General features: G+C 41.9%; 18 protein-coding genes, 1 long non-coding RNA gene and 1 other non-coding gene across 29 annotated transcripts; 15 read left to right on the top strand and 5 right to left on the bottom strand.

Annotated features, from left to right (window-relative positions):
- Positions 1 to 16,775: 16,775 nt before the first annotated feature.
- On the top strand, positions 16,776 to 24,478 carry LOC140307324 (neuroepithelial cell-transforming gene 1 protein-like). Its single transcript, XM_072386148.1, has 12 exons — positions 16,776 to 17,161; positions 18,363 to 18,429; positions 18,707 to 18,766; positions 20,048 to 20,155; positions 20,256 to 20,423; positions 20,523 to 20,585; positions 20,684 to 20,780; positions 20,875 to 20,951; positions 21,093 to 21,350; positions 21,452 to 21,622; positions 21,740 to 21,926; positions 23,626 to 24,478. Exons 1-12 carry the CDS (start codon positions 17,016 to 17,018, stop codon positions 23,955 to 23,957), a joined length of 1,734 nt encoding a protein of 577 aa, XP_072242249.1. The 5' UTR covers positions 16,776 to 17,015; the 3' UTR covers positions 23,958 to 24,478.
- A 2,722-nt stretch (positions 24,479 to 27,200) lies between these two features.
- On the bottom strand, positions 27,201 to 30,470 carry asb13b (ankyrin repeat and SOCS box containing 13b). 2 transcript variants are annotated; one of them, XM_072386146.1, is made up of 6 exons: positions 30,231 to 30,470; positions 29,362 to 29,561; positions 29,125 to 29,275; positions 28,529 to 28,663; positions 28,189 to 28,380; positions 27,201 to 28,097 (listed from the first exon to the last, which is right to left on the bottom strand). In XM_072386146.1, the coding sequence occupies exons 1-6, from the start codon at positions 30,271 to 30,273 to the stop codon at positions 27,949 to 27,951; spliced, it is 870 nt and encodes a 289-aa protein (XP_072242247.1). In that variant the 5' UTR covers positions 30,274 to 30,470; the 3' UTR covers positions 27,201 to 27,948. The 2 variants fall into 2 exon arrangements, with proteins under 2 accessions (XP_072242247.1, XP_072242248.1); XM_072386147.1 differs by having other exon boundaries at positions 29,419 to 29,561.
- A 3,983-nt stretch (positions 30,471 to 34,453) lies between these two features.
- tasor2 (transcription activation suppressor family member 2) lies at positions 34,454 to 54,971 on the top strand. The gene is made up of 22 exons (XM_072386145.1): positions 34,454 to 34,981; positions 35,245 to 35,393; positions 35,749 to 35,844; positions 35,924 to 35,996; positions 37,436 to 37,527; positions 37,615 to 37,752; positions 38,079 to 38,212; positions 38,555 to 38,571; positions 39,146 to 39,245; positions 39,343 to 39,437; positions 39,581 to 39,678; positions 39,999 to 40,071; positions 40,191 to 40,262; positions 41,090 to 43,249; positions 43,629 to 44,370; positions 44,475 to 44,946; positions 45,944 to 49,390; positions 51,426 to 51,548; positions 51,628 to 51,781; positions 51,868 to 51,973; positions 53,398 to 53,579; positions 54,341 to 54,971. The coding sequence occupies exons 1-22, from the start codon at positions 34,945 to 34,947 to the stop codon at positions 54,436 to 54,438; spliced, it is 8,658 nt and encodes a 2,885-aa protein (XP_072242246.1). The 5' UTR covers positions 34,454 to 34,944; the 3' UTR covers positions 54,439 to 54,971.
- A 1,797-nt stretch (positions 54,972 to 56,768) lies between these two features.
- On the top strand, positions 56,769 to 63,190 carry taf3 (TAF3 RNA polymerase II, TATA box binding protein (TBP)-associated facto). Its single transcript, XM_072386142.1, has 7 exons — positions 56,769 to 57,143; positions 57,565 to 57,807; positions 58,426 to 60,254; positions 60,347 to 60,429; positions 61,225 to 61,498; positions 61,707 to 61,813; positions 62,300 to 63,190. Exons 1-7 carry the CDS (start codon positions 56,978 to 56,980, stop codon positions 62,412 to 62,414), a joined length of 2,817 nt encoding a protein of 938 aa, XP_072242243.1. The 5' UTR covers positions 56,769 to 56,977; the 3' UTR covers positions 62,415 to 63,190.
- Positions 63,191 to 69,297: 6,107 nt separating this feature from the next.
- LOC140307317 (CUGBP Elav-like family member 2) lies at positions 69,298 to 99,794 on the top strand. Of its 5 annotated transcripts, XR_011915813.1 has the most exons (14): positions 69,300 to 69,543; positions 82,910 to 83,106; positions 86,730 to 86,812; positions 88,074 to 88,122; positions 89,095 to 89,229; positions 90,166 to 90,245; positions 91,439 to 91,600; positions 92,482 to 92,545; positions 93,182 to 93,319; positions 93,876 to 94,004; positions 94,153 to 94,329; positions 94,454 to 94,600; positions 94,818 to 94,997; positions 95,915 to 99,794. XR_011915813.1 is itself a non-coding variant. In XM_072386139.1 (13 exons), the coding sequence occupies exons 1-13, from the start codon at positions 69,431 to 69,433 to the stop codon at positions 94,943 to 94,945; spliced, it is 1,599 nt and encodes a 532-aa protein (XP_072242240.1). In that variant the 5' UTR covers positions 69,298 to 69,430; the 3' UTR covers positions 94,946 to 99,794. The 5 variants fall into 5 exon arrangements, 4 of the variants coding, with proteins under 4 accessions (XP_072242240.1, XP_072242239.1, XP_072242241.1 ...); XM_072386139.1 differs by having other exon boundaries at positions 69,298 to 69,543; positions 94,457 to 94,600; positions 94,818 to 99,794; XM_072386138.1 differs by having other exon boundaries at positions 94,818 to 99,794.
- Positions 99,795 to 102,389: 2,595 nt separating this feature from the next.
- On the top strand, positions 102,390 to 115,495 carry dhtkd1 (dehydrogenase E1 and transketolase domain containing 1). The gene is made up of 17 exons (XM_072386143.1): positions 102,390 to 103,133; positions 103,420 to 103,572; positions 105,122 to 105,333; positions 105,583 to 105,777; positions 106,031 to 106,300; positions 107,365 to 107,536; positions 107,646 to 107,844; positions 107,927 to 108,239; positions 108,353 to 108,437; positions 108,524 to 108,663; positions 108,781 to 108,931; positions 109,962 to 110,068; positions 111,593 to 111,757; positions 111,849 to 111,931; positions 112,097 to 112,263; positions 114,410 to 114,495; positions 114,596 to 115,495. The coding sequence occupies exons 1-17, from the start codon at positions 102,962 to 102,964 to the stop codon at positions 114,695 to 114,697; spliced, it is 2,772 nt and encodes a 923-aa protein (XP_072242244.1). The 5' UTR covers positions 102,390 to 102,961; the 3' UTR covers positions 114,698 to 115,495.
- A 2,145-nt stretch (positions 115,496 to 117,640) lies between these two features.
- LOC140307321 (calcium/calmodulin-dependent protein kinase type 1D-like) lies at positions 117,641 to 138,859 on the top strand. The gene is made up of 11 exons (XM_072386144.1): positions 117,641 to 117,755; positions 128,355 to 128,486; positions 129,452 to 129,526; positions 131,380 to 131,518; positions 131,931 to 132,057; positions 132,304 to 132,379; positions 133,392 to 133,504; positions 134,900 to 134,978; positions 135,671 to 135,758; positions 135,907 to 136,069; positions 137,067 to 138,859. Exons 1-11 carry the CDS (start codon positions 117,661 to 117,663, stop codon positions 137,219 to 137,221), a joined length of 1,242 nt encoding a protein of 413 aa, XP_072242245.1. The 5' UTR covers positions 117,641 to 117,660; the 3' UTR covers positions 137,222 to 138,859.
- A 1,458-nt stretch (positions 138,860 to 140,317) lies between these two features.
- On the bottom strand, positions 140,318 to 145,304 carry ucmab (upper zone of growth plate and cartilage matrix associated b). Its single transcript, XM_072385238.1, has 5 exons — positions 145,247 to 145,304; positions 145,009 to 145,065; positions 144,836 to 144,931; positions 140,574 to 140,672; positions 140,318 to 140,494 (listed from the first exon to the last, which is right to left on the bottom strand). The coding sequence occupies exons 1-5, from the start codon at positions 145,302 to 145,304 to the stop codon at positions 140,397 to 140,399; spliced, it is 408 nt and encodes a 135-aa protein (XP_072241339.1). The 3' UTR covers positions 140,318 to 140,396.
- A 1,643-nt stretch (positions 145,305 to 146,947) lies between these two features.
- LOC140307315 (cyclin-dependent kinase 17-like) lies at positions 146,948 to 172,760 on the top strand. The gene is made up of 17 exons (XM_072386136.1): positions 146,948 to 147,269; positions 156,957 to 157,105; positions 160,742 to 160,906; positions 161,651 to 161,784; positions 165,624 to 165,749; positions 167,317 to 167,373; positions 167,546 to 167,660; positions 167,937 to 168,031; positions 168,202 to 168,264; positions 168,627 to 168,750; positions 169,001 to 169,121; positions 169,519 to 169,616; positions 169,777 to 169,882; positions 170,334 to 170,376; positions 170,587 to 170,677; positions 170,822 to 170,899; positions 171,409 to 172,760. Exons 2-17 carry the CDS (start codon positions 156,979 to 156,981, stop codon positions 171,444 to 171,446), a joined length of 1,581 nt encoding a protein of 526 aa, XP_072242237.1. The 5' UTR covers positions 146,948 to 147,269; positions 156,957 to 156,978; the 3' UTR covers positions 171,447 to 172,760.
- A 90-nt stretch (positions 172,761 to 172,850) lies between these two features.
- Positions 172,851 to 180,906, bottom strand: LOC140307316 (ETS domain-containing protein Elk-3-like). Its single transcript, XM_072386137.1, has 5 exons — positions 180,517 to 180,906; positions 177,635 to 177,843; positions 176,521 to 177,309; positions 174,491 to 174,613; positions 172,851 to 173,682 (listed from the first exon to the last, which is right to left on the bottom strand). The coding sequence occupies exons 2-5, from the start codon at positions 177,839 to 177,841 to the stop codon at positions 173,584 to 173,586; spliced, it is 1,218 nt and encodes a 405-aa protein (XP_072242238.1). The 5' UTR covers positions 177,842 to 177,843; positions 180,517 to 180,906; the 3' UTR covers positions 172,851 to 173,583.
- A 1,758-nt stretch (positions 180,907 to 182,664) lies between these two features.
- On the top strand, positions 182,665 to 189,362 carry hal (histidine ammonia-lyase). 3 transcript variants are annotated; one of them, XM_072386133.1, is made up of 20 exons: positions 182,665 to 182,954; positions 183,109 to 183,169; positions 183,375 to 183,402; positions 183,478 to 183,552; positions 183,651 to 183,723; positions 183,821 to 183,887; positions 183,992 to 184,029; positions 184,139 to 184,264; positions 184,392 to 184,531; positions 184,701 to 184,748; positions 185,573 to 185,720; positions 185,836 to 185,931; positions 186,279 to 186,337; positions 186,500 to 186,580; positions 186,700 to 186,765; positions 186,848 to 187,013; positions 187,195 to 187,329; positions 188,155 to 188,263; positions 188,373 to 188,442; positions 188,536 to 189,362. In XM_072386133.1, exons 1-20 carry the CDS (start codon positions 182,708 to 182,710, stop codon positions 188,665 to 188,667), a joined length of 1,965 nt encoding a protein of 654 aa, XP_072242234.1. In that variant the 5' UTR covers positions 182,665 to 182,707; the 3' UTR covers positions 188,668 to 189,362. The 3 variants fall into 3 exon arrangements, with proteins under 3 accessions (XP_072242234.1, XP_072242235.1, XP_072242236.1); XM_072386134.1 differs by lacking the exons at positions 182,665 to 182,954; positions 183,109 to 183,169; positions 183,375 to 183,402; positions 183,478 to 183,552 and having other exon boundaries at positions 183,648 to 183,723; positions 183,821 to 184,029; positions 184,119 to 184,264; XM_072386135.1 differs by lacking the exons at positions 182,665 to 182,954; positions 183,109 to 183,169; positions 183,375 to 183,402; positions 183,478 to 183,552; positions 183,651 to 183,723 and having other exon boundaries at positions 183,732 to 183,887; positions 184,119 to 184,264.
- Positions 189,363 to 190,909: 1,547 nt separating this feature from the next.
- On the bottom strand, positions 190,910 to 190,997 carry trnay-gua (transfer RNA tyrosine (anticodon GUA)). The gene is given in 2 exon segments: positions 190,910 to 190,945; positions 190,961 to 190,997. It is a non-coding gene; the product is annotated as a tRNA-Tyr (tRNA).
- Positions 190,998 to 195,235: 4,238 nt separating this feature from the next.
- On the top strand, positions 195,236 to 206,439 carry LOC140307312 (netrin-4-like). Its single transcript, XM_072386132.1, has 10 exons — positions 195,236 to 195,556; positions 195,825 to 196,381; positions 200,558 to 200,830; positions 201,593 to 201,719; positions 201,983 to 202,171; positions 202,895 to 203,102; positions 203,243 to 203,355; positions 203,506 to 203,574; positions 204,499 to 204,672; positions 205,054 to 206,439. The coding sequence occupies exons 1-10, from the start codon at positions 195,496 to 195,498 to the stop codon at positions 205,218 to 205,220; spliced, it is 1,938 nt and encodes a 645-aa protein (XP_072242233.1). The 5' UTR covers positions 195,236 to 195,495; the 3' UTR covers positions 205,221 to 206,439.
- Positions 206,440 to 208,269: 1,830 nt separating this feature from the next.
- LOC140307311 (methionine aminopeptidase 2-like) lies at positions 208,270 to 214,850 on the bottom strand. 2 transcript variants are annotated; one of them, XM_072386130.1, is made up of 11 exons: positions 214,676 to 214,850; positions 213,820 to 213,936; positions 213,536 to 213,598; positions 213,011 to 213,113; positions 212,575 to 212,736; positions 212,160 to 212,341; positions 211,832 to 211,926; positions 210,434 to 210,530; positions 210,251 to 210,354; positions 209,138 to 209,253; positions 208,270 to 208,979 (listed from the first exon to the last, which is right to left on the bottom strand). In XM_072386130.1, the coding sequence occupies exons 1-11, from the start codon at positions 214,848 to 214,850 to the stop codon at positions 208,727 to 208,729; spliced, it is 1,467 nt and encodes a 488-aa protein (XP_072242231.1). In that variant the 3' UTR covers positions 208,270 to 208,726. The 2 variants fall into 2 exon arrangements, with proteins under 2 accessions (XP_072242231.1, XP_072242232.1); XM_072386131.1 differs by having other exon boundaries at positions 208,272 to 208,979; positions 213,820 to 213,951; positions 214,676 to 214,848.
- A 981-nt stretch (positions 214,851 to 215,831) lies between these two features.
- Positions 215,832 to 219,054, top strand: LOC140306542 (uncharacterized). The gene is made up of 4 exons (XM_072385147.1): positions 215,832 to 216,348; positions 218,287 to 218,343; positions 218,429 to 218,673; positions 218,869 to 219,054. The coding sequence occupies exons 1-4, from the start codon at positions 215,832 to 215,834 to the stop codon at positions 219,052 to 219,054; spliced, it is 1,005 nt and encodes a 334-aa protein (XP_072241248.1).
- Positions 219,055 to 219,205: 151 nt separating this feature from the next.
- Positions 219,206 to 220,545, top strand: LOC140306635 (uncharacterized). Its single transcript, XR_011915776.1, has 3 exons — positions 219,206 to 219,335; positions 219,551 to 219,671; positions 220,426 to 220,545. It is a non-coding gene; the product is annotated as an uncharacterized lncRNA (long non-coding RNA).
- A 457-nt stretch (positions 220,546 to 221,002) lies between these two features.
- On the top strand, positions 221,003 to 223,959 carry LOC140306541 (uncharacterized). Its single transcript, XM_072385146.1, has 6 exons — positions 221,003 to 221,150; positions 221,405 to 221,624; positions 222,158 to 222,238; positions 222,368 to 222,728; positions 223,055 to 223,171; positions 223,774 to 223,959. The coding sequence occupies exons 1-6, from the start codon at positions 221,009 to 221,011 to the stop codon at positions 223,957 to 223,959; spliced, it is 1,107 nt and encodes a 368-aa protein (XP_072241247.1). The 5' UTR covers positions 221,003 to 221,008.
- Positions 223,960 to 226,666: 2,707 nt separating this feature from the next.
- On the top strand, positions 226,667 to 239,626 carry LOC140307310 (FYVE, RhoGEF and PH domain-containing protein 6-like). Its single transcript, XM_072386129.1, has 20 exons — positions 226,667 to 228,672; positions 230,999 to 231,134; positions 231,374 to 231,441; positions 231,943 to 231,973; positions 234,578 to 234,729; positions 235,126 to 235,282; positions 235,438 to 235,525; positions 236,102 to 236,152; positions 236,238 to 236,296; positions 236,390 to 236,461; positions 236,750 to 236,818; positions 237,199 to 237,282; positions 237,394 to 237,473; positions 237,575 to 237,677; positions 237,817 to 237,963; positions 238,369 to 238,474; positions 238,561 to 238,655; positions 238,997 to 239,125; positions 239,228 to 239,367; positions 239,450 to 239,626. Exons 1-20 carry the CDS (start codon positions 226,673 to 226,675, stop codon positions 239,484 to 239,486), a joined length of 3,804 nt encoding a protein of 1,267 aa, XP_072242230.1. The 5' UTR covers positions 226,667 to 226,672; the 3' UTR covers positions 239,487 to 239,626.
- A 1,165-nt stretch (positions 239,627 to 240,791) lies between these two features.
- nr2c1 (nuclear receptor subfamily 2, group C, member 1) lies at positions 240,792 to 247,665 on the top strand. Of its 2 annotated transcripts, none has more exons than XM_072386128.1 (14): positions 240,792 to 240,893; positions 242,682 to 242,814; positions 242,972 to 243,205; positions 243,362 to 243,440; positions 243,567 to 243,746; positions 243,837 to 243,987; positions 244,425 to 244,521; positions 244,774 to 244,958; positions 245,345 to 245,498; positions 245,610 to 245,731; positions 245,875 to 246,017; positions 246,250 to 246,387; positions 246,499 to 246,604; positions 246,774 to 247,665. In XM_072386128.1, exons 2-14 carry the CDS (start codon positions 242,743 to 242,745, stop codon positions 246,943 to 246,945), a joined length of 1,833 nt encoding a protein of 610 aa, XP_072242229.1. In that variant the 5' UTR covers positions 240,792 to 240,893; positions 242,682 to 242,742; the 3' UTR covers positions 246,946 to 247,665. The 2 variants fall into 2 exon arrangements, with proteins under 2 accessions (XP_072242229.1, XP_072242228.1); XM_072386127.1 differs by having other exon boundaries at positions 240,792 to 241,086.
- Positions 247,666 to 250,185: 2,520 nt separating this feature from the next.
- LOC140307307 (transmembrane and coiled-coil domain protein 3-like) lies at positions 250,186 to 262,741 on the top strand. The gene is made up of 4 exons (XM_072386125.1): positions 250,186 to 250,449; positions 257,708 to 258,693; positions 258,937 to 259,072; positions 260,708 to 262,741. The coding sequence occupies exons 1-4, from the start codon at positions 250,384 to 250,386 to the stop codon at positions 261,047 to 261,049; spliced, it is 1,530 nt and encodes a 509-aa protein (XP_072242226.1). The 5' UTR covers positions 250,186 to 250,383; the 3' UTR covers positions 261,050 to 262,741.
- Positions 262,742 to 265,045: the final 2,304 nt, after the last annotated feature.

Here is a 265,045-nt window from a genome sequence, read left to right as displayed (position 1 = left end):
TTTAGCTTTTTACTTTAACTATGGTTGACACATAAAAGACCAACATTGTGCGCAACCATCAGCTCATTCCACGACACAATAAATGTGTTCAAGACACTGAGGTTGTACGATTCCTAACTGGGGTTTCCAGAAATCTGGCCACATAATTCTCTTGAAACTGGCTGTGAAGAATGTAAACGGTAACCAAGAATCGCTTTGTGGCGGATTAGTCAGTCATAAGCTTCACCACAGTGAACACCTGGCGGCATGCGTAGAGTTTTCAGGTATGCACCATCAGGACTCTTTACAAGAGTGAATCACAAAGTCAGGCTCTTTTGCCTTAACTGAGTGTTGTGTCTTGAAGTCAGACGTGGCTCATCACCTGCACAAAGCCACACTGTCGGCAAAGCATGGTGGTGGCAGCATTATGCTGTGGGGATGTTTTTAGCAGCAGAGAAAGAGTCTGGTCAGGGCTGAAGGGGACAAAGTGTAGAGACATCCCCAATGAAAACCGCGATCTCTCAACTTTTTAATTTTTTCTTTCTTATGAATAAGATCATAAAAAGCTCTAATGTGTGCTCAGGTAGGAGCCTTCTTTTCTGGATGTACGCTAACAAAAAATTAGGGATATTTGGGGGAAATTTATTGAAAATGTAAAAAGTTTACGCTACAGTGATATTATATCATGGAAGTAGGGCATTTAAGTAGAAGCATGCACAGGTGACTTCCTCATCTCAAACAATTTATTGGAACAAAAGCCAGAAACAGTGGTGGGTACACCACAACAAAACATATCAATGTCTCAATAACTTGTCATGAGCCCTTGAGCATCAATTACAGCTTGACAACGACGTCTCATGCTGTTCACAAGCCCACTTATTGTGTGCTGAGGCATGGCATCCCACTCTTCTTGAAGAGCAGCCCTCAGGTCATTGAGGTTCAGGGGTACAAGCCTCTACACGGTGACTCGGCTTACTATAGGTTTTCAATGGGATCCAGGTCTGGAGAAAGTGCAGGCCACTCCATTTGAGGTACCCCAGTCTCCAGCAGCCGTTCCCTAATGATGTAACCTCGTTGAGCTGGAGCATTGTCGTCCATGAAGATGAAATTAGGCCTGTGCAGGGGCACAATGACTGATTAATGCTGTTATTCAGGTAGTATGGGTTTGTCACTGTACCATTCACAAAGTGTAATGCAGTTCTTTACTGACTAGACACACCTGCCCACAGTGTAACACCACCAAAGGCTCATCTGGTGACAGCAGTGGCTGATGTGGGGATGTCTGGAATCGAGTGGCATTCATCATCCGGTTCAGCAGGGCACTGTTCACAATAAAGCGGTCATCAGTGTGGGATGTGGCCAAAGGACGTACACTTCGATGCCTTTCTGTGACTCTTCCAGCCTCTCTATCTCTGTTGCAACCTGCTGATGACACTCTGTGACACTCAGTGGCCACATCCGTCTAAAAAAACATCCTGTTTGAAGCCTGTTGATCAGTTTCTAGGTGTCATGTTGGTCTTATGATGTCAAAATGTGAACAGCACGATAAGGAGGACTGTTTAAATACCAATTCTAATTGAACCAGGAAATGTATTGGTCAATTCATGGATCAAAAACCTGCTGTGAATTTTGACATTAAGCTCCTTGTTAGAGAACAGCAACTTGTACTGAAACACTGAACAGTTGGACATGTGCATTCAACAGTTTACAGAAGGTCACATTAAGTTCACCTGTAAAGGTTATAATGCATTTTGGGTTCATCCTGAAATTTCACCTGGAAGCCAAATATCCCTAAGTTTTTGTGAGTAGTGTATATATAAAGGTGTCCTTGGACATAATACTTAACCCCATACTGCCCCTGGTTCATCACTCATAAGTCTCTGGAAAATTGTTTGCTGAATGGGTAAATGTGAATGTATTATATGGGCTCAGGTTCGCATCAATTACTCTGATACTGCAGACACAACACAGTCATCAACAGCTACCAGTTGCTAATTCACTGACCTCCAACTGAGTCCAGTTACTAATATCTGTGCATTTTGTTGCTAAATACAATAGTTTTGGTTTACATTTGCAGAAATGTTTAGTTACTTAAACATTTTTTAGTCTGTGAAGAAGTGTTCATATCCCCATCACTCTACAATACACTGTACAAAATAATACAAAGTTCTGACGTGTGTCCAGATTATTCTAGAAGTACCATCAGAATTCAGTAAGTGTGCTCATAGTCTAATAAGCTCATTAATAGCTCTTTTTTTTGTTGTAGCACCTTTTACTTTTACTTCTTTATAGTTTTTTGTTGAGGTCACCAATTTTCACAGTTTCACATACTTTTGGGAAGTTATTATTAATAGAAAATTGTGTGGTATATTGCTGCAAAATGTACAAAATGATCACGTTTTGAATTTCGAATCTTAAGCTATGAGCTAAACAGTGACTCGAAAGTCCACCTTTAAGGTACAAGTGAATGTGCAACAAGCGTCCAAAATCTGTTTTTCACCTTGTTACATTTTCATTTGAAATGTAATGGAGTGAAAACATACAGCAAAATGGCATCACGTGGAAGAACTTGAGGTGTGCCTTGTTACATTTAAGCAAGTCTCTGCATATCAATATGAAACGTTTCCAATCTTATGTGATTCTGATACTTGAGTTGAGTTCAAAACTGCAGTGCAAGTCAAGGACTATTTGTGTCTGTTAATGTGTAAGTGTTGTCATGTGATTGAAGGTACATCGTGTCCTCCTTAGTCAAAGGAGGAAGTGGGTGTCTGTATTTGTGTTGCGTGCGGGTGAGAGGCTCTGTCAGCTTTGAATGTTTTATCATTGCGATGGTAGCTTTGAGTCTGTGTGTAACAATTTAAAATTTTGAACATTTAGCCCTTTAACTTTGTCTTTTTGCTATAAAAACAAATCTTTTGAGTTTGTTAGTTTCTCAAAGCCTCAGTTTTGCAAATGTACTTTGTTTTCTTATTAGTCATTGCAAAGGGCTTCCTGTCACATCTCTGCCCTCTCAGAAAATTCCACAGAATCTGATGAGCTGAGACAGACGTGAAGTGTTTGTTACCCTGCTGCAGTGCAGAGCAGCAGCAGGCTCCAAACATCTGCAGCCACTTCTCGTACCAGAGAAGACTAAAAACAGAAGTGAAGCTGTGGTCTGCAGACCAGCCCCGACGTCACGGTCAGCCACAGAGGAAGCAGTGACCAGCTCACAGAGTTTATCTGTGGTTTTCTGTTTCGATGAACAAGACCATCGTCTAATTGCATTTGAGCGCAGAGCAGCAGGTTCAGTTAACAGCAATGATCTGCATGTTTTTGTGGGTGTTTGATCTTATTTGTTTTTGTTATTCTCACTCAATGATTTCCGACCCTTTGGGAAATTATAACCATTTGCAAATTATTGTGGATGGTTATCTGCACAGCTGCTCAAGTGACAGTCTCATGTCACTTGATTTCTGCTTTGATCACAGACTCACTGTTTGTGTGGATACAATTATGACCATTCTTTGCACATTTTACACCTGTGTGAAACTCAAAGTTCTTTGACATCTACAAAACAACTGGATGCATTTTCATGAAATTCTGAAGATGCATAATAATGCTGATGAATGCCATTTTCTCCTGCATTCCAGTGTCACCACTAAGCTGTTTTTTTTAAAAACTTTTATTCCATGATTTATGTTTACAATTTGTGCTCCAGAGAAATGCCCCAAATTGAACCACAGTTAGGTAAAGGAAGGATAACTTATCTCATGCTTTGGTTTATAACCAGTCAGTTGAAGTTGAAGCATGTGTTTGCAACTTGTGCACTGCTTCAAGTGGTGAAAGACACAAAATGCAGGAATGCGTGCTTGATATTAGGGAAGATATCCATGTGCTGACCTCCGTTCTTTTTCATTTGGCAAAATGGTCCTTGGTTAACAGACAGGCACGACTTTGATGTAGCCAAGAGTCAAAACAGATGATCTGAGGGTTGACTCTTTAATCTTGGATGCCTTTGTCATATGTTGCAACCAAAACAGCCCATCAATTTGCCTTCATTTGAACTTTTGTTTTTTATGATCTCTGCTCAGAAGATGGGGTGCAAAGCTGCAGTTTCTATCAATTTGTTCAGCTGAAAGACTTCTCTTGCACTTCTGTAACCAACACTGACACTCCGATTCACAATGAGTTCACCACACTCCCAGTAACGTGTGACAAATGTTATCTGAAAACGATATTACGATTTGAAAGAGCGAAAAAGAGAAGAGTAAAAAGAAAAAAGGAGAAACATTTGTATAGTTCTAAGGATTATTTGCCCTCCTCTGATGCCCCAGACCGAGAGAAAAAAAGAAGAAAAATCAGCACTGCAAGTAAATGAATTCCCTGAAGGCTGTAAAACACTTTATCTTGAGAAATATAATGTGGAGAGACACATCCAACAGTAAGTTTTTATCGTGGGTGAGCATTAATAACATATAGATTTATTCAGCGTCTCATAGTGTAAACAGTAATTAAACAATCACGGCAGATGATGGTTCAACAGGGAATTTCAAGAGTGGGAAAAAAAAAATATGCCACAATAGTGATGGTTGCTATGGAAACATAACTGAAACCAACAGATATTCAAAGTGAATTGACATTTTTCTTTTTGCTTCATTATCTATTCAATGTGAAGTGACTGAATTAATTTGATTTGTCATATTTGAATGGTTGGGAGGAATAAAGATGCGTGTAGTGCACAGAGGAGCAGAGGAATTGTTCATCTAAAAACGTTTTTAATGGAAGAGTAGATTTTTTTTCAGGGAAATATTCCATACAAGCTCTCATGTTTAGTTGCATTTTTTTTTTTTTTCATTTTACTGATATTCTCCGCTCCCAGATCGCTTGAAAGCATTTAAGATACTGCTACACACGAAGATACAGAATCTCTCACTCTGCTTGCCAGAGGATGAAAATGTAGAGTTATGAAGCATAAATTGATTAAAAAAATGTCAGCACGTTATGACGTACTAAATAAAATTGCCAACAATAGGTAAAGGGGGCATATGTTTGTGTGGTGTGTGTGACTAATTCCTTAGTCTTCACAGACACCCCATATAGTCTGCAACAGCAGCATATGACAACTTTTCATTGGATAAAGCTATGGTCTAACGACGCATTGCTGCTTGAAACTGTTCATCTTTTCTGCTGTTGGCGTGGGAGGTGCGCTCATGGCTTTGCTGAACAAAAGTGTGTTAAAAAGCTAAAGGGCCCCAAGTGCATTGATCGTGATGTTGGCAGATGAAACGCAGAAATCCAAATTCTAACATCAGCAACGAATGTATTCAAATATTCAACATTAAGTTACTTTAGGAAGGTGAGGTTGTTATACAATCCACTCTTTTCTTTATTGGTGCTATAGTGATTGTTACCAAGGACATATCTGAGACCTGCAGACTACTAGAATAGGATAGTTACATAACTCTGCTTTGTGTGAGAGTGTGTTTTGTTTTGTCATATTGCCCACTGGGCTTAAGGGTGAGTGCGATGTCTGATTGTATAATACCTCAGCAATTCTGCAAGGAACAGGGCATGTACATAGCAGGCTAAAATCCACTCGAGATACAAATGGATTTATATGAGTCACGAAATAAACAAGAAATTGTGCCTGCTCTGCAGCTTACTGTTTAGTGTGTCTTAAATGTACATTTCATTACATCCAGAGGGATTCAGAGGGATGGTCTCTGACTCTCCTCCCCCTGTCTGTACCAACATCTCATCCTGTCTTTGTGAGTCACCCCTCCCATATGTTCAACCTCCAAATCCCCCACCCTCGAAAAGACACCTACTGTCTGTTCCCTGATCTGTTCACTGAATTAAAAAAAAAAAATAGTTTGTAACTCTAAGAAAATTAGCCAAAAATTAACACAATTAACACAATTAGCCAAAAAAAAGACGGTAATTTTGCTCTGCAACTGCCATGACTTTTTGGGCCACTTGGGGGCCAAAAAAGGATTTCAAACGAATCTGTGACATATTATCAGCGGCTGATGTTGTTGATGCAAACATGTTAGCAAACGCATGTCCCATTTCTCTTCTTATTCTTTTAAGGTTCTTTAAGTCTCGACCAATTCCCAAAGGATACGTTCTACTCTTTAGCCGCTGAAGGTTTAACTTTGTTAACCAGCTACACGCTTAACTCTTTTAAGTTTCTTGGATTTTTTTTATTTTTTTAACAAAAGTATTGTCCTTATATTTCATTATACATGAAAAGGTTTCCAGCACATCTAAAAAAATTTTTTTAAAAGTGGACCATTTGTTACACTTTATTGCCCTTGCACAACCGAAACTTTTCGTAGTTTCTGTTGAAACTGAGAAAAGTTTCAGCCCTTCAGAATTGTGGATTTATTTATTTATTTTTCAATTCAGTCTGGGAAAAGAAGAGGTAAGTGTGGCAAGAATATCAATAAGCGCATTCAGGAAAATGTAAAATGAACTATTTATTTTCTTCTTGTTTCCCAACAAGAACAAATGAGGGAGCACATATATATGTTTACATGAACAAATCGCTGTTAAAGACTTTAAAATGAAATAGGTACATAATGGATAGTGGCCCATATCTATTTGTTTACACATTATTTGTTTCAATTGAAAATTTAGTATTTTACGTCTGCATCTTGTGGGCATGGAAGCTGAGTACGGCCGTGGATTTATAATTTTATTTTATGCACTGTTATCTCGCTGATATAGGCTCCAGCCCACCCGCTACCCGATTAATGGATTGACGGTATAGAAGATGGATGGATGCACTGTTATCTCATTATAACGACTTATCAATTCGTTATCTCGAGATAACAAAGATCATTTTCTCGTGATAACGAAATAATTATTTCATTATCTCGATATAACAAAGATCGTTTTCTCGTGATAATGAATTAATTTGTAATGTGTTCGTCTTGATTTCAACCAACAAGAGCTGTCACGAACGGCTTCCATAGCCACTGGCTGTAGCTGTCATAGACATATAAAGAGGTCATATGAAGATGATCACTTTATATGTCGAAATAGCTGGAGCCTACGGCCTACTTTGTTTACTTGACTGGGTTTGTTAAGGGGCAACCGGTTAGCAGATGAGAGGCTGACAAACTTCTATCTATGCGGCTGCTTCAGCTAAGGTAACAATTAATTTGTTATCACAAGAAAACGATCTTTGTTATATCGAGATAACAAATAAATTAATTCGTTATCATGAGAAAACGATCTTTGTTATATCGAGATAACAAATAAATTAATTCGTTATCACAGAATAATTTTTTTTGTTATCTCAAGATAACGAGATAATAAGTCGTGATCACGAGATAACAGCGCATAAAAGAAATAATAATCCACGGCCGTTCTCGGCTTCCGTATGTGGGGCATTTACTGGGCTCTAGAATAACTTTTTGCACTGCCGTGCCCAACTTTTTTTCTTGGGTGCACCAGCACAAAAGTTAGGTGAACCCAAATTTTCGACAGCATCGCATTCCACACCGCATTTTTAAAGGTTCACTCTCTTTTAAAAGATAGTTGCCTGTTTTTTTAGGCAATATTGACTGGTAAATGATTAACTAACAATCTGATCAACATAAAGTTCTTTATTTGAAGCACAATTCCACCAGACAGGTAACTAACTGAAAAGTGGTGCTTAAAGTGCTTCACTGAGCTGAAATTTTAACTTGAAACATCTCAAGATAAATTAAATTAAAAAAATATAATATTCATGGAACACGTGCTTGTTTCCTGCCTTTTCCATAGTGATAGTGCCACGGCAGAGAAATTTATATTATAATTCCTTTTTTTTCAGCGTGAGAAATACAATTTTTGGCGGGAGTGCGTGACTAAAGACCGAAAAGCGTGACTATCACGCTCAATGCGTGAGACTTCAGAGCCCTGGTTATGACTTTTGGACGAATCAGGCCTTAATTTAATATTCTTCACGAAGAAGTTCTCAATGTTCTTTTCACCTTATCATCCGCTGTTATTTCCACTCTAAATCTGATGGGCCTAGGTCACTCACCTCCCTCTAGCTGACTGCAGCACACGCATTTTTAAACGTACAGATGCAGGAATATCTGGACCACAGCCAATCAGAGGGGGGTCCTGCCCTTCGCTATCTCTGATTGGTTTAGACCACGATTTGTGTCTGCTGTTGAACCAAAGGGAGGCTTTCAGAGGAGATTTTTTTTCTCCCTCGAAAGGCTGGTCACACCGGTGCGACCTCAGATTTTTTTTTACCGTTGAGAAATTTGGTCGCATTAGGTCGCAGGTCTGAGACCTGCATCATAATTACAGCTGGAATAACACAAGATTATCTCCACTTCATATTCTCTGCAACTTGGTTGCAGAAAATCTGCTGGATGATGGCAAAAAGTCAAATTTTGTGTATAACCTTGTACCAATTTTTATTTTATTCAAGAGCAATCACACTGTCCTGGTCCAGTTCAATAAGCACTGAGTGTGTGTCAGTTCGGCGATTTGGGTCATGACTATGAAATCTGCACTGAAACGGCCTCAGTAAACTTCATGTCTGCATGCTGGTTTTCTGACATAAAGAGGGAATAAGGAAGAAAAACAGAGCGCATCAAAGTTAAGAGAGAAGAGATATTCACGTGTGAATCAGTGTCCCTGATTCTTCATAGAAGTTTGCTCGGTGAGGCAGCTAGTGAGGATTATTGTTCAAATGAGAAAATGAAATTGCTGGCTGTGGGACTGTGGACATCCAGAGGGACAATCCTTGTGACGTGCTCATATGGAGCGATGTAGCAAAGAGAGAGGAGAGCAAGTAACAGCAGGTGCGTAGACTCAATTGGAGGAAGCTGAGTTTCTGACCATGCATCGAACTCTGGATTTTTCCTGTAATGACAGGGAGGAAGAGGAGGGTTTTGGGAAGAAATCGGGGCGAGACTTTGGTGTTAGTCAGCCCTCATAGCCACTTCCCTTGGCATCCTCGGTGTGTACAGATAAAAGGAGAAAAGAGAGCAAGTCATTGTGTGGTCAGATGACTCACCATTAAAAATTGGATTCTGGGAAAAGAAGCACGTGATTGATGATGGGGGCTGAGCTTCTGATTGCACATGTACGAGTGTACTATGCCTTTGGTGCATGTCAGAGGCACAATTTTTCTATTTCCCGTCACTAGAGGAATGAAGGGTGAGATTCCTGCTTTGTGAGTCGTACCCTCTCACCTGCCATCTCCATCTGGATACTATTTCAGCCTTCCCTTTCCCCCTCAGCTGGGGAATTTCCCAGTTTGTGCAGTTGTACTCAGGGAGGAAGTTACAGCCCTGTGTTTATTCAAGCTGGACTGCTCTGTCAGATAGCTAATGTTGAGCTTACAAACCCATGTTCCTGTTTTCTCTAAATATGTAATCCAGCCATAAAAATGTTGTAAAATGAGTTTTTAAGAAAATGTTGAAAGGCATGTGGAAGCATGGACAAAGCTAATATAGAGGATTGTATAGATAAGGGATGTCAGTGGGTTTATTACTTCTACATTGACGAGACTATGGTGCTTTTCCTTGTAGGGTGTGTAATGTTTGCTTGTGTGTGGGTGTGTGAGCTCTAAGGCAGAAGCTACTGTACATTCAAAGTGTTTTTTTCTGGGTATTTATCTTATACATGTTCAAAAGCTTGACAAACATCAGATGTTGTCTGCTTTCTGTTCATATCCTCTATACCATTACACGAATATGGATACAGCACATTCTGTCTGCACTTTAGTGTCTCTGTGTGTTTGCATGAGCTCATGTTGACTCACAGTTACAATAATGACTGTAGCAGAGCAGTGGATGAAAGGCTTACGCTGACTGTAAAGTGCTGAGAGAGATAGGCGAGAGGGCTGAGCTCTCAGCGGCATCTCTGCCTCATAACTCCTCGGCTGCTCAGCGGGCTCACACACACACACGTGCTCACTCACGAAGCGAAGACAACCCTGAGATCAACAGCAGATACAGCTTAGAGTAATACAGGACACTTCCGTGCTGTACGGAACAGGACCGGCTCTCAGTCGGAGCAGCAAGTGTGAAACATCTTCTGGGAGGGAGTACGGCTGCTGTAGCAGGTGACAGACCATTGCCGACAGGTTAGTGTTCATCACTGTCGTGATGTGTTTTATTTGTTTTTCATTTGTAAAGAAAAAAATGTGTTTCTTCTATTTACTGTCTCAACATTTCACTTTGCATAATGTAGCAGTTTCGCTTTCAGTCTATTTTTGAACCACAGTCAGTCACCTGTGGACACGCTGAGTGGATCATATCTTCCGACACTTGCTGTCACTTTTGTTGCTTCACAAGCTTAAAAATGAGGGGACTGATCATCATTATCTTGATATATGCCAGGGATAAGTCTCCACCATGTGGTCAACTGCCTCGAGCTTTAATGAGTGTTTGATCACACTAAGATCCGACTTTTCGAGCTATAAAAGTATTTTCTTCAAGCTACATTAAAAACATAAATGAGAAGAACAAGTCTGTGGTGATAAAGAGGTAATTATTCACCGATCCTTTCAAGATGAGAACCAGCAGGACGAGAATTTGTTTCTCTAAGTTACCTTGTGATTGCAAATGCAGTAAGTCCTATTTTGTCGAAACAGTCACACAGAAAGTCTTTCTGTCTTCACTCACAAGAAGACGGGATAGTTTGTACTTCAAGGTTTAAAACCCTTCCCTCAGGACTGAATCATTTTTTATTTTATTTATGACCATGAATAATTTCTTTTCGTGTTCCTCTATCTGGACATAGCCTAACTGAATGCTAAGTGACCACACCTTGATCCTGTCCTACATTGCTGCAGGTATATTTATATTTATACAGTGGTAACAGAATCCTCTGCAAACCCCATTCTCTCTTTTAAATCCTTTGTGTGATTAAACCCTCCATTGTCTGCACAGTCACTGATCACAGGCAAGGCGATAAAGGTCCAGGCTAATTAAAGGCTGACAGGCGCATCTTTAAAATCCCTCGATTAGTCATCTCTGGGCATCAAACATGGTGACAGTTATTTCCATTTTATGACAAAAGTAATTCCATCACTGTCTCTCTTTTGCACTCATCCTCATACATAACCATCACCGTACTAGGTCTTTATATACACATACATATATATATATATGTGTGTGTGTGTTCATAAACAGTGACAAAAAGACCAAGGAAACTATTTCATGAATCATTTGTCACAAGGCTTATCACTTTAAATCCAGGAAGCAGAGCTGCTGTCTGGGCACATGACGCACATCCTGTTTAAGCGTTTAGATCATGGACTGTAATTCACAGAGGTGATTCGGCAATTTGTCGTTATCTTATATTTTCCTAAAGAGCTAGAGATTAGTTTGAACCATCTCCTGGACAGTCCAGAGTCTTAAAAGGTACCTGATTCAGAGATTCCTATTACCTCACTCCGTCACTGCTTAAACAGTCTAATATTTCGGGAAACACCTCTACCTGCTGTCTTCTTTTGAGTGAGACAAGAAGCTACAGCCACCTGCCGGTTGTCTAAAGCTGGGGAAAACACTGATTGAGGACGCTGCAGACATCAGGTGGCACTCATCTACAAACCACTGAAACCACAACTTGTCAGCTTTGGGTTTTGTTCACCATGAACATGACACAAGGTGTTCATTTGTGAGAACATTCTCTTTGATCATGATGTGTGTGTGTGTGTCCGTGTGTGTGTGTGTGTGTGCGTGTGTCTCGTGTGCAAACTCACGTTACAGCAGGAAATCTTTTTGAATGACCCACCAATATTTTGTCTGCTTTGTTGCCTCTCAGCAATTTGTCATAAGAAGGACTGATATTGTTAAATAATTAGTTCATTAGTTCATTAATCATATTTAAGTGTATCTAACCCATAGTACTCCCATCTGCTTGATGACAAACTGATCAAGTTCAACATCAGTGCCCGCTTTAAGAACACAAACATCAGATTGTCTTTGGTTGGGTCAACAAGTCCTCTGTGTTCATGTCTCTTCCTTCTGTCACCTCACATGCTTCCATATATCCAGTAGTCGTACCTTCTGCCATTGACAGTAATTGCTTGTTTTGGCCCGCGTGTGAACTCTCTTAAACACGTTGTGGAACATTTGATGACGACATGAAGCTGTGACTGGAGGTACACCACCTTCATATCCTGCTCCACCCTTGTGAGCCTCCACTGAGTTCTGCTCCCTGTATCCCGGTGATGTCCGACTGACTCGTTCCTGCATGGAGCTGTCAGACGGCTGATGACACGTGCTGAAAATATTGGAGCAATGAGAGACAAATTGATAACTGCCGATGCTTTGGATGCCACCTGGGGCCACAACTATCATTTAGCAGTGTCATCACCCCAGTTTAGTAATGCAGAGCATTTACCATTAAGCCCAGAGGAGGGCAAGATTCATTTTCCTTTTTAATTAATCTGTTGTGGGTTTTTTTTCTATGATGAAGCACTAGGGCTGATTTTTCTTTTTTCTTTCTTTTTCTCTGCTTTCTCTCAGCTTGTTGATAGTTTTAATAAGTGATCAGGGAGCACAGTAGGACGGAGGGGGAAGAGGAGGTATGATAAATAGCTTGTCACGTGATAATTCTTCACCCTTTTCAGCTTCTATTGAAATGAAGCCGTCTGAAAGCAAATATAACTCATGGCTCCTGCAGTTGAAGCAAGGTTACCAACCTGCTACACCTTTTTTTTCCTATGGCTCAAACGTGATTATTCAACCTTAGCATACAAACGTGTTTTTTTTTCTGTCAGGTATCTGATTCTTCATGATTTCATGCCAGCAATGTCCTTTTGACCTGCTTGGATCGTGCAGTATTTAACCTCATGAACAGAACTAAAATAAGCAGTCGTCCCTGTGCTGGACAGTCAAAAGAGTAACAGCAGACATATGTTCAAGCTACGTTTTTTTGTCCTTTTCTTTATCGGCTATACTCACACTTGCCAAAATAACTCAACCTATTGGGCTCCTTCAGTCTGTTACAGAAAGCCAGCCGAGAAGACCGATGTACCTCATTACTGCAAGGCAGACAAATGATTAATCTAGCTGTGCGAAAAAGACTGTAAATAAGAGCAAGCAGCCTCGTGCTTTCCCAAAACCAAAAGATTAGCCTTCCAGCTTCTCTGCAGCTCACAAAGTGAACACAAATTCTAATATCTGTATTCCATATGGGGTTTTTTTTTGTTTGTTTTAGACACACTGGTTATTGTTACTTTAGTGTTCGTGACTGGCTTTTTTCTTTTTTTTCAACTGCCTTTCGGTAAAGCATGTTCCCAGGGTCCTACATTCCACAGTATCAAGTTTTGTACTTTTTATTGTTGTGCTTTTGTTTTTTGTTTTTTTTTCACAACATTGTTGGACACAAAGTTTTAAAAGAAGAAAAATGGATGGGACAAGTCGGTCATTTCGGTGAATGCAAAGAACTCTGAAATTGCAATAAAAGTATCTCACAAATGACTGATGCCCAAGTTGGGCTGGTGGTACAATTTTGATACAGATCTGTTGATAAGTTGTGGAAAAGACCAACTACTACATAACATCCATGGGCAGAAGTGAAAATGAGGTGAAAAGGTCCCCAAGGCACTGAAATCTACTCCAAGAGGTCTGAACCAAGCACATGACACGCTGGGAGTGAAACCAAACTTCTCAATAAAGTGTAGAGGTGGATTTTTTTTCGATTGAATCATTTATTTATTTATTCATTTATTTGTTTGTTTAACTATATGTTATATTTGATAAATGGAAAAAGTCCTCTCTATCAAGGTGACACAAAAGTGTTTTCATGTTACTGTGACTCAAATTGACACATCTTAATTTTTTAGATCCTGAAAGTTGATCTGATTTTCACATTGTCCATTTTGTGCCATAGCAGAAGGGGTACTGACTCAAGGAAGTGGAGCACCAGGAGACACCCAGGAATTCCCACCAAGCTTTGCTGATGCAGTATCTCCAAAAATATCCCTTTGAACCCCCACCAGGTTCACTATTGAATTTCTTTCACCCTCTGAAGTGTTTGACTGTGGCTTACTACAGACGCACCCCACCTACTGTCTGTTGACAACATGACCCGACGCTGCCTCCTTACTTCTAAGTTAACATCTGCCTTCACTTAGCTACATGCTGCTCGCCAGTCCGCGATACACAATGTCAGGGAGCTTCTTTCTCAGTATTTAGTATGTTTTTAGCTTATTGTGTGGAGAACTGCTTTTAGCATTTAGCGCGTTTTGTTGTGTGAAGAACTGCACTCAGAAACTGATTTCATTTGGTGACGTAGATGTTTGTACCCAGTCTCTAGCACCACATGAAATCAGTGTTCTGGGAGGTGGACTACCAGCATGTACAGACTGTACATGAATAAACGGATGCCTGAAAGTAGGTCACGCTTGTATGAATTACAGCACTCGACTGCTTTGTCACTAACTGCCCACAGCTGGCGTCCAGTGTCTTGTTGCCTTTTCCCTCCCTGTGTCTCAGCTTGGATGCACCTTTCTCATGAATCCATCTTTGTTTATTTATCTTCAGTTTCTAAAGTCAGATTAAAAAATGGGTCGCGATGAAATGTTCCCCCGTTGTTTTCTGAAAGCTGTTTTGATCTTAATGTGTTATCAGACTGCAAAATAGATTTGAAGTTGCAGCACCTTTTTTTAAAAAAAAAAAGGCAATTAATCTTTGTTTTGTGTATAACTTTTACGGTGCTTGTCTTTCTCTTTTTTTTTTAATCACAATAAAGTCCAGAAAAACATCCACTGCGTAATTGCATCTCACCTATGTTTTACTCATCTGTAGCCCTTACCAAGCCTTGATGACTGCATTATTTTTAAGTTTCTTGGCTCCCTGACTGGTCACCTCAGACGATAAGCTGCTGGAAATATATAAGCAGCTCAAAAAAAGGTTTAATTCCTATCTACCTACCTTTTTCTTGCAGTCATCAGACTGCCGTGGGCCAGGACCACAGCATTAGAACAGTTTGTTTTTAAAGAAAAATCCTCCCCTGTATCCAGTATTTTATGCCTTTACGTTTGTTTTCATCATGTTTTTCCATCATGTTTTCTTCACTTATGAGCCTAAAGATTGTGGTCTTCCTCTTCATAAGGAATCACTTTAAAAGCCCTCTTCACCTTGATGTTATGAAGACACTACACCAATGGGGTCATTCATAACACAACCCACGATGGCTATGTTGTAAAATTGGTAGTCTCGCCGAGACGATGATGTGCTCATTGAAGGACAGAGAAGAAAGGTTCAAGGTTCCCATCAAGTCCTGTTTGACTGCTGATTGAAATGTCCCATAGATGAGGGTCACGTGGTGTGGTTCGGGTGCCTAAAAATTTCATCTCGGTTCTCAGCTGAAGGTGAAACGATTGTTTACTGTATAGCAAAAGCCTAGAAATGCATAAATTGAGAGCTCTGTTGACAACATTATTTCCATAATTTCTATTGAAAGTTGACATGTATTTAATTTACTAACTTGAATACAGTTCATGAATAATATATTTGGAAAGAGTATTTATTTGATAAAAACCCTTTTTTCTTAATATTACATCCCTGTCTCTGTGATTAAACATGTTTAGTGTGTGGATGTTACACTTGAAAAACATCTGCATGAGATTTAAATAAGAGACGCAGTTAAAAATCCTGGAGTAATATTGATATGCATCCAGATTTTTCTCTAAAATGTCATCCCTGTCTCTAAGATGAAATAAGTCCACTCTATATACTATGATACATTTTACCCTCATTAAATCACGTCTATCAGCAAAAGTCTATTCTTTAGTGCTTCGGGTTACCTTGTAAACCCTGACAGTCTGAGGAGAATAATTCGATGTTGGCCCACAGTCAACTTCACTGTGCTCTGCAGAGCTCAGCACAGCCGAGGTAATACAAAAACAAACTTCAAGGATATGAGGAATTCAACTGTGGTCAAGGTCTCTTAACAGACAAAAGAAGCAGCGATATTCATAAAACAGATTGAAATGTTTAGACCAAAGAACAGGAAAAAGAAGTGCAAAGGTGTAAGTAAGTGAAAATAAGGATAAAAACCATATAGTATGAATAATTACCAGTTAATTTGCTTATGTTTTGAGGCCCTGATCTCTTATTTCACTGTAAAGCCCACATTACATTTCCCTGTGTGCACCAGAAACCACCCAGTGATCTACATTAAGTGATGCTATCATTTAATTCCTTTAGCAACATTTTTACTCTTGAAAATATCTACCACATACAATCGGATTACTCTAAAATCAATAGGTTCTTGCAAGTTCCATCCAAAAATCTTCTCAATTTGTTTAATTATTCTACAATGTCATTCGCCTTTTTTTTCTTTAGATGAACTGATGACTTAGCCAGTGAATATCAGAAAATAGTGAAACATTAACATTGCTTTTTTTTCTGACCAGCCCCAAGTTCCCATCAATAATTTCCAATTCATTATTTATCTATTTATTTAGATTCATTAGATGGTTGACAGCTATAGATTACTAATGTCATTTTGACAGAGTTTTAGACACTTTGTCCAAAGAGAACTTTCACAATTGCTAATATGCCTTTTATTATATTTTTGTCTTATCAAAATGATCCTATTTGTGGTATAAAAATATCAATATTGGCAATTGCATACATAAAATTGAGTAAAACGAGTGTTTGTCAGTTTCACGAGGAACAGTTTATGATATATCTCCCCAGTTTTGCACTCTGAATTAATATGAGCCTACAGGTTTCTTACTGTCCAACGCAGGTTACCACACAGATAAAAAAATTTTAATTCAACTCATTGGCTACTTTCAATTCAAGCGCTCTTCTTTCAAGGTCCTTCACTTTCACACATTGGCTCCTCCCACCTTCTGGTATCTTAGCGGCTGAGCTCCGACTCGTCTCCTGATTGGCCCATTTCTAATAATCCGCCATATTCAAACTTCCGCCGTGGTGTGTGTCCCTGTTGTCATCAATCTCCTGCTTTCTTTGTGTATATCAGGCCAGTTTTTATACGTGTGGACTTCGTCTCTAGTTTATTTACTTGTAATCGCATTTCGGTAGAAGTGATTTCGAAACGGAACCAGTCGCAGAATGGACGAAAGCGAAGAAATTCGCGGAGGGACGACGGAAAACAACAAGCCGAAACTACGCAGGATGTCATCGAGGACATCTACTACCAGTGTCATCAGCGCTGCAGAGCCGTCTCCTCAAAGATTACGGAGAAACAACTCAAAGAAGTACGTCAATGTAGAAGGAAGAATAAATCTTTTTTCGTTTTATAGCACTTTGGGATATATTGCGATGATAAAAAATCTGTTTTATTACGAGATAAAGATGTACAGATAGTTGTGTTGGGCAGGGCTGGTTATAACTGGCAAATGGGGCGTTCAGGTACACCTCGGACGCTATAGATATTAGTTATGCGACCAGTATTTACCCCAATGTAAATTACCATGTAACAACCTGCGTGTGGTTTACATGAGTAACCGAAGAGTAATTTACGGTCTCTCCATAAAGACGTGTCTTAAAGTGCTACACGTGCATTGGATAAAGAAAATGTCCTTAATTTAATTTGAGCATTTATTTTTCGAGCATATTTCACATCAATCATGTAGACTTAAACGTCTCAAATATAAATTGTGATAAGTGTTGTTGTGATGGGGGTTTTGGCTGAATACAGTTGCGTTGTTAACATGTTTTTCTTTTTCAGTCTTCCCCCTAAGGTAAATGTATTTTTATTTTCAGATCTGCCCTGCAGTTGTATTTGTACTTGCAGACTTGTAACAATGCAAAAGTGCAGCAGACATGGGTTACAAAATAACTTTATTTCTTTGGATATCGATGCATTCCCCACATGGAGTGGCTTGGAAAATCTCAGTGTGCCACAAATTATGTAGAAGCTGATGTGCTGTCCCCTGCTGAGATATGGCAGAAATGTATAGCATTGCATGTACAAAGTGCACACATATCCTCATGTGATGAGCACAAATTGTGTAGCTGTGTGTTCAGCAGGCCTCCCCCCTCTGGGTGTCATGACACTTTGTAGCTTCATTGTTTCGTCAATATAACCAACTGTTTTCCTGCAGCTGCACAGAGCAATGCAGCTCCTTATTTGGATTCAAATATTTCAATCTCTGTCACGCCACAGTATCTATCATATTTGAAACATAACATGAAATAACTGGGAGAAGAATGTCCTGAATGTGGCCTCAATATAACTGTCACTGCTGTGTGAGCCCCTGCAGATCATGTGAAAAGTAATTTAGATAAATGTCTGCTTTTTTTGTGTGTGTTCTTTTAGATTAAATTGACTTGCCGATGTTGTAAGATAAGAAAAAACAGAATACAACAGGCAGCCGTTTACTCATGAAATAGTTTTTATTTTTCATTTGTTTTCACTGTGTGAGGCCAATAAAGCATTTATCTCATCTCTTGTAGACCTCCACTGCAGAGGGGCAGCTCCTTCACTTTTCTCACACCTGTGACTCCGTGGGATTTCAGCCTTGTGAGTTAATGCTCCAGCTCCATTTTGCTTGATTTCAATAATCGTGGTCTTGCACAATATTTGGAAACTGGAACACTGCCATGAGTCGGACGTGTTTGTTCATTTGACGCTGTATTTTTGAATTTGCTCAGCATTTCGTCATGCCACGAGTGTTGGAACGCTGCACAGTGTTTGCTTTTCGGCCGTGAATATCCAGTTATTTGGCCGCGCTGCTGCACGCTTGTTGTGTGAATATTCCGCAGGGTTTCACCCGGTGTGTTTGCTTTTGTTTCTGCAGAAGAGAAAGCGCAAAGAGAAGGAGGACGACACTGTCAGTCTCTCCAGCTTTGACCTCAAGGTGAGCCCGCCTCCTCTCCGTGTGCCGCAGCCCGAGCGGGGCACCCTCGAATGCATCCGCACAATAAACTTTAATCCCTCTGCATGACTCAGGGTTTCACCGCAGGCAGCCATGAGTGTTCTCGTTTGGGATGAGCTCAGGATAATCCTGCTGTTCCTTAGACTGGCACAAACGCTCTGTGTCTGAGAAAAATATGGTGACAGAAGATTCGAGCCACATCACCCTTCAGAATCATGACAAGTCTCTTGGTGCTGAAATGGTGACGAATGAACTTGCATATTTATTGGAACGCAAGAGAAAGAGAAGTTGCCTCTTACATGAATCCCACATATGAAGGTGTTTAAGGTGGGTAACGGAGGACAAAGTAGATTTAATAAATAAATTGAAAAATTAATTAATTGCCTCTATAAGTTAACGACTTAAAAAAAAAGACAGCCAGGACATTTGGAGAACCTCAAGAATCAGTTGATTTGCTGTTTTTAGTTCAGCAGAAAGTAGAGGAAAGATTCTCTCCGGTCAGATGTTTGAAAACAACGTGCTTTGAAATGTTAATGTTCTCTGTTCTTGACACAAAAGCACATGCAAGTTTTTGTATGAAGAGAAAATATGAACTCATCTGTGAGTCCAGTTTAGTCCCGTGACTCTAGAGTTTGGAGTCATGAGACTAAGTTGGAACTATTTGGACTCCATGAAGAGCCTGTATGGCGAGAAGAGAGGCGTCCCTACAGTTAAGCATGGAAGTATGTCCATCCTGTTGTGAGGGGTAAACTTGACTTGACGGGTATTTTGGCTTCTTTGAGACACTAAATCTGTATGAGGAGAAACTTGAGGCCCTCGGCACACAAACTAAAGCTTGGTTATTTAGTTATTGTGCTTTTCAGCTCATGAATCAGTTTGGTTCACGAGTCGTTCCTGGAGCGTGTTGATGAAATTCTTATTAAATTCTTACTTAGGCTCTCTGGAAATCTCTGGCAGCATCCAAGGATGGAAACTAAAGAATAATTGAGAGCGAGGCGCTTTTGGTCTTACTTTCAAGATCTGTTGGAGGTTGTAAATGTGTTGTTTGAGGTTGAATCATTGTGCTTATGGTGCTTTTTGGAGAAAACAAAATTATTAAGAAGTTTAAAAAAAAAAAAATAGTTTAAACCGATTAAAACCTATCGGTGATCATTGATGTCACTCTTTGAGCTTAACTTTGGGAACATCTCAGTTGTACTTTTTTTATACTACACGATATCATTCAGTAGAGTTTAACTGAATAAAATGTATTGTACTTTACAGGAACCCAATAACAAGCGTGTGCGCCCACTAGCCAAAGTTTCATCCCTCGTCAACCTGATATCTCCTTCAAAGAATGGCGCCGTGCGGCGCTTCGGCCAGACCATCCAGGTAACCAGCTGTTGTGACATCTTGTCTAAAAACGTGGATTTTTGTGTTTTGCCATAAAATATACAGATTAAAAATTTTTTTTTTTTTTAATTCTTTCTAGTCAATGTCATTACGTGGTGAAACCAAGTCACCAGGAATGACTCTCAAAACCGGCAGCAAGGCTTCAGGGCCGACTCCCACCAAACGGCGAAACAGCACGCTGTGGTCCGAGACGCTGGACGTCCATCAGAAGAGCACCTTCTCCACTAAAGAGATCAAGAGACAAGAGGTCACGCAGTTCAGTGTTTTGAGAGTCGGCAGCAGCGTCTGAAGAGCAAGAGAGCAGGAAAAAAGTAACTTCTCTTGTGTTTCCCCTTCATCTTCCCAGGCAATTCATGAACTTTTCAGGGGAGAGCAGGATCTCATCGAGGATCTCCAACTGGCACGAAAGGTTGGGAATATTACATCTAACTTACAAAAAACAAACAAATGTTCATTTTCCCTTTGATTACTTTTTTGCATTCACACCGCTGTGTTTCTCACATTCAGGCTTACCATGATCCCATGCTAAAGCTGTCCATTATGACAGAGGAGGAACTAGCCCACATTTTTGGCGACCTGGATGCATACATCCCCCTGCATGAGGGTGAGCTGCTCTGAACCTCTGTCTGCCTTAGAGTGGTCTGAGTCAGGACACTGCGTCTAACCAGTTTGATTGCTTTTTTTTTTTTAATCTGCAGACCTAATGGTGAAGCTGACAGAGGAAACTGGCCCTGATGGAACGGTGGCTCAGATTGGGCAGATAGTAATAGACTGGGTGTGTATTCAGTCAAAGCAAATAAATGGGATGAAAATGTGTTTCTGCTGGGTTCTCCGAGTGCAGACGTTTTGTAAATTAGCATCACCATATGCAAATGCATTTTTAAAAAACGCTGCAAATGTTACCTCGTCCTCTCAGCTGCCTGGTCTGAACGCTTACAAAAACTACTGCAGCAACCAGCTGGCAGCCAAAGCCCTGCTGGACCAGAAAAAACAGGACAGGCGGGTCCAGGACTTCCTGCAGCGCTGTCTGGAGTCACCCTTCAGCAGGAAGTTAGACCTCTGGAGCTTCCTTGACATCCCGCGTTCCCGCCTGGTGAAATACCCACTGCTGCTGCGGGAGATCCTCAGACACACTCCTCCCAATCACCCCGACGTCACCAGCCTGGAGAGAGCTGTATGTTATCCATATCCCACATAATCCACAGCAACAGAGTTTTAGACTTGTATGATTTGATTGTTGGTGCTGTGCCAAATAGTCCTCCTTTTATTGTCCAGATCACTATAATCCAGGAGATTCTGTCTGATATCAACGTGAGAAAAGGGGAGTCTGAGTGCCAGTATTACATAGACAAATTGGAGTTTCTGGATGATAAGCAGCGGGACCCTCTCATAGATAACTGTAAGGCACTGCTATGTCACGGTGAGCTGCGGACCAAGAGCGGTTCTGTGAGTATCAGTTTTTGAGTTGTTTTTTTTTTCCTTATCACCATTATCATGTATTATCTGCATGCTGTTTATATCATTTAAACCTGTTTTTCATTCTCTATTAACACGCTGTTTCAGAGGCTACACGTGTTCCTCTTCTCTGAGCTGCTGGTTCTGACCCGACCGGTGACGCGTAACGACAGGAGCTGCTTCCAGGTGTATCGGCAGCCCATCCCGGTGCTGGACCTGGCTCTGGAGGACCTGCAGGATGGAGAGGTCCGCATGGGGGGTTCCTTCAGGGGGGCTTTCACCAACGGAGAGAAAGGTGAGTGAAGATACTGCTCTACGCAGAAGCTAATGCTGTTTTATTTTTATTTGGTTTTCCACAAGATTACCCAGAAGTAGTGTCCTGTGTCTTTGTGATGGTCAGCTTTACGCGGCGCCATTAATCCACACAATATTCTGTCTGTGGTAGAATATGAAGTAGAGAAAAGGTCCAGCTCAACATGCAAATGTAAGTAGAGGAGAGTTGAGCTAAGTATTCTAAGCTTTCAGAATTGGGACTCTTGGTTGGACTAACTAATCCTAAAACGTCATCTTGGGCCCTGAGAGCTTTTTCACTGATATTATCAAGACTAAAGAAAAATAATCCACACCCTGAAATAATGACTTATCACTGCCTGAACATGATGTATAATTACAGTATAAATGTGTCCTGCCAGTGCTCGTTACATCTAAACATGGCGAAGCTGTGAGGGGGAGTTATGAAGGGATGGAAGGACTTCAACAGTCTTGAAGCATTGTTAAACTTGCTGTTGAGCAATCCAAATCCAAGTGAACCACAGAGCGGTCGGTGATCGTTGTTGGATTTATTGCTGATTCTCAGACTCAGATATATGCCTCTGCTTCAGTGGTATCTTCACACATATGCAAGTTGTCCATGCCATGGACGCTGATGCACACCAATACCATCAGAGATGTATATCTATATTGTTCACAGAGGTATGAAGGTCACGCAGTGAGTTATCATCCTTGGCCTTTACGCACTGAAATCTTCTGAATCTTTTTACTATATTCTGCACCGTAGATGTTGAAAGACACCGCAAAAGTGTCAAAAAGTTTCCAGTGGACGAGGTTTGCGTATTGAGCTCCTCATTTGCTCAGTGCTTACGTTTATCAGCTTGTTGCTGATGTTATCTGTTGTTTGGTGCAGAGCAGGCAGTGTACTCTGTGTTCGTCAGAGCTTTTCACGGAGTGCCAATAAAACAACAATTATAAGAACAGAAGTGCTTTAGCTGTCAAGCTATAGGCTGTAAAGTCAGAGACACTCAGATACCCTGCAGAGAGCTGACTGGACCTCCTGCTGCTGAGCTCATCAGTACCAGCAAAATGAGCTGTTTTCTTAACCAGTTTGCTGAGGGAAGAATAACAATAAATACCACGTCGAAAGAATAAGAATAATCTTGTATGTTATTTCAGAATTTATGATCCTCACGGCTTTTGGTTTTAAAGCTTTTTTTTTTTTTCTTTTCTTGGAGGTAGAGTTAAAGGGGAACTCCGGTATTTTTAAACCTAGACCTTATTTCTGGCATGAAATACGTTTATCTACTCACCGAGAACAGTCGTCCCAGTAGAGGTGTGTGTAGAAATCCCTCCGTTAGCTCTCCTATAGCTGCAAGCTAACAGAGCAATAGTACGCGTTCGCTCATTCATTCGTCTTAAAGTATTGGTGAAATAAAGACAGATAATGCCTTATTTAGAGGCTGCATCATCTTTGCCCCATTCACTCCGTTATATGGATCTACACTGAGTTATCTAAATATTTTCCAAAGGACTCTGACTTTCGCCAAACTGTTCTCGGTGAGTAGATACACGTATTTCATGCCAGAAATGAGGTCTAGGTTTAAAAATACCAGAGTTCCCCTTTTTTTTTTTTTTTTTTTTTTTTTTTTTTTTTTGTCAAAATAATGCAGCCTAAACTCTCAGTTTCATCAGGCCTGTTTCTTTGCTTTCTGCGTCTTTAGCCAAGAATGTTTTCCGCGTGAGCTCTATGGATCCATCCCACGGCCAGTCCCACACTCTGCATGTCAGCGACATCTACCACAAGCAGCAGTGGCTCAACTGTCTGCGCACTGCAATAGCCCAACAGCAGGGGGCTCCTGCCAGAGCTCAGCAGGAGGAACCGATCCGGACGAAGCGCCGCTCCTCTGCCATCTCGACCGCGATCTGCGACGATGAGACGGACGAGAACTGCCCGCCTGTCTCTGGCCATAAACTCAGGCGTCAGACGCTCTCCAAAACCAGACTGGACCCGAAGTTACAAGAATCAAAAAGGAGGAAGGAAACTGATGTGTAACCATACAATCCTCTCAGATGGACACATCCGCTTCATGTGTCCTGTTTGATCATGTTTGTTTGTCTGCAGATTTGTCATCAGCCCCCTCCATCATGCTCTGTCCTTCTAGCTGCACTGAAAAACCTTCCCAGTCGCTTCCGTCCTAACGTGTCAAGTTTTTGTGGGTGAAATGTGTGATTAGTTTACAAAAGAAGTGACTCTACTGGACTGTCTGTGTACACCAGCTAAATATGCGTTGAATTAAAATTTTGTGTGTGTCGAAACGACTTTTTACCACTTGTAGCTTTTCGGTTTCATTCCATAGTCGATGTATTTAAACTCTGTCTCTGTGAAATGTGTGAAGCTGTCCATTTTAAGTGTTCTGCGTAAAGATAAGGGATCAAGAAACGGATACTGCAACGTCTGAGTCAGTTTAAAAACGATCAAGATGGGGAGTAAAACAAGATAAGAAGATAAAAAACATTTCTCTGAAGACTATCAAATGTATACAGAAGAAAATCTGTCTGTTGAGAGAAAAAAGTAAAAGATTTGGCTTGTACTCCTCGTCTCGAGTTTCATTTGCCGTCTTTGTTCTGTTTCTTACAGCCGCAGACATCTAGATTGTACTTTGACCCCTGCATCATTTCCTTTTGCTGTCGACAGAGCTTTTGAACGCTGTCGCAACCCTCATAAAGCAAACAAGCCGTAGGAAACGGCCTTGGTCTTCGTATTGCACTTCGATTTTTCTCAGTCACACGTGATCTGCCGAATGATCCAGGCTGATCTTAGCCTGAAAGAAGAGTACAATAGCAGGAGCAACAGGGAGATTTGCACTGACTGTGTCAACTTTACGTTCCTGCAAAAGGATTTGCATGTAGCCTAAACGTGGCTTAACATCTTGTTTTGTTTCCACTGTAAAACTGATGATTCAGATAAATAAAGGAGACACACTTTATTACATAACAATGTGTTTGAAATCAGTAAAGAAAAGAGAGGACCTTGATGGATGATGATTCAAGCAGACAGGAAATGAGTGAAACTGCATTAAGAAGATGCAGCTTGAACATGCTGTCCTGAAGATGGTCAGATTTCAGTCATCTTTATAATAAGGACTTCCTCCTCTGCCGCTCCTGAACAGCTCAGAGGAAGTGATATGCTCTCTGCATATGGTTGGATTCACGTTGTTCACCGGACAATCTTTGGCCATCTTTTACACGAGTTCATAAACGGATAACCACCACCCCCCCCCCCCCCCCCCCCCCCCCCACCCCCTCTCAGTGGCTGACGTTCCCACCACAGTGCCAGCACCCACTTCTGTTAACAACCCAAGCAGCTATTTGCAACATCTTACAAACTGTCGGCTGTATTTTTCGCTGCCCATGTGTCACCCACACTGGCTACATCATCGCCACAGCTTTAACTAAAGCATCATTCTTTCAACTTATTAAGGCACTGTTGTGTGGGCAGTTTGCACCTGCCTTAGCTGTTTGTCTGTGTAGACTTTTTGGAAGTGTTACAAAATCAGCACTTGGAGCGAAACGAATAGGTGCGCTGCTGCTGTTGGTCTCTACACCGTCGTGACTTGCTTATGAGGAAATAGTTTCTCGCTGGACCTTGACGTCTGCTTCCACCATGTAACAACAGGTGTGGTTCAGGTGGGATCGGATTACAAGCCCGGGGAAGTTAACACGCTTTGAGAAAATGTGACTGGCTTCTGAAAGGCCACGGTAACTCAAAGAATGTCCTTCACTGGACTGAACTATTTTAAGGTAATTATGCAGAAAAACTAGGGCCCAAATGGAGGTGTGGTTGACTATAAAGTCTGGATTTAAATGCTAAAGTCAACAAATCACTCAGTTGTGTCCTCCTGAGTCAGCTCAAAAAAGCACCTTTTCATAATTGTGTTTGAATTAGGATTATTCTTTGTTGCCTGCAATCATAGAAAGTATCAGGCCTGTTGACATAAACATGTTAGAGGGTCCTGTTTTTACTGGGACGAACACGCCCATTCTGCCAGGAAAATCTTAAAAAATAAATATACAGCAGTCACAAACTATGCTGATATCATGTGTTTGTTTCTCTCTATCCTCCAGATATTTGGCATTCTTATCATTTTGTTGTTAATGTGTTGTTTTTTTGGCTGGCTCTCTGTGGCCGTTATGTTTCATATTTTGCTCATCTTGTGTCTCAGTGTTGCGTCACTGTTTTTTGCATCATTTTGGTAACATTGTTGGCCCGATTTCTGCATCTATATGTTCATGCATTTTGCAGACACTTTTATCCAAATACAGAATATACATACTGTATATGTATATTCTTATTTCTCCACAAGGTCACTTTGCATCTCACACAGGACATGTCTTTGTTCTGATCTTGGTTGGTTTGCATATCCTTGATGCAATTTTGTAAACTTTTAACATTTGATGCCTCTGCCCATTTTTATGTAAATTTTGTGTTTCTATCATACATATTTCATCTCAGTTTTAAAAATCCAGCACGTAAAACACTGACAGCCAGTGGACAAACTCGCTGCCAATACACTGATATCATGCGGTTTGGCATAACATCTTTGTGTCTCAAACATTCCTTTCACGTGACAGTTTTCAGGTTCTGCATCAGCTTTTCATGTTTAGTCATGCCTTAGTGCAAATAAGGAAGAATAAATGTGTGTACAATTTTTTTATAAAGTGGACGGGTCTCACGTTCATAATAAGACATGACTGCAGTTCCTTTTTACTAGTGGTGTACTCAATCATCCCCACTGACGAGCTTTCCCTTTATTTCAAAGGTTGCTGTCCTGATTGCATTTGAATTCATATTATGATTCAGGTTCCCGGGTATGTTGAAGACTTTTCACTGAGTTTTGTGTCTGGTCCCATTGAGCATTACCAGGTTTGTTTCAAATCAACCAGTTCTTCAGGTCCTCAAAGGGATCCTGGAAGTCTCAATGTTGGATTAAAATGTTTTTATGAGGGTCTGTACCAATGCTGAGCTCCATAACTGAGCATTTCTTTTTCATTTTCAATGTAAACCGAACAGTTTTCATTCGTGATGAATTGTCCCCTGAAGTTCCAGGAAGGTTTCTTTGCATTTTCAAGCAGTATTTTTCCATATTGCAAGCATTCTCCTCTCAGTGTTACAATGCAGTTTTGAAGGCTGTCCTTTGAATCATTTGCAGATCATCAAAAATAAGCAAACATCTTTGGTCAGGTATGCAGTGTGATGCCTGAAGTTTAAGTTCAACACAAGACATGACAACAAATATGATTTTCAAATCATCTGGTGGTGGTCCATTTATTTACATAAACTTTAGAGGTAGAACCATCGATATTATTTACAAATTTACATCAAAATAAATAATAGTTACAGAATATGTACAAGTACATACAATAATATACTCCTAGGAATGATACCACAAGCTTCCTCAGGTTCGATTTAGCATTACAAGATCTAGGGTGAAATTTAACAATATGGAGTAAGATCACGATAACATATTTCAGGCTCCAACATGACTGGTTCCAAGTAATGGGAAATGATTGGTGGTGTTTTTTTCAAGGCCCTGGTAACCCACATGGGTTTGTTCACTTAAGCTAACTCACTGAACCATGGCTCAGTTGAGCAACTCCACATGAGCTCACCAGACTCCCTATATTAATACAGATTTCAAACATGAATCTAGGCTGCTGGTAACAAGTGTGAACACGTGCACGGAGAAGTGACTTGTGAAGGATTACTGCTACTGTGCATGACCTTTAACAGCGACTCCTTTGATCTTTTGGTTTTAACAATGAGCAGCTTTTTTTCTCCATTCTGTTCCCTAATGATAACAAAAAAAAAAAAAAAAACAACACTGTAATGCGACTTTCAGTCTTAATTTTTTTTTTAAATTGCTCTACACCTCTAGTCTGGATGCGCTGAGACACACGCTACCTCTGCAAACTTCAACATCCTGTCATGACTCTCTGGAGAGCTAAAAACAGCAGCAGCAGAACCTAAAGTTTATCAAATGAGATTAAATTTCCACAACAGAAGGTGGGATGTAAGACAGAAAGCTTATGATGCGCTTGGGCAAGCCCAGCTTGGAAACAACTTCTTGGGCTTTTGTGCCAAGAGCCCTCCTCAAAATCACTCTGCTGAGCTGCTGCAGACTGAGGGGGGTATCTAAGGAGGAAAAACAGCAACACGTTATATTTCACTGGAGCTACAACACAACAAAAGTGACAGGGCGGACGCTATAGATAATTGCACTTACTCTCATAGAACTCAAAGCAGAGGTAAGAGGGAGATCCCACACTGGTGTAGTGAATGGGCCTTTTGTTGAGGTTGTCTCTGGTAAATACATTACCCCCAAACTCCACAAGTAGCTCTATCAGATCAGTGTTCTTTGTTTTAGCTGCATGGTGAAGAGCCGTCTCATGGAGCTTGGCAGCGTTCACATTTGCCCCTTTGGAAAGAAAGATGAAGTTCCACAAATGACATTGAAAATTGAAAATTCCCCGTATCTGCTCTTGGCTTTGGGGAAGCCAGCATTACATGTTCTTACCCCAAAAACATATCATATATGACATTTGCAGTCATTTTCCTCAACTCACCTGCAACGAGGAGTACTTTGGCGCAGTCGTAATGTTGCCTGGCACAGGCTACATGAAGTGGTGTCCCATAGTGACAGTCATGAGCCTCCATGAAAGCTCCTCGATCGATCATGAGCTGAACACAGTCTGAATTACCTGATGTGAACGATAACAAATCAGTTTTATAACATTTTATAGATGGACTATTCCGGAGCAGCGTGCCTTTCCATTTACAAATGCCAGTTATCTGTCTGTCACTTGGAAATATTGGCATCTGTAAACGCCGATATCAAAACAAGTAGCTCCTGCCTGCACTGGTTTAACCCAATAACTGGAGCAATAAATATGGGTTTGTCCCTTTACATTCAGTTTTGACCTTAAATATGACTCATGTGATAATTCATGTTTAAGTTACTTATAAAAACTAAATTTGATGAATAAATAATCCATCTATATGCAAAGTCTGGATTAATATAGGTTATTTTCCCCGATTATGAAGTCAGTGCAGTTTGGGATGCATATTCCACAGCATCACTTCTGTCTAACATCGCTGTGATCTTATCTTCCTCAAAGTTTGCCTCTTTGTAGTGGTCCATGCCACAGGAAGGACGACGTACCACCCATGCATGCCTCATGAAGAGGGGAGAAGGTGAACAGAGGAGGATTGACAGTTGCTCCATACTCTAACAGCAGTTTGACGCATTCCAGGCTACCGGCTGCACAGGCATCGCACAGCGGAGTGCTGCCGTCGATGTTTCGGGCATCAACCTGTAGGTTAAACACCGATAAGCTGACAAGAAAAAAGGCGAGCAAAGCCAGAGACTTGACTGGATTCTCTTGTGAGACCATCTGACCTGCGCACCAGCGTCCAGCAGCAGTCTGACGCACTGGGTTTGACCCTGTATACATGCCTCGTGGAGGGGGGTGATGGAGTCCACAGCCACAATGTTAACCGCTGCTCCTCCCTCAATCAGTTGCTGTAGCTGGAGGGCTCTGCCCTGTGCGGCAGCCTCATGCACCGCTGACCGGTCTGTCCAGAATCCAAGGCCATGAGCTGCAAATATGTGAGGCAAAACCAGACTGAGCTCCTCTAATCGTCATGTCTGTGGTGTAGAGTTGTGTCAACACCTCTATGGAGGTTGTAACTACACTATTATTGCTTTTCAGCTCAATAGTAATGCTGCAGCTAAAACATTACACCAAACCAGCACACGCACAAAGCAGGAGAGTTTGAACATGCACGTCTGGAAACATCCCAGGCCTTACAGTCTTCATTATAAAACCTGAGACTGGTGTCTAAATTAAAAGACAGTGGAAGGAGAATTATGCTGTGTGCACATGCAAAGCATAATCTCATTTAAAATCACAGTCAAAACAAATCTGGAATTACAGTTGTATTACATTGTCAGGTATGTGTTATCGAGTCCATTGACCTGTGTAATAATCCAGTCGATGTTTTGTAACATAAATCTGCAACATGGACTTCAGAGCCTGCTCTCCCCACTAACGAGCTTACAGTTTGCTGTCAGGCTCTCAAATTAACATCAACCACTTTAAGGCTGACCAAGCTTCTCGTCAAATGTTTGCGCCAATGTAGTCCTCGTTAAATTAAAGCTGAATGTTACCAGTAACTTTATCCACCGAGCCTATCCAGTCATTCGCTGAACCTTTTTATAAACTGTTGTCTTGGGTTACAGTTAGTCACCAACTGTAAGCTACTTACCGATTTCTCCATACAAGGACGGCCTGGTCCGAGTGATCTCCATTTCATGTTCCCCTTTTCCACACCGTTCACCGCGTAGATTCAGCCAAGTGTGTAATTCATTTTGAAGCAAAATAAGGAAGATTGTAAGGTCTGCATTTCTGCGAATCACGCCGGAGACCCAGAGTCGTCAGAGAGACCAGCCGTGGTCCAGCCTTAATAAACAATAGCGTGGGATTATGGGAAATGTAGGCGGAAGACTTAAAGGAGACGAGCAACTCGGTAATTTCACGTCACGGTGGTTTGGTTGTGTTGAAGGTATGAACTCATTCAACAAGGTGGAACTGAAGCTAAATGAGGTGTGAGACATTTTGATTTTTGGTGCTGCTTCATCTACAAACCCAGGCTGGCGAGGCCAGAGAGGACTTCTTGTTAGCCAGCTAGTCTAGCTCTGTGGACCCTAAATGCTTTTTTTTTATTATCAAGTATTTCCATCTCACACCCTTACAGATAACTATAGCTGTGTGAGATAGATAAGATGTGTCAAATAGAGAATTACAGCAGAAAATGAAGAGGAAAAAAGTTCTGTTTTAAACACAAAATATAAAGAATAATTCAATAAAAAAAATATTTCAATAAATTACTAGAAAAAGTTTAAAACAGTGTGCAAAGTTAAAAAAAAAGAAAAAGATTTGTCTTGAGCAAATAGAGCGGGCCTCGTAAAAACATCAAGACTAACTTTATGGCACACTGTTGATTGTTAGAAATAAATGATTAAGTGTGCCATGCCCTGAAAATGAGGATAGAGTGGGTGCATCAAAAGAAAACACACACACACACACTTCTTAATGGTGACTAAGAGGAGAGATGAAGAGTTGCCAGAAGCCTGCAACGTCTAAAAATCCACCTCATGTGAAGTAGGCAGGGGAGAATTCCACTCAGTTTTGAAATGGGAAATCTATGCCCGAGATGGGCTATGTTTTCTGGCAGCCATCTTTCTCTGGTATTTTCCATTACAATGAATGTGTTGTGTTTTTCACAAATGCACAGTAGCCCTGACATTTTGTAGACATCATCTAAAGGTGCTGTGCTGATGGCACAGAATCTGTTGAACAGGATATTGGGTTGGCTTTGGTACCATGGCCATGGACTGTGCAATAAAGATGGATGTAGCTACCCATTGTCTTGTGAGGTGCCATTTCTATATCTCAAGTTTGGGATTAGGCCATCTCCACTTGGTCTCCTTGGAGTCACAAATGACCATATAAAATGTGTAAGATGTGAACATATAGATGTAAAGCTTAAACTCAACTGGACAAAAACACTCATCTTTGAGGTCTAATAGGTTATGGAGCTGTTTTCAAAATGTCCAAGACCACGCTGATCAGAGGGAGAGAATTCAGTCAATAAAACGTTAATAACATTTCAGAAATAAATAGAAAAAATAGATAGACAAATACCAAGCATACCAAGACTTACAATTCATCTGATGGGGGCTGAGGAATCCGCTGGTGTTCGCATCTCTATGGTCAAACCAGCTGTCCCTAAATTTGCAGAACACCTGTTTCCATAACTTTATGATAAATCTGTTAAAATGGCGCCGAGCAACCAGAAACTGGCTCATGTTTTTGCAGCAGCCTAAAGCAAAAACATTGACAAAGTCTTGTTCACATTCAATATGGATTTATTTTTATAAAACTGTGGGTATTATACAGTTCTTTAATGCATTGTAGTTCTACGATACTTACCTTGTGTTGACAGCTGTATGCTGTTGAAAGCTGCCCTTGCGTATAATCATGCTAACTTTGCCAAATTGAACGCAATTACGCGTTTTCCTTGAGCTGTAATAAACTTTCCATAAATTAGCTGCTTTAATACTGCAGCGATTGTTTGTATAAAATGGGGGGACTGACAGAATGATGTCACTAACACTTTTTTTTGGTTCACTTTTTTTCCATTTCAGTAAATCTTATTCATGAACATCTAAATATACTTCAAATTAACCTCAGGATCCAGGTGGACACGGCTTTGTAATGTCTTGTTTGTGATGCGGTTTTCCATCCTCCATGCAGTTTATCATCACACTTCCAGATGCAGACGGTAATTTCTTGTTCAACAATAGAAGTCACATTTAGTTGTAGCTCTGTGATAACTGCATCACTCACCTTCTGCTCCCAAAACTCTGACACGAGTAGCTCAGGTGTTACGACGTTTCTGGTTTTTCCGATGTTGAATCTCTTATTGTCTTTGGTTAAAGATCTTTTGATTTAACGTGACCAGTCAATTTCTACACTTGAGCCACAGAGTTGATGAGTGATGTGATATCCAATCAAAGGTCTATTATTTTTCTAAATTGACCAGATTATCCATGCTGCTCTCACGTCTGAACTCTTGCTTCACATATCTGCTCTGTGCAGTTTAATGCAACTTTCATTAAAAGAAATTTTAAAAAGCCCAGGTGAATAATCTTAGCACTTCTACAGGAATCGCAAGCATCATCTAGAGACACCACAGTTGATACAAGCAACTGAATCCCAGCAACATGCAGTGGAATCAAGCCTTAAAGGTTGTGTGGTCTTACCAGATAGAATAGAATAGAAAGTCTTTATTGTCATTATACTGGAACAGACAAGTACAGGCAGTAACATTTGCATGCACACAACATATGTGCAACCAGATAGTTGCATAATAGAATATAGTTATTCCACATTATATTGTTATTGTTCTATTGCACTTTATTCAATATTGTGTGGTGTGTGTTTGTGTGTGTTCACTGTAGTGAAGGCACTTCGGGAAAAAAACAGTCTCTAAGCCTGTTGGCCCTGGTGATGGATCTGTAGCACCTTCCAGAGGGCAACAGGTTGAACAGGTGGTAAGGCGGATGGGTGCTGTCTCTGATGATTTGTGTGTAAATGCCCTTCAGTGAGGGGAAGGGGCAGCTGCTGATCTTCACCGTCTCGACTACTCTCTGCCGTCTCTTTCAGTTCGCCTTGGTGAAGTTGGAGAACCATACTGAGATACAGTATGCTAGTATGCTCTCAATGGTGGAACAGTAGAAGGTCACCAGCAGCTTCTCACTAATGTTGAGTTCGATGACTCAGCAAATTTCACTATGGTGTTACTGATGCGGGAAGTGCTGCAGTCTTAGGTGTGGAGAGTGTAGAGTAGTGGGCTCAGCACACACCCTCACAGGGAGCCTGTGCTCAGTGTCCAGGTGGAGGATAGATGGGGTCCAAGTCTTACTGATGGGGCCAGTTTGTGAGGAAGTCCTTAATCCAGGAGCAGGTGAGTGGGGGATGGGGAGTCCCAGGTCATACAGTTTGCTGACCAAGATGTCAGGGATGAAGGTGTTGAGGGCTGAGCTGTAGTCGATGAAGAGCATTCTGACACGCCAGATGCAAACACCGGCTACCTTTCAGTCCTTTCTGATGGTTTGCCAGCATGTTACGATTAAGGAGATGCTGCAGTGGGTTTCCAGGTTTGGCACATGAGAAGTTCTCATTTCTCACTGTTGACTCCAGCTTATTCTGGGCTAGATCTGTAAGTGGCCTAATCAAGCATAGAAATCTTTACTGCTTCCTCATATGTCTGATTTCCTGTACTGGATACTAGGCATGTGCTCCTGTACCTACTTTAAAACACTTCAGCTTTGGTTTCACTTCTGATTCCCCATGACTGTGCCTATCATTAGCACCTGCAGATGTTTGCTGCTTAAACTCTTCTGCTGAATCATTGTGTTCCTTTTTCACCAATGCTCGAATATGTACACATGTAATGTTGATATTTTGACATATCATAATGATCAGGCCACACAAAAATTTTGAAAGTGGTTTTTTTTGTCACTTTGTTGATTAACCAAATGGGCAACAACATAACTGCATTAAAACCTTTGTTTTACACGATGTCCACAAGCATGTGTTAAAGCACATCCATGCACTATTCAGATTTAGTTTTTATATGTGCTGATTTGTCATGTCTCATTTGCTGAACAGTGTCTGAGATGTTATTTGCTTTCCTTATAATTTGTCCTGACAAACATGTTCTGCAGCTGCTTTCAGCTAAATTTCAGGGACATACGCAGTATGCCCCCGGCTCTAACTTCCCCAATAGTATGCAGTCTCAGTCATCCACACCGCGCTGCCTGTAATCGTTAAGAAAAAGGCTATGACACAACTGCGCAGAAACACGAGTTTTACATCGCCATTCCGTTTACTGTTTTTTTTTTCTTTTTTCTTTTTGAATTATTATTTTTCAACGGGAACGACGAGTCCGAACACACCCGAGACGTGAGCCGCAGGCGCAAACTAGCATCGACATAGCTTCAACAACTGCCTCTCCACCACAGTTTGGTTTAGACTTTCAAGATGGATGCTATAACCTCGATAGGTTTCTGTTTCTTTTTCGAAATGCACTCTACGTACGTCGACCGTCCACGCGTGTAGCCCCGTGTAAGACCGAAGACCTGATTTAATTGAACGGCCGTTTAATTTCCGAGGCAATAAAAGTGAATTTAAGTGGACATATTCGCCTCTTCGTGTTTGAACTGTGGGGTATTTTGTAACTTCCTGGTTGTCGCATTAATATGTCAGTTGAAGCTGCGGCGACAGCCCAAGTGACTTTGAGAGCTTTGCAGGAGACTGGACACATGGGGCTTCCTAATTCTCTTGTAATGTTTAAAATCAGAAACAACTGTTTTCAACGACGAGAGCGAGGCGAAGGACAGATTTCATAAGCAATGGAAAGTGGAAATGGTGGTGCCTCGAGTAAAGGTGGTGAGCTTCTTCCTCTCGTGTGACTTTCACCACAACGTTAAGAAGAACAATATAGGATACTTTTAAGCCTGTTTATTTGTGAGATAAGCCATATGTTTGTGTGATTAAGCGACACGTAAGTTAGGTGTCGTCTCGCAGGCTGTGCCAGGTATTGGGAAATACCACGGAGACTTTTCCTGGTTGAAATCCAATCTGCTGTTTGCTGTAATTTTCCAGCGTCTTCTATATTTTGCTCATGTCTATATTTTTCGTCCGTGTTTTAGGTGTTTTGATTCCCGTGTCGGACTCTTTGGACGTCTTTCATAGCAGTATCTTGGCTCCGCTTCAAAGTTCGTACTTGTATGATGAATCAAAGCAGTTTTTCATATACAAATCTGCCGTTTTGGTAAAGAATCCCGAACTGGAAGAAAAGGTCAGCCCAGTCTCTCTCTTTTTTTCCCCTTCTTTTTTCCTTGTGCTCCCACCCTTTAATACATTTCCAATGTATGACATTCAAACACGAAAGCCGTGTATGTTTGGGTTAACTCACATCAGTTGCCGTCGAATTAATAACTTTACTTTGTGTTTGTTGTCGTGAAACACGGTCTTCCTGTGTGATGATGTGTCCAGTTTTTTTTTTTTATCTGCACAGCATACAGAACTGAAAAACTGAGCAAAGATTGTGCTGTGTGTCTGAAACAGGAACTGCTCTTCAAAGTAGCACAGCTTTCAAACTGATTACCTTCTCTTGCTCTGCCTTTTTTCTTTTTCTTTTTCTTTTTGACCAGTACAATGCTTTCAGAGAAAAGAAGAGAAAGGCAGGATATTCAGAGAATGAGCTCGAGGAATCATATGGCTTTCTGCTGTTCGATGACAGCAACAAGGTATATGTTTAAGAAACACACCCCAGATACAAACACTTTTTTGTCTTTTGCCGATGCTGATGTTTTCATTAATTTGTAGGCCAATGCACTTGGAGAAACGGGTGTGCTCACTGGAAACAGCACATGCACGACGCTGGGAGATCCCTCCAAGGGTAAATAACACCCCCCCCCCTCCTGCTTCCTCCCGTCCAGCAAGAGTCGAGTAGTTGAAGTCTTTACTGTCAAAAAGAAACTAGATAAAATTGCAACAATGCATACAGTTTAGATGTACTTACTGGTTATTTGGTAGGGGGGGGGGGGTGCGTTATCCATGCCAAGAGACGGTCCAAAATATCTGTAGTGAGAGGAAAGTAAAGAGTCTTCAGTGTTGTTTGAGTGGCACTATAGTGCCTTTTGAAAGTGAAAGCTAGCTTTAGCTCATTATATCGGTTGAAAGTGGAAGAAATTCCTATTGTGAAACAGAAACTGCAAGCTGCAACATACAGGCAGTTCACTGAAGTGTGAGTGCAGGAGGACGCAGTTTTTTTTTTTTTTCATTTAGCGACCATGCGCCTCTGATTTCAGCTGTAATGTCTGCTCTGATATTTGTTTATGCCATATTGCTTCCAAGTGGATTTGTCTAAACGGCTGGTGTGTAACCTCTGCCCACACAAGGCAGTGATAGGTGTGGACGTTATCAGCCAGAAATGCCGGTCGAAGTCTTGTTTTTAGATTACTTTTTTTTTTTTTTTTAAATGGAGGTGTTTTCAGTGAGCCAAAGGATAAAAGGCCGCTGGAGTAGCTCATGAAAACGAGAGCGCCACGGTGTCGCGTGTAATTGAAAGTAGCAGTGTTGCTCCAGAATCATCTCTGTTTCACCTTCCATCTGCTGAGTTTTCCTCTTGTTGAAATTCCTGTACAGATGGTGGTGTACCTGTAATTGATGGTTTGTCTCTCCCCCCCCCCCCGTCCCAACAAACCTGAACAATCCAGTTCATTCTTAGTATCTGGACTCCATCTTTGCACTGCTGGTCTCAATAAACACACTGAGCCAGTCTGACCGGTTTTTGTCTGCTCTTTTTTTTTTTTTTTTAACCCTCCACGACCAGATTTGTGGCCGGTTCTGCTTCTTATTTTGTCGTCCCTCTGTATACTTCAGAACATTAAAACTAATCAGATTTCATCGTAGACATACATTCTCTATGTTGCTAGGACCTAGCAATAGCTGCCCCAGTGAGCTGTTCAGTGGACAGCTTTTGGAGACTTTTTTTTTTTTTTGGCTGACATATCTTCAGGGTTCACGTGTGCAGACCTTACTTTACGTCTGCGTGACCACAGAAACGTTTAGATAGATTTAGGCATTTTTGGTCTTTTAAAGCAGGCTTTTTAACTCCTGTTCACATTTATTGGCTGAGGTCCTTATTGAACACAGGTGTGCCTTTCACAAGAGTGACATAATCACCTTTTAGGGTGTGGTTGATCTGCTGTAGCCATGTCAGTTTTATGGAAAAGTTTTTTTCTTTTTAATGAGGTCACCAGTTCAGAGATGCACCTGTCTGTGTATACTTTTGTATGAAAATGCATGTTAAGTGAACATTTTCTCTCTGAAAAGGTGTTTACATATCAGTGTACTCTGACTGTTTGGATCTAAATCGTTGGTATCATGGAAAATCTGGATACATCGTCATCATCAAGCTGACAAAGGTACTGAAAGATGAAATGTCCACGTGGAGAACTACCGCTGCTGGTACGAATAAGATCATGCATTTTTTTTTTGTTTGTTTCCAACAGGGTAAGGTTAAAAACGTCGTAGAGAACTACACCCAGAATTTCACTGAACCCACTGTGGGCTTTGACTGTCATATGTCCGAACAGTTGCCTTCAGTATCTGCCAAAACCAGCTCCTTTCTTGCCTTTGAGAGAACTCAAGTAAGATTTCAGATTTCAGTTCTTAAATGTGCTCAGTTTAATTGATGTGATTGCAGTGCGAAAGGTGACTCGGCTGAAAGGTTGCACTGCAACGGCCTCACTGAAAAGTAGAAGGCGTGCATTGATGTAGATTTTCCTGTGATGCCAGTTACGAATCAGTGCTTGGATCTGGTGGTGGTGTTTTTTTTTTTTGTCTCATTTAATTTTTCTGTGTGTGGACACGTCTCTGTTCCCGTAACAGTATTGAGTACCTTAATGTGCGTTTAGGCGGAAAACTCAACAGACGGCGCATGGCTTAAGTGCACTTTTGTTTTGTCGTCTTTCAGCATTACATATACGAGCTGCTCGATGATGGAAGCAGTGGAACAGCTCTGTCTCCCAGTGCTGTCTGTCCATTTGCTATCGTGTCATTTTCATATACGGATACCAAAGAAACGCCTCATGTTCCAGAGGAGAGAAGGTACTGGAGTGTTACATTAACAAACTCCTTCCTTGAACCATGTGCAGGGCCCTCCATAATTTTTTTCCTTTGTGTTCCCCCGCTGCTTTATTGCATCCACCATTGCTTTGACCCAAACATTATGGTGCCCCTAAAAATGGGTTGGACTATGTATAAAAAAGTATTGAACTGAAATGGATGAGAATTGATTTACATTAAAAGCTGGAATGTGCACTTTAATCACTTCTCATTTGTCCCAAACATTATGGAGGGCACCTTTTATTCTTTTCCTCATCCAGTATAATTTCATACAAGTTCAGAATATTCAAGCCATATTAATTATGTCCCAATCTCTCTTTTCAGTGAGGTGAAAAAAGTTGGTAAGTATCATCTGATCGATGGCAAAAACTGATTGGGATTTCTCCTAAATACTCATATTACCAGTTTATTGAGCATGTCTACACAGTGTAGCAATCAGCAGTGTTGCGTGCACACTTGAGTCGAGCCACAGCTCACCGTTCTTGTCCCGGTATGAATGGGAGCAGAATTAAGTTACCGAGTCAAGTATGTTCTGCGCTGCAATGCTGTGGTGGACTCTGCTGCTTCTAACTTTCTCTGTGGGAGGAAGTGTAACCGAATTCACTGCGCAGAAGCGGTCTTTAAGTTGCGAGAATGGGGATTTTGTCAGATGAAGCCCTAATCGAAGAGGCCAGCCATTCTACCATCTTAGCTGTGGCCGTCCATAGTTACAGAGATGTGATATCTGGCGCTCAACCTTTTGGGGGATCATTAATTTGGAAGTTGTTATCTGTGTAAACAATCATAAGACTATAACGGATGGCTAATAAGCAACAACAGAATTTAGCTGTTAGTCAATTGCTTGCGAATACATTAAAGGCACCAAAACTAGGCTTTTATGATGAATTGTTCTCGTATTTGGTTGTTTTATTTCAGGTTGTCATTACTTGCAGTGGAAAGGTCAGCTTCAGATGAACGATCAGCTCTATGCTGTTGAGCTGAGGTCAACTGCAGGAGCCTTCGTCCCCGTAAAACTGTAAGTCAAATGTGAAAATACACGTTTCATCCGTCCCCGATTTACGTAAGGTTTAGATTATATAACCCATTGTTTTCCTTTTTTTGTGTGTTTAAAGGCCATCTGTGGTGAAAGTTGACAAAGTCATTTCCTTGTCTGATCTGCGACAGCTGTTGCCAAAATCCGTTTTTGAAAACTGCTACACTGAAGAGGGTGTGTGCTTTTCTCTTCTTTTTATTTAAATTGTCCTAAAAGAAAGTATTGAAAATGTCGTTTTTCAAGAAAAATGTCAATACTTTTTTCCCGATTAAATGACGGGATCAGTGTGAAATACTTTCCCCTCGCCTGTCTTTCAGTGTTTCTGGATGGCTTTTACTGCAGTCTTTGTAAGTTTGAAGGGGAAGAAACCAGCGCATTTGCTCTGCTCCTGTGTGAGATCAAGGAGAAAAATCTTGTGAGTTTGTAAAGACGTTAGACATTCATTACATTAGATGGCTAAGAGCCAGGAACTGTGAGTATTCCATTCATACTGACGTGAACCGCACGGAAAGTCAATCAAATTTTTATTACTGTAACCAACAAATGATCATCTGATGATATTTTGAACTCATTTAACTCAAAACAGTTTAACTGGTTTTTCTTTTTCTTTCTCAGTTGACTAATAAGTAAAGTAATCATGGTAAATTGGCTTTGCAGTTGGTTTGCCTTGGAAGTAAGAGGTAGAATTTTTCTCAATCTAATATCAAAAGGCATTGGTTTTTGTGTTTTTAACAGGCTCTCGCCATTCCATTGAATGATGGTGGATTTCTTATCCTGTTGCACTCCTCCCACTTCTTCACATATCATGGTAAGATATGAAATATTTGTCAGGATACCAGTTTGCAAGTTACACATGATTGACAGTTGTATTTCTAATTGTTTTTATCATTAGAGTAGATGGCTTCATATCACCCATATGTCTTTCAGATAATGGTTCATCTGCCACTGAGGTCCTGCAAGGCGTCTTTGTGTTTCCTGACTCTCGAGTTGTTAGGAGAGGCGAGTGTAACGTCTTCGATTATTTCATTTGATGTTTCTCATATCGCATAGAGGATTTGATGTTAGCCAAGCTTAGTGGCACTAATTTTGCTTGGCGTCACCCAACAAACCTGTAAATACGATTCAGTCCAGAACCCCCAAGTTGTTTTTCATTTTCAAATGCTATCAGTGGGAGCAAACCAAAATGCCTGGATCTAGAGTTACGAATCTCATAAACCAATATTTTATTCGCAGTAGTATGTAGAAAACACATCAAATGTTGAAAGTTAGACATTTTACTGTTTGGTGACAATTATATACTGGTCCTGGAAAAGGGACCAGAACAACAACTGCTTAGAAAAGTCGGTGATATCAAATCCAGACATCTTCTACACAGAAGGCCTTTCATATTTCAGTAAGACGATGCCAAACTGCATAGTGCATCTATTACGACAGCATAGCCCTGTAGGTGCAGTTTTGCAGATGTTTACAGGCTGTTAAAATGTGTTGCTGCCATCAAATTCAAATTGAGCTAGTGTTTTTCATGAAATGGCTAAATGTCTCACATTGAACATTTGATGTGTTTTCTATGTACTAAGCATCATTAAATATATCGGGTTATGAGATTTTCAAATCATTCTATTCTGTTTTTATTGACATTTGACTCTGCGTCCCAACCTTTTTGGATAGGGGCTGTAGACTGTAGAATGACTGACCAGCTCAGGGAAGATGCCCTTTCATTGGGAGAGGTTTCAAGGCTAGCGCTAATCTGAGATGGATTTGCATTGTTTTTATTCAACATTACAAGAACTGACACTAAGCCAATATTCTTTGTCGATTTGTCACAGACCCAAAAATTTCACGGAAAAAGCCTCCCATGTCCTCTGAAATCCTTCAGATTCTACCTGCACTAAGCTATGCAGAGACTGAAGTTGAGAAAACGCCTATGGACCCAAGTGAAGAACTGTGTGAGGTGTTGGCACAGCATATTCAGAGTTATGCCACATTAATAAACCCAGGACTGGTAATAATTCCCTCAAGAGAGGTCAGCATTTTTCCAGACCAGTATGACATCGCAGATGCCCACAAGCATCTCTATTCGGTCCCAGAGTGGACTAACGCGGGATGGCAGAGCATAAAGTCTTACCTGAGCAAACCAGACTCCTTTCAGCTACCAGTATCCAGAGTTTCCGAAATCTTAGTGGCTGGACATGAGGAGCGACGAGAGGACCTTGTTGATGATGTCTATATCTGTCTATCATCACCTGAAGAGGCACCAGCCAGTCCTATAAGCATGGGAGTTGAAGACCAATTATTGGACCAACGGTCCCCGGTTAATGTGGAGACACCTGTGGACATTGATATGCCAAGTGTTGACCCAATAGTGGTGTCTAAGAATGTCGTGCCAGACTTTTTGCAAGGTGGTGACCCTACCAAAGACAATGAAAAGTCCAATGACCTCTCTGAACTTGATAAAATGAATGGTGTAGAGGCAAACGGTGTCCTAACTCCTCCTCCATCAGAGGATCTTTCCGCAGAGCTCATTGTCAGTATCACCTCAGCGGAGCGAAGTGTTACTGACGAGACTCTTAGTGATGTCAGTGCTGTGTCAACCACAAAGTGCAGTGACCTTCAGTTTTCGGATTTCTCAACCAACGCCAGATTGCAGACAACAGAATTGAACTCTCTTTGTGATGAAACCGATAAAACTAAACCGATCTTGAATTCGTCTGAGGTCACCAATGGCACAGGAGCAAAACCAAGGAAGCTGCGCAGAGGCTTTTCCAAAGTCCAGAAAAGTGTTTCTAAAGCTTGTGTCGAGGCTCAAGCTTTACAGTCGGTCACAGCACCTTTGGAGGTCGTCAGTTTGAACTTCCAGATGGACGAGTGCGGTAAGGAACTGGATCGCTCTCATGTGAGCAATCCTCTAAAAGCTAATTGGAGGAAATTTCAACGGCGTAAGCGCAAATATGGGAAATTAACAGCAAAAAACAGAAAAGGGGCATCTGCTGCAGTTGGTGTCGCCAGAGTGAAAAAAACAGAGCCTGGACATTACACCCTGGAAAACACCATTTTACAGGAGCTTGAGACTTTTCATCTGAAAAAGAAAACTGAGCGCTGGGACCTCAAGCCAGTTATCAGCGAATGTGGACGAATCTTGGTTCCTCATGGCTCTTCAGATATTGCTCATCGTGTTCAGTCTTTGAAGCTTAAGCTCCTGTCTACAAAAGGTGACCAGTGCCGTGAAGAAATGTTGCTGGATGCCCCTGCAAATGCTGCTGTCTCTGTCGAAATGGAGCAAAAGACGAGCACTGCCTCAGAGATGGCAGTGAACGAAACGGAGGGCACGAAATCCATGGATGGGGTAAACCACGTTCAAAGTGTCATTGATGATAATTCCGCGATGAGACAATCGGAAGATGGCAGTGGTTCAATGCCTTTGACTCCGGAGACCAATGCTGCTTCTTCAAAAAATGTTGACACGGACACTCCTCCACCACAAGCTGCTCAGGAAAAACAGACTGAACCCGTTGGTCCAGTAAAGACTGCGACAAAGGGTGAATTTCTGCTGAGTAGACTAAAATCAGTTCTTTCGAGACGAAAGAGAAAACCAGCGCTCTCTGCAACAGCAGAAAAGACTGAAAATGCTGCCCAAGACACTGTCCTCAAGAAAGCAAAAGTGGACTCTGAGATTGGGGCAGTGAAATGTCTTAATCCAACTACCCCGAGCACTGATTGTGGTATCACCAACGTTTCAAAGGAGCTCACAGTTGACCCTGTTTTTGCATATGCTTTAGGACTGACCCCTATAAACAGTCCAGATAAGGCTCAGAGGACTGAGGCCCAAGATATGCAGCAAAGGAAAGACTCGGAGACCCAGGAACATTCTTCTATAGACGAGCAACATCAAATCATGCAAAGGCCTCCGTCGATTTTCCCAAAGCGGATTAGGATTAAGACGCTCAAAAAGCATCAAGGCATCTCTGCAGAAAATGTTAAGAAAAAATGTAAGTCATATTTAAAAACTATGAGATTAGTTTTTTTTTTTGTCCATAATGCAGTGACCTCTTTAGTATGGTGCATGACATTTGAAACGACTCTTTCACTCCTTTGACTGTCCTTGGCATGCTTCGTCTGCTCTTCGCTAAGTCTTTACCAGCTCTTGATTTCCTTCTTGCTTTCGCTTGCTTGTGCTGCATTTTCAATGCAATCTGCATCCCGGCCTGCCTATGTTGACTTGATGACTCTACCTTGAAACAATGACATGCTGTACATGTTGGTGACAAGTGCCTAATAGTAATACAATGGTTTATCTCTTGTGCTTTAAATGTGCTACTTTTTGTCTTCATGCTGTTTCTTTTTTTCTCCTCTGTTTTGTCTTCACAGGGTGGTTGCATTTTCAAACTCCAGCTTGTTTTGCCAGTGAAAATCTCAAATACAATGACTGTACTAGAGATATTTCTGTCAGGAAGACTGTTGAGGAAAAAATGAAAAGTGCTTGCTCACCTACAGATGCTTTGAACTTACTTGCTGACTTGGCACTCGGTTCCAATAATGACCAGGTTCCTCCGCAACCAAATCCATCACTTGGGAGAAAACCTGAGACAAGTTTGAAGAAGTGTGACCTCACAAAAGGTCTTACAAGGGCTGAACAAGAGTCAGTTCTTCATGCTCTGCTTAGACAGCCTACTGCTAAATTCATACAGCCTCTTGAGTCTCCATCACCAAGCCCAATGGTGGGAGACAGTGATTTGGTTGGTTTGGTAACTAAAGAACATGCTTATTCATTGCCCCCGTCTTCCTCTCTACTGTTGGGTTTGTCAGGTACACCCTTCCAGGTAACACCTTTAAGTGGTTCAACCAGACTGCTGCACCATCACCAGACAATGTATGGCGATGGAGTTAAAACACTACACCCGTATGTCATTCAGGAAGACATAGGTGAAAACAACAGGACTTCAGACTACCTTCACAGGCACAAGCGAAAGTTCAGACACTCTCGTACCTTTGTTATGAAGGAGAGATCTGTCCAAGTCACGAAAGAATGGAAAGAAAACTATGACTTTAACCTAGACAGCAGGCTGGCAAGTGACCCAAAGGACAAAGTTGTCATCCGAGCATTGCATGGGTATGTACATTATGCTGCTTATTTATACCAAGGGTTTCAACATGAAACTTGTTTTTGTTGCAAAAAACTGTAGCTAATTTTTGTACATTTGATATCTTCAATAGGCCGTGGGATTTATCCATTCAAGACACTTGCGAAGAGGCACGGCTCATCTTCCACATGTGGATAGGCTTGTTTTACAGCCGGTCTACAGACAGGTTCTTTCAGGTTGACTCGAGTTCTACGTGCCCAATGTCAGTGGAGAGGGATTCCTTGCAAATGACCAGTGGAATGGTATCAGACCCATTAAGGCCTGAGCTCAGGACCAACCCATCTGCATCTCTCTCAAGTGAAACAAATACTTCAGCTCCTTTGGTTTCAAAAGCCTTGGACCTCAGCACCAAAGATGCTTCTGCAATTGAACCAGAATCTGAGATTTTGGATTTGTCACTGAGAAATTCCTATGCAGAGTCTGTCTCTTCAGGGCCAAAAGTCAGCAGAAAAGTGTCCTTTCTGTCCAATGACGAGATAGAATGGTTTGACAAATTACACACTCTCAAATCACCAGCAGAGCTACAGGAGGCTAACACATCTCAGGTTTGGTTCTAATGTTACTATTGCATTAAACAGCAACTGCACTGAACGTTTGTTTATTTTTTCTTCTCTTTATGTCCAGGTTACCTTCATTTTATAGAATTTCTGCTCTGTGTGCTTGTTATAGAGTAAGGGGGTTACGATCAGTTAAGGGACTTTTAAGTAAAGATGTATTCAGCGTTAAGGTTTAGGTTAAAAGAAGCACTCCATCCGTCTTCTGACAAGCAAACATTATGGTGTCTGAATGGGACTTTCATACCACCAGCTTAGGCCTCAGGCACACTGGTCTTGAGACCAGTTGGCAACTTAAAGACTTTATAACACCCAGCATAGATGGGCAATGCAAAGGCAAATTTTGTTATCCTGGATGCATCTACAGTTTTTCATTATACTCATATCTCATTTTTTTAATTTTATATCTCCTAATCCCATCCTAAGAGGCCTCATTTCACAGAGATCAGGGCTCTCCCATACCAAATGTTGCACGACTAATTGTTATTCTTATCACTGAAGTTGCCTATTTTTGACTCCATTTATTTGGAGTTGTAGTTATGGTACAGTTAGACGAGACTTTTATTCTTGGTCCTCCGTCTTTGACGTTCCAGCAGTTTCCTGTCTTAATCAAAAAACGGTAATCTCACACATCTGACCAGCATCTTCCCATGTATAATATCCCAGAGATGAAAGTAGAGCTGTTGGTTGCACATTGACATGAAAACCCTTCCATCATACAATAGGAATTGTCTGACCTCATAATTTAGTTTAAAGAATGTTCCAAGTAAGAAATCAGCATAATTATGAGCAGTAAATAACTGCAGTCTCTTTTATCTTTTAATTGCTGGTTCACCAGTTGAAAAAATGGCCATAAAAAGCCATCGCAGAATTTCCATCATTTGTTTTTGATGTGTTAGATTATAGAGACAATATTATTAGTTAAAACTGAATGAACGTGTATATAGAGTGTAATCCTTATATTCTGTTGACTTTTTCTCTATTCCAGTGCGAAAAAGGAATAATCACGGAGATGAACGATGTTAGAAGCACTGAAAATGAGAGGCCTGATCCTCAAAAAGCTGCGTGCCTGGAGCACACTGAGGCTGAAGCGATGCAAAGTGCACCTGTTGAGGAGGAAACTGTTCCAACTGCATTAGGAACTGGAGAAATGTTACAAGGACCCAACGAAGAGATCACTGATATGAAAGATGGCCTTGAAAATTCAGACGCTACAGAGAAGATTTTGGCTTTGAACGATGGAATGGATTTATCCAAATCTGCGACGGACAAAGAGACGGACTTTAACATGGAAGAAGATGAGGTGGTTAACGCAGAAGAGCACAACAAACAGGAACTCATAGTTGAGAAAAGCTGTGAAATGAAAAACAACCCATGCACGGAGATGACTGTGGCTCCTTCTCTGGAGGTGATTCCCACTGATGACTCTGCAAACAGAGAGTCAGATATCATCTGTACTGGAAACGATTTTGAAAATAAGAAGCTGCTGTCAAGGGAGGAATGTACAGCCTTGTCATCACATCAGACTGCTGATGTGAATGGCAATGTGGATTGTTCTACAACATGTAAAGGAACAGAGTTGAAACATGAGGATCGCTTGAGAGGAGATGGACTAGATGAGAAACAAAGTTGCATTGCTGCTGTGGAAGTTGACAGTGATTCGAGGGATCAGCCATCAGACGAGACGTGTGATGACCCGGTAAAAGAGGATTGCATTTCAGAGTGTAGTCGCCAAGCACAAATGGATGAGCTACCTCTTGCTGCGAGCACAAAAGATGCCTGCATTACCTTGTCTGCAAATCCTAACACACCGAGAGGTGAATGTCCCATTGTGGACGTTTCAAACAGCCCTGACACTCCAGCAGAGATTAAGTTTAATTCTGTAGCCGAGGAAAAGTTGGAGGGTATTTCTCCAGTAGACGAGACACATGGTCCCAGTCTATCCATGTCTGATGAGCGCACCTGTTCAGTTGAAGTGTCTGAATCAGGTGTGTCTTCTCCTCAAACAAAGGACAGTGCTGAAAGGGCCAAAGACATGTTCTCGGAACTGAATGGGAACGGTGATGAAGGTAAAGAAACCAAGTCAACAGAGGTAGAGATAACTACTGAAAAAACAACGCTAAAAGAACCGTTTCAACATCTTTCCCAATCACCTCAGTGTGAAGTTTTAGATAAGTGTGAGGCAGCCTTGTCATTTACTGAAGAAGCTGATCTCGCAACAGACGAGACGAATGAGGAGCAGGACAATGGTTGGAGTGGAGTTGTGATTCCATTCATTGGAAGAGACATCTCTGGGACGCATGCAGTACAACCACAAGACAATGTTGAGGACACTTTTCAGGGCCAGGAAGCAATACCATTTATCAGTGAAGCTGCCAACCCTGTAGCTATCCTGCCCAGCGTGCTGGATTGTACATCTCAAATTAGTGCTAAAAAAGTAGAACTGTCTTCTCACAGAATACCACTTCTTGATGCCAGTGAAACCCATGTGGCAGTAGTCTTGGGAAATGTGTATGACAGCAGGTGCCCCACACCAACTATAGATGAAAAACCATTTCAGCACATGTCATCGTCAAGCCCAAGGAGTGGCACTCCTGCTTTCAGGACTCAGAAATGTCCTAACAAAAACTCAACGCCCGTTAATGATGAGCTGCCTTTGGAGCAAAAACTCCAAACTCCTACAGTTACCACTAATCCCTGCCCGCATCCCGGTCTACATCCTGATCTCGAACTAAGAACTCTAAGGGTTTTGCAAAGCATAGGAGAATACTTCTACAAGTCCAACCACATGGACACACTCAGTCAAATTGAAATGGCTGACAAGAAGAAGTGTCCTGATCAGAACCCCAACCCCTGCAAGAAGTCCGCTCCGACCTACTTGGCACCAGGCCAGACTCCAGTTGATTTTGAGAACCAGAAGATGGTCAATGAAAAGCCCACAATGATACCAAGCTCTGACTCAGGAGATATGCGTACGAAATCATCAGACAATTTTCTTTCGTCAGCGTATAAAACTGAATTAGCCAAAGTACTTGATGTGAAGTTGCAGCTCAAGAACACAAACTCATTGATTCATCCGCACAAATTTGAAAGTGCCGATAAACGGGAAACATCTGTAGGGCCAAATTGTCATTCTTCCAGAGCGTTTGTCTCTACTGAAGGTTCGCAAGATGAACATAAAACATCACAACCCAATTTAAATCCCGAATCTCAGCCATATAGTCAGCATCCAGTCACGGCTGTGAAACCCTCTAAGAGTGAAGATAGTCAGGCATATTGCTTTTCTAAAGATCTAGATGTTACTTTAGATGACACTACCTCCCTAACTAAAAGGATTAATGCCCTTTTAGCCAAATGCGCTGCACCACATTCTATGACAAAAGCTTTTAAAGTGAATTCTGATGAGCTAAATCATAACCACAGCACCCAAGAACTTTCTTTAAAAACACCTATGTTACCAAATGCTATTTGTAGTAAATCTAACTCTGATGGAGATGGATTTGCCCACCTAGATCCTCCACATCAGCAGCAGGAAGCAAACATTTCAACACTCAACACCGGCCCATCATCATTGCCTCCATCTGTGGAGACTTTTGAATCTGCAGAAGGTTACCCTGAGCTTACGGATGGGAACCGAGATGTTTTGAGATGCAGTTTGAATGATACAGTTGAGCAGGCAACTAAGAACAATAGTCACAAAGACGATAGCAGAAGCGATGACAGGGACACTCTTAGGCCTCAAGGGTCTCTCACATGCACAATTTTCAATCACAGTCGGAAGAGGTCTCATACTCTTTTGGAGCGGCTCTCGCAGAGGTGCTTACAAGAGGACCTCACTGAGGCATCACTGGAACAAGAGTGCCTAATTTTCTCCGAGCAAATGAAAAACCTTTTGAAAAAGACTAAGAGAGGACCTATCTGCCGACAAGATGACGATTTGAGGTTGTCTTGTACCAGCCCCGTCACTGTCAACTTCTCCTGTCTCGAAGAGCAGGAGGATTCCTTGGATTTCATGGACACATCACTTGTTGGACAAAAAATAAAGGTCGAAATGCCCAACAGGAAAGACTTGACGGATGTCACGGAGAGAGAAAAGACGCTGGATCCTCAAGATCCTTCTCAGGGAGTGGCCAACCCATTGGAACATGCTGGCATTTCTGGTGTGACTGCAGAATGTGCCAAGTTGTATGAGGCAAAGATGCAAGATGTCTGTTCTGTCAGAAAGGTCCCATCTCGACATAAGAGACCTAGAAAGGATAGGAGTTGCCCAAGGACCGAGCCAAGTAACCATTTTGACTTCTGTGATCAAATGAAGAAAGAAATGGATGAGACGTTCCGAAGTAATTTGAATGCAGTTGTGAAAAAATCCTGTCGAAGAAAGTACAGATTCCACATGTTGGTGACATCAGATGATGTCTTCTTTAAAGAAACAAAGGTAAGACGTGTTTTCAGGTAAAACTTAAAACTTGTTTGGTGGTAGACTGCGAAAAAGGAAGTACATCCCATAGAGAAGGTTGGCTTTCTCAGCTTTCACAAAAAAGCAGACGTCCTTTTAACACCAAGCAATGATAGACACTTGTTGGGATATACTTCAGCATAGTTTCAAAGGAAACTTATCAAACATATTAATAGAAATAATATTCATCTGTGGAGGTAGCCTCAAAGAGCTGTTGACTCCTTCAGCTCATATTACCACTCACTTCTGATAGTTGTGTTCTCTTCCATGAGAATAAATTGTAGATCTTAGCTGGTAGTTCAGTATCATCTTTGGTCTTGTGCTCGAGTGCATCACTTTTGCCCAGATGCTTACAAATTGAGGAGACGCAACAGAGAGTCTTTTGTAGTCGCCCTTGGTGTTGGTTACGCGTATCAGGAGCTTTACGGAGCCTTTCAGCACCTTGCATAAAGATGGTGAATATGAGCGTTGTTTTTGTTCAAATATGTGGGAAAAGTCAGGTTAAAAAGAAAAATCCATCCATCCATCCATCATCTGCCGCTTATCCGAGGGTCAGGTCGCGGGGGCAGCAGCTTTAACAGAGAAACCCAGACGTCCCTGTCCCCGGCCACTTCCTCCAGCTCTTCCGGGGGGACCCCGAGGCGTTCCCAGGCCAGCCGGGAACCCCGTGTCCTGGGTCTTCCCCAGGGTCTCCTCCCAGTGGGACGTGCCCGGAACACCAGGGGGCATCCTAACCAGATGCCCGAGCCACCTCATCTGACTCCTCTCAATGCGGAGGAGCAGCAGTTCTACTCCGAGCCCCTCCCAGGTGACTGAGCTTCTAACCCTATCTCTAAGGGAGAGCCCAGACACCCTGCGGAGGAAACCCATTTCGGCCGCTTGTATTCGCGATCTCGTTCTTTCGGTCACTACCCACAACTCGTGACCATAGGTGAGGATGGGAACGTAGATTGACCAGTAAATAGAGAGCTTTGCCTTCTGGCTCAGCTCCTTCTTCACAACGACGGGTCGGTGCAGAGCCCGCAACACTGCAGACGCCGCACCGATCCACCCATCAATCTCACGCTCCATTCGTCCCTCACTCGTGAACAAGACCCCGAGATACTTGAACTCCTCCACTTGGGGAAGGATCTCATTCCTGACCCGGAGAGAGCATTCCACCCTCTTCAAGCTAAAAAAGAAAAATCCATTTTTCAAATCGGTTTCTGAAAAAAAAAATTAATATCAATTGATAAAATCCTTTATAATATGTGTCAGGAATCTCGTCTCGCAGTCTTGACATTGAGAGGCGAGATTCGTGCGAGAAGAGCCTGTAGAACCTGTGAGGCGAGGGAGTAGCAGCATTTTGCATATAGAAGGTATGCCGACTGACAAGAGTTTGGCAAAAGCAAAGCATAATTTGTGCAAACGTACCTGCCCAAACAAGCCAAAGCCAAATGTGGACTGAGTTATTTCTGTCTATGTTGTATTAGATCAGATGTTGAATTGAAATGCAACCTTCTGATGTGGAAATAAATTGATTCAGGAACTTGGTAGCGATTGCAGGTTCTACTCTTCCATGGGATATACTTTCTTTTTTTCATCAATGATACGTACTGTAAACTGCTATTTCTGAACTACTTAAAGTGATACGCATACATTCGAATGCTTTCTGTTATCAGTTGTACACACACACATCGTGTTTGTTCCTTAGCAGACATTTAAAGTTTTCATGTTGAAGAGTAAACAAAGTTTGAGTGTTATATAATCAGATTTAACAAAAAAAAAAAAAAATCTGTGTACATTTATAAAATGTATTACCAATACTGAAGCTTTTCTTTACAGAAACATTAGCAAAGTTCTGTTTCATATAATATTGTCGATATTGATATTAGTGATGCTGCACAGATTTCGATAACCTATGTGCATATTTACAATCGTGATACGTTGGATATGTTTATGGCAAAGCATTGTAACACACGCTACTGGGAAATGCATTTGAAAGGTTGGCTTATTTCTCCGTAACATTATCAAGGCGCATTTAGAAGCAGAAGGCCACACTGCTGTGCAGCCGTCCGAATTCTTCCTCGGCGAGGACAGTTCTTCATCTCTACTCATCATTCTCAGAAACGAAGACATCGCAGAGCACATTATTGAGGTAATGAATCAGCCGATGTCACAATGGAATTTTGACACAAGGCTGCCTTGATTTGATGACGGGGCTCTCTGATTTTCAGGTACCGCACTTGCTCAAGCTGAAGTTGTCCCCAGAGGTCCAGTTTGCTGGCATTGACGAACCAGATGATGTTGTGAATCTCACCCATCAGGAGCTCTTCACTCGGGGTGGCTTTATAATGGTTGACAGAGCAGTATTGGAGCCCCTCAGCCTTTGTATGTTATCTGAATGCTAAATTCTTGTTTTGAGAATACTGTCATCCTGGTTTGACTCACTGCCTCAACTGTGTGTGAATTTATAGGCAACATGAAGAGGTTGTCTGAAATATTAGAAGAGCTACGCGGAATGGGGAAGTGGAAATGGATGCTGCACTATAGAGACAGCCGTCGTCTGAAGGAAAATGCGAGGTGGGTGTCAGTTCTGTAGAAAAGTCTACAAAAACAAATACCCTCATTTCCATATCTCGCAGATCACACTTGTTCTACAACCATTTGTTTTGACATCCAAGTTTATTAGCATATTTTTAATTATTGGGCTGCCATGACTCAGATCGTAGAGCGTACATCCAACCCATTGGATGTGTGAGTGTGTGTTTGACAGAGAAAAAAGTGCCGCACGTAGTGAATCTTCTGCTAAATTGGAGAAGACTGGCACCAACATCACAACCGTAGCCTCTGGTTTAAAGTCAGGGGAGTGATCAGGAGTTGACAATTGAATGAATTTCTGGGATTCTGGAAGCGCTTGCTTCACCGGAAGGAAATTACACCAAGGGCATGACCTTCCTGTTAGCTAGGGCTCAAAGGCCACTCGAATATCTCTGGTCAGCTGCTTTTTAGTTTACTGACAGCAACCAACAATAAACACTTTATAAGGCACACTCACCTGATTCTGGACAGGGGTCTACTGACAGTGGTCTGTGTGCGTTGCTGTGAATTATATATGGTTGGAATACATCACCCCATGTTCCTATTTGTTAATATGATGGACCCTTTAGTCTCTTCTTTTTTTTTTTTTTTTTTTTTTTTTTTTTTTTTTTTGACTTCCACGTGATGTTGCACTGACATGTAAACCAAGACCACCCAACAACATCCAGGTCTATAAGGAACTCTGGGCGAATCTCATCCACCCCAGTTTCCTGCTGCCACAGGGTTTATTTACCTTGTTTACCTCAACAACCTTAAAGCCAGTGATCGGCAAGTCCCCACTGAACTCCCTCTGCTTCCATTGCATAAGGGTGTCTCAGTTGTTCTGTTTGATGGCCTTAGTTAACACGGGGGATAAAGGATCTCAGCAACAATGGCCACAGTAGACCAAATCTGTTGCCAGTTCATTGGTTTGGTACATTTTCAGAATGTTAGAGCTAGTGAGGTTCTCCAGTCTGAAGGAGGGGGGAATTGCCAGAAGAGGAGGAATAAACCAACAGCTGGTGACAAGCTGCAGGGCTACAGGCCTGGAACAAGTCTGATTAGCATGGGCACAAAACAAATTGAATGTAAAGGATCTGCTGCCAACATCATGGTGTCAGATGCTCTTCAATTGTCCAGGCTAGTGTGTGTGTGCCTTGAGTTTATATCTGAGGGGACTGGAGTTATTTTAACACGCAAAGACCAGCTATATATTTGGCAGAGGCAGTCATAATGATTTGCCTCAACAGTGAAGTAGAAAATTTAAGTCTCTGTGGTGTTTGGTTTTCAGACTAAAACCTAAGACCAAGCTTTGTAAATGTACCTTTCCTAATCCTGATTTCTTGCAGTTTTTATATTGACTGATTGTACTCTTTCTTTTAAAACGTTGCCTTCTGAACATACATTTTTGTGCCTTCCAAATCCAGGTTGAGCGCTGAGGCAAATGAGAAGAAGCGGCTCTTCCTTTGGGGCCAAGATGCTGGAATACTGGAGGTCTTGCCTTACCACGAGTGTGACCTGATGTCAAAAGATCAACCAGACTATCTCTCATGTTTGCTCCGACTACAAATCCAGAATATATCATCTCGCTATAGTGTTTTTATAACTGGTGAGACCATACTGTGTTGAAATCCATATTATCTTTGCTAACTTTGTATGTTATATCTCTTTTAACATCTGGTTAAGTCTCAAATGATCAAGTCATGTGGCATAAACTAAATGTATTTAAACCTAACGACATGGTCAAGATTTACTAAGGTTCAAACTATCCAACAGAAAAATAGGTTAAGTGGCTTTAAGATGGGTTTCAGTTCAAGCTGTTTATGGGCCAGTACGAGTCTTTTCAGGAACTGTTGATCTTTATGGATTTCCCACACAAAGCCACACGACAGCCTGATCTCTGTATGGAAATGGTTCCCATAGTAACATCTCTACCAAGTATAGCACCTTTGGGAGTGAATAAGCTAATTGAATCCTGAAGGTGCTGCTCAGAGATTGTATGGACTAAAATATTTGAGGAATGTTGGAACCACCTAATCGAACCTGTAATCAAGAATTAGGGCAATCCTGAGTTGTGACGATGGACATATAGCCATCATGATGTCACTGTGGCTTGGAACAACCATTTTGAAGCCTCAAATTTGATATTGGCCTTATCATTTTTTGTGCAGAAGTGACATGATTGAGAACAAGTTGATATCATGCAAGTCCACAAGGCAGCAGCGGTCACTCAAAGCACATCTTAAAATAGTTGTCACGAACCAATCGTTTCTTTGTAAACGCAATCCCCGTTACTGGATTGTGTTTGAAAAACCATGCGGAGGATCTACTGTGAACTGTACCAAGAATGTGTTTTTCTCACTTTTACAGATACAACCACAGACGGTGCCTTTCAGAGAAATGGGATTTTGACAGTGACTTTGAACGACTTCCTGACAAAGTCTCCTGGCGAAATGTTGACCAACTAAAACAGAGTCAAAAGGACGAACTGCCGTTTGCTAATTTAAGCATTGGAACAATCACAAAGTCACTAGAGGAGAGGGGGAACCAGCCGCCAGTGATGATTATTTAAAACATATTGCGTGTTGTTACACTTCAGCACACTTAACCTTGTTTAAGTTCAGCAATAATCAGTAGTTTGACAAGCTTTTTTGTTCATGTGCAGACTAGTTATAATTCAGTGAATGGATAGTGGCATCATCGCCAACATGCTGGCAGCTGTGCTGTTTGTATACATTTTGTATTGTAAGATATTTTTTATCGTAAATTATATTGTAAAAAAAAAAGTTTGAAAGTGATTTTTACATTGTCTGTCCTGACGATTCTGACTGTACCTTTTGGGATGATACGAAGCTAATTTAGGCAGTTTTCTAGTGTTATGTTGCAAATTTAAAGTTGACTAATGTACATTGATTCTTAACTCTTACAAGCTTAAGTGTTAGTGAATTAGAAACCTCTCACTTTTTGATAACACGTTGACTGAAAATAAAGAAGTTTCTTTGATGGTTGTGCCCAAGTATATTTGATGGTAAATGAAGATGTGTATGCAGAGAAGGGAGGGGAAAAAATGGAGATGTTAAAGTAAAAAAAGTACAGACCTGAGTAAATGTCTCGAGCCACCCCTCATTTCTTTATATATTGCAAGGAAGAAGGAAAAAAAATATGTACAGCCATATATTGGACTACCTATCAACATAAAAATGAAGTATATAAGATACAGAACAGGTTCAAGTTCTTGTGTCATGTGAACACCCTTAAAGTTTTCTCCCAGTTTCCCTTCCTTGAGAATGGCTTCTTGACAGCCACAGAGACCATTTCTGAGGCTTTGGCCAGCAGTAGAAGGATCACCTGAAGGTCCGGATGCATCTCAGTTCCTGTGTCAGATGGGCTTTTTCCAATTTTTTAAGGACACACCTTTCAGATACTGTTCATCTGCTGTAGATGGATTTTTAAGCCTAACACTTCTTTTGTCCTCAACTTGTCGATTGCCCCCCCCAATTTATTTTTTAATTACAGATTCACCTTATTTTCTTTTTAGAAAAGATGCAATTTTATTGTTGTCAAACTGCGTTATCGTTGCCATTTTTCCGTAGTTGGATGCAGCTGCAGTCTTTTTGTCAGACTGCGAGTTCAAAGTGCCTGAATATGACATTAATCTTGAATGATCAATGTTTCCTATCTGAAACTGGAGACGGAATCAAAGAGGAGGAGGAGGAGGATGTAGCTAAGCAACCAGCGTTGGATGTAAACAGTAGCCCGTGTGGGTGGGTCAACACTTGTGATGATGGGAAAACCACACAGGACAATCTGTGGTTTGTTTGGAACAGAGTAGACGCAGTGATATGGAGAAAACCTACTTATATGTCTTCTCTTAAATTATTTGCATTCAGCTGCATGAGACAAGTTTTTGTTTTGTTTTTCTTCCTTCTAGTATGACAAAGATGTGTGACCCTTCCCGTTGTACCACATCCTTTGATGGACACACTGGAGGCAGATAATGTTAAACATTTAGACCGTCAGAGGCTAAATCCTCTGATCTGAGCTACTGGAACGATTTGATTCCCAGCGGAGGCACTAAGGATCAGCTCACTGACATTATCCCCTTTATGTCCAACCTTATTACAGCAGCATCATTCTGAGGAGAAGTTTTTTTTTTTTTTTTTTACTGTGGCAGGAGCTGGAGGACCATTTTATTCATTTTTTACTTTTAATCCTCCAGGGACGCTCATAATCAAGACACGTGATTGTAGTAAGTTTCTGTCCGCGGCCAACACTCCAGCACCACCCTGTGTGAGCGTTTAAAGTTGCAGGCCAACGCTGGCTCATGTGGTTTGATATCTGCGAGTCAACCATTTCGAAATTCAAATTTAGCTCATGGCTGCTTGATATTCTAAGAATGCCATTTCAAATTATTAAGAAGTGGCAACGTGCAATAAGTCGCCCTAAACAATTAAATTATTTGTAGAGAAAATAGAAAAAGTCGTAATGTTTGTACTTATTAGCAGTGCGGCGCCTGTGTGACTCAGCGGTAAGTAGCGAAAACCGAAACTGGTTTGCCCTCTACGTGAAAATGCTCTGAAGGAAAATAACTTTGGACTCGTTTACAGGCCGTCCTTTTCGGCAATGACGACAGTGACCATGTAACTTATCAAATGTTGACCTTATGCCTCTGACCTGACCGGCTCAGTTTAGCCTGCTGCATGTCATCCATTGTTGAGCCTTCTGCGCCTGCTCAGACGGCGGTGAACCTCTCGAACACCGGAGAGCGGCGGAGGGAGGTGCTCACTTGTGCGCATGTGCAGACTAGATTTCGGGGATGGGTCTATCGATGGAATCAAGATGGCGACTCTGGCAAAAGCGCCAATATATTTACTGAAGTAGATGTCCAAAATTAACCGAGTTAGTGGGTTTTCCCAAGCCCCCAGGGGGTTCTGTGAAACATGAAGACCGGGAACATGCCTTTGAAGAGGAACTGACCGGGATTTATACCGCAACAAAGTCAGCGAGATGTGCGAGAGCTATGCCCGCTCGCTGCTGCGTGTTTCGGTGGCGCAGATCTGCCAGGCTCTGGGTTGGGATGCGGTTCAGCTCACTGCGTGCGATCTGCTGTCCGATGTGCTGCATAGATACATCCAGCAGCTGGCCAGAGGTTGCCACCGGTACTCTGAGTTGTGTAAGTGCTGTCTCTGACATTTTGATTACTTTTCTAACCAATAAACCCAAAGTAGTCGGTCACGTTGTTGTTGACTCGCTCTGAAGCTGGCGCCCCCTAGCATAGGTTAATGTGTCAAAAAGTACAGTAGCTACATATCACAGCCGCAGCTATATGTATATTTTTCGTCTGTTTCTCCTGTGTTCTAATTATTTTTGACCACCAGAAGTAGATGCTCGATGTAATGGTTTCCTGTTTCATCTGTTAAATTACTTTTTTTTTTTAGTCTGAAACCTGTTGAGCATCATTTCTGGCTTCAGCCAAGGAACCTCCTGAGATTCAGTCAAACTTTTTTTCTCAACTGCAGCAGCATAGTTCAGGAAAAAGCATCACACATAGGTTGTGCGGGTTTCAAATACCTTTCTTTGGTTCTGTGTTTAAGATGGAAGAACTGATCCAGTGCTGGACGATGTCAGCCAGGCCTTCAGACTGTTGGGGGTGAGTCTGAGCGAACTGGAGGACTATGTCAACAATCTGGAGCCTGTGGCCTTTGCCCATCAGACGCCGCTCTTTCCTGTTAGCAAAAACAATCTCCTGCAGTTTCCTCAGCCTGGAGCCAGAGATGCAGAGGAAAGAAAGGATTACATTCCAGATTATATGCCACCCCTGGTCTCCTTACAAGAAGGTCAGTACATTTGTTGGCCATATGCAGATTGCTGAGCATGTGCAGTTTGTTATGCAGGCCGACAGCTTTGTTTTTGGTCACTTCCTGGAGCAGGCGGGTATTTATCAGCTACTGCAAAGTGGCTAGCTTACCAGACCGTTAGCGTTAACAGCAAAAAAGTACTGCAATCACTTCCTTGAATATTTATTGACTGATTTACAACTTTATTTGCATTTCCAATAGAACGTGAAAGTCATCACTTTAGTGTCTCTAGTCCTTTTGTGTTGTGGTTTGTGTAGCTGCATTACTTCTAATAACTTTTCCATCAGTGATTGTAACCCCAGTGACATGTTTATGGCAGGGCTGTAACATATACTGTAATACTATAGATTAAGAAATTATTAAGCTTATGTTACATGTTTAATTTCGAATGGAATGGAAATTGCTTTTGTTCAACTGTCTCCATTCAGACACTTTCTAAAACTTTTTAACACAAGTTCAGAAAATGTTAAAACAGCAGTATCTCATTTACAGTATATTACTCTCTTTCAGAGTGCTGTACTAATCGAGTATGAACTATCTACATTGTTTTATTGTAAGTCTTGGACTTGAATTAATTTTTGTCTCCTTGTCATGTAGAAGAGGAGGAGGAAGAGGTCCCTGCTGACATGGGCACATCAGCTGAAGCTATGCAGGTGGCGCTGGAAGAGGATGAGGAGGAAGCGGACGAAGATGAGGCGGTCAATGACGAAAACCACCCGCTAAAGAGGCACCTGGACAGCCCTGATGCTGCTTTGGGCATGATGCCCACCTCCAAGAGACCACGCATGTACCCTGGCCTCAGCCCTGAATGGGGGGTTGAACCCAGGGAGCCTCTCACCTCCCTCAACCCACAGCGTGTTCCGCCCGGCATACTGCCTTCTCACGACAGCCTTGATCCCCTGTCACCTGAAGCGCCATCTGCAGCCCTGCCTTCCTTTAGACCTCTGCCGATAATACCGAAACACACCGATCAAAAGGGCCTCACCACTCCAACAAGGAAGCCTAAGGTCTCGTCACCCGGTAGACAACGAACTAAGTCCCCAAAAGGGGTTATTCCGGTTCCAGTGGTCGGTAGTCCCATCCATTCTCCCAAACCATCTAAAGAAAGGAAGAAATCCCCAGGCAGGACAAAGAGTCCTAAAAGCCCCAAGAGCCCAAAGATGAGTTCAGCTAAAACGCCTCAACCTCCGAGCAAGACAGACGGTCTGCATAAGCTACCGCTGTCAGCTTTGAGCGAGAGAATGGGCAAAGAGAACATTCATATGCGACGGAATATCGAGGACAGGGAGCTAGCTGAAGGCCCTTTCAAGAAACTAGAGCCTGATAATACAGCCATTGATGACTCTATAGATGCTGTGATAGCTAGAGCATGTGCTGAGCGGGAACCTGATCCTTTTGCTTTCTCCTCGGGCTCTGATTCAGATAGCAATGGATTCTCCAGCCCCAGGAGACTGACCATTATGGAGCCGTCTACACCTAAAGTCCCCATAGGGGCTGGCAATGTGTTGAAGGACACACCAGCACCAATTCACCTACAGGTGCCCACAGGCCTTGGAAATTGGACTATGGATGATTCAATCAACGAGGTGATCCGGAAGGCCAACCAAGGGGGTCCATCTGCCCCCCCCCCAAATCAAGCAGAATATGTGTCGTCAGGATCGGCCTCACCACCCACCCCTGAGCCTCTGCTGAAGGTGTTTGAGGAGAAGAACAAGATCGTGTCATCGTTAGAAGTGAAGAAAAAGCTGAAGAAGGAGCTGAAAACTAAGATGAAGAAGAAGGAGAAAGATAAGCCAAAAGACAAAGACCGGGAAAAGGATAAGAGCAAGCTCAAAGAGAAAAACAAGGACAAGAACAGGGACAAAAACAAAGAATTTTCCAAGGATATCAAGATACCATGGAAGGAGTTCGGCTTGAAAGATGAAGATCGCTTTTTTCCGCAAGACTTTACTCTGCCTGAGGGCTCCATCAAAATTAAATCAAGAGATCCGGATGGCCCCAAGAAAGAGAAAGAGAAACATAAAGACAAAAAGAAGGACAAAGAAAAAAGTAAAAAAGACAAGGAGAAGAGGGACAAGGGCAAGGATAGGAACAAGGAGGACAAGCAGAGATCCTCTGCTCTGTCCCCCTTTGTTCTTAGTGAAATTCCTCCCCTGTTCAGCCCCTCAACCTGCCTGCGCATTCCCTCCATGCTGCCTTCCCTGGCCCCGATCCTTCAGGATAAGGAGGTAAAGAGCAAGGAAAAAGACAAGAAAAAAGACAAGAAAGAGAAGAAGAAGAAGAAAGACAAGGAGAAGGACAAGGAGAGAGAAAAGGCCAAAGAGAAGGAGCGGGAGAAAGAAGAGAAGAGGAAGGAAAAAGAGCGAGAAAAGGAGAAACGGGAGAAGGAGAAAGAGAAAGAAAAGGAGAGGTTTCGATTGGAGAAGGTAGGTTCTGTTTTTGTTTCTCATCATCGTTATGTCTGTGTGTGTTGAGCTGCCACTGAGAATGACCTCATCCTTCCTTCCTGTCTGCTCAGGTGAAAATAGACACTCCAGCAGCCTTACCATCTCCAGTCATCCCCAGACTGACCCTCCGGGTGGGAGCAGGGCAGGACAAGATGTAAGTACTGAAAGACGGTCAACTTTTAGAAACTACTGACGTTACTGCTTCGTTCTTATGTTTCATCGTGTTCGTGTTCAAGGCTGAGCCAATCGAACTATTTCACACTGATCTTTCTTTAAGAGCTGAGTCGCTTTGTTCTCTGGGGTCCTTGTGTTTTTACATTTTAGTTCAAAAAGTGCCTGTTTGAGTTTGGTTTGAGTCACTCAGATTTGCAGGAAGGTGGTATCCCTCGGACTGGGTGAAGTACGAAAAGTTGCTTCCTGAAAAGTCATTCAAGCCACTGAGTTAAAAGTACAGTTGCTGACTTTTAAAATGTGGCAGAGAGCAGGTATAAAGTTGCAAAGAAAGAACCCTGAAAACTCTGGTAAAGTGACACTAACTTTAAAAGGTGTACTTTAGTCAGTCTGTACAGTAACATTCCACCTCAGGTTGTGACATAGTGGATGTTAAACCTCATTAATCTCTGCATCAATCTGAAAAAAACGGCATTATTGCCGTTGTATTGATGCTTATATTGTTCAGTATATTTATAATATTCCTCATTTATGTTTTGATTGGAAAAATATCTCTTAGTTTTAGTCAGAATATCAAAAAACTGCAACTGCTCTGTGTTTTTCAGACGAGTGCATTCAAAAACTGAGATTTTACAGTCATGTTAGCTATATTTCAGATGTTTGTGGTGTACTTTAGGTCTCTCCTGATGTAGATCTTGTACCTCTTGCTCTGTGCTGTCGCTCGCAGTGAGAGGTTCTGTGTTCTTACCGATTTGTTCTCGTCTCTGTCCGACGCCAGCGTTATCAGCAAAGTGGTTCCAAATTCAGAGCCCAAGACGCCAGCTGCCAGGATTCCCGCTGCCAAGTCGGGGCCTGGGAATCGTCCCCGGACACCCCCGCCGCCTCCGATACTCGCCCCCGTCGCACCGACTCTGCCTCCACCCGCCTCTCCTCTTCCTCCCCCCCGTCCCCCGACGTCAACGCTGCTCTCTCCACCCTCTATGCTGCCGCACGCTGCTTCCGTCAAGACACCGGTCCGCAGCGTAGTGACTGAGACCGTCAGTACTTACGTGGTAAGTTCCCGTACGCTAAATATGTGTCGAGACGTTTCACAGGTTTCAGCTTTTTGGCTTTAAAAGTGCGGGTGAGAAGTCCATCACGCGTACTTGAGCTAAAACGAGGCGCGTAATGCTGTTTTCTCCCTTTTTCAGTAATCTGTTACCTTTACGTAAGAGTTCTGTTGCTCCTGCGATGCTTTATTGTGTCTCTGATTTATTAAAGATCCGAGATGAGTGGGGGAACCAGATCTGGATCTGTCCTGGTTGCAACAAACCTGATGATGGCAGTCCCATGATAGGGTGCGACGACTGTGATGACTGGTATCATTGGTAAGCTATTTACTGCTCTGAAACCCTCATCTGGCCCAATTAATCTCTTCTATTCCGTATATTTGCAACATTCTAAACGTCTGTATTTATTCCTTGTTTTTAAAAATGAAAAGTTTTGCAAAATTCAAGGTTTGTTAGCTATCCTAGTTTTGGGGCCACAGGAGTGGAGATTCCAGGTCATTTCAACCTTTTTTTAAAAAACTTTCATCCCTTTTGTTTTCGTTGAAGGATGATTTTTTTTTTTTTGTGCAGCTCCTCCACAAAATGCCTTGAAAATTTCCAGGCTGCAGCGCTTGTGTGACCTAAGGCTTAAGGTTTGCCACATATGAGACCCTGGCTGGGACGAGCTGTGATTTGTGGCTGTCGCTGCAGTCCCAAACGCTCCGTGTCTTTTGTTTGTCTGAAAAAAAAAACCCAAAACGTGTTACGGAGAATCAGTCTTGCATCTTTTCACTGACGCAAATTCCCTCCCTCTTGTCTGCTCAGGCCTTGCGTCGGGGTCGTTTCAGAGCCTCCCGAGGACCAGCAGTGGTTCTGCGTTAAATGTTCCAGCAAGAAGAAGGACAAAAAACACAAGAAAAGAAAACACAAACCACACTGAGCCTATGCAAAAAAGCACATATTTCGGACTAAAGCCATCACTGAACACTCATGGCACTGCTGTAAAAATTGAAAAAAGACAAAAGAAAGTTAGAATAATGGCTGACTTGACTTCTGATGATTTTTTTAATGATGTCAGCCATGATGCATTGTGAGTTGGTTAAAATGGGAAAAAAAAAGGCTTTAACCAGCACATATTCAGCCTTAGTTTTTACGTGGGCTCTGTTTTCCACCCCCCCCTCCCCCTGTAAATTGCTTGCTTTTTTGTTTTGGATGTCCAGTTGTAGGAGATCTTGACAATTATGTCTGTATGACCGCGACTTCTGTACGATCAGGGCTCAAAGCAGAGGAGAGAGCAGCTGCCATCTGTCGTCTTTATTTCAGTTTGCTTCACGTCGCCACCGCAGGAGTGACCTCCACGTCGAAAAAAACCTCTCTCCGGTTTTCTGCAGTATCATTGAAATGTGTTGTATATAATGATGATTGCATCGGGCATGTATAAATGTGTAAATACCAACCTCCAAGCCAAGTGCATTTTGTTCTTAGGATTCTGACTCGCTAAAACCATTTTCAGACATTGGTTTTTAAATCCGACGATTTTCTGTACATTTTTTTAAATTTAAAGTTTGTATTTTTATTTTTATTTTTATTTTTTTTTCCTTCACATGGATTAGTCCTGGAGTTATACTGTAGCTGTGCTTGTAATGTAATTCATTTTGCCGATCCTTCATTATTAAAGATAAACAGTCTGTGTACTCGCAGACTTTAAGACGTAAATCTCATTAACGTTGTAACTGTTCCCAGATTTTCTGTCAGATACTGTTTACTTTCAACTTGTGTACACTTCATAGCGGTTATGCTTTCTTTTTTTTTCTTTTTTTCCTTTGATAATTATCATTATCTTTATTATTTGCACTTGCTATGAAAAAAAAAATAGATTGGAAATATTTTTAACAAATCAAGTTTGGCATGTTGAACTTTGTTCCTGCTTGTTTCAGCCGGTGCTGTGAGTCCCGGATCATCCCTTGCACTGGTCTGTTAGGTGCATTCAAGGCTACTCTGCTTATCCTAAAAATCTGCACGCACTTAGTGCAGTTTATTGTCGAGACTGATTGAGGAACTGATGCTCTGAAACCGTCTCCCCTCCCATTGGTGGTCGTGTTATTTCCTTTCCATGAGTGGCCACACGGTGTCATTCTTTACACAGAAACTGCGGCTCGCTGCTCCTCAGGTGCAAGACAGCACAACGGATTGCATGACGCAGGTTTCACCACTTTATGAATGTGAGATATGCAACAGGTATCTTTTACTTAATGCATGTTGAGTCTTTAATTGGAACATGCGTGTCCCATCAGAGCAGTTCTGCCCTGCTTTTACAGGGTGAGAGTTCTCCATCTCCAAACTTTCTACTCGTAATTCTTGATCGGATTCGCCTGTTTTCAGATGATATGCGTTTGTTTTATGAGGAGGTATTTTTGCCTAAAGTGTGAAAACTAATATTGGCTTTGTTTAAAAATAGTCTTAAAAAGATTCAGCTGACAACAAGAGGTCAAAACTTGGGAAAAAAAAAACTTTTAGATAGAGGAAGCCCTCTTGAAACAGCTGTGCATTTCAGGTACAAACACTGGGAAATCAAATGCTTCAGAAGAGTCAGCAAAGTCACAAAAACGCACGATGAGAGGAGGCACCGGGTTTTTTTACGGAGCAGGAAGATGAACCTGCAGCTGGATTGGATTCAGGGGCCCCACTGTGAGTTAGACGAGGAAGGATTGCTGGACCTTTTCAGGCTGGATATGCACTAGAAAATCAACTCCCAGGTCTGCTGTCAGTGCAGGAGCTCATCAAGCAAAGATAAGGGGGAGAAGTCAGTTTCTACAGGACAGTGCTCCATGACATGCATCCAAGTTTTCCACTTTTTAGGCCACCACAGGCCTCAAAGATGACTGAGGTATGACCAGGCGTCTTTCCTCACCTTACTGTGAGTTTCGCTTTGAAACTGTTTTTTTTTTCTTTCTTTTTTTTGAGTATGTCCAATTTGGAGAGGCATTGCTTCTCTTAGAACGGCGTTGAAAAAGCTCCGGTTACTGTGAAGAAAACTGAGTCTGGCTCACTCATGTGTTAACAGCTTCCCTAAAACCTGAGAGCAGATAAGTGAGCTTGAAAGTAAAAACCGTTAATTACTTGACAACTAACCGCGTGATTCATTGCACTGAGAAAAACTCATTTCCTCTTTCTTTTTTTGAAATTCAGTCCGAGGACATTGTTTGACACAAAAATAAAATGCCCTTATTATTGTGTACACGGTGTCATCCTTTGCATAGTGTAGTTTACCACTTCTCAGAAGCCATGAAGACAGCTCTGAACAGTCAACATTTCGTGATGGGGGCCCTCCATGTCTGATGTCACTTTTTCCCATCTTTCACGCTGGTGAAATGCTGCCGGGATACGGAGGAATTAGGTGTTTTGCAGATTATCAGAAGGTTTTAATGCGGAGTCATCAGTGACTTTACTTCCTGAATTTCTTCACCAACTTTACTGTAGTTCCACTGTCTTCACTTCTGGGAACAGGCTGCAGATCAGCGCTGGCTGACAGAAGAAGTCTAGTTGTCACGTATCAAAGCGTATCAGAATTTTTTGCTGCTTCAAAGTAAAGCCGTTTCATTAATTATAAACACTACTTGAAAATCTATTATTCAATAGAGCAGTGTAGTGACTGGAGAAGGCTGAATGATCTCTCAAGAAAAATCTTTACAAGTTCAGCATTGGAGAGATATAAAGGCATGGGTTGGTCTCATTGAATATCATATATTCATCTCATTCAGGTACATTTTAAGTGGGAAACAGACTGCATAGAATCTTCTTGTATTGATTGCTGTTTATCACCGTCCTGATTGTTTTACTTCATTTCAGCTGACAGTTAACCTTCCACTACTGCAGCCAGTATTGGCCCATGATAAATAGTGCTTTTGCTCTCAGGAAGTGTACATTTTAGGTAAGGATGCTGGCAAATTCTGGACAGACAACACCCTTGTTCACTTTTGAACCTGTGAAAAATTCATCTGACTCATTCACTTCTCTCCCTTTGAACGGGTGTCTGCCTCAGGTGCCCTTAGAGGAAATCGACTCTGTATCTGCTGATTACACTGAACAAAAGAGGAAGTGGAAAAGATGATGTGCGACCCAGGAAAAGGGAAGTAAAGGGACTTCTGGCCATGCAAAATATGATGACATTTCAAAGCTTTTTTCTTTTTCTTTTTTTAATCGTAGGCAATGAATTCACTCATGCAGCCATCGCTTCATCAGTTAACACAGAAGCGGCGCTGAAATGCAGTATCCTAAATGACTACGGTAATAAAGCACTTTAGTTATGAACCATTTCCTGATAAGTTTATTTGATTTGAACCAAAATGCAGTTGCTAAAGGAGAAGAGACGGGTAGCAGTGTCTTCTTGAGAGCATGCCGGTTCTAACTGCACTCATGGTTTTTCTGTGTCACTCAACCCTCCTCAGTTTCACCAGCTGGTGTCAGGTCTCCTACTGTTCAAGTTGGTTGCTAACATCTGTTGGCTCATAAATTCTACTGTCCGCTGCCTGTAAAGATAGAGTCCTGGAACTGCAACATAATACAGATTATTTCTTTTAAGGGTAAGAAAAGAAAAAAGAGTGTTCACTTGATGTCTTTACGCATCAACAGCCTGTTTCCTCTAAAATGGATGCTATGGTGATGTTGTACAACATATACTGTAAGCTGCCCATTAACCTTTGCTGATTTCTTACTTGACATTAGCTTTAATTCTTCAGTCGAACCTTGTCCCAACCGTATTTGGCTCACTCTCTATACACAAAACGGTGTTCACCGAGCTGTGACAGTTCCAGTTTTTACCAACAAAAACACAGACGGTATTTGTCTGTGCAAATAGTCCCAAGGGGTAACACGAATGATGAAAAGGGAAAGCTTTCGCTCTTCATTGAAGCCACCTGCAGTGCTTCAAACATGTGGTGTTATATTTGCCTTATTACACTGCAGGCATGAGTGCATTTTGTTTTTCAGCCGCGGCACGCACTGAAACCCACCAACACTCCCTTTCACATTACAGTGCATCTGTACAGGAAGCGACTGCTTCTTACTCTAAAATATCTTCAATGTGTCTGCTTTCCCGAGTGCAGTGTGCTACAAAATGCGTTTTTTGTACATCATTCGCATGGAAGATGATTTCACCTCCGCATGATTTTCTCATCCGTAAAGGATTAGGAGACACAACATTATCATCATGCATGCTTCCAGTGGCGCTCTCACGTGTTAGTGGATCAGATTCTTTGTGTGGCGTGATGCCTGTGGGTCTGACAGTCATACTAAGCAGCAACACATGATGAAAAAAAAAAGAAGAGGATTTCAACATCAGTCTTTAAAATATTCATGTCAGCAGAAAGAACGTGGCTGAGCTGAAGAGGGTTTTTTTTTGCCATGATCAGAGGAGGCAGATCACCTTCATACTAGTCTTCTCAGCTGTAAAACCCAGCAACTGCTGACATGACCCTGTTTTCATATGACTTTCCCTATACAACTCTAAAGGGGACACAACATGTATGGGAGCATGAGACCTACATCCAGCACCTCATGGGTTCTGTGAAAATGATATTGTGTTAAAGCATGCTCAAGTTTTTAATAGGGTGGCAAATGGCAGCAAAACACAGCACACAAAGTGTTTGAGCTGCAATCTTCAGCAGCCATAAAAGCTGTTTCGCCCTCTTCACACAGGAGAAAACAGTCAAATGAGCTTTGACCAATGCAAATCGAGATGTGACACTTCTTTTAAGTCAATAGACTGACTCCATCAGATAGGCTTTATGGTGTATTTAAAGGTGAAGAGAGTCAAACTTCTGTAGAATTACATGCAAGTATCTCATTCAGGGCTATTGTACGACACCAGTCCCATGAAACGCTAGGTCACAGTAAATAATGTGAATAAAAACAGAATGGAATGATCTACAACGCTCATAAACCAAGGTTTTACTCACAGTAGAACCCAGAAAATGTATCAAACGTTGAGCTAATGTTTTTCATTAGAGATGTTAGCTCGTGTTGAATTTGATGGCTGCAACATGTCTCAAAAATGTTGGGACAGGGCCATGCTTACCACTGTGTAGCATCCCCTCTTCTTTTAACATCTGTGAACATCTGGAGACGAGACCAGCTGCTAGACCTCTGGGAGAAGAATGTTGTCTCATTCTTGTCTGATTTAGGATCCTAGCTGCTCATCAGTCCTGGGTCTTTGTCCTAATTTGCTTTTCATTATATGCTTTCAAGTGTTGAAGGTCTGAACTGCAGGCAGTATAGAGTTTAGCACTGTTCTTCTTGCGAAGATATGCAAGGCCTTCCCTGAAAAAAACATCGACATTACAACAAATGTGTGAATGAACCCACATACCATTCGAGACTCAGGCTTTTGAACTGAGTGCTGATAACAAGCCGGATGGTCCCTCTCGTTTTTAGTCCAGAGGACTAGAGAAGAATTTCAAATTTCAATTAGTCTGACCGCAGAACAATTTTTCAGTTTACTTCACTTCATTTCAGATGAGCCTCTGCCCGGAAAAGACAGCTGCATTTGTGGATCATGTTCACGGTTGACTTCCTTTTTTACATAACTAGCTACATTTATGGGTGACACAGCATGCCCTTATTCATGGAGAAGCTTGACAATATCATGCACTGTAGATCATGGAATATTAAACGTATCTGCCACTTTATGTTGGCGAACGTTATTATTATCATTATGAAATTGCTCCACAATTTGTAGAAGCATTTTTTTTTTTGCAGATGGTTGGACCTCTGCCCATCTTTACTTCTGAGAGACTCTGCCTCTCCAAGGTGCTCTCCATATACCCATCCACATTATCAACCTTATCAATGATGATCTATTCCTCCAGCTGTTTCTTTTCGGTACCAGCTATTGTTCCAGCGTATTGTTGAATTCAGCACAAGTTTTCTGTTGTTTCTGCTGTCAAATTCAAGATGAACCAATATTTTTATTGAGCAAGTAAAATGTCTCACTGCTATGTTGTGTTTGATATATTTTGTATGTTCTATTGTGAATTTTTAAAGGAAAAAAAAAAGGTTTCAGAGATTTGCAAATCATTTAGTTTCTGTTTTCTTTTTGTTATTTGTTTCTTTTAATGTTAAGATGGTGTCTTAACTATTTATATTTACTATATATTACTATTTATAACTAAACTGCAGGTATATCACTGTTGAGTGAAATATTCTGTAGCATCTGTAGCAGAGCTTTTGCTTAGCCTCATTAAACAACTACCTATGTCGATTTTAATGTTAGCTTACATGCTAAAATGCTATGTTTATCCCTTTTAACTCCATGATAACTGTGGCTGTCAGGAAAAAACTCCACCTGTCACCTACGTGTTTATCATCAGCCAACTGATGGAGTATGATATGCACTTTCTCTCGCTGAATGGAGAGTGTTTATAATGTTTACCCACAGTTATGGTATTAGGATCAGCTATGATGGCTGCAGTTTTTGGAAAAGTAGGATTATTAAACTAATTTGCCTGATGATGGCCATTATTTGGGCCACTTATTCAAGTGGATGCTGCATCCAGAGAAATGTGTCACAGAACCAGGACTGAATCTGGATGTGAAATCTTGTGGCATCTGTGTCCTCTAATTTCCCCCTGGCTGACAGTGGGAATAAATCACCCATGGTCGATATTCTAAAGTTTTCCAAATATGGGTTTCAATTAGTACAAGAGTGCTGCTGTGGATACAGCTTTACAATCTGAAAACTGGGCTGCCGCAGGCAGCACAATGCATTAGCACACGATGAGCTGTCAGAGAGGATTACTTCAGCCACCACAGTCAGCGAAGGGGGTGGGCGCCACTCTGCTGCACTAAACCAAGGAGAAAAGGTGGGCGGGAGACAGAGAAAAACAGAGAATCACATAGAGGAAAGAGGGAAAGAGAAGAAAGTGTCTGTTGCACTGGTTGGATTTTTCCAGAGCACCGATGTTGGAACACTCTTCTGAGCTGGCCCTGGTGCAGAGTCTGTATGCCAACAGCATGCGCTGTCCCCCCTCTGCGGCCGGGATCACTGTCAGGAATGAGGACCTGACTATGAGGTACGTTGGGGCTGGCCCCTCATTCAAATTTGGGCTAGCTTTTGTGGAGCAGCCCGTATTTGGACTGCCTCTTTGTCTGGGTTGATATTGTCATAGGATGTATTGTTTCCAGCGGAGGCAGTCTCTCATGCTGTGCTGGGCAGGACAGTGTTCCTCTGCATGTGGGTGTGTGTGTTTTTTTTTAATCTAAAATTAAGAGACCATGTGTGAGTGAGTTTAGCCTTTTGTTTCAGCTCATCTTCCCGAGATGGAAATAATAAAATGTGGATGGAATGGTTTCGTTTTAAAATGACCCACCATAGGAACATAGTAGCATTCACATGTTTTTTAATTGACCTCCCACTTCATTCAAAGTTCTTCAAGGGCTCAGATGCTAGCAAAAAATAGAAATAAAGGAAAATGAATGTGTCGGTGATGCAGATGTTTGTCTTCAAATTACACAATCCATTGACAAAGAGCAATCTGTGCGATTAAATACGACAAAGACCTTAGTGCACTGAGTCAGTCAAACACAATTTGAGATATCAATTATCTTTGAAATAACAGGAAGGAACATTTACATACATCATACAATTTGCATAAATTAGGTGGAGCATCTACCCTGATAAGGCACTGATGTATGGGCTTCGAACATCTTGTTACGGTAGATTTCCTCTGTGAAGCAGATAAGACGAAGTTTGCTCGCTCCATTTTGAGAGCCCTTCAGCTGGTCGCCATTCTGCAAAAAAATTCACGAAAGGCAGCGCTGAGAAAAAGTATGCTTTTAAGTAGATGTCATTAGGTCTGAAGCTGACCTATTTTCACCCTGTGCAGTTTGTTACGAAAGAGCACAAATTCAAATGCAGGGGGATGATGATGATGATGGGTGAATGGGACTCCATTTCCACTGCATGAGGGGGGAATTGTTTGATGTAAACAACAAACGCATGGTACATGTAGAGGATTAAGAAGGGATTACAGTAGTAATAATCTGAGATTAGGAATTAAATATGTGAAGGTGCCAGCAACAGCACATCTTGTGGAATCCACTCCATCAAACATCTCTTAGAAAAGCAGATGCTGTTATATAGTTAACTGCGCTGTATTCATTGTGCATACCCACACATGAAGCAAGAGCTCTTTGGAAGATTTCTGCTCTGTTATTGGCAAACAGAGCCCCCTCACACCCAGATCTAATTGAGTCAAAGAAAATATGTGGACACTGCAGATAGGATGACATTTTTGTATTTAACCTCCATCTTAATAAAACCTGATCCCTCAGAGAAGGTTACACTACCATTAATAGCAGCCCTTCAAGCTTGATGCTGGATGGTGGGCCAATCTGTGTTCAAGGCAAAATAGTTAGCATTATCACATTATGCACACAAACATCTTTCAGGCGCTGTTTAATAGAACATAAATGAAATTGCTATGGATACAAGGATTAAGTCAGATTTCACAAATGGGATGTTTCTTAACACTCCCTATGAATAATATTTTAGGACTGTGCAGCTGCTAGGGCAATAATGAATGGTTCGATAATTGGGCAAGCTCCCTAATGTCTCTCAGCTATGGCAAACCGTACTTGACAACGAAAGTCCCACCCCACCCCCTGCCACAGTGGAGGCCTCGCCCTGCAAGTCCAGCACAACAAAGAAAGATAGGCTCCCCCTCCCCCAGAGAGACAACAGGCCAGCACAAAGAGGACTCTGACCTATGACCCAGGGGAAAAGCAAAAATACAGAAAGAAAAACTACATTCTACTTCTGGCATATCTGCAGTGAAAGGTAAAAAACAATGCAAAAATGATTCGCATCTATTTATATAATCTAATAACAAAAAAGCCAGGGGCCTAATTTAAGAGTCTTGGGAGGGAAACAACTAAGCTTGATAGACAATTCATACTATATTTAAACACATTCAATCTCTCTAATTGGTATCATGAGATCCCTTACTCACCCACAGACTATTCTCCTTTCACAGTCAGTGGTTGAAAATAAGTCTTACTCAGGCACTGCAATGATGCACAATTTTACAGGAGATGAGCTCCTTTGTACGATTCTTTTTCACTTCTTCCTCGCGACGCTTAAATAGTAGATATAGTTGAACATAATTTCTTATCCACTACATTTATTTGACAGCTTTGTTTACTTTTCAAGAAAAGATTTGATAACAAGCTTTTTAGTCACAGCATTTCAATTAAACGAGGGGCTCCCTGGCTTTTAGGAATCTTTTTTTTTTAAACAAAGCAAAAAAATAATATAATAAAATAAAATAAAGCAGTTAGTGATCTGGGTGGGTGAGGTTTCTAAATCTACAGTCCATCAAGTAGTGGAGCTTTAACAGTATTGGTAATATTTTTATAAATAGTCAGATGATGCAATACTTCCCAGAAAAAGAAGAGCAAAAAACCCCCCAAAACAATGAAAGTTAAGAGGAAAAGTCCCAAAACTGAAAAAGTGTAGATTTAATCTGTATGTTTGTCCCCCCCCTCCCATTTAAACTCCACTGTTCCTCTCTCTGTATCCCTGCACATAAAATTGGGCTCAAATTAGCTTAATCTGCAACAGCAACAGCTAGCACATTAACATATACTGTCTGCACTCTGAAGCTTCCGTAGATGATTCAAAAAGGGCCGTTTTTCACTGTAAGGTTTCAGAGCATCTATCATTATGAGAGTGCAATGGCGACATTACAACAGGTAATAGTACAATTAGGTTAATAAACTCTCCACGGAATACCACTTGCGGGCCCTAAAGGGACATATCATAATTTTAACACGGGGGCAGAAGCGCTGTTGCCTTGCAGGGCTGCGTGGCTTCAGAATTTTGTTGATGAGGCCACGCCTCTGGTTCACTGCAGCTCGCTAAGCAGCGATACAACCGTTTGCCAGGGTTTATTTCACTCGGAGACGAGGGAGAAATAAGGTGGAAGGAGCTCGGCAGCCACTGGTTCCCTCTCTCTCATGCAGCTTTGAAGAGGAAGACGCCCCCTCCCTGCACCTGCTCCACTTCGTCTTCTCGTCGTCTCGCAGGAGTTGAGCCTCTCGCACTGTGCGGGCGTCGCTTCTCATTGTTCGACGTTGTTTTGAGCATGACTTCGACGTACAACCTGGATTTCCTCCCTCTTTCCGATAGTCGGTTAATGACTTCGAGTGACACAATGTAAGTAGTCAAGCTGTCGATTTCTGCCGTGTTGCCAACCGAGCTCCTCGGAGACGTAGACGTTTGTGAGTGTTTTGAGCAAACAACACAGTTCGGGGCGAGTTGGGAGTTGGCTAGCGTTAGCTTACTGGGATGCTAATGTTGCTAATCATTAGAACAGTGACGGGTCGCTCACCTGGAGTTCAAGTTGTTTGTTAAACTTTTATTTTTAAAAGGGTGTAACTTCCACGTACGTTATTTAAGTGGAGTGCAGCGTCACCCCCAACTCCAGCAGTACACAGTTTCAGAGTTTACCCGTATTATTCAAAAAGTAAACGCAGTTAGCTAACGACGTTATTCGACACTACGCGGGGCGCTGTAATAGTCAAGTGACATGTGCTTCCGGAGATCACACGTTTCGGTATCAGTTCAGAAAAACAACCTTGACTAGCTTGTCCAAACGGTGTCCCTTTATTTTTAGTGTGTGTTACTTTTGTTGTACAAACAATACTTCACCTTTTTGTTTGGTGCTTCATGTTGCACAAGTGAACAAGTTGGCGTTGAAGTGTGGTCGACCGAAACGGTAGGTGTTAAATGTCGGTTCACGGGGAAGTACTCTCTGCAGAAAGGCTGTGAAGTTGGCTTTTAAGTTTTAATACATGTTGCAGTATGCCTAATGCTAATGATATCTACAGTTTTATTCAGCCCAAGGCTCTACAGGATGAACAAACCGTGTTTGTGGACAGCAAACGAGCCATCATCGCAGCGTGCTTTACGCACTCTGTGTTGCTGCTAACGTGGTTAGCAGCAGCCTACAGACAGCGGTGTCCCCGTCCATGTTGGATGCAGAGTGCTTATTCTCAACGGCTGAAAACACGTGGTTTGCTCCATTATTGAGCCATTAATGGAAATCTTGTGACAGGGCATGTAAACAAGTAGAGGGGGAGACTCTCACTCCTGTCTCGTCCACGTAACATGAGATAATCCTGTTTGGCAGAAACCTCTCTAAAGTCACAGCTCGCTTTAACAAGATTGTTTAAAGATCCCGAATGTTTGCAGGTTTGGAGCTCTTTCGGGCAAAACGTGGCATAGTCTATTCATGTTATAATCTCACGCTCAAAGCAGGACACTGCCGAGGAGAAGGGTACATATTGTTTAACAGGGTATTATAGATGGATTAATTAAAAAAACATTTTTATCAGATAATAGGGGTGGGACTCTTGAAATGCCTCATAATTCAGTTGCACTTCAGAGGGGTGAAGATGATTATTGGTGTTTCTTTTTTTTTTTTTTTCTTATCTTGTGACTACTTTGTATATTTGGTGAAATGCATTTATGGTAATCTGATTTACTTTAAATAACTTTTATTTTAAAAACAAAAACCAAAGAAATCAAATGGATAGGGCTAAGGATAAGGACACATTTGACGGCATATTTCGGAGCATTGAACAACCGTAAGAGAGAAGTTTGCCTGTAACAAAGTCGTGATAGACGTACCTATGTTTAATGAGTGCGATAATCACACATCCATTTTGTCTGGAGCACATTGATTCCATGACTTAAGTTTTAGTCTCTAAACTGCGCAATTTTGTGTTCATGTGGACTGAAACCTTTGTCAATCAAAGTTGCAATAGAAACTGCTTTCTCTGTAATGATGTGGTGTCTTTTCATCGTTTCAGAAATATTTTTGTTTGACTTAATAGAGGTGGAGGTGCTCCCGTTATTCTAACTCTTAATGCTGAGGCTGCCGGTCGGAGTTCAGGCCCAGTCATCCTGTTCATGCTAATAACTGTCCAGGTGCTTCTTTTTTCTTTTCCAAGTCCCTCCTTTTGCATCGCATCAATCTTACCTCATCAATTACCACATTGAAAATCTTTTGTGAGTAGATTCAGAATCTTCCAGGTCCTCATCTTCATGCATGCAGATGATAAATGGTCGGTATTACAGTAATATTGTATTTTTTTTTTTCCACCCCTGGCAATGCTAACTAAAGTGGACAGATTTTCATATATTTTTGGATTAAGACATGTTCGTTGGATAGAGTGGGGTTCAAAATTCTTGTTCTATGTTGTAGACTGAGTGAAAGCCAATGATGTTACCAGGGACTTTTTCATATCTCTGATACAGTGTTTCGTAAAATGCTGTGATCAGCCAGAAATATTTGTAAGAACGTTCGATAAATTGGACTAAGAATTAAATGTAAACAAATCTTACAGAGAGAAACTTTGTAGAATTGGATAGGAATAAGAGTGGAAAGTTAAAAATAAATAAATAAATCTGGAGTCTATCCCAGCTGTCATTGGGCAAGAGGCAGGTACACCTCGGACAGGTCGCCAGTCCATCACAGGGCCACACAAACAACCGTGCACGCTCACATTCGTTCTTCTGAATTTTTTTAGAAATATTTATTTAGATAAAAGGGAGACATTACCTCGCGAAATATGTTGTTTTTCAATCTATTGTTTCCCTCACTTTGAGTTGATTGGCTGCGGGGACAACTGTTGTGATTGAGCCTCCATTTTGTTTTACTCTGATTGCAACTTCGATAGTAAAACGGAAAACTATTTGTCATCAGACTGCTCACTGTAACATGTCAGTCGGATGTCAAAGATGCATTATCTACATCTAATTAAATGTGCATGTTTGTTGGTTTTTGGGGTTGAATTTCCATAAACTACTCTCTTTTTTTTTTTTTAAACCGTGCTGTTAAATGAAGCATGCCGAGCACGTCAGAGGTCCACCCAACACAGTGACTTCTCCTTTTGCTTCTTCACCAGACAGATAAATAATGAAAAGAACATCATGTGCTTTAATGGTATTCTACCTTCAAATTTTTTTAACCCTCTGCAAATTGAGCTGTGTAAATTTGTGTTGTTTTCTGCAAAGGGATTAAATTTTGTGCGACTGGTAGTAGTGATAAGATCTTGACAGAGCTGCATTTGATTGATTTATCTGTCTGGTTGTTGACAGTAAGCGTGACTATCGGGGCTTAAATGTGATCCTTTGGCAGCCAACATGGCCATAGTGCCATGCCAGTAGGCTAAGTATCACGGTGATCCCTTTTGTTGTGGCCGACGAACTGTTGATCACTGTGTAGTGAAGGATCTTGGCACTGGGTCCAGGGGCTGCTCAGCCCAGCTGTTCTGTCCCCTGTCTTGGCTGTGAGGGTTGCTTTGGGTGAGTGCCATGCAACCAGATGTTAAAGACCAAGAGTAGGAGGGCTCTGATCTATTCTGTCACCTGCTTTCTCTGCTCCTGCTTGTTTTGTGAGGCCATAATTGACTGCCCTGGAGCCATATGCACAGCCTTGAAACGCTCCTAGTCATGTAGTACATCTCCAGCGTGTGGTGGGTGAGTTGATCGAAGGTTGAGCAAATTCTTCTTAAGCTTGGCAAACAAAAGACACTGAGGGAGATGGTTACACAATTCCAAATGCACCCTTTAAGTTGGCAAGATGATCAATATTTGACTTTTAAGCTTTTAAAGTTGATGCTGGAGGTATGTTTCAGAAGCAGAATTGGCTACAGACCAACTGGGTCTTTCATTAAGTACCTTGATATCAGTTTAGTTTGTATTTTTAAGGTTAGCATGTCTTTGACTGAGGTTAGTGTAGTGGAGTTAGTTGTATGGTTCAAAAGAAGCTTCTTAAATGGGAACTCCAGTATTTTTAAACCTAGACCTTATTTCTGGCATGAAATATGTTTATCTACTCACCGAGAACAGTTTGGAATGAGCTGTGCTGCAGCCATGCGTGTCGATGAAGTGGTCCCAGTAGAGGTGTGTGTAGAATTCCCTCCGTTAGCTCTCCTATAGCTGCAAGTAGCCACATAACAGTAGCTATGTGCTAACAGAGCAATAGTACACGCTCATTCATTAATTTGTCTTAAAGTATTGGTGAAATAAAGACAGATAATGCCTTATTTAGAGGCTGCATTGTCCCGGTTCACTCCGTTATATGGATATACGCCTATCGCTAAATAGCTTTCAAAGGACGCCGACTTTCGCCAAACATTTCTCGGTGAGTAGATAAACGTATGCCAGAAATAAGGTCTAGGTTTAAAAATACCAGAGTTCCCCTTTAAGTGGGGTAAAAAGCCAAGTTTAGCCATAGCTGATTGGATTGACAACATGTGACAAATGGAAAACCTCTTTTGGATGGATTCTTTTGTGGAGGTATAAAAAAAAAAAAAAAACGACCCATCTGTGCTGTGTGGAATCATTCATTAGAGTATAGTGTACTGTTTGTTGGCTGTCATTGTACTAGCGACTATATTCTTTGTAAGGATTTTGTGCATTGCACAAAGCCCTAAAAACTGCAAGTGTCATGTGTATTATTTTCTGACGACAGTCCCACAATACACTGACAGTTGAAAACAACAGCTTATGATCTTGGGGGTGGTGAATGAGGGAGTGATGACAGGCGCAGCTATAGGAAAATATACAGAATTTGTAAAGTAAAAGCAAAAGATGTGGTTTGGGAGGCTTCGTATTAAAGCTCCTCTGTTTCATTTCACAGCTTGAAGCAATGGGTGGCTGAGTGTGTTAGAGGAGAAAGCAGATTCAAAGTAATCAAGTGCAATTGCTGCTTTTACTAGGCATCATTAGAGATGCATTGTTGATGCAAAGCTGCACCCGAAGATTTGAATTTATTCTTCATATTTTAGTTGGATGTCTGACTGTTAGTTCGCATGAGCTTTATTTCAATAACGTCATCCATAACCACCGGGGACACTTGGTGTGATTATGTAGCTAATGGTGCGGGCCTTGCCATCAGATGCTGGCCGTCTGTTAACACGCTGCCTGTTCAGAGGCTGATTGAACTTGTCTGTCTTCATCAGGGGAAATGCAGCAATGAAATTAGGCAACTTTGAGCTGAATTGGAGTTAATACTTGCAGGTCGATGTCTTAATTTCTCCCCAAAACCACATTGTAGGTATTATAATCAATTTATAGATTACTTCTTTCTTTATTGCAAGGTGTAAAATCCATTTTTAATTGTCATTTGTTTTGCTAAAACGCAAGTCGAACCTATTCTCGATCAAGGTTTTAACAATTGTTCTTTAAATCCTGTTCCTGTTTCCTGTGGCTAGTTTCAAAGTGACTACTTAATGTCTGTCAGGAAGATCATGAGGATATTTTTATTACAAGCCTTTGAAACCTTATTCAGGCTGTCCAAGAATATTCTGCCTCTTCTTGTAGTAGCAGAGAAAATAGATGAATCAAAGAGGGCCTTTTCGTTCTACTTGACAGCTGTCAGAGATATTACCGCAGCATTAGAGGCATTCTGTGTCTCATTGAATCGGCTTATATGGTCATTGGTTTCCTGAAAGGAAGAAAAACAACAGTTGTTTTTTTTTTTTTTGTGAGAGTATTGGTAGCAAACAGCTGTTATAGTTGTCTTTTTTCTTTCTCCTAGCATGATTGCTAAAACAGCCTAAGGCAAAAGAGCAAGTTTCTGTTTTTCACTCAAAACACACCCGTATGTTACACGGCTCTAATAAAGCTTGTTGGATCAATTTTTAATGAAGGCAAAATTGTCACGTTTTGTCACCTTTAAAGTAACATGCTAGTCATTCATAGTTGATATTACTTTAAAATGACAGACATTTCCACTCAATGCTGGTAATGTTGCTTTGCTTCAGTAGTGGTGAGAAAAAAAATTATATAATCAGACACGTTTTTCTTGTTGTGACCCCGCATGGGTTTAGGGATGACTAACGTCCAAAAACACGTGCTGAGCTTTCAATATCATGCTCACAACCAAGCAAATTGGCTGTTTTTCTATTATGGGTACAGCGAAGGTGTCCCGGGCATACTTGCGCGGTCAGTGCGCTCCAACAGGACACACACACACACACACACACACACACACACACACACACACACACACACACACACACGGTCCGGATAAATCACTGTTTTTTATGGGCGGCGCAGCAGTAAGCATGCTACTGTCGCGGCTTTGGATGACTTGTCAGCTGCTGCAGGGTGTCTTGGAGCGCAGCAAACTGCCACATAGCAGGGCTGTTTATGGAAGCACAGAAAAATACTTCATATCTGTTGTCTGGCAGTTGGTCTCGGGAACAGAGCATTGCCGTTCAGAAAATGTCTTTTTTTTTTTTGTGAGTTCTTTTGATGTAAAAGGAAAAATGCAACACCAGCCTTTTGTGCTTTTTATGTATTATTTACTCCAAAGCAGGGCAGAATATATAATAAACCTTAAATGAAAAAGCTTCTTAAACACATATGTATGCTGATGTTTATCTGGTTTTATTAATCTTTATCTAATCTCATCTAACTATAATAACAATTTCTTTTAGCAAAATGACTAAATTAGCTTTGTAGAAGAGCTTCTGAGCGTGACATCCAGGGTCCAGCAAGTCAGTGCATTAACATTAAATCATAAAAAATGGAAAAAAGTAAGCGGTTGTGGCTGTGGGAATTGCATGGCTTCCCTTGTGGTTGGCCTTTACAGAGGTTCAGGCTTGTGGTGACGGAGCAAACGATAGAAAATCATTGGAAATGTCAGTCTGGTTTACGGGTTTCATAACAGTTGAAACCTTTCACATATTTAAATATCACATCCTCAAGTCGTGCTACTTTATTGGAAACAGTAGTGTGGGGAACTTATTCTGGTAGGTATCACCTGCATCAATACTCGTATTGATCAAATCCTAATCATGTCTTTAACAGGCTATGGGATTGGCTGAAAATATCAACTTCTTTGCTGGTTGGATTTACATTGGAGCTGCAAGATGGTTAATGTCATAAGCATAGAGACACTGATGCAGCCCAACTCAACGGCTAACTTGTTACTCCTTTCAGACTTCATCTGAAGCTGAGATGTCGTAAAGTTGACAAACTGCATGGCAACAGTGTTATTTGCACACATGACTGATTGGACTGTGAACCTTTGCTAGCCTCAAGCTTTGATATGATTACAATTAATTTAAAGATTTTATGTGTCTTAAGGTGCATCTAAATGTTTTGCACCCTCAAATGACTGTATAATGGCACATGGCTGCAATTGTAATTTAATTATTTCTGATTGTTAGGAGATGTTTACCCATAGTATTGTGCCTTCAGGTTGACAGAATCTGACCTATGTCCCTAGTATCACAGTTTCCTCCCAGGGGACAGCCCTGTAAGCTAATGCAACAGGAGTGGCTTGCTTTGCACGGTTTCCTACAGGCCGCGGTGCTCCAGAATTTCTGATCAGCACATTTTCTTCTGAGTTGATTATTTTTGACTGAACGGTGGGAGTCAGACCCTCACAGCAGGACTGAGTGTGAGCTGCCAGCCACCATGTGAACTGCTAAAATTGATCCATGATGTCTTATTTGTTTTTGTCAGTGAGTTAGTGCTATCTGTTTCAGAGCCTCCATGTGAAACATCGCTGTCAGTATATGTGTTCCATCATTTGACATTTGTGCTGAATACCGATTAAATGCTTTGACGTAGCTGATTGAGAGAACTGTTTTGAGTTTGTGTAATTTGGTTAGCTATAACTAGCTCAAGCTAATGCAAACCCGGGACGAGAGTCTTGAGTTCACCTTGTGCTATTCCATAAATGTCCCAAACATGCAGCAGGACTCTAGTTATGTGAAATAAACTGTATCAGATGTTTTTGTATTGTTAATAAATACAAGTAGATTTCATGAACTGGTAAAGTATGTTACTGTAGTTGTATAGTCTTCAGCTTGGCAGCTGTTTACAATAGAAGGATAAGATATGATTGTTATTTATTGTAAAACCATGATCATTCGAGTCTAACATACAGAGAATGGGATATATTATTGACAGTCACATGTTAACAGTTTTATCACCACATGGAAAAACGTGTATAGTATTCTAATTTCCTGCAGTGGAAATCTTCAAAAGAAACCAACATGTTTGTTTGCTGTCAGTTGTAGTTGGATGCTTGGATATTCTTGATATGATCATGGGTATGATTGGGCTTTCCATTCTCTCCACTTGTCATTGTATTGCTTTTATGAAAGAAAATATTTAGACCAACAATTCAAATCATTTTAATGTCTTGAATTACTTTCCTTATAAACATGGCGATGTGTAGGGTGGAGAATGACTGTGTTATTTTGTTGCATAGCTCACCGTTTTCGGGTGAGAAGAATAAGCGCAGCTGCAAGGGTCTTGGAAGCCGAATGAATGTTAAGAAGACTCTCTGTCAAAGGAAGCCTTCTTGTTTTCAAATGCCCTGACAAATCCAGTTTTCCAACCGAGGTTTGCTTTCTATACAGTGAGATTTAATCAAAGGACCCTTGGGGAAAATGGCGGCAAAGTGCCGTTGGCAAAATTGGATAGTGTCACACACCAGGGCTGTGGCCTTAGCAGATGAAGCCCTCGATGTGTTGCAAAGCATCCCTCTGACTTGGCCTATTGTGCTACAGAGGGACGGTGAATAGTGTTCTCCAGCATGGGGGAACAATATGTGATTGTTCTCCTGCTGTGGGGAAGAAGCTGTAGGTTACTCTCTGTACCATCGCCAAAGTGCCTGAGAAGATGCGGTGCAAAATCTCTGCCTGCTAACCAGTGAATCTTGGGAGGTTTAGAGCTCCGCCGTGCTGTTTTTTGTGGGGCTCTTGCTTGCTGTGGGAGGGGAGCACTCGCCCTTTTTTTACAAGAAAAGTCTTTTGTTTTTGCCTTCGCTTCTTTTTGTCATAGTTTTTATTTATTTTTTTGTCAATATATTGAAAGCCTCCCGGAGAACCAAATTCAGCTTAAGGTGGGGGAGTTGGATTTCAGACGAACACGACTGAATTCTGACTTGTTAGCATGTCATTTAAGTCCCTGAAGGAGTTTGGTGTTTCTGCAGAACGTCTGGGCTCAATTTGTAAGAGATGGATGGCTCGTGTCCAAAGGTCTGTGTGTGAATATTTCTTCCTGCATTTATTAGTTCTTGATTGCGAGACTGCATAATCTTTTTGTACAATTTCTGAGTGTATGTTGGAAGTATTGCTCTGTGGTTACATGAATTTTCTACCTCACCATCCCTAAGTAATTGTTGCTTCAGCTTCTGTTTTTTTTTGTGTGTTTATCTGAGTGAGACTAAGGTGCGTTACTCTAAGGTAGGTGGGTATATTGGTGGATATTGATTCTGTCTCTAAGGTTTGCCTCAAAGGAAATTGCAGTGTAGTATTTCATTCATCTCCTCCATTACTCTACTACCCCAGGCCACTCAGATAGTTTCTTAGAATGATTTTAAGTATGCTGAGTTGTTCGACAAATCTATACATTTAAAAATTATGATGGTCATCACCAACAAAGACTACAAGGAGCAGGCTTGGACAGGGGTGGGGTTGAGACTCTGAAGTTGCCATCCACTGCATCCGTGTGTTTGATAGTGAGGCCTAGGAGGTGGTTCGACAACGGGGGAGCCCGTCTTAAAATGGCAACCATCTCAGTGTTTGAAGGGGGGGATGAAAAGAGGCCCAGGGCAGTGGTGGACACTCACTTGAAGTCCCTGGAGACCCCACACTGGTGAGAGTAATAGAGGGCCAGGAGGCCAGTACCTGTCCACCTGTACTGTGTGTGGATGTAATCTGTTATCAGCCCTACTGTAATATATTGGAAATGTAGTTATTCTTTTTAAAACTGTATTTATCTGTGTATTTCTTTGTTTATTTGCGGTGATGTAATTGTTGAAATGGCATTTGTCGAGCTCGTTTGTACTCCTGAAAGCTTAAATATTAATGTATCTCCCTTTTAGTATCCTTGTTTCTCTCATTTCAACAGCATTAATTTGTTATTGAAATGGTTTTGTTTGTTTTAAAGTTGCTCTGTAACAATTCTTTTCTTTTTGTGTAGCCCCTAAACTGAAAAGACACTGATCTGCTTAAATGGCTGCCGGTGTGACATTCTTAGCTAAAATAGATTAAATGAATGAATAACTTCTTTGAGCAGTCCTTTCTCCCAGCAGCAGAGGTTTGAAGTTTGAATTAGATTTTATCATTAGTCAGGAGGAAATGGATTCACTTGCACAAACTTGAGAGGAATTACTTTTCTACGATATATGTCCAGCAATCCTACCACTTAGTGGAAGTCATTGTAAACCTGCAAATACTCATTTTCAGTGTGTCGGTTGTTGGGTGTCCCTGATATATGGTTTCACATGAAACCAAACTTATAACCATTAAAGTGTCAAATGTGTAATACGCTGTTGCAATTTCCTTAAGCATGTGCGGTTTTTAAATATTTTGCTGAAACTCTCATATTGTGTCTCTTAGCAACGGCAACGGCAGCAAGATGAACGGGTCACTGGAGCACTTGGATCAGCCAGACCCAGACGCCATCAAGATGTTTGTGGGACAGATTCCTCGCTCCTGGTCAGAAACAGAACTAAAAGAGCTTTTTGAGCCCTACGGAGCCGTGTACCAGATAAACATCCTCCGTGATCGTACCCAGAATCCTCCTCAAAGCAAAGGTATGGTCCTTTTGCTAAATAATTTCTGGCATGATTTCATAACCCCGTTACATCAACGCTGTAGAACATATTTAGCCTGTAAATTGTATCTAATTGATGAGTTTACCAACATGAAATACACTGTTACCATTTATTATGGCAAGGCCTTGGTGTATATTTGATTCTAACTGGCTGCAGGCTGTCCATTAATTCCTCATGAAGGACATTTAAGTAGTTCCAGTTAAACTGTTTAGCTTGGTCAGTCCACAACGTTGATGCCAGCTGAGGACACCTTGACATTAAAAAATGAAGGTGTTGTACAGGGATGAAAAGAAGCTACTTGCGTTGTTGTTCCTTAATTGCCTCAATCTGGTGACGGTGGTTGTGACGTGCAGGTTGTAAATGTGTCCTCTCATTGTTGTCACAGAAAATTACATTTCGCATTTGCTATTCATCTTGCTACTGCAGAGAGTAGCTCAAAGTAGACTCTGAGTATCATTTGTTTGTGAAGATGTTAACATTGATCTGGGAACAATTGCTAAACCATCTCGGGTGTTTTACATTTTATTAGATTTATTTTCCGTGAACTGCACTCAATTACGTTGACTTTGAATGTGGAATGTTAGCATTCTGGCTAACATATTACACTAGAAAAAAAATCCTACTATCAGGTCATATCTAAAGTTTGCTTAATTTGCTGCAGTGAACAATATTCACCTTTTGGGGTGGCAATGATATACATTGAACATCATCAGTTGTTCTGAGAGTAAGTGATTTTTATTTAAAACGTAATTTGATTCATGCATAATGTTGATGGTGACACCCATAATTCATTGATGCATAAAGTTTGTTTAATTTGCCACAAGAACAGACATAGAACTCTCAGCTACTGTCTTCTACCTGCGATGCCCAGGCTTCACGGTGTTAAGCACAATACATAAAACCTCTTATTGCTACATCATCTCCAGATACATTGCAGAACAGTCCCCCAGGATAATGTTCATCATAGCTTGTCTGTGCATGCTGTGCAATTCTGTTTATGCTTGAAGAAGAGATGATCCAATAGACTTAAGTTTCATGGTTAAATGACTTTTTCACAGCCCTGTATTAGACAAATGTTTTTTTTTTCTCCCTTTGCTATGCTGTGTAAAAAGAACTATTCTACCAGGGAAGTGTTACTCAATTGCAATTTTCCATTAAGACTTCACTCGGTACACTCACCTTAGCAATGGTGCTTGAGCTGAGCGATTCATTTTAGACTGCAGTTAGTAGAGATGGTGAAGTGGAGGCCTGCTGTCTTCAGAGAGCCATTGGAACTGCTCAGTCTCCCGTAGCGAACTGCAGATACATAGCAAAACTAAAGCTTCTAAACTTAAATTTGATCCTCTTGATGGGTGGATGAGTCAGTATGCCCAAAGGCAATAATCCGTGTGGCTGTGCTTGGTGCTGGATTTGCCTCTAAATTAAACCTTTTTTGTGCTACCTATCCTCTAACCCACAAAAAACACACACCAGCACACCATACCGATATGAGGAACCATCAACAATCGGAGACCCCCTGCTAGGTCTCTTTACTTGACCAGCATTTGGGCCAATAAAATGGTACTTCAACACTGTGCAAAGATAACTTCCAGCTGTCAACCAGGATGTAAAAACTATACCTCGCAAAAAGACTTATTTATTCAATCCCTCAATAATTCAATAACGGATACTGAAAAATAGATATAGAAAAAACAAAGAATCATAGCAGCATGTACTTGTGTTTTGATAATGGCAAACCGAGCTTAGAGTCATGATTATCAGTTGGTCATCAGTTTCTTCACATGTCCATGTTGTTGTGAAAGTGTTTTGCTATGGAAAATGAAGATGGCAGATGAGAAGTTAGTGGTTAGCTTTTTATTGTTACTCGGCCTCTCATCGCGCACTCATTTGCTACATTGACCAGCCAATCAGAATGAACTGTCTCCCTGACAGAAGAAATACACCGATGCTGACAGAGCTGCCAGTTGTTAGCCCGGTGCATCAGGGGCCTAAGTCCGACACCGCAGAGATCAATATTTTTACCATTTCCAGTCTTCCCGTCCATTTTCTTTTCAACCATCGAAGCCAGGATCATACGCTCACCAAAGATTTGACAGCAAATCTTTTTATTTGCAATAAAGCAGAAATAATAATTTCTGTGGCTCCTGTTTTTCATGGACTTATTGATTAGAAGGATCTTTTAGTTTGTCAAAGTAAAACCGCAACACTGGTTGCTAAGTGGTTGCACAGATTGAATCGCCAAATTATCTTGTCTGTGTTGATGTCCCGGCGGGGGGAGAAAAAAGAAGAAAAAAACATGGTTCTTGTTAGTGTGTGTGTATACACACACTGAGTACTGTTGAGTTCATTTGGAAGGCTGAGGAGTTCAAAGCCCCCTTTCATTTATTTATTTTCAAGTGGAGCTCCTCCCCTGTCCTGTGTGGAGTGTCAGCTGGGATGGCCTATTGACATGTTAATGTGTTCCAATAGATAATCTGGACTGATCACAGCAATCTTCGGCTTCCTCAGCCTGTGTGAGTTGAATTTGTCTTAGCGACACCCCTGCACCCATTAATTGTCCCCCTTTCCCAGTAGTTGTACTTAAACTAGGAGATATGGCTTTAAGCTTTACAAAATTGGGTGGCCCGATGACAAATGGCTCATCTGTTTTGTGGCCAATAATGTCTTGCACCTTAGTCTTTTGTAATCAGTCGTGTCTTTACTTGGTTTGTTCCTTTTTAAATAGATGTAGTCCCACTTAGTGTGGCAGTGATCAGACTTTTGATCATTTTTAGGTCACATCAACTGCAGGTCATGGAAAAACCAAAGCATCTTATGACTATCATGCCCATCTGAATGGTTTATTTAGCTCTTGTAAATCAAGAGTCCAGGCTAAGCAGCAGAGAAAGGGAGCACTCAGCTGGTTGTGAAAGAAAAGAGTGCAGCTTGATGCATATTAGAGTTCAACAGCCCTCCCTGCGGCCTGGGAGCTCCAGTAACAGAATAAAACGCACTATGTAGGTCAGAGACGCTGCAGTGCTCCACTTCCCCAGCCCAGTGAAACTGACAGGCTGGAACGCCACTGGCGGTCTGTTGGGACGGAAGGATGAGAGCTTTTTTTTTTTTTTTCCTTTTCCCCGCCCTGCTTCTCATTTCTTTATCCCCTCCCCCACCTATCTAATTTTTGTCACTCTTTCTCTCTTTTGTCTCTTTGTGCTGTTTTCATACCTCATGTATGTGTGTTTGGGATCAGATTCTTATGTAATACAACAGTACTCCTTCAGATGTGTTGGTTTTTGTGCCCTGGCTTGTCTGGGCTGCGTTGACCCGCCAACTTCCCATCATTGTGTTCCGACAGCTATCTAACCCTGTGGTCATCTCTGTGGTGGTGTCACAGCCTCATCTAACTCATTATTCTTGTGTCCTGGCTGCAAGCTTCTCCATGGTCGGTGTGCACCATCTCACTGTTGGTGCCAAAGAATGTCCCGTCACGTTTCAAACATATGTGAAGACTGTACTTTCATCTCATCTTCTCAGTTCTGTAGTAGTCAGCTGTGTTTTAATGTGGTTTTTGTCTCCCTCTCCCCTCCCATTGTCTTCCCCTGTTTTTTTTCACTCTGCAGGATGCTGTTTTGTAACTTTTTATACAAGAAAAGCTGCACTGGAGGCCCAGAATGCACTGCACAACATAAAGACCTTAAGTGGGGTGAGTAAGCGCAGCATGGGCTGCTTTTAGCTACTTGACCCCCCCCTATATCCTTGGTACAGGCTATAATCTGTATACAGGCTGATGTGGAACAAATTAATGCTCATTGTCATGAATCATTGATGCACATCTACATGTTTGGATCCTAATGTTGGAGGTATAAAAGAGGGTTGAAGTCTCAACAGTGGAAGTTGATCAGATTCAGTCTGTCCTCATAATTTATCACCTAATTGGTCTAGTGAGATGAAAGCACACTCAACTGGAATAAGTGCAGCGGCTTGTTAAACCTCTACAAATCGGTCATGTCTATAAATTGTTTTAATTTACTCGGTCCAATCAAATAAATCAATAGTAAACCGCTTCAGCTGTCGATTTAAAACAGAAGCCCAGTCTGCTGTAAAAGAAGCCGCTGTCAGTGAGGTCACAGGTAAATATTGAACTGGGTTGATGGATGAGTGTAGCAGACCAAGTGTACACGCTTAGCTCTTTTCACTGGAAGACTATCAATCAGCCAGACATTTCAAATAAAGTGTGGTCCAACAGCTCAGTGCTCAAATCCCAATCCTGGTCCTACTGTTACTGGCATTAACTGCAGTTGACTGAGTTTTGTGTGTGTGACAGTGGAAAAGCTTGTTTCCCATTTTCTGTTTTCTCTTCCTACTGTGCCTCTCTCTCCCCAGTCATTGATGCGAGCCAGTCCCCATACTGAGCCAGCCATCTGTCTGTTTAGTGCTTGTCAAAAACATACCAACCATTTTTCATAAGTACAACGTGCTCAGGCACATCACAACTAGCTTTTTCTTCTTTCATGTCGCATGGTATGTAAATGTTGCGTGGATGCATTAGTTTTGGACCAGTGTTCATTAAATGCCATGAAATAACAGATCCTACAGCAGCAGCTTTGCGATTTTTCACAGCTTTAAAACTTACTGTACGTTGGAAGCAATTCATAAATAACTTGGTGTCAACTATCTCTAAAAATTGTTCTGAAGAATCTGAGTAGTGTTGACCGTAAGGATTGATAAGTTCAATCGCAACTCCACTCCACAGCTGGAAACAAAAAGGATACTGTAGAATTGATCCCTTCCAGCAGCTCTTAGATACTTCCACCTTGAATTGGGCAGAGATGAGATCACTCGTGGAGTCTGACCAAAACAGAAATCTTGTTTGAAGATACCCTTCTGATGAGTGACAACAAGCCCAAGCCCCTCCCTAGTTTATGGTGATTTTCTGTTAACTATTTTCCTCCCCTTTTTTGCAGATGCATCATCCTATCCAGATGAAACCTGCTGACAGTGAGAAAACAAGTGGTAGGTGTTTTTTAAATGAGTTTATTTCTGTTGTCGAGTAACCGTAGTCGACATGCTGTTTAAAAAAGCAAAAGGTCTAATTTTGGAATAAAAAATAAATAAATCAAGGCCTAAGAATGAATCATTGATTAGTCACAGGTCAGTAAAATGTGTTATGTTTTTTTTTTTCTTTTATAGAATATTTTAACATTACTAAACAAACTCTTAATTAATTTAAGGAGCCTTAACATCTGAATACAATAACGTATCGTGCAAAGAAACATAATTTTGCTGATCTCCTCTCTCAAGTAATGTTGAGATGGTAACTAAGAGAATGTTAGCTCGCTAATTAGCCAAATTATCAGCCTCAGCAGCAAGCCCAGAGTAGGTTATCCGTTTCACTAATGCTCCACATGCTAAATGTCATAGCTGGTTGCAAGCGTTCATTTCAAGGTAGCATTATCCTTTTAATTTGACGAAGGGTGACGGGTTATGCTGCTGCAGATTTAAAAAAAATCCCATTTTAACTGGCTGCCACCTCTGGCAGTGCGGGGAGGTGCTGCTCTTCACTTTACATGATCTGAGGGATTCTTGCACTTTGTCTTTAACGAGTCCTTTAAAAAAAAAGATAAATAAATAGAAAATAATGGCTCATTCTATAGTAATGATCTATTGGGAAATATTTGGTTTTGAAACCATGAATTAAAAACCTATGTATACCTTGAAGCTGGAAATTGGCCCATGCCTAATCCCATTTTCTGTGTCGAGTCAGTCCATGCTTTAGAAGGCACCGTGGCTAGAATTTTAAGGATAATTTGTTGGATACCAGATTAATCTGTGATACGTGAAGAGGACACGAGGGTCAAAACCTGCAAGGTGCTGGAACTTTTACATGAAGCTGGCACGATGGAGTGAGAGGCAGAAAAGGTGGCAGCGCGACAGGGTGGTAGCTCGAGTCTCGGATATAACTGTTCCCTTTTCATCCATCTGCAGCAGTCGAAGACAGAAAACTCTTTGTCGGAATGGTTTCAAAGAAATACGGCGAGAACGAGGTCAGAATGATGTTCTCGTCTTTTGGACAAATCGAAGAGTGTCGAATTCTCCGTGGACCAGATGGTCAAAGTAGAGGTAAGTGTGCTTTCAGTATAAAGACACCATGCTCTTAGCCTCACAAGCGCCATCCTCAGCACAGCCAAGAAGATATTCTGTTCATATAAAGTATTTATACTAGCTCCTCCCTACGTCATATAAACCTTTCCACCTCTAAATGAAATGCATTTTTACCTCCAGTAGCACCCTTTCCAGCCCCATAGTCTGTCCTCCCATCACTGTGACACTCAGCCTCCACATCTCACAGTGAAGGGCCACTGCACTAGCTGTCCGACACAATGGCCCGTCGCCTTGGCAACTGCTAGCTGCTGGTGTTCTTAGGCTCAGCTGGCAGGCAGCTCATCTCCTCCTTTACCACCTCCTTCATCACACACTACAAAGGCTGGAATTAGCCTGTCGTTGCATCTCCTGCATAGCTCTCTGCTGCATAAAGCCTCAGATAGCAGTCAGCACGAAGCTATAGTATTGATTTGTGTGTGTCTATATGATTAAACCCTCCCAACAAAGACATTTGGCTGAATGTCTACTCATTGTAGTTAATGTATGCTGCGAAACGACGATTTGACACGGGCTTTACTAGTCTTTGATGTTTGCAGGCCTTATTCATTTTAGCAAATCACTCTGTATATGTGTGCATTTTCTGTATGTATATAATCACATCGACTGTCTCACCATGACACCACGTAGTCGAGCCTCTCTGGGTGGCGATTTAATCCGTTGATCATTGTGCTCATGTGACACGTGTTACTGTTCTCCTCTTGTGTTCTTTTCTGCGTGTGCTAACCAGTGAGGGTGGATCTGTGTGCTTGGGAGTTGCCATTCTCTGTACTGTAATGTCTTTTTTTGGGGTTCATAACGAGTTGTCCAAACCTTTTTTGTCTTGTTTTGTTTCTTCTTGTCCCTCCCTCCCTCCCTCCTCCCCCCTCTCCTATTGTCCCCCCCCCCTCCCTACAGGCTGTGCGTTTGTCACATTTGCTACCAGGGCAATGGCACAGAATGCAATCAAAACCATGCATCACTCTCAAACTATGGAGGTACTGTACCCCTTAGCACTTATTTCTCATTTCCCCCCTTTCTCCCCTCATACATTTTACTGCCCTCTTGTGTTGGAAAGACGAAGAGCCTGTTCAAGCAGATGGCATCCGTTCATCGGAGCACAAGTAGCTTCCAAAATCTATCTCGCTACTTAAAAGATTACATTTTTTTCCTGAAATGTAGCCGAATTATACTTGAAGCACTGCTTTTTTGTTGTTGTTGCAGAATCCAACGTTAATAGGACTCAACACGCATCTCTTAATTTGAGCAGAACTAAATGATTTGTTCTGATAACATTTTTGATAACAGTGTAGCCTCTTTCCTGCCATTACCAGTCTCTGTTTTGGACCACAGGGAAATGTGCCAACTCATTCGAATATAGGTTATCAAAAAAGTGAACCTAGACGACAGCAGCTACCCTATTAGATTTCTTCAACAACTGGGGCTATGCTCTCATATATAGCCAGTAGAGTCTTTGTGGAAGTAGAGCAGCAGTAATTTGACAGCTAGGTCAGAGGCTCCCAAGTGAAGCATCAGACCAAGTCTAATTAGGAGCCCAACCAAACATCACGTTGCTCCTACCAGATTAAACATGGACCCCAGTGGGTGCACCACCTATTTCCCCCCTATATCATGTCCTCCCCAATTTTTTTTTTCCACTGCCATGGGAGGTGCTGCTGGTGGAGAAGCCATTTTCCCTATTCAGCCTGGTCCCTGTCTAGCTCTAAACTCTCAAAATATTTTTGCACCGCATGCCTTGTCCATGCGTCTGTCTGAACACTGTGACTGTCTGTTTTTGAGGTTTTGTGTATTGCATTTTTTTCTAATGTCTGCTGACGTATCCTCATTTTTTCAAATGTCTTTTTTTTGTGTCCGTCTATTGTGTGCTTATCTGTGAATATAGTTCAGCTCTGCGGAGTTCTCAAATGATTCATTGTCTGCATCATCGTCCTGTACTTCCTCTGGAATGTGGCCTTGCTAAACTATGCATGGCAGATGTCCTATGTGTGTTAGCTTTATTCTGAATGCAGTAGGCATACGGTTGTCATGAGGCATAGATGGGTCCCACACCCACCCCACCCCTTTTTTTAAATTCCTTGCCGCAGCTGTTTCTATGCATTGGTAAATAAACCGTCGATTCAGCTGTGTTTTTGGAACTGGTCTAATGTCTACCACCTCTTTACTGCTTCAGGGCTGTTCCTCACCTTTGGTGGTGAAGTTTGCAGACACGCAGAGGGATAAAGAGCAGCGACGCCTGCAGCAGCAGCTGGTGCAGCAAATTCAGCAGCTTAACAGCGCCTCTACCTGGGGAAACCTTGCAGGGCTGGGGACCCTTACACCGCAGTACCTGGCTGTAAGTGTAGCTCAGTTACCTGGATGAGTTGTGCATTTACTCTGGTATTAACGCATGGCACAGTTGCAGCTTTGGCTAAACGTGTCCCCTGTTTAGCTATCTATTAACGATATGAGGTGCCTAAAATATGAGCTTTAGGAAAAAACATGGCGGGCAGGAGACGTACATTTAGATCACTTGATTTGACATTAAGAAAACCACCATGAATCATTTGTGCAGATTTGTTGTATTGTGCTTATTGTGAGGCGTTTAGGTTCGTGGACAAACGGTCTCTGCAATGATTATAAAATGAGAGGGAGTTGAGAAAGAAAAGAGGGGGGGGAAAGTGTCTGACAGCCATATTTTGTTTAACTAACATTTCCAGGTGCCTGTTTTCTTTTCCTTCCTTGCTTCATGTATGGTGACTCCTAAAGGTGCAAATTTGAAACGCTCTGCAGTATTCAGAGCTGCACTACAAACCTATTCTCTTGGCTCAGAGTAGGAACATCTTCCCACTCAGTTTGCATTCTGGCTTAAGAACAAAGGCACGTGACTTGCATGTGCCTTCGCAATAATTCTGAGCCAAAGACCATGTGACTTAGCATGAACAGACGAGCCCTTTTGTTTCTGCCAAGAAAATAAGGACAGAAAACCGATCAGTTGCCAAACGACTTAAACGCTTCGACTAGAGGGGAAAATTCTCCGTTAACATACAATAATATATGTAGCATTTGTCATTTTAAAAAAAGAAAAGATTGCTTTCAAGATGCAGATGTTCTGTATGAAACTAAAGTTCACTCACTGGCTTGTTTTATTGTGGTTTTACAATAATTTAAGATTAAATTGTGTGTCCTCTGATTTATTTATTTTGTTAACAAAGCTTTTCTTAATGTTCTCAACAGTTACTCCAACAGGCCACATCAACCAGTAACCAAGGCAGTTTCAATGGTATTCAGAGGTTAGGAGGTGAGTTCATACAAACAATTGTGGAAAGTGCTCCTACTCAAGTTGTAGTTTCTTAGAAATATAAACTTGATGGCACCATCCCTATGATATGGTGCTTTCCCACCTACGTGTTTTCAAGTAACTTTATCCATATCACCGTTTTAGATGGGTGGATAATTAACAATTAGGGCAGCTATTTTAAGCCTGTGAGCGCGACATGAAGGCAAATTGTGTGTCACGATGACTTGGCCCAATTAAAAAGCCATATGAGCTGTTGAGAACAACACACCTCAAATAAAATACTTCATGATGAATTGCTGTTGATTTAAAAACAACAAATGACTCTAAACAGCCTTCTTCACAGCTTGTTTTTGGCTGCAGTCATAAGTGGATGGATGTAAGAGGAGGGGAAAAAATAAACCAAACAGTATTGCAGACAAATGAAAATGTGTTTCTGGCATAACTTTAAGATCGTGTTGGGCAAAGAAAACTGGAATTAATTACTTAATGTTGCTTAAGGGGAAGAAAACCCAACTAACCAACCCCCAAAAACATGCACTGTATTAAATGTGTGCCCTGCATGCTGTGGCGTATGTCTAAGAGAAGAGGAGCGTGAATATGTCAGTCTTTAACACTTCTGTTTCTTTGTACTTTCAGCGAGTGTGAATCCTCTCCAGCTGCAGAACTTGGCCACATTGGCTGCAGCTGCGGCTGCAGCTCAGGGTTCTGGTAGCCCAGTTTCAACCAACGCCCTGTCCACGAACAGCGGAGCCTTGGGAGCTCTGGGCAGTCCAGGTAAATTTCAACACTTGGCATGAGCCAAATTAATGACATTCTCTCTTCTTTTTTTTTTTTTTTTTTGAGGAGTTTCATACACTGTTGGTACAGTTCTAAACCCACAGTGTGAGTCGGGCCCGACAGCAGGATTTTTGATTATTTAAGTTTTTTTTTGTGCCCGTGTGGTTGTAAATGCTCAATTTCCCCTCAAATGTACCGTATAAATCTGAAGTCTAAGTAGAAATTCCTCACTGACGGAGGCATATGCATGTTAACAGTCATTTCACCTGCTGCTCCTTTCCTCCTCCTCAAATGTCCCTCATCAGCTATTTGCTTTACGACCCTCATCCATCCCACATATATTTTATGAGAGTTAATCACCCGCATATAAAATTTTATGCGAGTCCCCATTTCCCTTGAATCTGTGTAAATACGCATTGGCTCCATTTGTCTGAGTTCAGCATATGGCTGTTTTTGGTAACGACCGCTCCTCATTAAAGGTGGTTAAAGGCGCCAGATGTTAGAAACGATGAGATGTTTTAGCATATGTCCATTTTCGTTGTCTTTTGAACAGGTGGGTCAACAGCAGGTTCCAGTGCCGGTGCTGCCATGAACACCCTGGCTTCTCTGGGCACGCTGCAGGGTCTCACTGCTACCTCTGTGGGCCTCAACAATCTTAATGCTCTCACCAGCAGCGTCGGTGGTGAGAATCTCCTCCATATTCACGATTGTTTGCAGATAACGCCTTCCTTCATTTTGCATTAACCCATCACAACCCGATGCAGCATATGTATGATTGATGGGGATTCGCATCGTCCCAACCACAAAATGAATTGCTTTTGACATTACAGGTATGGGGGCCATGAATGGTGGCCTGGGAGCCTCCATGGCCAACGGGTCTGCCGCCAGCTCCATGGACGCACTGACCCAGGCCTACTCAGGGATGCAGCAGTACACAGCCTCCGCCCTGCCCTCCCTCTACAGCCAGTCTCTGCTGCAGCAGAGTGTGGCTGGCAGTCAGAAGGAAGGTGAGCAGATCCTCAGCCTGCACCCAACGCTCGCAGTGCATTTCAATTCAGCCACACGTTTAATCCAGTGTATACCCCTGAGTTTATGTCTAACTTGAGTTACTGGTTTTCTTACCAAATGGAGTAGGGCCAGAGGGCGCCAACCTGTTCATTTACCACCTGCCGCAGGAGTTTGGGGACCAGGATCTTCTGCAGATGTTCATGCCTTTTGGAAATGTGGTCTCTGCCAAAGTCTTCATCGACAAACAGACCAATCTGAGCAAGTGCTTTGGTAAGTGTGAAATTAAACGACTTGTAACTTGTAGTTTTTGTGAAACTTTGAGGGTTTTCTATGGGGGGGCAGCAACAAAACGGTGTTTCACCTGTACAAATTGTTTGGTTAAGCCGAGTTCATTTGACTTGATAGTCGTTGGAGTTTTTAAGAATATGGATGTTAGAACACAGGTGTTGGTCGTATCGTATAACACGCGTCTTCACTTAATTCTCAGGATTCGTCAGCTATGACAATCCTGTGTCTGCACAAGCTGCCATCCAGGCCATGAACGGTTTCCAGATTGGAATGAAGAGGTTGAAGGTTCAACTGAAGCGTTCCAAGAACGACAGCAAACCCTACTGATCCTAGCCTGGGGTCTTCCCCCCTCCCCAGCTCTAATGCTAGCACTGCTAGGGTAAGTTCACCCTCCAGCCAAGGTCACCACAGCAGAGACTCAGTGGGGCAAGGGGAAAGGAGCCCACCGCAGGAGGAGGGGGACTGACCCTTTTTCCTTTAAAAGAAAAAAAATGGTTGCAATGATCTTTCCACATTTTGCTGTATTTCATTCCTGCGGTTTTATCATATACTTTGAGTGATTAAATATTTTAATGTATATGATTATTTATGACTATCACTGGAGTCAGTGTTCGCTGGAGGTATTTTGTGTCACTGTATTTTGTGGAGAGCATCAAGTGTGTTTCCATGCCACTTCATTGCCTTCATGTCAAGCCAGACAGGTTGACTAAGGATCAGTTGTTGTGTTAAAGGGCTGAAGCGAAGCCACATGGACCCTGAGCCCAGAGCTTCAACCTGCACTTGGCTTCTCACTTGTAGTCTGTCTGAGTCGTATCATTGTTGATGTGATAGTCTTTCACAGTCTGCACTCCTCAGTCTCTCGTCCCCTCATCTCTCTTCTGTCCCCCCCCCCCCCCCTTTGTCTCTGTTCTCTTTTGTGATCTAAGCCATGTTGAGCTAGGCTTCCTGTCTGTTTCTCTATTAACAACCTCTACCAGTCATTCCATCTATCCTCCAAGTCTCCCACAAGGGACTGGCACTAGATGGATCTCTTTGGGTGCCAAGTATACAGTATGTGCATGTCAGTCTGCCATATGTCCTGGTGGTGTCACGTCCTTAAATCTGTGTATCGTTTTTGTGTGTCGGGAGCGGGGTTGTGTCGACCCCACTGTCCTTTACTGTATGTGGTGACTGGCATTATTTTTGTTGGTTTATGTGCCTCATGGCTAAACGATTCTTGTGCTGTGCCCCTAACTTTCTCTTCTCTCCTCTTTGTTCTGTCTCTCCTCTCTCTTCGTGTTTTTGTTCCTTTTTTAGAACAAATCTCCATGCCTGTTTGCTCATCATTAGCCTAGCATGTCTTCATGGTGTTGAAAGCCAAGCCAAACCCCTGGCCTCATCATCCCACCATTGTCTGTGATGTCTCTCTAAGCTCGCCTGACCAATACCTGGCCACCCACTGACCCTGACCTTAGCTCAACCTGATTTTTCTGCATGTATATTCATTTGTTTTCCTTTTTTTGGGGCTTTTTTTCTGTATAGAAATGTGACGGGCAGGAGAGAGGTCAAGCAAATCAATGTGAAAACTTACCTGCGTTGAATTCATTTAATGAGATTTTTGTTTTTCTCTCTTTTTGTTTTGTCTTCGGCGAATGTTTTAAAAACCTGTGGGATTTCTTACTTTTAATTTAGCTATTTTTTTATGTTGCTTTCATTTTTACCTCTCTCCGTAAAGTTCACTTGAAAGTTGAATTACAGGGATTGGCACACAGCTGTGCTTTTTGGTGCCATTAGCAATATGTTGGCTTCTTAAAGGAAAAAACAAAAAGAAAAAAAAAAAAAAGATGCTACAGACCACTTTCCAACACTTTTGAAAGTCTGACCAGGAAAATCCCTCTCAGCGATCTGTATTGATCTCTACATTATTTGGGCAATGTGAATATATTTACACCAAGGCTATTTAAGATATACTTTCCTTTTCATTTACAAAATTATCCAGTGTATTTCCTTTTTTTTTTTTTTTTTTTTTTTTTAAAAAACAACTATTGATGGCACAATAAAAAGGTACATTTGCTCTATTGAGAAATGACTACCTACACGAGTCAACTTTTTTAGAACTGATTCACAAATAGACAATCTGTGGTTTAAATGCACACTTAGATTACCTATATTTTATACCATTGAATCTATAGAAGTTTAACTAACAGAACCCAGGCACAACTGTGGGTTTTTTGTAGATTTATGTTGTACGTCATCTGTGTTGGGAGGGGCGGGAGGGAGGGCGGGTCTTAAGTGTATTACATTTTTAAAGAGGACTAAAAATCAGTTTGATCAGTGTGACTGTTCGTGAGTCATTTCTAGTAAATTTAAACGAGCAAAAAAAAGAAAAAAAAAAAGATTAATAATCCTCTGCATTAATTATAACTCTGACTTCTGGTTTAAAGGAAAAAAATAGTTTTTTTTTTTTGTTTTGTTTTGTTTTTAAGGCCACGTTTTGAGGCAAAGTGTTTTTTTTCCTGCGTTAAAAGAAGTGTTGAACTTCCGTGGTACGTCTTGTTGACTTTCTGTGAATTTCACTTTGCTAATTTAATTAATGGATGTTTCACTTTGGTTCAGTTTGGACGCCTCATGTCGAAAGATTATTTCCAATGTCTGTTAATCATGCAGATGCTAGACAATGTTTAGGGTTTTTTTTTTTTTTTTTTTTTTGTTGTTGAAGTGCCCATGTGTCAAACTCTGTTTTTTTGAAGTTTTCAGTTTGTCTACACACACACACACACACACACACACACACACACACACACACACACACACACACACACATACGCACACTCACTGCAACACGCCACTTTTACTGTGGTTGCAAATGTGGGAGCCCCTGAAGAGATCACTCGAACACAACACAGCCCGTAGGTTTCTGCACGCTTTAGACACCCATTGTGTTTTTAACCTTTTCTTTCTTTCTTTCTTTCTTTTTTTTTTCCCCCATTTAAGTGACTTTCTGTGTCAAGTTTCAGTCGCACAGCACGCTAAAAACGATTAAATCCACCACGGCAGTGTTGGTTTACAAATACATTCCATTATTCAGCACAAAGTTTACACATTTTTATTTTTTTTATTTATAATTTTTTTTTTAATCAGGGTGGCATTTTTCTGAGACGACCCTCATTGGAAAAAAAATAAATAAATAAAATAATAATAAAAAAAAATAAAACAACCAAAAACACCATTTCACCCCCACCCAAAGAAGGGTTCCCCCGAAAACTGCTCACCTGGTGGCGCTAAAGAGTTGTCAACTCAGGGTTTGTGTTTTTATTCTTTTGGTTTTTTTGTGTGAAACTCAACACTCGCACCGAATGACGACACGAAATGCACAATTTTCACCATTTGACCCCTTTTTTCAGTTTTGGTTGTTTTTTTTTCTTCCCTTTTCTCTAAACCCGTAAATATTCCGAAGAAAAAAAGAAAAAAAAAAAGAGAAGAAAGGTACCAAATTTGAAAACCGTGCTCAAGGGAAGTATTCTAGTTTTGTAAGGAAATGTTAAGCACAATTGTGGGAGCTAATCACTTTTGCAGAATGTGGTGTGTGTGTCATTTCTGTTCCCAAAATTTACAAAAAGGTACTGTTGGTTTATTTCTCTTTTAATATGGGCATGTGCTTTTTACAGTGTGTTTTTTCTATCCAAATGCAATACAATATTCAAAGTGCCATATATACGTCTAGAAACTGCCTACACATTCTTATTAGGCCTTGGTTTAGAGATTGCTGCAGTTTAATCCCCTTTTTTTTTTTTGTCTATTTATGCCAGTGTCATGAATACTCTCGTTGCCTGCTAATGTCCCCCCTCCCCCCCTCCCCCTCCCCCTTTTCCTCCCTCTACTTTGTGTGTTGAGTTATTGGTAAAAGTGTATTGTGATGTACTCGATTTGAAAAAGTTGGTTTTAAGAAAAGAAAAAAAGAAAAGAAAAAAAAAATTGTAGATAAACAATAAACTTCCCAATACGTTTGAAGGTTAAACGTCTCTCTTAGTGAGTGCGCAGACACGTGCACGCCAACCATTTTTGTGTTGATTGGGGGGGGTTTTCTTTACCAATCGAAGTCTAGCTTGGGTCGGCACGTTCGGATCTTTTGAAGTGGTTGAAAATGGTAAAAGTGTTGCTGAGTTTCAAAATGGCAGCAGGTCCCGACAGGAACTCGACTCACTTCAGGGGCTTCCATAACAAATCCAGATCAGCTCTAACAATCACTTTGACTCCTCTGTTTCTCATATTCTGAAGTGCTATTTTTGACAGTGTGGTAGCTTTGCATCTCTATAGATATGGTCTTGATCCCGTAGAAAAAGGGTTTAAAAAAAGAAAAATGAAGAAAAAAAAAAACCCCACTTGTTTTATCTTCTGGTAATTGGTCGGACTTTGTTCGTGTGCCACCAATCATTTAGTCAATGTCTTTGTCTCGAGGAAAGCCAAAGTGAGTGCATCTTAGTTGTGATCTGTATTTACACATTGGGTTACAGATCATTTCTGTTCTTTATCAAATTTTTTTTTGGTGAAAGTGGGTGGGATTTGAAGAGCAAAAAGGGGGGAAAAAAGAAGAAGAAGAAGAAGCTAATACAGGCTGTCCAATTTCTACAACTGGTTGTTCATATGTATTTTGTACCAGTCGAGCTTTTTATATTGGAAATTAAAGAAGAAAATAGAAATTATACTGGGGAAAAAAAAAGTTGTCTGGCTTCTCAAAGCGACCTCACCCTGACGGGGTCTCGAGTTTGACCTCTTGACCTCGTGGGGTCGAGCGATTTTCTTTTCTTTTTCTGCTTTTGCCTCTGAAAGATGCCTGATTTCTTTTCTTTTGATTTAACTCGGATCTCTACGTGTTCCTCACTTCGTTAATCAGTTTCGGGGAGGGTATGGGGATCGTCTAAGTTTGTGGTAAGTTTCATGTCGGTGTTTGTGGTGTCCACACGATTTAACGGTCAGGAATGACTTTGTGTGGATAATTGTCTAAGTTGAAAAGTTAACTGTTTAGTTTGAGCCTTGCTTTTGTTTTTTTGGAGTAGTTTTTTTTTTCCTTTCTTTTTCCACATAGCGGAGTGTGTAGCTGGAAGACTCTGTGTTTTTTTTTTTGGTCAATGTTTGTTTACGTGTGGTGTGTTTCTTTGCCTCTGTCTCCAAATTAAACCATTTCCCCTAATATGGACGGTGTGTCTTTGTGCGTTTGTGTGTGCTTGTCCAGTGTTGTAGAGAATTCTTTTTACAAACCACCCTCCCCTCAGTGTGTCACGTCTCTGTTGTTTCTCTTTGCTGTGGCATTTTTTTTACCAGCTGTTGCAGGGGTCTGTGCTTCTCTCTCTCCTGTGAAGCTGCATCGACAGCCGCCATTGATGAATTCTGTCGGTGTGAAGTTTGATTTTAGCTGAAGACATGAAAGATTAGTTATTTTTCTGCCTATTGGCGGCAGATTTTTATTTTATTTATTTTTTAACTGCTCAATTCTAGTATGAATTGAATTTATCAAATGGGATTATTTGCCTTTGTTCTAATTCTGGAACGTCACATTTTTTGAGGGGAAAGAGAAGGGGGGGGGGGGTTTACTTTAAGGTGTAAAGATACGACTTCATTACCCTCAGGAAAATTAACGATGCCTTTTTAATAAAATACAAAACTGACTTCCCCCGTAGGTGCGTCTACAGCTCCTCCATATCGTCGACTTGCAGGGTTCCTGAGGCCATTTCAGTTTTTTTTTTTTTTTTTTTCTCTCTCATAGATTAATTTTTTTTATTGACATTTCGAAAAAATATTTGCTCATTTTAGACGTGAATGACCGCACAGAAGAGACTTAATTGCTCAGTTTTTTTTTTTTTTAATGGACTCATATTTTGAGTTCTTGCTGAGGGATTTCAACTGCTCCGTAGCTCAGGGCCTCCTTTCTCTCCTTTTGGTTCCATAACGTTCCAGATACCCTGAAGACTGCTGGGAGGTGAGTTTAGCACAGACTTGCACATCACATCTGTGCTGCTGTGGTTCACACAGAATGTTGCTTGGTGCCGTCTTGCTGGATTAAGCCAGCTTCTTCCTCCTCCCCAAAAAAAAGGTGATGTGGGGAAATTTTTGCTTACAGTGCTCAGCATTAATGGTATGCAGAAATGATCCATGCCATGAGCACCAATTCAACCTCAGAGCATCATGGATGCCAGTCTTCGAACTGTGTTCTGATTACAGATGCAGGTATCCATTAAATCAAATTTGGGTTAATCTGACATAGAGCAGTTTCCTTAAATGAGCTCATCCCAGAGATGATCTGATTTTAGTCTGATATGTTTAGTTTTTTGCACGGCAGCGTTTTAACTTGCATTTGTGGATGAGGGGAAGGTTTATTTCCTCTATACAATGGTGCCTAAAGCTCATGATTATTCAAGATTGATTATATAGATCTTCTTTTTCACTATTGAGAGATTTAAATTTTTTCTAGATGCACTGAATCTTTTCATCACATCAACTACAGATGATGAAATCCCCAAATTCTTGGACTTTTAACTTTAAAAGAAAACAAACTGAATTCTACCTCAAGATCCCCAGAATTAACGATATGCAAATGGTTATAAAAGGATAAAGAGCCAAGGCAGATAAAAGCATCACAATAGTGTTGGAATTAATGCCCTCTGCTGTAAATATACAAAATAAAAGAGTCAGCCCCACATTCTCTTAACTCTGTCCTGAGTATTGTTCTTGTTGAAACACTGTTCCCACATCTGTGTGAATCTGAGAAGCCGCCTTAAATTTGTGATGCACGTTCAGGATGTTTATCCTGAAACTCTCAGCTGGGATGTTGCTTTTAACAGGTAAACGTGCAACTTATTTTCTTTTTTTGGCATTCCTCGACTTTGTCTTTCGCTTCCTCTGTCCCAACCTCTTTTTGAAAGGAGGCGCTTGCATACAATTCAGAGTGAGCAACGCAGTTTTAAAAGAATAAAAATTGGATTTTGTTCAACATGGCATGTTGTCGTCGTGCTGTTTTTAACTCAGAAACACAAGGTTTGAATATTTTACATATGGCTGCAGCCAGCCCAACTTCTGCTTGTGAATCAATGATTGCTCCATTTCCAATGAGCATTCAAAAGTATGGAGAGTAGCTTCAGTTGCATAAAGTAATCCGTGTTGCAGCAGCACAGACACGGAACCTCACCTGTGAACCAAGACACAATATGCTTTGCAGCACTTCAAGAAAGAAGTAATAGGGCAACTGGCATTTCCTCCTATTAGAACTAGGTTTCACACTCTGTTGCTAAGTCGTTGTAAAATATATTGTCTATAAATATGCTCCATCTCTTTCAAAGCCTGATTTCCAAACATAACCAGAAAGGTAAGCACAAAAGTTTATTTAAAAGTTTATTTATCAAAACAAAAATGCGAACTAAATTTGTGAGGAAGGAATATTCAGAAAGAGGGGAGGAGGACCTGTCTAAGAGTAATATTTGGGAACATTGTACAAGTATGTACTTGTATTCAGCCACCAAACACACATTAAGATATGATTAGTATTAGTATAACATATGGGCCTCTGAAAGCAATGGAAGATAATAATTTATTTAGAACTTTTCCAGATTTATCTGCAGATAACCATGAATTATAACGTATGAGAATAAATATTCTTAAAAAGGAAAGTATTGTGCAATATCTCCACCCAGTGGTGGAGATCGAAATACTGAATTTTCCTTTTTTTTTTTTTTTTTTTTTTACAGAGACGAATGGATCAATGAGATTTTAACCCTATAGGTCCATATCCATTTTATCTTACGTCTCTCAACCATGTATATGTCCAGTCTATGCTCTCAGCTACATTAAAATTCTTAATTTGATTCGAATGCGGAAATGCAATATAAAAATGACGCGACAAAAAGTAGTAAACATGAAATTATACTGTAAATAAACGGGCATTTCTTATCATGACCACTTGACATCCTGCTTTCGAGTTTTACAATGGGGGAGTGTGGTATTTTCAAGGAGCACCTGAATGCAGCACGACAACTTTTTCTTGACACTTGTTGCTCTACGTCACAGCGTGTTTCCGAGTCTTTTAGTAAGCTTAAATATAAATAAACTCAGCGCTGCTCCAAGATACAAATGTGGGTACTGTGCATATAAAATACGCGCTTGAAAAATAGAAAAAAATAAAATAAATAAAAGGATTAGTTTTCTTGTTAGGTGTTGTGAAACGTACAGAGGAAATTCAGCCAATCAGCTACCGATGCGGCATCTCCTCCCATCCCATCGCGTCTTGGTCGCGGCAGTATGGCCGCCGTCCCGTGGCCGTTAAACTGCTGAGTGCATCCGCTACATGCGAGTTTCAAGACGGACAACTAAAACATGTCGGCTTTACTCTTCGTGAAAACGTCGCTGAGCAGGCTGCCTCCGAGTGTTGCCCGGCACGTTTTGGGCTGCCGTTATCACACAGAGAGAGGGGTGTACGGTTACCGACCGAAGCAGACCGGCAGGGACCAGAAGTTACAAGATGACCGTATCGCTGCACTAAATCAAGGTCAGTATGGAGTTAAATTACAGCACCGACAACTTAACTTTTCCTGTTAAGGAGGCGGCGAGTCTGGGCTGAAATAACACCGAAGTGGCACCAAAAGGTGTTGACATTTCTTGCTTTTCTGGCGCCAGTTTGTTCATATTTCATGGGTTTAAACTATATCCAATTTAATTGGCTCATAATTATTTAATGGACGTGTTACAGCCGCCACCCGGAAACCAGCTGTATTTTGCTCTGACAGTGAAGTTTCATCTGTTTTGACGGCCTGTTTTGTTGCTTTGTGCCTCAGATCATGGTCTCGCCCGGCTGGTAGAGGCATACAGAGCACATGGGCACAAGGCTGCTAAAATTAACCCTTTATTGCCTGAGACGCCTGTTGTTGACACCGTCCCTGAGATAAACATGCTGACCGACACCATGGAAGGAACACTCAACACCTCAGGTGAGTTACCGTGACGCGGAGCATCTGTGTCACTCTCCCAGTTCACCTCACTGTCTCCCTTTTTTTTTTCACGTGTTAGATTCACCCGGAGGAAAATAAAGCAAAACAAATGTGACATGTTGAATTTACATTTCTTTTACTGCATCAGACCTTAAATCTGGGACTAGCTTATATTTTTGCTAGATCATCCAAGAAAAGCTGGAAATAAATTGAAACCAGTTGTTTGTCCACTGGTTGTTTGTACAGTTATCAAATGAATGAACCGTGATGTCACACCATGCTCCCAAATTTTGATGTTGTCATTAAGTCTTAACTGAGAGTTGTCCGTCTTGCATAAAATGTAGTTGCCACAGATAGAAAGTAGAACAGAAAAAACTTGAATAGGTCTTATTATGGTTTTTTTTTACCCTTAAAGCCTTCTTCTTTTTTTGGGGGGGGGGGGGTGTCTGTTTTAATGTGTCTGAAGTTGTAAGGTGTTCTATTACGCTCTTATTTCGGTGTTTTGCCACTGGTTGTATAAAGCTGTATCTCACGGAAACTGTGAGACATACTTTTTGGGCGATGCGTACAATCTGTGGCTTTGTCTGCCAAGTGAACATGAAGTTCAGGCTTTCATTGTCTCAACACACCCAAACCTGAAGGATTAACTTTGACTCGTACGCTATGTCTCCTCCGAGTCTTATGAGATTTGGATGTCAGGGTATTTTTTTTATTTTTTTGTTGTGTGTGTGTAATTATTAAGCTTATCTTGAAGACACTGGTAATTACACGCCTAGATGGCAAAGGAAGAATCCGTCCAAACCTGCTTTGGGTTTTATTTAGGTGAATGTAAGCATTACAAGCTGCGGTGTACTCATTTCTTGAATTCCGATAAAAAGAAAAACAGGCTCAGTAGGTGTCGCACCAACAGAGGACACATTTGGAAATAACAGTACAAATGCCCACTTGTGAAATAAAACTGTCAAAGGTTATTTTACATCAAGTATGAATATTAAGCTGTTTGATGTAGTCTTTATAGAATAGTATTTATATTTTCCGTATATATTTCACAGAGGAAAAGAAAGATTAGCTCAATTGAAAATGATCCTTTTTGGAGAAAATAAGCAGTCAATAAACCCAGTTAATAATGATAATGATGATGAGGATGAGGATTTGTTTTTCAACTATAAAGTTTTACTGTGGCAAGATCCTGAGCTTGATTTCTATAAAACATTCAGCTGCAGCTCTTTGATTTGCTCATTATCCTTGGTTGTTTGTGAATTCAGACGGATTGTGAACCAGACCCAGAGAAAATTAAAAGCAAAAACGTTGGCTTTAAGGCTGAACTGGAAATAGTCAAAAGAAAGAAGCGTTTGGAGGAGAGCCTCTGGAAAAAAAAATCATGACAGGAGGTGGGACGCTGGGACCAGGACTGCCACCTACATTGAAACGCGTCACTCTGTTTTCCTACATGTTCCTCTCTCCAAGCTATGAAAGGCTCCACCTACTGTTGGTCTCCCACATTTTTATTCATGTTGGTGCATTTTACTCAGTGGGTTTGCTCCTTAAGGTCTGCGGCACTTTGGAAAGGCACAGGCCTCAGTGGAAGAAGTTCGGGCCTACCTGGAAGAAGCCTACTGTGGCCACCTGTCAGTGGAGACCAGCCAGCTGAGCAGTCTGGAGGAGAGGGAGTGGTTCGCCGACTGCTTTGAGGAGCTCAAGAAGAAGAGCTTTTCCCCAGAGGAGAAGAAGCAACTGGCCAAGATCATGTTGGAGTCTCAGGTAGGTCCAAGGAGGAGGAGGATAACGGATATATATGTGTATATATATATATATATATATATATATGTATATGTGTGTGTGTGGACGTTATCCTCTTCCTATATATATATATATATATATATATATATATATATATATATTTATATATATATATATATATATATATATATATATATATATAAAACAAGTGGCACGCCAAATTTTAGATGGTAAAGTTGTTTCTTAACATTCTTTTCTCACAACCTGCAGGAATTTGACCACTTTCTGGCCACCAAGTTTGCCACCGTGAAGCGTTATGGAGGAGAAGGAGCAGAGAGCATGATGGGATTTTTCTACGAGCTTTTCCACCAGTCAGCACACACCGGAGTTACAGACATAATTATCGGCATGCCCCACAGAGGCCGACTCAACCTCCTAACCGGCCTGCTGAAGTTCCCTCCAGAGGTCAGACAGCTGTGCACGGCCTCATTTAAAGAGATGTGTGACACTGTGAAATTATCCATGACCTACTCAGTTGAGATTGTTGAGAGATTGTTTATGCTGCACCACTGCAATCATCATACCAAATAAAGAGAAAGTGGTGGCCCGCTGCCAAAAGTGAGCCAAGCCTCAGATAACATCAAAACATCAAGCCTCAGATAACATCAAAACATCAAGCCTCAGATAACATAATTTCCTGCATCATTGTTCTCTCCAGCTTATGTTCCGCAAGATGCGCGGCCTCAGCGAGTTCCCTGAGACCTCGCCTGCCATCGGGGACGTCCTCTCCCATCTCACATCTTCTGTGGAGTTAGATTTCGGAGCAGGACATCCTCTTCACGTCACCATGCTGCCCAACCCATCTCACCTCGAGGCCATCAACCCCGTGGCTCAGGGCAAAGCCCGAGCCAGGCAGCAGCTCAGGAAAGAAGGAGACTATTCACCGGAGGACAACGCCCAGCCGGGAGACCAAGTCATCTGTCTGCAGGTACTGAGTCACGCCTTACGAACATGTTCAAGCAAACTTTTTTTTTTTTTAAAGAAATGTTGGCAGGATGAGTAATTAGTTAGTTCTTGCTGAGAAGTACCCAGTGCATGTTTAGGAGTTGAAGTGATGAAGGTCTGGCACACTAAATACTCTAAACATGACAAATTAAAGTCCCCCTCTCTCTTAAACTTGTCGGGATTCTTTCAAAGTCATTAAAACCACTGCTGGATGAAGTGCATAACATTGATCATCCCATGAAATGTACTGCTGAGAACCGTGGGTCCTGGCATTCACGTGGGTGTGACTGAATCGTTGCATCTACCTCAGTAATGGTGCAGATCAAGCACACATGATGGCATCGTCACCCTCCGATGCAGCAACACCACAAAAACTGATATGGAGCGACTCGAGCAACATGCCAAAGACCCCAAGTTCTGGAACCAGCCTCCAATTTTCCCAGATCTGATCCAGCTTCTGAAGGATGCGGTGAAGCCAGCCTGATCCGCAGAAAGGCCACTCTGTGACCCAAATGATCTGTTTCCAGCATCCTGTTGCCACACAACACAGGACTCCCACAGAGGTCCTGCATCTCTTATCTCCGGTTTTGATCTCACAAGGTTGACCTTCAGAATATTAAGCATGTAGGTTTCTTGTTGTAGCTGAGCTGTGTATCTGACATTTTCTCTCGGCTCACCTTAAATCTCAGTTCAAGATGTGATTTTTGGGACATCAAAGCTGCTTTTGACACATTGGGTCAGACGTGCAAAAAATACAGAGGCTTCATAGAGAAAACCTTTGAAACAGCGTTATGTTCTGATACCCTTTTTTAAACTGGTGCTAAAGGTCCTTTAGAGCATTCTGGGAACCAACACATCATTATGTATATTTAAATGGCCTTCTCAAAACAGGTTTTTAACTTACCAACAGTGTGTTCTGAATTTCTATGGAGCAGGAGTGCAGGGGGACGGTTTATCTACACAGATTACAATGTTTGTTGCATTTTCCCTGCAAATAGTGCTCTTGTAATGTTGTACTAGAAGAGTTTGTTATTTTCCTCTCCACAGGTCCACGGTGATGGCTCTTTCACTGGTCAGGGGATTGTTCCGGAAACCTTGACCCTCTCAAACCTGCCTCACTACAGAGTCGGTGGGAGCATCCACCTCATCGTGAACAACCAAGTGGGCTACACCACTCCATCAGAGAGAGGAAGATCCTCTTTGTACTGCAGTGATGTCGGTCAGTGAAACTCTCAGACGGCGTCTGTATCCTCTCAATCAGCTGAATTTCTTCTTGTAGAATGAGACATAAATCGTGTTATAATCAAAAATGCTGCGCTCTCCCAAAGGTAAGATGGTGAACTGTGCTGTGATCCACGTAAACGGCGACGCTGTGGAAGACGTGCTGCGAGCCACGCGGCTGGCTGTGGACTACCAGCGGCAGTTCAGAAAAGACATCATCCTGGATCTGATCTGCTATCGTCAGTGGGGCCACAACGAGCTGGATGAGCCGTTTTTCACCAACCCGGCCATGTACAAGATCATCAGGTCAGTTTAGTTGAACTTTGAACTGCGAAAGACCAGGGTGTAATAAAGATTAATTTAATAAAGACTTATGGCGACCTTTCAGATCCCGTAAGAGTGTTCCTGACTCCTACACTGACCAGCTGATTTCAGAGGGTCTGATGACTGAGGCTGAGCGCAATGAGATCAAATCCAGATACTATGGCATGCTCAACGACAAGCTGTCCAACACGACCCAGTACAGCCCTCAGCCCACCAACCTGCAGGGCCGCTGGGGGGATCTCGTGGAACCCCAGGCCAGAGTCACCAGCTGGGACACGGGTGTTCCCGTACCTCTGCTGCAGTTTGTAGGAGCAAAATCTGTGGACATCCCCGAGCAAATCCAGCTGCACAGCCACCTCGGGAAGACTCACGTACAGGTACGGCCACCGTCTTTGTGTTTCTGTCAGATGGCTTTGTGTTGTCGCTGCAGCAGCTGAATCCTTTTTTAAATTTTTTACTGTTTTTTTCCCTCCATCTTGTAAAAACTCAGGCCCGGTTGCAAAAGTTGGAAGAAGGAACCAAGCTCGACTGGTCAACAGCAGAAGCCCTGGCTTTTGGCTCTCTTCTCTCCCAAGGTCTGTGTGCCAATGAAAAGAAAACGCCCATCATATCATTGCTGTCTACAAATTGATTTGTAAATTTCAAGTTATTACTACTACAGGCTTTGATATTCGCATCAGTGGACAGGACGTTGGGAGAGGTACGTTCAGTCAGCGGCATGCCATGATTGTGTGTCAAGACACCAACGACATGTTCATCCCTCTGAACCACATCAGCCCCCAGCAGACAGGTTTCCTGGAGGTAAGCAGAGGAAACCACTAGTGTAAATATAATATGTGGATTACCCAGGCCATGTTTGCATTACTGTTTCCTCTGATGTGCTGTATTGTGAAAGTTTATTTTGGGGGGGGGGCTCAGGTGTGCAACAGTCCGCTGTCTGAGGAGGCGGTGCTCGGGTTTGAATACGGCATGAGTATCGCACAGCCGAAGCTTCTGCCCATCTGGGAGGCTCAGTTTGGAGATTTCTTCAACGGAGCACAGATCATCTTTGATACCTTCATCTCTGGAGGTAAATTCAAGTCAATTCAATTTAGTTTGATTTATATAGTGCCAAAAATGTCATTTCAGGGTTTTTCAAAGATGCAATCAAGTCAATTAGAGTCCAATTCATTGCAATACAATCATAATTTAATTACATCCAGTTCATTAAATTTCAAATTAGCCCAATTCATACATAGAGAGCCAATTTTAAAAAAAAAAAAAAAAAAAAAAAAAAAAAAAAAAAAAAAAAAGCTAAGGGAACCAACAGATTGCACCAAAACTTCACTTCGATCCAATCCCCCGTCCCAAGTGTGCACAAAGCGACTGTGGAAAGAAAAACCTTTTAACAGGAAGAAACCTCTGGCAGAAGCAGACGGCCATCTACCTCGGCTGTTTGGGGTTTGGGAGGACAGGAAAGAGGGGACAACAAACAGCGTAACACCAGGCCAGGGATACCTGCTGAGACTGAGAAACAAGTTAATGCCAACAATAATGTCATCTGTACGTTGTGAAAAAAGAGAGCAGAGTGAGGAGCAGTGCATCATGGGATGTCCCCCAGCAGTCTAGGCCTATAGCAGCATAACTGGGATCTTTCAGGGTCACCTTAGCCATCCCTAACTAGAAGCTTTATCAAAAAGTTTTAAGCCTAAACTTTAAGGTAGAGAGGGTTTCTTCTTCCCTGACATGTACTGGCAGCTGGTTCCACAGTGAGGTGGAACAGTTTCATCAGTGCTGTTTCTGTGCCATAATGCACTCTGAATCCTAAATTAATCAATTTTCTCAAGAACTTTAGACATAAAAGGGAAATTGGATCCAGACCAACACTCCTGGATCAAGAGTCGGGTTTCTTAAGTAAAGTTTTAATTACAGCAACCTTAAGTCTGAGGTACATGGCCTGTCAACAAAGACAGATTGATCAAATCCAATATGGAAGTGTTGATTAAGAAAAATCTGGCTGGGACTGGACCTAAAACTTCCTCAGACATGGAAGTACTCGAACTGCCAAAAGCTTGCGTGGAAACTTGTCAATGTCAGATGTGATATGGTTGTGTTTGCAGGTGAAGCCAAGTGGCTGCTGCAGTGTGGGATGGTGATCCTGCTGCCTCACGGTTACGATGGAGCTGGACCCGAGCACTCATCCTGCCACATGGAGCGCTTCCTCCAGGTGTGCCAGACATGTCATGTTACTGGTTTTTAATCTGAAATCCCAGTCACCATTACTCCTGTAAGAATGACACCTTAAGGCACCTGAGAAACTCCAGTATGTCCAGCTTTGTGCTTAATATTACAAAAGTGCCGAAAACCGAAAAAAAGTGCCGAAAAACTGATAGAGCCAAAAAGGTGAATTAAATCTAATTTCAACAGATAAAGTCAAAACGTCATTTAATACTTGTTTCATATGGATAATATTCATAGGTAAGTGCACAACATTCAGTGCAGTTATTTAGAGTCCTGAAAGGGTTAACTGAGAGTTAAGATGTGTAACTGACACAAAACTCCCTCTCCATCCAGAGAATGAAGTCTTCTCTCTCTCATCACACCACTGTAATGCTGAGCAACATGCTCACATTCTGCAGCTGTCGCTCGCTGATGCACTGAAACGCTGTGGAGGGTTTAATGTTTTACCTCAGCCAGTGTAAGAGGTTATCGTTTCACTCAACACAAACCAGAGGGTCCAAAGATCGCAGGAGGTTTTCACTTCACAGGAGTTGTCCAAATTGGATTCGTACATGCGTAAAACACAGATCTAATTCTAATAGAGGAACTATATGCTTGTGTTTGTGGACTTGGCAAGAACGAGTATGTGTAGGTAACAGACTTTCAGAACATGTGACAGAGTTAAAGTAAAGTGAAACGTTTACACCATGATGCTGTTGTACAATGTTAACAAACAGAGTTTTTTTTTATATATATATAGTATAAGCACTCAGCAGAGTGATCTCCTCATCGGTTCACTGTGCAGTCGAACCAGCAAAGGGACGGAGAGCTAACTCTGCTCGAGCAAACATCATTGCTTGTGCAGTTTCTATGCTGTGGTGACAGCTAGAATTCTCATACTTGAGCTTCTGACAAAATCCCATGACTCTCCATTTATTGACAGTGGCCGGTCTCTAAGAGCAGCACGCAGGCTAAAAGCCTGTGAGTTGTGTCTGGACATTTCCTCTCGCCTCCAGTGTTTGCTGGGATGTTTGCTCCTTTTCACTGCCAGACTCAGCAAACCCCTTGAACTCTCCGCTGTTGGTTTTTCGGCTGTTTTATCGAACAGCTTGTATTACTCCTCTTGGCGGTTCGACCCCACTTTAGTCATCCCAGCTATTTCTAAAAGTGTGTGCGGTTGTCTTGGAATAGCTTTAAAAGCGCGAGTGCACAAGCACAATATTGGACGGGAACCGGATGCTGCAATCCGTTTTGGTGCAGAGGAGAGCGGTGCAGCACACAGCGTATTGTTTCCCAGTTTGATCAATACGTAGAGAGATTATGTCTATTAATGATCTGCGTGCAGCAGCAAACGGATGGCATCAGACTGAGGCAGCTTATATTGACTGTTTTCGCTTTACTCAGCACTAATTTGCCTTTTCAGATACTTGGAAAGTTCTGCAACAGAATCTGCATTTTTATAAGTGGATGAACATCTGGTTTCACAACAACACTGTGAATGATCTCTGACGTTCCCTCTTTTGCCGGTCAGATGTGCGACAGTAAAGAGGAGGGCGTGGACGGTGACAACGTGAACATGGCAGTGGTCAACCCCACCACGCCGGCTCAGTACTTCCACCTGCTGAGGAGACAGATGATACGAAACTTCCGCAAACCTCTCATCGTGGTCGGTCCTAAGACGCTGCTGAGATTTTCCGTAAGTACCGCAGACACCGCAGAGAGGCATTCATCTCCTTCTTCCAAGCGTTTCCATCACAGCGGTGGCACCCTGTTGGTTGTCTTCCCAGGGGGCCGTGTCAAGTCTGACTGAACTGGCACCAGGAACATCCTTCAGGCCGGTGTTAGGAGACACTTCTGTCCCAGCAGAAAGGTACAGACTATGTGACAAATTGAAAGTTGGGAAGATTTTAGAGTTGTTGGTTTATCCTGTATTGAAATGGAACTTTAAAATGTTACTGAGGTGACAACCTGAAAGACATTCTGCTCAGGTAACCTAAACATTCGGCCTAAATGGAAGTTTTCTCAACTCACACAGTGTCCAGAAGGTGGTGCTGTGCTCAGGGAAGCATTACTACGCTCTGTTGAAGCAGAGGGAGACGTCTGCAGCCAACCAGAACACAGCGCTCATCCGCGTGGAGGAACTGTGTCCGTTCCCTCTGGAGGCTCTGCAGCAGGAGCTCCAAAAATACCCCAATGCCAAAGGTAGCGTGACACCTAACTGACAGAGCTCCACCTTCACTCTGAGCAAGATCACTCACTTTTTAGAGGTGTCCTCGCACCAGTTTGCTTTGGGTCATTATAGAAGTTTTTTTTTCTTTTCCTTCTTCTACTGTTATTGAATTTAAGGATTTTCCTTTTCTTTCCCAGCTAAAGTTCCCATTGCATGTCCTTAATTCTTTTTTTTTTCTCTAGTTTTCTATTTTTTCTGGTTGTCAGAAAAACCTACATGTATGTTCTTATAAAATGCTGTGAGTATTATGCACCATACATTGCATTATAGGATCAAATGAATATAATCTTTTCTGAATCAATCAGCTGCGCTTTTCAGCCTTAGCTGACTCACTGCTTCGAAACAGAGGCGTCTGTAGTCTCTTTGTGTCCAGTGTTCCTCTTTAAAAAACGCACCTTTGCTGTGTTTTGCATGTTTGCTTTCCCTTTGCTATTTTAGAAAGCGCTGCAGTTTCTGTGACTGATGCCCAAAGAAAGTAGCTACAGTATTTTGCAAAAGAAGAATTTAGTTGTATCTAAACGTAGTTTAAAAATCTGTCTAACACACAGGGATTTCCTTTCTGGACACCAGACATGCAGAGAAAGAAAAATCCTAAAGAAAATGTCTGATCAGTGAAGTTTGACACAACAATCTCTTTTAACACATTTATAAAGCCGTTGAGTGTCTTTTTTTTTTTTTTTCTGAAAAGGGCATCGGAGACTAAATTTGGCTTCTTCGTGTTTCGTTTTAATCTTCTTTTCTGAAACCAACAACCACAGCATCACCATCACACTGATCTGAACTTTTAAGCTAAAACAGGTTTTTCTAGGTCTCACTGAGCCGGTGTGACACACCTATTTTAAATTCTCTGCCACTGCTGGGAAAATCTTCAGATGTCTGGCTTTCTTGTTGGACCCATAGTCAGTACGGACCTTTCACTTTTAACCTTGTTTTGGATGAACTTTTTTTTTTTTTTTGTACTTTGAAAGAAATTTATGTTTTTCTCCACACAAAGAATCTCAAAAGGCTGGAGGCTGAGACTGCTGCCATTCAAGCTAAAGTGTGGGGTATAAAGAACAAGGCCACAAAAGCAGCCTACAGGTTGAGTCATACCGAGTTGAACGCCCTTCAGCAGACTGCAGGACCTTCAGTGCTCTGCTGCAGCAGGTCTATGGATTTCACTGACTGACTGATGTTCACTGCGGGGCTGTTGTGTTACAGGTTTCTGCTTCTTTGTCCACTCACTGTGGCTGAATGAGTGGCATTTAAGACTAATATCTTCCCTTTTTGGCACTGTACTCCAAGCACAGTGAACTGCTGTTTCATGACCCCCATTATTTGTTCAGTTCAGTGTCTTGATTCCATGAAAGGCCACAAAACTAACATCCTCTGACTTCCCAAACGCTACAGCCACTCCTCCATCCATCCAGACACTCATCTGAGTTGTGCTCACAGCTTGGACAGTTTTACAAGCAATTATACAGTAAGTTTGTTAGAAAGATCGCAAATTCAACTTTGTGTTGAAGAAAGCAGAAAAATTACTATTTATCAACATAAGTCCCCTTGCAAGATGCTACAACTGATCATCTGTCAATGCTAATGAGGCAGAAGGTGGAATGAAAACGTGGCGAGTTCAGTTATTTGTTGTTAATGCTGCAAATATTTATGGAGAATGATATTATTTACCAAAAAGTACAAGTTATTATGTAGAAAATTCGAGGTGATTGCTGAGTTAATTAATTTTATTATCATATCTATCACCTTTTTTTTTTTTCAATCAAAAGAAGAAGACTGAGATAACCAGCTGTATTAATATGGCTCAAATGTATAGGAAGAAAACAATGTATGCAATGTGTTCTTCTTTAAATGCACGAGGTGTGTGTACACAAATTAAGTGCACTCTAAGATCACAGAGGGTGATGTCAAGTTGATCGTGTGTGACTTTTTCATCTGAAACGAAAACTTAAAGTTCAGGTTTCACTTCAACTTTTTATAGAGTCGTTTCCAGCAAACCCACCTGAAGCAAAGCTGTTTCCCGTTGACTGAAAATCCCTTCCTTAGATCAGGCCAAAACAAGTTGCATGTTTGGTGTTAACCTGGCTTGAAAAACGCTGAATTGTGTTCTTTGTGTCCACACAGATTTTACTTGGAGTCAGGAGGAGCCTCAGAACATGGGCCCCTGGTCTTTTGTAGCCCCCAGGTTTGAGAAGCAGCTGGCCTGCAAGGTAAGCAGAGATTTATATCATCCTATATTGAGTGTAAAGTGCTCACGCTGCAGAAAGTTCTCTCACCGTGCAAACTGACCATCGCTTCTGTCCCCGTCAGCTCCGGTTAGTGAGTCGACCTGCTCTGCCCGCCCCTGCTGTAGGTATCGGAACCCTTCATCACCAGCAACAAGAGGCCATCCTCACTGCTTCTTTCTCCTGAGACTAAACAAGACTGAGCTTTAAACTAACCCGAAAGACGAGCTTTGGTACTACACTACATCTTGTATCTGCTGCACAGGTCACCGCAGAACAGGAGACGCGGGACATTAGATGGCGTGGAGCTGTGGTCCTGATACACATTGGTCCGTAGTTTGAAAAACAAATCGAGGAATGTTTTCAGGAAAAATAGTGTTGGTAATTTTACTTGTAGTATTTTAGTTGAATTTGAAACGTGTTCTTTGTCTGGTGTCTAACATTTCTCCCATCTGATGCACCTGCATTATGAGTCTGAAGCTAAAGGCACCTTAATGGAGGCCTTAGAGATGATGTTTACAGGGTCACTGTAGGAGCAACTCACTTAAAGCTGACTGTCGTATGTAGCGTTGAGGATTACGTGTGCTAAACCTATCCAGGCTTTAAGGAATCAATTGGCCATCTCGTGCATGCAATCTGCGTCAGGTGTTGGATTTTTATGCTGTTGAGCACAGAAAATATCACTGTAACTGGTCCAAACTCTGAAGTTGTCTCCCAAGAAATATGTAAGAGTGGGAGGTCTGCATGAACATCACATCTAAGAAAGATATGAAGAAGTTTCTAACCAACAAGAAGTTGTTACCGTTGGGATTGTTTGTGCTGCCACGAGTTGAAGAAGTTTCACATGTCACTATACAAATTTGGATTAAGAAGTACTTTAGCATTAATATTAAAGTAAGACAGGAAATCAACACAATAGCATTAAAAGGGGCTTATGTAAATATATCGAATCTGAATATTTTCAAATAAATCTATTTTCATGTTACTGTACACCCAAGCCTCATGTTTGTCTTGTATACGAGTTGTCACCCCTTTTATACTTGACTTGTACTCTCTGACAGGACTCGGGCACTGCTCGTTTACTGCATAACAGCAACAAAAACACGCAGATAAAAAGTGGAGTCGCATACTTATTCAGGCCGTTGCGGCGTAGAGGAAGTTGTGGCTTAGGTGCTATATGTCAAAAACCAGGAAGCTCCTCCCTCAAAGCCTCCTCTGGTTCATATATCTAATATGCAATGCACTCATTATGCCATTTTTAGTTTTATTTCAAGTTTGGTCTGCACAGAAATCTAGTCTTATTTCATTCTGTAAACTTAATTCTGCTGCTCCAGAGTTCTCTTCACCTGTTAAGTTTGTGTTGCGACTTTAGTTAATTTTGCTTTTCGTTTCTTTGACCAATGAGGGACTGGCTTGGTCTGCCTGTCCGGCTCCAGGCTCAGATTACGGTCCAATGGTCCTTGCCTCTGCTTTTACACTGCCAGATAAGATAGTCCAGATCACACAAACCAAGCACTGGCTTTACAGCGGAGATTTTGCATTTTATTGCAGCTGCTGTCGCTGTTTCCTACACTATTATAAGCTGAGAATTAGATGAAGGGGTTGTTACTGCCTGGTGTGAAAGAGCAGGCTCAGGTAAAACTTGTGCACGCACTATGCCAAACTAAACTAAACCACCGATCCCTTAGCCTCCATGCGTATGGAAAACCCAGGCATTTCTTTGGCCCTTTCTTAAATCATTTTCCTGAAATTTTGCTTATTACGAACATGAGAAATTGGATATTGGCCAGTTGCAATGTGGAATTTAATATAGTAACATTACTCGGCTCCAGTTTACCTACCATGCAGCCACAGCTTTGCATGGGCTCAGATCTATTAGCTGATCTCTTGTGCCTCTGCAAGTTCTTCCAAAAGCATATAATTTTGTACTACCAGGCTATTTGATACTGCATGAATAAACCAATAAACCTGTGGTAAAGTGGAGCTATTTATTTCAACTACTTATATTCATCTAGAAGTTGTAATTGCAAGTGGGAAATTTTGGCAAAGAGGTGCTTAGGAAGACGGTTTATCGCTGAATTTTATACCAATAAGTTATCAGAATCTGGCTTTTTCAAAGATTAAAGTTACCCCACAGTGCCAAGAGGAATTACTTTGGCTGCAATCTACCACTGCTGCCAGTAGATGTCACTATGCCACGCACTGGACCCTTAACAATAGATATGTGGAGTAAACTGGAATGGTACTTGGAAATCTCCACCAAGGCTGTTTTTGTGTAATAGCGGAAATTATGGGGAATTAATATCAGATCAGAATTCTGCTCAGGGAGGGGCTGAATTACCTGCTGATCATTGGCCCCTACTATTCCCAGCTACATCCCTGCCATTGAATTTAAACGCACATTTAAATGAGAGCATTTACTGTACAGCAACCTTACAAACACACACACAAAAAAAAAAACCCAGTGGCCGCACATTGCAGCAGAGACAGTTCCTGAGACCGTGCAGAGTTTCCAGCGGGCCGGTGATTTGGTGCAATGCGAACACTCAAACTGCTGCATGTACTGTCAGATTGAAAGGCGGGAGCTGCAACCTCCCACTCCTCCTATTGCTATAACAACCACAGGGCGGTCGATGCGTCTCGATGGCACAGCAGCTCGACTGCCAAGTGTCATCCTCCTGCAAGTAGCCCGACCTCCGCTAACAGCATCACCGCCTGGCGCTGAGTGAATCCCGCCCGGGCAGCAGGAGGAAGAAGAAGAGGAGGAAGAGGAGAGGAGGGGAGGGGGAGCCTGTGTTTCCCCGTTCAGTGATGTGAACAGTGGGGAGGCTCAGGATCGGGATCCGCTACGTCAGCCAGATTAGTCAAATAACCTCTCGGGGTAGGACAAACCTCCCGGGCTCGCCAGGCTGCATGCATGGGCTCAGACTGCGAGACAGACAGCGCTGACAGATAGACAGGAAGCTCGGCAACATACAGGAGCGCACTACTTTTCTCTTTCTTCCTTTCTTTATTTTGTATTTTTTATAAGATTTCTTTGTTTCTTTCTCTTTTTTTTTGGCTGGGTGAGACCGTGGTGCTCCTCCAGCAGCCTCTCCTCATCCCTCCCGCCCCCCACCCCCCCAACTCCCCCTCCACCCCCTGTGCGAAATGGCGAAAGAAAACGGCGAGTCCAGCGACGGGTCTTGGAAAAAGCATGTCGATGACATCAAGAACATATTTGACTTCAAGGAAGTCCTCGGCACGTAAGTACCAAGGCGATGCATCCTCGCGAGCGACTAGAAACTTTGCAGCCAGTTGTGCACGGTAGCGTCAGAAAAAGAAAAAAAGAAAAAAACAATGGCACATTGTTGCGTTTGAACGGAAACGAGAAGCAGGCTGACAGCTGTTGAATATCTGTTGAAAACTGCTCGACGCACCCTGCGCCTTTCAAACTTACCGTCCGCCGCAACAGACATTTTAAATCCATACGGGAGCATCATCTGTTAATTGCTCAGTGAGGAGAATTGATCATTCACTGGACACGATAACAATATGTGAAGGCAGACGCGTGATGCCGCCCCCCCCACCCCCCTCTCTGCCTCGCTGTATCAGTTCATTCACAAACTACTGCAGCCTGTTGTTATTCCACCCGCGGTTCAGTTCAACGCTGAATCCAGGCAGCCATTTATCTAACTGTGCTCGCTTTGCACTGCGGGGCCTATTTGCATCCACATAACCGCGATTACAAGCCGCAAATGCAGGCGCCATCTGCGATGACTTTTTGTGTGCTCAGTTCTCCGCAAACAGCTGAGAAGCATACGGTCTGGCTTTGAGGAGTCTTGTCACCGCCACAGACACTTGATGCTACAGTAAACACTTGTGAGAACCTCTGTCAGCAGCAGGCTTGTCTGGGGCGTTCAGGGACCACTTTGGCTGAAGTTAGTCTCTTGCTCTTGGAGCACAGAGCAGACAAATTCCAGAGTTTATTTTGGTCTGCTGTTAGGGCTTCCTGGTTTCATGTCTTTTCTTCTTCTACTTCTTCTTCTTCTTCTTCTTCTTCGAGGAAGTTCTGCAGCAGCGGACAGAGAACATGGAAGTGTTTCCCTGAATAAAAGTTACATGGTAGTGCCCTCTCTCAGTCTTGTAATGCTGCTCTAGATGGATCACACATTTTATAGAGTAATTCTCCTTCTTTCTCTCTCTCTCTCTCTCTCTCTCTCTCCCTCTCTCTTTTCTTGTTGTGGCACACTTGGTCCCCCAAAGACACATTTGCTCAGTCTTGGCAGAGAGGAATAATGTTCTGAAGACCTGTGCAGAGAAAGGAGTCTCCCTCAGGGGATAGGTTTGTTTTCTTTGATTTAGCTCAAGAAACTGGTGTCGAGATGCACAAAAAATGGCCGCTGGCCACTGCTTCAGTTCAACTGGGAGGACGGTCTTTCACAAGATTGTTGTATAATCTGCATTTTCTTGACTCTCCTCATCTTGTTCAGCTCAATCGGCTGTTTTTTGAGGAGCAGCGTCATAAAGTCCTCATACAGATTGGTGAATCATAAATCAAACTCCACTCCTCAGCTGTTTGACCCATCAGGCACACACTCCTACCTGGAGGCAGCTCTGATTTCCCCAAGGCTTTCATTTATGTGTGAGGAGCCTGTGAATAACACCAGTGAATCATCGTGATTTACTGTCCACACAATGGCCAGGTTGGAGGAACACACTTCCCTCACCCACAGCAACCCGGAGCACATATCCTCTCTGTCACTGCTCGGCCTTCGCGTCACACATTGTTACAGAATGTGCTTGTCTTGGCTGACTTTAATTGAGGTCCGTTGACTTGTTCCCACGTCTTAATCAGGGAGCGGCTTGTTGCTGCACAGCGGGGTTCACAACAGGCCACCTGGGCTAGAAAAGCCCAGCAAGCTTGCAGCTTTGCCTGGGGATTATAAATGGAAGAGGAAGGACTGTTGGTCAAAGGAGGAGACAGATTATCCTCCTCCTCTTCCTCCTTTTCTTCTTGCTCCACCTGTCAGCTGTAGGTTGAAAGTTGTTTTCTCCATGAGTGTCTTCATCCCTCTGCAGTGTCTTCCTGCTGAGGAAAGCTCATTCATTGCCCAAGGACAAGCGCTAATTATTTTTACTCTCTCTGTTGTTAAGAGCGGTTTTGAGGTACTTTGTTGTCTGTTTTCTTTTTTTTTTATTGCCTTTCTCTGAGTCACTTTGCAGATTTCTCTTGATAAACGAAACCTTGGGCAAGCTCAAAAAAATCAAATATATGGTTTTTTTCATTTTTCATTTCATCAAGCCTGTTTAAAAACTGACAACCCCGTCCGTTCATACATTGTTAAATCACGATTAAAATAATATTTTCACATATCTTTTACCTATGTGAACTGTATACATTTAATGCCACACACAGGGATGATCACCCCACTTCGCTGACTTTGATATGAGAGGCATAGTTGTTTAGGTTAATGCTGTTTAGATTAATTCACTTTGCTGTTTGTTGTCCCTAAAACATTTAGATAAAGTGAACATAAGGTGAATGTTGTACAAAGAGAAGAACCGATCTGAACAGCTGCTGGAAATCGGTCTTTATCTGTCTCTGTTTGCGTGCGTGTGTGTGTGTGTCAACCAATTATATATTGATAGGAGTTTTCGAACAGGAAGCCATGGCACTAATGCTTTGGCCGCACTTGTTCCACGTGTTTCTTGCTGTAGAGCTAATGAGATCTCTACCACTGATGCTAGTCCTTGTCTTGCCATGGGGCTAATTTCAGACCCTTAAGCTGCTGATACTCTGAGGAAGCAAATTAAATAACCCAGCTGCAAGCATGTTCAGAGATCCCAGTAGGTAGGGTGTTGTGAATGTAAGGCTTGGGGCAGGATTGCCACTCAGAGAATTTGAGATACTGAGACTGGCCTTTCAATACCACTTTTCCTGCAGCTGAAAAAAAAAAAAAAGATTCAAGGCAGTTGTTGGATTGTGTTTTTAATATAGAAATTTGATTGAACTGCATTTTTATTAAGACGTTTACAAAGAAACTGCATGTAACATGCTCTGGTCAGTTTCATGAGTAATCACTCAGGATGCTGACACAGTACAAAGAGGGATGCCAAAGCTCGGCCACCTCTGGCTTAAATTTCTGTTGCTGCAAAGTGAGTAAATGTACACGGGGAACATTTCACTGTTGCCACTGGCTGCAACTCAAGCCCATAGGATGATTGAGCCACTGTCATGCTTGAGAGTTGGATAAGCTTTTTTTTTTCTTCATGAAATTCTGATTTAAAAAAAAAAAATCTTTGGCTTTATCAGTCCATGAAACTTGTTTTCAAAACCTGCAAGGGTTGTTTGATTGTGTTCTATGAAGATCTCGTTCATTCATTCGTTCATTTATTGTTCATTTAATGAAGAAGGATGCTTTGACATGGAATGTGACCATCACAGCATTTGTAGCCACGACTTATTTCTGTTGCTTGTCCGTAGAGGTGCTTTGAAATAAAACCTAAAAATGACTTGTGTGGGTGTATCTGAACAGAGGAACACTTCGCCAGCACTCCACATAAATCTTTTGCAGTTAAGCAGCCTTTCTTTCGGCCCCGTGAGACATTTTCTCGGTCTTCCACACACAAACATGACCTCCCTCTTCCGCTCAACTGCCGTTTCTTAATAACACGGGGAACTTAGGAAATGGTTGCCAGAAAGCACTGATAACTTCTTGTAACAATGCTTTTCAGAGTGCTTTCGTGCTGCTTAGAGGAGCTTGTGGCTGCTGATTGTTGGTAGGAGGTTTGGGGAGTGGGCGTATTTATAGAAATAATGAAATGAAATGAAATATTTGAAAGAAGGGAGGCAAACGTTGCCCATTACGTCAAGAACAATGTTTTATCTTTAAACCTATTTTCACTAAGGTTGGGAGTGTCAAGGCGCCTTGTGATTCGATTACGATTCAGAGGATTGCAACGCGATTATGAAACAATTGTCAATGCAGCTTTTTTTCTGTCAAGGATTCTTCTTTTTCCTCACCATGTGACTACTTGGTATTTTTCAAAGCAAAGTATTTCTAAAGATCCATAGCTAATTTACTACCAGTCTTTATTTTATTGATAAAAAAACAAATGAGTACAATAGAGACTAAAAGGAATAGAGTTGGAGTAGATGAAAGGGAAGAGAATGGAGGAAAGAAATGGCAAAAACAAAGAAGATAAAAGTGTGAATGTGTAAATCGATATGCTTACAATCTCAAAGCTAATATCGCTGGCAAATCAAGGCACGATGACACATGATATGAATTATGACTTTGCAGGTATATTCTTGTGCCATGCAACTTTTTTCTCTATCATTCAAGTGGAAACCCTGTTAAATGAAGGGTCCTGCAGGGCAGATGTACCGGGAACACAACTCGATGCAGCTGCTAATTTCCACTGAAGGTGCTCTGCTCAGCTGTAGGAGTATTCACATCTGACTTTTTACCTTCTAGAAACACATTTACCGACCGTAACGTCTCAAATCAAGGCTCTGAAAATGACAAGCTCACTTTCAGTCCAGCTGTCTGGGATCATAAACTAGGCTTATGATCCCAGAAAGTTGTGATCAGCAGAAATATTGGTTTCCACCACAGTCTGAGGGATGTGGAGTAATGCAATCTCCTCGTGTTGTCGGAGCTTTTGGGCTCAGGAGGTAGTAGTAATTCAAAGTCTGTGTACACTGTAGCCCACAGAGTACTGAAGGCAAACACGCTACTCCTTATTTAAGCGGATCGTTTCAAAGTGTGTTGAAACAGTTCTTTTGCTGTCAAAACAGCATTACTTAAAAATTCGCAGTGAGAAAAAGTTTGACCGGACACACCCAAACCTTTTGCTTACCATAACTGAAGGGGTTAAATACTTTACTTATTTTATTTGGTGTATTTGATCACCAAAGAACAAGGCTTATTACTTTGAGATGATTCAGAGGAATGTCTTCCTTCACGCGGGGCTGAAGACTTAAAGCAACAGCATCTGTTTGTGTTTGTTTGATGCGCTCCGTCATGGATTTCAGATTCCCACCCTTGGAGTAGTTGCCGAGTTTGAATGTCATGAATAAACAGTCTGCTATTAATCAGAGCTTTTCCCTGACAAAGCCCTACTCCTGTGTCCTGCGTTGAAGTGGCTGCTGTTGCCTTTGTGTATTGATCCTTCTCTGAAGCACTGCTCACGTTGCGGCCTTGAAAACCGCCCGAATGCTGTGAAAATGGCAGCTAGGCAACTAGGATGGTGGAAGTCTTTAGGTGGCTCTCTCTGAAGAGGACTTCCAACCACTGCAATCTTCCAGCTACATTGCTGAAGGAAACAGGTTTCATGCATTGTAATTACCTGAGTTTCCATTTGTATTCATGGTCCTCTGGCTGTAGTGATGCCCGCAGAGCCTCGGTGTGCCATTCTCTGTACTTAGCGTTGAAGCATACAACACTGCACTATATCAGAGCACAGGAGGAAGTAATCATCCGTACTGGAATAATTCAAGATTGCGTCTCTCTGACAGGCTGTTTTGTTGGCTTCAGACAACATTATCTGCAGCTCCAGGGGAATATTTGGCAGGGACCTGTATTTTTAGGAGTTTAGTTCGCTCTTATCAGCCTGTGAACTGGCCATTATTCTCTGTTTGATCAACTGCATGAAGGCAAACTGCGCATTCCACAAAAGTGGCCTGGGGCCCCGCTGTGTGCATAATGATGATGGCTCCCAGCTCCAGTTGGGACTGTGAGAGCTGCTGTATTTCGCTGCGGTTCTATCGGTGGACTTGATTTAACTGAGCGGCACCTGATCAGTGGTGTTTGCGGCCAAGAGCCCGTATTGCTAAGCAGGATTTGTGGCTTAGTGAGGTGATTTCAGATTTAACTGTGGGCTTTCAGTGTTACAAAAGTGGTTTTAGATAAAAGATATATATATATATATAAATATAAAAAAAGAGGACACCCTGATGAGCTGATAATTTAGAAAATGGGGGTGAAAAAAAAGCAACGGTGATTTGTAAAGACTGATGGAAGCTTTGTAAAATTTGGAAGATATGTGAATTTGTCTTATCAAAATTACTTGACAATAAAATATGTTCTTAGTATATTCTGATTCTCGCATGTTTTTCTATATTTATTGCTTTAGATCTTATGGCAGTAGGAAGTAGGTCTGTTTACTGTTTTCAATTTTATACTCTCAAAGAAAACATTTAAATGATAAAGCTAAAAATAGTCTTGCATGCCACTAGAATACTCCACACACATCATTTAAATGACATATCCTCATGCCTTGATCTGCCAGTGATATTTGCTTTGATATGATAAGCCTGTCAATTTACACATTCACACATTTATTTGTGTATTTAATTCTCTTTCCCTTCCTTGATTTCTCTGCTCCAACTCTGTTCCTTTTAGCCAGCATTGTATTAAGTCTTTGTTCTTGTTTTGGCTCCAGATCTATGTTCGTGATTGGTCATCTGGTGCCAAAAACCTAAACGTGTCCCTTTTAACGAGCTTGGAGCTGAAAAAACAAGGTTTAATTTCTGAAACGGTTAACCAGATTGTTATGGTTTGGTAATGGCGATAAACTTTGTAATGGTGAGGTATGAGCCGATCTGATCTCGAGTGTCAGATCAGATTGAACTGAATGAACTTCCAAGCAAAAATATAGAATTTGATTTTCGCAGGGCATGTTGTGACTTTGCCGGGTTGGCAGGTCTTACTGGTGGACATTGTAACATTTGATCTGAAGGGACAAACAGGGAGACTGTGATGAACATGGATTCATTTATGAATGCAGTGTCACTGTTATGCATTTTCACAGTATCTGAGATGTGTTATGACAAGATGACCTTTACCAAGACAACACAACCAGTCATAAACATGAGCAAAATACCAAACTCTATGTTAATACTTCATTCCATTAAACTGCCATGCATGAGCTGTTTCGACAACTATAACAGCATCATGAATATTACAGCGGTAAAATTTTGTTATATAACCTACATCTTTGTTTAGTATCTAATTAAGCAAGACACAGTTGACTGATTACTATAGGAGTCACAAACGTGTATAAAGACTTGGTAATGCTCATGATGGTTACCTTGTGAATACCTCTCCTAGTACCCAGGTGTTTTTTCTATCTGTCACAGCACAACACTATCTTACAGCTGCATTGTTAAACTGTTTCTTTTAATATGCTTCACACCCTCTCTGCCACTGCACAGCAAATATTTAACTGTTTGCTGGCCAGGCATTGTTATACTTCAGTTTATGGTGATATGTGATGAGGATAAACACGAATGTCACCGCACTGTTGCACGGTGACTTTGACCGTAGCCGACCACAGTGCCGGTAGCTCTACCTGGATTATCAAGTCCCGACTTTTCCATCATGTTGCATAACTAGCTGCTTTAATGCATCTTACACAAGATGATTCCGTGTGACTGATCAGCAGCCACACAATACACGCACCGCCTCTGAATATCCAGAAGCAGGCCCTCACTCTCCATCAGAAAACTTTCTCTGCGCTTCATTCACGGTTTGTTTTTTTTCATTTGCATCGTTCAGAGCAAGCAGCCGAGGTCACAGCCTCGAAAATGTTTCCAAGATGATTGTTTCATAATGTGGCTCACTTTGCATCTGCAGCATCAGGCGCCGGTTTCAGACACGGAGCAGCCCACATTCGCATTAGTCAGCCATTTTGGCGTAGTTATCTGCACATTGTGTGGTGGTGTTGTGTGACTGCAGGCTGTCACACTCGGCTCATAGTGACATCCAAGAGCTGCGAGCGCAGAGATCTGCCACTCTGGGGGAAAAAAACAACAACTTTAGATTAAATTATTATTATTGTTCATCCGGCTGAGTGAGTGCGCTGACTCGATTGTGCCCGTCTGTGGCACTGGGTCAGAAACATTTAGCCACTTGGTCACATTTATCAGGCATAATGCGTTGAGATGAGCTCCAATAAAGGGTCTAATTTAGATGGAGCGTTCTTTCATCACTGTGTGCTCCTCCACTGCTGTTGCACCGCTGCTAACAATTATTGTCATGGCTAAATGAGTTGTGTTGTACATGGAAATAACACACTGGTGTTGAATATTGCTTTGCTTGTCTTCATTACCAACCATTCAAAACCTTTTGATGTTTAATTAAATGTCACACGTGGAAAAGAGTGTGGACAGTTGCGCTACCATATGCATCTTTCTAACACCCCTTTTTTTTCTAGTGAATTATGGCGCGAGAGCTTGAATGCTTCGGGAGCTTGAAGCACAGTTTGTCGGGCTTCTTGCTTTGACAAAGTGAGGGAAATAACGGCTCTGGGTTGTGTCATGTTGTCATTCACAGGAAGTGATGTTGCGGCCTGTCAGTGTGGTGAACTGTCAGTAAATGTTGCTTCTCACCCTTTCAGTGAGCTTGCAGGTTTCCTGTGGTATTGAGCTTTATGTCTCTCCACCTGCAGAAAGCACGCTCTGAGGGGGGGGGAACACGCTCGCGAGGTGGTTGACAGGCCCGGCGTGCAGATGGCTGAGGAATTTTGCACTATTTCTAGCGTCCACACAGCTGTTCAAATGTGCGGCATGTATCTGAATAGGAATTATGCTCATTGTATTCACACCAAAAGCTGCAGTGTGAAGATGGGGCTGTGATTGGCCAGCAAGTAGCGCACCAGCTCCCTCATGGCGTTTAGATATTATATGTCACAATGAGGTCAAGTCCTCGTCTTGGTCAAGCCCTCTTCCGCTCCAAGCCCACACTGTTCTATTTGCAGTGAGTGTTTCCCCTCGTCACACCTGGGGCCAGGTGGTGTCTTTGTGCATGGACTGTTTGTGTGCCGTGGCTCTGATTAACCCTCCCCCTCTGTGTGATGGAGAAGTGAGGGATTAGCATGGATTTGATGGCCACTGTACGACATACAGCAGCCGAATGAGATGAGTTGAGAGCCTGTTGATAGGAACCGATTACTATTTGAGAACCAAACAGACCCTCTCAGGTGAGTTATGCAAGTTTAGTTAAAAATACTGTACAACACTTGCCTAACGCAGGTGCCCTGACATGTTTGGATTTTCTGGATTTCTAAGCTATATGGAGACACTGATCTTTATCCTCAGCCTCATCGTGACATGGACTTCGTGGACCAGACTGAGATCTGGGGAATATAGAGGCCAAATCATGACCTTGATCTCTGTCATGTTTTTCAAAATATTTGTGAATACCACAGCCATGAAGGGGTTTATGAACAGCCCCAAAGACTAAAAAGTTGGAACAGTCTGCAAAACATGAATAAAAAAAACCAGAATTCAATGAGTAAAGCTGTGAAAAGTTTAAAGCGAAGCATTTTTTTTGTTTCATGAAAAATCTGGACTCTTCTATCATTACAGACTTTGTAGTAGTGAATACTTACTACATTTTTAGTAAGGAGGGATTTTCACACGATGATAAGGTTCATGAGGAAAGAAGTGTCATCCTGTGAGAACTTCCTGTTGTGGTGTCAGTCTGGTCATCTTCCTCCAGTACTAATCCGAAAAGAGGGCAAGGGAAGAGCAGTTTGCATCCCTCTTAGTGTAAATGGCCATGGGTCAGGTGACCTTTCAGAATTCAGAGGTGCCGCATCCTCTCCCACGCTGTGCTTTCTCTCCTCTAACCAGTATCGCTGGTGCTTCCTTCGTCTCTCTTCTCAAATCCCTGTTCGTACAATTTAAAGCATGTAGCATCCACATTAAAATTCAAGCTTTCCCCACAGAGCATTACTCCCATGGCACGTCCTGCTGCCATTTCTTCCCCATGTTGCTGTCGCTCACACCTGGCAGACATGATGTAAAAGAAGGCATGGCTTGTCAGACCAGGTCCCCCTCTGTTGCTTCATGATCCTGCTGTGATGCTCATGTTCCCGCTGAAGCTGCTTTGAGCAAAGGACGAGGCTCAGTGTGGTAATTCTGACTGGTCTGCAGTTTGATGCACGGCCTGTTTTCTCCTTTCAGTGAGCTATGCTGCAGTACCTCTTCTGTTGGATTGGAGCAACGTGACTCAGGCACACAGATTCATCAGTTTTCACTCCACAAAACCTCTGTCTATTACAGTTTGATCCATGCGCTCCAGTATATTAACTCAGACAGTGACTGAATTTCACCTGTCAATGATTTTAATGTTGTGGCTGATCAGAGTACCTTGCATTGCACATAAGAAAGCCTTATATCAGCTGTTTGAAATTCAAATAAATGGGAAGGAAGGAAGGAGCTTCTTTTTTTTTATTTGATCATTTCTTTCTCCAGAGTTCATCTGTCAATCGTGGATTATTGAAGGCCTTTAGATCATATTAGCCGCTTGTGTTTGGTGAACATGACCCAGAAAGTCTCAGATAATCAGTTCTTTTCAGGATGACATCAAGCCATCCTGAAGATGCATGAAAGGAAAAGAGTGAATAATGAAAACAAGTAAGGGGGGGGGGGATCACTCTGCCTGTTCAGCAAGATTTATTATCTACATGGTATCATAGCAACAGATGCAGATTGCTTGAGCTAATACTCCCTTAATTCCGTATTTGTTTAGCATGGAGGCAGATGGCAGAGGAAGAGGCACTATCAGCTCTCCTAAATGGGTGTTTTTTTAGAGGTTTTAAAAGTGTTTGCCGTGCTTTTGGCTGCGCACAAGCTCCAAGCGTACGTCTACACAGAAGGCTGTTGACCACAGTCATGGACTTTGCCAGTTCTCAGTAAATATTCACAATATGCTGTTTGTGTACTCTAGCCTGTCTGCCTCTGAGTGTCCTCTCTCTACTCACTGACGATGTGTCAATATTGTCTGAGCTCATATAAAGCAGGACTAATATGCCTCTCTTTTTTTCTTTTTTTTTTTTTTTCTTTCTTGCAGCGGTGCGTTTTCTGAAGTGGTGATGGCGCGGGAAAAGGCCACGGGGAAGATGGTGGCAATCAAGTGCATCCCCAAAAAAGCGCTCAAGGGGAAGGAGACGAGTATCGAAAACGAAATCGCTGTCCTCAGGAAGTATGTACCGCATGACTGAACCGTGCAGAAGGAGAGCAGCGCTTTTAGAAAGGGTCACCGCCTTGCATCATCCTCTGGGAAGCTTGTGCTTTCTTCTGCTCTCACTACTCTTGGCTGGTTTATTTAGTGCCAGTTTATTTAACAGTCATTGACAGGCTTAAGTGACCGCCTCGTCAAATCCCATCTATCAACCTGCACACACACACACACACACACACACACACACACACAAACACACACGCACACTGTTACACATGGGTATGATAGGATTGGACTGACACCAGGTGACTCTCCATCCTCCCCCAGGGCCTGTCGGGTGAATTCCCAGAGAAGCTCAGTTATCAGTCACTCTAAAAGTCAGCATTGCAGTGGTTGGGTGTAGTTGCCTGGTTACAGTTGCTATCCTTTGACAAATTACATTTTTTCTCTCTTTCATGGTTTCTCATTTGCTTTCTGAGTTGTTTCTCCCTCTCTTTATGCTCTGTAGTTGTCTTCAAACTGCAAAGTCATTTTCATTCCTCACTTGGAAAAGTACAAAGCTGTGAAGGTTTAATCTTTTGAGAGTATCCCCTCCTCCTCCTCCCCCTCCTCCTCATCCTCCTCCTCCTCTTCCACCACTTCTACCTTTTCCTTACCAGCCCTTTAGAAGACATCTTGTCAACTATACATTACCTTACCTTGGGTAATTGATCAAGACTCCTGATATCTTCAGCCATCATATAGTATTTCCACCATATAGTATTCCCCTCCCCCCTGTCTCCTGTGCATCAAGAACAACCTGCATTCTTACCCAATCATTGAGAAACAACAAAAAATTAAAAATAAAAACACAGGCTCTGCTTTCAGTTGGCAGGGCATTGTTTAATCATTTTGTCGGAAGGCTAACTGCGCCACATATGTGTTTGGTGATGAAGTGAACAGAAACGGGCACCAAACTAAGTAAATTTTCTCTTCTTCCTCCTCAGGATAAAGCATGAGAATATAGTGGCTCTGGAGGACATCTATGAGAGCTCGAATCACCTGTACCTCATAATGCAGCTGTAAGTACATTATGATGCTGTCTGTTTAGGTCAGCTCTTGGCCTTTAGTTTTGATAATATGTTGTGTTTCCGAGCCTGAGCGAGTGTCTGCAATGTCCTTGAGGCAACTTTGAATGCAGCGATGTTCTAAAGAGGACTCGGTCCTCATTTGAACAGCAGCATAATGTGTGTAGTGAGGATAAATTATGCAATCAATGTCACTGCGCCGAGCCAAACGATAGTTCAGCATATACATTCCCTAAAACAAATGACCGCTCCATCAAAATATTATACACTTCCATGAATACTTCACGCTGCTAATGTGGCCAGCGTTGTCATTTCACCTGGATCTCGACCTTCAAACAGGACAGAGCTATGCTGTATAGCTGTGGGCTTTTGTGGTTTCACATCTCCTTTTGTGCTAACCAGGCTCAGCTGGCTATTTGACCGTATACATGAGAAAAAATGAATTCTCTCAGTGGAAGTCCTTTTAAAGGTGGCAGATCACCAGCATGACACCATTTTACCTCTGATAAAACTGTTTTAGCACAGTTGTTCGCTGCTGATACAACAGTAGCTACGATGCATATCCTCTTTTCTCAGCTGACCGACGAGGCCAAACTTTACTTTTAGGAGGGAAACCTTACAGAAACGGAAGCTAGAACAGTGTTTAGATTAAACTATCAAAAAATATTGTATTCTCTTTATCTAGTCATGTAACAGATATTTTGTTGAATACTTTTTTCACTCACTGTTGATGAGGGGGTATGCTTAGCTGCAGCTTCTTTACCGTTTTCCTGTGTACAGAATATGTCGTCATAATTTGATAGCTTTGACCTGCCCACATCATTTCAGTGTTTGTGACTAATGCACCAGCAATTTCGCCAGCAATTATCTGCCCTCTCCGTTTCTCTGAAAGGTGTTTAATGTTGCCTCGAAGTCTCTTATATAAATGGTAAGTGCAAGTCATTTGTGAAGGCAGGCACAAGCTTACACTTGATGCTAAACTTAATGAGTCATGTATTGTGTATTTGCCTTTTTGTAGCTTAAAGTCGTTGAGAATGGCTGGTGCTTTAGTGCCAAACATTGCTTAACTACGTGATGTCATGATGACATTTCATAGATGTAGGAACGCTCTTTGGAAGAATGACATTTCAGAGGAACTGACTAATGTCACGACACTGCTCTGCGTCAAAGTAAATTCTACAAAAGGCCTTCCGTGACGTAAAAGAAAAATAATTGCCTTATTTTGAGCTCTTAAAAAGATTAATATGTTTATTTTGTTAAGACATGGTACTTCAGAAAAATATAGACCAGAAGTATGATTTTTAAAAAGAAGCTGACTTATTCTTATGAAACAAATTGGAAATAGAATGCACGTTCTTTATTTATTCATTTGTTTAAAAATTTTTTTTTTTTAAGAACTGTAAAGAAAAGTTCTTGGAAAGCGGTGGATTTTTTCACAACTTAAATACAGGCTGTTCGTGGTTTAAACAGCCAGCAGTAAAATGCCGAACTCAGGGGGGCTTTGTTGCTGTTTCTGTGATTGAGTGCAGGCGCGAAAACTCAAAGATGCTTTTGTCAAACCTTTCTTTTTTTTTTTTTTTTTTTTTTTTTTTGAAGGGGAACGAAGCTGTACAGTGCGCTTTGGAACATTTTCAAACCCATTCAAGGTTTCTGCACTATATATTCCACACTCAAACATGAGTGTGGAATATATTGTGCAGAAACCTTTATCCCAGTCAGTCCTCACACAATCTCCTGCAAAAACAGATTCAGTGGAGGCACAGCCTGCTACTTTGTTATCGCTTTGTGTAAGTGCGTCTTAGATAAACCTCTATCGGAATTTTATCAGCTGGTCTTCGCGCTTACAGGGTGTCTGGAGGTGAGCTGTTTGACCGCATCGTAGAAAAGGGCTTCTACACAGAGATGGATGCCAGTCGGCTCATCAGGCAAGTTTTGGATGCAGTCAACTATCTACACTCCATGGGGATAGTGCACAGAGACCTAAAGGTACGGCAGAATTGAATGTTGGCCCATAGTCAAACATGCATTTGCTGCTGAAAAACTTTCTCCTCTTCAGTCAACAAGAGAGGGCAAATCCTTGATACTTAACCTGTGTGGGTGCTGCCGTATTCGGTAGTAATCAGCCAAAGAGGTTAAATGTCAAGGATTTTCCTTCTCTGTAAACTGCTGAAGCCTCATGGCTGAGCCAAGAAAGCTCTTGAAAGACAAATCCATCGTCTGACATTTTACGGTCCAGGTCATCAGTCCACTCACACACACACACACACACACACACACACACACACACACACACACACACACACACACACACACACACACACACACACACACAAAATATTATGAACAGCAATCACAAACAGATGTTTTGACTCTGTTTTTTTTCCTTTTTAACTTTCAGCCTGAGAACCTGCTTTATTTCAGTCCTCACGATGACTCGAAGATCATGATCAGTGACTTTGGCCTGTCAAAGATGGAAGGGACAGGTGGCGTGATGGCCACGGCCTGTGGGACTCCTGGATACGTGGGTGAGGATGCCAACTGCGCTACGACTTTGGTGGAAAGTTACTCAGAGATAATTGGATAATACTCTAGTTGGCTAAACACGGCATAGTTTAATCTGCCTGTAGCCACAGGTTAACCATAGCCATCTGCTGCAGGCGGTCCACCAAATATTCACATTCTTCTTTGGCTTCCAAGTCATAGTGAAAAGTGGCAAATGGTTTGCTTTGTTAGTTTTTTCTGTTCATTAAAAAAAAATGTCATTGTTTCAGCCCCTGAGGTTTTAGCACAAAAGCCCTACAGTAAAGCAGTGGACTGCTGGTCCATTGGAGTCATCGCTTATATCCTGTAAGTACTTATAATTCACCAAAACTTACTTCACTTTTTGTTATAGAGTCTCAAGTTAAATAGGAAAATGTTTCTTCCCATATGAAAAAAAAAGAAGAAAAACTTCTCTCTTGACCTGGAAAAAGAGCAAAAATGTCAAAACCAAAATACCAACAGCTCAATGAAAACTTGCAAGCAAAGTCACATCAAACACTGGGCCTGACAGAGGCGCCACATGAAAAATAAAGGCATTATTAAAGTTGTGAGGCTCTCTCCTGTCAATATGCTGTCTGTCAGTTTCATATTTCACTCGAGTCAGTTATTTAGATATTTCACTGTAGGCCGGAGTAGTTGTTGACAGACGGATGAACAAAGTTTGAATGAGCAGCTCAGACAGCATCAGTAAAATAAGCAACACGTCTCTACGTACATCATCTTCAGGACCAATTAAGCACGGTCTAAAACAATCAAACATTAACTGTGAAATCACATCCAGGTTGCAGATTAAGTCAACACTGCAGGGTCAAGACTGTAGCCTGACGGAATAAAGAGCCTGTAAGGCAACTGTTGAATAAAGCCGCCAACCTAATTAAGCAATGTGGTGTCACTCGTTAGCCAAATAAGAACAACTGGTTTTGTTACGTGCTACTAATTCAACTTAATTCAAACTAAGTTTTTTCTTTTACCCTCATAAATGAGTCGTCTGCCTGCAGGAATTTGGACCGTATTATAATCCAAAGCACGGCCCCAAGTGCACAGCATGGATTTGTGATTTTTATCTGCAGTTCACGTGCCCATTTTCCCTCATATCATATGAAAATGGATTGCTTTTGTGCTATTTTCTGCCCCTCTTAGTGTCCTTGATAATCCCTCTGAGCTGTCTCCAGTGGCATGCTACAGGAGAAATCAAACTGCCTGTAAATAAGATTAGGTCCCGGCAAATCCTTTTAGATTATGGTTAAAGTTTCTAACATCATCAGGATGATGACTTTCACACGGCCGGTTGCATAATCATTCAACTTCATCTTCGCAGGCTTTGTGGCTACCCTCCTTTCTATGACGAGAACGACTCGAAGCTCTTTGAGCAGATTCTCAAGGCGGACTACGAGTTTGACGCACCATATTGGGATGACATATCAGACTCTGGTGAGCTATGACATAGTGTGTGTGTGTGTGTACGTGTGTTTGTTGTTAAACAGTGTTGAAATAAAGAGTTTAGTACTCTGCAGATTAATTAGATCCCGAACCTATCAGCAGTAATGGGGTAGAACAGACTTTATTGCTTATTTCTCAACTAAAACTCCAAATCCACGTCTCAAATTGGGTTTTTACTCCAGCACAGTATTGCTGACATATGACCTCACTTCCTATTTTTGAATGTCAAAGCAAACTTCAGTTGGCTGCAATGAAAGCTTTTGAAACCTTGTTTGAGTCATGGAACCCTGCAGAATCACATTCGTGAAAAATTGGTCATCAAACATTAAACCTCCAACTCACAGGCAGCGGTGGCTCCTGAGCGCTCTGGAGGCGACCATGAAACTTGGTGAAAAAGATCAGATGGTCACCTTCACCAGCAGACAATAAGATGAATGAATGACAAACTTAATTCTATTTATTTTCATGTTATTTTGTTTTTCCTGCTTAGGTTTACACATAGTTTAATAATTTGTCCAATGTCAGCTTTTTATCAGAGCAACAGCAACAACCGGTTGAGTCCCAGTGAAGTGGAATGGGACTTTTGTTTTACGTGGACTTTGTTCCTTGAAGCAAAAGTGCAATCAGTTCTATCTTCTCCATCTTGGTCCATATTCTCAGATTTATGAAATGTTCGGTGGATTAAAGGAAAGTTTTTGCTTATGTGGCACTTTTTGAGACAGCAGATGTCAGAAAGAGCTCTACAGTAACAGATACAAAGTTCAAACAGAACAAAGATAAATAAATAGGCACAGATGAGACGCAATGAAAAGAATTTGCATTAGAATCGGATTGAAAAAAACTGTGGGCTACAGTTCTCAGTTCCAGTGGGACACGGTTCCAGAGATTCTGTGGAAATGTTTGACTGTAATACACCAGCAAACTGACAAGACTTTTGACTTAAATGTCTTCATATAACAGAATCAGCAATCATTGTTGGATATTAGTGGTTGTTTTTCTTGCTTTACCTGTGTTGTTTGTGGGCAGCAAAGTGTTTCGGTTGTCAGTCACATCAACTTCCTTTGCTTTTTGCTTTCACTCTCCTTGTGCTGTAGTTTGTTGGCCGGCATTCAGCAGAAAATGAGAAAGCTCATGAATTTTTATCAGCTGTTTTTAGAAGATTGTTCTGGCAATCTGCCTGTACTTATTATCTCAACGCAGCATTTTTGTTCCTCCTTTTAAAAAGAAAGTAAAGATTAAGTCTCTCAATGTAATTATGAAAAAAAAAAAGTGGCACAGTTCTTTGTGGGTGAAGTCAAGCCTTTGAATTTGAATCCATGAGGGCTGCAGAGTGTACATCATATTCTCAGCTGGGTGTGCTCTTGACCTTTTCATTTCCCTCCTCAGCCAAAGACTTCATCAACTGCCTAATGGAGAAGGACCCTGAGAAGAGATTCACGTGTGATCAGGCTCTTCAGCACCCCTGGTGAGGAACTCACCGCCACACTGCGCCACAAGCAGACAATCACAGGGAACCACACACTGCGCTGCGATTACACAGCAGTGTGACGCAGGTTGACAGGCTTACGCATTTGTCATGGAGAGCTTGTCCTCCCACTGTCAGCTGTCACCATGGCTCCGAGCCGCGAGCCCACCTCTGCTGGGCACTGCCAGCCCTCGGAGAGAAATCTGCTGAATAAATGTCTGCCAATTAGTGGCTGATCTGCTGAAGGATCCTTCAAGAATCTGGAAGATTTAATGAACAACTGGGACGTCTTCCATGGCCTGCGTCAGCGCTAATGAGAGCGCGCTGGCGTGGGCTGCTGTCTCAAGCTGAGGTGGCAGCATTATGCCCATTACCATTGGCAGTAATGGGCATTTTGGGTCGCGAGCAGGTGGTTCATCTCATACAGACATCAGTAACGGGTGTCGAAACGGAGAGAAATGACTTTCATCGTCAAGGTTTCATAAAGAGATATTATGATGAATGTGACAATAACTCCTGCAGAAACAGCAGCCTATTAATCAGGGGTGTCGCGGAGTAAATGTAAATGTTGGGACCAAATAGGAAAACAGCATGAGGATGATTCCTCAGGTGTGGCTGATGCAAACATAAATCATCTGGTTAATGCTGTTTTGTCATGCGTGAATGGTTACTTTGACTTTTTCTTTCTTCAGGATTGCTGGAGACACTGCTCTCTGCAAGAACATACATGAATCAGTCAGCCGGCAGATGCGGAAAAACTTTGCCAAAAGCAAATGGAGGGTGAGCGCGTGTAACTTTAGCCTTTCGAGGTTGACAGACTGTAACAAAAACACACACACAGGACTCTGTTTTAATAGGAGTAATAATGGCAGAAAACATGCCATGGTTTGCTTTTCTCTAGCGATTTGTCTGTTTCCTCTTTGCACAGCAAGCATTTAATGCAACAGCTGTGATCCGCCACATGAGGCGCCTGCAGCTGGGCACCAGCTTTGGCAGCAGCATCCAAAGCGCCAACTCGGTGCCGAGCCCTCAGAGCCGAGCCCCAGCCAAGAGCCAGTCTGTGGACTGCGCCCCGCTCTCCATGCAGGACCGTAAGTGACACTTCAGATGCTCAACCATCACAAATGTAACATTTAGTACAGTGTACAATGTTGAGGACACCACATCTCCTATTGTTACTTATCTAACAGCTCGATCTGTTCAGCTCGATCTGTTCAGCTCTATCTAAATTTCCATGCTGCGCACTTTGGTCACAGCAGTGACGCTGCAGATAGATTTTCTTGTTGATAACAGCTACGCTGTAACGATAATGCAATTAAACCATCATGAGTAAAACACTGACTGTTCAAGAAACCTACAAATCTAGAAAAAGCCTTCTTTTTTTATCAGGCCACTTCTGCTGTGTTTTACACAACCAGTTTGCGTTTGGCACGCTTAGTATGAATTGCTCTGGTGATTTGGCTTGTTTGGAAAAAACTGTGACTCTATAAAAGCTTTCGTCTTATAACACATTTGATTTATTACCCAGAGAGAAGTGACTCATGTGTGTGAATGGTTGAATGACTTTAATCACTTAAACAGGTGGATGAATCCGTTAACGTCACACACCTCATAGGGGGAAATGATGACTAGTCAAACGCTTTCTAATTTTATGTTAAGAAATTATTCAATTGTTTAACCATTTGTTCGTGCAGTTTTTGACAGTTAGCTAAGCTCTCCTCATCTTTAGGGTCTCTTTGCCTTTAAGAGAAGCTTTTTTTAATACCGAAGTATAGTGTCAGCTGATTTAAGTAGTTGTTTGGGTTTGTTTTTATTTAAATTTTTTTATTTTTTGAGTAATGCATAAATTAAAAATAAAAAACATTTAAAGTTAATTTGATATGTTGTCTTTATGCTATTTCAAAAACATATAATGGCTGTGTCTTTTGTGTTCTATTAATCCATAACTCAGTATTGCACCAAAGCTGCAGGGCTCCGCTATTAAACCACATAGTAACACGCTGTTAGCTGAGGTCTTTATATGCGATTTCTTGGTGATAATTTAGAGAAGGATTTTCAGCTCTTTGCTGAAACTGCGTTCTCTTACAGGTCCCCCCATAGCTCCTCTGCCATCTGCCGTTAAAGTGCACAATCAGGACGCTGATGCCGCCGCTCCTGTCACGCGGGAGGATCCACCGGCGGCGGCTGAGGCCTCTCGTCCACGACCTTCCACTGTTACCGTCATCCACACTGGGACTAAATGACGCCAGGTTCCGCGGGAGGTGAGCTGGGAGACCACGGAGCTTTGAAACGAGGGGGAAAGAAAAATCCGCCTCAGGCCTCGTGATTCAACATCGTTGCCCAGTTTGCCCATCCCGCCACCTCCCATATGTTTCTGTCAAACACGGGAGGAATTTCAGGAGTGCTGGCTTGGCTCCATTTAGCATGGCTCAGCGCCGCACCCCCCACCCCCTGCTTCCCTTCCCACTGTCCTACAGAACCTGGAAGCACAAAGGGGGAGAGACTCACCTGAAGTTGTAATTGTGGAGTTGACGGTTGCCAGACAAGCAGCTGCTGTGTGAGGTGCCACACTAAAGGAAAATCGTAATTGAAACTGCTATCAGTTTTGACTCTGATAGGACGTTCAGCTGTATGCCTTGTGTAAATATCTGCCTGGAACTATTGCGTGGAGTCTTGTTATGAAAGTGAAATATGAGCTTAAAGCTGTGGTAAATAATTGTGACATCACCTGCACTCTGAACTTCTCTTTGTTCGGACAGCTCTTGTAAATTTGCTGTGGCGTTTGCTGCAACGGCTCACAGCGTTGAAACTTCCAACCGTATGACAGTCAGTGTTGTGTTTTTGCTTTGTAGTGTGCGGATGTGAAATCCAAACAGGAGAATTTGCATCAGTCATGGCTGTGGTTGCAGGGAGGGCCGGTGCACTGCACTTATGTATTGGAATATTTATTTTCCTATTCTATATTATGATTTTTGTAAGAATACCACTCGCTGAAATGTGTAAATGTATCATAAGACTGGATTTAAAGCTATCTCATTGTCTGATGAAGAAATACAGTATCTAATAGTTGTCGACTTTGTAATTGCTGTTTTATTTGAAGAATTCAATTTGACGTGGCTGCGAAGTCCTCCACGGCCACAGGAGGGCGTCAGGGGTTGTTGCTTTATGACCAGTTCTCAGGGACCTGCAGGGACGTGAACATGAAGCTAACCAAACACCTCTGTGTGATCAGACACTTCTGTTTTCATCCAAATAGTTGAAAAGTTTAAACCTTCAAATACTGCTCGCGGTATTATCCTGATGTGCCACTGGGTTATATGTTTTCTTACTTTGAAACCATTATTGTTTGACACTATTTCCCTTTAAAAAAAAATCTTGAACTGTTGTTGGATGTAAAGACTGTGCTCACCAGTGATGTGTGCATTCATGTCTGTAATCAAAGTGTAAAATGACAAATGAATGCAAACGCATCCTGGTTAATATTGCTCCCATTGCAGAATCAGATCAGTTGTGTACAGTTGAGTAGTTGATATATCGTGCTCTGCTTCCGCTCATGAAGTGGCCGCTCTGGGAACAGCTCAGCCGCCTCCGTGTTTAATCACTGTGCTTTCGTACCAGCCTGTTGAATTTAGCAGAAAGGCTCTTTGTCCTTCTCTCTCCCGCTCACTCTCAAGAGACTTTCACGCAGAGAAGAGAAGGGATCTGTCTTTGTATTTTTTCTCTCTATTTGATTTCAGTCACTGAACATGAATGTGGAAAAAAAATAAATAAATAAAGGAACGCTCCACCAGAGCATGCCATTTTGAATTATATAAAAATGTGGTGAATATCCAAATGGACTTTGAGCATACTACTTACTGTAAATACAGAGCTCTACAACATTTGCTTGGGTCTCGTTTGTTTTATTTTTCTGTTCCCCTGAAATCGTCAAAAGAAAATCAAAATATGAATCACTGAAAACCTCTCAGGCCACATGTTGCAGATGTTGCTCTCTGAAGTTGTCGATTCACACGAAAAAGCAAAGCTGTTTATGTGTTATTTTGCTTTCTTTGACGGGGAGTAAATATCAAGATATAGTTTTCACACATTACTTACAGTATAGAGTAAATATATATTAGTTTATACAGACCAATGCTGCTACGTGTGATATAATAACTTCACATACTAACGCATGCTAGCTCTAAAGGACCCCCAACACAAATCGCATCATTATGTGAGATAAAAGTGGTGCTTGAAAGTTTGCGAACATTTGAGGATTTTCTTTGTTTCAGCTTGAATTTGACCTAAAACATCATCCGAATTTCAGCCATGTTCTTTCAGCAGAGAAAGAGAACCCAATTCAACAAGGTAGATAAATGTTTTGTTGGTTTTATTGAGGACAATTATCTAATGTTACAAAAACAAAAACTGATTGTGTATAAATTCATTCAATTAATTTTCCAATGCTAGCATCCTAGGAGTGGTCGGTCAACTGAGCTCTCTCAAAGGGCAAGGTGTGCAATAACCTCTCGAGGTGGTGGTATCATGGTTTGGGCCTATTTTGCAGCATATTGACAAGGGTGGCCCTCGATGAAACGAGGACCTCTGAAGAATCCCAGACAATTCTTTAGTTAAATGTCAGAGCATCTGTCTGTGAATTTAATCTTAAAAACATGATGTCACGCTATAGGAAAATTAATCTACACATCTGTGTTCTCCAAAAAAAGAATGCATACACGGTTTGTGCAGAGGAATGGCCCCAAAATTCCTCCGTGGCAGAAATGCAGGACATACCGACCGTGACTGGGACCGTTGACAGGGAGCTGACACACTACCCTCCTCTGTGTGAAAATCCCCAAATGCCTTTTACAGAAATTTGAAGTTAGTAAAGCTCCGACAAACTTTCAAACACCAAAAATGTTCTTGTTTCGGCTCTTCAAATATTGATATCATAAGAGCTTGCAGGTGCTTTGTGATAAGTTTGGCAACTTCAGAGTTGGACTGAGTAAATGCCAAATCAAGCAGAACTAAGTAAACATGAGTATTGGGAAATGATGAATGTAGCAATATTAATTTGTGTCATTTTTGTACTACCTAAATGATAAAGAAAATTAACAGAGCTGCCTCCTAACTAGAGGGACATTAATACGACTAACTCAGTCATTTTCTATGTGTTGGCATTTTAAATTATTTTGGAATTTTGAATAAAATTAGAGAAAATAACAATTTTTTATGGAAATGTTCAATCATTTTTTAAGTTACTGTCTCTTCACTAATGCAAATGTTTAAAAAAAGGATTATTCACATTCTTTTGAAAAATATATAGATTTAAGTAAATATACATGCTATGGAATGAAAAGCATGGCAAGGATGATTTGCTCCTTAAAGCTTGGCAGCCGTCAGCTTACAGCATCACACCTCTCCCACTGCTCTGTGGTCTCAGATGGAGTGACGATTATACTCTTGGGGAGGGTGCATCCCATCATAGTGGAACTCCCTCCACTGCTCGGTGCTCTCTCTGGTCTTCTCGTCTTGCTCTGAAAGATCAGGCACATTTGTACAGTGGATTAATGTTCTCTTTTTTTCAGCCGCATCACATATGAAGGGTTCACATACCATCATTATCCTCCTCAGCGTAGCTCTCAAACTCATTCCTCTTCTCCTCGTGAAACTCCCTCTTTCGTTCGTCTGCAGCCAAAACCTGCCTTTGCTCAGCTGCAAGCACAGCAGGGGCATATTAGATGCGGTAGCGATGTGTCATGTTAATTCATTGCTGTTGGTCATAAATGACCCAGACAGGATGTAAATACATAAACAGCATTTTCGAAAAAGGCAAAGAAACACTATCAACTGGTTTGTGTCCCAGCTTAAAGAAAAACAGGACAGTGTTGTTGGTTTATTTCATTCTATTTTCTTTATTGAGGATATAAATGAAAGGGGGCCATTTAATTGAAGATAAAATTAGAGATACGCTGAGGTGGTAGAGGTACTCAGGTGCACAATGGTGGCTAAAAAGTTAAAGGTGTTAGCAAATTTTAGTAGTCTAACAAACAAATACTTCTTCTTTAAAACTGCATCTATCATAAATCACACAAGAGTGACGCAGCGACATGAAAACAGGTGTTTAGTGTTAAAGGCAGCTAAGGCACTGCTGGTTTAACAAGATTTGAAAGAAGAAAGTTTCCAATAAGTAGCTGCAGAATGACGAGATTAAAAACTGCTAACTGTCATTAGATGCTTAATGTGGTATGATAGAAGAAAAACTGATTTTTTTCCAGCTTGGGTTTTAAATAATTAGATGAACTGCTCTTTGACAACATAAGTGAGGCAGATATAGAGGAATTACAGTGTAATATCTTTAATAGCCACTAGAAGCCTGCTCTAAAACATCTGTGACTCCTACAAACACCCGCTAAAAACAATGACTTGTCTCATGAAAAACTACTCATATATTTGATCAGTGAGCTGGCAGTTCTTTTATAATAATTCTACCTCAAAATTAGATCTCAGTGATGCAGAATTTTGTCAAATTAGGTTTCAAGTACCTCGAGCTCCACCCTTTTGTCCAAATATAGCCACTTCTGGTTCCAAAAGTATTTATTTTTTTGGTTCCTAAGTGAGAGACATTACCCCAAAATATCTCAGTGGCAGCCACTAAGTAAGCTGGCATGAGCTTTCATGCTTCCTTTATGATCTCCTTTTTGGAGCATCCTTTATGAAAGAAAAAGAGATCATTCTTTTCGGACAATTCCTAATGGCTGCAACTTTAAAAGTCACGTTTGATCATATTTATCCCGTGATGCTAACGGTGATTCGTGTGGATAGATATAAGGATGGGAGACTGAGTGTGAGCAGCCTTTTCTTGGACATCTTAATCACAAAATTTCACAGATACTGTGGATCAAGCAGAAAGAAAGACTAACCACTTCATGGTGGAGATCTCAACACGACAGAAAAATCACGATAAAAACAAACAGCTTGTTTTAAAATGTCAGCTCCTGGCTGCAGGGCACAATGCATGATGGTCTATTTCCACCAATGCAGTGTACAGCCTCTGCGCATTTCTTTTGATGTACCACATAAAGAGTTAGTTGCTCACGATATAGTGAATGAAAGTTCCACTTGAAATTTCGAACAGCACTACAAAATGGCTGACTGACAATGTAGTGAATGACTTGAAAATTGGAACACAGCCCAAAGTTATGGTAACCAAATGATGAACTCGTAAAAAAAGGTAGAAACAAAGATAAACAAAGAAGAAACACTACATACACTATAGTAATCCACTGCATTGTAAGACTGTGATTTCATATTTACTTGGCTTCTGCTACTTATCTGAGGAAGTTTCACAATATCTCCGACTAAACCTCAGACTTTACACAAAAAACAAAAGTTGATCGATTAGTTCTCCAGCTCTGACAGTTGGATCCCTCACAGAAGGGCCAGTGTGGACACAAGGACCATTTGCAGCAGTTAATCATTTTTTCAAAATGCTGAGGAGTGCAAGCAATGTTACACATTTAAAGGCTCAGAAAGGGCGGTTGCCCAAAATGAAAGTTTGCCTTGATTCAGCATTTGTGTGAGTTTTAAATAAGCCTGCTGGTGTCCTCTGACCTCCTGACACATGTGGGCAAGTTCAAGCCCAGTTCCAAAGACATTGGGAAGCTGAGCACTCAAAAGTGCAATCTGTTGGTTTCCTTAGCTAGGATATCATTTTTTTTATTGGCTCTATATGAATTAATTTGATTATGATTACAATGAATTGAATTCCAATTGGCTTGAATTGGACTATATTACTTAAGTGCCTTGAGATGACAATTGTTGTAATCTGGCGCTATATGAATAAAATTGAATTGAATTTAATTGAAAAGAGTAAATAGCAGCAGAATGCAATCTAGAAAAAAATTTCCAATGTTACTTCTTTCATTTTGAAATAAAATGTTAACCCTCACCTCCTGTTTTTAATTGACATTTATCACAGCCGGCATCCCATTAGTTTTGGGAAACTGTTGCCAGTATCAGTAGAAAGGATATCAGCTGCGACAGGAAAGGTTTGGGATTGCATTGCTGACCTTTTCAAAGAAAGGTCACCACGACCTTTGACCTTTTCTCAGACTCCCCAGCTGAAAATTGTGCTTGCATTGAGAGCTGAATTGATTGTTGGGAATTCAAGTCATGACGCTGTAAATTACAAGAGCGAACATGATTTATGGTTTAACGTCCACATTAGAATGACTATAGAGATAATCCTACTTTTATTTTTTCTCTCTTTGTCTCTCACAAACATTGCACACCAGGGCTAATCATGCAGTGTTTTAATCATGGCTAACTTGCTAATGGCTCGCTAACTCCCGCAAAAGCACTGCTTTGGACTCAGATGTCGACGTCTAGGTGTCCTCAGAATCCCACATCTGCTCATCCACCCACTGAAAGCTAATATCTATTTCAAATATCTTGCTTTGTAAAAGGCATCCACCTTCAGGGTACATGCTTTCATATCGGTACACTGCAGGAGAGGCTTTTAAAGGTGGGCAGCTTGTTTGTCTTTTTCTTTTTTTTTTATGTGCTTTCTTTTCTGACCCCTGTCTGCCTCAGTGTTGGCACATTCCACATTCAGCTCCCAACCACTCACCCACACACTTGTCCATCTCTGTCTGCTTTCAGCTTTGTGTCCATTTTATCCCTCCTTTCGCTATACAAAGTGTCACGTTGTTGCCAGACTCACAGCGTGTTACACAAGTCCGATTCAGAGCAGCAGCATCAGTGTGTGTTCTCACCTCCCCGCTGGCACAACTGCACAAAAACAGTGCCGTTAACTCGCTCGAGAATGTCAAACATTGTACAGTATGTGAATGCTTGTAAAGGAGGACGCTGATAGATGTGGACTGGGGTGAGCTCCATGCTGCCCTGTGGCTCCTGCTGCAGCACAAGAACAGGTCTGAGGTGGTTTGTGGTCAGGCCAAGGCCAGAATACGGCAAACAGTTGCTGGCTGCCACTGACAAAAAGCAGCCGGACCGCTGTAAACAGGTTAGCTCACTGTGCAGTCAGGCAGCGCAAGCTCTGCAACTTTACAGGTCATTTATTCTATTACCAATGGCAGAGATGAATTTTCATATAGTGTGTCACAGTTCCACTTATTTTCAGAACAATACTTTCACTAGTCTATATACTGGTCTCTTTTTGTTTAGAAAGAGGACAAAAAATGGAAAAAAAAGAGGCTTCATCTAATGTTCAAGGAAGAAATCAGCTTGACAAACGTTTTACTTCTCAGTTCTGTGGCTGTGCAGTCCTCTAACGTCCTGCACACATTTATTCCTTCTGCTACGCAGTGACAGAAGTTGAGAAGAAAAGTTGCTGAAGGTTTTCTGAATTCTTCGTAGATTTGGATGGATATTGTTTATACACGGGCAACATATTTCATCAAATCTAAGGTGTTTTATTCTGAGATTTGCAAAAGTTTTGATCAAATCTTAAAACATTCAAACTTTCACCAGGGGCTTTGAATCTATTGGATTTGTCAATTTCTTTTACAGGGTCAATCTAAACTTTCGAAAAATGCATGTGAGACAGATGCAGACACGTGCAGATTTATTTTAAGAGGATGCAAATGACAAAAAAAAAAGATAAAAGAAGATAAAAAAAACTCCTGTAAAAGTTGTCCTGACTGTTCAATTCTAATCTGAATTGTCACTTTAGAACAACTGATAACTATGTTTCATTTTGAGGTACATTTAACCTCACTGAGTGATAAATGGTCCTGAGGATGAAGAACATGCAGATGTCCACGAAGAGCACATTCACACAACCACATGCACACACAGCTTGGCTGAACAGACCAGAGTCCAAACTGCCACAAGCAAACTAGAAGCGTTCTCACCGTTGAGCTCATCCTGAGACTTCACAGCTCGTCTGCTGCGTCTCCTGAAGAAGTTTGAGGCATCGGCCTCCTTCATGAAGATCCTCCTCAGCGGACCTGCGGTGGAAGCAGGTGGTGGTTGAGCTCACAACATTAAGAGAAATAGAGGAAATGCAGCTGATGTGGCTCCTCACCTTGTGGAGCATTAGCGCTGCTGCTGGGCACAGCTGCAGATTCGGCCTCTGGAGACACTGCATTTGAGGACAAAATGTGAAAGGTTTATATTAAAACACAGAGCCGAGGGTGTCACGCTTACCTCTCTGTGAAATGCAAAGCAACCTGCTTATGTTTCACTTTTCAAACGCACTACTGCTGAAATCATAATCCACAGGTGGATGGGGTGACAAAAAAATTCTCCTGCATCAGACTCACAGGAAAGTGCAAAAAGCACGGTGAGGAGAGCCAGAAGAGCTGCATATGTCCAAGACATCTTTAACTCTGTGTCTGAAATGTTGAGAGGTTCCAGTAGTAAAAGAAACACAGGAGGGAGAGAGGTGAGTAAGACGTAAGTGAGAGGTGGGCTGGGAAGCCTGGAGCAACATGAACTGCTTGTCAGGGGAGGAAGGGAATGATTGTGCAGATCTGATATGAGGCCTGATCCAACAAACACCACAGAGTGTTTCCAACTGACAGGAAGATGCTGAAGCTTTCATTTTGACTCAACAAGCATCTTGCCGATCTCTTTTTTTCCTGCCACTCCAGCTCCAACTAAGTTAGTATGAGGAGATAACCTAAATCAACCAGAACAGTTTACCTTTAACCAAGCAATATAAGCCAGTTAGGGCCTGTTTCTTTAGTCACGGAAGGAAAAACACGGGTCTCAGCAAAGAAATCATACAACAGACTGAGTATGAGCCACGAGCCGGAGGGATTCTGTAACTTGTCATGAAGAAGATGGAAGAGGGACAAGTGAATTACTGAATTAAAAAAAATGATAGATAGATAGATAAATAAATACAGTGGCCAAAAACAGCTGAGATCCAGACCTGGAGCAGGGATTTCAAGTCAAATGTCTCCTTTGCACAAGAATCTGAAATGGGCCCCTCAACGAGGCCACACGCTCTGCTCTGCATAAAGTCCTGCCGGAAAGTATGCAGACGTCTGTTTGCTTGACTTTTTTCCCAAACTAAATCCTGGCTGATGCCCCAGAAACTGTGAATGTTTAAATTGTTTTGTCAGGGATATCCAAGGTGGTGGGAGTTGTGCTCCGGGTAAATGAGAGGAAATTGGAGGGAGAGTTTGAAAAAAGGTGTGTAGGGACAGAGCCTGTTTTGCTCAAGTAAGTGCTAGAAATTTATTCATGGAGGAAAATCACTCTCATTTGGACAAAACTAAACATCAGATTTCAAGCAAACCAGGACAATTCATTTCTCAAAATCAGTTTTCATGAAATTTACTGGACGGTGATGATGCTTGCTTATGTGGTGTATATGTGGTAGATGTTTGGCGTTAAACTACTGTATCATTAAGTGCATACTGGACATATAAAGATAGACAATAATGAGAATGTCGATATACATAATGTGTCCATAATAGAAAAGCTCCTGAGCTGTATTGACAGTATGACTGTATAAACAACCTACTTTTGGGGCAATAAACTGTTCAGCATTAGGTGTAAGTCTTATAAATCCTTAAAAATAAGATATGAGGTTGAATGTTACTTTAAGGAACTTACAACTATTGCTCAACAAAGAATTCAATGTGATTGTATCAACAAAAATTGGAGTAAATAGCAGAAGACGTGGGACTGTTGTATCTTTAGATCCTTATGATAGTGACAAAATCGCTGTGTTGTCTGTGTTAATACTTGCTATTAACACACCTATTAACATAAGTGTGTGTTGCGTCTTCCCCCTTCATGTATTCTGTTAAATCCCACTGCCGTGTGAATTTGGTTGCTGTCCACTAAAGGCTCATGTTGATGATGTTTAGAACTTCGTCATTTCTTCCAGTAGGCGTCGCTTTGGGGTCGCAGCTGTCGCCTGCTCGTCTTCTCCCGCACCGGCGGCTAGGTGGCGCTGTTTCCCCGCTGAAATTTCGGTAGCTCGACGGCGGTGTGGCGGCAGAAGGTGGCGTCAGCTGGGAGAGGGGGCAGATCAACTAGTAATCGCCACCGTCCCTCACATTGCCATGGTTTTATCGACGGGAACCCCGACGGCAGCGCTTCTTCTTTTTCACTGGGAGAGAAACTTGAAAGCCGAAGAAGAAACCATGATGCTGGCAACTCCGCGGATATAAGCGGCAGAGCGGAGCAGAAAGTAACGACCACACAGAAACCACAAAGAAGAAGCTGTTAGAGCCTTTTTTTTTCTCGCTCGGAGGGAAAGACGGCATCCGGCCTGAAAAGAAGCTCCGAGGTTGGGGACTCCGGTCGGAGCAGCGTTAATCGCTTCTGGTGAGTATCTTATCACATTTTCATCGTGTGTCCGCTTCTGTGAATTTACCCCAGGGAAACAACGACTGAAACCCAAGTTAGAGCCGCTCTGCCCTAACAAACATTTACACCAGCCTGCTTTGAGTCGACTGAACAATGTAGCAATGTTACTTCACAGCCTCTGTATGAATGCAGCCGTTTTCTGAGTGAGCCGTTCAGTTTCGAGTGGCCGCATTTTACCCAAACACACCACAAGCGTCGTCCCAAGCTGCCAAATGACTTCTAAACTAAGTTCAAAGGCGGGGAGGTAAGTAGTTCGTTGTGTCGCCGAGTTCACGGTTATACGTTAAAGTCAGCTTTGTTGTTTTTCTACCACAGATCTCTGCACAAACAGTCTGCGGGGTGTCTGTCACTGACTTGAATGCGGTTTGGTTGTAAAAGGGAGGGTTGTCTGGCCGCTCTGCGTGTATCGTCTTGCATAGCTGCTTCCAAAACATGCAGTGACCCACATTTCAGAGATGGACAGTGTTTCTGGTCCACGTTTTTTTTTTTTCTTTCGCGAACAGCGGCTCGGAGCCCCGAGCAGACTGTACCAGTCTCTGAGCTCACCCACGGCCAGCATGGACAGCTTTAAGTCGCCTCAGCTGCTGTGTGAAGGCCTGGACACAGGTCTGACTCCTACAGTGTTTACTGCAGGAGTCAGACCTTTTAAAAAAAATTCCTTTAGTTAAATGAGCATCTTACAGGGAGCAAACCTGCGTGAATCGATCAGTGCGTCCAATAGAAATGCATTATTCTGATGTGAAAACGTCCGGAAAATGACGCGGCTGCGTGCTTACTGTGAACAGCTTTACTCCGAATAAAAGCTGTTAACCACAGCACCATTTCATAGTTTTAGTTGACTTGCACTCAGTTATCAGTTTGTGGATAGCTACAGTCAGTAGCTGCACAACATCGGCTCTTTTAAACAGATAAAGATGTCCATTGTTAATTTATTTTCTTAAATGGCTTCGATATTTTGGTTTAGTTTAGAGTGATTTTGGAGGCTGTAATCTACGTCTCTGTGGAAGCTTTTATTCTGAGGTGTTTCCAGCTTGTGGTTTATCCTAATTTATGGAAATTGTGCATCACATTATTGAATATATATATATATATATATATATATATATATATATATATATATATATTTGAATGTAATACTGTACACATCAGCACCCACATCAGTAAACTACAATCTTCAAAGCGGCAATAAAAATCAGAGTTGGTGTTCCTCTAATGCCTCTAATTTTATATTTAAGCTGTACACACCGGAGGTGATTGTAACATTCATGATTCTGGATCATGCAGGGTGATGAATCGTGTAAACTATACCGCAGCAGCTTGGACTGGGTGTATTTAGGCCTAATACATTTATTGCTTTTATTTTCTGTGATGTTTTGCTCAAGACAAAACTTCTCACATCCACAAAACAAACTTTAATAGCTGACCGGTTAGCTTTCGAATGTCCAATCTTGCTCAGGGAATTGCATTTTCCAAAATGAATAAAAGAAACAGCTAAACTTTTACAGTTACTAAGTATTTTTCCTTCGATATTTAAAGCCTAGCTAGTGATTGTTTCAGCTTTACATTAAGTTCACACGATATCATTCCAACATGACTGTACTGAGTCAGCAGCCGCTGGTATAAACCTACTATCTGGGGCTTCCAAGATTAAACTTTGTCAGTTGAGGTATAGTGTTTCACAACTTGTCCAGCATGATAACCGTGTTCCAGTGCCAATAGCAAAAGCAGTGTTTGTGACTTCTGACATTTCTTGCCATCCACTGGTGATCATACGGAGCTCTTTCATCCTGCAGAGCATAAGCTATCCTCTGCGGTAGCCTGCGTTCTCTGAATAGAGACAGAAAAGAAGCTCCATCAAAACAAAACAGTAAATTCTTTGTGCGCGGTCCAGTTTCCGGTACAGTACTAAAACATCTTTTCCTGTCGTGAAGAAAAGAAAAAAAAAAAGAAAAAGTAACCCCACATCTAGAGCTTTCCGTTTACAGTTTTTATTGTTTTCTTGGTGGCCGTGAAAGCACTTTCTCATCTCATTTCCTGTGAGCAGGTTTCGGCTCGGCAACCACAGGCTGCTCGGCTTCCTTGCAGGCTGTGTCTCACCGAGGACCTTTCCAGTGTGCGTCTGTTTTGCGCTCGCAGGGCCCCCCTTTTGGGTTTGGTACCTGCTGGAGGGAGCTGTTGGAGGGCCGTGTGTTGGTTTGCAGAGGGGCCGTTCCCTTGGAGAAGGCCTTGGGGATGGTGGTGGCAGGGTAACCTGACCCACTGTGAAACAGCTGTAGCTACGCAGTGCCGATCCCACCCCCCCCCGAGTTCCAGTGCAGATCAAATGATGGTCCAGTATGTGAATGGGTGTGTGCGGCTGTGTGTGGTGTGGGGGGGGTGTACTGGACTTCACTGTAGCTATAATTTACAGATATTTGTGGCTGTCATTGCTTTACAGAAGAATGCAAGGTAAAGTTAGCAGGAAAGTTTGTGTTGGTGGGGGTGTTACTCGTGTTGTGGGGACTAAGTTTCCCTAATGTCACCCTAAAATAATAAGACGAGGAAGGGAAAAGGGGTTAGGTTAGGTTAGGGCTGGGTTAGAGTAAGTCTTCAAGCAGTGGGCATAAGTTAGTGTCCTCAGAAATCATGAACTCACAACAGAGTGAGGTCATGTTGAAGCTGCAAGCCAAGGCAGCTGGCTGAAGGTTAATGTGTCACTGCGCTCTGGGGAACAGCTGCTATGTCGCAGGCACCACTCTTGTCTATAGATAGCCATAAATAAAAACTCTTCCTCTTTTCTCTGGTGCATTAACACCGGGATGCAGCTCAGCTCCCTCGCATGCGGTTACCCCAGAAGACAAATGCTGCCGCTCGCAAGTTCGGCCGCTTCCACCCCCTGATTCTTTCTCTTGGTCTGATTGAAGTGTCTGCTGATACTAAATTTTCCCACCCAGCCTGGAGCCAGTGGGATGACAAAATGACTTACTTGCATGTCTGCGTCGTCATCTGTGGCAGCAGTGTCTGAGACAGGTGACACCCGTTGCCTTTTCTTCCCGTCACTCTTGGCAGGATTTGAAGGAGGTGTCTGAGCATTTGTCTGGTCTGTATTTGGAGGCACACATTCATTCAAATCAATGTTATTAAAGCCAGCATATCTGACACACATCCCTTGATGTGCTCATAATTAGATTCGCTCTGGTTTGATTAAAATCCATGTTAGATCTATGAGGTTTTTTTTTTCATCTCCAGCTCTAAGGGGTTTCTAATCAGGCATGGTAAAAGTAGATCACTGTTAAATAGTTAATGATGAATGTTGGTCTCTTTAAAAACCCTGATTTATATGATCAGTGAAAAAGAAAAAAGTGCAGTTGACAGTGCAAATGTGCAGCTATTTTGATAATTGACTTTGTATTGTTTGTGAAGAATAAATCCCAAACACGGGGCAGTTTGCACAATGGAAATTAGGGCCACACCACACCTTTTAAAAACCCTGAAACCCTAGCATCCTTAGCATCATGCACCCTACTAACAAAGGGCTTCGCATCAAACAGGGCAAAGCATAACTTTGCAGTTTAATGTGTGGACATGTCCATGATTCAAGTGAAAGTTTTACAGATTAAATCAAAGAAGGTGGTTTTGAAAGCAAATTTTGATTTTAATGCATCATTAACACCGATTTGGGAGGTCTGTTTAAAACTTGATTGCACCTCAATGAGTTTCTGGCATGCAAGACTCTCTGAAACCGCTACCAAGACTTCTAAGAGCTGTTAGTACTTTGATGTGGATGCTAATATTCTGATAGCACCACCCTGCTATCAGCTCTGGCTTGTTGTTCCCTTTTAATAGCCATAAAGGAGCTGCTGCTGCGAGGATGAGTGCGAACGGACAGGGAAAGGGAGGCTAATTGTCACTCTCTCTGATGCTAATTGTCGGCTCACAAATGGGGACAGGTGACTGGAGTCGGGCTCAGATCAGATGAGTCCATGCCTAAGCGATTATCTCCATAATGAGCCAAACAGCAGGCTGTAATATCCACTTGGCCTTTTATCTTCAATATATTAAAAGTGTCAGCATCTTTAGATATGTTTTACTTCTACTTTATAGTGACGCATGCAGTCCTGAGATAGCTGCTATCTGTTCAGTTTTCCAGGATCCAGTCATTGATCAAGTTAAGATGTGTTGCTGGTGTATGGTTCGTGTTCCTGTTGTCTGTACTGTGAGTTTAGTCCAAAACAGTTTTTCTGTACAGACACTTCTTTTTTTTAATCTGATCATCTTCTTTTTTTGTTAATTCAGAAATTGTGCCAACCACAAGATTAGATGTTTCTGAAAGAAATCAGATTTTGGGGGGGTTAACATGAGTCTGCAGCCTGCCAGATGAAATCTGCTGATCTCTCTGCCCTGCTCTGAACCCAGCTGGGTCGACGGGGTTCATCTCTCACAACTCCTGCTGGTCTTTCATCCCTCTAATGAAACGCTGTCATGGGAGGTGTTTGTGGTGCTCAACTTGTTCCACTTTCCCATTTTTAAAAGTCATTCTTCAACTTTTTGTTTTGTGCTAGTTGTTTGGAACGAGGTTGACTTATATATCAGCTTTCAACTTTTTTTTTTTTTTATACGACACAATGCTTTTGCTGACATAAGTACACTTACAGAGTGGTATGGTGCAGTGCCAAAGATAAAATAACAGTTGGTGGTGTTGAAGTAATGAGGTCATGGCACAGATCTTTAGAACAGGTTGTGTTTCGCCGTTAATCAAGAATCAAACGTCAAACACTCTCTTGTTCCTTTTTCTCATATCTGTGTTTGTTGCCTTTTTCTACCAACGTCACTCGGATCCCTCGGCGAATCTCATGATCAGTTTACAGCCAGAACAACAGCCACACTCACTAAATATGTGGCATTTGTTATGTGAATTAGTGCATATATAGTTTCCCCCTTAGGGTTAATGTTGGATTTCATGCAAGTGTGCCTTTATTTTTTTCTGATCTTGGCTGATATGGTCTTTGTTTGTCGCCCGCTTCTGCTGCAAAGTTCTCTATTTCAGAACTTTAGCTCAGTTAATTCTGTGCTTGCAACCTGCTATATAGAACTCGGTCATCTACTATCTGACTGCAGGCAGATTTGAGCCAAAATGAGAGCTTGCTGGGGAGCAGGGCCTGTCACTCAAGCTGCTGTAACCATGGCAGCAGTGTTAATCAGCCAGCGTTGAATCTCATTGCCTGTGAGATCTGTGGCTGTGCGTCACTGGCTTGGCCTCCTATGGCTGCAAGCTCTGGCTGAGGTGTCTGTCGTATCCCCGTGTGTCTTTCTTTCCTTTAACACGTACAGAAACATCAACACTGACCTGTCAGCGCCATTCAGCCTTGCCAAAGCAGACGACACGTGTGATCGCAAAGTGAAGGGGGACCGAAAAGAGCAAAGGGAAGATGCAAATTTCATGACCCACTTTGCGAAGATCAGACTTCTACTGCATGAGTTTCACCTGCTGCTGTGGGCGAGGAGTGCATGCTCGCCTGCTTGACATGCTCAGCGCTGCTCGGCACCACGCTGCCCCCCATTTCATTGCTTGAAAAAGCCCACTTTTCACTCTGCACAATGCCGCCTTTATGTAAGACCCCTATAATGGAGCCAGCTCCTTCACTCATGTCCTCATTGTCTTGGCCAGGTTGAGAAAAGGCTGCTCTTTAGAAACCCATGGCTGAGCTCATCCATGAATCATGCCAACTGTCACGCTTGTTCTCCGTCTAACTCTGTGAGCGAAGGGAGGAGAGGTAGGTGCTTTCTGGGGCCCCTGTTCTCCTGAAGGCAGTGACGTTTGGAGGGTTGCTCAACCCTGCAGGGGTCACATGGGGGCTGCGACCTTGGTTTTCTCGTTTTTCTGCGTGTGGCCCAGAAAGCGGTGACCATATGGTGGTTCATGTTGCAGTAATGCACCAGTTGCATAGATCTCTGCGCTAACCCATTTAGTAGCTCTCTGTTATGATCGGCGCAGTTGGTGTTTGTAAAGCAGTCGTGTGGGCAAAGGACAGAGACTGAGGAGAGCATATGTCTATTGTCTCAACACTGCAGCATCTATAGTGCTCTCAGCCCCCGTCCTCTCTGCTGTGTGGCTGCATCCGCCTCACCATCGCCTACTGTAAAGGTTGAGATTTGAGTGAGTTTGTATCGCTTGGGCGATAAAAATGCACACCTAGTGGGGGGTGGGGTGGTGGTGGGGTTTACCACAAGGCATAAGAAGGATGCTATTGGAAAATCAGCAGGCATGCAGTTTCCTGCAGTGCTCTGCATTTTCAGTATGGAAAAAGCAGGGGGGTTGCCGTGGCAACAAATCCCAAATCGGTGCAGTGCTCGGACCCCTTCGTTCCGCACACCCCACCACCCTTCCCTGCTCCTCCTCCTGCTAACTGCTGGCCGTCCCCCAGCGGATCTGGAGCTCAGACCTCAGACCAGCCTACTTATGGGAGCAGGGATAAAGCTCAGGACAGGGATCATGTCCAAAGCTCTGCACTCGATCCCAGAGCAGGAACATGGGCCAGCATATACGGATGCACAAGAGACAGGAACCCCCCCCCCACCTTCTTTCTCTGCTCCTTCTTCTGCTATTGCTGCCATTGATTTTCCACACAGAACTCCAAACAAGGCGACTCATCTGTTGGGTTCTAGGTCATATCCTGGTAATTTGTAAGAAGCAATCTAAAGTCTGCATTCATAAATTAAGAGGGGGATTCTGAATGGTACCAATGAAACTGAGGACGGATCAAAAGCAAAAACCAACAGTGAAAGGCTCGTCAGTTTATCCCGATTTGGCGCCGCATAATCCCGATTTGAGCTTATCTGATTGATTGTAAACACAACAAAGGATTCTGGCTGTCCGGAGTAATATCAGAATTACAGTCAGGCTACAAATAACAGTCGTGGTTTATATTCATTAATCTTTCAGTTGTTTTTCTGATAATGTTCTTGGCTGTATGAACTGTACAAAGCCCAAAGTAAAATCTCTGTGTGCCTCGTTGTGCCAAATCAACACAACGTGTAATTCATAAAGGGGAAGATGGAACAAACAAACATGTGACACTTTGCTTGATTATTACAAATGTTGGCGTTCCTTTCTCTGACTAATTCATAATGGATGGATTTTTATTTTTTTTTTAAACCAATTTATTCAACATCTACAGAAAACAGTCACTCACAAATGTATGAATAAGCACGGTTTTATTGGCTGCGTTGAGTTATTTTTTTTGTTTTGAATAAATCAGAGCTATATGGCTGTGCTTTTTTGCATTTCGCAGGCTGTGAGGCTGTAGCAGCAGAGTATGTAACGCACTGAGCTGTTCAGGAGACGAACCATGCTGGAGCTGACGTGTCACGGGGCAGAACCGTCTGATTTGAAGCTGTTATGACGTTTTGAGTTGAACTTCTTCTCCTTCATCTTGGCTCCTGGAAAATGAGATTGATTGTATTTTGACTAAGAGCAGCAGATGGGGAAGAATGAACGCCGGCAAAAAGCTGCGCGAGACGAGATCATTTTGTAAAGATGTCGACGCGGCGTTTCATCGTGAGATCATGCAAACAATTTACAATGGTCCCAACTTTTGTGCCACGAATTATTCGTTTACCAGCAGCTTTCCCATACGCAGTCATTGAATTATTTGTTGATGCATGTTTTTGATTGAGGTCAATCAACACATGCACAGCTGACTTGAGTTACAGCAGACCCTACAGTCTGGAAATGCTGTTTAAAGACCCTGCAGATGAAACATTGGTTGGTTTGCATTATGAGCAGTTTTATTGCACAAAACATGCAATTTAGTGACACCTTCTTGACCTCTTGGAAGTAAAAAATTGACCTATTTCACGGTTTGTGCTATGAGACAAACTCGGGGGGGGGGGGGGGGGGTTGTTTCTGTTCACTGTTCACAAAGTTCAAAACTGAAGAAAAGCCACAGAAAGAAGAAATGTGAACCAGATATGTTTCCATGGTCTGGTTTGAAAAGCAAATAAACGAGCCTCTGTGGTGTTGCCAGAGAGTCGCGGTGCAACCCAGTTGGTTGTAATTCAAATGGAGAAGTTGTCCTACTGCTTGTTACCTCAAGGTGAAAAGCTCTTCTTCAGGAACTGCTTTCATCTCTGGGAATATCTCGGATGTTGGATCTGGGAAGATGCCGGTAAATTATGTTCAGTTCAGACCAGAAACAGCTGGTGAGTCACATCCTTAATATCATTTTAAGTCCTCGCCAGCTCACTTGTGATTCCTAAAGTTGTTTCCATCCAAGCCTTATTTGAAACAGGAAAAACCTCCTCCAACAAAAGAATACTTTTGTTTTATGCTTCCATTCCCCTTCTGCACACCAGTAACTGCAATAGAAACCCAGCTTTTGCTGCAGGGAGCCTTAATGAAAGTTGTTTTCAGCTGCAGCTCTATTTTAAAATAAATTTGTCTACCATTCTGGTATTTTGTTGCTTGATGAAGAATGGCTCAATAGGGGAAAAAAACAAGTCTACAGGGGAAATGAAATCCAAATCGGTCTCTTAAATGACGATATTGCCTTTTTTTTTCTTTTTTTTTTTGATGGGCAGTTCTAATCTACAGCCATGCCTCCATCCACTAACTTAATCTGACCGTGACCATGTTTGTCGAACAGTGTGGCCTTGATTCCATTTATTTATTATTTCTTTTACCGCACTCGGCACTATCTGCAGCAAGTAAACATCCCAACTGTGCAGGCCAACTAACTTTGTGAAATGCATTAATGGAAAGTTGAGCAGATGATCCTGTCATTTTCCTTTGATCCGGGCAAACTGAGTGAGTAAAAGATGCATCTATGGACAGAATTTGGGTTGTGAGTGACATTTGACAGAAAGTAGTCATTAACAGGCAGCGAAACCCTCAGGGGGTTTGGATACTCATGTGTTTTCATGTCTCGTTTTACTCATCGACATCTCAGACAGACACATGTCCAGATCTGCAGAAGAAGTAGAGTTAGGATGACGTTACAGGGAGAGGCTGCTTCTAATCTGCAAATATCATTTGTCTTGATTTGGAAACTCTTCTCCTCTGCTCACACATACCTTCTCTCTGGATTTCTCTGGCCCCCACACACACACACACACACACACACACACTTACACTTCTAACTTGAATCATACACTCTCACGCACTGTAAATGGGGCTGGAATGTGTGATGTGGACTCGATGTGGCACAGGCTAGTCCTGCACCATTCAGCAGCTAATCCTCCCGCTTTAGGATTTGCTTTTACAGTCCGGTGTGCCAGGGACTGCAGTCTAAAGTCACCCGTAAGAATCTCTCACCGACCTGTCATGCTTTCCCAGTGGGAGGAATATAAAAATGATGCGCCCGACTGAGCTGAGTCATATTTAACATCGGAGGGTTCATTGTTCACACCGTCAGATTCCTGGCGATCTAACCACATTTTCACTCGTGATGCAAGATTGTGAAACATGGTGACAGGTGGACGTGGTGTTTCCAGTTAAAGGCAATGAATTCTAGCCGGTAAAATGTCAGGGCCTGCGACAACAAAACAGCTCTCAGACAATCAGAGCGCTCCCTGGGGCTAACTCAAGCTGCACCGTTTCTTATCATTTTCTCACGTCATGCATTGCAATTCTTTTTCTGTGTGTGTGTGTGTGTCTGTCCCCCTCAGGCCTCCCCTTCCTGAGAGCTCCATGGAGAAGATGAAGCGGTTCAAGCGACGTCTCACACAGACGCTACGAGGCAGCCACACCATCGACGAGTCGCTGTCTGAGCTGGCTGAGCAGATGACCATCGAGGAGAACGGCCTCAAGGACTGCGGTGAGCTTTCTTGTCCGTTTGTAAATCTTCGAGTGCTTTCTAATAATTTGTTTTTGTACGTAACAGGGTTTTCTGGGGTGGTTGAATAGCTCGAAAGGGTTTTCGTTCTTTTCTTTGCGTCCGATTGGAACGTTCAACTCCTTAAAATGCTTCATTACTTTTCTGTGAGGGAGCGGCCAACCGATCTTTGCCATCGAGTTTGGGCTTAGTTGCAATTGAATTTGCAGGGTTGCTTAATGGTGACATCGGTTTTTGGCTGATGTAGTTTCTGATTGATGCATTGTCAGCCTTTAAGTTTTCTAAAGAAAGGACTGCATCGCAGTATAAATTGATATGTTTATCGTCACTGATCGGGGATCTTATACATGTAAAGCAGTGAGACAGTTTGCGAGTAAGTTCACATTAAGCGAGGGGTGGCGTTGGCACGAGATGGTCAATCACAAACATGGATCTAGAGCAACATGACGAACCGACTATTATCCTGAACAGAATTTAGTCAATTAAAGCTGTTCAATAGGCCACAATGAGCACAGCTGCTTCCTAAGATGGGAGTTAGGAAGGAGAGCTGAGTTTAGTGGCTGAGTTTAGGAACTTGTTTAGTGGGCGGCCTTTTTTCTTGAACATAACCTGTTCCAGAGCAGGTTAGGTTTGCTGTGTTACCAGATAAGAAGTGAATCACCTTTGTGACAGTGTTGTATTTATAACAGGACTATTAGGGGTGGAACAACAACAACACAAACCCTAGCAAATAAAGATTTAATGACAGTCTTCAATCAAAATCCTTGACTTATTTTAACTCTAGCTGCTCAGAAACGAGGATGAATCTTTCACAGAAATGACTCTATTGACCTCTAAATCACGGCTCTAAGTTGACTGTTCTTTATTGGACCACAGACACACTCTGCTTTGGTGTAACACACACTGTAATTGACGATTATTCATCTGGATCCAGCTGAAGGTTGTGGCCTTCGAGGCATCAAATAAAAGCAGGGCGATACAGCAGCTTATCTCTGGTGAAATTCACAAAACCTGCAGGGACTGAGAGAGGGAGCGTGCCTCCGTGTGCTACCGCGTCGTTGCTATGGTGCTCGGGGTCTGGAAACATTCTAGAGTTTCCATGACATTGCCACGGCGACTTGGATGACTTAGTGAAACCAGCCTTGTACCTTTATTCATTTTTTCTTTTTTTTTTTTTAAAGAGAAGCAGATAGATTCACTATCTGCTTCTCTGCACCCACATTTTTGCCCTTCTTCTGTCAGCCGGCTCTTTTAAGTCCCCCTCCCCCTCTCTACCCCCTCCGCTTTCTGAGAACTAACTAGGCTTTGTAAAGAGCTTTTTGTATAGTGATTAACACCAAGTTTGGCCAGACTGTTCTGTGCTTGTTGAGTGGCGACACAGAATCCGTGTGTGTGTGTGTGTGTGTGTGTGTGTGTGTGTGAGAGAGAGACAGAGTGATACAGAGAGACAGGTTGGGGTTTTAGCAGCCCGTGTAACAGTAAGTAGAGAGGAGGCATAATGGAGTAGCCAGATGAGATTTGACCTGAACTGTGAGATTGGGGGGGAGTGTTCTGGTCCTGATCTGATTATGTAACACTCATAACTCTGGCCAGCGGCAGCAGCCGCTGGCTGGAGATAAGGGAGAGTTGGCATAAGGACTTGGGAACCACATGGCTTTGTATTTTTCTGTTTTTCTGTCAAATCCCTGGAAATAATTTATATACATCTAAGAAAGCTGATGTATTGGTGTGGACTGATTCTAGTCCACGGGACCCACTGCCCTGCTTGTTTTCCCGCTCCTGATCCAAACTGATGGCTCATTAACAGGCTTTTGTAGAACTTAATGACAAACCAATGAGGTGATCCATGCACTAGAATCAGATGTGTCGAGCAAGGACATTTCCAAAGCAAGCTGAACTGTTGATGAGTGAAACCTCTTTTTATGACTCAACATCCATCAGCCTGCATCAAGTGAGCTTAAAGTCTACATTCTGATTTATATCAGAAAAATGCACCGAGGATCAGCTGATCCTGGAAACCAGACAAATCAGTCCATCATAAAACCATCTTTCACCTTGCCAGAGGGACGCTAATCTTCTTAATCTCCGTTTCTTTTTTTGCTTCAAAAGTACCGTCTTCTCGATGGCTGCCGCTTGACGTTGCCTCCTTGCATCTCTCTGTACACGTCCCACACCGTCCTTCTGAGCTCAGCTTCTTTGGGGCTCCATTTTGTCCCCCGGTGGCAGAGTCAGAGTTTTATAAGTTGCCACTGCACATAATAAATCTTTCACCTCCGCCAGCTATGTTCTTGCGTTCGGACAAATGATCTTCTGTTTGCCAGTAGAGCCTCGTCTCATGCCGAGCTCCACAAGTGAGAACACAAGACATTTGTTTACGTACGAGGCTTGTTCCCTTCTCTCTTTCTAATGTCAGCTGTTTGCAGCTCTGGGACAAATAACACAGCCTCAGATTCAGTGGGAGACTGTAAGAGCTGCGCGATGTCATAGAAAAAGATTAGATTGTACAATATTACATCCGTTGGGTGAAACTGTTGTGTAGCAACCTAAAAGTTTCCTTTATTTCCCTCTCTCTGGGATGTTTGTTGTGCTCTCACCTCCATGTTTGTTTGTTTCAAATCTGCGGTAAAGAGGAGGGAAATTCAGTAGTCTGTCATAAACCCATTTATGGTGCTATTTTTTCAGCACGCTTTTGGCAACCGTACTAAATCACACCAGTTAAGTATAGTATTGCATCCAAATCTGTACGAGATTACGAGTTAAAACCAACCTCTTATGTAACTGCGATTATTTAATGAAGTGTGGTGTTTTTCTGCGTATCAGTGACGTGTTTGCGAGTGCACCAGAAAGCACGTAAGTTCATTATCTTGCTCCTCATGTGCTCATCATCTGTCAGTTACTGTGAAAAAGCCCACAAACTTTGAACGAGTGAGATTTTATTTGGCGTCTGTGGTATTTTGCTGAAGTATGGAACAGTAGTACTTTTCTCGGGTTAAAAAAAAAAAACAACCCAAAGCATAAGATTGAGCTACTTTATGCATGGGAACTGATATTTCCACTCTGGAGCCATCTTTACCTGATTAAACAGGTATCCACAAGCGTTTGGTATTAAGTAAGCTAACAAATAGTAGCTGGAACAGATTTGCCAATAAGTCACCTTGGACAGTGTTACATGACATGTTTTTGTCACAGTCGGTGCTAAACTGACCAGTCCTGTTGACCGATTGCCTTTCCATATGAAACGATGGGTATTTAATGTTTAGAAGTTGTTTTTTTATTTTGTTTTTTTATTTGAAGACCTAAACTCGCTCAGTGATTTAAAAAAAAAAAAAACCTGACCCAAAGTTGTAGCTTGATGCCTATTTCTGTCAGGCTCTATTTATTTACTATGCAAATTCATTTTAAAGCAAGCAAGTGAAATAAACAAAAATAGAGTCGATGCGATATGACATGGTGTCAACAATACAGCTCCTCTTTCAGTGAAATGTGTTTATATGTCATTTATGTTGTTTTCTTTCCTTGCTCACAGGCTCAGCCCACCGCAGAGCACTGTGCACCCATACTTGAAGATTTGTGTGTTGTCTGTCCATCATCCTTAAGAGAATATTTCTTCTCCCGCAGAGCCCATAGTGAGGAACGGCCGCCCGTCGTCAGCCCACAGTGTCCACTCTTTTCTTCACCAGTACTCGGGCTCTTTTAAAAAGCCGCCAATACAACGGCCTCGGAGTGTCATTGGAGGGGGCCTTGGTTCTCTCATGGTCATGCCTCGCAATGGCAGTCGCCTCGGTGAGACTTCCATACACTGCTCACGGTCACATTCGATCTGCTGTTATGCTATTTTTTTGTTTTTTTGTTTTTTCTTTCTTGCCTCCGAATACACAGTGCCTGAAACTTCAGCTCATTTGAGATTTATGTTGAAGTTGCTGTGGCGAATAGATTTGAATATGCTCGAATTTCTCCTGCCGTGTCAGCTGAGCCTGAACAAATAGTGGTGTGTTGTGTGGGAAAACATGCACGCAAGCTACACTCTACAACACAGTGGCATAGACACGTTATTATCAGTTGAAGAATCTTACCATTTCATTCCACTTTTTTTTCTTTTTGTTAGGAGAAAAAGATTAAAATACTGACACTTTAAAGCAGATCAGCACTTTGGATTCTCAGTGAAGCCGTTTGACTTCAGTGCATTATTTAACGTGCATAAAAGCCTTGCAGGATATGGAAATATGCGTATGTATGAGTTTGCTCAGGCCTGGATAAAATCATATTTGATGCATGACTTTTTTTCCCTCATAAGCCACCGATGTACGTTAAATCCATCTGTCAGACTTATTAAACTTTATTTATTTTCTGTATTGTCTGCCTGATACAGGCGGGACCTTGATGAGACCTGGGGAGCTCGTAAAGTGACCAATAGGGTGTTTCTCAAGCAGCGTTAATCTCTGCCCTGTTTCCACAGACCTGCTCTGTTAGTTAAACTCAACCCTTCATCCTCCTTTTTCCTCTCGCTGTGCTCTATCTCCTCTCCAGATATCGTCCATGAGAATATGAAGATGGGGTCAGACGGGGAGAGCGACCAGGCATCGGGGACGTCTTCTGACGAGGTGCAGTCGCCCACGGGTGTTTGTCTGAGGAACAGAGGAAACAGACGCATCTCTGCGGAGGTGAGTTTGTCTCTGGCCTTTTCAGATTGTCAATATCCTTAACGCGGCCTCTCTTGTTTTTTTTTTTTTCAATCTTGCTCTGTTGTTGGATGTGAGTCACTAACCACATTTGCAGGCTCTGACATGTGAATGTGTTCCAACGCGTTCATATGTCTCGGTTTGTATCTTGCTGAGTCATTCCACCACCTTCTTTGTGAGCGAACGCACGTTTGGGTGAAGTCGCTCAAATCAAAGCAGTCTGAACATTTCACCAAAGATTCTCCCGCAGGAAGTGGAGGAGCAGCTCCACGCTGTAACTGAGCGTGGGCGTGTTCTCGTCTCAAGCGCACACGTCAAAATCGCGTCGTCAACCGCTCACACAATCTATGCAGGACTCTCGCGCACAGATCACTGATTAACCTTCGTGTTCCTCTGAACATGGGTTTGAACTTTGTTTTTAAAAAGCTTTTCCATTTGACTGACACGCACACACACCCACACACACACGCACACACCCACATCCATTCATGAGCAGCCTGATTTTGACGTTCCCCTCACAGTTGCACAACACCAACACGTTATCTCTGTGAGTGTCTTTTATTTATTTATTTAACTTTAAAGGGACTGCGTTTCACTACCAGCATTCTTGGAATCCCAGTTGTTTCAGTTTAGCTAGATTTTTGTGAGGATGTAAGCTTTTACACAGTGGCTTACATCTTCACAGAAATCTAGCTAAACTGAAGAACTAATTTTATCAAAGCTTTCACTCCAAATTTCCTTCTTCTTGCAGCAACTCGAGGCGAAACATTAAAACTTTATGAATGAAAAAGGAGAAAAAAAATCGAGCCATTAAGTGAAACTGTAAGAAAAAAGGCAGCAATCTCAACGGTATCACTGTGTTAAATGGTATCAGTCGAATCAAGTGAGCGAGCGCTTTTCTGGTTTACAAAGTGTGTCCTCTCAACACGATATAAACCCTTTTAATGGTCGTGAGACGTGTAAAAGAAAAGGTTTCTGCAGACGAAAGCTTTACCTTTTGTAAGGAAATCAGATCATTGACGGCGTAGCTGTGCAGCAACGGTTTGAGTCAGACTTTGCAGTTCAACATTTCCATGAAACCGCAGTCATATGTGACCGTGTTTCATGAGTCTTGCTGCACCGACAGTAGCAAGATTACTTGTTTCTGTCAACTGCCGTCGTTCAGCGTGTTTTCACTGGTGGATGTAAGCTCTCGTATGCAGGCGCCTCTAAGAAAACGAAGGCAACCGACTCCACAGATTGCTGACTCGGTTTGTGTCGTCATTAGTTTAAAAAAAAAAAAAAAGATAATAAATAATGCATTCATTTCTTTTTCCGAAAAGCTTCTTAATTTTAACATGAGGTATGGGTTGTATTTGAGGCTTTTACTCGGTATATGACATTATCCATTTATCTCTGACCGTCACTTTACAACAAAGCGAAGAATTGGAGGCTTGATCTTACACCTTAAAATCCGATGCAACACACGTGCATCCATCTGTGGAGAGGACATCAGGTCGCAATGGACTAACTGCTGTTAAGAGGATTTAAAGGATGAACACCTGAAATCAGGAGTCAGAACCACTGATGGTCCACTTTCACTAGAACGGAAAGAAATTGTCAGCCATAATGTACAAGAACGGGTGTCGAGGAAAGGGATTTATGTTCACCCATTGCTTTTAAGTACAGCCATCTTTTGCATTTTCAGCAAGTTTCAGAAATCAGTTTGTTAAAAAGAAAAGTGGTCGGATAAACGCTTTTTAATGATGTAATATGCATGTGTTGGAATGTGCAGTTTTGAACTGTGTTGCATGCCACCTGATGGGTAATCAGAGCAGGAGAGGTCTTTTGATTAAAGGATAATAAACACTCACTTCTCTCCTTCTGCTCATCGGTGGCTTTGACTGCAGAGCCACTGGGGATCGATGAGCAGATAGCAGCATCTGCAGAGACAAGCCTGGCAAACGAGACTGCTGGAGAGAGAGAGAGAGAGAGAGAGAGAGAGAAAAATAGTTAAGCAGTGTTCTCCATTTTGGGCTTCCCACGCAGAGGCACATGACACATCACCTCTTGCTGTGTTCTGTGTGTGCAGGCAGTGTACCTCACGCTTCCTGTGACTGTTTCACAACCATGAAAAAAAAGAGTTGCTTTTGGACAGAGGCACAAACGCAGTTGAACTTCATGTTTCTGCTCTGCCCGGCACACACTCTGCATTGTTAGTGGGTGAGAGTGACTTAGGGTTGGTTGTTGATGAAGTGATCCGACAGTGAAATCGTTGTCCAGCCTTCTTCTTTGTCCTCTTTGTGCTGCTGGGAAGTTAGGAGAAGGAACAGCAGAGGCAGAAAAATATCAGAGAGAACGACAACATCTCTCTGTGTGGTCAGTGAGCGGGTAGGCCTGTCGCCCGCTGCAGAGGAAGCAGTGTCTGCTTTGGGATTACATCATAAGGATTACTGTAATACAGTCCAGATGGGCCCCCGTTGTAGCAAGTTAGAAGAACTTGATTGGACGACCGTGGGAGGGTGGGATGGGAGCAAAGGTCAGGTGACTGATGGCATCATTTGTTCTTAAGACAAACTGCCAATCCTGGCTGTGCATGCAGAAACTGCAGGGCAGCTATAATGTTTTTAAAAGATGCAGCCTGTGATCACGGAGCATCTGGTATTTATATGGCTGCAGTTGGTGATTCGACTTTCTCTGCTGATTTATATGCCATCAGTCATTTGTTCCACAACATTTCCAAAATAATCAAAAATGTTGTCCGTCATAGTTTGATTGAACCACTTGTTCATGTTCCAACATTTCGTTAACGGTCATGGAGGATTAAAAAAAAAAAGAAAGAAGAGAGTCGGCAAATAAAGGCATTTGAACCCGGGGAATTATTGATGTTCTTGCTTTTAAATAATTAAGAGAAAATAAACGTTGAACTTTACTTTTTTGCCAGTTTTTGCCAGATTCTTCTTGGCTGCTGGTTAGACACGATAGATAAACAGAAGATAACGACACTGTATCTTGAATGTTAGAGTTAGGATTTTATAAACCGAGTCAATGAATTAGTTAATGAGAAAACAGTCAGAATTTGCTTAGTTTGCCTAAAATGCCAGACGGCAGCTCTTCACAGCACAAAGTCTGACTGCAGAGCATCAGCTTGTAAAGGAAACATCACTTTCTGTAAGCCGACCGCATGTCTAAATGCGTCGGCTGTAAAGCACCTCGCAGGCAAAAAGCTGAGTCGCCATCATATTTGACTAAAAGGCTGAGGGTCAGTTGACCTGTCCAGCAGGCACTCGCCTTCAGTTACAGATTTATCAGCCTGCGAGCGAGCATGTGTTGAAATGTGAAAAAGTTTAAAGTTGCATATTTGTGTGGGCGGGGGAGGTGTAGATGTCCAGTGTTACCTCAGACGGTGGGGGGGGGGGGGGGGGGGGGTAGAGTTAAAGCAGCAAGAGAAGCCGGATTAACAGTGATCTAACAAATGAAGGAAGTGCATGCTGGGAAGAATCCAGATGTTGTATTGTGATTTTATGTAACAAGTCATCAGGATCATGGTGTGGTACTTTGGTACTCCGGAAAAGACTTTGCCCTGACTTCCTAAAGGGCTGCACAGGCAACTTTATTAAAACAAAAGATGATCAAACCTCCATCGGAGCATGTGGCTGCACGTGTGTTCTACTCTGCTGTGGACTGGTTCTTTTAGATTCTGCGTGTTTGCTTTGGGTTTCAGACATTCTCCTGTCGTTTGTGTTTATTTTGAGTTTACTCTGTTTGCTTACGGTGCGACACAATCCTTTCTGGCATTAGGTTTCATGTTTTTACCCATTTGCATTTGTGTGCGTTTGCAGGACTTGAACAAACGTTTGTCCCTCCCGGCTGACATCCGGATACCTGACGGTTACCTACAGAAACTCCAGCTGAGCAGCCCACCCTTCGACCAGCCGCTGAGCCGACGCTCCCGCCGAGCATCACTGGTGAGGAAGAGGAGGTTGAAACTGATTGGATCGATGGGATTTAAATGAGAAAAGATGAAGGCTAAACAAGTAGATAATTACTGTGAAAAATGTGGACTGAATGTAAGCGTGAAACACGTTTCGTTATCTAATTGTTGAAAGGATTTCACAGGCTCTAAGCAGTTATTTCTATTAGTTTGTGATTTCCAACTCCGACAGTGACACTTATTGATGTTATGTGGTGTAAGAAGTACATGAAACATCTTCTGTCTCAGCTCCTGTGGATGACTTCCAGAACAAACTTTGCTCACTGGAACAAAACAGCGACAGTTATCTTTGCTAAAGAACATTAAAAGATGCGTGAAGAAGCCTGAACTTGTTTTAGGTCAGACGAGTAGAGTAAATTTGATCACTGGAGTCCAGCGTGTTCAGAGTGAACTTGTACAGGATCGCCACAGTGAAGCACAGAGGTGGGAGTGTGATGATATGGGGCTACATGAATGCAAACGGTGTTCGGGAAATTACAGATACAGAAGGCATAATTAACGTATGTAAAAATACCCAAAAGTTAGCGAACAAGATGTCAGAAGTATTTTATTTTAAAGAGAAAGATGAAGCGATAGTATAGCTTTGGAGATAGAATTAGAAACGCATTGATAAAGATAGCTTTCAGAGGCCTTTTTATATTTAAATGCAACAAGAAACAGCAGTGCGAGCTCCCGCCTTGCTTTGAGCCCGTCTAAGCTCATCCTTTCTTGTTATCATGCGCCTCCATTGCACCCCAGCGTTCACTTTGTCTGCAGCCTCAGTAATTGGCCTGTGGTTTTACTCTGAATGTGCATCTGTCAAAAGCAGAACTGGGGAGTAACACTGCCTCGCCTAGTCCCTCATTTGCATCCATGCTCCCCTGCAGAGTTGTTTGTAAAGCTCTCAGTGGCTTAACTTGTGTGTTTGACACCCTGACCTTCCAGCTCGTCAGGCATTGGTGAACTGCCTTAAGCTTTTCTGCTCCTGTTACCGCAAAAGCCCTCCTTCCTTTTTTTTTTCTTTTTTTTTTTTTTCGTCTTCTTAGGGAAGGTTCTGTTTTAGTAATGAGTTCTACATTATAGTTATTAGATAGTTGGGATGTGGTAATGAAGTTAAAAAGGCATTTATCTCTGTTTGTTATGCTAAGTTTATCAATCTATAATGTTCCTTTTTTTTTTTTTTTTTTTTTGGATCAATCAAACAGCCGTGATGGAATTCAATGTGATTAATATGATTTCCACACATCAAAGAAGTTCTTATGTCCTTCAGTATGAAACAAAATGACCCACTGCTTTTTCTTCTGTGTATTAAGTTAGCTCTATGGATGAAGTTGACTTATCTCTTGACTCGCCCAAGATTGAGCACATTGTAAAAGCCAGAAGCCAGCAGCTGACAGATTAGTCAGGATTTTGCTTCGGGTGTTTGACCTCTTTACATCCTGCTCCTCTGATGCTGTGCGGCCCTCATAAGAATGTGCTGTCTTGTCTATAAGCTCGTTACTGCCAATAAAGATGCCCCCACATTTATGTTGCTTGTTATGTTTTTTCTTTCTTTCCTCCAGTCAGAAATTGGATTTGGGAAGCTGGAGACCTACATCAAACTGGACAAACTGGGGGAGGTACGTGAGACTGTTTAACCTCGACTTCCTTTCACTCATCTCCCAGCTGCTAATGTTCTCATGGTGGAGCCATGAATAAAATGCGATGATTTCATTTTTATCTCATGACATCCGGAACGTGCTGCACAAGTCCAACATCTGAAGACTTTTTCCTTCTCTTCTTGGTCTCCAGGGCACGTATGCAACAGTTTTCAAGGGGAGGAGTAAGCTGACGGACAATCTTGTGGCACTGAAGGAGATCAGACTTGAACATGAGGAGGGGGCACCATGCACAGCTATCCGAGAAGGTAAGAAGGTTTATAGCTCCGTAGTCGTTGTTGTTAATATGAGCTTTATTAACATGTTTGCCACTGCATCACACTCCCAGACTAAAAAGTGGATAATTTGAGTTCCAGTGATAATGGAACTATGACAGTACATCCTGTATTGTGGGAGGGGGGGTTGTTTTCAGCTTTGTTCGGTTAATGTGACCTTAGAAAGAGAAGGATGCTGCTAACACGGCAGTCTCAGAATCATCAAGAGTTTCTAACGTCTGCCTTCTGTTTTTTCTTCCTTCTTCTCAGTGTCTCTTCTGAAGGACCTGAAACACGCCAACATTGTGACGCTGCACGATATCGTCCACACAGACAAGTCGCTCACACTGGTTTTTGAATACCTGGTGAGACCAGTTACAGTCACCTTGTCCACGACTCATTTGCGATTCTCCTCAGGAATGCTAGAATGAATGTATTTCACATTGTTATTCATGACCCGCTGCAGAGCAGACTGTTTACCAACAGATGCGGTTTCTGGGCTTGTTAACTCACTAACGCCCTTTCTCTCATCCAGGACAAAGACCTTAAGCAGTACATGGATGACTGCGGGAACATCCTGAGCATGCAGAATGTCAAGGTGAGCTTCAGCAGGTGGCCTGTTGGCCCGGCCACCTTCAGCTGTCAAGACTCTTTGGCTTCTGGTGTCAGTGCTTGGAACACTGTTTGTGTGCCCCCTGGTGGCCACGTGTAAACTCTGGAGGAATAAGTGAAATATGCTGTCTTAACCTCACTTTTCCAAAAGAGGTGTTTTTTGTGCATTTTGTTGGAATATCCCTGGTTGTTGGGACAGCGTCTGCAAACGTTACAAATGACCATAAGCAATAATTTACAAAACACTGCTGTGGATTTAATTAGAATGTTTAAATGGTAAACTCTGAAATTCAGCAACAGCATCTGTAAGGTGTTCGTTTTATTCACTATAGAAACCTCTTTCTCTAGATTTTTTTGCTCCAGATCCTGCGAGGCTTGGCCTACTGTCATAGGCGGAAAGTTCTCCACAGAGACCTGAAGCCCCAAAATCTGCTCATCAATGACAGAGGAGAACTCAAACTGGCTGACTTTGGTAAATGACACATTATCATACATATATATATATATCGTAATTCTAATTATCATTCATGCACTCATTGGATGGAACTTTATGGCAGTTTTTTCTATTTGAAAAGGATAATATTTTACTAATATTGAATGTTGTAATAGGAGTATTTTTTTACGAGTATTTAGCAGTTTGAAGAGAAACCCTTGATAAGAATTTCATGAGAATCTTCCAAATGTGTTCTTCTCTTCTTATTTTGCCTGTATCTGCTCCGCAGGCCTGGCAAGGGCAAAGTCGGTGCCCACTAAAACGTACTCTAACGAGGTGGTAACACTTTGGTATCGGCCTCCCGACGTGCTCCTGGGCTCCTCTGAGTACTCCACACAGATAGACATGTGGTGAGTGGGCCTCCCTCAATGCAGGCGGCGGCAACTGTTAGAAAAACTCCAGATGTGTTCACAGTGGAGAGGTGCATGCGAATATGATCCTCAAACATTGTTTTACGTGGTAGCTTGGTCTGCCCAGTTTATGGAAGAATGTGGCATGTGCTGCACTCTTCAGAATCAAACTCTGAATGAGTTCCCCAAATCTCAGCTTTCTGAAATCAAAGTAAGCCTCGCTGTAGATGTTTTGTGTTGATGTTTGTGACAGAGTTCAACTGCCCTGTAAATATCCCACTCAAAGAATTTGATAGAAACATTTAGTGCGAGTTAAGAGTACTTGCTGAGTTAGATTGGTGTTAAAACTGCGTCTCTTCATGATCTTTTCCCTCTTGTCTGTTGTCCTGTCCCTCAGGGGTGTGGGCTGTATATTCTATGAGATGGCTGCCGGCAGGCCCCTGTTCCCAGGCTCCACAGTGGAGGATGAACTTCACCTCATTTTCAGGCTGTTAGGTCAGTGCTGCCCCCTGCTGGCAGGGACTGCTTACACCTTTAACATGAGGCTGTAATCGCATTAACCCTGGCATGTTGCCCCTGTGGCTGCGTGAAAAGCCCCTCCAGCTGGCGCAGTAAAGTCTGATTCTAACAGGGATGATTAAATGTCCCTCCACAGGCACTCCTACAGAAGACAACTGGCCTGGAATATCATCTATCGACGAGTTCAAGTCTTTTAAGTTTCCAAAGTACAAGGCACAGCCCCTGATCAATCACGCACCAAGGTAAGACGGGAACATTCAGTCTGTTTTTAACTTTCTGTGTATGGAATGTCTTTTTAAGTCCACAACATATGCAGTGTTACATCTGATTACTTCCGTTATTTATACCGCAGCTATAAACCCTCATGGTATCTAACGCAGCCCCCTCAATCTCTTTTGCTAGTCCACTAATCGTTGGAAATGGGAATGAGCAAATCTTTCTCGTGAGACCCAGGTACAAGAGAAGAGCTCCTATGTCGAGCTTTTTAGCTTTTAGACCCAGACATTATTCGTACTGGGCTGTTTAGTTAGGAGTGTGTGCTCTTTGTCACTTCCTGCGAGGAAATCCTGTGGAATAGTTGACTCTGTTTGGCTCAGTTTCCTTCCTTACACCCGGCAGCATCTGTGAGTCACCCCACCTTACTGACCCCACTCCCTCTTCTCTCGCCACTCTTCATCCCCCACCCCTCTGCAGGCTGGATAACGATGGAATTGACCTGCTGATGTCATTCCTAAAAGTGAGTCGCAGCATATCTGCCAGGAATTGATACGATGTTAAAAGCAGACTGACACATTTTGCAGCTATGTTAAGACTGTGAATTTGGATGGAAGTGCAGAGAGGCACGCCAGCACATTCGCATCCAATCACATGCTGCTGACCCAATTATTTACTTCTTTAACAGCTTTCTTTTTTTTTGTTTTTATTCCTTCCATCTCCTAACCCTCAGTATGAATCGAAAAAGAGGATCTCTGCTGATGAAGCAATGAGGCAGTCGTACTTCAGGAGCCTGGGGCCTCGTGTGCACACGCTGCCAGAGAGTGAGTAATAGTATTGTGACGTAGTAATGCCATCAGCAAGGTACAACTTGAAGGATGGTGCAGTGTGAAGCGAGGCCCGCTTACAGCCTCGTAACAAAGACTCCCGGTGACTTGTGTTGTGCTGACAGACTGTATCTTTGACAGACATATCCATATTTACACTGAAGGAGGTGCAGCTGCAGAAAGATCCCGGCTACCGGAACTCTTCATACCCTGAATCAGGTGAGGATTAATGAGTCGAGAAGAGGGAGATGTAATATGCCGAAAGGGGCTTGTGCTTGCTTTTGTGGTGTGGCCCTCTGATTTGGCTACTTGGCAACAAGGTAAGGCAGTTGCCACAGTATCTGCCAGAACTCGCAGTCAATATTTTCCGAACAGAAACGTATTTCTGTATTTAACTCCATTAGATCCCAACTAATATGTTTAGGTGATAAATAAAATGTGAGAATAGTTTAATTTATTATTGAATTTTTTTATGGATGGTGATTTTTCTGGTCGTCTTTTTCAACAAGATGATGCCAAACCACATTCTGCACGTATTACAGCAGCAAACAGCTGAGGTGGAGTATTAATTGTGTGTTGTACCTTTGTTTATTCCCTCATATTATGGGATCTGTAGTTCCGAACTTAGAGCCTGTTTCTATGTTTATTGCTCTCCAGAGTTCGACTTTCATGCTTGTTTTTTTTTTTGTTTGTTTTTTTTTTTGCTTCTTTTATTTGTTTCCCATTAGGCAACGGAAAGAACAGAAGACAAAGCATGCTGTTTTAAAGTTTCTGGACCGGACCTCGTTTTGTTTCGTTTTTCTTTTTGCTTCAATGGGAAAGACCTATGAGCTGTACAGTCCTGCGGACCGATCAGTACCCAGAGATGGATGTTGGCGGTTGACCGTCGTGATCATCACGCCCCACCCCCGGACTTTTGGGAAATGTTGCTGACAGTATAACCCTCAGCCCTCCCGGGTTAGGTCTGAACCTGGCTCAGATGAGAGACATTTGTATACTGGACATCGATATTTATTGAGAAAGAGAATTTGCTGCTAAATTCAACTACTGTCTAGAATTCTAACAGGCTCAGTCACTTTAATGAATACATGCAATGTGTGTAGATTTTTAACATTTTTCGTTGTTTTTTTTGAAGTGATGGTATATTTTTGTGTTCTTTTTCCTGTTTTTGGGGGTTACTGTTACAATTGTCAAACCTGAAACTCCATCTCAAAGCTCGACGTGTGTAAGGTCTCACAGACAGAGGGATGTTTTTGTTGTTGGAGCTCAAAGGGGGCCGGGGGGGGGTTAACGTTCTGTCTTTGTTGCCATGGTGCTGAACTCGGCTGCACAAATCGCTTGTGACCATTTACTCCAGAAGGTTCCTGAGGCCAGCTTTGATATAATCACCGATCACCTTCATCGTGACTGTAAGCGGATGCAGAAGCAGTGCTGGACAGCGCTGTGCGAAAAGAGGGGAGAACAAAAACAGATCATTCAATTCAAGATGCTGGCATATCATTCCAGGAAGACGTGGTCTCAGGCGTGACCAATGAAGAAATGCAGAAAAAAAGGCAACGCAGAGTTATTAACGAGGGCATTACGGGAAGAAATCGTGAATATTTAAGTACACCGAACAGCCTCCTTGTCATTGTTCTTTTTCCACCTCGACACCGTTACAAAGAGGCGGTGCGAAGTGAGTTCCCAGCGCTGGACTCGGCATCGCCGCCTTCGTGCGTTTCAGGTGGCTCCCCTGTTCATCATTCCCATGTCCATCAGATGTAAAAGTTGATCTTTTTTCCTCTGGATTGCCTCCGTCATTGTGTTGCACGTCTGCTCTGTGTGATGAAGCACGCAGCCACTGCACTCCAAATTCAGGAAGCACTAGCTCTAGTCTGCCCCCCCCCCCCCCCAAGCGAGTGAGTCACAAGTCTATTTAACAGTGTTACAAGAGACGTTTTGTATGATATTCTTTAACTTTATTTGTGAATAACTCTTCTTTGTGTGGGATTTTGTTGCAGACGCCCCCTCCCATATTTGAGATTTTTCTTTTTTCTTTTTCAGAGCAAAGACAATTAAAATCTAAAGTTTAAACAGAAAATCCTGTTAACCGTTTTTCTTTTCTTTAATTCACAGCTGCTTTGCTTTCAGATGCTGAGTGAAATGTTTACGGAAAGAAAAACGGCGACGATGCTGATGGAGCATTCAATGCTTCGTTTATTGAAAATGACATTACATTCTTCACAATACAAAAAAACCTTAAACTTACAGAATACATACTGTATACCAAGTCCAGTATAAAAAAAAAAAACAGTTATAAAGGTTTTCATTGATTTGAAATCTCGTCTTCGTTAAAAGATTTTTGAAATGAAGCAAAAAAATAAAAAAAATAGGACAAGGCACAGCCGGTACTGAGAAGCATAGTGCATACATTACATACAAAATACCACATAAGTGAAATGGCACATTTCACATTGTGTTTTAAACATTTAAGAGGGGGAAGAAGAACTTTTTTTTTTCTTTTTTTTCAGAGTAAAACAAAGCTCTGCAGAGAGTGAGCGACTGGCTCGCCTCTCAGCTCGCATCAGGTCCAATCTGTCCACCGCGGACAGGCTCCTGTGGAAATGTGCTGTACTTCACCACGCGTCTCTCAGACATCGTGGCGTATGGCTTTTTTTTTTTTTTTTTTTTTACCAAGTGCTTTCAACCACTACAAATCGGAAGCAACTCAAGTGCAAAAAAAAAGAAAAGAAAAAGTGAGGTCAGGTCTCTTTTCTAAAGCGGAATTTGACGAGGTGAGCGCGGCGGCTGCTGCTGATGATGACGGAGAAACTTTCGATGGGAGACTAATAATGATGGGAATGCGTTTTTTTTTCCTTTTTCTTTCTTTCTTTCTTTTTTTTTTTTAAAAAACAGACCCTGGATCAGGATTTGTGGGTGGTGGGGGACAGGAGCAGAGAGGAGGGTGTTCCTTCCAGGCTTGGCAGAGGGACCGGCATGTGTCCGTTGATTAGGCTGGGGAACTGTGGAGGAAGAGAGAAGGGCTGAGAGTTAGCGGAGTGGCTGCTTTCCGGAGAGGAACTGCAGCATTGTCACTGTTCTGGTTTCCTGTTTTTTTTTGTTTTTGTTTTTTTTAAATCAAATCACTCTGCCTCTTTCTTCTTGTCTCTATCCACTGTATCTCCACAACAGCAGGACAAGTCAACATTATTTTTGCACAAAGACTCTGCTGTGGTGCGTGTGCCTGTGGAGGTGGTGTTGTGTGCGTTTCATAAACGAGGAGCAGCTCTCAAACCAGTCCACCCTGTTCAGACTGGCTCCCCTGGGCTCAAACAGGAAGTATTCACAGGATTTCCTCTGCCTCATACACGCACTGAAACAGGACACCTCCGCAGGACCTGCTTACAAAGTCTCAACTAGTTTCACAACCGTTGGGTGTCTGCTGCTTTGCAAATACTAGAAAACACATTCAGGGTTTCTTTGTTTTTTTTTTTTCATAAGCTTGTGGTCAAGTAAATACCTGCTTTAGATATAAATCTGCTGGATCAAGAGCGACTGTGCGACCTTAGTTGGGGCTGATCCTTTCATTTTTAGGAAACTGGGTACCTACTTTATACCTTTAATTGTTTTTCCTCTCGTTATCTTTACAAAACCTGATTTGTTGAACTGAATGAGGATTTTTTTTTTATAGCAGCGCAGCTTTACAACTTCTTCCTCCGTGTCGGTGAACTTCCAGTAAACAACAATCCTCTGAATAAACCTCCTGTTCGTATCTGCTACTTTTGGCCCTTTCTCAGCTGCTTGTTGCTTCCACCTGTATGTGCTTCTTACCTGGAAGAGGGAGCTGTGGCCCTGCAGCCGGGCAGGGCTGAGCGGTGCGACGGGGCTCAGGCTGCTCCAGAAGTGGATGCCTGACAACAGCGGACTGTGAGTCAGCAGCAAACCCGATGGAGTCTGTAAAGGGACACCACAGATAGGGGAGTTCATGTAAATAAGAACAACCACTGAAGGTAACTTTTCTTTCATTTAAAAAAAGAAAAAAAAAAGACAAACATACTAAAGCACAAGTAGGAGAACATTTCTCTGAGGGCTTTGGTAATGCAAAACATGCTTAAATGGTAAATGGATGCTCATTGGCATTTGGAAAAACAAACTGTCGGAGCAGGAAGGAAGTCTGTGGTTTCTCCTCTAGAATACAGGGGTGATGAGAGGGGAAGAGGAGGGTTGTGGGGGGAGGATGGAGAAGTAAGCAAGGCAGAGGTAGGCAGTGGTCTTCAAGCTTTTGGAGCACAAGCTAGAGAGAAAACATATGAAATCAATTTCTTCTTCTCTTTCCCTCCCCCCTACTTTCCCCTGTGTCACCTCAGAGAAGTGAGCCAGTGCTGCTGTGGAGGGACCCAGCCCTGCTGCCATTATTAATGGAATTATTGGAGCATATGGCATCACTTAGGGCCTCCCCCCCCCCCCTCTCATAGGCTGAACTTGCAGAAGATTTCTGTAAATCGCTTGTTTCCCTCTGATCTCATTGTTTCACACTCGTAAAAAGACGGTGTGGGAGAACTATTAATGCCTTTCTCAACGTGTGCGTGAGCCACGCTCTGACATGGCTGTCATTTATTTGGTCACAACTCCAGTCCAAACATTAACTAAAATAGATGAGTAGATACTTGTTGACGCACGAGCCTTAGATTTATCTTGATCTGTTGCCACGGCCTGAAAATATTCCAGCTCAATGAATTTGGCTCTAAATTTGACGCAGAGGAGCCCGCCGTCAAATCTCATGTCAAGTCATCACCGTCTGCTGAGTCTACCATGCTCTTCTTTTTTTTTTTTTTTTTTTTTAAAGCATTCTCTCTACCGCTCAATTTTGATCTCTTACAACGTATTGGAAACACTCCATTCTGAGCCAAAACCAGGAAGCAGCTCATTTTAATAAACAAAACCAAACAAACAATGTTGTTTTAGACAATGTGTAAAGGCTCTTAATGACATAAAATCATAAAGTTTACCTTTTTCATACCTTCTCCCTCTCTCTCTCTCTCTTTTGAGAGGAGTTATTGGCTCAAGTGACTACTAAATAAATATAGCAGTAGTGTTTCCACAAACACGCGCCAAGCTGGCTCAGATGTCTGCTGTAGGAACTCTGACATCATACTCTGGACAGATCCCATCAACCCCCCCCCTTCACAAGCCAGGCCACCGTTAAAAGACGACCGACTTTGATAACATCACCGAATATTATTATGATATGCTTGTAAGTGGGCTCAACACACTTTGTTGTGGCTGCCGGAGAGTTATGGGATCCCGTTTGTCTTCAATTACCGAGAGGGAGCGAATAAGAGAGGGTGTGGAAACGTGTCGTGACAAGATAGAGATGAAGATGGTTTTCCAACAATCTTTGGATAGTTCACCCTACACGCACCTATCAGTGATTAAAAGTAAACCTGGATCAGCCACGTCATCAAAGCACCTGGCTATTACTGCCTAGGTCATCCCTTGTTCTGCTGAAACGGTCTGCTGCAGACGGAGGACATCCAGCGATGTCCTCCGTCTGCAACAATGTACGAAGGCACGTGTCCACCGGGCCCAGTGTTCTCAAGCAGAATGCTGCCCTGTAAAGATGGACCACTGTCACTCGCTTGACTGTCAGCGGTTTTAACATTGTGGCAGATTGTGTAACGTCTATCTCAGGCTGGAAAGCACCTCAGGAGGAAAGATGAACGAGTCAACGATTTCCAAAGCTCAAAAACCATCTGACTCACGTCTAGAAACTAGGAAGGAAATGGCGTCAATATTGCGCCCGTCGTGCTTCCTAAAAGGAGTTATGATATAGTTGTGCATGTTTCAGGTAAGAGCCTCACCTGTGCAGTGAAGAAGGCAGGAGTGAGGGAGCCAGACGGCAGCGCTGGGCTGTTAAGGGCAATGGAACCGATGTCGCTCCCTGACAGGAGCAGGGACGGGGTGGAGATCTCCAGAGCTTTGGGCTTTTTGTTTTTAGGAGGGAGTCCATCTCCTTGGTTACTACTATTAGTAGAACTACTTCTACCACTGCTGCTGCTCCTCTTTTCAGAAGGCTGCAGGGCTCGCTCCCTGTGCCCTGAGGAGAGATTGAGGGGCTGAGCACTCTGGTCAGAGTCCTCCTCGTCCTCCTCTTCGGCAGCAGCAGGGCTCCAGCTTCGGCCGAGCTGGGCGTGAGGGGAGGAAGAGGAGCGGGACTGAGAGGGCGGTTTGGGTGGCCTGGGGGAGATGTAGGACTCGGACTTAGCAGGCTGAGGGGAGCTCCTCTCGCTGGTGTTGGTGCCGAAGCGGATGACGGAGCGTGGCTCCTCCTGACGCTCACGCAGAGCACGAAGAAGCTCAGGCTGGTTCTGTAGGGAGCTGATACTGAATGAAGAGTAGAGACCTGAGTGGAGGTAATCACTTCGACACTGCTGCGCCCCCAAGGCTGCCAGCGTCCTCCTCTGGGCCTCCTCTTCACCATCCTCTTCTTCCTCCTCTTCCATTTCCAGCCCATGAGCCTCTCCTTCGTGGAGGGGAAACCTTCCAGAGGCCAGGCCCATTTCCACCGCCTGCGGGTCCATCTTAAGGATCTCAGGGAAGGACACAAACTTATAGACAAACTTCTGGCCAATCACCTTTTTGATGATGTTCTGTAACACAAAGAAACACCAACAAGGGTGAACCCGACTGCCAACGACACACATCACATGGGACGTTTGACACCATTTCAGTGCCTCAAAACCAACTGCCCAACGGAAACGGTTTTGCTGCTAGAACACTACGTCACAGTCAGAGCTCTGCTGTGTATCAGAGGAGAAAGAGGAAGTGGAAGTTTCTATCACGGGAAATCGCGGGTTAAAAGAAGAACAAAGATTTTGTCATAATACTACACACTCACATGTTCTATAGGTCCAATCAGTTAGTAAATCTGCAGTGACTGCTGACTGAGGCAGCTGGGTTCACGTTTAAATTCACCTTGTCGTAGTAGTAGCGCAAGGCTCTGCTCAGCTTGTCGTAGTTCATGTTGGTCTTGTTCTTGCGTAGCCCCCACAGCTTTGCCACTTCCTCTGACTTCAGGAGCTTGAATTCGCCATCAGTCGACGTCCAGCATATCAGGTGCTTGTGACTCTGGTCGAGCAGTAGCTGCAGCAGGAACTGCCACAGAGTGATGGCACTGTCCATACCTGCAGCAACACATCCAAATGACTGGATCAGAGAGCGAAAAGGGGCTCAAATTTAAAAATCAAAGCGGTTATTTCGATGATGGCCGACGTCTTTTTCCCTGCATCAGCACTCTCAGATGTCAGCTGACCCCTGAAAAAGCAACGCAATTACCTGGATGTGTAATACCTGCCAGATGTCAGTGACAGAGTAAGCACAAAAGCCTCAGAGGGGAACGGGCCAAGGTGCTCTCTGTTCTTCTCGGTGCTGGCAAAAGTCTGTGTTAATCAACTGCTGTTAGGATTAAAGAGGCTGATTCAAACAAGACAAAACAACATTTCGCTCATATTAAATACTTTCCCCATCGTTTCATTCTTCCAGCATGTTTTACTGCATGCGGATTAAATTGGGTTACTGGCTAAGGAGGGAACAGCCTGTTTGAGCAGTAACATGTGGTGTGAGGACGAGTAGAGCAGTCATGAATAGAACAGTGTGTGTAAAAGAGTATAGTGTAATGTGGCGGCAGCAGCGGGAGAGAAAAAAAAACATAAGGAGGAACAACAGCTCAAGCCAGAAATATGCTGTGGTTCAACCTGGCCCTCTCTCCACAGGAAGTATGACGGGCCCAGGGTGGGTTATTCCTTTAATAGTGGAATGTGCAGCTTCCAAACTTCTGTCTGCCTACTAAAAGCACAAATAATTGGAGGGAAGGAGAGAGAGAGAGAGAGGGGGGGGGGGTCTGTCTGTATGTCTGTCTGTCTGTCTGTCTGTCTGTCTGTCCCCAACAGTCTGACCGCCGACCGATATGAAAAACTTATTTGGCAGAATACAGAAGACTATGTTTGGAGTCATTTAAGTTCAGAAATAATGACCCCGTCATCCCTATTCCAGTATAAATCTAACAGACTGTGTACATATCGAGTCTTGTATCTCATCGCACTCTAAAAATCTGTCTAAGCTCCCAAAGTTCGATATCCCTCACGTTGTAGCTCCAACAAATGGTGATGCCAGAGAATTGATCAAACGATCATTTCATGAATCAAATTCATCTTCATCAAATCACAGATGACACAAGGAAGGGAGTCCGGTCCATTTATTTGAAACCATGGCTTCTTTTGGCTTACTGTCGGTGTAAATGTGAAACTCTGCTGGCTCTTTTGCAGATGGACCAGTAATTATTGGTCATCATCGAAGTTTTATGTAATGAAGACAAACGCACTAAAGGGGGCTTGAGCCTCAATATTTTCATGGTAACAGTCATAATTTGCTGAAACAGTGGCTGAATAAACTGTCATGTGTCAGATCATGGATTTAGTCTGACATCTAAAGTATTCAACTGAAATGTAAAAGTCAAAATGTTGATTGACAGGAGGACTGCGTTCACATTTTGTGATCTTTTCCCTCTTATCGGAGGAGTAACAAGTGACTAACAAGAAAACAATGATAAAAGAGCAGCTTTTCAACTGCTTCATATCTCTGCCCAGAGAGGGCCGAGCTGATTTCCGACACAAGCCATCCCCAGAGTTTTCTATCTGCCATGTGAAACTACAAACCTGTCAAAGTCAGGACTTCCTCCTATTCTACTTTCAAGGACAAATGGCGAGGAGAGGGGATCCCACAGCAGGGGAGCGTTTCCCCGATCCGGCCACACTTCCCACGAAAATCCCAGTGGGAAAGGGTCAGAAGATCATATCATTGTCCCCTCTGCGCAGCTCCACCCTTTAACCTGCTCTGAACCCAGACTTCTCTTTGGCTTTTAAACACAGTGAGGCAGAGCTCGCCGGCACGGTGGCCACTGAGCTGACTTAAAACCTCTACAAGACGCTGTAAACGGCACAGTGAAAGCTCAAAAGTATCCGGCAGCTACTGTGGGTCAAACATGCGTCCTCCAGACCGCAGTCTATTCAACTGAGTTATCGAAAGTGGTACAACGAAGTGATAACTTCACACATGACGCACCGTGTCTGTATTGATTGTTAGGCTTGCTTCACAGAGATAAAATCTCAAATTCTAACAGGAAAATGGGGAAACCGAAGGCACTGGGAGAGCCACAGACACGCTGCCGCACTTTCTAGGAATATCACAGGCGCATTGTGGGGGTCTGGGGCCGGGGAAGAAGGGCCCTGCTGCGGATGCTCGACTGGAGAAGTCTCGCTGTGTGCACAAAGCCATCCAGTGTGTTGGCTGAACGGAAACTCCTAATGAGATTAGATGGTGTATGCAGACATTACTTAGCCATGACTAAATCTGCTCTCTTCCTGTACACAGACGGTGGAAAATTCAACCAGGACCGCAGAAACGCACCTCTAAGCTGCGTCCACAGACGCAGGGACCGGTTTCCACTGCTCTATAACTTGCCTCTCCGTTTAATTTAGGCTTTTAAAGCTTCGGTAACTATGTGCGCACAGGGGTCTGGATCATCAGTCTGCCTCACTGACTCATTTTCAAGATGTTGCTCGGACCGGAAGACGGCACACTGTGCCCGACTCAAATCGGTACTATTCTTGTTCAAAACTTTAAGAACCCGACTCTGTCCAAGGAGCTCAACATTATGACAAAACTTGCCGACACGACGCTTGACAAAAACGCAACAACGATCGCTATTATAGCTATCCCCGCAATGTGTCACTTTCTACAATCCTCTAATCCCCAACAAAGCGCCGTTGGTGGAAAGGTGCCAGTTTATTTTACGTTACCTGCGATCTCCGACTCGGTGTTTTCCCTCCGCGAAACTTTAAGGTGAAGCTTGTGTGATTCCTTGTTTTTCCATGCTTACTTCTGGTCTGCACAGTTGTGCTGGACTGAAATAGGATCCTGCGCTTTTTCTTTTTCTGAGCAGGAAGTTGGAGCAGGCAGACACAGAGCCGGCTGACTTCCTCTCCCCTACGATTCCCCAGGCAGTTTGCCGTCTGTGTAAACACACTTTTCCTCCCCTTCTCTTCTCTGCCTGCCCGCTGACGGCCAGCAGTAGGCCTACTCTCTGTCGACACACATGGTGATGCAGAAAATCCTACAGCCCGTAAACTGACATCATCGGTTCGCAAGCTGCCGTGGTGCTTTCAGGCACACCTCGTGAGTTCAAACTCCTCCACTGCAAAGCTAGAAGTCATGTGACTCTTAGAGGAGACGTTTTACACCCCCGCACCTCGATGAGTATATGTGCATCGAAATTTAGACACACACGATGCATTTTTCTGAAACTAAGTCACGTATCCGAGGTTTTTCGGTATTCGGGTACAGGCTTTTGAGTTTCTTTTAAGAAAAAACAAGGACATTGGCCCGTAATTGACGTTAAGAAAAAAAAACACAAGAGACAGCAAATGACAAAACATGCAGTCAAGGTCCAAAGAGGAACTCAACTGGATGGGTGACAAATAAATCCAACCACATTTCCCCCAGTGGGATAATCTGTAAAATATAAAACACCTGCAGAGGGCTGAAATCCGTCCCAGCTGCCATTTATCAAGAGGTGGAGTTCAACCTGATCTGGTCACCAGCTTGTTACAGAACCAAAACAGAGACAAACAGTCCGTCACGCTCACATTAAGGGCCAGCTTAGAATCCCCAGTTCACCTAAACCCACGAAATCCCACGCAGGGAGAAGATGCAGGGTCCACACAGACTAGTCCCCCGCTGAGATTTGAGCCAGCAGCCTCCTTTCTGCAAAGCAGTGTTGTTACACGAGGAAGTGATGTAACACAATGTTAACGCGCTCCTGTTTCAACATTTCTTTCTAAATCTTTAATCTTACTCACACTGGATTGAAAACAGCCTTGTATCGGAGTAAATAAAGACATCACCTATCAGTTAATACGTTTCCTTTGCTCTATTTACAACTAAATATGCAGATTCGCGTGATCTGCGAGTCAGTGTTTTCTCTCAACTTCTGACTCGACTGCTTTGCATACAGGGTTGTATACTGCAAGGCGTGCATTGATGCACTGCACGTAGACATTGCACTGCAGTTATCAGTGTTGGCAATATCTTTTTTGTAGTCCACATATCAGTTTGTAATGATGTTCTGCTGATATCCTGCATGTTTGTGATGTTGTGACACCACCACGTTTACTTTGTGAGGCAAGGCAGTTTTCAGAGAAATGTCGTCAAAACGAGGATTAGTTGAATGTTTTTTGGTAAAACTTTCGTAGGAATTTCGAACCGCGAGTCCTGTGGTATAATCTTTCAGAGGGGCGCTCGTGTTAATCAATACACGCAAAGATGGTCAGTACAAATCCGCGATACGTTCTGAAGCCACGGGTCAGGGCTGTTGCATGCTTACGGACGAAATTCGGACGTAGGTTCAGGTGAACTGCATGAAAGTGCAATGATTTAATTCTCACAAATGTCGCATGCTGTAGCCTAATAAGTGGTCTGATTTTCAGAATATTAACACAGTTTTGACCCAGTCAGTTTTGAACCAGTCAATAAATACATTTCTTTTAACATCACAGGGAGGGACACATGGCCTGTATGAAGAAAAAAAGTTGTTCCGTTGTTACAACCTACATTGGTTGGAAACATTTTGGAAGACCTGAAGTGATTCATACAACATGTACTTTCAACTGTTAATCTATAATAATAATAAAAAAAAGAAAATGAAAAACTTTCTATGTGCTCTGCTATGTGCTCTGCTAGAAACACCTCAGTGTACCCCGAAAGTGCCGAAAGTGCGTTTTTGTGCTTACATCACGGGAAAACATCGGGTCAGTTTGTACAAACATCTAGTTGAACGAACTGTGGAGGCCACTGGTCTCCAGAGGTGCAACATTGGCGAGGCGTGCCCCCTCTGGCTGCGTCTGATTGGTGGCTTCACAGCGTGGGGCTGAAGGTGGTACCTTGGACAGCGGCGCGCAGCACTCATTGCTGCCGAGTCGCCCCTCACGCACGATGCCTCGTTTCACTATCCATATCAGAGACGAGTGGCTGGCAGTGCCTTGCCGGGATACCTCCAACACAATCCGGTGGCTCGGACAGGAAGCGCTTAAACGTTATATTAAGAACAAACCTGACAACGGCGGCATAACGTGTGTCAAGGAGACGCGGTTCGTGGTACGCAGGTGCCAGGGTTTGGGCTTGTTGGATGTGGATGACACCATCGAGGATGTATTGGTGGATAATGACTTTGTTGAACTTGGTAATGACAGTATGCATGAATGCAACACATTCAGAGACAATGGAGATGTTTTACACCTTGTCGTGCTTAAATTTGTGCGTATTTTGCGCATAATACTTTTTATGCAGACTAAATTATCTACCTACAGTATACTTTATTTTCAACTTGCTTTCAGCTATTGAAGGAGATACAATGTCTCCTGACTTTATCCCGTGTCAGCCTGGAGTTTCTCATCTGTATCCTTAAACTTGCTTAGTATTTGTGCCATACTGTACTGTGTAAATACTAACTTATTTCAAAAGAGTTTTTCGTTTTCCTCAAAAACTGAAATTTCAAATGAAAATTAACACACGTTTAATTTGACCAAGCATGCTTACATTTGTAATCAAGTACAACAGCACATTTGAATGAAAGTTACCCTTTACTAAACTGTGTAAATAGTACAGCAGCATACGAAGAACCCGGTGAAGTAAGTGCATCTTCTGTTCAAATTTAAAACATATTCTGTCACCTTCTTCTGAGTGACATGCGACTCCCTGCGCAGTACATTTCTATGGACGGCAGCAGTCTGACATCCACAGATCTGGTCAACTTAGGTAGAGGATTCTACAAGATAAAGGTAATTATCAACAAATTGTGTTTGTTGTTGTGGCTTGTCCGTGGTAATCTTTGACTTCATGTAATCCCCCCCCCCCCCCCCTCTACCAACATTTTTAGATGACTCCGGAGGCAGAGAGAAAAGTTGTGCAATCACGAGAGCTTTTGGACACCATTGTCAAAGAAAACAAAGGTTAAGGACACATTTGAGCATGAAGTAAATGCAGTGAGCTCTGAGTAGAGCAGCGATAGCAAATTCATTCTCTTCCTTCTGTCTCTTGTTCCTGCAGTCGTCTATGGAATCACGACAGGTTTTGGCAAATTTGCCCGAACTGTCATTCCTGTCAGCAAGCTCAAGTAAAGGCAACAATTTATACTCCTACTTCATGATCTTTGTAAACTGTTGGAGACTGAGCACTTTGTATGTGCCAACTGATGGCTACACACCTTTTGTTCCACAGGGAGCTCCAGGAAAACTTGGTGCGGTCACACTCATCAGGTAAGAAAAGCTCTTTGTGAAGCACACTTTCAGAGTTACATTTCGGAGCACTCAGTGCTTTGGCTTTGTTGTACCTGAATGTGCTTCAGATTTCTGCTGCGATGTGTAGGTGTGGGAAACCCCCTTAGCCCAGAGAGGACCCGCATGCTGCTCGCTCTGAGGATTAACGTTCTAGCCAAAGGGTACAGCGGGATTTCTCTGGAAACTCTTCATGCCATGATCCAGGCCTTCAACGGTAAGCTTCAACTATATTCATCACCTTCGGTTGACGTGGGACAACGACCTCAATCAACTTCTGATAACTGCCATCGGGGAACCTGTCACACAACTAAACTTGGTCTCAAACTTGTTTTGCCTTGCAGCTTCCTGTCTCTCCTTTGTCCCAGAGAAGGGAACAGTGGGTGCAAGTGGAGACCTGGCACCCCTCTCACACCTGGCCCTGGGACTGATGGGAGAGGGTAAAATGTGGTCTCCCAAGAGTGGATGGGCAGATGCCAAATATGTAAGATCAGGGTCGCTTAGTGGCTTTGCAAAACAACAGTTTGCACCATCCTATAGTAAAAACCTGCTTTTTGCTTGTAAGAGTGGAAGGTTCCAGAGTCTGATAGGAAAACATGTTTGCTTTTTGATGACCCTTGACTTTATGTATTTTTCCTTTCATTCCTTGCCAGGTTTTGGAGGCCCATGGACTAAAGCCAATATCACTAAAGCCTAAAGAGGTAATATCTCAAACAGAGCACATGCTGCACAATTTGACTTATCTTTCCAAGAGGATATTGATCAATGCAAAAGTTTTGCTCTGTAAGTCTCAGGATAAGCATTTCAGTTATGAACATCAAGTAATATATGTACTTGACCAAGTTTCGATGAAAGCTGTTGGCTTCGTTCACTAGCCAACCTTTTTTCTAATTGGCATTGTATTAGTTGGACTCATTCGGATTTTAACTAATTTAACTTGATTGGATAATGATTGTATTATCATGAAATTGATTCTTATTGGCTTGAATTGGACAAAAACACATACAACTGAATTTAACCGAATTAACAGCGATTACACAGATTATTTAGATCAATTTAAGTAACAGAGGAGGTGATCAGATGTCACACTATAAAGCTTAAGCTAGAGCAGCTACAATTCTAAATTATTCTTTAAACTCCTTGAACAGCATCTAAATCATCTAATATTTATGTAAATTTTGTCACTGATTTGTTGCTAATTATGCAAGTGGTACAGTAAAATTTTCAGTATTGTAGCAGGCCCAGCTTAGCGTATCATAGCAGCCCCCCGCGGCCCTAAGTTGAATTACGCGGGTACAGAAAATGGATGGATATTATAGTGTTTAGTAGTTTGATCGTTGGTAATGGATTATAAAGAGTGTAGAGGAACATCAACTGTTAAATAATCTTAAATTTAGGTTAATCAGAATTGTATTGCACTACAGTACTTGAGTTGATGTACTGAACTACTTTTCACCACTGTACTCATTCTGCGATAAATAGCTTGTAAAATACATCTATCTCACTCCTTGGCCTTCTCCCTCAGGGTCTTGCTCTGATCAACGGGACTCAGATGATCACCTCTTTAGGGGCAGAAGCAGTGGAGCGAGCCCTGGCGATTGCCCGCCAGGCAGATATCATCGCTGCTCTCACCCTGGAGGTGCTGAAGGGAACCACCAATGCCTTTGACAGTGGTGAGCATCAGCAGTAGATGCGAACAATACCGCACACAAAATTGGGACTCATTTGCCTTTAATTCTGCTTCTCATCCATTTGTCACTTTGTTCATTTTCTGGTGTCTTTCCATAGACATCCATTCACTACGGCCCCATCCTGGGCAGATAGAGGTGGCCCAACGATTCCGGTCACTGTTGGACTCTGATCATCACCCATCTGAGATTGCAGGTCAGACGACCGAGTCAGATTCTTAAAACAGACAAGAAATAGAATATAATGTATTGATCCTGCACAGTTGACATTAGATACATAAGATCTACCAGTAATACAGTGCTGGGGTTATATTCAGTCTATTTTTGTGTATTTCTTTTTTCAATCAAAACGCTTTAGCAATACTTTGTTAGCAATACTTCTACCATCAATGGCATCACTTTCAAAACAGCACAACTCCTGTGTGGTTGACCAGAACTCAGGAATATTTCAGATGAGTCAAATACTGATGGTGTGTTTGCCCACAGGGAATAATAAAGTCCAAACATGCGTTCAGTATGTGTGATGTTGGTGTTTTTTCCCAGAAAGTCACAGGTTCTGTGACAGAGTCCAGGATGCCTACACCATGCGCTGCTGTCCTCAGGTAACCTCAAGTTTATCTAGATCATCACAACTTTTGCTGCTATTGGGCAAATCCCTCATAGTGAGTGACAGCCAAAAGACAGAGCATTTGCAGTGTAGTTGGACTGTCCATAGGTATCATGCAAGCGTTTCTGAGTGTTATAATATCTCCCTCTGTACCCAGGTTCATGGAGTTGCAAACGACACCATACAATTTGTCCAGAACATCATAAATACTGAAATCAACAGTGCTACTGACAACCCTGTATCCTTCACCGCTTTGAAAACTACAAGATTAATCTGGATTTGACGCTTCTTTGAACACAGAACTCAGATTTGAGAGGGGAAAAAAAAAGTGTTTTTTTGCTTTAACAGTCATACAAGATGGTATTTGCAGAAAGAGGTGAGACCATTTCAGGGGGAAATTTCCATGGCGAATATCCAGCTAAGGTTTGTGAATGATAAAATATCTCTTTGGTATTGTTGTTAGTGTTATTGTTCTTCACTTTCTCTAACATTTCCTCTCTCATAGGCTCTGGACTTTTTAGCCATCGCTGTTCATGAGTTGGCCTCAATCAGCGAGAGGAGGATTGAGAGGTTATGTAACCCCTCCCTTAGCGAGCTGCCTGCCTTTCTCGTCAATGAGGGGGGCCTTAACTCTGGCTTCATGATTGCCCACTGCACTGCAGCAGCTTTAGGTTGGTGTGCAAGGATGAGCTTGCAAGGAACATAGTTCCAAATTTAGAATACAATTGATTTTTGCCAGTAGAATATTGAATAATAGTCAATTTGGGTTTTATTATCTGTGCTCATGTTTCTTGCTTCGCATAATTTGAGCATAAAAACTGACTTTAATCTCTAGTCTTGTTCTCTGTTCAGTTTCAGAAAATAAAGTTTTGTGTCATCCTTCTTCTGTGGACTCTTTGTCCACCAGTGCTGCCACGGAAGACCATGTGTCTATGGGAGGCTGGGCTGCAAGGAAAGCCTTGAGGGTTGTAGAGCATGTGGAGCAAGGTAAAGGTGTTTTTCTTCTTCTTTGGTTTCTTCACAAAGTGAAACAAAACTGTGTTTAATTCAGACCTTAGCGATTAAATTTAATCATCTGTGAATATAGATGCTCTGAAATTCCAGTTTCAGATTTGAAATAAAACTGCCAAAAAAACAATGGAAAAAAAAAGATCAGACAAATGTTTATGCAGACCATTTGTGTAAAGACACTCCTCTAAAGGCCATAGGGCAGGAATGTCCACATCCGGTCCTTGAGGGCCGGATGGATAATACTGGGCCAGCACACATGTGCTTGTTTGGTATTGTGATACAGTGGTTACCTTTTCTTTTTTTTCTCTTCATGTTTTTGTGGAAAAATGCTCACAAGAGAAGATACAAGCACTTTCAATAATAATTCAATAATAATTTCAGCAATGATAATATAAGCACTTTCAATAGTGCTGAAATAGAGCTGCTGTAAACAAAAGCTTAGTTGAGTCAATTACACAAATTTTTACCTCAGAAAACCAGAGTTTAAAAGTGGTTTGGGCAAACTGTGTTTCAGAGATTGTTTGTAACTTTAGAAGTCATTATTAGTTAAAGTCATGTCTACCTAGGATTTGACCAGCCCAGCACATTATATGATCTATTCTAATGTGTGTACGAGACACTTACATACAGTTGCGACATGATGGCTAATGTAGAAATGTTGTGTCATATGCTCAATGTAGTGACCTCAGGTGCCATTTTAATGCCTTGTTTTTGGGGGGTGACAGAAATGATGAGGACTAAAGTATCCCAAATAAGATGTTACATATTTGACCAAACTGAATTGAGGATTTCTGTGATCAGTTCTTGCTATAGAGCTGCTGGCATCCTGCCAGGGTATCGAGTTCCTCCGACCCCTTCGCACCACCACTCCTCTGGAGAAGGTCTATGACCTCGTGCGCAGTGTTGTCAAGTAAGTCAAACAGATGTGGCCAAGGTGCATACATTTCAGTCCACTGCCACGATGCACCGGATAGTTAATGTTTATCCACCGTTCCACTCTCTCTTTCTGCTGTTAACAGACCGTGGATAAAAGACAGATTCATGTCTCCAGACATCGAAGCTGCCCACCGTCTCCTGCTTGACCAGAAGGTAAGTGCTTACCTTCTGACGTAGCTGTTAAATGCACAGCGCTGTAACCTAAAGGAACATTTCTTTAATGGCATATTCACGGTTTCAACGCAGGTGTGGAATGTGGCAAAACCGTACATTGACAAGTATCAGTCCGAGCACATCCCGGAGTCCCGTCCAGTTTCTCCCACCGCCTTCTCCCTAGATCCACCGGCGTCACCGAGGAAGCGTGTTCGCCATGAATGACACCTTGTCCAAAAATGTTGTCTGCAGTCTGCAGAAACTGATCATATTAATTTTAATGAACAGCTTCTGTAATCTTGGATGATCTGTGTACACGGATGGAATATTATTTTGCCCATTATTGATTTCTGGCAAAGTCTTTGAAAATGTATTGGTAACTAAAGAACGAGCCATACTTTCTAGTATATTTCTCTGGTAATAACTGAGTGTTGAACTTGTGTGTACTTGGCCCTACACCACTATGCAGTAGAGTTGGAGTTATCTTGACTGCTGTCATCCCTTTAAAATGTGCCTAGCTTAGTTTTTATTGCCGTGCGACTACCTCAGCCTTTGTAATGACGTGGCGACAACATAACTATAATTGCATTATTTTTTTTCTTCGGGCGTAATTATTATCAGAAAGGAGGATTTTGCACAACCAAACGTGTCTGAGAAGTGTGTTGGGTATTTTTTTTCTTTCCAAGTTTTGACACTTGGGAATAATTATATGAAATTAAATCATTGTTGCTCATGTTTCCAGCCTTACGTAAATGCTTTCAAAGCTCTGTATTCTTCCTCTCATGGTAATTTACGCCTTTGAATCTGACTCATTGCGCCATATTTGGTTGTCATTTTCATAATACCTATCTTATCTAGCACATGGTGATGACACCGATAACAACAGTTTTGATTACAGCAGTTTCCTCTGTACTAATGTCCACTTTGATCTAGATCTCTACGTACATACAACCAACAAACCAACCCTAGATAACCACAATAATTATAAGAACAGAACACAGTTTAATCTTATTATGCTATACAAACTTGTCCTAGGTTGTTATAAGTGAATTATTGTATGCCAACAAGTTTACGTAATGAACGGCTAATTTAGAAACTCTTCATGGTGTCTGGCTATAAATTGAATCACAAAAGCTCCTTGGTCATTTTTATATGAAAAGAGGCTGCAGTTATCATTTCAATAACTAACAGTATATACTTCGATTGAAAGCTTTTGACTGCTAATACTGTCTAAAAAAATAATCAAATACAGTCGACCAGCAGTCAAGGTTACATAATCAAACCTACTGTTTCACCAACCGTCTAAAATACAACCGTTTTACCAGAGAAACTTAGATCAAGTTTGAGAGGTTGCAACCAACAGATACTTTATGGTTTTTAAACAAGTTACAACAACGACAACAAAAAATGTTACCAAAAATAGTCTGCTGAAATTATTGGTTATGGAGGAGAAAAAAAAAAATACACTTAAAATGACTTAACAGAGAACCATCGGGTTCCAGGTTCAACTTCCGGCTGGGGCCTTTCTGTGTGGAGTTTGCACGTTATCCCCATGTATGCGTGGATTCTCTCCGGATACTCCAGCTTCCTCCCACCGACCAAAAACACGCATGTTTTTTAATTGAGGTCTCTAAAATGGTCCTTAGGAGTGAGCGTGTGTGAGGTTGTTTATCTCTGTGTGGCCCTGTGATGGAATGGTGACCTGTCCTGGGTGTACCCCCCCTCGCGCCCGATGACCGCTGGGATAGGCTCCAGCCCCCCCGAGACCTGACAGACGGATTTGGCGGGTATAGAAAATGGATGGATGGATGATTTAACGGACATCTGCACAGCCTCTTTTTGCTTAACAACAGAAGAATAAACCAGTTAAAACCTTTTCAGCGACTAAATTGCAAGCATTGCATTCATTCACTGAAAGCCGATGTATTGTCTGTGCTTGCAATACCCCAAATCCGGGCACACTTACGACGACGTCACATGTCAGCGGCCCAAATAAATGAGTCCGACCTGTCCGTGCTGAGAGGCCACTCCACTACGTCGAGGTGCTGAATGGGAAAACCCGAAGAAAATCAAGTAAAATGTCAAAGGCTTATTTAAAAAAAAAAAAAGAAAAAAGTTTGATCAACAAATCCAAAGGTTACAATAACAGGTTACAGCAGACAGTGGCAGTCAAAATTTTTACAAAAATAGTCAGAAAGAGTAAGAAGACTGTACAAATTCTTATGATTTCACATTTTCTATACAAAACAGAGAGTGCAAATGGAGACAAATGTAGTCGGCTAAGGCAACAACTACAGGACTTCTTGATTGGTTCAAAATACCAGTCCAATCGAACAACGTTATCAATACAAACCGATGGTCAGTGTTTGGAGGCATATTTTCCTAGTCTCACAACTAAACTGACATTTTCTAGTTTAGTAATATTTACCTATTCATTAATGTCAAATTCGGAAAAAAAAAACACATCTCCTTCGAGCCGGATTCGAACCAGCGACCTAAGGATTTCAGCTGCATACCACTACAGTCCTCCGCTCTACCAACTGAGCTATCGAAGGGACGATATGCACTGCGTAAAAAATAAAGGATTCAAAGCTGACGTCAAACTTCTGACGTGTCCAGATTTATTGATTTACGTCAATCAGGCTAACGTCACAGAAATCACGGTAGTAAGAGTAAGAGCGGTAACACTCGTTACATACCTAACTTCCGCTATCTAGCAGCCTACCTTTCAGTTTCTCCAGGAAGTATTAAACTGTCTGTGTGCTGCCAAGGTTTTAGAAAAGTAATCCCTCAAATGGCGTTGAAATGTTAAATTTGTTTTTTGCTCCAAGTTGTACGGTGTTATTTCAGTCATTTCCCCACTTTAGTGTGGTATATATCCAATTACAGTTTCCAACTCTCTGTTTAAATCCCTGCTTACGCCGTTGGGTCTAATTTTGCCCACTAGGTGACAGTATTCCTCCATATTAAGACCAGACTTAGTCGAAGCTGAGAAATCATCTTATCTTGTAAAAAATTCTGTTTTTTTTTATACGAAAAGGATAAAAGGATAAAAAAAGACTCATGACACGTTGATACGTCTGTATGCCCATATTTTAGGACTTAGTCTGGAATTTAAGCACGTTTCAGGAAATTATGATTTTTACCAGCCTATTGCGTATAATGACTTTTTAGGTAGTGTGTCTTTATCACATTGACGGATGACTCTCCATAGTTTGCTACCAGTGCGACTGCTGCTAGTTTGGTTGTGATTCTTTCAGTTCGTGAGCAGGAGAAAAAGCCTCATCCACGTTTTGAGGTAGACCAGCAAAGAGCATTAGATGCGCCATCCACAAAATGTACCCAAAGCCAGGCTTAACAAAAGCCGGTGTACACATACACTCTGAGAAGATGACAGTGTCACATTGAGAGTTTTGCTGGAAAAGCAGCACAACCATTTTGAACCCCAGAGGATTTAATCAAGCGTATAAATCTACAGTGTTTATACTTTCTCCTGCTCACCTGCCACAGAGGAAACTATCATGCATAAACATTTTTTTCTATTTATTGAAAACATATATACTTACTAGTCATTAAGGCAGAAAACAGTAGTAGAAATATGACAATCACTAGGTCCACACAAGTGTATTTAAGGCTGATAATGATATGCAGGACAGGCTGCCAAGCTGCTCTCTGATATATTCATCTTGTTTAGACCTGTTTGGTAGCGAGGGAGCCTGCAACGTGTTATTTTTTTCAGTGTATTACAACATGGGGACTGACATGAAGCCCAAACGCAGGGTCACGCTGGTAAGGCAGCAGACATTCCTCCCACTGCACATGTTCCCATCCCTTGATCTCCTCCAGAATTTTCTCAGAATATCATCCTGCTTCTACAGAGTTCTCACAAAGAGCAGCTGAACGCTCTTCACGTACCCCGACCCACCGAGGGGCAAGGTCTGAAGGTTTGGCCTTCAACATATTAGACCATCTATCAGGTCCAGTAATGGTCACCTTCACTTCATTTCAGTACAGCTATCTTTTTTGTCATTGAGTTATGCTTAAAGTAGTCAATACAAGGCCATATTGGCACAGTGGGGTGGGTGTGGGGGGGTTTATGTTATCGTGTCATTACTAATGTTTAGTCTTTTATTTATCACTTATCTAACAAAGGATCTCACACCTGCAGTTTTATACAATGTGTTACAACTTTCACCCCAACTGTTAGGCGTTTTTAAAAGTATTAAAAGTTTTATTCATGCCATTCAGAAGGTGACGTGACAGATACACTTCAGCCTTTTTGGGATTTCTGTTGCCCTCCTACAGCAGCGAAAAAAATTCAACCGTACATTTCCGCTTGCCTGGATTGTATGAAGGTGAAACACTAACAAAGTCACAGTTCCTTTGTCTGCTCTCATTGTTAAATCGGTCTCTTGCTCAGTCATGTGTTACTTTTTTCCTTTGGAATAAGTGAATTTGTCAGAAGGTGATATAAGACTTCGAGAAGTGTTGGAATGACACAGACCTGGCTCTGGTTTTTGTTTGCGCAGATGAAATGACACGATGATACGCGGGGCGTGGTAACATTATGGTCATGGTCAACCTTCATATAGCACATATAATTGTCATAAAACGAGGGGGAGGGGAAAAATAAGACGGTGACAGTGAGTACCCTCTGTTTAATGGTTAGCCTGAGGCCAAGGCACCTCTCTATTCCTTGGAGCATGTCTGTCTTTTTGTCTGCTTTTTTCACAGAGGAGTAGACAGATTACTTGCAAAGGTTCAGTGAGCAAAAGGTACTAGGTGACATGGAAGCACGAGAAGGGAGGGATCCATATCCTTTTACAGTCTGGAAATAAAGCTGGCTGTCGGCCCTGTGTCTGCCATCTTATTGGACTATTTGATGAGAAGACCATAGCAGCACAGCTGACTGTGGAGGTCCAGCACCAGATTGCTCCAAAAAGCACCAGACTATAGTAGGCAGGGATGCCATTCAACACAAGGGGTATTTCATGCAAATATCATACGTGTTGTAGAACTAACTTGCTCGAGAGTGGTGTAATGTTTGGTATTCAAAACAGGTTCCCCCAGTGCATATGCAAATTACACAAATCCTTGCTTGATGATTCTTATTTAAGTTGCTTGTTTGATTAAACTACAAAACTATAATATCATTTATAGACATTCAAACTTGTCTTTTACATAATATTTCAGGAAATCATACTGTCAGGTGATGTATTTCCTACCATTCATTGGTAAGGTAACTCAAGTGGCTTAGCTTAGCGTATAGTCTGGAGACATTAAGGCAAGTGACAAACCAATGTACCAGTACCTATAAATCTTAACACAAATGTTGTTTACTTAATTTTTATAAAAATAGTAGTTTAAATGTGAGTTTGTGCAAGACTTGGAGGATCTCCTGAACAATTTAAACCACTTCTGGAAGTGGCCACAGGAAAAGTAGTCTGGCACATGAAAAAAGACGAATCCCTTTGACACTGTTTCTCCAAGTTGGACCAAAAAGATATAAAGCATCAATTAGTGAGCTGTGTCATTTTATGGTCAGATGTGAACGTTTTTGGATAAGGTCAAGCTTGCTTTTATCGTATCTTCTCAGCCAAACTTGCTTACTGCTGACCGTGGTTTCATATTTATTGTAGAGATGTAAAAGTGGTATGAGTCTTCTGATCTTAAAAAGTGAAAAAGTATCTTAAATGTTAGGTTATTTAATTCATATTACAGCTGTAGAGGCTGCAGTTTAAGAAAGTGAAGGAATTTGCTTGTGATGTGCGCAGATTTACCAGGGAAATACAACATCCGACACGCCAAGGTTAGACATCCTTCCTGTTGCGTTTTCTGCTGGGATTTGAAGTTCAAAAACTATGCAAGAAGTGTGCATAGTGCACAGCTCAAGGTGCATCATGCCATGATCCGATGGATCATACAGAGAAAAACTAAATAACCCATGCAAATCTAAAAACACACAGACACGATCCTGGCCCTCTTGAAACCGTCACTGTGACGAGAGTCTCAGTATTTCAGGAATGTCAGGGCCAGGGTCCCTCAGGGAAGATACTTGGAATGCTCATGATCCCCATTCTTCGTCTTTCACACATACATAAGAGAGGATGATTAATACGACAGCCCATTTTCCCTGTGAGAAAAGACCACTTCTGACTTTTTATTCACTAGCATGATGTTCTCTTCTCATCTTCATCTGTCCTCCCTGGCTTAAAAAAAAAAACCTTTCACACAGTATCAAATGAGCTTGTCCCACACCTTTTTTTTTCTTTTTGTGTCTCTTCTGACTCACTGAGGTGATGTCATGCTTGAAGGTGTGCAACTGGATGATCATTTGGGTCAAGGGTTGTGTGACCCCTCCGGTGTTGGACTGTTGTCTGTCTGACAGGGCAGGCAAAGTGTTAATAAATGGCAGCCAGAAACATGTGTTTCAGGAACGTGAAAGCGTAATGTCTCAGTCAGTGTTTAATACCATCAACACCAGCTTTCTAATAAACTTTTTCCAGTGTGTGTTCTTGTGGAGGATTTTAGGCCTCCACTAAAGTGCAGCTATTGATTTAACAATTATATAAAGCAGGTGATTTTTTTATATTTAATAATTGGAAAGATTAATTCAAGCGCGATGATAAAAGTATGACAATCATCCCTGCAGTTATCTGATAAAAAGGTGTTATTGCTCCTGTTTAAGGGTTTTAGGAGACAGTGGGAGTGGTCCAGTCACAGACCAGAGGAGGGCGGAGCTCGTTTCTTCAAATGCCCAAATGTCAATGAAACTCTGCACAGCGAACTTGAAACGTGAAGTGCGTGGGATGTTGAAATAATTTAAGGATAATGACTTCAGATAATAGCCCACGATTTAAGTCTATTTAGACCTTTCCACACCACAACAGACATAAATAAGCTCTGTCTTTCGAAATGTCTGCGTCGCAACCTTCCATAAATTATTTTAGACCTTGAAGGAGGACGTTAGTAGCCACTGGATGTCCTACATCAATCTTCTGATTGCTTTGCAGCGAATCCCCTGACTTTATGTAGAGTTACAGCACCTTCAGGATGAGACTGTGGACTCTGCTTGTCTTTTTCCCGGTGTGCGCATCTTCATATCTGGCCGCCGGTGAGTTTGAACCTGAACTTGTATATTATTTCTACACAAACTTTATAGGAGCGTGAATGATTAAAAGAGGCATTGTGTGGGTTTTTTGGTTTAACTGCATGTCTGTGCGTGCCTCAGCCTGTGTCTACAGTTAAAGTTATTTGGATGGCTGGAAATTGAACTCGCAACCTGTGCAGCAGCCTGCCATTAAGAGCCATGGGAAATAACTTTGTAAGATAAATGCATCTATCACTTTCTTCTGAAATAAACGTACAGTTTCTCTTCCCAGAAGTACTTAAGGTTGAGGATGTGGTCTTGGAGCGCCGCTGCTTTGACCGAGCCTGCAACCCCAGCATGGGCAACTTGGCTCAGGGCAGAGTGTTAACCACGCGGTCAGTCTGCGGCTTCAACTCGTCAGAGCCCTTCTGCTTCTTCAAGCTGCCTTCTGCTCCTCGCAGCGGGGAGACCTGCTCAGCACCGAAATGCAGCCGGTGCAACGCTGCCATCCCCAGACAGGCGCACCCTCCCTCCGCCATGAGCGACTCCTCCTTCCGCCACCCGGACACCTGGTGGCAATCTGCCGAGGGGGTGAAGGAGGAGACGCTCCAGCTGGACCTGGAGACGAAGTTTCTCTTCACTCATTTAATCCTGGTGTTTCGCTCCCCCCGCCCTGCTGCCATGGTGCTCGAGCGCTCCCAGGACCACGGACACTCATGGAAGCCTCTCAGATATTTTGCCCGGCGCTGCCAGGAGGTGTTTGGCTTTGCGGAGGGTTCAACAGTCGGAGAGAGTGGGGCAACTTGTACCTCAAAGTATTCGGAAGCTTTTCCTTGTACCAAAGGAGAGGTGAGTGTGTGGTACAGCATCCGTAAGTGTGTGAATTCAACACTGAACTGTATGTTTCAGGACCAAAGCACAACAAAACCTTGACAACTCCCCCGAAATACCTGAAAACCAAATGCAACTTATTTTTAATTTTATTTAACATTGAAAAATAGAATGATTGAGAAATCTTTTTACATAGTATCTTGGCTCATCAGCTTGATCAGCACCTAGCAGTACACGCATCATTTACACACAATGAAATACATATAGTATGTTTGTATTGTGTGGATAAACTACAGAGAAAAAAAAATCATAAACATAAAAGCTAACTTACATGAAATAACAGTGGAGGTCATAATCAATTATCGCAAGTAAAACGGGCAATTATTAACAGCTTCTGTAATTATATGTGATTTAACCAACTCAACTGGTTCTGAAGCTGATTACAAGCAGTGGGAGTTCCCCAGTACTGGTTTTAGGGATGGTTAAAAGGAGTCTTGAGAGCAAAGAAAGACTTCACCTTCTTGTAGGTGTATGTGCGATATAGGTCAGTAGAGAGGTTGGAAACTAACCAAAAATTACTTTGCAGTACAAAGTACAAAGTACAAAGTACAAAGTAAAGAGTCTATAGGAGGACAAAACACATCATCCAGCCGGTATTAGCATGGAGCATGCAATGATCAGTAAGGGTGTTAATGTTTTTGATGACCCTCAGTACTCCATGGTGGACTTGTTCCAGTGCATCTAAGCTTCGTCAAAATGCATACATGTGAATGACATCTCCATTATCCAGCAAAGACTCAAAACTGATATCATCAAGTCTCATTTGGGCTGAAAGAGTTGAAAACACTTGGTTTCAAAGAAAAAACTCAGTTGATACTTTCATTTTTTCACCAGTTGCTGGATATGAGGCTCAATGCTCAAAGCAAATGATCTATCAGAATGACTAAGTTTTGTATTGCAACACTAATAAAAATCAAACAAAAAGTGTCATTGGCATTAAATTGAAAAACACATTTTGAGACATTTTGATCAAGATTGTTTACATATAAGATTAATTAGAGAAGTCTAAGTCACAATCGTACTGAGAAAATTCCGTGCCATGAAAAGAGATCCAGCTTTTGAATAAAATATCCAATAAACAAAATATAAACATGAACATCTCATCCTTTTTTCCATTTCACTTGTTGGGATTCCACCAGAGGTTGATGGTCAGAGTTTCAGTTTAGTCATAACTTCAACTAAATTAATGATCCGTTGTAATCTTTGAACAGTCAGAAGAGGAATGATGAGAGACAGGAACACTGTTTCAATATTCAACAGTGAGTTCATTTCAGAGATCTGAGAGTGACCACATCAAACTAGGTGCCATCACTTCCCAGCAACACTGCTCACCATCTGCTTCTCTCTTGTTGTCTGTTTATTGGCACCAGGATGCTCTATAAGCTGCTATCACACCAACCACAGAACAAATAGCTGACCGAGCTTTGTAAACTAATCCCCTCTGATGGGGTGTGACTTCTAAAGCCCCCTTCTGCCTTGACATCTACTTCTGCAATATCAATGTTCACTTTTGCCTTTGATGGTCTCTCGAAGCATTTCTTTGGACAGCAGCAGAGGGGGTTTTAACCACAAAGCCAGCTCTGGCCACAGATGCACATTTTTTTTTTTTTCCCAAAACCACAGACCTTGAGTAGAGTTTTTATTTCTTTTCTTCTCTGACTGAATGAATATGTGGCTGAGCTCATAATTGCAGTGTATTTGCAAAAAGTATGTGCCTTGCTAGGGTGCTAGAGCTCTCTTGCGTAGCCCCTTACCCTTTATACCGAACACTTACAGGAGTCTCAAATTGTTGAACATCAAGATGAACAAACATATAGGCTGACGTATTTAGCTTTAGCCTGTGATATGAATGTGGTCATCACATGTAAGCCTCTTAACAGTAGTGATCAGACCTTTAAATGTAATGAATGATTTCAGTAATGGTGCATAACACATTCATAATGCCACAGTAACCTGACAGAACTAGTTACAATATCAAGAAATCGGATAAGGACAGCAGATTAAGGATGGTATGGAACATTTATAAAAATTTGAATAATTCTTTTCTGTAGACTAATGGTGGCAGTGCTATGCACAAACAAGCTAGTATGAGCATGTTCATGGGTGACCTTGAACTAAACAAAGCAGTTTTTAACTGAACGTGAAGTAAGTTCAGCTCTTTCTTGCAGCATTGAGCAATGTTCTTGTTTACAGGTTAAGGTGTCATGCTAAACTGTGCCTGGACACACCCCACAGGTGCACACTCCAGTGGAAGCACAGACCTTTTGCAAAGAATGCAAATGCAACGAGACGATTACATATATGTTTAGTTACATGTATAGCAACATTTCCACAGCAAGGATCACAACAGAAACTGACAAAAGGTGGTGTGGTTGTTTCATAAGACAGCTATAATGAAGTGAGAAAGAATGAGGCCTGCCAGCTGAATCTGAGGGATTGGACAGACGAAGTTGCACGGCAGAAAGTCAGAGGAGAGCACCTGTAATGTAAGCTGAACATTTGTTTTGGCCTTGCCGCACACAGCTGGGTATTCACCAACTGGTGTTGCCGGTGTCGTGCACTGTGACTTAGTATGAGTTTATGTGGCGTCGCGCTCCCAGGCTCACCTGCTGGTCTGTTTTCTTACTTTCTTTAAGGCATAAGACACAGAGTAGCCTTTTTGTTGACTCTCTGCTGAAGGTACATTATGTTAGTGTGACATTAATTATGAGACTGAAAGTTTTGTCAGGAGTCCTCTGCTGGTTAATATGCTTTCACTGGTGTAAGCAAATGAAGTAGGCTTTGCATTTAAAAAAAGCATGTTTGTTTTCATCAATGTTTTGTTTTGAATATCTTGATGGTTAGTCAGAAAATAGGCAAATGCAGAGATTTGCTTGTATTTGCTTAGATGGCCATGTGGCCCGTGATCCAGTACTCCTTAACACTATGTTCCATATAAGATGTATAATTCTGAGGAGATCATAACTAAGAATTGAGTATAAAGTGGTTCATTTTGGGACTGTGAATTTAGTTCCGAACTCCAAATGCAACGTTATGGACATGAACTGGTTTTAATGTCAAGATCATGAGTTTTAATTGAAGTGAGCTCAGTTTTAAGCTAGTTTGTGTCTGAACTTGCAACAGCGAACAAAGGTCTGATTTACGGTGTTAAAGGAGGCGTATTATGGCCGCTTTTTCACAAGCTGACACAATTTTCCGAGGTCTTGATGAAATGTCTGTGACCTGCTTTGCTCCAAATAACACAGGGAGATATAACAGCAGCCTCTTTTTCATCCATTAATTTACACCTCAGTTCAAACTGGTCATTTTAGAGCGGGGAGTGACCCACTTGACTCCACTCTGCCCCTGTTCTCCTCTAGGTCTGCCACTTTTGAGATCTGTAGTACTTAATTAGCCTTGGAACAGGTTTTTACGGTGTGAGATAGCATACTTGACTGGTAAACATGCCGAATGTTACGGCTGCTCGCCAGGTAATTACACTATTATCTAGTGTTAATGTCTCCATAACATGTCAACTTCTCTGTCGCTCCATTCTTTTGTACTTTGTTTAAGTGTTTGTAATGGCTTTTACATGTGCTGTACTCATGGTGCATTCAACTACCAACAGATAAAAAATTCAAATAATAGTGACTATATTTCCTTGTCAGAATATAAAACTGTTAACTTAGTACTGGTAGAGCATTATTGGCTCATTTACTTCTTCAGTTAAGTGAACTGTTTAATTAAAGATATGATGCGTTTAACAGCAAAGCAAAAACAACAGAATTTATTCACCCAGTACTTCTGTCTTATGTGTTACACAATCATCTATGTTCGTCAAAAGGCTTTTATTACTGATCTAACAGTAGATCCGAAAGATCAACACTCTACAAAGCGTAACGGGAGGAAACAAGAACCATAAATGTTTACATAGGAACTGGCTGGGGTTTCTTGGAATAGGAGCTATAAGAGGAGCATGAAAGGAAAACCAGACTGATGTCTGTTTTTTATTTGACAGGCCAAGGAGAAAGAGACATGTATCGTGTTTTTATCACATTCTGTCCATATCGCTAAGATCACTTTGCCAGAGAGGTTTTTACAAGTGAAACTTAACAGGTTTTTAAAGACTTATTTCTCCTGTCCTTTAATCCCCAGGTGATTTATCGAGCCCTGTCGCCTTGGCAGTCAGTAGATCCCTATGGGCCGGCTGCTCAGGAACAGCTAATGATCACCAACTTGAGAGTCCGTCTGTTGCAGAGACAGCAGTGTCCTTGCCAGGCCAAACATGCTGAAGCCGATGTCCTCCCAATGGAACATTACGCCATCTATGATTTTATAGTGAAAGGCAGCTGCCTTTGCAATGGGCATGCTGATCACTGTGTGCCAGCCAGGGGATACCAACCCAGACATCAGAAGATGAGTAATGTGGTGAGCTTTACATGTTTAACTGGGTTTTTGAACTTTCAGGTACAGGGAGTGCTATTTTACAGTTTGCTCTATTGTGAATGTTAAGTCAAGTTGTGTTTGTCTTCAGCACTGTTGGTGCTGTGAGATTGGGGGTAGAAAATTTGGGGTTTTGTTCCCACCATTCGTTTGTTACTCAGCTGTGTGCTGCTATTTACTGCTGGAGCTCAGGGATGTAGTGAAGACTGCATATCAAGCCACAACTTCACCTACTATTACAGGGATTTGAGAATGTGGAAACCTTAATTATGGCATTGAGCCTAATACTTTAACAACTCATAGTCTGAGTCGTGTTTTTCTCTTTACTGTAAGTGGAGAACAGAAGTACTAGTTTATTTCCAACATAACTGAGGGGGCTTAAGCATTGTACATTGGCTATTGTGCAAAGTGTAAACATTGTCAGTGCGCATTTAGATTTTGCTGCGTTGCAATCCTTGAAAAGGAGAATAGCTGATTTCATATCACATGTAGATGCCAGGCTCTTTGAAATAATTTTTTAGCCTGCATACTGTCTTCAAACTGCAAATGAAAGTTTTAAATGATCACATAACAATTCAAGAGATACATAGTAAACAGAGTAGAAGTACCATATTGTATTATACAAATACTTTTCTCTAAAGCATCCCTGGGGGTAACATATTTAGTCAATAACTCATAAGATGCATGCAGATACAAAAATATGCTAAATAACTGTCCCTTTTTGCTGTTTTATTTTTTGGCCGGTAGGTCCACGGCAAGTGTGTTTGCAGACATAACACAGTCGGTGACCACTGTGAGCACTGTGCACCTCTCTACAATGACCAACCGTGGCAGGCAGCCAATGGCATCATGGGTACACCACATGAATGCCAGAGTGAGTGATGGGGCATGCAAGTCAAATGCAGAGTGGGACACACAGCGTGTTGACTTGGATAGATTCAGTTAAAAGGGATTTAGTGTCATAAATCACATGCAACCTTTAAGACACTGATGCATGATGAATAAAAGAGCAGATGCTTTTTTTCCTTTTAAATGTCAGTTTTTTGCAGCTATCACCCGAGCTGGAAGTTCAAATATGACATCTCGCAAGGTGACATCTCATTCTTTCTTTCACTGTACATGGCCATCTAAATCAAGAGTGCAAGTGTAACGGACACGCCAAGAGCTGCCATTTCAGTCGGGGGCTGTGGCTGGCATCAGGAAGGCGGAGTGGAGGCGTGTGTGACGACTGCCGCCATAACACAGAAGGCCGTCACTGCCAAAACTGTAAGAAGGGCTTCTTCAGAGATCCCAGCAGACCTAAAACCACACCAAACTCCTGTAAACGTAAGAGCACTTAATACCAGGTTTCTTCAGAGTACAGTTTCTTTTGGCCTTATACCATAACTCTGTCTGGATGTTAGCCAGCTGAGAATTCCAATTAAGAGGTGCAGCCTTTGATATTTCAAAGGCTGTAATGGAGATTTGATTCTCCTTTTTCACTCCAAGATTAAAGCGCATTGATCACTTCGATAAGAGTATTTGCCCCAGTCACTGCCTTGACAGTGATGAAACAAGATGACTCCACTAGCTGTCATCCTTGCTTGCTTAGCTGCGTTACTGTTTTGGAATGTGACTATAATGTCAAACAATGGAGGAATTTCTCATGATCCTTCTGAGCACATTTTTCCCATTCTTGCCCTCTCCTCCGTACAAGGCATGCTGCAGCGTTTTTAATAGCAAACATACCATTTTGGGAAACAGAGGAAGCAAGTTTGGGGGAAAAAAAAAATCTGTCATCGCAAGGAATAATCAGATAATGATCTTGGCAGAATCCAAAAGGATTGCTTTACTGGATGTTTTTTTTTCTCTTTTAGCTTGTGACAAGTTAATGATTAAATATGTTGAACTTTCAAATTGCTGTGGGAGTTTGCCGTATATGCTTTGTTTGTTTCTGTGTGATTGTCCCTCTCATGAAAGCATGCTCATAATATTAATTGAGTGCACCTAGAACTATGCCAGAGATGTTAACATGCAGTGCTCTTGTTCTGTCACCCGTCTGCTCTGCAGCCTGCTCTTGCCACCCTGTGGGCTCTGTCCTCTCAGGTGGTAGCCCTCTCTGTAACCCTAGCAGTGGGGAGTGCACTTGTAAGCCTGGTGTTGGAGGCCCCAACTGTGACAGGTGCATGATGGGATACTGGGGTCTTCATGAATACGGCTGCCGCCCATGTGACTGCTTGCAGGGCTGTGACCCCTACACCGGTGACTGCATCTCTGGGTGAGAGCCAAGACTTATCCATAAGTATTAGCAAAAATAAATCAGGCTAAAGTGGTGTGTGCTGTAGACGTAAAGTGCTTTCTGGATTATTGACTCTGAATGGAACCCTGCCTCTGACTGGTTTTACCTCTGCGGCACAGCTCGGATGTGGAGGTCCTCTATGCAGCTGCTGGCCACATGGGACACAGCAGCAATGATAGTGAGACGGGACTCTTTGGGGCAGAGGAGCTTTTCTCTGCACTGCACCACTCTGGTGAGGCACAGGTCACATCACAGTGAATGCTCTCCACATTCATCAGCCTGCATGTACACAACTGCAGCTGCTTTAAACCTAAAACTCATATATGATGATGAAAAGGATCAGTAGTAATCATTTGACATGTTTCATTTTTTTTTTCTCCAGAGAAATGTGAATGCGTAGAAGTTACCCTTGGTAGTTCTAAACTGTTCTGCGCTGCAGAGTTTGACTATGGTGAGTGGAAGATTTTTATCGGAGAAGTGTATAAGCCAGTCATTACAGTGAGGTCAGTTAAGAAAATAACCCGCCGGATAATTAACTACGCAATTGTTGAAAAATGATCCTGGTTGTTCCACTTCAAGTCTTGGACTTGAGACATACTGTTTTCATCTCTAATGTTGGCAAAAACTATTTTATTCTTATGCTGCACTATATTTTTGTTCAAACCTCCCCACCATTTAAATGCCAGACGTGAATAACTAGTTGTTTAGAAATTACAGCACACTCATGACACACAAGGGTGTGCATGTTTAGATTGGGGCTTATATAAAGGATTTAGTAAACACTCTTTTAAATCATGAATAAAAATCTCATAGATTTATTTTCATGAAATATATTTAGATATTGCAAACAGCTGGCCTTTCTTAAAACAGTAAAACATTGCCACATAAACTCTGCTAATGAATCATGTAAAGATATGAACAGAAGGTGAGCCTAAGGTTTATAACCTTATCTTATCAATGTTTGTAAAGACATTTCTCTTAGTTGAACTGCATCATTAAAACCTTTTAACCTTCAAAAACTCCCAAAAATGAGGATTTTTTTAAGCCTTATCTTCACCACCGAACCTGCTATCTGACAGCACCTTTAGGGATGCTTTCTCGCATGTTAATTTGACAATGTGAATTATTACAGCTTTGGTGATAACCGTGCTCATATTATTTTTCATAGATGTGACAGATCTCCTTTTAAAGTCAGAAGACAGAATACAAGTGTGTTCAGACGTTTTGTCCTGTTGTTTTCACCATGAATGAAATCTGTGTCTCCCCCGTGTTCCTACATTACAAATTGATTGTGGAGTAAAGGATTTAAAAGTTTGAGGAGCTGAAAGTCAGCACTGATATCCCGAACTTTGTTTGTTCCCTATTTGTGATGCAGTGCTGGTGGTGAAGGTGATGTCTGCTCATGATAAAGGCTCTCATGCAGAGGTGGAGGTCAAACTTAAGAAGGTCTTGTATCAGAACCCTCAGATGAAGATCCAGCAGGGAAGCGTCACCCTTTACCCGCAGTCCTGGACCATCCGAGGCTGCACCTGTCCCATCCTTAACCCAGGTCAGCTTCAGTCACCTCAAAAAAGACATTTAATAGCTCACTGTACAAAAGTGTATAATTAGATGACTCTTGTGTGGACCGTCTGCCAGCTTTGTGCTGAGTAGAGGATCCCCGTCGTTGCTCTCTGAGGCTTTCAGTGGGTGCCAGCACCCTGGTGTCACTCATTAAAAGCTAAATGTTTACAACTGAAAATGTTTGAGCCAGTTCTCTGTTACGAGACTATTTCAGATCTAACTTTACAGAGTAATAACCTCTGTCAGATTTCATCGAAGTCAGCCAAAGCAGCATAGTTTCTACCTGGTTGCTTGTCACAGTGAGTTTTCTGGTCTGTGTGTTTCAGTCACATTCTCACATAATGCTTTTCTCTCTTCTTCCCTCCAGGATCTGAGTATGTAGTTGCAGGTCACAAGGACTGGAGGACTGGTCGACTTCTGATCAACACCAAAAGCTTTGTCAAACCGTGGAAATCAAGCCTGGGACGTAAAATCTTTCACATCCTCAGAAAAGACTGCAGAGAATTCCCAAGAACAGTAGAGATATACAGATGATGTGTTGGACGAGTGAAAAGGTGGTCAAACTCTTTGTATTTCGCTTTGTTTGGTGACTACAAGTAATGACTTTTTTTTCGTTAGAGGAGCCTATGGGCCGAACCAGACATGCTGTCAGACTATAGTCAGCATAGGATCAAAGAGAGCAAAGCCAGCCATAAAAACTTTCATCCAAACAAAGATGATGCAATTTTATAACCTATGTTATGCAATTACTCAGCTCATAAGTCCTGCCAGATTATTTATAAAGCAATAACAAGTGCGCATTTAACACCCAATTATACGTTGTTTCCTTGCCAGTGTTGATCGCAGCGTCACAATCACGTGCCGTTGTGTCTGTTTCACTGAGAACTGTTAACTTTGAAATTTTGCAAAGCTACTGTCTGAATTCTTCCTTTTGTCTCAGATTTTTAGAAATAAGTAATGACTGAGTCAGCATCAAACATGAGTGTGTGCTTGGCATGTAAGTATATTTGATGTCTTTGACGAGGAGTCTGTGTCTGTGCAGGCCAGAACAGGTAACTCTGAGTAAAGAGAGAGGATGAAAAAGACATTAGGAGTGAGGCAGCTTAATCTGAAGGGCTCTGTTTCATTCTGGTACACTTGCCCGCCTACCATCTGACGAGGGCAAAGCCCTCCCTACTGCACCCTTTCAAGTGTACAGTATGTACACCTGACTTGAACACTCGGGGTTAAGGTGTCTTGCTTACCCTTTGAGCTAGTTCAGTTACAAGACTGAAACTTTTCAGACTATATCCGTGGTGGGTGTTTGCTGTCCCCGAAAGACCTGCTTCCATAGGAGGAGCAGTCACTGGAGACGGCCCCTCTGAACCCAATGCTGTGTGTTTGTGAGGAAGTGTGTGGATGCTCTCTTAACACATGTTCCTCTTTTAGGCCTGTGACTCCTACGGCCCCAAAATAAGCATGTATTTAAAGACCGAGGGCTAATTGACATCACATCCAGAGTGCACAGACCATTTTTGAATCTGGCCCAGTTAAGAATAGGCCTGATTTGCTGTCTCCAAGGAGAGGGACAAACAGTTCGAGGAGACATCATGCATTCCTCAGCCATGGCATCACCTCCCATGTCCTTGTCCCAAAGACTTTACCAAAATAAAAGAAAATGGGCTGGAAATTTCCTTTTAAAGGATAAAATGGTAATTCAGGGTAAACACGTGTAACTCTGCCCCCAATGTGATATTAAAAGGCTATTTCTATGTGTCCTTTTTTTTTTTTTTTTTAATCGAAGCAGCATAGAATACACACTGATGTTCTCAGACTTAATATTTCTGGGAAAAGTCTATTTAATTCCATGGTCATATTATGCTGAAGCACAAGGTTGTGTATAGCGTGATGTGACTTACAGCAATGTCCTCACACAAGGAGAAGCCTGACTAATACTTAAACCATGTTTGATTACCGCCCTCCTTTGGTTAACAGAGAGAAAAACACATGTATGTCTCACGCACTCAATCGTGGTCACATTTGGGTGACCAAGCAAAAAAAAACGAAAGTAAAATAGTCCTAAAATAAACTGTACCACATGACAGCTGAATGCGAACTTTAATCTAAACTATTTCAGAAAAGTGTTGATTCAACTATAATTTTTGAGGATGTGGCTTGTGCTGCTGATGAATTGCACTGGCTAATACAGAGATATTTTTCACAGTTTTCAGACTTGCATTACTTTCATTAGATCACACTAGTTTTTGCAAGCTGTAACTAATGAAATGGAAAGTGAGTGTTTATTTGTAATGTATTTGAGTACACTGGGTTGCATAGTTGAGTTATTTTTTTAAAGCGCATTTTAAACAACAATTACTGATATAAGTGCTGTACGCTGAAAATGGCAAATAAGTCAGCATAAATAAGAAAAAGAAAATACAATTTAAACAATTGATAGAATGATAATAGAATAGAATACTGAAAAACAAAAAAATATTATTTATATAAAATGAAAAGCCAAAGAAAATGTAATGTAGTTTGATTTTAAGGTTACACCAGCAAAGGCCTGTTCTCTGTGCTCCAGCCCTCACCTAAGCACACCTAAAAGTTCCTTTCATACTTTGGTAGTGATTTGATCTCCTGATGTTTGAATTTGCTGGTTTATGTCAGAATTAATTTCAGAATTAATCAAAGCAAGCTTCCAAAGCCCCGATGCAGCACAGCTGGCCTAAATAATGATACACCCTCTGCCATGTTTCATGGCATAAATGCTCATGCTGGGATGCGGAGGTTTTCTTTCACAGAACATAAAACTTATCATTAAATCCAGTTTAAAAGAAATCATTTTGGTCTCACCTGGCCAGAAAACATTTTTCCAACAGTTTTCTTGCTTGTCCACATTTATCAAATCACAGACCGGCAGCAAAGTTGTTTATGTAGAATGGTGGATTTCTCCTTGCAGGCCCGCCATACACACCACTGTTATTCATTGCTCTGCTGACAGTGGATTCATTAACATCAGTCAATGTCATAGAGGTCTTTAGTTGCTTGGAGGTTCCCCTGTGTTGCTTTGTCACCTCTCAGACTGTTACATGCTTTGGTCTTTTGTGATCTTTATTGGCTGGCCACTCCTGGGGAGGTTAACAATGGAGCTTTACAAATTTCTTTATTTGTACACAGTCTGAGTGGGGATTTGTGGAGTCCATACTATTTAGAGATGGCTTTGTAACCTTCAGCCTGATGAGCATCAACAACTCTTTTTGTAATGTCTTGTTTATTCAGAGATGAGACATCCTTTAAGAAGCGGACGTAGATCTTTGCCCATTCACTCTTGATTATCATCTTTTTTTTTACCTGTTTCCAGCAAATTCACGTTTAAACCAAGAGTTTCAGGTACTTTCGCAATTCACAGATATGTTAAATTGGATCGTTTTCATCAGTAAATTAACGATTAATGTAACTTTTACCCATTTTTTTTTTCAGTTACTTCCGGGACTTGGAATGTCCGGTGATGTTTTTGCTGAAAACTCTGAAGGGTTTCACATATTCACACATTCATAAATATAAACAAAGCACCCAAGTCAAGTATTATAACAATTTATTTTTTTTATAAAACTGCGTTGAAATTAAAATAAAGCAACAAAATATAGAAATATAAATATTTCATAGCAGTTCTTATTTCCTCACCAAGTCTTATTCAACAAAGCATAGCATGTACCTTAACCTTTTTTTTGTTGCATTATTATCATTATTATTCATTCATTAGTTAATAATTTTTTGCATAAATGTCATTTGAATATTTTCTAAAAGCAGCACATTAAAGTACAACTAAACTAACAATGCTACAAGATATGCCCTTTGCCTACTGGCTTGTCCCTTCAGAGAAAAAAAATTACTAGTAAGCCTCGACACAAGTCTTATGTTTTGCTAAAAGCAATTCAAGCAGTGGAAATTTCGGTCAGAGAAATATTGCATAATTGCTGTCAGTCTGAAGAGGTTTGTTGTCACTGAGCTGTCATGTTCCTCCTGATTCGCCCCAAATTTTGATTTTTGGCGCATGCTCAATAATCGTCTCCTCGGCTCACGACTTCCTTGCAGGTGGGCCTGAGTAGGATGGTGTGCTCGTACTGGGCGGTGTAGCTGCCCTTGATGTCGCAGAGAGGTGGGTATGGGTCTATGATGCCGAGGTCACACAGGTTCTTCAGTGCCATCAGGTACTTGCTCTCACCCAGGCGGTCCAGCCAGCGGCGGCAGAATGCCAAAGTGCCAAAGTTCTCATTGATCACATTCAGTAGATGTTTAGCCCTTGGAAGTCTGGAGCACAGTAACAGAGTGAGGACACAAAGTGAAGCAACTGTGGCAAAATTAAGGTTTGTCTGCAGTGGAAGAAAAATGATGACAAATCAACTTTTGGATTATATTCAGAGTAGGTCATTTACATTTCACTAAAAAGATTAGATGAAAAGCTAAACCTTATTGGCACGTGTCCAACATTGAAGTTCTTCATGTAATGTGAGCACTCCATGTCATCGTGGACTGCACCTCTTCCAGTGCTGCCAAATGTCTCAATGGCGTAAGCTTCACCTTCCTGAGAGGCGACAAAAAAGACAATCAATTATCAGTGTGCTGACATAAAATGAAGAATTTCCATGAAGGCTTTTAGTTTGGCCGGACTGAGTGGGTACAGGCAAGGGCAAAGACAGTGCAGGAGCAGCATGGAGTTGGTGAGGGGAGGGATGGGGAGTAAAGCTGACGTATTCATGCCCGGCCAATTAAGGACAGCAACATCGTTTCTGGAGCTGATAGGCTGGGTTTCACTGACATTTTGTGTCTCTATCAGCACCTGGCTGTTGCCAGAGTCCCTGTGGTATTAGCTGATAACAGTGCGAAGCCCTTTCCCACCACACCGATAATCAGTCAAAGTGCTAGCAGCCCCGTGGCACGCCCAGATGCCACTCCAGTCGTGCACTCTGATCACAAAGAGGGTAATGGCCCTGATACACCAACACACTTCTGCTAAAAATACAATGTGCAAAGCTGCCACATCAGCATCCCCCCTATCCCCCACTCTCCCGCAACCATCAGGTAAAAGGCTTGACGCAGCAACTTGCCAATTAAATTGTTCACTTCTGTCCAAATACAGCCATGTGATGCAGCTGTGCGGGTGGGAGGGATCTTAGTGTAGTCTCAGGAATTGTAAGATCTTTTCTCTTTGTGAATTCAGGATGCCCACGATTCAGTGCTCATGCCAGGGGCCGGGTTTTTAACACATGTTGCTACTCGATGCGGCTGGTAATTCCATTAAAGGTGCAATTAAAATGCTGATGAGCGTGACTAAGAAGCCGTTAGAGCAGGGAATTGAAACACTTCTCCACACCTCGTCGTAATCCAACCAGCCGAATGTTCTTCCAATTACACTTAAGAATTAAAAAGGTTTATTTATACCCAAGGTCAAACACAAAAGTAGGGTTGATTTCAAACGTTCCTGTAAAAAGAGGCTGCAGTGTTATTTTGTGCTCCACAATCTTGTCACATCCACATTTGCCTAAGATAAGATAGTATTTCAAACTGATTTGAGGACAAACCTCCATCCTGGTGGCCTCACCGCCTTTCACAATAGGGACCGTCTTCCCTGAGTGTATCCTGTACTGTCCAATTGAGTGACCATTGAGATTCCTGACTGGCTTCACTGCAAAGAGAACACCACAAAGAGGTTAAAGCATTGCAGAAGCTGAGCATAAATAAAAGGTGAAGTGGCCTCATTTTACCTTGATATGTTTTTCCATCTATCTCCACTTCATAGGACTCCATGACCTCCTGAATGGTCTCGCCAACATCGCACAGGCGCACATCAATTCCAGCAAACTGGGGCAGAGTTTACATTCAGTAATTAACCCAACTTTCCTCACACACAGACAATCTAGGTGGCACAAAAAATGTGCAATTTTTGTTGTGCTTATACACTTCACCTTTACGTACTAAAGTTCCAAATCTGCTCTTACCTTTGCTGCTGTGAAACATTCATATGCTTGAAGCAAGAGGTTATATTATCACGCCCTCACTCTATGATGCCTCGAGGTATCAATATTTTAATGTGGGAGCTTCATAAAGTGGGCGGTCATTAAAAAAACATATATAGTATAGCGATATGTGCTGAAATTGTTCTAAAGTTTACGTTGACCTATGGAGTTAATGCACTAATAATGACTGTTCTGATTTTGATTATACACCTGAAAGCAATCTGAATATCAAAATATATATCTATTAGAAATGTAGAGCCCTTTTCACATAGTTAACACCGCTAGTCCCTTTTTTCGTTGATATAATGTCAGTTTTGTGACTTTAAAAAGCATCGGTGTCTAATACAGCCCCCTGAAAAATTGCAGGGGACATGTACCTGTGTCCCTCTTGTGAATTATGCTGTTTGCTTACAGTGTAATTTTGTGTTAAGTTAAGTCATATTTCACTACCGTGTTTTTATTCAACCCTATGAACCTCACTGAGCTACATTCTCAAGAACACTAATCATTGGGGTATTACATTAGAGATGTGATCATAAAACAGTTCTAGGCTTTGATTTTCAGTCCAGTTCTTGTGGCATTTGGGATACCTCAGCTTTTTCTCTGTTTCCCCTTCTTAAGAATGGCTTTATGACAGCCAACCTCCCATAGGGGCCGTTTCTGGTGAGGCTTCAGTTAATAGTTGATGGAAAAATCGAAGGGTCAGATGCATCACTCAGGTCCTGCAGATTTTTCTTTTTTTTTTTTCTGGCACTGTTCATCTGCTGTAAATATTTTTTGGGGGGATGTTTGACACCTTTTTGTGAACTGCCTTCTCGATACAAACACATCATTTTGTGCCTTTAACATTGTCTTATCTTTGGTATTTTTCTTAGATGTAGAAAGAACTACCAAAATAACTAACAAACTGTCTTTTTGACAGGTTGTTAGTAACAACGACTAAAAGTACAATTAAAAATTGGTTCTATGCAAAGTTGTCTGTTATGTGTAGACACAACACTGGTTTATCCCTTGAGATTGATGCTTTCTTTAAGCTTGTTCGATTAAAAGGTCAGTGTTGGCAATCAAAAAAATGCATTCCTGTGGCACAAAGACTGGACTGAAAATGCTCCTCTCCCCCCCAAAAAATCCCAAAAACGTTGTTACCCTGATGCCAGTGTTGGTTGCATCTCTCACAGCCTCCAGCAGCCTGTCATACTTTGGATTAAAGGTGACGGTGAAGGCACAGTCTATTATTCGACCTGAAAGGCCAAACAGTTTGGTTATTCATATACATTTGTTGCGTCGTGATCATTTTGATTAAATATTCAACATGGAATAATCTACCAAAATGAGGACGTTAATCAACTCAAGAACAGTTTATTCCAGGCAGTAAATTATCATGCACTTATTATTTTACTGTGTCATAAAAAATTCCTAATGCAAAGCGGGACAGCAAGACTCCAAAGGCTCTTTAAAAGTTATTAGCGCTCACCGTTGATGTGTGTTCCAAAGTCAATTTTGCAGACATCGTCGTAGCGCAGCACAGTCGGGTCTCCAGCGTTTGGGGTGTAGTGGGCAGCACAGTGGTTGATGGAGCAACCAGTGGGGAAGGCCAAGCCTGCCCTCAGTCCATTTTCTTTGATGAGCTTCCTTGAGCAGTCTTCCAGCCTTTCACTGCCACAAAACACCAAGCAACACAACGGATGAGGAGAACAATTATACTGCTGTAAGAGCAGATTAAACACACAGAGGAGGCTGAAAACACACTACAGCCTCTCCTTGACCTTTTCAACAACAACAACAAAAAGTTTACAAAACAATAAATAATCCTGAAAACAAATGAATGATTTCAAGTATGAATCACCAGGACTTAAGCCTCAAACACAGTGTGTCAGTGTGTTTCTCACCAGATGTCAATCATGGTCATCCCTGGTTTGATCCAGCTCCTGACATAGGAGCGAACTTGCCGGTGGGCCTCGGCTGCCTGTCTGAAATCACTCCACATCTCCTCATTAGCCATGTCCAGTGCACGCTTCTCCTCACTGGTGCTCCGCCATGCTGCACTGCGCCTGAGGGGTTTATGGCCAGATAGGCACACCACAAAGATTTGGCACTCATTGTTATGTCATGATAAAAATACCAGTCATGAGAGTGCTTTAGAGGGGTTTATATATTAAACCAGTCTGACTGAATGAATGAATGAATGAATTCTCTGCATGCTTCAACAGGAACTTAAACCTCATTGTAGTCTTTTATGCCCAGTGTGCATATGTAAAGTCGAGGGACCTAAATTAAAAACTAGGCAGAGAAGAAGACTTCTGTCTGAGTGTGGAGGTCACACACCCGTCTTTTGATGGGGGATATTCGCACTCCTCTCCCTTTGGAAAGTCTCCGTTGGGATAAAGCTCACAAATAGGGACTGAGGGAGGGTCAGTCTGTCCCTTCACTGTGGCCCAGATAGAGAAAAGGAGAAGCAGAGGAAAGCAGCAGAAAAACACTAGTTATCCTTGTTGTGTTCATGATAATGATATTTTAACTTATTGAGAGGACACCTTAGTTCCAGACTTGGAGGTTAAAAATAACAAAGAGGAAGCAAAACAGTTACATGGCTTGATTGTCATGAAGTAGTACTAAAGCCCTTACATGACTACATCAGTAGTGAATGTTGAATCTGTCACTGAAGTGGCATGTCTGCACGAACTGCAATTTCACCCCAAAGCTCCATGATTACTTCTGCTTTGTGTAACTCTAGTTACATGAATTAACCAAGTCCAACTCAACATGCAGATTCACTTAAAAAATCATACAATCAAACATGCTTGCAGACTTCATAGATGAATTTTGCTGCACTACGAGAAAGCAGCTTACATCCTTTCTTCTTCTTCTTCTTCCGCTTCTTTTTACCAGCTGAGTTCTCTCCCTCGTCCCCATCTGTTGAAAGCATAATTAGTTCTAATACAATTTGTGAAGTGATAAATATCGACAGGGGCTTGAGCACAATACCCGGGGCCCCACTGAAAAATCAAACATCACACTGCAGATACGACCCGCTGAAATCTCACTGTGCAATTTCTTTTCGGTACTTTAAGTCCCAGCACTCTCAGCGCTGCAGGTGAAGACTATGACTGTGAGGGTGAAGGTGGGATTGATACCTTCATCTGCATCCTCAGCCCTCTCTTTGTCTTCAAGTGTTTGCTGCTCCAGCTGTTTTGTCACATCACCAACACCTCCGGCTTCTGCTCCATCCCCTTCAGCCTCGTTTGTCCCTGCTGCAAAGTCACACACTGTTGTGCATGCATGTGCAGGTGAACATGTTTGTGACACACACACACGCACACACACACACACAGGGGGAGATGATTATTTGTGCTTCAAAGTCATTGTAAGAAAGTGCCTCCACTATGTTCTGAACTTGGCAGGGCCAGTGAATAATTTCTTTCTATAGAGTCAATATCCTCAAGGGCATTTATACCTTGCAGCATTATGACATTTAGCTCATCAAATACAGTGCTGTGTGGACCATGCTTGACTTTCTCAACAACTCAGCCCATCGGGGATTTTATATTTCCGCATCATAAAGCAGTCATGCAGCAATTGTCAACATGTTTTTGAAAGGATAGTAGTAATCTTACTGCACTAAAACTGTTTATATCCTATTACATAATTACATGCAGCTTAGAGAGATTTATAAGACAGAACATATTTAATCTAGAGTAAAGCTCAAATTAATTCCATCCATTTTATTATTTTTTTTCATGAAAGGACAGTTTTCCATCAGTTTAGACGTCAAACTACACGGCAACGTCCCGTTTCCAGATGAGCGCCCGCAGCTCCAGCAGGAGCCGCTCAGAGTTCGGACAGATGCACACACTGGAATAACCTCTGACAGGTTGAAAAGTCTCGCGTCCCACATATCTGACGCTCGAGCACAACGTGGAGTGTGAATAAAGGGGGCAATTTTGCGCTATTTTCTCAAGGATTCTCGAAACACTAAGTGATGCCTCTCACCTGCCGCGGCGGTCTTATTCCTCTTCTTCTTTCTTCTCTTTCTCTTTACTGATTCGGAAGCGTCTACATCTTCCCTTTCCTCGTTCAAGTCGTCCCCATTAAGAAGTTGAGGCTCCACTTCACCCTGTGGCTGTAGCTCCGCCATGATCAGAGACTGAGAGATGAAGTGACGCATAAGCTGCTGGGAGCCTCCAGTGGTCAAAGCTGAAAAATGTGCTGGAGGCAGCTGAGCCAATAATGAGCTCTAAGACAATCTCTCTCGCAACAGCTCGTCCCGAATAGAGGATGAAGATCCTCCACTGCTCCAAGGAGCAAAAAACTCAGATTTATAATCAGATTTCTTTTTCTTTTTTAGTAGGAGACGTAACAGTTTGGGTCAAACTGTAATAGGATACACAAGTCCAGTGTTTTTTGTTGAGGCTGAAATACTTGGACCATCTTACCCTGATGTATAGCCTTTAAAAGTTGCAGTGCATGTTGGACTTATCACTTTCTCTGCGTATGCAGGCGCAGGGTCTCATGTTACCTGGACACCTGGCTGCTGCAGCCCCCCTCTGTCAGAACACTGTCACTTCTTCCGGGAGCCCACGTTGGCAAACTCTTGACACGCTATCTGTTATTGTTCGTGGTGTTTTGTTGTTTGCACTGTGACTGATAGCATTTCAATTTGATGATCCTAATCGATGATAACTGCTGGTGCGTAACGCGAGTATTTGGAGTCGGGCGTAGAAGTGTGTATCCTAGCAACAAGCAGAGCACGACGATAGGCTAAAGACAGGTTTACAGAAGTGAAAGGTGGACGTTTTTGTTGTGTTTCCATTTGTTTATCGCGGTGTGTTTCGTGAATGTAACTGACCCATGTGGACCTTTTTTCAGGAGACAATGGATTCTGCTGGTGCGCGCACAGAACTCAGTGGGGGGCCCTTGTACTTCTTTGACCAGGTGGGCTACACTCTCACTTTCCGGACTATAGTTTTAAAGAGGAAACACAGACTTATAAACTAACTTTGAATGTCTCTCTGTAGCCAAAACGACATCGAATTAAGGGGACAAGAAGCTACATTTCATATTTTAATGGGGACACTTGGGGAACTTTGAAAACAACAGCACCAAGGTAATAATTAACCTTTTTTCCTTATATGTTTTTGTTTGCCACATGTGTGACGCAATTTCTCATATTCCCAGTAATCGAGAGGAGGAACAAAAATGCGAAAGCCACGAGTTCAAGAAAGAGAATCTCTCAGGTGAACCATTTGACGATGATAAACCAGATACCTCATCATCTGATGCGATTCAGGACCGCGGTGCAATGGACGCCTACAAGCGAGCAGCCCCTCAGTTACTGGGCGACTTGGCTCATCTGCTTTCACGACACAAGTGGTCAGAAAAGGACTGTCTTCCTCGCGGGATTGTTAATATTCTGAATTATTCCTGGCACGATCTGACCTCAGGGGCGTCATTGCACTTGAAAGGTCCCACAGAGACGGAAAAAAGACGGACTTTCAAAGGATTTTTGAAGCTGGAGCGAACTGCCTCCCAAGTGTCTGTCAGTGCCAAGAAGGAAACGACAGAAAGGGACCGATGTGTTCTGGGAAATGTTGGTTGTTCTGAGAGGAAATCCCGAGTTAAGTCAAATCCACATGTGGGAGAGCTGAAACAAAGCTCTGATAGAGGTAAAATCATAACTCATTGGAAGCTTTTTTTATTTAAAAAAAAAAGGGAAAAAAAACGTAGCCTACAAAAAAAGTTCAGTTTGATTTAAATAGGGTTCCTCGTGGTTTGTCAATACTGTGATCCGTTAGAGGTGCGTGGTTGTAAAAAGGATTCATTCTGAAATATTGCTGTTTTGCCAGTTCCCAACTTTGGTGAAGTGGAATTGTGTTAGTGTAGGTAAACAGGCCTATAATGGGCACAGTCAGGGGGCACTTGATCTTAACCCAGAAAAGGATTACCAAATTATGTAAAAAGATACATAAATTAAGGGACCTAATGCATGACCACAAAGAGACAAAATGGAAACATATAGATGCAATGACATGGGAAAACCAAAGAGTTGCAAACCAACCCAAATGAGACACAATGCTCAAAATGACCACAAAAGAAAAGCAAAACAGTCAAAATTAGCTTGACCAAATTGAAAATCTAAATAGATTTAAACCAAATTAAAATTAATCATTTTTAATCAAAATTACCAGTAAGAGAGAAAGTGCTTGGTTCACAATGTGCACAGAGTTGCAGAAAGAGACAAAGTAGCATGCAACATCGCTACGCAGACACAAAATTATAAATAATCTACATTTAAGACCAAATGAGTGACAAAACAACTGAAATTAAATTTGAAAGGACAATGGTATATTAAAAATTCTGTAAAACCTCTGCAATGCAGAGTTGGATTCACAAAGCGATTGTATCCTTGGCCTTTTAATATTCTGTGACCAGTTGTTTCACATTCTACCCCTACAAATATACAGAAACCTGCAGGAACAAACTTCTCCCACACACATGATTTCAGCTCCTTTTGAAGTGGGCCTTATCCTTCAGCACCCTTTGCTCTCCTCAAAGCCAGACTTCATTGACAAAAACAGTCATTTTACCTGACAGTTATTTGTATCATTGTATCATTGTGTGACTTTAATAACTCAATAACATAACAGTTTGTATCTGAACTATAACTTGGTCAAGGCGGCATATGTTGACCCGTAACTCCTGTTTTCTGTAAAGTGATTTCTGTAAGTGACATCTTCATGTCACTTTCCGTGAATCCTTTGCACACTCAAAAAAAGCAACCAGCAAGAAGGATGATAAAGTGTTCAGGGAGGGTATGGTCTGAAATCACTTTTAAGTAAAATAATACAGCAAGTATGGCATTAAGAAGAATTCAATTGTAATTATTGCCTGATTTGACTTATATTGAGCATTTAATATTTAACCAAATTTTAATTGCTTGCTTTAATTTAAGTTTCTTGACTTAAAAAATTAACTATGGATGATTAACGGTTCCTTTGTTAGTTTATGAAGAAAGACTTTCTTTTAATTATTCAGTTCAACTCCTTCAGTAGATGGTTTTACTCTTGAAAAAAAGAGACAAAACCACGTGTAATTAGAAAATGAGTAAGTCATTGAGCACAAGGTAGGAGTTTTTCATTTTATGAATTGTGCACAATAATAAATGCTGCCAAGTGATTTATAAGAAGTTTTTCATACAACAATCCATCAAGTTATGAATGCAAATACAATAAAGACAAAGAAAGCCAAAAGAAGACATTTTTCACAAGCTGTATGCGAGAATTACATTGGCATGTTTCACTAGTCTTTAAATAGAAAACCATAAATTACCACACAAGCCATTTGTAAAGTGTGCTCTAATAGAAAATGCTGTTGTAAGGATGTAAATTCTCCAGGGTAGTGGAGTAGTGGAAGTGAGAAGGGAGAGTATTGGTTTACCAGGTCGGATATGGTAGTGGACCACAGAGGCACAACTCTGTTAATGGATAACAGGGCTATTGAGTTACGCTGTTAAGTTCATTGACTTACTCATTATCATTCATGCAAATCTAATAAAAATTCCCATATAATACACCAGGTGACAGAATTAATTTATCTCCCAGCAGCTCACAACTCCACAACAGCCAGCCTTTCCATCTCAGCCAGCCGCTGTACAGATCCAGGTACGACCTGCAGCTGCTGCATTGTGTTAATGACTTGCTCATGGCTGAGCTTCTGCTGCCTCAGCTGGATGTGATTTGTGTCCAGGTTGGATCATTCAGCCAAAGCAGCCCTCCTACGATGAGCCTCAACGGATCAGTGTGTGCCAGTGGGTGGTGGAGCGACTGCAGGCAGCCAGAAATCCTGAGTGTGTTGTTAACCTCTGCTTCTACAGTTGTAACAATTGTGTGTCAAAGGAGAGGTCGTATTTCCAAATTTTACACCTGATAGATTCCTCCAAGGAAGGTTGTTTCATTTCAGACGGAGCTCTCAACACCTATCGGGTGGATTGGGTGCAAAAATTCAAAATTTTCATAATAGGCAGACATGCCGTCCAGACAGACATTTGTGGTTTTGATTGAAATGACCTGAAAGCTATTCTAGTAATTAATGCAACATTTCAATTGTCAACATTATTCCAGGAGCTAGACAGATTAACTCTAATAATGACTTAATCCTCGTGTAGAAAGCTGCAAACACCTGAGCAGGATCTGAGTAAAACCATTGTGCTTCGTCACTATGGCGATGTAAAGACTACAACTAAAAACAGCAGAAGAAAGGTCGATCCTGCCCCTTTGGTTAACGGTATGCCACAGATACCAAAAGTAAAGCTTCAGGATCCAGCCCAGCAGAAACTTCACTACAGGATCAATGACGGCTCCTCGTTCATATAGTATCCTTCTGTCACCATGTTCATTCAAAACTGTTTTAATTCAAGCGGTTATCCAAGAGCGAATGCAGCGTTAAGCTTGTGTAAAACGTGTCACCATAGCTGACCTTTTGAGCCTTGACTGTGCCCTCTCAGTTACCCGTCTGGCTGTGTGGCAGCATGCCAGAGTCACTCAGGTCTTCCCTGCGGAGGCTTCTACACCAGTGTGTTCAGCGACGGCGTGCATCCTGTCACCCTCGCGACTATCACTGCATTTGGGCACGGGGCAGTCTCTCACCCTCTTAGGTGAGTTCAGCGCTGATATGTGAGGATATCTTTGTAAACAAAGATGTACTCTTGCTGATTTTACACCTGACGCTCTTTACTTTACATTGTTACCATGAAAACATAAAAAAAAGCCTTTACCATTCTATCTGTATTAATAAATGCTTCAATACTATAAATGTTTGACAACTGTGATGCTGTGTGATATTTCTTTCTTTCCTCTCTTGTTCATGTAGCTCTGCCATCACAGCAATGTGGGACCAGGATGGTGGATTCCTATATGATGATTATGGAACCATAACTAAGGAATGGAGCTGGCAGACAAATCGCACACTGAGGGACAAGATTGTTATACAGGTAAATAGGGCTGGCACAATGCTAGCACAGGATGTTTTAAACTGTTGCAGCCTTTAATTTAACAATATACTTTGTACCATAAACAATGGGAGTGAAAAAAAACTGCAACTACACCCACACACACACACAAAAACATTTTCCATTTAGACATTTTCACTTCCGGACAAGCTCAAGCTCTACCAGAATCATTCTTGACAGATGGTGTTAGCATCTGACTGTGAGTCTTCTCCATATATTCCATGATTTCAATAGGGAGTCTATTCTCTTGATTACTGACAAAAAAAAACTTATTTTCTGACACCATGAGTACAACTAAGGTTTCTCTGTCAACCACCTCAAATCCCACTTGTCTGTTTTGTCTTTACCGCAGTTCAGGCAGTAAGTGTTAAGGTGCTACAGTAAATGTCCCATACGGTCCTAATGTATTCAAGTCAAGTTAAAGTGTGATGTAGTTTTGATCATTTGTTTCAAATTGAATTCGCTAAAACTGGCAAAATACCAACTGTATGGACTGTTTTTGCATATGGGATTTGTCCCATTTAGGGAAAACAGAGAAGAGGATGTTGTGATGATGCATGACCTGTTGAAATACTGACGCTGGTTGTCTCTGCCGGGACAAAGTGATTCACCTCTCATTATGGCTGTTGGGGAATGTCATGCACAGTAGAAGGATTTATTCACTACAGCTGACGCCTCTGTTTTTCTGTGTTTTCTTTTTGAAGAGGCCAGTAACTGTGCATTTTGTCTCCTAAAGTTGTCAGATCTGATCACTGTGAGGCTCTTCAGTGGGATGTCTGGCGTGCTCAACTTCAGATGTGACAACGAAACTGTTCAACTTCCACTTTCCTCTGTGTCTCTTTCTCACCTGCCAAAGGAATTGGTGAGATCATAATTATCGTTCAAATAAAAAAGAGAAGAGAGGGATTTGTGAGGGATTTCCCCGATGCACACTTGTTTGCAAACAGAAGGAAAGTTTATCTCTGATGCTGGTCAACAACTCCAGCTCCTGAAGAAGACAAAATGTTCTGCAAGGGTCTCAGAGAGTAAAAGGATCCCAATGATAGTACCTATAATAAATTTTGAAAGACCATATGTTAATTCCCATGTGAGAATGAAATAATTTGTTCACTTAAATCACCATTTATGTGCAAATTGATAATGACTGCTTCATTAGTAGCTTTGATTCCCCCTGAGCATGTAAAGCTTCTTTAGACGCCTAAAATAAGTCCTTGTTTTTTTGAACAGCTTGCTAAATGCCTTGAGTTCTATGTAAAATGATCCACCGCGCGCATAATGATAAAAAGCAGGTGTTTGTTTACTCCCAGGGGTTTGTCCAGATGCTCAGAGAGGCGGAGGGGCTTGAGGAGCCGTCAGCGTTGTGGAAAAGACGAGAGAATGCTGGCAGGGAGCTCAAAAGGCTTCAGCAGAGAGTACGAAACATCGTGGAAGAGTGGTTGGACTATTATCGTGTTGCAGTCGGTACTTAAAAGCACAGCACATTTACAGATAAAACTGTTGGGTGTGATGAAAAGAGCAAATACAGCACAAATAAAACTGAGCCAGTCGGACTGTGGGAAGTTCTGTGGAGTAGTTCACTGAAGCTAAAAAGTTCCAGTATCACCTCATCTTGCAAACTCAACATTATTGAATAGTTCCATGAGGATCTTGTTCACGGTCACTTGTGTCAATTAGTATCTGTGTGCATTTCTGAGTGACCTCTTCCTCTCCTTCAGGTATCAAGTGTACTGACACGGAGCGGATGCCAGAGGGCCCAGTGAGAAACAAGCTGAGAAGAGAGGTGCAGTCAGCTGCTCTGCCCTCTCTGAACCCACCTGAATGCATAGATGCTAAACAGACCCGGTCAGAGCAGAGCAGGAGGGATTTTCAGGAGGTTCACAGACACCTGTCAGCACCAGTGGGAACGCCTCTGAACTGTCCTGTCCAGCTGCCGAGGTGCTCACTGACATATAGAGTAGGAGCAGGATACCTCACCTGTGGGGAGTTTCACTCATTAGAACAAATCAAAGACAATTAACTTATAATGGAAGTCACGTCCCTCACCCAGATGATGTCTTGTGATGTCAGCAGGGCTATGTTACTTATCAGCAACAACACACTGCATCACAACCTTCATTATGTGAAGTTTAAAAAGCATGGGAGTAGGGTTAAAGAATCAAGTTTTTGATATTGAGATTGGAATCTGAAAGAGGGCCTTTTTTGTTCACATATCCACTCCCACAGTTGAAAGTGTGTCAAGAAGCTGTTTATTGTTGATTATTAAATGTTGCTTAGACAGCTCAAACACACAAAATGGTTAGGTTCAGGATAGTAACAGTCGATATATCAAATAGTGAGAAAAACATGCTATTTCTTGATCAATTTCAGGTGCTTCAACTCTGCTCTGCTTGGATCAGATGCTCAGTATGCTGCATTATGTAAAGGAACACTAAAGGAACATTTCACAGTTTTAACATCTTTGTTGCCAGGACTCCTAAAAGTCAAGCCAAGATGCAGCCTCCTGTTACACGGGTAGGACCCCTTCAAATCCATGGCAACTTCAAACCAGAGTAAGAGCCTCGTATCACTGACATGCACAAGCATACTAAGTTATATTGTTCCGGTGAAAGGAAAAAAGAAATAAGACTATTAGCGCACTTTTTAGTCATGTTTACAGTGAGAGCTTTTCCATCACCCAGGTCAGTGATCCTCGCAAGCCGTCCTGAGTCTGAGTTGTCCGCCGCCACCTACAGCCTGGCAAATGCAGCACCATTTGCCTCCTCCATCCCACTCACAGTGTGTCCTGCTCTGCTGAGAGCTGCCCTGCAGGGGGAGGGGCAGCAGAGGAGGTGCTGCTGCAGCACGACACTAATGCCAGTGGTGACAGACCTGGAGTATGATGCCCTCATTATGGGCCAGCCTCCACATAGTCAACAGATCCTTGTGGTGTCTGTGACTCTGCCACGCCAGCCTGTTAATACACACACAGTGCACAGCCAGAACACACTGGATGATCTTTACAGAAAGAGGAACAAGCACAGAACAATGCCCTGTACTCAGGTGTGAATGCTGTCTTCGTCTTAAATCACAAAACACAGAAAACAATTTCTGTTATTTGAATTATGTGCTGGATGTTATGCATGCATATCTATACATATGCATACCTTGTCAAGTCTCTAAAATAGCTAAGAGAGCGTGCACCATCATGCAGTTGTGCATCCTTGTCATTAACATTCAGTCAGCAGGAATTTTATTGATGCTGTTGCACTTTTTGCAAGGATCACAACACAGCGTTGCATTGGCTGGAAAACAAAGGATGGCAAGCTGACACATAACAGTCAGCAGCAGACTTAAAACTCAGTAACAGGTTATTTTTGTTTATCCAGTGTCAGACGGACTCATTTCGCCTGGTTAGGTACGAGATGTCAACAGGGAAACTCGGCCGTGCATTGGAGAACATCCTGCTGCAGCAGCGACACAATGCTGCTCCTGGGATGGTCCTGGTCAGTAAACCCACTGCAGACTTGGCCGCATTCTGTGCACAGTGCATGTCCTCCTAACTCCCACTGGGTGGCAGTAGCAGTGCTTGTCAGAAGCCAAAGAAGGAACTGTTGTGGTGCTACTGTTGTAATGTGGCATGCTTTCCAAGAGGCCCAACATTGAGGGTTGGCACCTCCTCATCAAAAAAGAGAGATTTAATTTAAGCCAAAAAAAAGCACGATGTTTGCCCTTCTGATTTCTGTTGTAAGATTAAAATCCATCCCTCAGTTCACAAGTCAAACTAAAATGATTGGGCTCACTGAGGCATAATATACATATTATTGGTATTTAAATACCTTAGCTGGTATAAGCAGTAAAAGATCGGTAAGCAATCAATACAATGGACAGTATGCTGCACAGACACACATGCACACCCACGAACACAGTCACTGTTGTGAAATCTAAATCTAAAAATAACTTAATGACTAATGACACTTTGTTTTAGAGAGAACTTTGTGGTTCAAATCATTCAACAGAATTCAAGATAAAAATAAAATATTTTTAACTGAGGAAATAGATATTCCATTCTCCTTGTGTAAAGTCAATTTTTTTGCTAATGCGATAGATGTACATTCGAGGGAAGCTGCTGTTTGTGGGCTACATATTCAGTGGTGACAACTACTCTGACAGGGACCTTCTAAAGCAAATCTCCAGAAGCAGGAGAGACTACAGATTAGGTGTGAGTCTCCCTTCAGACTACAAGTTCAGGTACTGGACTCTCATCCTCTCTGATGTGATCTTCTGTAAGTAAGTGGATCTTCACTGAATTCACTGCCATGACTCACCAGTTTTTGAAAAGCACATCAACACAGAATTTCTAACCCTAAATAATCTGGAAACAACACAAATGTTTTAGAAGCTGATTGCATTCAGAGCTACAGAAGTTGATTTTCTTTTTGTTTTTGTCGCAGTGATAATGTGAACACTTCTGCAGCCACAGAAACGTCTGCACCATTACATGCAGGACTATAAGCAGGAGATCTCATCACTGTTTCTGAGGCAGAAGGAGCAGCCAGTGCAAGGTAAGTAACTATCAAGATTTCAAATAAGATTTCTGCTAATTAATTTCTCTGTGTCAGCCATATTTAACTGATGACACATTTTCTCTACAGTTTGTAGATAGATATCTTCCTCCCTGGAGCCCCCTGTACCGGAGCTGGCTGAATTAGTTGCAAAATGCAACCAACACCATTTTACAGAGCTCTCCAAGCATAGCATTTTCAGAATAAAGAGATCGTCTGGCATTATCCTGACTGAAATGAGTGTAGTTTTGCTGCACTTCACTTCAGTTTGGGAAATCTGCAGCTGAGACTTTCAAAAAAGTATTAATATCGTTTTTCTCCCCCTCATATTTACAATTTTGCATTAGGCTGAGGGCATTGCATTTCCCTGGGGCCAAATTAGTTAACAATTTTACACATAGGTGACAACAATTACCCATCGAATGTTTATTCTTCCAAACGGGAAAAAAAAATCACGTTCCTGATGCATCACACACCGCATCAAACGAAAAAACCCCTTCTGCATTTTTTTCATGTTCCTGTCATCACACCCTAGTATGCTCCAGTGCAATGATTGGATCTACATTCAAAGTCTCAAAGGTGCATCAGCTGAGTTGTTGTCCTCATTGTTGATGTGCAACCAGACAGATGTAAAGATATTACTTAGACTATGTAGGTTAACACCACTTCTGAGCAACCTGTTGCTGTGATGTTGACAGTAACAAGTGCAGTGACAGAAAAACTACACCTTTATCATCTGAGATCATCTGAGACTACCGACCTTTCGTATTATGTAAATATCCACATGAAATGTCTGTATTCATTGTAACATTTCTTCAGGAAACGATCCAATAAAACCAGAAAACTACCCTATGCTTTGTTATTCATTTTTTGTACCATCTCTGTCAGAATCTTGGCGAGCTACCATTCATTCTTTCTTGTGGTAACAGTAACAAAGACGTAGTTTGGTGACAAAGACAACATGATGGAAGCACTGCTGATAAGGCATGATTAATTTTTTTTTAGTTTTACTTCCTCTACATCAGACATATTGCACAATACAAGCCGCTGGCCTTCATTCACATTCATGACTTCATAATCATACCAGAATTGTTATTATTAGAAATGGTGATGTATGTGGAAAGTAAAAATGGACCTATTTCCCTGGAAAATTATTGCGCATCAATGAGCAGTAACGAAGTCTTGTAAAAGACTCATAGTCACTCTTTTCTCTGTTGCGCCTTTAGATTTGATTGCCTCTTGGTGTTTGTGGCCCCTGAGGACCCCTAGTGGTTTGTGACTGAAAAGAAAAAGGAAGCTCACTGGTTAAATGTCGCAGGCGGCGTCTGCTGCGGCAGAAACTGGTGCGGCTCCAGTGAGAGAAACTTGTTTGTAGCATCGCAGGAACGCGAGTGTTGCCCGAACAACAGCAAAGAAGAAAATGTTGACTTTCACTCGGGTAACTCCCTCTGAGTTGAGCTGTCAGCGTATCCGGACATGAAGGGTCTGTTTTTGCTTCGGTGATTTTAAAGTCGTGACAGACGCGAGGTATGAACTCAGGTAAATGGTAAACTTGTCTTGTTGTACGGAGTGACTTCTCAGGTTAACGATTTATTTGTGGCCGCTGTCACAGTTTAACTTATTCAACAGTTAAACCTCAGACAGAGTAATTGAGAAAAATTGATTTATGTAGTGTTGACATGTGTGTTTCTTGTGTTGTCTATACATTGTTCAGGTGGACAGACTTCCTCTAAAAACTACCTGCCTTATATAGTGCAGGGTGTTTGTCTTATATAAATGTGCAAATAACAAGATAAAACGAATGAAATCGACTAAATACGGAACATAATTAAAGTGAATTACTGTATAGTTTTTTGTTTTCTTTTTTGGTAGATTATTTTCACTGTCAGCTGTCCAGGCTGTGGCATGCTGAGAACAGGGAAATTATTGAAAACAACATCCCTTTCTGTCAGCAGGCCAGAATGTTTTTGCCCTTACAGCGATTTTTGGACACTGGTTCAGCCAGATGTACCAGTTCACGCGACCCCCCCCCCTTCCTCCTCCTCCTCCTCCTCTTCCCCCTCCTCCTCCTCTTCTTCATCTTCGATCTGCTTCTCCTCCTCTGCTTGTTGGCAGAACCATTAGAAGGATTACTGTTCTGTTGCTTGGAGTGGCAAACAAAGGACATGTGATATTTAAATCCCTACAGAGAAGTGCTTTACAGTAGTTGTACATTAAGTTCCCACTAGGTTAGGATTAGTGCTAAAAAGCAGATTTAAAACGTGAACTTCTAGTGTGGAAACATTTGGCAAAATGAAAGAAACATGTTCCATGAATATTTGGAACACGTTTCTCTCATTTGATCAGATTAGAGCCCTGATCTCGGTGCTGTTTTTTCTGGCATTTGATTTGGAACTTCACACAATCTTAAAAGCCTTGTCATTTCTTTTTGTCCCCTCAGTTATGCAGAAGCCACCTGTTGCCCCAAAACCAAAGTTGACCCTTTACCAGAGGCCAGTGCTGTCTCCACCAATTTCCACAAGAGATGGCCTCCCGCACCCACCTCCTGGCACAGAGCAGAGGGTCAAACCAGCGCTAGCTCCCAAACCCTGCCTCTCTAAACTCACCACTGCAGTGGAATCCAAGTCACTCATTTTGAAGAGTCGTCATCACACACCTGTATCGGAAATCCCTCCAACCGTTGGTCCTCTGAACTCTCAAAATGGAATCCGGCGAGAGAACAAGAAATCAGACTGGGATTATATTATTCCTATTTGCCTGTGTAGCCAGGATAACTGCACATGCATCAGCAACACAAGCTTGGAGAAAAGGGGGGGAGATTCTAAAATATCATCAAATAAGAGAAAGACTGGGGAAAACAGAAAGACTGTTTCTGCATCTCAGAGTATGTTTGATAACCACAGAGGGAATGCAGGCAATGATAAGTGCCAAGCAATGAACTCATCCTTCACTGATGGTCATGCCGCTAACCTCAACACTCTCCATGAAACACTTACTTTAGACAAGAAACTCAATGCAAACTCTGATGACTCGAGTCCTGAAGTGACTATTCGGTCTTATCTTCCTCACAGAACACTTAACGATGAGACAAATGCTGAAGCAGTACTTCATAACATACCTGGACGCGAAGCAGTTGATGATGGTCTTTGCACAGAGGGAACCACCCTGCCCCAACCCAAACCAGTCCCAGCAGCCCCTAGGAAGTCACTTCCTGTCCCTGTACCACGGAAACCCAAAACAGCTGTTCTGGCCCTTCAGGAAAAGGTGGAGGGGGAGAGGGAGGAGATCGCTGTCCAGGAAGGGAGGGAAGTAAACGTTAAAGAGGTGAATATGTCATCAAACGGGAAGGGCAGCTCATCCCTGTCTGTCAGCGTACCCGATAGTGAAAACAAGCAGCCAGTTTTTCTGTCTGCAAGAGGAGCTTGTGCCTCAACAGCCACTCCGCCCAAGAAAAAGCCCTTTCTGTCTGACCCCAAGAGAACAGTGAGCTTTGCCCCTCAGACACCTCTTCAGGATGTGCAGGAGGAAGATTTGGGTTGGGACAACAACGGCTATGAGATGGAGATATCGGTAGACAGGGACGATGAAGATCTACAGAGGGAAGGAGCTGACGATCTGGAAAGAGCTGACTGCTACCTCACACATTGCCTTCATTCTAGCAGTTCGCTCAGCCAGCCTGTCACTGTTGCTGTGGCCGCAGAGGAGAATGGGACGGTTAAAGCTACTGCAAGAAAGCTTCAGAAACACAGCAGCCCAGTGACACTGGTACAGAGTAAGGAGCAGGAGCAAGAAGTGGATAGATTAAATGATTATGGGACAGAGCAGGTCAATCATGTACAAAAAGGTGTCTTGAAGAACAGAATAACAAGGGAGCTGCCTTTGCCTCCAAACAACAAATCAAGCAGTAACCTCTCAACATCTGGAAACATCAAGCCTTCTCGTTCCAACCTCAGCAAAAAGAAAGCCAAGTCCTTCTCCACTGCTGACCTCATTCGCTCTGATGGACAAAAGAAGAATTCTTTCCGGAAACTTTTGGAATTGAAGCTTGGAGTGAATATGTTACCCAAGATGAAAGTAAAAAAAAGCCAGAGCCCAGACTCTGTTGTGAATGATTATGAACAAAATGCTCACAAGGGACAATATAAATATCACCCTGAGCATGTCCGCAGCGAACGTAAACTCTCCTGCCCGCTGATTGGAGTCGAGCAGAGTGTGGACGGAGACGAGTTTTTTGCTGAAGAAACCGACCACTATGAAACCATTTCGAACTACGAGGAGATACGAATCTACGAGAATGTGGGAAAGGGAGGCTTGTCTCCTCCGGCCTCCTTCTCGCAGCCTTGGCAGAGCTCACTGTACAATGATGAGGGCATTTATGAGGAGCAGGAGCCATATATGTCCCTGGTAAAAAACACACCAGAGACACCAACAGAATATGACAGGTATTGCTTCCGTTTTACCTATCAAAATGTTCTGCACTGGGTCATTTCTCTTGTGTTCTGATAGGAATGCAGGAAATCACCTTGTACTTCTTGGAACAGTTCATCTGTAAAATATCTAGCTAATGACAAAGTGTGTGTCTGTATTAAAGTAAGAGCGCAGAGATGCACATCACCTCATATCTTTCATTGCACATCCTTATCAAAGAAGTTTGATGAGTGTGGTGTCATGAGAGCCAGCACAGTCTCTCAGGTCTTTATGAATCGGGGATTGACCTGATAACTTGAAACTATACATAAAAGGTTTGAAAGAACAATAGATTTTCCCGGGCAGCCCTAACACTAGACCTCTTGACCAGTACAGAATAGCATATACCTGTACCTGCGTATGAGTGTCTATCAGTGTTATCACTTCAAAGAGTGTTGTCACCATGTGACAAGATCGTTTCCACAATTTTAGTGCACTTCTGCGTGTTAGACTAACTGTGCTCTAAAACTATGCCTGTTCCACTTCTTAAAGGGCCAGTTCATTGAAAAAAACAAAAAAACAAGGCCAAATGCAAGAATAGTGCATGCACACAAAAATACGTGCTTACACATGTTCACACGCAAACTATTTCTAAAGGAAGGCTCTTTGGGTGGTGTGCATCATCTTTACTGTGGCTTTTTCTTATGGTGCAAACCGTGTCTTTTATATGCAAATGAAAAACGAAGGGAGTTTCTGCTTCAATTCCTGGCTAAAAATGGGAGTGGTAATTAGGCTTGTTTCCTCGTGTAACATTCCATGATGACTGAGCTGTATAAACGAGGACATACGCATGCACAACTTTAATCTGCCAAAAAGAAAAAAAAAGTGTACGCACATTTCTGTCAGTGGGTGTTCATACAGTTGTAGTCATGAAACTACATGTACATGAGTGTTGCGCATCTGTTCCTAAGATTTGGTCTGAGATTTGACTACGTAAATAAACAAAGGTGACAAAATTCAGATGTTGCTGCTCAAAGAAAATTGAACTAGTAGTGCGCTTGATTAGCACATCCTCCACCAATGTCAATGTTTTTGTTCTGCAGTTTAAAAGAAAGCAGCCTGAATCCGCTCCGAAATTGAACAGGGTCTTCCATTGCCCGTGTTTCATCTCTTGCCAAAGTTTTGCCTAATTCAATTTGCCTTTTTTTTTTCTTTTTGCATAATCTTACTGACAATCAGACAAGCCACATATGTGATAATGACCGGTGTATTTGTAGAAAGCTAAAAGTGCATTTGTTGCTTCATGATAAAGTTTGCTGTCAAGACTACTTTTTGTCCAATAAATAGTGTATATAACACTTAGTCAGGCAAAAACTATGTATCTACTGAGCTACAAACACTAGCACTGAATGGCAGAATGGTTTAAAGTATAGCTTTTGTGAAATAGGCTTTTTCTTTTGTAAATGCATCATTATTCTTTGTAGTAGTGCTTGTAGTGATCTCTCTCTACATGGAATTCTTCTGTTGGGTTTTGAATGAGCACTGAGCAAAAGTCACTTGCTAATATAGGATTACAGTGACTATACTCTCATGGTAAAAAAAGCAGCTCTCAAACAGAGATTGGTCACAGTTAAGTACCAAAGCTTTGTAAACATGCCAGAGGTTGGACGTTCAGACTTATTTCTCCTTAGCCTCACTCTTTTTTTGTTTTTTTTTCTCTGCAGTTTTGTTCAGGGAGGTGTCGTCGTTTCAGATATTGCGCTACCTTAGGGAATTGTGGTATTTTAGACATGCAGTGCGTCTTTGGTGCAATTTCCCTTTGGCTGCTCACAGGCGTAATCATTTCAAAGCTGTAAGGCTAAGTTAACAAAGTCTGTCGTGCTCAGTGTTTTGTCTGTTTTGAATTTCTTCCTCCTCCATTGGGCTTGGCAGTATTGTTTTCTGTGACCCGATGCAAGCAGCTGGGTCGGTGTCAGCAGTGTGTGACGATGACTATCATTTAAGGGTTTTTTTTCCGGCTGTGCTCAGTGCTCTCTATCTTGTTTATTAGTCTTTTTTTGCAACTCCCATTTTATTTCTCTAAAACAGACATTTTTTCTTCAGACGATGTGCTGAGGCAGGTGTTTTCATTTGAAACCAGTTTTTCTCCTCTTACACTATTTGTTCCAGTCATGTGATTTGTGTGCATTTCTATGGTGGTGTCATCATGCAATGCATTCAGTGGGTTTTTTTTTCTTTTTCTTTTTCTTTCCTAAATAAATGCCTCCAGCTGCTTTTGGGTGTGCAAAATGCCTGTGCAATGTATTCATTCTCTAGCATTCGTCCCTGATCTCTGACCCCAATACACTGACCTTTTAACAGAAGCTCAGTCGATGAGGAGGTGGCTCCCATGAATGAGTCCTCCTGGGATGAAGATGTTGTGGTGAACAGCACAGATGAGGATGATGAGGATGACAGCAGTTCTGTCTCCAGTAAAGGCAACCCAGAGGAGAACATGGTGAGGAGCAGACTGTTGAATTTATGACTTGAGTTCCTGAAAGAAATGTTTCCTGAAACAATTTAAAGAGTTTGGGGAACAATTATTCTTAGGTGTGCGCTGCGGCTAGTACAAACTCTATGTAATCATATCACAATGCTCAGCATGTTCCTTTTGTCTGTAGCTTTGTCTGTCACAAAGGGATCAAATATAATGCACAATCAAGTTCAAAGTGTGTATTTTTGTCTTTTCTTTATCAGGGGCAGGGAGAACAGAAGAAGAGCAAGATACACCACATCGCCACAGAAATCATGAGCTCCGAGAGTGTGTAAGAGTCATCCTTTTTTTTTTCTTAAAGCATAGAATAAATATGAATTTCTTTTATTAAGTAGTACTATCTAGATATGCCTCAAACATTATATGCATTTGAGATGAAAGCATTGCTAATTGTTGTGCTTATCTCATTTAAAAAGATTAAAAAGTCAGAATGTGCAACAATTTGTCAGAACATACAACAACTGACACGGTGTCCTTTTTATCCTGAAATATAGTTGTGCTTTGCATCTTTTTGCAGGGACTATTCCTCTGTTGAAAAAATGAAACCATACAGCAAAATGTCTGTATTATGTAAAAATAAATACAATGACTATATAATTTCTAAATGTATTTTTAATTGTGTGAGAAGAACAGATAACATTCCTTTCATCTCAGCTTCGTCAGACATAGACAGATATCTCTACCCTTTATTAGAAACATCATTATGAATGCATGTATTTTTGTATGACATGATATTCACCTGCATTTCTTTGTCCGTTCCTTCTTCTTGTAGGTTTGTTGACGTGTTGAAGCTGCTTCATGTTGTAAGTACCCACACGTCATCCCTTAGAAACATCCCTTATTTGCCTCAAATAAAAAGCAGTTCTGTTTGCTGTGACAAGAGAAGGGACTGGTGTTACTCTCTGTATATTGTATACAGTGCTGGTTTGCTACCTGAGCTCACATTCTACATATGTATTTGATCATGCTTGACAGCAGGACACACCCAAAGCATCATAACTCCCCTCAGTTTCGTTCACATTCCTGATGGATTTCCCCAGATTGTTAGTAGCAACATAATCTAATGGAAGCAGAAAATTAGACTAAAATAGACTAACTTAAACTACTCTTGGTGTTTTCAGCTGTTTACTCTATAACCCATCAAAGCCACCAAAACATATGATTGTCAGGTTCCTTTGCAGGACTTCTCCTTAAATGAAAAAAACACTGAGGAGAATGGTGGTATTTGCATGTGTTGTCAGGTATTATTAAAGACTCAGATCACAAAACTGGTGCCCTCTGAGATCTGTTAATTTCATGGCAATCCATCTTATAATTGTCAAGATGCCTCAGTGTGTAGTCTGATATTTCTGGATCAAGCCCATGGAGCCCATGGATAAAACACAGTGTTTGTGGAAATAACTGTAGCCTTTTAATCACAGCTTGTTGCCTCACTCCATATGAAATAAGCTATGGCCCTGAGAAGACACAGCATTTCTGGATTTTGTCTTTCTTTGCACGGTAGAGCTGTAACTTGCAGTTATGGATGCAGAGATAACCTGTGCTCACTGACAGTGGTTTGCACAGGTGTTTCTGAACCTATACAATGCTTTACAGAATCATGTCTCTTTATAAAGCAGTGCTGACTGTCTAGGATCTTTTGGCCCTCAGGCAGCACTGCTTTATAACTATGTTTTTTGTTCTTGTTCTTTGCATACAGATGAGCAGATTTCTCCAGAGCTTCTGAATCTTTTAATGATATCGGAAAAGGCCAAACCCATCTTTACTGCTGAAAACACTACAGTCATACTGTAGCCAACCTGTTGCCCCAAATTCAAAATGAGCATAATTTTTTCTAAAAATCAATACAATTTCTCTCCTTTAGCATTGATACGTTTACTTTATCCAGTCTTCAAATATGTAGTTTTAATGACTTACAAATAATTAAAATGCATTCTATTTTTATTTACCTTACACAACTTTTTGGGAACTAGTTTATGATTAGGACACTTCCTCCTTCATAAGCTTCACATGGACAGGATTTATTGCCAGACTGGTTTTATGTGGCGTTTTTCTGAAGTTGGCAAACGGGCATGTATCAGACATAAAGAGGAAGAAGCACAAGTTATTTTATGAACACAAACGATAGGGATTAACACTTTATATTTTTAAAGCACTGGCTTTAAAGAGCCAGAAGGCCTCTAATAGTCACCAATGACACTTGAGGGTTGAAAGTTTAAATTTCCAAGTATTTCAGTGAGTTCCCCTTTAGAGGATTAAAGAAAAAAAAATGAATGCAATGTGAGCTACCAGTGTACCTTTAAAGTTATAATGATTTTGTCATGATTTTTTCTGCTTTTTTTTTTTCACCTACAAGGGGATGAGTTCAGTCAAATGGGCAGATGTTAGTAGAGAAAAAGGTCATCAAACAAAATGTGTAGTAGGACTGAGTCATGAGTGATGACTCCCCTCTGCAGAGCGTGGACAGGATGTGCTCGAGTCCCTGTAGACTGCAGAGGAAGAGCGTTCAGTAATGAAGAACACCCACATACATAACTTACATAGTTTTTTAACTATTTTTTTTCAATCTTTCACTCAAATGAATTATTATAAACGTTAAATCTTTTCATCAGTTGAGTCATATTTTTAAAAGGCTGCTGTCTTTTCCTGTCCTGTTTTTTCCTAAATCTCAACTGCTGATAACAGCTTTTAACCTTGATGAAAAAGGTTTTGTGTATGAGGAAATTAAAAAACAAGGAAATCAACCAACTGAAAACCACAGCTTCTTATCACCCTTGTTGTAAATTGCACCCACTTCATAAATATTTACTCACTGCTGAGAGTCGTGTCAGCATAGTCTTCCTTTCTTATCTCATGAATCCTGCAGATCTTTTTCTAGTTCTCGGCCACATCCTTTTCCACATGACCCACCTCCATCACCCTGGGGTGTTTTAGCAAGAGGAGTTCACATGTGTTAACCACAGGAGCTTCTTCTCAGGTGCTCAGTGTGTAAGAAGTTTTATTTGCCACGTGTCCCCATAAAACACCAAAAAGTCTCCACATCATCACAAAAAAGGCACAAAGTGCCCCCTCAGGCTCTACTGCTCTCCTGTTTAAGTCCTGATTTACAGTATTTGGGGAATTTAGGAATGCTTAATGTGAGTCAGGTGTGGGTTTATGTGTGAGTGTGTAAGTCATGGGACAGCACTGTTCCTCTTTCTTCTCCGTTTATACTTAGATTTGTTTAGTGCATCTGAATTGTAGTGCTATGGCCATGTTACATTATATGAAAAGAGAGTTTTTAAATTTGCACTGTTCTCAATCTTAGGAGAGTCATTTCAGTTTATTTGGCACACTCTTTGTTTCTCCCTGTGTTTGTGTATGTGTGAGTTGCCTCATTTGACATTATCCGTCTATGTGACCAACAGGACTTCCGTGATTCGGTGTCAAAGGCGTCTGGTCAGAGTGGAAAGCCTGTGATTGAGGAACGTCTTCTCAATCAGATCCTTTACTACCTCCCCCAGCTCTATGAACTCAACCAAGACTTGCTCAGAGAGTTGCAGCAGAGAGTGGCCAAGTGGTAGAACATTTTTTTTAATTTGCTAATTGGCTGATTTTATATGGTTTGGTTCTGGAAAAAACGGAACTGGTCATTACAGAACCCTAATATTAAGCACTTTCAGTGTGAACTAGATCGAATAGCAGGAGTTACTGTACTACTCAGCTTTCATTCTAACTCATTTAATGCCCTTGTGGCTGAATGACAGCCTAATCATGCCATCAATCAAGCCTATGAAATCTTCCCTGAAGAGTGGAGGCCGCAGTAACCTTTTGGGTGGGAAAATACTTTTGCCCATTTTCTGACTACCTGACATGAACAGAATTCCTAAACAAACATGATTTTCAGAACACATCAAATTTGTATATTAGTGAGGTGATCCATTTGTCTCATCTTCCTTTTTGTTTATGTTTACAGGGATGAGAGCTCCCAGCTTTCAGACATTATCCTGAAAAAAGGGCCATATCTAAAGATGTACTCCACATACATCCGTGAGTTCGACAAGAATGTGGCTCTGCTGGAAGAGCAGACAAAAAAGAATTCTGCATTTGGCGCTGTAGTCAGAGAATTTGAGGTAGTGCTGCTCGCTTAACCGGTTTTCTCTGTATGAGGTGTTTTTTAAGCCTGTGACATTTCATTGTTTTGTAGTTTGAGTTTGCTCCTGAATGTTGTGCTTTGGTAAAAGCAATACATTTTTTGTTTGTTTTTATTTATTTATTTATTATTAAGGCAAGTCCTCGCTGTGCCAACTTGGCTCTGAAGCATTACTTGCTGAAGCCGGTTCAGAGGATTCCTCAGTATCAGCTGCTGCTTACAGGTACATCTACAGAGAAGTTGTTTTCACAACATCATGTGAATCTTTTCAATACTTTGGCTAATTGTTGGGTTTTTTTTTGTTTTTTTGTCAAAATCCCTTTATTCTGTAATCCAAAATTGTGTAATCCATTTTATTTTTTTTTGTGGACTGCAGTGTGCCTCTCTTTTAAATCTCATCATAGACATCATGCTGCCCCCTGGTGACCAGAAAATAGTTTTGTTTTTGTCTTTCCTCGTCAGTACTCGTATGAAAAGATTTTTGAGCGGCTGCCCAAATCAGATTTGGTGACATAACAGAAGCTTTAACATGAGTGTGCTTAGGGTTTCATGCGTCGCAAGGATTGTGGCTGATCCCACAGTGCCAAAAAGCGAAGAATGTTTCTCACGTCACTCTGGTTTATTTGCATTATTTAAGCACCTGCAGAACTTTTTTTTCAACAGCCTCTTATTTACAAATCACCCCTGGAATTCATTACACAAGACTGAGGTTTTGAAAGCCAGCATGCAATTAGTTTCTACTTGTTTGGTTGCACCTTTTATTCTATATCTAACATGATTGTACTTGGTTGTGTTTTAGACTACCTAAAAAACCTGTCTGAAGACTCAGTCGACTACAAGGACACCCAAGGTAAACCCCAAGCTTTTTAAAATGTCTTTACTCTAAAAAGAATGGAATGGAGACAATACATCAAAACACCCTTTTATTCTCTCAGCTGCCCTCGCTTTAGTGAAAGAAGTGGCCAATCATGCCAATGACATCATGAAACAAGGGGTGAGAGCAAAATTCAAACCATACAGGCACAATTTCCAACATACTGATAAAAAGGCGTACTCATGTTGCTGATATCTGCTTGTCCTATCTCAGGATAACTTCCAGAAGCTGATTCAGGTGCAGTGTCGTCTGAATGGCCACCATGAGATAATCCAGCCTGGACGGGTAGGCTATACAGATTTCATTTTAGATTTTATATTCAGAGAGGCCTTTATCACAGCAGACTTTTTGACCTATCATAGAGGGAACAGCATAAGTGTGACTAATTTCTCGAGGGGCGTCTTTGTTGTTTTCTGTTGTAAAAGCAAACCAAAGCAGCTAAACTGAATTCATTCATTGCGTGCATGTCTTTTTAAGCATACTAACACATAAAAGTCTTTTAACACCCCAGCTCCCAAAGCTGGAGTGTTCATTAAACCAGAAAATGTTATTTTTGATTATTTGTACCACCAGATCTTCCTCAAAGAGGGTGTCCTGAGGAAGCTTTCCAGGAAGGTCATGCAGCCCAGAATGTTCTTTCTGGTACAGTACACAGCTATTGCTTTCCTCTCTCCTATTTCTTGCCTTGACAACACAATTGCAGTAAACTACAATGACAGTGTCGTCTGCCTCAGCCTGCTCCCCTCTCAGTCCAAAATAGAGGGCTGCACGTCCCGTTTTACCCATTTACTGAACTGTCAATACATCCTAGGTCACATGAACAAGCTTGTGATTGTATGACCATAAATTTTGCAAAACTTTATCGACTGTTTTCAAAGCCCTACCCTATTTTTACCAACTTAAACTGAACAATCTCTTACAGTCAGCATATTTTTGCTGTTGTTTTACTGATCTCACTTTGAACTCCTATTGAGTCTCTTAGACTCCACTGAAATAAAGTTTCCTTGTCATTTGTCCTTTAGTTTAACGACACTCTGCTGTACACCATTCCTGTTCAGTCAGGACAGTACAAGCTCAAAAACATGCTGTCGCTGGCCGGGATGAAGGTAGGAACTTCTCTTTTTTTTTCCCCCATGTGCTTTTCAGATCAGCGCATAGATATTATCACAAGATAATCTACGTGCTGCCATCAGTGCTCACAATGAAAATAATTACAGGTTAGCAAACCAACTCAAGAGGCCTATCAGAATGAGCTGAACATAGAGAGTGTGGAGCGCTCTTTCATCCTCTCTGCAAGGTAATTTGAGAACATTATTCATTATTCTTATTCTTTTTAAGGAATCTGTGATGGCTGTTTTTCTAGTGTGGTTTGTTAGACTTTGTTTTCTCCTCTTGTAGTTCAGCTACAGAGCGAGATGAATGGCTTGAGGCAATTTCCACAGCAATCACTGATTACACCAAGAAGAAAATCAGCTTTATATCTGGCAAACCTCCAGAGGAGGTAAGATAGCCTCGAACTCACAAAACCTTGTGCTTCTGCACTGCATGAGTCTGTGTTTGGATGGGCTTCACAAACTCATAAAAGAGTACCTGTGTGAGCGCTGAGCGATAATAACCCGTTTGTTTTGTTTTGTATCCAGGTAGAATTGAATGATTATACTGACGGTGCTCCATTGGGCTCCAAGGCACCCATTTGGATCCCTGATCCGCGCACCACCATGTGTATGATCTGCACCTGTGAGTTCACCCTGACCTGGAGGAGACATCACTGCCGTGCATGTGGAAAGGTGCGGTGACAATAACATGCTCAGATTTTGGAGGTAGTCTCTCCCTTCAGGGGCAATTGCAGTTTCAGAAACATGTTGCTTTGATAAGAAATGAGAAACGCAACTCGCTTATTTGAAAAGAAGATGGATGCAGCTCTCACACAGCTTTAGGGTAAACGGGTAGCTGCTAGTAACTACCAACCACTTTGCTTATGTTATCAGCCAAAAACTGGAAACGGCAAGCTGGTTAAGGAAGCAGATTCTGAACACCGAAATCTGTAGATGATTTTGATATCCACTGGCTTGCAGAAAAAAAAAGAAGAAAATAAAGTCCCTGAGTTTATATTTTAAATTCAAACAAAAGAGCAATTATTTCTCTGAACATATGGCAGAATATCACTTTGGTATGCTTTACCATCCCACCAGGTGGTGTGCCAGTCTTGCTCCTCCAACAAACACCGTCTTGAATATCTGAAGAACCAGTTAGCGCGAGTGTGTGACCAGTGTTTCCTCATTCTTCACACACAGACAAGTAAGTGTGGTGTCCATGCTCTGTGGATTAGTCACAGCCTGTTGTGAGCATTTCCTCTGTTAAACTACTGTGTTTCTTTTTGTCAGGTGAAATGGCTTCATTAGCAACTGTATCCCCTGGAAACAGAGCGACCTTTACATTCCCTCGGAGGCTGAAGAAGATACCTGCGGCCCTCAAAGAGGTAGCTGATGCTTTGTCCTGCATCCTGCTCTGGAGGCATTGTTATTTGTAACACAAATAGAAAAAAAGAGAAAACACAAGTAAAGGCCCTGAATTCATGGGTTTTGTCACTGACCTGTTCCTTTAGGAGACAAGCAGCATTGTTTTTCAAATAAAGCTTAGATACATGTCAATTTCTACACTTACTTGTTAGCCCACTTGGATCTTATCAACATCCGTCACAATTCAGTTTCATTCAACCATAGAAAACTCATTCTAAAAGTGTTTACAATTTGATACCAGAAGCACATCTTTGGCTTTTATAACCTGAGAACTCATTGGATGAGTTTTCCTGGTTTTTAGGTGTCGGCAAACACAGACAACTCCTCCATGAGTGGGTATCTGCAGAGGTCCAAGCACAATAAAAAGCAGGGGAAGAGACTGTGGTTCGTCATCAAAGATAAGGTCCTCTACACATATGCTGCAAGTGAGGTAAGGACTCCTACTTGTGTCAGTAGTATCAAATAATAACTCAGCCGAACAGAACTGATCATGGGTCCATCTGACGTTTGCTCATATCTTTTCTTCATGCAGGATGTTGCAGCTTTGGAGAGTCAGCCCCTGCTGGGGTTCGTGTTGAAAGTTGATCCTTCACAGAAGCTGCAGTTCAAGCTCTACCACAAAAAAACGCTTCACTACATTTTTACAGCTGATGATGTCCAAACAGCCCAGAGGTACAGTAGAATTAATTCCACCAGGTACTGTTGCATATTGAAGATGCAGCAACAACAATAACTATCTTTTATTTTTAAACAGGTGGATCGAGTCATTCAAAGGGGCCACTGTGTTGTAACATCTGTCGACGATGCATACAGCTGTTCATCATAGTTTCTCATCGTTGCCTGAGAATATTTTACCTCAGTGCTCTCAGAAATCTGCATTTGAAGGCACCATTTTAACTTAATTGCAATAAAACCAAAAACTGATCTTTTATATATCTCCTTTTCAGATGACTTTTTTCACAACTGGTAGAGAATGGTATTTTTGTATTTTTTAAACATATATCCCTTTTACCATGATTTATAGAGTTTTACCTCTGGCTAAAGAATGATTATTCAGTTGTCTGTGGCTGTTTTAGACTTTAGACCCAAAGATCCAAACCAATCATGTAATTGTTTCTTTTAGTTTGTTATGGCTTTTTTTTTTTTTTTAAGTTGCTTGAGCAACTGGCCGTAGAAGGCAATGTGCACTCATCACCTCACATTTTTGTGTTTTTCTTTTTAAACTTCACCTCACTTTTGGTCTTAATGATGTCCTTGGGGAATATTCATAGCTGCACATAACCTTTCCAACTTTTAACATAACATTTGTTTTGCACTTAAGTCGCTAAAATGGCTGTGTATAGAACTTACTCTTTACGCACTTCCTATAAAAACATTACTGTAAATCGCCTTCAGTTTCCATGCATCCTATTTTTTACATTGTAAATTCTGTGACTGTAATTGATAAAGCTGTTTTACTGTATTCATGCCATTGTCATCTTCAGCTGCCAATTAAAAAAAAGTACTGAAAAAGTATTGGGGGGAAAATACTGTGTCATGTTGTCAGTAAATGTAGAAATTGCTCATGGTACTGTTACTGTTTTTAAGTAAGTCATGTTTTTGATTAAGTATTTCCCTACAACACTTTATTTTGAAATGTAATCTGTTTCAGTGAAAATTTTGCATGCTGTAAAACCAACAATTGCTCCCTGGGATATGTCCCACCAGAATTCTTATCTGCATGCCAGAAATAGCTACATAACTTTCTATATGACACAGACAAAATGTCAAATTTGCACAAGAAAACTGAGAGTAGCAACAATATTTAAACCACAACTTGAGGTGATTTTACAGTTGGCTTTATTACTCCAGACACATATATAAACTCTACATATTCACACTTGGTCTCACATCCAAAATACGGCCAAAAATGGCTATAAAGAGATACAAAACAGCAGACATTATCTCAAAATACTACAGAGATGTCCAATTATGGTCAATTTGAAGCGATGAAATGCAAACACGGGGCCCATTGACAAATGGCTGTATGTGTCTGACTGACACAAACCGCAGCGACCAAACTGCGCATGTGCGCAAATAGTTTATTGATTAAAAAAAAAAGGTCACGAACTCTGACCCTCCCACCAACTGTAGAAAATATTTAAAGTATTAATTTATTGGAGATTGTGTATTTTTCTGACATACTGCCTCCTCGGACGGTAAGAATGGTATACTAACGTGTACGCACGAGAAGTTCATGAAAGAGCATCGAGCAGCCAGTAACACAGGAAGGAAGGCAGTGTACTGTAGGTCTACAGAGGGGAAGCTGCCGTTAGCTACAACTAGCAAACAGCTAACTTAGCTCGTTAGCACGGTCGTCAGAGGCTTGGTGGAAATAAATACGATTGGCAGGTACGTTAATTTCATATGTTTATTGATCTACGCGGTCGCTTTTGGAACCCATTGGGTAAATATGTGTCTGTTAAAACTGATCAAATGAAATACAGTTGGTTAGAGATATGCTAGTTAGCTGATAATCGTAACCGCGTTAGCCATCCGCGCTACAGTTAGCTGCTAGGCTGGTGTTGCTAATTACATTTCCTAAAAGCGACTACCTCACCAACGTACGGGTGAGTGTGATACCAGTGGGTTGCAGTGTTAAAACGCCAGCTGTCTTGCTAAACTGTCGAGCGGCGTAAGAGTCAGTCGATAGTACCTGACTGTTTTCGTCCATTTGTCGGAAGTGAAGTGTCGCCGTAGACTGCGGTTCGGCATCATGGGCCTTGAACCCTAGCATGCTTTAACCCTTCAATGTTGACCTTTCACCCACAGGAAAAGAAATACCTTTATCTTCCGTATCGATTTTAAAAAGCAGGCTGTCAAAAGCACGTCTGTGTTTATTTAGTGTTTTTGCCGCTCGTTTGTCGTCACTATAGAGAGATATTGAGCCGTATTTTATTTCTGGCTAGCGCCGGCTTGATTTGTTAGGCTAGGCCACAAACTAACATTTATTGACATCCAGTATAATTGATTGAATGCATGTATTTACCCGTTGGGTCAGACCAGTTTTTTTCAAGCAAATTTTCAGTTGTTAATAACATTATAATGTCACTTCGACCCGGTTGTAGCCAGAAATCTCTTCTGGCAAATAGGACGATTCCGCGAGTAAAGATGAAGGATGTAAGGACTCGTAACGTTTGTTAAGATTTTTCAAGACATTTGGGCTCTTCTAGGTGTCTTCTTAATAACACTGATTATTTCTGAGCCATTATCACACCATCCAAACTGCCTTTACACACCAGTTTATAAAAGGACCGAATCATATGAATAATGGATCAACATACGTGTGTTTGGGAAACAGAAGTTTATTGTAAAGGTTTCAGTATTTGTATTTTAGTAAAACGAAGTATTTAAATTTATCTTTTTGCAGAAGTTTATCTCATTAACACTCTGTCTAGTGAGAGTTTGTTTGAAATGAAAACATTTATCACCAACACAAATGTCCGCAATCAGATCATCTTTGATTTAATAAAGCTGTCTGATTTGCAATGTTAGCTCTCGACCAAAGCCTTCCTCATATCCACATAATGTAAAACATGTAGTATACCCAGATGTTTCCCTCTATTTTTTTGTAGTTATCATGTTGTGCTGTCTCTTGAAGCCATCGCCAAACGTTCGACAGCTGTTGTTCTAGTTGTGAAAGCTACAGTTGGACGTAACAGTATTTCCATGTCTGCATGTTGTGGCTTAGATCAGAATTCTCCAAATGGCTGAATTCAATTATCACTTACTCTGAGCATGACCTCGTTCAGATGAAGGTATGCAGAAAGTGCCATCTACATGGCAGTGTCTATTGGCTCAGCAGGGTTAATATCTGAATATCGCTGTCTATGTTAAGGTTGTCATTGGTCCACTGCAGCCACACTAATAAGGCTGCCTACACTGGGAAGTATTCCGCTCAAGTATATGGGTTCTTATTAAATTGATACATATGTCTTGCTCTGCAGGTGTGCGTGCCTCATGGGGCACTGATGTAAAGGGCAGTGGACGACGGTGTGCAGTATCAGAATGGATGGACAGACTCAAAGGATCCAGCTTGTGTCAGCAGACAACAGCATGGCTTTAGGACACAGAATACAGGTAATGCAATAGCCTGTTCCTCACCAAAGCTTGCTATTAGGATTAAATTGTGGGAATTAACGCATTCACAATTTGCATAATTCTCTTATCATTTCCATTAGTGTGTATGTAATATCATCACTCCCTGATTTTTTTTTTTTCACATTTGTCTTAATAGATTGTAACTGATCAGCAGACTGGCCAGAAGATCCAGATTGTCACGGCACTTGAGCCACCCTCCCCTGGAAAGCAGCAGTTTATCCTAGCAAATGCTGACTATACACCTGGTGGGAAGGTGATTCTGACGAAGCAGGAAGGCTCACCAAACAAGGTCATCCTCACCACCCCAGACGGATCTGGGGTTAACCAGCTGCTGTTTGCTGCCCCTGAACTGGCTGGACAGCAGATTCAGGTATTGCCTGAAGATGATGGTCACCTCTTCCTGACAGTTTTGACAAACAAGCTCCTGAAAGGTCTCATGACTCAAGCATGAACATGTTTAGTCAGTCTAAGCGTATTACTATGTTAGCTGTATTTAATTATTCTGTTGTCTCGGGTTGTTTTTCAGTTTGTTACTGAGGGCTCTGACCAGTCTGTGGTCAAGCCTGTAGTGGAGTACTGCGTTGTTTGTGGGGATAAAGCTTCAGGTAAGAATTACAGTAAATAAACAATACATAAGTATTAATATGTTTTTTTTATTTTATGTGACGATATGTTTTGTCAGTAACTTAAAAATTTGCTCACCTGTTGGTGTTTTCTTGCTCATCCCTCAGGGCGTCATTATGGAGCTGTCAGCTGTGAGGGCTGTAAGGGCTTCTTCAAACGCAGCATAAGGAAGAACCTGGTGTACACATGCAGGGGCTCCGGAGAATGTGCCATTAACAAACTACACCGAAACCGCTGCCAGTACTGTCGACTGCAGCGCTGTATAGCTCTGGGCATGAAACAGGACTGTAAGAGACCGTAATGCTGTTTATACACTGTTGTTCATTTGTTAATAAGGATTCACATGATTACGGTCTGATAATTATTTTGTCTATTAGCTGTGCAGTGTGAAAGAAAGCCTGTTGAAGTTAGCACCAGAGAAAAATCTGTGAACTGTGCAGCCTCCACAGAAAAGATCTACATCCGCAAGAACCTTTGTAGCCCCCTGGCTGCTACACCTACTTTTGTATCTGACAAGGAAACTGCACGGTACATTACACTCTTATAATATGCCTCTTATTAGCTTATTGGTATCATGTGTGCAAATAAATACAACACAATAAGTCTGCTACAGATATTTTCAGAATTTTTTTAAACTAGGTGTTGTACAGGGCAGCATTATATTGAAATTTCTTTCTTTGTTGAGAATTTTTCTGTACATGATGGAATGAGGAAATTAGACATTCCTCAATATTATGCATTCGAAACAAAATATCCCCACTTATTACGAGTTGAGCGAACTTACCACAGACAATTGACACCTTTCTGTCACATTGTGAAAGTCAGTATAGACTAAAGTAAATAACACTGTACACATTTAACAAATAAACTGGTGTGAGTAACACTCAGTTTCAACAAGAACACCAATTGCTGTGCATCAAATGATTTTAAAACATGGTTATAGAATCTCAAATCTCTAATTTCAGGTCAACAAGTTTGCTCGAGTCGAGCATGTTGCTCAACATTCAACAACCCTTCTCCAAGCTGGAAAACACCATCTTGATTCCAGCTTCCCCTGACAAGGTAACAGTGTTGCAATCAAAATGTAGCTCATGGAAACGTTTTTGTGGTGTGGTTGTTGGCACCATCGCCTCAGAGCAAGAGGGTTCCCGGTTCGAATCCCTGCGTCTCACCCAATCAGTGCCAGCCGTGATAGGCCCTAGCAGCAACCCTCCCCCACCCCGTTGACTCTGAATAGGCTTAAGCGGGGATGGATGCAATCACACAAGTCTTTTTTTTTAACACTTTTGATGATTACTGTTCCCTCCTCCACAGGAGGACCCATCTCAAGGTGATCTTGGTACATTGGCAAATGTGGTGACGTCGCTTGCCCACCTGAACAAGACCAGGGAGCCGAGTGACAGCGGGAACGAGATGATGGAAGCTGAGACACTTAGCAACGGTGACAGCTCAATTACAGACATCCAAGGCGATGATCAAACTGCTAGTGATATCACAAGGTGAGAGTCATCGTGTCAAACCAAAGTCTTTGATACTGACCAGTGGTTGTTTTTTTTTTTTAATAACTTGATGCACATATTGAACATCTCCAGTAGCATTTCAAGGAAACCCAGGGGCTGTTTTTATGCTTGTCACGAAGCTCTAATGCAATTTACTATAGGGCCATGTGGTTTCTGACTCTGATCTTACAGTTTTGATTAGATTTGGACTGGGTCGATCCAAAAATATGCCATCTTAGTTTATGTCAGGGTTGCGCTGCAGAGCTTTGAATTGTATTACGTATTACCTGTACTTTATTTTTAAGTGAGTTCTGTTAAATGTAAAAAATCCAAAGTGTGTATCTTTAAACATGAGCATTTTATGCCAAAATGTTGTGTATTTTCAGAGCTTTTGACACGCTGGCCAAAGTCCTACACCCTGGTGACAGCTCAGCGGGAGATTCCTTGGAGGCTACAATGCAGCTGATGTCAGGGGACCAGTCGGGCCCCGTGGTGGAGCTGGAGGGGGCCCTGCTTTCTGAGAGCCATATCCCTTTCAAGGTAGAAAGCTCAGCAGATGACTGTGACAGCTTGTAATTTCACCTAAACCCCTGCTTGTATTCTGAAGAGTTAGTTATAGATTAACATTGTATTTTTCCTTGTTCTCTGCAGCTTATGATGCCTTTGCCTGTACCAGAGTACCTTAATGTAAACTACATCTGTGAGTCAGCGTCCCGGCTACTTTTTCTCTCTATGCACTGGGCACGCTCCATACCTGCCTTTCAGACCCTCAGGTTAAGAGGATTTTCACTTTTTATTAAAAAAATGTTGTCATTGTTTCACAAATGTTAAACAGACATTATCACATATGATAAATGTGTTTAATCTGTGCCCAATGTTTGTACGAAATTTGAATCGATCATTTGTTATTTTCCAGTGGTCAAGACAATGACATCAACTTGATGAAAGCCTGCTGGAATGAACTTTTTGCCCTGGGCCTGGCACAGTGTTCCAACGTTATGAATGTTGGTACCATTCTAAGTGCCATTATCAACCATCTGCAGACCAGCTTACAGGAAGGTAGGAGGGCTCTGTTGATGGCTGTCTGCAAGGCTCCAGTACTGGGGTATCATTTCTGAGGGGTAAAGCAGTTTGGTTATGCAGACCTCAAGTATGTGATAAAATGAGATGTTAATGTGTTCTGTTAATTTTTGTGAGTCTTTTTCTTGAGTTTTCTGAAAACGTCTTAATCCTCTGCCTCTCACATCTCTTCTAAACCTTCTAACCTTCTTTTTTTTGTTGTTACATACAGATAAACTCTCCCCTGAAAGAGTAAAAGTAGTAATGGAGCACATATGGAGGATGCAGGAGTTCTGTAACGGCATGTCCAAGCTGTCCCCAGACTCCTATGAATATGCCTACCTCAAAGCCATCGTTCTCTTTAGTCCAGGTTTGTGGAGACAACTGGCCAGATTCCAAATTCTCATTTTGGTGTTCAAGTTGAATCCTTCGCATGTACGGGTGTACTTATTCAGTAGTATGTGCATTCCTTTCCTGCTAGATCACCCAGGCATAGATAATACTCCACAAATAGAGCGGTTTCAAGAAAAAGCGTACATGGAGCTGCAGGACTACGTCACCAGGACCTACCCAGAAGATTCTTATCGGTGTGTTGGCTTTACCTTTGCACTACATAACGCCAGCACTGCTGGAAAAGAAGTGGTGCACTCACACAAACTTAGTCTGTACAGCAGGACAGATTGATGCTGTTATCCCAGATTTACTCGCTACATGTTTGGATTTCATGTCTCCTTTCCCCCCCCTCATTACTCGCAGGTTATCCAAGCTGTTGCTGCGTCTTCCAGCCCTCAGGCTGATAAGTGCAGCTGTGACCGAGGAGCTGTTTTTCGCCGGGCTCATTGGAAATGTGCAGATCGACAGCATCATCCCTTACATTCTCAAAATGGAGTCCACTGATTATAACAGCCAAGCGGTGCCCGGCGTCTGACAAACTGTGTTATTTGTAACGGCAACATTGGATTGCGAAAACTGGACTGGAAACCATTCAAAGAGCCTGGCAGGCCAGTTACTGAATGGTTATAACATTACTATATTTATGACCGATTTATCATCTATTAACTCGGTTTTTTTCCTCATTTGCCGCTGTGTCTGACTCCTCAGTAACCAGTCAGTGCTGAGGTGGAGCGCAGCTCTCAAAGAAGACGGATAACAGCAGCAGAGCCTGCCAGCATCTGCGTGTTCAGGAGTCCACCCAAACTTGCATTGTAGGTTGTGCTTTTATTGTATAGTATTTTATGCTTTATAACGTCCATGTCTTTCTTTTGTGCAGATCTCGTTTGTACTTTGAGTGAATCGACATCAATTTGTTTTTCTGTGTTTTGTTTTTTTTCCACTCCTTTTCAGAAATGGCCATGCTTTTTTTATTTTAGAATAATAATGGTGGGGGGAAGAAAAAAAAAGTTGTCATAATGTGAACTGATCCGTGAGATTCGCTAAAGGTTATAACCTTCTTATTTTGCCGATCGGAAGATTGGCCGCAATAGATATTTGGCATTATGAATTAACTGTATATAAATTTGTATATAGAATGCACCAAGAAGCCGAATGGACATCACTTGGCAATTTGTGGATTCCATTGTTTTGGACAAATTAAGATGGATGAAAATTTATGGTCATGTCATTTGAAAATAAAAACATCTTTCAGTCATGTTTCTGTTATTTCCACAGTCAAGCTTTCTGGTATCCGTATGAGTTTGTGGAGCAGAGCTGATTTTGTATTGTTAAAGCTTGTGCTGAGGTCATGCACAGTCATGCTGGTCAAAGTTAATAGGTGAAATGCCTTCTATGTGGATGAAGGGTGGGTTAGGGTTAAGAGATTATTCGTCTATCAGCTGCGAAAGCTCTTTCAATGCAGAAAGCACTTAGATAACGGTGGCACAATCATAGGAGTGGGTACGGTCTCTGTTTGGCAAACAGAAAGTTGATGTCTGACCTGAGTTGTTCAAAGTCTGCCTAAAAGGAAAATGTCTTTAACAGCTGTTCAGTTAACCTTGAGTTTTTATCTCCATGCACCGCTTCATCACGGCCACTGCCTCATTTCCAGGAAGCCAGTTTACTGAGATATTTGTTTAGTTTCACAGAGAAATCCCTTGAAGTATGTGATACATATACCAGTGTGGGTTACAAAGGGTTTATTAAGTCTTCTCAGAATTTGACACTCCTATGAGCAGCTGATTGTTCATACCTTCCCTCTGAATTAATAATAGAAAATCTGTATCCTACCCCATGGACTTATTATTTTGTATTCACGGTGGTGGAAGTTGTTACAGGGCGCTGTACAGGGAACTAGACTTTGTGTTATTGGCTGATGAATTTTTCATTGGGGCTCTGCAGAACAGAGGATGGTGTCTGTCAGCCTCATTATGCTGTAGGTACTCCACGACTGTACCCGGCTAATTAAAGGCACTGACGGCAGCATTAAAACTTGATGAACAGATGAATGATATTGCCCACTGCTGTTTTTAGAAATCCATTGAGGAATGTATCCAGTTGCCTCTTTGAGGGGGGCTCCACATCCATCTAATATCACTTGTTCTGCCCTCTTTGGACTGCAAAGGTTCATACATATCAGTACATGGCACACTCACTGTTTGGTCGACAAAAGTAAGCTGATTCTCTTATCTCTTCAAAGCCATCCATATAGTTTAGAATGGCACAAACAGTAGAGATTGTAACTGTAAGGGGTCAGGGATTTGTGATGCAACATCAGCTTTTGTGTTTAAGACGAGGTGGATTAGCTCATTCCAAGCTGAATGAATGTGAGTGGAAGGACCAGTCGGAGTGTTGCCTCCTGGGTGTTTGAGTTGAACTGCTTGAGGGGATGTTGGTGAGCGTGTTGCGAAACAAAGTCACAGAACTGGTTTAAACTGAAAAGAAAAATCTCATAAATTGAGTTTCGAGTCTGGAGTTATTGTAAAAACATCAGCAAACAGCCGCTGTGTCGTTATGTCATGGAAGGGATCAAACATGATGACGAAAATAAGATGGCAATGCTTTCTTTGTTTTGCCATCAGACACCCACTTTCTGCTATTGTCAGCATATTGTTCACTGTGTAAATGTTCATTGTACCGTATCTAAACAACTCTTTTACAGTATAAACAACACATCTCGTTCCATATCTTATTTAATAGCACATATTCAGCTCTTGAAGTGAAACATATTTACTTTAATCTTCTTTTTACTTTTCAACATTCCGCTGAGTCGTTTTGTGTTGATCTTACTTTGGACATGTTTTAAATATGTGGTTTTAGGATCATTCGTGACACTTAAACGTAGCATTTTACACCCCTGCGTTACCAGCCAGGAGCTTAGAATAAACAGGATATCATGAACTATTCTGAATTCATCTTCACTGCAGAGAGTCCAACACTCGTAAGCACAGACTGACTTCATATTTACTTTGGTGTTTTAAAGAACAGTGTGCTCCCCAAAACATTTTCAAAAGGTCCACAGTATTTGTAGCTCTTTGCACTTTCACACTGTGTGCCTGCCACTTTAAAACTCCACATTTCTCCTGATAATTAGCATCAAGTCATCTGATTATGCATTTGGGAGAATGTAATAATTAGTTGACAGTATATAACAGTAGAGTAAAGTGTTAATAAAGTACTCAATACTATTTTTTAAATATATTTTACCGTTAAATCTTTATAAATGTGCAAGTTTGTGAGTTTTCCTATCACTAAATTCTATCACACAGTGTGAATTGGACAAAGCACCCAGATGGGGTCCCTTTGAGTCTGAGACCATATTTCAGGGTTTTTTTTCAATTCCAATCAAGATGAATCCATCATGAATAATCATTAGCTGCATTTGTTTGTTCACATCAACTGCAGCTCTGTAAAAACTCTATTAGACGAATACATGAGTAGGTGTAACGGTCTAATTTCACGGGGCCTTTTCGTTTGTTTGTTTTTGCAGAGACCACTTGTACCTTAAGTACATTAAATGCAGGGTAATAGTTGCACTGAAGTAGTTACACTGTGCTGTATTGCCACTGTAAATCATATAAAGATACAACTACACCCAATGTGGATAGTCGCCAAACACTTTCTGTGTTTTCTCTTCTATCTACAGTTAAACAGGCACGTGTGTTGAAAGAGTTAAACCCTCCTCCCTCTTGCGCTCTGCAGAGACCAATAGGCGGAGTTTTGGGTTCACAAATAGTTGCTGTGTTTCGAAGAGTGCGGCCAGAGTGCGTGTACTTGGCTGATGTGCAGGAAGGAGGCAGGCAAAGAGAGAGAGAGAGACAGAAAGAATAAGGGGACGAAACATGGATACGACTTCAGGCGTGAGTTGGAGACGAGTCTTAATACCGAAATGAACAACCATTAGCTCCTCACTGGCTGGAGACGGGAGGTTATTATGCCCAGCCCGAACGTGTCCCTGCGAAGTTTGTCTGAAGTAGAAAGATACGTCAGCCGCCGGATGGTGAGTAACATGAGTTGTGAGTTGTTTTTTTTATTATGCTGTATTGTTGTGTCACAAGTGAGCTTCCACACTGTACCAGCGATGCATTGTTGTCTCTTTAGCTCCACGTCATGTGAGACCAACAGCTGCGCCGCTATAAAGCTCCACACTTCTCCTAACAAAGAGCTTAAAGGTAACCCAGTTACACATTTGGGCGGTTATAATACAAAAAAAAAAAAAAAAAAGGGCAGGTCCTCAAGAAGGCGTCAGTGTCCCTAATCCTTGGAGCGTCCTGTTAGTGGACATATGGAAAAACTGTGTACCTCAGGCAAAGTCATGGCGTTAAGGACTTTGAATGATCTATGTAAGGACAGTGAATGATGTATGTACGTAATATGTTTGCCTTTTTATGTCAGACATTGTGAAAGTTCGGAGACAACAGTTACATTATCATGACGCGCAAGTCAAATGCGTCCTCAGCACTGTCTCCACTCTTATTTTAAAATGTGGCACCGTCTGTTTTGTTGTTGTAGCGCATCGTTTTAGCGTCAGACTGGTGGAGTTGATCTTTTTTTAGTGGACGTTGACGATCAGCACAGTCACTTTTGAGGCTGTGGTTTGTGCACCTGTCTGCATTTGTCATCAGATGTTTCTGATATCACCAAAAGCTGTCCAACACCACAGCAGCACAGCTGAAAAAACACCCTCTGCCTCCGCGGTAGAACTTAGGCTGTGCAGTGACAACAGAATTCACAGTATTAACAGGAACTGAAAGATCTGATCGATGCATTTACCAAGGTGTGGTGTTGCTCTCTGTCTGAACGGTTTTTGTGCTTGTGGCCACTCAGTGACTCAGTGGCTGACCCAGTTTTACCGGAGTAAAACTTACACACTTATCCATCTCTGTCCCTGGTGTATTTGACATTAAATAGTGTCTGCCTAACTCATACTTGTAGTGAATGTAAAGACCAAAACACACTTATTTGAATATTTCCCTACAAAAAATGTCCTTTTGCATCATAATTATCTCATAAATAGTGTTTACTAATGTACAGATGATTTGATCCTACTAAAAATATGATGAAAACGTGAGGAGAACGTTGAGTGAAATGTTCTCATTTCATTGTCGCACTGTAAGAAAATGCTTCGGTCACTTGGATAAATGTAATTACTGCTGTGCTTGATTAGCTATCATATCAACATACAACAACTGAGTCAAGTAAAGGCAATAAGTTTTATTTTTACACACATCATATCACTTTTTACCCTCAAGTGTTGAAAAATGTGCATAATAAGTGACTCACCCTTTCTTTACACATTTTAAAAAGAAATATAGAAACTTCCCATATACAAAAAAACTGCCATTTTACCTAAAACTGTGACAGGCTTTGTGACACAAAGTTTCAGCTGATGATAATCTACGATAAGTTCCAAAGTCCCTGCGACAAACCAGCTAAAGTATGCACTTAAAGCAGGGGCTCTGAGTGGCAGTGACACCGAGGAGGAAAATGCGAGATTCTTGAGCAACCAGAAATTCTCCTTTTCTCTATCAGCTCCTCAGACCTGAGCTCAGTCACCGTCAGTCCTCAGAGGTGGAGCATCACACTTTGGCCTCTGAGGGCGTTGTAGCAACTATTAAAACTGTGAAGAGACTCGATTGAATCAACACTTAATGCTGTGAGTTAATAAAATTCTCTTGAGCGATTCATACTCAATTCATCTTAGCCAGCTAGCAGTGCTCTATCACAAAATCAGTGAAATGGAACAACGCAGCTGAATATTTGGCTGGTTTATTGTCACTGGACTGCGTAGTTGTGCGTTTTCCTCATCCTGTTGGCCTCAGATAACATTCCAGATTTGTTCCTCAAAAAGCCATTGTGCAGCAGCAGATATACTAGGTCAGAGGGCAGACATGATGCAACGCTTTGGATTTCATGACTTGGTTCCTTAACGTGTCTTTAACCCAAGTGAATGGTGCCTTTGTGGAGGTTTATGCAACCAATCGGCCTATGAGTTAACCATGCATTTTAGATATACTGTTTTTTTTTAATCATATTTATATTACCAGACAGAAGACAGACATCAGTCATCACATAATTAGTATTTGTATGATAAGCTGCAAATGGGTACTTTTTGAAAGGCCAAGTTGTTTATGTTTTTCATGGTTAATGAGTTGCTTTAGTCCTAACTGGCACTGACACATCATTGCCTCCATTCCACCTCTCTTTTTGAATCAGCACAGTGACTACACCTGCATATTAACTGAATATTTAACTGAATCCCACTCAATGCCCAGCAAGTACACATGGGTAGTGGTAATGGATTATTGATTTAGTCCTGGACCAGCTTGTCAATGAGATTATAGTGAATAGGCATTAAACAATTTATTGGCCAGATCTCTCGGGGTATATTTATCCAGGAAACTTAAGGCCTCAAATTCCGTTGCTGCTTTTTTTTCTGCCTCTCTTCAGATGAGGCTCACTGTTTGGCCTCTGAGTCAAGAAACAAGTCAAAGTTTAGCTACACGGACAGCTGTGGGATGCAGATGAGAAGAGGAGGAGGAGATGTTGGGTCAGCTCTTTGACTTAAATGAACGATGTGCTCCTCTGTGCTCTCTGTCTCTGGTTTTCTCCGCCTTTCCCTGTGTGAGCCCTGGCTCGGGGAAAGGGTCTGTATCCATGAGGATCAGCTGGAGGGAATACCAATAAGCAATGTAGGCTTCTTCCCCACTGTGGTTCTGTTCTCTGCTGAAGGGACGGTTTTGTTTCATCTCTTCGAGGGTGCCAACTCTATTGCCTTGCATGCATGTATGGGCTACCCAGTCAAAAGCAGTAACACAACTCTTAATAGGTGCCACTTTATGTGCCACACATCAATGCCTTGTTGTTAAGATCAAATTTCTCCCGACCACTGCTAACACCTGTGTTTGTATTTGCATGTGTCCGTGTGCTTGCATGACTTCACCTTGTGGTTTCAAAAGAATACGGCTGCGATTGTGAGTTTGTACAAATATTACTTCCTCGTTAAGGGAACAGCATATTGCTGTTTGCATGAATAAGTCTGCAGTTCTAATAATGTTCCCTCTAAAGAGAGAGAAAAGAAGCGAAGCAAGAAAAACACTCAGTTTTTGTACATTCTGCTAATCTGACTCAATATTTATTTTACCATTACTGCTCAGTGGTTGGTCAACATCCACTGCATACCCACCCGGTTCTGAATAATTTGTGAGCTTTCCCCCTACTCTAGTTCAGGATTTCATTCTGAATTGCTGCTCTGACTGTTTTCCTATGGTGCTGCAGCAGGATGATGAGGTCTGCTTTTGCATGAAAAATTGAATCACTAACTAGATCATTGATCCAAGAGGGAGGGAGCACACTGCAGTGCAAGATAAGCAGCATCTGCAGGTTTTATTCACTCCAGTGGCCCCAGAGTTCCATCTCAGATTAGAGTGGATTTCTTGGGCATAACAACACACAGCTTTGCCTTGTTGTGTTAACATTTAGGCTTATGCAGATGGGACGGATCTTTATGTTATGCTGTTTGGTGGGGTCAGAGCATATTAAATGGGTCATAGTGTTGGACAGACACTGTGTGCTATGTAGGACACTGAGGGTGACGGGGGCTTGTAGAGGGCTGAGATGCGAGAGAGGCACCCTGAGGGCAAGAGGAAGAGTCCGGCAGATCTTGTTGACGGAGATGATGCTGATGATTGGGGTGATGTGTGATGCTGAGCAGCATCTTTTTCTTTTCTTCTATCTCATATCTGTGTCAGCTTTCCCAGGGCACTCTTAGCCTTCTCTCCCATCTTGGATGCAAATTTCAAAAACAAGATTTTGGCTATTTTATAGGGGAAAAAAACAGGTTTCTCATATTTCTAGGACTCAGACTCACACAGCACAGCTTTTGAATCAAGTTAACAGCTTTTAACCCATGCAGTTGATCCTGTTGCTCAGGAATACCAAGAACTCTGGGTGGTCCCTCTGTCTCATCCACTTGAACCTGCGTTTCATTCAGTGACCTTTCAGTTCAGTGTTGCTCACGTAACTATGCTTAACTGCTGCTGTGCTGTAACTGCCTTTCCCCTTGTTACTGGGCTTTAACTCCCCTCCTCACCACGGACCAGAAACCATCAATACTTCCCATCCTGCACCCTGCTACCTCTTTAACCCTGGAGAATGCCTGCATAAGTGTGAAAAGTGGGGCAGCTCCTGATGCAGATTTGGAAGGACATTTTCATTAGTTTGAGGCTGCTTCATTTAAGCAGAGCCACTCATCCAGGCAGACATTCTGATTGCACCTGCAGTTAGTCAGAGTGAGTGGAAATCTTGAGTTGCAGCAGCAATGATGGGGAGGGGGGGGGGAAATGGTGCAATTTCATCAAATCTCTCATCATGAAATTGGCTTGCTGTTTGGTGTAGTTCATGAAAAAAACATGTTGGTTGTGTAATTCCTGTTATGTGATCTGATGTTTTGGGCCCCATCTTGTCAAAGTCCACCTTGTTTTTGTATCAGAATGAACGCCCCTTGGCCCAGCTGTATTCAGCAAGGAATGTTCTGCTCCAAGGCAGTGTAAATGTGGAGGCTGTGTTGGTGATCTTTTCCAAACACAATCCCGTCCTGTCCAGGTCGGCTTTCTCTGCTTGCCAGTGATTCATCGATAGATCCCAGGTGGCTATTTGATCTATTTTTTTCTTATACCACACTGATGTTATCAAAGAACCTCGAGGATGTGAACTTAGACTGGTGTAGTCCATTTTTGGCCTATAATGCCACAAGGGAGAACATTTCAAAGTAAACGCTTGTGGTAGGAGGGTGCCTGAGGACTCAGATTAGTACCACTGTACAGAAACAGCTTATTCTCAGTGCTGTCCGATTGAACAGGCAGTTCTTTGTGTTTGTCATTTGAAATCTGAAAAGACTTGGTAATATGAGAAACCTACACACCAGCCTGCCTTGTACTGTCTCTTGAAGAAGGAGCTTGTCAGTCTCTTCTTTCTTTTGTATGGCAAACAGGTCTGACAAAGGGGGCAGCTTACTGTATGTGTGAATTGTTTAGATAGGGCTGCACTTTGGACGGAGCTGGGTTGTGACTGGATGCAGGGCTCCTCAGGCTATACGTCAGGCCAGTGAATCCATATGCAGCAGCTCGGTCCTGAACAGAGCAGAGGTAGGACATGACAAAGTGTGCTTTTTTCCCTCTGTACAGAGAGAGTTCTGTGTACAAGAGGGACAGATGCCAGAGAGGGTGGGATGAGAACAGAGACTGAAGTACCCCCGGCATGCTTGTAGAAATAAGCATGGAATTCTCTGCTTTGACAATAAACATAAGAAATGTGTAGAGTTACAGGCAAATTAATTATTTAATTGTTAATTGCTCACTTTGTTAAATTGTTTATCATATATGTGTTTCTGCCATCTTAAAAGAGACGACTTGGAAAAAGAGATACTCTATCTCAATGGGACCTTCCTGCTTAATGAAAATGAATAAATGAATAGAAACGATTGAATCGAAGTAGCTTAAGCCCTTTACAACAAATCTAAGTTTTTAGACATTTTACCTTTCAAACTTAACCAGACTTTATAGAATCACCAATTGTAGGAAGCCAAAAGTGTTTAAGCAAATGATTGGTGACAGATGCTTGCCATACTGAAGTCTTGACAGTTCAGAAGCTCGTCATTTTCAAAATCCATGAATATCCATATCTCTACAAGTCTGTATTTACTATCATTCATTATTGAAACGTGCCGTGAGGAGTCAGGAACAATTTGGTGAGACAATCTGGCAATCCAATATTGCCATCCTTAGAGAAGGCACAAAGCAGCTTCTGTGTACACAAAATGGTGAATAAATTCAAGATCTCAGAGATGACACACCAGAGTCTTCGTATCCGAAGCACTGTCCTCAAACCAGTTTAACAGGTTGATTATGAGCTCATAGTGTCACAGGCAAGTGAATAGAATGTACATGCATAATTGGATAAAACTGAAAATGGAATAGTCATACTCAAAGTGTTCTCTTTTAGTCTGAACATTTACACATTCAGTGTGTGCAGCAGTATACATCTAGTTATATAAAGCATGTTGCTAAGGGTTAACTCTCTTGAATCTCACATGACAACCATGTGTTAAGGAACGTAAGTATTTGGTTAACTCTAGATCCATTAGTCGAATGTGAAGGTACTTAGCTTGCGGTATGTGACCATTACATGGTGACGTTGCAATGCTGAGCAGGGTTGAGTCATAAGTCTGTTTGAGTTAGCTGTAATTTGTTTTTGTGCTTGAATAGCGGTGTCACATTTGTGATGGATTAGTGCTGCTTTGTACCGCTTGTTGTACAACATTTTGCATTAGGCTTTATCAGCTTACACTTCCTGTCCTCACACTGGTGGTGTACTGTGATCAGCCTTCAAAATGCAGCGGTATGTTCGCCACTATTGCAGTTTCGCTGCACATGAAGTCACACTTCTTCTCTAAAAAGGATGTTCAGAAACCTAATTAAAGGCATACGTTTGCTTTTTTTCCTTAAGTTTCCTTATTATGGAGCGTCTTCTGCTTCGCCACCATGATTAAGACTGCTTGCTGGAACTTTACATGTTCTGCTTTACTTCCTCATAATCTGCAGAAGAGAAGTCTTCCTTCTGTACGGGTCATTGAACTTTTTACCCAGCAGTCAAAAAAAGTCAATGTAGTGTTGGGCCTTGATGCAGAGAAGTGGTAATTACCGGCAGAAGTAGAGAACAGTGTCTGCAAATGGAATTTTCTGTGCCTTATGGCTTTGTGTGACATTATCACTGACCTACATTAGATGCACATGCTCCACTTCTTCCTCAAATATTTCATAGCTGTAATCTGAATGTTGTCATCTGTGTTAACACCATAAACAAACGGGATTAAGGCCTGTGTCTTAAAAAGCAGCAGATGTGCCAAACAAGAGCATTAGAGACACACCCAGATGGCCTCACAGTGTATTAAAATAGTCTAGAAGCAACAATAATAATAACTGAATATCTTGATGAAGTTCTGCACTGTGGGTTAGACATTAATTAGTTAATTAAAGTGTACATTGTATTGATGGAGGAGGCAATGTATACTAATACTCATTAATGTAAGTCAAAACTTCAGAATAAATTTATATTTAAAAAGCAGAACAAAGACATCTTTTTTTTTTTTTTAGTTTAGTTATTTTTGCATTAGATTATACTTAGGATAGGACAAAGATCCTCTTCATAACCAAACAGTTTTTAATACTGAATCTCAACTTTGTTTTCCCTCCTTACAGGACCAGAGTTTCGAGGGTGGATTTCCCGGCCTGCCTGTGTCAATGCGCCGGGGCTCTTCAGATAACAATCTGGATCTGGATCTTTGTGATGGAAGCCCCTGCCCGTCTTTCGGCTTGGAGGTCCAGCGAAGTCGGTCTTGCTTGGACAGTCTGCAGCAGAAGATACTGAAAGTAACAGAGCAGATGAAGATTGAGCAAACGGCAAAAAACGAGAACGTAGCAGAGTACCTGAAGCTGATGAACAGTGCGGATAAGCAGCAAGTGGGGCGTATCAAGCAAGTCTTTGAGAAGAAGAACCAGAAGTCAGCTCAAAACATCGCCCAGATGCAGAAGAAGCTGGAGCAGTACCATCGAAAGATGAAAGACAGTGAAATCCATCAAAGCCCATCCCCTCACCATCCCGCAGCCAAACACAGCACCTTACCCAGAGAGTCACCCAGAGAGCTGCTGAAGGACATGACTGGCAGCGGCCGACACCCGACCATGGACAAGATCAAAACCATTGGACCGGGTGTTTCTCTCTCCCCTCCTTTCTTCTTCAGCAAGCCCAAAGACCTTGCCAATGCCATCAGGAACAAGTTTGGCAGCGCAGATAACATCGCCCACCTCAAAACCACTCTGGACTCTTCGGCACATATGCCCACTGACAGCGCGGGGAAGGGGCTGAGCAGCAGCACCTCCTTAGTGGGCAAGCTCAAATATCCCAGTGATGATGAGTGCTCCTCTGGCAGCGCCTCCATTTCCGCAGACAGCAATGGCAACCCTGCAGTAGGAGGAGTGTCTTCAGGGCAGTTGCAGGGTCAAGGCCATGGCCAGGAGCTGCAGGCAGGGGTAGATGACCAGAACAAACTGGACCTGTGCTTGGAGGAGGTGAGGGAGATCAAAGATGCCCAAAGCCAGCTGGAGGAGGATATTGAAGCGATAAAGGGACAGTATAAGAGAGAGTATGGCATTATCAGTCAAACACTACAGGAGGAGAGATACAGGTATGTTTATTTTTCCTTACAATACACCACCAGAGCTGATATTTAACGCAGACTATTATATCTGGATGAAAACAAGACAAATTACGTATCTAAAATATAAAGAGGCTTAGCACTGAGATAATTTGGAGGTGTTGGCTAAATGGTAGTAGTAACTCTTTATGTTAACTTACGCAGTAGTAATATATTCAAATCTACCCGCAAGTATCAATATTTAACCGACATTTCTGTTATTCCGACTTGCAGGTACGAGCGTTTGGAAGACCAGCTGAACGACCTGACAGAACTTCACCAACATGAGATGGCAAATCTGAAGCAGGAACTGGCCAGCATAGAGGAAAGGGTGGCCTACCAGGCTCACGAACGGGCCAGGGACATACAGGTTAATAACGGAGAGCCATGACGTTGTAATGCTTCACACGTGAAGCGCAGTTATGCAGGTTTTCAGTTCATCATTTGCATCGTTGTTTCCAAAACAAGCTGTGTATATGAGCACAGACTGCAATGATTAGTAAATCATGCACACCCCGTGTTGTAATGAAAGCATTTAAGACAATATATCACACATTGAAACACATACATTTTAATGTTGTTGTTTTTTTTAATGTATGCTAATTTTAAACTAAATTTGAGCAATATATTTAAAAAGATTTGAGACAAGGCATGTTAGCCGCTGTGTTAAATCACTTCTTGAACAAAATGTGGTGTGTTTTTTCGGAACCTTGGGCATCTGTTGCTGTTTGTTTGATCGAAGGTTCGAGCTGCTCAACTGTTCGTGGGTCCCCTAACGTCATTTGTTTTGTTTCAAAGTGCTGCAGATATTTTCACTGGGTGACTTGTGTGGATTTTAGGCAGATTGTTTCAACACCTGGTGTCTTTAACTTCAAGCATGAGTCACGCTGTTCTAATATGTGCACAATGTGGTTTGTCATCGTCTTGCTGACATAAGCAGGGTCTTCCCTGAAGCAGGAAGTGGACGTCACCCGAGTGGCAGCATATTTTGCTCCAAAACTTGTTTATATCATCTTGTTCAATGCTGCCTTACCAGATGCAGAAGTTATGATGTGCTGATGCACCTGTATACCCAGTTGTGGAAGCTGGCTTTTGGTTGTGTTCTGATGATAACCTGGATGGTTGTGGAAGATGGTGATATCGGACCATCATTATCATAGATTTCAGTTTATGATTCTTCAGACCCCAGCAGTTTTAAACTTCATCTAAACTTTTAACGTTAAACGTTCTTTTCTTTCTTTACTTAAGTTCATAAATGCAGTGATGAACTTTTCCTGACTCCGTGCAGTTGATTCCCACTAAAGAACAGTATCTAATTTTTAATTGCAGTGCTTTCTGACGCTCTGAAGATCACAACCATTTAATTCTGGCTTTCGTTCAATACTAGATTTTGTGGACCAACGGTATTCTTTGTTTGATCATTTATTTGCTCACAAAGAGAGTTCAGCCTCTCTCCATCTTTACTTCTGAAAGGGTCAGCCCCTCTGGGATGCTCTGTTTATATCCAGTCATTTAAATGCCAGTTAACCTAATTAGTTGAACAATATTTCACTCGTTTTTTTTTTTGTGTGTGTGTGTGTTGGCACTATTCCAGCTTTAAAAAAAACAACGTTTTTCTGGCTCACTTAGAGGGTTTGAATTATTTACAAATTACTGAATAATTTTCTTTTTAATTTCTTTTTCCAGATTCAAGGTTGTACAGTGTATCTTCAAAATACGTTTTACTGGTGGCACTATCTCTTCAGAAAAAGCTTGTCAGATATCCAATTATTGGACATGTTTGTGGTTTATATCATTTCATATGATTGTTTCCATAAGAATATTTGCTTCCATCAGAGAGACACTGCTGTTGGTTTTATCATTTTATAATGAAACATCCTTACAGTGCTACTACTGTAACATTTTATGGGGAAATTGGGTTATTTTGGAACAAACGGTCTGCAAATTGCTCCGTAACAACTTAAGCAATATTTTGAGCTACTAAATCTCTTCCCATCTTTCTCAGGAAGCCCTTGAGTCGTGTCAGACGCGTGTGTCCAAGCTGGAGCTTCAGCAGCAGCAGCAGCAGCAGACGATCCAGCTCGAGAGCCCGGACGCCCGCGTCCTGCTGGGGAAGTGCATCAACATCATGTTGGCAATCATTACTGTCATCCTGGTCTGCGTCTCCACTGCTGCCAAGTTTGCCGCTCCACTGATGAGGAGCCGATATCATGTGGTAGCAACCCTCCTGGGCGTGTGTTTTTTGACCATATTCTGGAGGAGCTGGGACCGTTTACAGTATGCTATAGACAGGCTGTTAGTGCCTGCCAATAGTGACGACAACACTCTGAAAATTACATTAACATGAGTGCTGTCAGCTGTCAAAATCGTAGTGTCTAAGAAGATTGGTTGTACAACCTTCGGAGGACGTGATCCTGATGCATTTATAGAATTCAATGTTTTTTAAAGACAGTGAAATTAAATTTTAGTGATTTTATTTCTTTCTTTTCGATACCTTGACTGTGTGTAACCAACGATTTGAAATGAATGGAAAAATAATATTTATGTAACAGCAAATTTGACTACTTCCCCGGTAATCACTATTAAAATGACCAGATGACGTTGCAGATCCAATCGAGGAAAAGAAGGGGGAAGAATGCTGCATTTTCAATGCAGACGGACATGGGTTGCATCCCCTTCAGTAAAAATAATTTCTCTGTTCCATTTTGTTTCAGTCAGACTTAAAGAATATGCCAGACTGAAAGCATGCACAAACACAAAAACAACACATTAATCTTGCCAGCCATACTATGAAATACGAACATGTTCCTTAAAAGAATGTTTGGACACTTGGGGAAATATTCTTCTTTGTTTTTTATTGCTAACAGATGGTCTCATATCTATGTGGTACATATAAAGCTAATGCCAGGAGCTATTTAGCTTATCTTAGCATAAGTTATGTATAGTTCAAGAGGTTTTAGTGCCTGTAGGTAGATTGTATTGCCTTTGAACATAGCTAGGCAAAGGTAAGCTAGTAGGCTGCTGGTTTTATCAAGATAAATAAGCATATTTCCCCATTTTTTAAATATTCTGTTTAAAGGAGAATACATTCTCAAGTAGAGGTTGTTGACATCTTTTTTTAATATTCTGTTTAGTTTTTGTCATTCCTTATTGTTTTGTTTGTCTAATGAAGTTTCTCAGTTAAGTGTTGATGTTTTAAAGTGCAATATAGTTGATTTCTAAGTGCACTGATTTCAGAACCATTCCTGACGGCGTGAGCGTTTTACATCTGAGTTTTAGAGGAGTGACAAGGTGTTGGTGCTGGAGGGGCGTGTAAGGAAGTGTCATTAATGCTGACATGAGAGAACCGCAAGCACTGAAGCCACTGCTGGGCTCCAATAAGAACGTCCGTCTCCTCTCTCAAAGGCCAAAAATCAATCCAACTGCATTACCGTGCTGGTGATGTAGTAACTGCTACACAGCACAGCGCTCCAGTGCAGGCCCACACTTATGCACATGCAAGCAACTCAAAACGCGGTCTGTCACTTGAATTTCTATGTGTAAATGTCTTATGGATTTTGTCTAGTTTCATGGATATCTGTTAGTCTTTTACTAATAATGTGTTGCAGAGTCAGGCGGTTATACTGTGATATTAGGCTTTTTCTGAGGAAAAATGCAATTCCATTTTATTTTTTCATTTTTTTAACAGGATCAACAAACAGCCTTGATATGCTCCAGTGATATGAGAGGAGCACATTACTGGCTCTCATGATAAACTATGAGCCTTTTTTTTAATCACTAATGTTTTATCTTGTGTTTGTCCCACGGACATTTACGATTTTCTTCTTTTTCTTTTGGTTTTGTAGTTGTTGTTGTTGTTTTTTTTTTTTTTTTGTTCCTTTTTATGACCTGTTTGAGGAAGTTTTACATGCAGAACTATGATCTGTTTTACATTCTGTTTTCATCTTTGGTGCACTATGCGATCAGCCAGTTGTATTTTCATACATCATGTGCCTTTGTCTGCTAATTCCTGTTAAATTAAACAAACCTTTTTAATCAGCATTTGACTGATGTTTGCAACTCATGGGCCTTTCTATAAATATTCCATCCACGAGACGTTCGTTGATATGGATTACCATTGGAAAAGAAAACTGATGACAGATGGGAATTTGTTTACTCAGTTACTGGAAGTAAAGTATTTATATATTCAAAGAGTCGACTTTTTTCAACACTAGTTTTGCCTTCCTTTTTTTTTTAATCATTTATATGAGATAAAATTACATGATGCATACAGATCAGTCATAATACATGCAAGCAAACTGATATGGAGAGAGTCAGCATTCAAAGTTTAAATAAAAGATTATTTCTTTTACATATGTAGTTTACTCCTATGGTTGCTGTTCTGACAATAAGCAGAGTACAGACAGAACACAGACATGGAGTATGTAGCTTATACGTACTCTTAAACGTATATCTTGTATGACATACATAGTTTTTACAAGTGGATCTGGCAAATCAACAGCAACACAGAGAAGATATTCCAAAAGAGAAGAATAGTAACCACCTGAGTGGACAGGATACTGTCTTCAAGAACTTTGGTCATTTTTGCAACATTTTCACAGAACCTGCAGGGAACATTAGGCAATGTTATTTTAAGGTTTTCACCCAAAAAAAAAAAACTATGTTGAGGTCCTTTAAGTTGTTCAGAATAACCTTAAGGGAACCATTAGGGTACTTTCTAAACATTACACAGAGAACATTTAAGTGTTCAAATGATAAACTTTAGAGAATGTTTCTTGAAAGTTGGAAAAAACTACTGGAAATATTGGTGGGTTTAGGATAAAGTTTGTTACAGCCATCAACAACAACCAACATACGTATGTGAGAGAACAGTGACAAGTTAATATACATCATGCACGCATGAAAGAAAATGTAAAATGTAACAAGAACAGATGGAAGCAGTGGTGGCCAATCATATTGCTTGGTATACACAGGATGCAATCAAAATGAATATATTTGCTTCTCATTTGGGTATAGAAACTAGAAAAAAAGTTATAGTTATAGGTAAGTTTGAAATGTGGACAAATATTAGCAGTGATAATACCTACTTCTCACCAGTAGGGGGAATAGTTGCTGCACTGTTAATGTGACAGACAACAAGACACAGTTGGTGTCAGCGTGGTTTGTGCATGTTCTTGATTTTAATTTTAATTTATTTTTAATCTCTGAAAGGGATTTCTTTTTAGTCTAAACCATAGCCAGCACTTTCCACAAACATTACAACTGGACAGAATCTCTGCAGCGCTGATATCAGTGTGGAAGAACAGAGCTGAACGTGGAAAGTACAGCTTTCCCTACTTGTGTACAATTCTAACATTTCTGTATGTTTAATTGATATTGAATCTAATTCATTCAGTATTGCATGCTGTGATCAAGAATGCTTTCTGTAGACTGATAAATGTGTGATGCAACTCCCACCAGTGTGGCTGATAACCAGGAAGCAGGCGATCAGAGAGGCATTCAGTTCAATTAAAATTCACTTTAATGAATGAGCACAGCTCCAACAATATTGCACAGCCTAAGAAGTGCACGATGCCAAATAAATTAGCCACAATATATGAGATATATCGGCTTTAACTGATGCTTCGTAAGAAAAGGCTACCAAACAACTAGAAAAATATACATCTAAAATCATCAAAAAGGTAAAATCTTGTCATTTTCACTGTCTGAGACATCACTTGGACAGAGGACATAATGTCAAGATTAGATAAAAGAGAATATAACAGAATATCTGAACAGCAAAGCAAGCAAAAATTCCAAATGTAAAGGAGCTGCTTAGATTTAACAAGTACAACATTCTGCCATGCAGCACTGATAGCCTTTTTGGAATGTTAAGCTTTTGATGCCTGCAAAGCAACAGCAGGACAGGCACTCATTTTGGAAACAGGTGGAATGAACTGTGAAATCCATATTTGAGCTCTTTTGCCTTAATCACCAAAGAAGTTTTGGATTTAAAAAAAAGAGCAGCCCTTGATGAAAAGAACTGCCTGCCAAATGTTAATCATGAGGTGAAAATACTTAGCTATGCGCTTGTGTGCCAACTAGACACACAGGAAACACTGCACAGAAGTTGGCCCGAACAGAGCGGGGGAAGAAACTACAAAGACGGGTAGGTGGAAAATTGATAAATCAGAAAGGCCCTTATCTAGCAACAATAATCACCTGCCAACTGCTTCATTTACCATTGTCGTTACAGTTCAAATTACTGACTTATTGCCCCAGTATTCTCACCTGCCACAATTGATCTTTCAAATTCAGACCTATGCTTCTGGCTCAACAGTGAGCATGGTTCAGTCTGTGTCAT

Source organism: Leuresthes tenuis, unplaced genomic scaffold (assembly GCF_036924035.1).
Source record: "Leuresthes tenuis unplaced genomic scaffold, fLeuTen1.0.hap1 SCAF_5, whole genome shotgun sequence".
In the NCBI taxonomy this organism is placed as follows: Eukaryota; Metazoa; Chordata; class Actinopteri; order Atheriniformes; family Atherinopsidae; genus Leuresthes; species Leuresthes tenuis.
This window is presented reverse-complemented; position numbering and strand designations above follow the sequence as displayed.

Bases quoted from the DNA above. Each gene is read 5' to 3' on its own strand.
- LOC140307324 (XM_072386148.1), top strand. From the start codon at position 17,016: ATGGACGAAAGCGAAGAAATTCGCGGAGGGACGACGGAAAACAACAAG. The intron at 20,156-20,255 runs GTAACCAGCTGT...AATTCTTTCTAG, and splicing joins GCTTCGGCCAGACCATCCAG to TCAATGTCATTACGTGGTGA. The intron at 20,586-20,683 runs GTTGGGAATATT...TCTCACATTCAG, and splicing joins ATCTCCAACTGGCACGAAAG to GCTTACCATGATCCCATGCT.
- asb13b (XM_072386146.1), bottom strand. From the start codon at position 30,273: ATGGAGATCACTCGGACCAGGCCGTCCTTGTATGGAGAAATCG. The intron at 28,664-29,124 runs GTACGTCGTCCT...CGTTCACATCAG, and splicing joins TCATGAGGCATGCATGGGTG to GTAATTCAGACTGTGTTCAG. The intron at 28,098-28,188 runs GTAAGTGCAATT...TTTCCTCCTTAG, and splicing joins CTGCTTTGAGTTCTATGAGA to ATACCCCCCTCAGTCTGCAG.
- tasor2 (XM_072386145.1), top strand. From the start codon at position 34,945: ATGGAAAGTGGAAATGGTGGTGCCTCGAGTAAAGGTG. The intron at 43,250-43,628 runs GTAAGTCATATT...TTGTCTTCACAG, and splicing joins AGAAAATGTTAAGAAAAAAT to GGTGGTTGCATTTTCAAACT. The intron at 44,371-44,474 runs GTATGTACATTA...TATCTTCAATAG, and splicing joins GTCATCCGAGCATTGCATGG to GCCGTGGGATTTATCCATTC.
- taf3 (XM_072386142.1), top strand. From the start codon at position 56,978: ATGTGCGAGAGCTATGCCCGCTCGCTGCTGCGTGTTTCGGTGGCGCAG. The intron at 57,808-58,425 runs GTCAGTACATTT...CTTGTCATGTAG, and splicing joins CCTGGTCTCCTTACAAGAAG to AAGAGGAGGAGGAAGAGGTC. The intron at 60,430-61,224 runs GTAAGTACTGAA...GTCCGACGCCAG, and splicing joins GGAGCAGGGCAGGACAAGAT to CGTTATCAGCAAAGTGGTTC.
- LOC140307317 (XM_072386138.1), top strand. From the start codon at position 69,431: ATGTTGGAACACTCTTCTGAGCTGGCCCTGGTGCAGAGTCTGTATGCC. The intron at 90,246-91,438 runs GTACTGTACCCC...TTACTGCTTCAG, and splicing joins ATCACTCTCAAACTATGGAG to GGCTGTTCCTCACCTTTGGT. The intron at 94,601-94,817 runs GTAAGTGTGAAA...CTTAATTCTCAG, and splicing joins CAATCTGAGCAAGTGCTTTG to GATTCGTCAGCTATGACAAT.
- dhtkd1 (XM_072386143.1), top strand. From the start codon at position 102,962: ATGTCGGCTTTACTCTTCGTGAAAACGTCGCTGAGCAGGCTGCCTCCG. The intron at 103,573-105,121 runs GTGAGTTACCGT...TTGCTCCTTAAG, and splicing joins AGGAACACTCAACACCTCAG to GTCTGCGGCACTTTGGAAAG. The intron at 108,664-108,780 runs GTAAGCAGAGGA...GGGGGGGCTCAG, and splicing joins AGCAGACAGGTTTCCTGGAG to GTGTGCAACAGTCCGCTGTC.
- LOC140307321 (XM_072386144.1), top strand. From the start codon at position 117,661: ATGGCGAAAGAAAACGGCGAGTCCAGCGACGGGTCTTGGAAAAAGCAT. The intron at 128,487-129,451 runs GTATGTACCGCA...CTTCCTCCTCAG, and splicing joins GAAATCGCTGTCCTCAGGAA to GATAAAGCATGAGAATATAG. The intron at 134,979-135,670 runs GTGAGGAACTCA...TTCTTTCTTCAG, and splicing joins CAGGCTCTTCAGCACCCCTG to GATTGCTGGAGACACTGCTC.
- ucmab (XM_072385238.1), bottom strand. From the start codon at position 145,304: ATGTCTTGGACATATGCAGCTCTTCTGGCTCTCCTCACCGTGCTTTTT. The intron at 144,932-145,008 runs GTGAGGAGCCAC...CTTCCACCGCAG, and splicing joins CAGCGCTAATGCTCCACAAG to GTCCGCTGAGGAGGATCTTC. The intron at 140,495-140,573 runs GTATGTGAACCC...CTGATCTTTCAG, and splicing joins CGCTGAGGAGGATAATGATG to AGCAAGACGAGAAGACCAGA.
- LOC140307315 (XM_072386136.1), top strand. From the start codon at position 156,979: ATGGAGAAGATGAAGCGGTTCAAGCGACGTCTCACACAGACGCTACGA. The intron at 157,106-160,741 runs GTGAGCTTTCTT...CTTCTCCCGCAG, and splicing joins GAACGGCCTCAAGGACTGCG to AGCCCATAGTGAGGAACGGC. The intron at 167,374-167,545 runs GTACGTGAGACT...CTTGGTCTCCAG, and splicing joins AACTGGACAAACTGGGGGAG to GGCACGTATGCAACAGTTTT.
- LOC140307316 (XM_072386137.1), bottom strand. From the start codon at position 177,841: ATGGACAGTGCCATCACTCTGTGGCAGTTCCTGCTGCAGCTACTGCTC. The intron at 177,310-177,634 runs GTGAATTTAAAC...TTTGTGTTACAG, and splicing joins TGCGCTACTACTACGACAAG to AACATCATCAAAAAGGTGAT. The intron at 174,614-176,520 runs GTGAGGCTCTTA...GTCCCTTTACAG, and splicing joins CTGCCTTCTTCACTGCACAG to ACTCCATCGGGTTTGCTGCT.
- hal (XM_072386133.1), top strand. From the start codon at position 182,708: ATGCCTCGTTTCACTATCCATATCAGAGACGAGTGGCTGGCAGTGCCT. The intron at 184,749-185,572 runs GTAATATCTCAA...CTTCTCCCTCAG, and splicing joins TATCACTAAAGCCTAAAGAG to GGTCTTGCTCTGATCAACGG. The intron at 185,721-185,835 runs GTGAGCATCAGC...GTCTTTCCATAG, and splicing joins CACCAATGCCTTTGACAGTG to ACATCCATTCACTACGGCCC.
- LOC140307312 (XM_072386132.1), top strand. From the start codon at position 195,496: ATGAGACTGTGGACTCTGCTTGTCTTTTTCCCGGTGTGCGCATCTTCA. The intron at 202,172-202,894 runs GTAAGAGCACTT...TCTGCTCTGCAG, and splicing joins CACACCAAACTCCTGTAAAC to CCTGCTCTTGCCACCCTGTG. The intron at 203,575-204,498 runs GTGAGTGGAAGA...TTTGTGATGCAG, and splicing joins CGCTGCAGAGTTTGACTATG to TGCTGGTGGTGAAGGTGATG.
- LOC140307311 (XM_072386130.1), bottom strand. From the start codon at position 214,850: ATGCGTCACTTCATCTCTCAGTCTCTGATCATGGCGGAGCTACAGCCA. The intron at 213,937-214,675 runs GTGAGAGGCATC...GTGACTTTGCAG, and splicing joins GAATAAGACCGCCGCGGCAG to CAGGGACAAACGAGGCTGAA. The intron at 208,980-209,137 runs GTTTAGCTTTTC...ACTGTGCTCCAG, and splicing joins GTTGGACACGTGCCAATAAG to ACTTCCAAGGGCTAAACATC.
- LOC140306542 (XM_072385147.1), top strand. From the start codon at position 215,832: ATGTGTGACGCAATTTCTCATATTCCCAGTAATCGAGAGGAGGAACAA. The intron at 216,349-218,286 runs GTAAAATCATAA...ATCTCCCAGCAG, and splicing joins GAAACAAAGCTCTGATAGAG to CTCACAACTCCACAACAGCC. The intron at 218,344-218,428 runs GTACGACCTGCA...ATTTGTGTCCAG, and splicing joins CAGCCGCTGTACAGATCCAG to GTTGGATCATTCAGCCAAAG.
- LOC140306541 (XM_072385146.1), top strand. From the start codon at position 221,009: ATGCTCAGAGAGGCGGAGGGGCTTGAGGAGCCGTCAGCGTTGTGGAAA. The intron at 221,151-221,404 runs GTACTTAAAAGC...CCTCTCCTTCAG, and splicing joins CTATTATCGTGTTGCAGTCG to GTATCAAGTGTACTGACACG. The intron at 221,625-222,157 runs GTGCTCACTGAC...CTTTGTTGCCAG, and splicing joins TGTCCTGTCCAGCTGCCGAG to GACTCCTAAAAGTCAAGCCA.
- LOC140307310 (XM_072386129.1), top strand. From the start codon at position 226,673: ATGCAGAAGCCACCTGTTGCCCCAAAACCAAAGTTGACCCTTTACCAG. The intron at 231,442-231,942 runs GTAAGAGTCATC...TTCTTCTTGTAG, and splicing joins ATCATGAGCTCCGAGAGTGT to GTTTGTTGACGTGTTGAAGC. The intron at 234,730-235,125 runs GTAGAACATTTT...TTATGTTTACAG, and splicing joins CAGCAGAGAGTGGCCAAGTG to GGATGAGAGCTCCCAGCTTT.
- nr2c1 (XM_072386128.1), top strand. From the start codon at position 242,743: ATGGATGGACAGACTCAAAGGATCCAGCTTGTGTCAGCAGACAACAGC. The intron at 246,388-246,498 runs GTTTGTGGAGAC...CTTTCCTGCTAG, and splicing joins CATCGTTCTCTTTAGTCCAG to ATCACCCAGGCATAGATAAT. The intron at 246,605-246,773 runs GTGTGTTGGCTT...CATTACTCGCAG, and splicing joins TACCCAGAAGATTCTTATCG to GTTATCCAAGCTGTTGCTGC.
- LOC140307307 (XM_072386125.1), top strand. From the start codon at position 250,384: ATGCCCAGCCCGAACGTGTCCCTGCGAAGTTTGTCTGAAGTAGAAAGA. The intron at 250,450-257,707 runs GTGAGTAACATG...CCCTCCTTACAG, and splicing joins GATACGTCAGCCGCCGGATG to GACCAGAGTTTCGAGGGTGG. The intron at 259,073-260,707 runs GTTAATAACGGA...CATCTTTCTCAG, and splicing joins AACGGGCCAGGGACATACAG to GAAGCCCTTGAGTCGTGTCA.